The sequence below is a fragment of the Hypanus sabinus genome, chromosome 13 (assembly GCF_030144855.1).
Source record: "Hypanus sabinus isolate sHypSab1 chromosome 13, sHypSab1.hap1, whole genome shotgun sequence".
Classification (NCBI taxonomy): Eukaryota; Metazoa; Chordata; class Chondrichthyes; order Myliobatiformes; family Dasyatidae; genus Hypanus; species Hypanus sabinus.
The window spans coordinates 45,219,398-45,507,755 of record NC_082718.1 but is presented as its reverse complement, the minus strand read 5'-3'; the positions used below and the strand labels follow the sequence as shown (position 1 = coordinate 45,507,755).

The 288,358-nt window shown below is 40.5% G+C and overlaps 2 protein-coding genes and 2 long non-coding RNA genes across 4 annotated transcripts; 3 read left to right on the top strand and 1 right to left on the bottom strand.

Annotated features, from left to right (window-relative positions):
* Window positions 1-107,422: 107,422 nt before the first annotated feature.
* LOC132403821 (uncharacterized) lies at window positions 107,423-171,967 on the bottom strand. Its single transcript, XR_009515359.1, has 4 exons — window positions 171,271-171,967; window positions 138,507-138,662; window positions 123,985-124,183; window positions 107,423-107,524 (listed from the first exon to the last, which is right to left on the bottom strand). It is a non-coding gene; the product is annotated as an uncharacterized LOC132403821 (long non-coding RNA).
* Window positions 162,752-163,076, top strand: LOC132403824 (uncharacterized). The gene is made up of 3 exons (XR_009515362.1): window positions 162,752-162,793; window positions 162,869-162,941; window positions 163,024-163,076. It is a non-coding gene; the product is annotated as an uncharacterized LOC132403824 (long non-coding RNA).
* Window positions 171,968-171,975: 8 nt separating the features above from the next.
* LOC132403361 (mucin-2-like) lies at window positions 171,976-177,921 on the top strand. Its single transcript, XM_059986781.1, has 4 exons — window positions 171,976-172,102; window positions 177,273-177,507; window positions 177,593-177,651; window positions 177,739-177,921. Exons 1-4 carry the CDS (start codon window positions 171,976-171,978, stop codon window positions 177,906-177,908), a joined length of 591 nt encoding a protein of 196 aa, XP_059842764.1. The 3' UTR covers window positions 177,909-177,921.
* Window positions 177,922-177,947: 26 nt separating this feature from the next.
* Window positions 177,948-246,464, top strand: LOC132403360 (mucin-2-like). The gene is made up of 34 exons (XM_059986780.1): window positions 177,948-177,965; window positions 181,206-181,354; window positions 181,447-181,585; window positions 182,334-182,438; window positions 182,577-182,762; window positions 185,515-185,760; window positions 186,524-186,680; window positions 191,201-191,326; window positions 192,752-192,890; window positions 196,272-196,300; window positions 197,018-197,365; window positions 199,622-200,029; window positions 202,284-202,799; window positions 205,056-205,463; window positions 207,720-208,163; window positions 210,420-210,827; window positions 213,084-213,635; window positions 215,892-216,299; window positions 218,556-218,963; window positions 221,220-221,663; window positions 223,890-224,333; window positions 226,928-227,448; window positions 229,651-229,810; window positions 229,937-230,169; window positions 230,707-230,893; window positions 231,012-231,228; window positions 233,159-233,328; window positions 238,128-238,197; window positions 239,895-239,995; window positions 240,082-240,113; window positions 241,618-241,728; window positions 242,724-242,772; window positions 244,914-245,028; window positions 246,111-246,464. The coding sequence occupies exons 1-34, from the start codon at window positions 177,948-177,950 to the stop codon at window positions 246,289-246,291; spliced, it is 8,229 nt and encodes a 2,742-aa protein (XP_059842763.1). The 3' UTR covers window positions 246,292-246,464.
* The last annotated feature ends 41,894 nt before the right edge of the window (window positions 246,465-288,358 follow it).

Sequence of the window (288,358 nt, the reverse complement as noted above, 5' to 3'; positions counted from 1 at the left end):
CTGACTTCCCCTTCCTGATGTTTACAATTAAATCTTTAGTCTCATTATTGTGACACAGCTCAGCCGGCCTGTTGATGTCATTCCTCTAGGTTCTCACCAAAATTGGCAGGCGTGCACTTCTTTCATCCCTTTCCTGGGGCTTTCAGGTTCTGTTGATATTTACTGAGTCAGCCTTGACAATTCTTATACCCATGCCAACATTCAAGTTTGAAGTTAATTGTCATTATGTTACCAAACCAGCAGAAATGGAATGATATATTGGAGTCTGGTGGTACTGTAACTAAAAGTGTTCTTTAATAAACTACAAACGTAAGTAATACAGTATCAAAAATGCAAATATACATATAAAACAGGTTAGCAATGATAAATACAGAAGTGTAGAAATTAGAATCAAACCCCAGCTCTATCATAGTCTTGGGGTAAATGAATAGTTTTAAGATAATGCAGAGTTCAGTTCAGTTCAGTTTAGGTTGAGGTAGTTGGGTTTTTTTTGACGTTGGAGATAGAGAGTGAGTGAGATGTGAACAGCTACAGCAGGCAAACCTTCCATTGTCTTTTTGTTCCGTTGTACTGATGTGGTCATTCGGATAGGACCGCTCCGTTCTTGGCTAGATTGTTCTTCTGTGGTGGACTCGTCACTCTGACATGAGTGGACACACACACAAGACCCCACCGGTCCTTCTGTCACACTGTGAGCTTTGTGACCAACACAGGTGCTGTTGTGCAGGAGAAAGCTACTCGGCTTAACTGAACACAGTGAAAAAAAATCTCAATCTAAATGCATGGTCTTCACTGCACTTAGAAATAAATTTCTTTGGAAGTTAACTCTTGAGTATGGTATGCTTTTACTCAGGTTCTTTTGGTTCTTATGTGACAAATGAATTTCACATGGGACCAACTAATTACATAAGTAACTAAATAGTTAAGAGTAAATAGTCCAGCCCTACAGAAGGGTTTCAGAGTGAAACATCGACGGTACTATTTTCCATAGATGCTGCCTGGCCTGCAAAGTTCCTCCAGTACTGTATTGTTTTATTTTTGCTTGGATTTCCAGCATTTGCAGATTTTCTCTTGTTTGAAGAGTAAATAGTAAATAAAATGTGAGCAAAATAAAATTGTGTTCTTGGATTGTTCAGAAATCTAATGGCGGCAGTTTAGGATCTGTTTCTAAAACAGTGAGTGTGCGTCTTCAGGCTCCTGTACCTCTCTGTAGATAGCAGTCAGAAAGGGGCATGATCTGGATGGTGCGGGTCCTTAGTGATGGATACCTCTTTCTTGAGTTATTACCTTTCAAAGGTGTGCTTGATGCTGGTAAGGCTAGTGCCCATGATGTTGGTGACAGTGTCTACACCTCTCTACATCTTTTTCAGTTGTGCATTGGAGTCTCCATTCAAGGTTGAGATACAACCAGTTAGAATGCGCTGATGGGCACTTGCCTTCCCACCATCAAGGACACCATCAAAAGGTTATACATCTTTATAAATCTGAAGAGTCTTGGGGGTCACAGTAAATTTCAAATTCCTAATAAAGCATAGCTGTTGGTGTACCTTCATTGTGATTATATCAATATGTTGGGCCCAGATTAGAGACCTGAGACTTTGATGCCCAGAAACCTGAAGATAGTCACCATTTCCACGGCTGACCCCTTAATGAGGACGGGTGTATGTTATCCTGACTTCCCCTTCCTGATGTTTACAATTAAATCTTTAGTCTCATTATTGTGACACAGCTCAGCCGGCCTGTTGATGTCATTCCTCTAGGTTCTCACCAAAATTGGCAGGCGTGCACTTCTTTCATCCCTTTCCTGGGGCTTTCAGGTTCTGTTGACATTTACTGAGTCAGCCTTGACAATTCTTATACCCATGCCAACATTCAAGTTTGAAGTTAATTGTCATTATGTTACCAAACCAGCAGAAATGGAATGATATATTGGAGTCTGGTGGTACTGTAACTAAAAGTGTTCTTTAATAAACTACAAACGTAAGTAATACAGTATCAAAAATGCAAATATACATATAAAACAGGTTAGCAATGATAAATACAGAAGTGTAGAAATTAGAATCAAACCCCAGCTCTATCATAGTCTTGGGGTAAATGAATAGTTTTAAGATAATGCAGAGTTCAGTTCAGTTCAGTTTAGGTTGAGGTAGTTGGGTTTTTTTTGACGTTGGAGATAGAGAGTGAGTGAGATGTGAACAGCTACAGCAGGCAAACCTTCCATTGTCTTTTTGTTCCGTTGTACTGATGTGGTCATTCGGATAGGACCGCTCCGTTCTTGGCTAGATTGTTCTTCTGTGGTGGACTCGTCACTCTGGCATGAGTGGACACACACACAAGACCCCACCGGTCCTTCTGTCACACTGTGAGCTTTGTGACCAACACAGGTGCTGTTGTGCAGGAGAAAGCTACTCGGCTTAACTGAACACAGTGAAAAAAAATCTCAATCTAAACGCATGGTCTTCACTGCACTTAGAAATAAATTTCTTTGGAAGTTAACTCTTGAGTATGGTATGCTTTTACTCAGGTTCTTTTGGTTCTTATGTGACAAATGAATTTCACATGGGACCAACTAATTACATAAGTAACTAAATAGTTAAGAGTAAATAGTCCAGCCCTACAGAAGGGTTTCAGAGTGAAACATCGACGGTACTATTTTCCATAGATGCTGCCTGGCCTGCAAAGTTCCTCCAGTACTGTATTGTTTTATTTTTGCTTGGATTTCCAGCATTTGCAGATTTTCTCTTGTTTGAAGAGTAAATAGTAAATAAAATGTGAGCAAAATAAAATTGTGTTCTTGGATTGTTCAGAAATCTAATGGCGGCAGTTTAGGATCTGTTTCTAAAACAGTGAGTGTGCGTCTTCAGGCTCCTGTACCTCTCTGTAGATAGCAGTCAGAAAGGGGCATGATCTGGATGGTGCGGGTCCTTAGTGATGGATACCTCTTTCTTGAGTTATTACCTTTCAAAGGTGTGCTTGATGCTGGTAAGGCTAGTGCCCATGATGTTGGTGACAGTGTCTACACCTCTCTACATCTTTTTCAGTTGTGCATTGGAGTCTCCATTCAAGGTTGAGATACAACCAGTTAGAATGCGCTGATGGGCACTTCCCTTCCCACCATCAAGGACACCATCAAAAGGTTATACATCTTTATAAATCTGAAGAGTCTTGGGGGTCACAGTAAATTTCAAACTCCTAATAAAACATAGCTGCTGGTGTACCTTCATTGTGATTATATCAATATGTTGGGTCCAGATTAGAGACCTGAGACTTTGATGCCCAGAAACCTGAAGATAGTCACCATTTCCACTGCTGACCCCTTAATGAGGACGGGTGTGTGTTATCCTGACTTCCCCTTCCTGATGTTTACAATTCAATTTTGTTATGAATGATGGACAGTCTTGATGGACAATGGGGTGCAGAGTTAACCATTGCCCCCCGCCCCCTCCTGAGAATGACAAACTATTGCTGTTGCTATGCTGCTCATGAGAGAGAGAGAGATAAAGCCCAGGCAAGAACATTTGCTACAGATAAAAGAGAGAGAGAGAGACTGTTGATTTACTGTATTATGACTCTTCCTGGATTATTTACCTTCCACTATAAGGACTTTACTTTGCTCGTTAACATTCCTCAGGAGACAGCTGGAGTGGCCTGATTTGATGGACATGGTCATTCAGAGTTGATGAATAGCTGAGACCCCATGAGTGGAGATAAAAGACAGGTCTGGAGAGACACCCTTCAGACACACCAGTGGATACTGACTGAATGTTGGGAACCCACAAGAAAGGTGGGGGCTTCGGAGACCGAACTGGGAGATCGGTCAGTAAAACTCAGTGTTACAGCAGAGCCAATGGGGATTTGTGTGTGTGTGTGTGTGTGTGTGTCCAATCATGCCAGAGTGATGAGTCCACCACAGAAGAACGGTCTAGCTGAAGACCAGAGGGGTCATAACTGAATGGCCACAATGATACGACGGATTAAGAAAGCCACAAATGATTTGCCTGCCGCAGCTGTTTCTGTTACATCTCGCTCTCTCTCTCTCTCTCTCCAACGATTTCAATACAACAACCATAACTACTTCAGCATTTATGAACTGAACTCTATACTTCCCCATGACAATTCATTTACCCCTAGACATTGATAGAGCTTGTTTATTATTGATTATTATTATTCCTACACTTTTAGGTTTATTACTGCTAACTTGTTTTATGTGTATCTTCGCATTTTTGATATTGTATACTAATAAACACCTTTAGTTTGGTACCACCAGACTCCAACGGATTCTTCTTTCTCTGCTGGTCAGACACCCAGTTACTGGGTACGTAACAATATTTAGTCTCATTATTGTGACACAACTCAACCAGCAGGTTGATCTCATTCCTCTAGGTTCTCATCAAAATTGGCAGCTGTGCACTTCTTTCATCCCTTTCCTGGGGCTTTCAGGTTCTGTTGACGTTTACTGAGTCAGCCTTGACAATTCTTATACCCATGCCAACATTCAAGTTTGAAATTAATTGTCATTATGTTACCAAACCAGCAGAAATGGAATGATATATTGGAGTCTGGTGGTACTGTAACTAAAAGTGTTCTTTAATAAACTACAAACGTAAGTAATACAGTATCAAAAATGCAAATATACATATAAAACAGGTTAGCAATGATAAATACAGAAGTGTAGAAATTAGAATCAAACCCCAGCTCTATCATAGTCTTGGGGTAAATGAATAGTTTTAAGATAATGCAGAGTTCAGTTCAGTTCAGTTTAGGTTGAGGTAGTTGGGTTTTTTTTGACGTTGGAGATAGAGAGTGAGTGAGATGTGAACAGCTACAGCAGGCAAACCTTCCATTGTCTTTTTGTTCCGTTGTACTGATGTGGTCATTCGGATAGGACCGCTCCGTTCTTGGCTAGATTGTTCTTCTGTGGTGGACTCGTCACTCTGGCATGAGTGGACACACACCCACAAGCCCCTACCGGTCCTGCCGTCACACTGTGAGCTTTGTGACCGATCTCCTGCTTTGGTCCTCCAAGCCCCCACCTTCCTGTGGGTTCACAACACTCTTTCTGTGTCCAGTGGCTTGTCTCCCTGTGTCTCAGCAGACTCGTCTTTTATCTCCCCAGCCGGGGTACCAGCCATCCATCAACTCCATGTCCATCAAACTGGCCATTCTCCGCTGTCTCAACAGGCACATGGAATCACTGTGCTGGGTCAGCAATGATTCACACAAGCATGCAGAGTCCTTGAAAGTAAAGTCAACAATCAGCGAAGAAGCCATAATTTTAAATCCTTGTGTCTCTGTCGTTATCAGCATGTGTAGCATGGTGCCTCTTCCCCTCTTTATCTCTCTCTCTCTCTCTCTCGTTAGCAGCATAGTTCACGGGGGTCAACTCTGGACCCCATCTCCATCTGGTTTTCTCATCACACATAACACCCCCACCCTTAAAAGAAATTTTACCGGGGGAAAAATTCAATAGTAAGGCCACTACAGAGTCTAATATAATACAGAAGTAGTCATTAACTAATAGAGTAACAAAGATATACTTTCAAATCTAACAGCTAGATAAGCAATCAGCAATTACATTGTCAGTTCCCTTTACATGTTGTATCTGTATATCAAATTCTTGTAACATCAGACTCCAACTTAATAACTGTCTATTTTTATACTTCATGTTATTCAAAAATACCAATGGGTTGTGATCAGTATAAACTATCAATGGCTTCTGTGCCTGACAAATGTAAACCTCAAAATGCTGTAACGCCAGAATAAGTGACAGTAATTCTTTTTCTACAGTGGAATAATTTCTCTGGTGCACTTTGAACTTCCTAGAGAAACAAGCCACTGCATGTTCAATTTCGTCCTCAGCTCTCTGCAGTAGCACTGGCCCTGCAGCCTCGTCACTTGTGCCCATTGCCAAGGAGAAGTGTTTCGAAAAGTCAGGTGCTTTTAACACAGGCTGGTAACATAATATAATTTGCAGCCTTTCAAAGGCTTCTTGGCAAAGATCGCTCCACAAAAACTTTTCATTCTATTGCAAGAGCTTTGTAAGGGGGAGGGCAATATCTGCAAAGTTATTACTAAACTTCTGATAGTACCCCAGCATTCCCAGAATCCTTCTCAGTGCCCTCTTATCAGTCGGGCCGGGAACTTCAGAAATAGCCTGTACTTTAGCCTGCACAGTGGCCAGCTGCCCCTGTCCTACCACATACCCCTGGTACGTGACTGTGGCATGGCCGAACTCACTTGTGGCGAGGTTCACTGTGAGATTGGCTGCAGACGTCCGTTTAAACAGTTCCTCCACAGCCTCAATATGCTCGTCCCATGGATTACTCCAAACCACTAAATCGTCAATGTCAGACCCTATGTTCTTTAACCCTTTAATCACTGAGTCAATCATTCTCTGAAGTGTCCCTGGAGCGTTTTTCATTCCAAAAGGCAAGACATTATACTCATATAACCCTGATGGAGTGACAAATGCTGAAATTTCTCGTGCCCTGTCAGTTAAAGGAACACACCAGTATCCTTTTAGCAAGTCAATCTTGGTGATGTACCTATCCTTACCCACTTTATCAATGCAATCATCCACCCTTGGGATAGGGTAAGCATCGGTCTTTGTGATGGCATTCACCTTCCTGTAATCTGTACAAAACCTTCCACTACCATCAGGCTTCGGGACAACCACGCATGGAGATGCCCAGGCTGAGGAAGATTCCTGGATAATACCAGCAGCTAGCATATGTTCAATTTCTTTTTCCACTAGCTTGCTCTTTTCCCAATTCATCCGATAGGGGTGCTACTTAGTAGGCTGGGCTGAAGTAACAGTAACATTAAGTGTTCTTCCTTTGCATCTCCTCGGAACGTCTGGGCATAAATCTGCATGCCGGTTAATTAGCTTTGTCAGCTGTTCCCTCTGTCCAGGCTTCAAATGCCTGACCTTATCAGCAAAATTGGCCAAAATAACAGAGTTCTCTAGTCTGGTGGGCACTATGTTTATCTTTTCAAGATGCTCGAGCCCCTCATTATCAATCCTTATGGCCTCATTTGTTTTTGTGATAGCACCTTCTGGCGTGGCATTTGCATCATGATAACCTTTCAGCATATTAACGTGTACCAACTGGCTCAGCTTCCTCCTATCAGGGGTTTTGATAACATAGTTCAGAGAGTCTAGTTTCTTAATTACCTTGTACGGACCTTAGAATCTCACCTGTAGGGTGTTGGTCACTAATGGGAACAGAACCAAGACCTTATCGCCCACTTGAAATACGTGTTCTTGTGCTCGTCTATCAAACTACTGCTTCATTTTACCTTGGGAGTCGCGTAGATTTTCCTTGGCAAGGTCACTTATCCTACTAAGCCTCTCTCGGAATTTCAAAAGATAGTCAATCACATTGACATGCACTGTCAGGTTTGACCATTGCTCTTTAAGTAAGGTCAGAGGTCCTCTGGGCCTATGACCGAAAACCGGCTCGAATAGGCTGAACCCCAGTGGTTCCTGAACTGTGTCCCTCACTGCAAATAACAGAAGTGGCAATGCATCATCCCAGTCTCAAGTATTTTCCTGACAGTAAGTTTGAATCATAGTCTTTAAGGTCGCGTGAAATCTTTCCAATGCCCCTTGAGACTCCAGGTGGTATGCGGAGGCTAAAATTTGTTTAGCTCCCATCTCAGACATCATCTGCTGGAATGTGCGGAATGTGAAGGTACCCCCCTGATCTGACTGAATCTCCCTAGGCAGCCCTACCGTGGTGAAAATTTTTATGAGTGCCTTTACCACCGTGGGAGCTTTGAAGTTCCCCAGGGGCACAGCCTCCAGAAATCTAGTGACAGCACACATAATGGTCATCATGTACTGCCGCCCACTCGCAGTTCTAGGCAGGGGACCCACAAAATCCACAATGACTCGGGAAAAAGGTTCCCCAAAAGTGGGTATCGGTCGAAGTGGTGCCTAAGGGATAACCTGATTTGGCTTTCCTACCACCTGACATGTGTGACACCTTCTACAATAGTCGATAATATCCTTCCTCATGTTTGGCCAGTAAAAGTCTCTCATAACTCTATCTACTGTTTTCCTCACTCCAAGATGTCCACCTAGGGGTATCTTATGGGCCAGGTTCAAAATCTCATCCCAATAAACCTTCAGAACTACCAACTGGTGTACCACCGCCCAGTCCTCATCGACTGGCACCGTGGTCGACCTCCACTTTCTCATTGATACTCCCTCCTTCAGGTAGTAGCCCACTGGTTCCTTCTTAATTCCTGCTTCAGAGAGAGCTGTCTCCTTCAACGCCACAAACTCCTCATCACATCTCTGCACCTTTATAAGTTCCTTCCTCGCTAATGGTAAATCCACCTCCTCTCCCTTACTTTCCTTAGTTCCACTATCCTCTTTCTTCTCATCCTTTAACCCCTCCTGATACAAGGTCAATACAAACGTCTCAGCTAAATCAGTTAAATTCGTGCCTGTCTCAGCTGCTTTTCTCGACATGATGCAAGTTACTGTGCAGGCGGGACAAACGTTAGAGTCTATGGGCGGGTCTTCTGCACTTACAGGCTTGCTTGTCAGCTTCACTGCTGAGTACACATCCCCACCTGCAAGATCATCCCCACCTGTAAGACATCAACATCACGTATCGGGAATGCAGACCGCACCCCGATCGTGACTGGTCTGGATACCAACTCACACTTCAAAAATATCTGATGCAACGGAACTGCCTCGGTCCCTTTTCCAACCCCTTCTATCACCACGTCTCGGTCTCGGTCTCAGTCTCAGCACTGAAGTCCAACACACTGCTTCAGATTAGGGACTGAAAAGCCCCAGTGTCTCTCCAGATTTTCACTGGCACTGGGGTTGGCCCTTCCATTACAGATACCCATCCGTTCAGAGGAAATTTCTCCCATCCCTCCTGAACTTGGCTTGGCTCCTCCTCCTCCTTCTTTAGTGACATTTCAGTTGGCTTAATACAGGCAATTGGGGTTGGCGCATTTCCTTTTCCTGTCTCTTTCTTTGGAGCCAGGCACTTAGATGATATGTGACCAGCTTTCCCACTATTACAACACGTAAAGATGGGAATTTCCTTCCAGCCTGCTTTTCCTCTTCCGTACCCTTTGCACTAGTCCCTGGCTTATTCTTGTGCTTCGCTGGTGGGCTTTCTCTAGCATCCCTACTAGCTCTCTGGTAGCTCTTATTTGGGGTAAATTGTATCTTGTGAGTTAAGGCATACTCGACTGCTGACTTGGTAGTCGCAGACAGAGTCTCTGCCTCCTTCTCGTCCAAGTATGTCCTCATACCCTCAGGGACGCAACTTTTAAACAGCTCAACCAGCATCAGCTGTTTCAGTTTATCAAAATCTCCATTGACCCATTTTGAGGTGCACCAGCGATCACAATACATTTGCAGCTCATGGACAAACTGTAAATACGTGTGGTCCCACGGCCCCTCAAATTCTGGAACTTCTGCCAGTATGCCTCTGGAAGCAACTGGTAACTGCTCAGTATAGTCCTCTATCCTTCATCATAATCTTTAGCCTTATCCATCGACAATGCTGAATAGGCTTGCTGAGCCTTCGCCTTAAGAACACTTTGTAACGGAAGAGCCCACTTTTCCTTAGGCCAGTCCGGGTTCATAGCAACTTCCTCAAAATGGAGTAAGTATCTATCAACCTCCATCTCCTCGAATGGGGGCACCAACTTAAATTCCTGAGAAATCTTGAACCCCCTGTTTGGGTCCACCACATGTCCCCCTGCCTGCAGTGCTCGTAACTTATCCATCTCATACTGCCTTTCTTTCTCCCTTTCCTCTTGGTCTCTTTCACTCCTCCTCTCGGCCTCCTCAGCCTCCAGCTTCATTACTTGGAGATCATGCTCCCTTTTCCTTTCCTCCTCTTACATCCTTAATCTTTCCATCTGAAGCTGAAGCTCAACCCCATTAGGTTTACCTCAGGATACACCTGCAACTCCTCTACCTGGAACTCCTCCTGGGATTCATAATATGCGGCAATTGCTCTCTGTATCTCCGCCTTCTGCATTGCCGGTTTCACCATCGAGAGTTTCAGCCAGCTCACAATATTCAACATTTCTAACTTTTTGGCTTTCTCCAATGCCTCCAAAGTTGGTTCCATTAGAAATTTGTCAATCTACATTTCTGCAGTCTACCTTTTTGGTCTCTTGCACAACCAAATCAGATAAGGGAATCTTACCCGATTAATTCAACAACCTCCCATTTACTCATCCGAAGACCCGGACGAGCCCCCAATTTGTCACGTACCCTCTGACCGGGTTACCAAACCAGCAGAAATGGAATGATACATTGGAGTCTGGTGGTACTGTAACTGAAAGTGTTTATTCGTTAACTAAGTAATACAGTATCAGAAATGCAAATATACATATAAAACAGGTTAGCAACGATAAATACAGAAATGTAGAAAGAAGAATCAAAACCACGCTCTATCGTAGTCTAGGGGTAAATGAATAGTCTTAAGATAATGTAGAGTTCAGTTCAGTTTGGGTTGAGGTAGTTGGTGTTTTGACATTGGAGAGAGAGAGTGAGCGAAATGTGAGCAGCTGCAGCAGGCAAACCTTCCGTTGTCTTCTTGTTCCGTTGTACTGATGTGGTCATTTGGATAGGACCCCTCCGTTCTTGGCTAGACCGTTCTTCCGTGGTGGACTCATCTCTCTGGCGTGAGTGGACACACAAACAAGCCCCCACCGCTCCTGCTGTTACACTGTGAGCTTTGTGACCGAACTCCTGATTCGGACCTCCAAGCCCCTGTGGGTTCCTGTGGGTTCACAACACTCTTTCAGTGTCCAGTGGGGTGTCTCCCTGTGTCTCAGCAGACTCATCTTTTATCTCCCCAGCTGGGGTACCAGCCATCCAGCAACTCCATGTCCATCAAACTGGCCACTCTCCGCTGTCTCAACAGGCACATGGAATCACTCTGCTGGGTCAGCAGGGATTCAGAAAATCAGGCAGAGTCCTTGAAAGTAAAGTCAACAATCAAAGAAGAAGCCATAATTTTAAAACATTGAGTCTCTCTCATTATCAGCATGTGTCGCATGGCGCCTCTTCCCCTCTCTCTCTCTCTCTCTCTCTCTCTCGTTAGCAGCATAGTTCACGGGGGTCAACTCTGGACCCCATCTCCATCTGGTTTTCTCATCACACATAACAATGGATACAGCCCAATGAAAGAGTTACTCTGGTACACAGTACAAAGATTCTTACACAGCACAAGACTCACATAGCACATGTGAGTGATCAGTAAAATTCAGACTCACTAAAAGAGAGCTAGTCCAAGACCCTGAGTCCAGGAGTGTTTCAGCAGTCTGCAGTCGAAGGCAATATGCCTTGTCTTCTGCCAAATGAACACTGGGTGTGAGGCATCCTGCTTGGACATCACACTACACCACCCTGACACTCTAATGGAGCACAGCAATTCCATTGCCTCTCTCCCGGGTGGATGTAAACAGGCGGCCCTGCAGCCTGAGGCGCAGTCCTGGCTATGACTGATACCATGCAGTTGCTCCACCTTTAAACAAAAAATCCGTGAATCAGACCTGCAGCATTCCACAGTAACAGTCTCAGAAGCTGGGATTGCTGCAATTCACAGACCATGAGTTTTATTGTCTTCACCTTCTAACTGAACAATTTTGTAGTTATCTATTAATTTAGTCCTATAAATTAACATTAGCGTAATTTAGATTTGATACAGTGCTTCATCTACTCTTTATGTACAGGTCCCAAGCAAATAGAGTCGACCTCAAGACCTGGTATATCAAATTCCTCACGGCTAAAGGTTTAACCAAGGTAGCATAGTGGTTAGTGTAATGGTATTACAACGATCAGCAATGAGTATTCAATTTCCACTGCTGTCTGCGGGAAGAACGTGTGCTTATATGTTCTTCCAGGGACAGTATGGTTTTCTCTGGGTGCTCTGGTTTTCTCTCACATTCTAAAGTTATACAGGTTCGAGTTATTATGTTCTGGGCATGCTCATGTGTGTGGTACTGGAAGCATGTTGGCACTCGCAGTTTGTCCCCAGCACGTACCCACACTGTAATGGTCATTGTAAATCTACTGTACATTTCAACAGACATGTGAAAAATAAAGCTAATCTTACACTTGATCATGTTTAATAAAGGAGCAGGCATGATTTAGAACATGGAACAGGTCATTTGGCTCACAGTGTTTTGCCACACCAGCTAAAAAGCAAATCAGAAACACCCAAACACTATCCCTCCTACTTACATCATGTCCATGTACCCCCATCTTCCTCCTTACACCCGTGTGCCCATTCAAATGTACTTAAAAGCCTCTAATGTCGTTACCTCTCTCATCATACCAGACAATGCATTCCAGGCATCCACTGCTCTCTGATTAAAAAAACTTATTCCTCACATCCCCTTTGAACCTACCCCCTCTCACCTTCAATGCATGCCCTCTGGTATTAAACATTTCATCCCTGGGAAACAGATACCTTTTGTCCAATCTATCTAATCAATCTACCTCTCATAATCTAGTAAAACTCTTATTGTATCTCTCCTCAGCCTTCGGTGCTCCAGAGAAAACAAACCAAATTTATCCAGCCTCTCATGGTGGCATGTCCCCTTTGAACCAGGCAGCATCAAACCTCTTCTGCACCATCTCCAAAGCCTTAATATCCTTCCTGTGGTGGGGCGACCAGATCTCTATGTGACATTCTAGACACAGCCTAACCAGAGTTTTATAAAGTTGCAACATAACCTTTCGACTTTTGGATGCAATTCCTTGACTAATAAAAGCAAGCATCTATAAGCCTCTTAAACACCTTATCAACCTGTATACTTGTGAACGTAGATCCCAAGATCTCTCTGCTCAGCAGCACTGTTAAGGGTTTTGCCCTTTATAGTGTACTGCCTCCTTGCATTTGCCTTACCAAGGTGCAACACTTCACATTATCTGGCTTAAACTCTATCTGCCATTTCTCTGCCCATATCTGCAATTGATCTATATCATGCCATTTTCTTTGTCAGTCTTCTATACTATCCATAACTTGAGTAATTTTTAGTAACATCCACAAACTTATTATCCATATACAATTTTATCGAGGTCATTTATATACATTACAAACACCAGAGGTCCCAACACATATCCCTGCAGAACGTCACTAATTACAGACTTCCAGCTTGAATAAATCTCTTCAACCACTAACTTCTGTCTTCTATGTGCAAACCAGTTCTGAACCCAAACAGCTAATTTGCTACTGACCCCATGCATCTTAATCTTCTGGATTAACCTCTTATGAGGAACTTTGTCTCCATGGATTTTTAGTAAGACAGTTGACAATGTCCTCTGAACTACCCTCAACAATCTCTCTCATTACCTTGTCATGTTGGTAGAGCACATACACAAAGCCATGAAAGCTCTCCCTTATTAGGCCATGAATTTCCAAATGCTCATATATCCGGTCTCTAAGAATTTTCTCCAATAATTTCCCACAACTAACGTGAGACTCATCCGTCTATAATTCCCAGGATTTTCTCTTCTCTTCTTAAATAGAGGTACAGCATCAGCCACTCTCCAGTCCTCCAGGACCTTGCCCATGGCTAGAGGGGACATGAAACTACTAGTCAAGGCCCCAGCTATCCTGTCTCTTGCCTCCTTCAATAACTTGGGGTAAATCCCATCAGGCCTGGGGGACTTAACCATCTTACTACTCATCAGGTAGCCCAACACTTCCTCCTCCTTCACCTCTAACACCCTAACATATTTATACACTCAGCACTGATCTCCTAGTCCTCCATAAGCTTTTCCTCTGTAAATACTGAAGTAAAATACTCATTAAGTACCTCACATTCTCCACATCCAAACAAATGTTCTCCCCTTTTTCCTTGAGTGGTCTCACCTTCTCCCTAGTTATCCTTTCACTCCTAACGTATATATAGAATGCCTTGAGATTCACCGCAATCTATTTGCTAGGGACTTCTCATGGCCCTTTCTGGCTTTCCTAATTCCCTTCTTTAATTGCTTTCTGGCTTCTTTAAACTCCTCATGTGCTTTACATACTTTTCCTTTTTCTTCTTGACCAAATTCATCATCCCTCTGGACATCTAAGGTTCTCTTATCTTCCCATCCCTGTTTTTCCTTGTAACAGAAACATACCTTTCCTCTGCTCTGTGCAATTGGCGTTTAAGCATTCTCACCATGTCTGATGTGGACTTGCCAGAGAAAAGGTATTCTCAGTTAATTCTTCTTAGTTCCTACCTAATGCCTTTGTAATTTATCCTACTCAAATTTAAAACCCTCTCACAAGTGCCATACCTATCCTTATCTATAGCTATCCTGAAAGTTAAGGAGTTGTGCTCACACTTCCCTAACTGCTCACCCACTGAATGGCCTTTCCTTACTTGTATATGTTTTGTTCAAAGTCCAAATTATTCCTTCCACTTTCCCTACTTAATGAAACGACTAGACTGCAAAGGTTTCCATTATGTGGATGAAAATGGGTTGAGATTTATTTCAGAATGCTGATCAACAGATCCCTACACTTTGGCAATCATTGTAAGAGCAATTTTTTGGGTTTGCTCCAGAAATTGGTAACTAAACTGTCATATCAATTGACACAGAGGATTCTGGTTTGCACCAGTATCTGAACTGATCAGTATACTTACCAGATCAATTGACACCAAGTATGCTGGTTTGTGCTAGTATCTGAACTGGTTACCATACTTGTCAACTCAATTGACACTTAGTATTCATTACCTTTGCATTCTTGTTGTAGTACATGGCCAGGAAATAGTTCTCTGAAAAGAGAGAAGTATAACTCAGGGCTAAAGTGAGGTGAAGGTGAGGTCAAATTAAATTTATCATCAAAGTACATATATATTAGCATGAAATATACCACCTTGAAAAATCATTTTTTGTAGGCACTTACAAGAAAATAAAGAATTACATATGAATTTATGTAATGCTGTACATAAACAAAGACTGATGTGCAAAATAAGACAAACTGCAAATAATAAAAAGTAATACTGAGGACATGAGTTGTACCATCCTTGAAAGTGAGCCTGTAGGTCATGCCAACACACACGAAATGCTGGAGGAACTCAGCAGGCCAGGCAGCATCAAAGGGAAAGAAGTACAGTTGATGTTTTGGGCTGAAACTCTTCAGCAGGACTGGAGAAAAAAAGATGAGGAGTAGATTTGAAATGTGGCGGGAGGAGAGAGAGGAACGCTAGGCAATAGGTGAAACTTGGAGAGGGAGGGATGAAATAAAGAGCTAGAAATTTGATTGGTGAAAGAGACAGGCCATAGAAGAAAGGAAATAAAAGAGGAGAAGCTCCAGAATGAGGTGATAGGCAGGCAAGGAGATAACATGAGAGAGGGACAAGCGGATGGGAAATGGCAAAGGGAGGTGCGGAGGCATTATCATGTGGTGTTAATATTGCTTATGTTGTTTTGCTGAATGTTGTGAGCAAGCTATGCCAGTGCTGGACGGTGTGGCAACACTTGCAGCCAGCAGGTCTTTACTCTTTTCACTGTATATTGTACATGTAATAAATAAAAGAATCCTAATCTGTCACTAAAACACTCAGCCCTAATTGTTATAACCATATCTTTCTACGGTTTGTATCTGAGTAACAAGTCTCCTTTTCTTCCTTTCTCTTCAACCAAAGTCTCTATTGTAAAAGTTGTAAACTGTAAAGGCACTGCTCTTCTGTTTTGCTATTCTGCTGTGTATTCTGTTTCTCATTGATGTGTCTCACTCCCAAGTATCCTAACCTAGCACTCCAGCCTGAAGGTTTTATGATCCACTGTATAGACCGCATGGCCGCTTTGGATAATACAAAAGTGGTGGTGCCTTCTTTATGGTCAATAAATGTGGTGCATGGATGTAGTGGACTAGGCCTATTCATATTCTGCCAACTTGCAACAACTGACAGTGCGCTGACCATTCTACCTTCTGTGGGGGTTCTGCAGTCAATATCTCATCTCAGGCAGACATCAAGCTAGCATATGAAGAACTAAGAACTGTAATCAGTAAAGCTAAAGAGATGATTGTTATCATCAGGAAGGAGAAGGAGGGCGAATATGTTGATGGATTGGTGGTGGAGAGAGTCAGCAGCTTTAAATTCCTGGGCACTAACATATTGGTAGATGTATGCTGGGCCCAGCACATAGATGTAATCATGAGGAAAGCATGTCAGCATCTCCTTTCTTAAGAGTTTAAAGAAGTTTTAGTGTGTTACAGAACACTCTAATGAACTTCTACAGATGTACTTTTGAAAGTAGCCTGAGTGGTTGCATCATGGTATAGAATGGCAATTCGAATGCAGATAGAAATGGACTCCGCACAATACATCACAGGCACTTCACTCCCCACTGCTGGTAGTATTTGCAAGAGATGCTACCGAAAGAAGACAACATTTCTCATCAAAGGTACAGGAGGTACAGAAGCCTGAAGTTTCACACTAGCAGGTTCAAGAACAGCTACTTTTCTTCAGCCATTCAGTTCTTGAACCAATTGACAAAGCTCTAATCACTACAATTAGGCAACATTATGACCACTTTGACAATCATGCACAGAAACCTATGTTCTAATTGTATTCTTTCTTTCAAAGATTGTTCATAATTTGTGTGCACTTTATATTTTTCTTGTGAATGCTGTTTCTGTGAATGGACAGCAATACCTCTGCCATGATTATTCTAACTTCGATCTTAATTATTCTCAACACTGATGCTCCATAAAGTTGCATCATCAGCCACCTAATCTAATCCATATGCCCTCACACTGTATGGCCAAATTCTTCTCTAACTCCATCTACAAGTTTGTAGATGATGCCACCATTGTAGGCCATATCTTGATTAATAATGAATCAGAGATCTTAGCTATAGGGTATCATGACAACAACTTTTCCCTCAATGTTAGCAAAATAAAAGAGCTGGTATATTTTTTTCAGCAATGGTGACTGTATATGCTCCTGTCACTGGTGTAGAGGTTGAGAACTTCATATTCCTAGGAGTGAACATCACAAAGAGCTTTTCCTTGTCCAACCATGCAGACACCATGGGCATGAAAACTCACCAGAGTTTGTACTTCTTCAGGAGGGTAAAGAAATTTGGCACGTACCCAATTAACCATAAGACCATCAGATATAGGAACAGAATTAGGACATTTGGCCCATCAACTCTGTTCTGCCATTGCAAAATAGCTGATCCAATTTTCCTCTCAACTCCAGTCTCCTGCCTTCTCCCCATCTCACTTCGTGCCCTGACCAATCAAAAATCTAACAACCTTTGCCTTAAATATATGTAAAGACTTGGCCTCTACAGCTGCCTGAGGTGATGGATTCCAGAGATTCACCGGTCTCTGAGTAAGGAAATTGCTCCTCATCTCCCTTCTAAAATGATGCCCCTCTATTCTGAGGTTGTGTCTTAGACTCTCCCACCATAGGAAATCTCCTCTCCACATCCACTCTATCAAGGCCTTCCAGCATTTGATAGGTTTCAATCAGGTCACCCCTCATTCTTCTGAATTCTAATGAATACAGGCCCAGAGCCATCAAACACTCTTCATATGACAAGCCATGTAATCCTGGAGCCATTTTCGTGAACTTTCTTTGAACCCTCTCCAGTTTCCTTTGAAAGATAAGGGGCCCAAAACTGCTCACAATTCTCCAAGTAAGGCCTCACCAGTGCTTTATCAAGTCTCAACATTATATTCATGCTTTTATATTGCGTTTGTCTTCCTCACCACACACTCAACCTGAAAATTAACCTTTAGGTAATCCTGCACATGGACTCCCAATTCACTTTGCCACTCAGTTTTTTGTATTTTCTTTCCACTTAGAAAATAATCAACTCTTTTATTTCTTCTACCAAAGTGGATGACCATACACTTCTTGACACTATATTCCAATTACCACTTCTTTCCCCATCCTCCTAATCTAAGTCCTTCTGTAGCCTCTCTATTTCCACAAAACTACCTGCCCTTACACCTATCTTCGTATTGTCTGCAAACTTTGCAACAAAGCCATCACTTCCATCATCCTGATCATTGGTATATAATGTAAAAAGAATCGGTCCCAACACAAATCCCTGTGGAACACCACCAGTCACCAGCAGCCAATCAGATAAGGCCTCCTTTATTCCCACTCTTCATTTCCTGCCAAGCGGCCAGTGCTTTATCCATGCTGTAATCTTTCCTATAATACCATGGGCTCGTAGCTTGTTAAGCAGCTTCATGTGTGGCAAATTTTCAAAGGTGTTTTAAAAATCTAAGTGCAGTGCACACCATTGACCGTTATCAAAGTTTGTTGATGCACCATCGAAAGCATCCTATCGGGATATATCACAGCTTGGAATGACAACTGTTCTACCCAAGATCACAAGAAGCTGCAGAGAGTCGTGGCCATAACTTAGCACATCTCAGAAACTAGCCTCACTTCCATAGACTCTCTCTAAATTTCCTGCTGGCACCCAAGACACCCATCTTCATCAAAGACCCACCTTATCCAGTCATTTTCTCTTCTTCCCTCTTCCATTAGAAAGAAAGCACATAGCTTCAGGCTCAAGGACAACTTCTTCCCCACTGTTATAAGACCCATGGAATGGTTGCCTAAGATGATAGGCGGGCTTTTGACCTCACACATCTACTCTGTTATGATCTTGCATCTCATTGTTTACCTGTACTGCACTTTCTGTGTGACATGTTTCACTTTATTCTGCATTCTGTTGTTATTTGACCTTGTTGTACCTCAATGTGTAAAGTATTGATCTGTATGAACAATTTGCAAGATAAGCCTACAGTCACCAGGTTCCTGAACAGGTGTGGAAAATTTCACTCACTATAACTCTGAACTAATTCTATGACCTACAGATTCAATTTCATGAGACTAGTTATAATTCATACTCTCAGTATTTTTTTTATTTGCACTATTTGCCTTCTTTTGTACATCGGTCAGTCTTTGATTATGCATGCCAACTCATAAATTCTGCTGTATTCAATGTTCCCTCTAATTTTGTTTCCAGCTGTCTGGACCAATCACTACTCAGCACAGTAAATTTTTACATGGACTGAAAACTACATGGCGCATTAAATATTTTTTGTAATGTCCATACTATGAACATTTAGAATGAAAATTGAAAAATCACTTACTTTTAATTTTATTAATTATATAATTATATAAATAGAATTATATTGACATTGTATAAAAGAAAATTCCAGCTGTGCGGCAGCAAAGGCTATGTGCACGAGAGCATTTCCTGTGCACGTGGCTGCACAGCTTAGAGGGAACAATGATTGCATCTTTTTCCTGCAAGAAAAATAAATATAAAAATGTCTGCAAGAAAATGAACCTCAAGGTAGTATTTAATAGCATATGTGTACTTTGATAATTAATTTACTCTGAATTTTAAACTTTGAATAGGTGACAATAGTGAACCAAATCAACATGAGTCTATGTGACAGTGATGCTCCTGTAAGTAGAGACTTTTAACTGCGGTTTTACTGAGGCAGCCTGAGAAACTGCTATGTAAGTGAACAAGAAAAACACGAAGAGCTATAATTATAAACTTATGAAATTGTCATTTACTCAAGTGAGCTGAGGAAATAAATGGGTGTCACAATAAAATGAGGTTGTGGTGTATGTGATGTTGGCACCGCTGATAATTTATTGACTGGGGACAAAAATCTTGGTGTATTGTAGGTAATGTCTCAGACTAAAGGATCTTGCTAAACTAATGACGGCAATGCTTCAGAACAGCAGCCCACTGTCACCTTTTCAAGGGCAATTAGTGATCGACAATTAAATGCTAATTTTGTCTGTGAAGTCCTCATCCCTTAAATGAATATATAGAACAAGATGAAATGAGAAGATGAGAATTGAGTTGGGTGGGGGGGGAGAGCAGCTTATAAACCTAAAGAAAAATTCAAAAATTGAGTGGTGTACAATTTGAATCGTGAAGGCGGCTTGAAATAGGGAACAATGCAGAGTTAAAAGGCTATGGTGCATTTCTTAATAAGGCAATTGATTGAATAATGTTGAGAGTAAAATTCAAGTAGCTGAATGTTTGTAGCATATATTACAAGGTAGTGTAAGAGTAGGGTAATAGGGTTGTTGGTGCTAGCCCTGATGATAAAAATGGCCTGAGACTTGATGGATGAAGATCTAGGATCTGTAGGTCAGGGAATAGAATCATTGTTGATGCTGATGAGATACAACAAATGACAGGAAGCATTGTTGGCGGAACAAGTGCTACACCTGCCCTTACACTTCCTCCCTCACCACCATTCAGGGCCCCAGACAGTCCTTCCAGGTGAGGCAACACTTCACCTGTGAGTCGGCTGGTGTGGTATACTGCGTCAGGTGCTCCCGGTGTGGCCCTTTGTACATTGGTGAGACCCGACGCAGACTGGGAGACCATTTCGCTGAACGCCTATGCTCTGTCCGCCAGAGAAAGCAGGATCTCCCAGCGGCCAAACATTTTAATTCCACATCCCATTCCCATTCTGACATGTCTATCTATGGCCTCCTTTACTGTCAAGATGAAGCCACACTCAGGCTGGAGGAACAACACCTTATATACCGGCTGGGTAGCCTCCAAACTGATGGCATGAACATTGACTTCTCTAACTTCCATTAATGCCCCTCCACCCCTTCTTACCCTATCCCTGATAAATTTAGTTCTTTTTCCCCCTCCCTTTTTTTCTTTCTCTCTCTGCCCATCACTCTGCCTGTTCTCCATCTCCCTCTGGTGCTCCCCTCCCCCTTTCTTTCTCCCTAGGCCTCCCGTCCCATGCTCCTTTCCCTTCTCCAGCTCTGTATCCCTTTTGTCAATTACCTTTCTGGCTCTCAGCTTCACCCCACCCCCTCCAGTCTTCTCCTATCATTTCGCATTTTCTCCTCCCTCGTACTTTCAAATCTCTTACTATCTTTCCTTTCAGTCAGCCCTGATGAAGGGTCTTGGCTCGAAATGTCAACAGCACTTCTCCCTATAGATGCAGCCTGACCTGCTGTGTTCCACCAGCATTGTGTGGGTGTTGCTTGATTCTTGAACAGTGCAGTAATGACGAAATTGTTGTTATGGGTGATATTAACTTTCCTAATATTGACAGAATCTCCCTGGAGCAAGGGTGGAATTTGTAAGATGCATTCAAGAAAGTTCCCTTATGCAATATGTAGACCAGCCAACTAGAGAAGAGCCTGTACTTAGTTTGGTATTGGGAAATAAACCTGGTCAGGCGTCAGATCTCTTGGTGGGAGAGTACTGAGCACAGCTCTATCTCCTTTAGGTGGCAATGGAGAGGGATAGGAGCAGACAATTTGGGAAAACATTTAATTGGAGAAGGGTGAAATATTAGGCAGGAACTTAGGAACATAAACTGGGAACAAATGTTCTTAGGGAAATTCACGGTAGAAATGTGACAAATGTTCAGGGACATTTGCTTGGCATTCTGTATAGGTATGTTCCATTGAGGCAGGGAAAGGATGGTAGGTTAAAAGAACCATGGTTTACAAAGGATGTAGAAAATCTTGTTAAGAAGGGAAGAAAAGCTTACAAAAGATTCAAGAAACTAGATACTGTTAGAGCTCTAGAAAATGACAAGGGTGCTGGGAAAGAGCTCAAGAATGAAGTTAGGAGAGCTAGAAGGGGCCATGAGAAGGCCTTGGTGAGCAGGTTTAAGGAAAACCCCAAGGAAATCTACAAGTATGTGAAGAGCAAGAGGATGAGCTGTTGTGAGATTAGGACCAATCAGGTGCCATAGTGGAAACATATGCATGGAGCTTGAGGAGGTAGCGGAGGTACTTAATGAATACTTTGCTTCAGTATTCTTAGAGATAGTATTTATAATTATCTGGATAGACAGGATCTGATTAGGAGTAGCCAGCATGGATTTGTGCATGGAAGGTCATGTTTGACAAACCTTATTGAATTTTTTGAAGAAGTTACCAGGAATGTTGACGAGGGTAAGGCAGTGGATGTAGTCAATATGGACTTCAGCAAGGCCTTTGACAAAGTTCCACATGGAAGGTTAGTTAAGAAGGTTCAGTCGTTAGGTATTAATGCTGGAGTAATAAAATGGATTCAACAGTGGCTAGATGGGAGATGCCGGAAAGTAGTGGTGGATAATTGTTTATCGGGATGGAGGCCAGTGACTAGCGGGGTGCCTCAGGGATCTGTTTTGGGCCCAATATTGTTTGTAATATACATAAATGATCTGGATGATGGGGTGGTAAATTGGATTAGTAAGTATGCCGATGATACTAAGGTAGGAGGTGTTGTGGATAATGAGGAGGGTTTTCAAAGCTTGCAGGGAAATTTATGCTGGTTAGAAGAATGGGCTGAAAGTTGGCAGATGGAGTTTAATGCTGAGAAGTGTGAGGTTCTACATTTTGGCAGGAATAATCCAAATAGAACATACAGGGTAAATGGTAGGGCATTGAGGAATGCAGTGGAACAGAGAGATCTAGGAATAACAGTGCATAGTTCCCTGAAGGTGGAGTCTCATGTAGATAGGGTGGTGAAGAAGGCTTTTGGAACGCTGGCCTTTATAAATCAGAGCATTGAGTACAGAAGTTGGGATGTAATGTTAAAATTGTACAAGGCATTGGTAAGGCCAAATTTGGAATATTGTGTACAGTTCTGGTCACTGAATTATAGGAAAGATATCAATAAATTAGAGAGAGTGCAGAGACGATTTACTAGGATGTTACTTGGGTTTCAGCACTTAAGTTACAGAGAAAGGTTGAACAAGTTAGGTCTCTATTCATTGGAATGTAGAAGGTTGAGGGGGGATTTGATCGAGGTATTTAAAATTTTGAGAGGGATAGATAGAGTTGATGTGAATAGGCTGTTTCCATTGAGAGTAGGGGAGATTCAAACGAGAGGACATGATTTGAGAGTTAGGGGGCAGAAGTTTAAGGGAAACACAAGGGGGTATTTCTTTACTCAGAGAGTGATAGCTGTGTGGAATGAGCTTCCTGTAGAAGTAGTAGAGGCCAGTTCAGTTGTGTCATTTAAGGTAAAATTGGATAGGTATATATGGACAGGAAAGGAGTGGAGGGTTATGGGCTGAGTGCGGGTAGGTGGGACTAGGTGAGTTTGGCACGGACTAGGAGGGCCGAGATGGCCTGTTTTTGTGCTGTGATTGTTATATGGTTATATGGTTATTCACCAGTGTAAATGACGTTGGCAGTTGTGGGGATGACTTACAACAGACTGAAACACTTGAGTGTATAGACGTTAAGAAAGAGGATGTGCTGGAGTTGTGGAAAGGTATGAAATTAGATAAGTCACCTTGAATTTGATGAGATATTCCCCAGGCTACTGTGGGAAGAGAGTGAGGAGATTGCTGATCCTCTGGTGATGATCTTTGCATCATCAATAGGGATAGGAGAAATACTGGAGGATTGGAAGGTTGCAAATGTTGTTCCCTTGTTTAAGAAAGGCAATAGAGATAACCCAGAAAAATTGTAGACCAATGAGTCTTACTTCAGTGGTGGGCAAGTTGCTGCAGAAGATCCTGAGAGGCAGGATTTATGAACATTTGAAGAAATATAACCTGATTACGGAATGTCTGTATGGCTTTGTCAAGGGCAGATCATGCCTTAGAACCCTAAATGAATTACTTGAGTAGGTAACAAAGCACATTGATGAAGGTAGAGCAGTTGATGTAGTGTATATGTATTTCAGTAAGGTATTTGATAAGGTTCCCCATGCAAGGCTCATTCAGAAAGTAATGCTTTGTCGACCCTGAACTGGCTTGCCCACAGAAGGCAAAGGGTAGTTTTAGATGATTCATATTCTGCATGGAGGACAGTGACCAGTGGTGTTCCACAGGGATCTATTCTGGGACCCCTTCTCTTTGTGATTTTTATAAATGACCTGGATGAGGAAGTAGAAGGATGGGATAATAGGTTTGCTGATGACACAAAAGTTAGAGACATTGTGGATAATCTGAAAGGTTATTGGAGATTACAGAGGGACATCAATAGGATACAGAGCTGGGCTGAGAAGTGGCAGATGGACTTCAGCCCCGATAAGAGTGAAGTGGTTCATTTTGGTAGGTCAAATATGATGACAGACTATAGTATTAATGGTAAGACTCTTAGCAGTTTAGAGGATCATCAAGATCTTGGAGCCTGTGTCCATAGGACACACAAAGCTGCTGCGCAGGTTGACATTGTTGTTAAGAAGGTGTATGGTGTGTTGGCCTTCATCAACCATGGGATTGGATCAAGAGCTGTGAGGTAATGTACAGCTATATAAGACTTTGGTCAAATCCCATTTAGAGTACTGTGCTCATTTCTGGTCACCTCACTACAGGAAGGATGTGGATACTACAGAGAGAGTGCGGAGGAGACTTACAAGAATGTTGCCTGGATTGGAGAGCATTCCGTATGAGAATAAGTTGAGTGAACTTGGTGTTTTCTCCTTGGAAAGTCAGAGGATGAGAGGTGACCTGATAGCGGTGTATAGGATGATGAGAAGCTTTTTCCCAGGGCTGAATTGGCTAACAAGAGAGGGCATAGTTTTAAGGTGCTTGGAAGTAGGTACAAGGGGGATATCAGAGTTAAGCTTTTTACGCAGAGAGAGCTGGGTGTGTGGAATGCACTCTCAGCGACAGTGGTAGAAGTGGTAGAGGTGGATACAATAGGGTCTTTTAAGAGACTCTTAGATAGGTACAAAGAGCTTAGAAAAATAGAGAGCTATGTGGTAGGGTAATTCTAGGCAGTTTCTAGATAGTCGGCACAGAATTGTGGGCCAAAGGGTCTGTAATGTTCTGTAGATTTTTTTGATTCTATGAATCTTATTAGTCCTCTATAATGCATCACCTGATATTTTTCAGGATTAAATTCAATGAACCATTGCTCTGCCCACCTTACTAAATCATTAATACTGTTCTGTATCTGAAGACCACCCTCCTCGCTATCAACAGTTTTCATATTATCTGTAAACACATACATCGCAATTCCTACATTCATATTGTTTATGTACATAACAAACAGGAATACTTCCACCAAAATCCCCTGCAGCATGCCTTTACAATTATCTGCTGTTTACTTACATCAAATCAATTTCATGTCCATTTTACCTGAAGTGCTATGGGATCTTACTCAATGGATCAGTCTTTCATCTAAGATCTTGTTAAAAGCTTAACTGATGTTTATATATAGATAACATCAATTATCACCACCCTTGTATTTAGTTACCACTTTGAACAATGCCAAATTAGTCAGACTGTCCCTCCTCTTAACAAAATAATCCCAACTACAAGCCATCGCTGGATTAGAAATGCATTGTTTTTACTGGTATCCTTTGATCGAGATCTGATAGACCTATCTGATTTCTGAATAGATATTGAACCCATGAACACTATCTCACTAACTTTTTAAATTCTGATTTTTCCACAACATTTAATTTAACTATTAAATATATATATATATATATTCATGGTAGTTCAATTTTTTTCTCTATTATTATGTATCACATTGTACTGCTGCCACAAAATTGACAAATTTCACAGCAGATGCTGGTGATGTTAAACCTGATTCTGATTCTGCTTCTGATCCAGAAGTCATGAGGCTCAGGATTCCTGGAAACTTGGGTGCATTGATAATGGAATTGAAATGCACACAGCACCTTTCAGTACTGCAGTTGGGATGTCAATTCTGTCATTTTAATTGTGCGTGACAGTCATATGAACCTTGTTTACTGGATTTCCAGAAGGCATTTGATAAGATACTGCATAAAAGACTTATCTATAAGATAAGGATGCACAGAGTTGTGGGTGATGTACTAGCATGGATAGAAGCTTTTGGTTTTACTTAATCCTCAAAATATCATGGTGCACTCACAAAGGGCAGGACGCAGGTGTGGAGGAATAGCAGAATTGCAGGAGGAGAGTCAAAGGCTGTTAAATTCTTGAAGTGCCATGCTGGTGCACTCATAATTTCACAGAGGTCACACTGACATGCTATGTTTCCAATGTTTCAAATATACCTTATATATGTTTCCCTCATCTCATGGCAACTTAGTTCCCTCCCAGAAAAAAATGCTAGCTTCTCTTCTGTGTATTCTTTTAAAAAAGTAATTGAATTTTCAAAGAAGGTGAATGCCACAAAGTTGGTTTCAAATCTACCAAAGAAAATATTGATGCTGTACATGAGTAAATTAACAGCATGAATTGGTTTGATTGGGAATTATATTTGAATATGGAGTTTACATAATTTCTCTCAGTAGAAATATTCAACACCTTAACTCCTCAGTTATTATAATTTGAATGTTTGCAAACTTTTTCTATTCCTTGTGAGCTGTACTGATTGGAAATATAACAACAAAATCACTGCAAATCTTTTGCTTTGCCCCGAGGAATGAACACTCCCTGATTGCTACACAGATATTCGACTTTCCGTTGTTTTCTACTCCCAGTGATGAATAGACATGCTGAAACATTCTTGGACTCTTTGTCTCATGTTCTCAGTACTTACAGATTTTTTTTCCTCTTTTGAATTTCACGGTTGGTTGTCTTTTACACATCGGTGCGTCTTGTTGAATGCAGTCTATCATTGATTCTATAGTGGTTCTAGGAATTACTCTGTTTGCCTGCAATTAACCGGAAGTCAGGGTTATATGTGGTGACATATATGCACTTTGATAACAGAAGTACTTGAAACTTTAAAAGTGCTGACATCTTGTTAAACTGCAATGATTGTTTACTTTTTCGGAAGTTGCATCTTGTTGAAAAGGAACAGTGGATGAGGAATAGATTAGATTTTATCAGTAGTCAGGTGCAGGAATATGAGAGAAAGAAAGCAGTGATATTAGAACTTCAGAATTTGACAATGTAATTTACTAGCTCACTACATGGCTGAGAACAATATTTGCGAAGAAGATCACTCATCTCACTAATGCTTGTGAGTAATGAGGTATATGTTAGGGAGTTGTAGAGAAATGAGATGGTCACTGATCTCTGAAGCCATACTTGAGAGTTCCAAAAACTGCATTGTTTGATTTAGATATGTCCTTTAAAAGCTGAAGCTGTTTTTGAGCACATTGTGGTAATTTGCACAAAAGCCAATATTAGAGCAATCTGGATGAACTCTTACTAAGGTAGCTTGGCAACCTGCAATACAAATTAACAAGAAAGACATGAAGAGCTGTAATTATAAGATTGTGAAACTGGCACTTTGTCAAGTGGCCGGAGGAAGGTAATGTGTAGAAAGAAAGCTTTCAATAAAATAAAATGTTATGACTTACGTAACTTTGGAAACACTGATTTATTGACTGAGACAAATATCCTATAAATACCCAACGCTATAGGTAGTGTCCCAAGCTAAAGGATTTTGCTGACCTAAATCATGGCAATCACTCAAAAAGGCAGCTCTACCTCCTTTTCAAGGGCAACTTGTGATAGGTAATTAAATGCTGGTTTTCCTTTGAATGAATATACAAGTAATCCTCTCACTGGAGCTTGTATACAAACTTGGTTTTTTAGCTAACTCTGCTAACAGCCATGTGACTCAGTGATGAGAAGGCCACCTTTCATAAACAATATATGTCAAGGGTCGGTGTGATTTGGGTTCAATCAAACAGGAACATTGGGAATTCACTTTAAAGGAACCTCGACTTGAGTGAATGCTGTGGAAAAACTACCCACACAATTATCAATCGGCAAGAAATAACAGATCATACACTGTATAAAATTATAAAGAATTTCAACTTATTTAGCAATTTCAACTTTATCAAGCAGTTAATACGGAAAAGAAAAGTAAAAAAGGCTCATTACAATTAAACTAGTTTAAATGTGCACACACCATGTCATGTCTGTAATGGTCGGGTGCATCACTCTACCTGGTGTGCTGAATTCTCATCTCCAATCACAGGTAGAACTTATTTTCATGGACTCTTTCCTCTTGTGAACTACTCCTTGCATTAGGTTCTCCCTTTGGATTGCATCTCCCAGGCGTCCCCCTGGATCCTCTTCTCTTCACATCACCCCGCCAAAAGACCAGGAACCCGACCACTGTGTGTCACAAATCTCTCTAGAACCTTCTCCTGATCTTACCATCTGAAATGTCTGACACAACATTCCTCATTTGAACAACTTTGGCCCCTTATCTTTAGCCAAAACCAAAACATTCTATCAGCAGGATACACTGCTTTTACAGAAAACTGCTAAAATGAAATACCTAAAGCATTGCAGTAGAAATTCTAATCAGAGCACTACATATAGAATAAGATGAAGTGAGAAGAGGCCAATAAGTTGGGGGCAGTTTATTAATCTAATGAAAAATTCAAAGCCATTGAATCATGAGGGTGACTTGGAATAGGAAGAGAGGTAGAGTTAAATGGCTACGGTGCATTTCTGAATTAGGCAATTAATTGAATAATGCTGGGACTAATGTTAAAGTCTCTGAATGTTTGTAGCATCAATTGCAATGTAGTGTAAAAGTAGGGTAACGTGGTTGTTAGTGCTACCTCTGATGATAAAAATGGCAGAGACTTGATAGATGAGGATCTGTAGATCAGGGTGTAGAATCAGTATAGATGCTGATGACATGCACTAAGGACAGGAAATATTAATGTAAGTTGTCTAAATCTTACTAACTGTGGCTACAATATAAGAAAAACTGTATTAAGTAAAAATAAGCACATACAGTATATCAAAGACAATGTAATAAATTGGGGATGGGAGGTGTGTTTATTTTTGAGTGGTCTGGACGAGTAGCATTTAAAATGGTATAGAAGACAAATTCATTAAAAACATTTGAGTTTACTTCTGGAATAATACTTACTTGCACCATCCAGGGAGCAGGCTATTTCAGATCTGATCATGTGTAATGAGATACAATACAGTTTGTACGGGAAGGTCAATCAAGTATTACAGAATTTCACATTCTGTTTCAGTACTGCTCTGAACACTGGACTCCCAGACTTGAAATGCTTCAAAATGCTTTCATGACAATTGAGAATTAAGATTGGCTAAAAATATTGGGGAATAAAGGATCCAGCCAGTCTAATAACTTACAGAAGTTAGCGTGGATAAAATTAACGGGAGTAAAGGTCAGCAGATTTTCTGTATCTCAACATTCAAAGTAATTTATTAATAAAGAACACGTGTCACCATATACAACCCTGAGAAACATTTTCTTGCAGGCATACTCTATAAATCTTGTAGCATAAAACTGTAACAAATCAATGCGTTGCTGGGGACCCCACAGATAGTTAACCTTGTATGATATGCCCTCCAATCAATCGAATAATATTCTATAAAGTTGAAGAAAAAATATTTGATCCTTTATTAGCATCTTGCAAAACAAACAGTCAAACTTATGAAACTAAGGCTAGTGATAGTAAATGTACTTGAGTAGACTTAAAGCTAAATAGTGTTAATTAATTTCAAATGTAATTAAATGAATTTAAACAGTCAAGAAAAGATATGACATCTGTCAGCCCCCAGATCCAAACTAAACTGGCCAGAGCAAAGCATGAATACATAGCTAAATCCTTCGCTTTTACCACACCCCCACCCATGTGACTACCTACCATAATAAATGTAATAAATGTGCAACACAGATAGAAAACAAATGTATGGCTCCTACACCCCAGACCCTTAATTATTATACTATAATAATTACAACCACATACTACTAAAACATTTCACAAATGTCCTCTTTCTTCTTCCAGACAAGTCGTGCAACACTCTTCTAGGCCAGACATTACCAACACCCAGCCCAGTCTCAAACTTCTGCCTTCTGAGAAGCCAGATCTTGGATACAGGCGGATCCAAACAGCTAGTTTTGGTCTTGAAGTGAACCTGTTGCACAAACCTTTTTCTGTCTAAAAAAACTTGAATGATTTTTCCCATGACCCATGAGATTCGACACGTCATGTCATCAATTATTGATATAATATCTCCTGGGAGGAAATTTCATTTGTACTTGACTATTTCTGATATTCTTGTAACTGGGGTAAGTATTCATTGACCCACAATTCCAAAACAAGCTAGACAGATATTGGTCTTGCCTCCATGCATGATGAGCAAAAACATTCTTCTTTCTTAAGAACATAGGAAAATAACAAATAGGGGCAGGAGTAGGCCATCTGGCCCATTGAGCCAGCTCTATCATTCAATAAGATCATGGCTGATCGGGCCTCAGATTCATCTCCACCTACCTGTCTTTTCCCTAAAACCCTTAATTTCCTTACTATGCAAAAATCTATCCTGTCTTGGGCTTAAATATATTTACTGAGGAAGGCAGAGAATTCCACAGAGTCATCACCTTCTGGGAAAAGCAGTTCCTCCTCATCTCCATCCCAAATCTATTCCTCTGAATCTTGAGGTTATATCTGCTAATTCTAGTCTCACCTACCAGTGTAAGCAACTTTCCTGCCCCTATCTTATCTATCGCTTCCATAATTTTATATGTTTCATTAAGATCTCATCTTATTCTTCTGAATTCCAGCAAGTACAGTCCCAGGTGATTCAAACTGTCCTCATAGTCTAACCCTCTCATCTCTGGAATCAACCTGGTGGACCTCCTCTGCACCACCACCAAAGCCAGTATATCATTCCTCAAGTAAGGAGACCAGAACTGCATGAAGTACTCCAAGTGTGACCTCACCAGTACCCTGTACAGTTGAAGCTCCCTGCTCTTAAATTCAATCCCTCTAGCGATGAAGGCCAACATTCCATTTACCTTCTTGATAGCCTGCTGCACCTGAAAAGCAACCTTTTGCAATTCATGCACAAGTACTCCCAAGTCCCTCTGCTGCAATTTTTTACCAGTTAACTAATAATCTGCTCTTCCATTGTTCCTTCCAAAGTAGATGACCTCACATTTATCAACATTGTGTGCCACTGTAATGTTATTACTTGGTGGCCGATAGACAAGATTCACCATTCTTCTCCTTGGATCTTATAGCATCTTTCACGATCACCCTGATTTCATCTTTAATTAAGAACGCTACTCCACCTCCCTTACCTTCCTGCCTATCCTTCCATATTACTTGATTTCCTTAGATATTTAATTCTCGATCTTCTCCACCCTGCATCCACATCTCTGTAGTAGCTACTAAATCATATTTCTTTGTTCTGATTTCAGCCACAAGTTCACTGACCTCATTTCAAATACTATGGGCATTCAGATAAAGTGCTCTTACATTTATTGTGCTTTTAGTATCTTGCTCTTGACTTTTCTTCACTTCACTCTTGTTTTTCTTTTGTTTTTTTCTTTATCTTTATCTACACTTCTTTTTTTTACTTTATCTGTACTTCTCCAATCTGTTGAACTTACCCCCTACTATTTAGTTCCACAGCCCTAGTTGTCGATTAGCTAGTATCCAGGTCCCATCACAGTTCAAGTGGAGCCCATTCCAATGGTGCAGCTCCCTTCTTCCCCAATGCTGGAGCTAATTTCCCATGAATGTAAACCTATTGCTCCCACACCAATCCTTGAGCCATGCAATTAACTCTCTAATCTTCTTGATCCTATGCCAATTTGCATGTGTCTCAAGCAGCAACCCAGAGCTTACCATCTGCTTTTTAATTTAGTCCCTAGCTGTTCAAATTCCCTCAGCAGAATCTCTTACATTCTACCTATGTCATTGGTTCCCACATGGACCATGACAACTGTATCTTTCCCCTCCCACTGCAAATTCTTCTGCAGGTCAGATTAGATGTCCCAAACCCAGGCACCAGGCAGGCAACACAGCCTCTGGGATTCTCCATCCTCATGACAGAGAACTCTCTCTATTCCCTTTACTACACTATCCCCAAGTACCGCTACATTTCTCTTCTTTTTCCCTCTTGGATGGCTCCCTGAACTAAAGTGCCACAGTTAGATTGCTCATCCTTCCTTTAGACCCCCGTCTCATCCACACAGGGAATAAAAATCTCAGACCTGTTGGACAAGCTAAGGGGTTGATGCTCCTCCAGCACTGTCTCTTGAATCCCACTACCCACCCCACTCGCAGTCACACCCTCTTCCCTCTTCTCTCTGACCACAGACTGAATTTGAAGCAGCTAATCTAATGGGTGTGAGTATCTCCTGAAACAGAGAATCCAGGTAACTGTCCCCCTCCCTGATGTGCTACAGTGTTTGGAGGTCATCAGCTTTGAGCTTGGGTTCCTGGAGCAGCCAACACCAGCTGCAGATGTGGTCACCAGAAACCACAATGGGGTCCATCAGCTCCTACGTCATGCAGCTACAGGACAGCAACTGATCTTGCATCATCCCTACTTTATTTAATTAGCTTTAATTTAGTGATTTTTTATTTAACTGTTAAAAAAGCCTTACCTACTATTACCCGTGCCTCCTTGCTGAAGCAAGCTCAGTCATGCGAATCTCTTCCAGGTACGATTGGAAGTATGCAAGCCAGAGTTCAAAAGCAATGGCTGCCTCAGGAGATTGAGGATCAATGTCCAATCTGTCTGGTCATAAAATGCTCTCCATGTTTTAAAATTGCAGCTGATAAAATTGATGCACCATCGATAGCTCTCGGAGACGGGAGGCAAACGATAGGCTTTTATTATCTGCAAGAGACCACGATTAGCAGCAAGAGACCACCACACAACATCCTGGAGACTAAGGGAGGAGCAGTGCCTCCAACCGCCTTTATACAGGGGTCTGTGGGAGGAGCCACAGGAGCAGTCAGCAGAGGGGTGTGTCCAGACAGGTATATGTAGTTCACCACACCAGCGGTGCCTGCTGGGTCACCGGGGTTAGTGCGTAGTTCACAGCACATTTGCAAACCTCCTGACAGACCGGATCTTTGATTTGATAGTTTTTTTGTTGGATTGAATGTTGAATTTGCCAAGGTTTTTAGGTGTTTTGTATTGCTAACCTGTTGCTAATGATACCACTGTTTTTATTTCCCAGTTCTTCTATATTTGGGGAATGTTGGATTTTAAAGGGGGACAAGTGTTGTAATGTGAGCATTATTAACAGTAAGTTAATACCAGTCGGGAAGCTGTTGGTAAGAAGAGGCAAGTTCCGGGGTTGACGGGGTTTTTACTCCCGGTACGCATTGTAAATAGTTCCACCATCTATGCCGCGCGAGGTACCTGAAAGCCTCTGTATTGTAAATATAATCTGCCGTCCCAGATAAAGATGTTCTTTTGGCCATAAAATTGTCGAGTGGTCCTTTTGTTAAGTAGAAGTTAGCACAGTATTCACTTTTAAGTATAGCTTGAAGGTGTGGCCTAACAACCATGGCCTTATCTTAACTCATACCTCATGGTGTAAACAGTTAGCAAACTAGTTTAGGAAGTTTAACTTGATAAGTCTCTGGATATTTTTCATAGACACATGCAAACAAGAACAGATTTACCATAAATTCTTTCTTGTTGAGGATCTCGTATATCTGTACCACCAATTCATCGACGACAAACTACTTCAAACACCATATTGAGTGATAATGCAGAGTACACCAGGCTGCCAGCGTGCAAGATACTTAGGTGAACTTTACGGATAACCCTGTTTGTACATTATGTGGACTCTTCCCATGTAGGAGTGACTAACTGAATGGCATAGGAATAACACTAATAACTACCACTACATACGTATATAAAGGACCTGGATGAAAATGCAGGCTTATGGGTAAGTATGCAGATGGTATGGATATTGTTGGTGTTGTGGATAGTGATCTGCAAAGAATACAGCACCTTCGAGGCAGGCGGCAGTCTCTATCACTTCCTGCGCGTCGCCTTTGGTGTCATGAATGGTGTCTCTGTCTTCCATAGGGAAATGGATCGGATAGTGGACCAGTGCCAACTGAAGGCCACGTTCCCATACCTGGGTAGCATCACCATCTGTGGTCACGACTGGCAGGATCACAACACTAACCTCCAACGATCTTTCCAAGTGGCCAAAGCTCTTAACCTCACCTATAACAGGGACAATTGTGTGTTTGGAACCACCCGACTTGCTATTCTTGGGTATATCGTGGAGAATGGGGTCATTGGCCCTGATGCCGACCGTATGCGCCCCCTGTTGGAACTCCCTCTTCCCACCACTCTCAGAGCACTCAAACGGCGCCTGGGCTTCTTTTCCTATTACGCCCAATGGGTCCCTCACTACGCAGACAAAGCTCGCCCCCTGGTCAAGTCTACCACATTTCCCCTCTCAGCCGAGGCCTGTGAGGCCTTCAGTCGCATTAAAAGGGACATTGCCAAAGCAACGATGCATGCAGTGGATGAGACCATTTCCTTCCAAGTAGAGAGTGACGCCCCCGACTTCGCGCTGGCTGCTACCCTCAATCAGGCAGGAAGGCCGGTAGCATCAAGGCCCTGAAATTCGGCACTCCACGGTGGAGAAAGAAGCCCAGGCCATAGTGGAAGCTATCAGGCACTGGAGGCACTATCTCGCTGGCAAAAGGTTCACCTTGCTGACCAACCAGCACTCAGTTGCATTCATGTTTAGCAACCAACAACGGGGCAAAATCAAAAATGATAATATTTTGCCATGGAGAATGGAACTCTCCACCTACAACTATGACATCCTGTACCGGCCTGGAAGGCTCAATGAGTCCCCTGATGCCCTATCCCGAGGAGCACGTGCCAGCGCACAGCTCGACCGGCTATACGCCCTCCATGCAGATCTTTGCCACCCGGGGGTCCCCCGATTTTACCATTTTGTGAAAGCCTGGAACCTGCTTTACTCCCTTGAGGAAATCAGGACGATGACCAGGGACTGCCAAGTCGGCGCTGAGTGCAAACCCCACTTCTACCGTCCTGAAAAGGCAAAACTTATCAAGACCACCCACCCCTTTGAGCGACTGAGTGTTGACTTTAAGGGCCCCCTTCCCTCCACCGACCGCAATGTCTACTTTCTCAACATAATCCACGAGTGCTCGTGGTTCCCCTTTGCCATCCCCTGCCCCGACACCATTGCCACGTCCGTCATAAAAGCCCTGCACCAGCTCTTCACTGTGTTCGGTTATCCCTGCTATATCCACAGTGATAGAGGGTCCGCGTTTATGAGTGACAAGCTGCCCCAGTACCTGCTGGCTAGGGGCATTGCTACTAGTAGGACCACGAGCTATAATCCCTGGGGAAATGGACAGGTGGAGAGGGAGAATGCCACTGTGTGGAAGGCCACACTCTTAGCCCTTAAGTCAAAGGGTTGCTGGTCTCTCGCTGGCAGGAGGTCCTCCACGAGGCACTCCACTCCATCCGCTCCCTGTTATGCACGTCCACCATTGCCACCCCTCATGAGTGACTCTTTTCTTTAACCAGGAAGTCTGCCACTTGGACCACCCTACCGGCTTGGCTGACGTCCCCAGGGCCAGTGCTGCTCCAGAAACATGCAGGGAGCAATAAATACTCCCCGATGGTCGAGAGGGTTCACCTACTTCATGCGAACCCCCAGTATGCCTACGTGGTCTTACCTGATGGGTGGGAGGACACGGTCTCCATCCGCGACCTGGCACCTGCAGGAGCATCAGACCCCTACCCCGAACACTTTACCCACGGATGTATATACCCACGAGACACCACGCACACCAAGCCCTACACAGACTCCTCACGACACTCCTATACCGGGCACCTCGCACACACATGAGGGATTACTGACGCCTAACGGGCTGGCACCTCAAGTCAGGCTGGAGCCAGTACAACCACCGTCACGGGTGCAATCACCCCTGGCACTGGTGCAATCACAGCCGGTGCTACGTAGATCGCAGCGACAGATTCGACTACCTGACTTAACCTGTAAATTTACTTGTAAGATACTTTGCCCCATGGGGACTCTCTTTTAAAACAAAGGGGGGGGGGGTGAATGTGGTGAACTACATATACCTGTCTGGACACACCCCTCTGCTGACTGCTCCTGTGGCTCCTCCCACTGACCCCTGTATAAAGGCGATTGGAGGCACTGCTCCTCCCTCAGTCTCCAGGATGTTGTGTGGTGGTCTCTTGCTGCTAATCATGGTCTCTTGCAACTAATAAAAGCCTATCATTCGCCTCCCGTCTCCGAGAGTTATTGATGGTGCATCAGCTGGTGAGGATGTTTTGGGTGGATCTGGTGTTGGGAGCCTGAGAGGGGTCTATGTGTCCATGTGAGAATGTCTATCCTCTTCAGGGGCCTCTGCCCCCTCTGCCAGTGTCTCTCCCTCTGGCAAAGTCACTGGTGGACATGCTTCCCCAGTAGTCTGTCTCACCGTTGGAAACTCCATGGAACTGTCTACCTCTGAACCGGAATCATGACACAGGCGTACGTGGTCCTGATGTTCGCGGAAAACTCGCCAACCAGTCAGCTTAACAACATAGGAGACTGGACCACTCTGCTCAAGAATAACCCTGGGTAACCATTGCTGATTGTTTCTCACATAGACATTGCCATCCAGTTCTAACTGTCTCTCTCACGTATGTGGTCATGTCCCTCCTTCCGCTTTTCCTGCTTTCTCTCCACTTCTGCCTTCATGTCCGGGCACAGCAGCTCTAATCTTGACTTGGGCCTGCACCCAATCAGCATCTCTGCTGGAGTGCGTGCAGTCGTAGTCTGTGGCGTGAGGCGGTATTAAACAGGAAATGTGAAAGCAGAGTACTAGGAAAGTCCCCTGTCATCCGCTTCAGGCCTTCCTTCAGTGTGTGTATGGCCCGCTCAGCCAAGCCATTTGAGGCCGGGTGGAAAGGGGCCGTCGGAATGTAATGAATGCCATTCTGCCGCATGAACTCACCGAACAGCTCACTGGTGAACGTCGGGCCATTGTCAATGACCAGAGTGTCAGGCAACCCGTGGACTGCAAACACTTGCCTGAGTTTGTTTATGGTTGAGGGGGCTGTGATGTTGTTCATGATGTGAGCTTCTATCCATTTGGAGTGCATCTACCATTACAAGAAACATCTGCCCCATAAAGAGGCCAGCAAAGTCCAAATGTAGCCTCGACCAGGGGTAGACTGGCCACTCCTATGGGTGCAAAGTAGCTGGTGGTGGCATGTTCTGATTGGTCTGACACTGCGTGCATGATTTTGCCTTGTTCTCCAGATCCTGATCCATTCTTGGCCACCAGACGTAGGATCTTGCAAGGCTTTTCGTTCGAGACACCCCTGGGTGAGTCTCATGAATTTCCTCCACAATCTGTGAATGGCCGGGGGAGGTACGATGACCCTTGCCCCCCAAAAAATGCAGCCATCCTGCAGACTCAGTTCTGTCTTGTGTTTGGCATAAGGCCTCAGTTCCTCTCCTTCCACGACTCTGGGCCAGCCTTAGAAAAGAAAAGTCTTGACTATAGACAGGACTGGGTCCCTCTCTGTCCATTGCTTGGTCTGGGTCACCTTTACAGCTGTCTCTGACAGCCTCTTCAAAGAAAACACAGTCTCTGGAGGCATGGAGGCACATATATAGTAACAGGCATCTCAGGTAAAGGTAGTCGACTCAGCGCATCGGCGTTTGCATTAGCCCCACCCATTCTGTACACTATAGTATACTGGTAGGCCGACAATGTGAGAGCCCAACACTGTACCCTGGCTGAGGCTAGCGGTGGGATGCATCTGGTCTCACTAAAAAGGCTCATCAGTGGTTTATGGTCTGTATAAATTGTGAATGCACGTCCATAGAGGTACTGATGAAAGCGTTTGACCGTAAAAACAATGGCCAGACCTTCTTTGTCTAGCTCAGAATATCCCTTCTCAGCAGCCATTACAGTATGTGAAGCAAAACCAATAGGCTTCTCTGAATGGTCCTCCTTTACGTGTGAGAGAACTGCCCCGACTCCATAGGGCGAAACGACGCAAGAAAGGGTGATCTCCTTGTCTGGGTCATAGTGAACGAGCAGCTTCGCTGAGTGGAGGAGTTCTTTCACTTCCTTGAAAGCTTCTTCCTGCTCTTTCTCCCACTGCCACTTAGTGTCATTGTGAAGCAGTTTAGACAGTGGGGTCAAAACCTTTGAGAGGTCAGGAAGAAACTTGCCATAATAATTCACCGTGCCCAAAAATGATCTGAGTTCAGTGATGCTCTTGGGTCTTGGGGCCTTCTTGATAGCTCTCACTTTGTCCTCCACTGGGCAAAGCCTCTCAGCTGTAATCTTGTGTCCCAGGTAGGTCACACTCAGAACCAGGAACGCACATTTCCCGCATTTCAATAGCAGCCCTGTGTCTGAGAGCCTCTTCAGCACCTGTTCTAAGTTAGCCAGATGCTCCCCCGCCATGGTTCCCATGATCAAAATATCATCAAGATACACTGCTACATGCGGAATCCCCTGCAGCAAAGAGTCCATTGTCCTTTGGAAAATGATGGGGCTATACACCACTCCAAACACCAGGTGATTGTATTTGAATAATCTGTGCGCATTGATTGTGACATACTCCTTTGAATCCTCGTCGAGCAGCAGCTGTTGGTAGGGGGGCTTATGTCCAGCTTTGTGAACAGCTTACCCCCTGACAGGGTCGCAAACAGGTCATCTACCCGTGGCAATAGGTACTCCTCCGGCTTATAGACCCGACAAGCTTGTAATCCCCATATACCCTCACAGTTTTATCTGCCTTCAAAACTGGAACAATGGGAGCCGCCCACCTTGAAAACTGGACGGGCCCAATGATGCCCAGCCCCTGTAAACGTTCCAGCTCCTCCTCGACTTTGCCTTTCATGGCATAGGGCACCGACCTGGGCTTAAAAAAACGTGGTGTGGCCCCAGGGTCAACATGGAGTTTCACGGTTACGCCCTTCAGTGTGCCCAGCTTGTCCCTGAAAACGTTACTATACCGCTGCAGAATGTCCTCCATATTGTGTGCATACTTAATTTCATGCCATTTGCTCCAGATTTCGTGAAGCCAATCGCGGCCCAAAAGATTGGGCCCATTGCCCTTAGCTATCAACAGCTTGGCTTTAGCCTTCTGACCCCCGGCTGAAATATCCACGTATAACACCCCTAAATGAGGTATGGGCTGCCCCATATAGGTCCTGAGTTTGAGCTTAGACAGTCTGATGGGAGGCAGGTTGGACCCCCGCGTCCTCCTGTAGGTCTCTTCACTAATGATCGATGCAGTAGCCCCTGAATCAATCTCAAACTTAATGTCCTTTCCCTTAACAGTAACTGTGGCATTATATGGTTCAGGCAGTCCCTCATCCGTTTCCACCCCACACGCTGCCTCCACTTCTGCTTCTCCTAGGTGGTGTGTGGCTGCCTGAGCCTGTTGAGCTTTCCCCTGCCCAGGCTTAACCTTACCCTTTAAGCTCCTGCACTTTTTAACTAAATGTCCCTTCTTGTTACAAGCATGACAGACAGAATCTTTGAATTTGCAAACATGTGCGTAGTGCGTCCCTCCACATTGAAAACATTCCACCCGCTTTGCCTGTTTACCGGTCTCCCTCCTGACTTGGTGCACTGCCGACTGCGACACCCCACCCCCCCCATGTCCTTTCTGGATATCCTTAGCATTATTAGCAGCCAATTCCATGTCTTGGACAATCTCCAAGGATTTCTTGAAAGTCAACGGTGGGGTTTCCACCAACAAGTGGTGATGTACTGTGTCATTATTAATGCTGCATACTAATCTATCATGGAGCATGTCAGCCAACACGGCTCCGAAATCACAATGCTCCGACAGCTGCCGAAGCTCGGCCACAAAGTCACCCACAGACTGACCTGGCTTCCGGACATGGCTGTGAAACTTGAACCGTTGGACTATTACCGAAGATTTCAGATTGTGGTGGTTCCCCACAAGCTTGACCAGTTCGTCATATGGAATTTCTCTGTTTCCACGGTGTTGCTAAATTCCTTATCAGCTTGTAAGTCTTTGCCCCACACACACTCAGGAGAATAGAGTGCTTCTTAGCCTCCTCAGTAATTCCATTGGCACAGAAAAAGTGTCCCAAACTTTCCTCATACTCCAGCCAGTCCTTGATTCGCTCACAAATTCACCAATAGTCCCAATCGTAGCCATCTGAATGCAAGGCTCCTCGTCCGCTCACAGCTCCTGTTCGAAACGGGCCGACACATCCACAAAACCAGTTCACCTCATCGCCAAAAATATGCAGTGACTTCTACTTAACAAAAGGACCACTTGACAACTGTATGGCCAAAAGAGCATCTTTATCTGGGACGGCAGATTATATTTACAATACAGAGGCTTTCAGGTACCTCGTGCGGCTTGGGTGGTGGAACTATTTACAATGTGTACCTATCATGGTCCCTTCTGGCAATCACCCACCTGGCTATTTACCTCAGGCATTGGGCCTCAATCACTTTGTTTAGTTTCCAATCATTCCCAGGTTCCACTAACTACAGACACCTGCTTGCCATCAGTAAATGCAGTATAAAAACCCTGTGATCACAACAAGGAGCTGCCAGTTTGTTGGTTGACTCTGGTGTGAGTAACTGTGTTTCATGCTTCTTAGGACTGCCAGTTCTAAGTCTAGTATTGCTTCTGGATACGGATTCCATGCTCGCTACGTAGAGAATGCCTCCTGACTCTGACTCTGCGCCCGTGTTCTGCACTTGGGTTCACCCACTGCCTTGCTCGTGTAACAGAACAAACTGGTCATAATGAACCCAGCAGACATGGATCCCGTACAACAGGCCCTCATCAGTCAGGGCCACCTACTGGGTGCCCACGACCAACTACTTAGGGAGGTCACGGAAAACCTTCGGACACTGTCCACGAATGTACAGAAGGTCAGTGAGCAGGCGGATCGAGTTTCGGCTTCCCTTTCTCTGTCCCCTCCAAGAATCCCGACTACCCAAACTGCACTGCTTGGGATGGTGTCGCCCCTGGGATCAGCGCCACAGTCCCCTTGAGAGCCATACATCCCTGAGCCTGAACCCTATGCTGGGGACCTAGAGAGGTGCTGGGCCTTCCTGTTAAAATGCTCTCTGGTCTTTGAGCTACAGCCATGTACCTACACTTCAGATAAATCGAAGATTGCGTACATCATGGGGCTCTTACGAGGGGATGTCTTGGCTTGGGCAACCGCAACATGGGATAACTGACCAGAGGTTTGTTCCTCCTTCTCCTCCTTTGTTGTTGAAATGAGGAAGATCTTTGAACAGCCCACTCAAGCTAAGAACAGCGCCAAATGTTTGCCGGCTCTTTGTCAGGGTTCACGAAGCATAGCAAGGTATTCCATCGAGTTCCGAACCTTAGCCGCAGACTCAGGGTGGAATGACAAGGCCCTGCCGAAGGTGTTTCGATAGGGCCTCTCAGACAAGATAAAGGATGAACTGGCAGCGAGGAATGACATGGACTGTCTGGACTCTCTAATCTCGCTAGCCACTAGATTAGATACAGTAATCGACTTCAAGAGCGGCTGAAAAAAAGAACCAGTTGCTGCATTCCTCAAGGAAGCCCACGGTCTACTTTATCAGTCCCAGCCAGCCTGCCTTCCCCAGCTGCTCCGACCATCCCCACCACCCTGGGGGAGGAACCGATGCAGCTGGGATGGAACTGGCTCTCCCTGGCCGAACGACTTCGGGATGGAGAGCTGGGGATTGTTTCTATTGTGGCCAGCTAGGACATTTCTGGGATATCTGCTCTTAGTAGCCAAAAGGGAGGGCAACTGTGTAAAAAGGAGGACATCTGGTGAGTCGGACGATACTCCCTTCAGCCCCCCAGACCTGGATGCAGATCCCAGCTACTGCAAATTACCAACGACAGTCTATCCGCTCTGGTGGATTCCAGTGCCAAGGGCAACCTGCTGGATGAAGACATAGCCTCCCAAGCTGGAATAACTCTCGAGCTGTTAACTACCCCCCTAGAGGCCCGGGCCCTGGACGGAAAATTGCTGGCTTGGGTGACCCACTGTACTTTGATTCTATCTGGCAACCATCAGGAGGAAGTACGATTCAGTCTCATTCATTCACCTCAAGCCCCGATAGTTCTAGGGTATCCATGGCTGACCCAAAACAATCCCCACATTGTCTGGTCTACCGGGAGGATAGCCAAATGGAGCCAGTCTTGCCACGCCAATTGTCTGCGGTCAGCCCCATCTCCCAGGGAAGGTACCGCGACTCCGCCTGCCCCGGAACCCCTCGATTCGTCCCGAGTCCCCACCGAGTACCATGACCTGGGACCGGTATTCAGTAAACAACGGGCTCTTTCCCTGCCTCCGCACCGCCCCTATGACTGTGCCATTGGCCTTCTCCCCAAGGCCTTGCTACCCACCAATCGCCTTTTTAACCGATCCCCACCGGAGAGAGAGGCCATGGAGAAGTACATCAGCGAGTCCCTCGCGGCGGCCATTATCAGACCTTCACCTTCCCTGGTAGGCACCGGTTTCCTCTTTGCAGAAAAGAAGGACGGGTTGCTTCATCCTTGTATTGATTACAGAGGCCTAAACAATATCACAATTAAGAATAAGTATCCTTTACCCCTCATTAGTTCTGCTTTTGAACCACTGCATGGAACTACCATTATTTGAAAGCTGGACCTTCGGAATGCATACCACTTAGTCAGGGTGATGGAGAGGGACGAGTGGAAGATGGCCTTTAATACACCCCTGGGCCACTTCAAATATTTAGTCATGCCATTTGGCCTCACCAATGCTCCCGCTGTTTTTCAGGCCCTCATTAATGACATACTGAGGGACTTTATTAATCGGTTTGTATTCGTTGAGGTGGACGCCTCTGACTCCGGGATAGGAGCAGTCCTGTCCCAACGATCAAGTTTGGATGAAAAGCTTCACCCCTGTGCCTTCTATTCTTGCCGACTGTCCCTTGCCAAGTGGAATTATGATGTGGGGAATCAGCAACTCCTGGTGGTCAAACTAGCATTGGAAGAATGGAGGCACTGGCTGGAGGGGGCAGAACAACGGTTTGTGGTATGGACTGATCATAAAAATCTGGGGTATATTCAGACCGCCAAACGCCAAACACCTGCCAGGCTCATTGGGCGTTAATTTGTTGGACGGTTCATGTCTTCCCTCACATTCCGTCTGGGGTCCAAGAACAGGAAGCTGGATGCGCTCTCCCGCCAGTACCACTCCAAGGAGGCCACTTTCAGCCCAGGGACTATCCTCCCACTATCCTGCGTGGTTGCCACCCTCACTTGGGAGATCGAGTCCAAAGTAAAAGAAGCTCAACAGGATGACCCCTACCCCGATAGTGGACCCGGTGATCGCCTGTATGTGCCCGTTTCCGTCAGGCCTCAGTTCTCCAATAGGGGCACATGTCTCAGTTTGCCTGCCATCCTGGGAGTGATCAGATCACCGTGAGGCTCCCGTTGAGGGAGGAGTACTGACATGGTCCCTTCTGGCAATCGCCCACCTGGCTATTTACCTCAGGAATTGGGCCTCAATCCCCTCGTTTAGTTACCAATCATTCCCAGGTTCCACTAACTACAAACACCTGCTTGCCATCAGCAAATGCAGAATAAAAACCCTGTGATCACAGCAAGGAGCTGCCAGTTCATTGGTCGACTCTGGTGTGAGTAACCTTGTTTCATGGGTTTTAGGACTGCCAGTTCTAAGTCTAGCATCGCTCCTGGATACGGATTCCACGCTCGCTACGTCAAGAGCACCTCCCGACTCTGCCTCCGTGCCAGAGTTCTGCAGTTGGGTTTGTCTACCGCCTCGCTCATGTAACAATACTGGAAGTAAAACTCTGCCAATCCCGGAACCAGCCCCTTGTTACCAACAGTTTCGATTGGTATTAACTTACTTCTAATAATACTCACATTACTACAGATACATTAAAATAATCTTGGGCCATGAGCCTGGGAAGTGCACACAGACACAGACGCAGCAGTGAGTCAGGCAACCTATCAGGGAAAGTAAATAAGACCAATGTATTCCAAAGAAGTAAAATAATTAACAAACAAACAAACAGAAAATTGGAGCAAATACCTGCAGTACCTACATCAACATACAAAATAAAACCCCCAGAGACATTGTTTTCTTTAAACCATGGGACTTTGAGAGTTGGCTCTTATACTTTGAGAGATTTAGAATTGCAAGCAATCTTACTCAGGCTTCAGAAGAGTATGAATTAAGCACACTGATATACCACATAGGTGACAAAGCAAATAACATCATGGGTGGGTCTGAACTGATAGATACTCAGAAAAAGGAATATGAAACAGTGCAGGACAGGTTCAAAGAATACTTCACAGGAAAGTGAAATGTGATATACGAGGAGGCGAAATTCAACTCCAGGAAACAGGAGCCAGATGAAAGTGTAAATGACTTAATCACAGCATTATATGCCCTGTCAGGTAGCTGTGCATGTGGAAATTTGAGAGTTCATTGGAGACAGGATTGTTTTCAAACTACTAGACGCCAAATTGTCAGAGAGACCTCAGTTACAGGCAAATCTCACATTAAAGATGGTTATTACTATAGTCAGGCTCAGTGACAATGTTTGTCAGCAACAGGCAGAACTCAATCATAGAAACAATGCTGAGGTAAAGCTCAAAGTTGTATAAAAGTGTGGGTACAAGCAAGGTGCAGTTAGAAAGACTACAGAAAGAGATTACAGTTGAGCTCAGCTCAAACAAAACAGTCAAGCAAAACAAAGAGCAGGTAAAATGTCCAACTATAGGAGGTCCAGTAAGTTTTCATTCTACATCGAAGGGCTCTGTCCAGCAAAAGAACTGAAATGCCACCAGTGCAACAGAATTCACTATTATAAAAGCCTGTGTCTCTGCACAAAACTGGTAAAAAAAAGCATTATGCTAAATCCAACAAAGAGGGTGCTTATGCGGCCAAGGACACATAAGCTAAGTGTGAAATAAATGTTTACTACTTCCATCCATAAAAATGAGAAACAGTTAAAAGGTGATGTCAATGTTGTTCAGAATCTCTTCCCACCACTCTGGGGTTGACACATCATTGAGAAACTGAAGCTCATTGCAAGATTGAATTAGCTAGACTATGTTTAGTGACAGGAGAAGTATCTGGAATTGTTCACAGGCTGGAGTTATCCAACTGAGACCAGGAGTGATGCCCCACCCTGTGACCACAGCGAGGCATACATCAATCCCATTGATAAACAAAGTCAAAGCTGAACTCGAGAGAATGGAACACTTGACATCATAGAGTTGTGTATGGGCATTATTCCTGTTGCCAAGCCAGATGTCACAGTGAGGATCTAAGAAAATTGAATAATGCAGTGCAAAGTTAATTCTGCCCTCCGCTGAACACACATTGGGTATGCTGGATGGAGCAAGGTTCTTCACCGAACTAGATGTCAGTTTAGGATTCTGGCAGATCCGTTTAGCTCCAACTTTGCAAATTCACATTTCTTTTTGTTAAGGGCAATTGTGGTTTGTTTCAGTTTCTCCAATGGAGCTTCCACTCTTTTGTCATGTTCCTCACTTGAGCCTCTGAAGATGAGTGTATTGTTCATGTGGCAGACTGCTCCTAACAGTCCCTCCATCATTTGGTTCTTCCTCATCTGAAAGAGTTCAAGGGCTGATGAGATTCTAAAAGAGAGTGTCTTGAAGGCATAGTGTTCATATGGAGTGATAAAGGTTTTGAGCCTTTTAGTATGCACTCAAGGCTGTAATTGCTGCTAAGGTGTATCTGCAAGAAGGCGCAGCGGAGTGATGATGGCACTAAAAGTCAACTCCTTTGCTTGCATCTTTGGAAACAGCTCTATTTCCATATTAAATATCTTTATTTTTCCCTTTCAGAGTTCTTTTAAAGACCCTGATCTGGAATTACACTCTGACTATGGTTCTTTGAGGGAATGGGACCTGCTCTCAGTGTTTCAAGACTGGCCGTTGTTTAGCACACCAAAGGCTCAGCCTAAGTATTCAGCTCAGCTTTGGAAGCCTAGGATCTCGAGCCAGTGGTGACAGGCAGATCGAGGGTCGGTGTTACGACAGGAGACCCGAGTGTCGTTGGGGGAGTTGAAGTATCTGAGGCTGTGTGCCCAGAGACTCGTGATCTTTGGGCACAGAGCTAAAAAAAGCAATAAGGCGGATTTTTAATATTGTAAACCAGCAAGATGTTTGTTATGTCTCCCCACTGACTGAAAATGGAGACATCTCTTTCTTCCTCAGAGAGAGAGAGAACCTGTAGTATGTTGAATGCTGGGTGAACCATGTACTCTTTGGGGTAACTGCAAGTCTGTGTCTTTACGGTTGCTTTACTCATGCTTGAATACTCGGTGGTGGGTGCCGATGCTTTCTCTTGTTGGTGGGGAGAGGGGGCATTGTTGCTTGTTGCCACTTACATGTGGGAGGGGGGAGCTGGGGGGGCACTTTGGGGTCCTAACATTTGACTGTTGTTCATTCTTTGGGGCACTCCTTTGTTTTCATGGATGTTTGTGAAGAAAAAGCATTTCAGGATGTATATTGTATACATTTCTCTGACATTAAATGTACCTTTGAAACCTTGAAATCTACTAAGTACTGAATTGAAGGAGGTAAGTAATTATGACATCACTTATTTTGTCTTTAATAATTGGAATAAATTTAGACCAATTTGTAGAATTTTGTTTTCACTTTGGCACAAAAGAGTCTTTTTTGTTACACCAGTGTCAAAAAAGCCAAATTGAATCCATGTATTATGACATTATAAAATAATAAAACATGAAAACATCCAAGGTGGGGAGGGGGGAACAATTTTTATAAGCAGTGTAAAAGCAAGGATATAACATTGAGACTTTATAAAGCACTGGTGAGTCGCATTTGGAGTATTGTGTGCAATTTTGTGCCCCTTATCTTAGAAAGAATTTGATGGAACAAGAAAAGGTTCAAAGCAGATTGACTAAAATGATTTCAGGATTACATGACTCGTCATATGAAGAGCATTTGATGGCTCTGGGCCTGTATTCACCGGAATTTAGAAGAATGAGGGGTGATCTAGTTGAAACATATTCAATGGTGAAAGACCTTGATAGAGTGGATGTGGAAAGGATGCTTCCTATGATCTGAGAGTCTAAGACCAGAGGACACAGCCTCAAAATAGTGGAGCATCCTTTTAGAATGGAGATGCGGAGGAATTTCTTTAGCCAGAGAGTGGTGAATCTGGAATCCATTGCCATAGGCAGCCATGGAGGCCAAGTCCTTATATGTATATTTAAGGCAGAGGTTGATAGATTTTTGATTGGTCAGGGCATGAAGAAACACATGGGAGGTTGGGGCTGAGAGGGAAAAGGGATTAGCCGTGATGAAATGGTGGAGCAGATTTGATAGGCCATATGGCCTAATTCTGTCCCTATATCATATGGTCTTAAGGGATTCTGAAGTTATGGTACATAGCAAGTATTCATTTCAGCAGCAACCAGTCTTCAGTTTTGAATGTGGATGGCAGATTGAATTTAAAATACAGCCCTAAACAATGGTCTTCCCAGAGCTGCAGACTGGGGTTGATCACCTGAGTTGTCTGCAGGTAGAGAGAAGTCTGGGATTAACAACCATTTTGGGTGTCTGGAATGTTGGAGGAGTTTGAAAATTGTGTATATAGGTTTCCTCCACTACCTGAAGGTAGAACGTTCCTATGAAATGGTTCGTAGGCCAGAATGTCGTAAAGTGAATAAGCAATTACCATTCATTTATTTGGGAAAAATTTGTGTGTTCCCAGACCAAAAAATAACCTACAAAATCATGCCAAATAACACATACAACCTAAAGTAACGGTAACATCTAGTAAAAGCAGGAATGATATGTTAAATACACAGCCTATATAAAATAGAAATACTTTTCTGTAATCATTGCAGCACTGTCTAGCATAGTGAAAATCTCACTCCAGTAACCTATAAGCTATGAAGCTGCCAAATCATACCAACTAACACATAAAAATACACAGCCTATATAAAGTAGAAATAATGCGCGTACAGTGTAGTTCCACTTACCGGAATTGGGAAGACAGCGAGCACACTGATGATGGTGTGTTCGGAAGAAAGTTATTTTCTTCAGTTCTGCTGGGAACTTTCCAGCAGCTTCCCTCACCTCAGAAACCAATTAAGCCACCCATGACTACCTTTAAATTCCACTTCTGCAACACTTCCATCACCATCGTCCAGTGCTTTCTATTTCAACTTATTAAAAAGACTGACTGATTTCTCCTTAAGTATAAGATAACTTAATGGAACACCACACTTCATACACCCATCAATCCTCTCAAGCAATAGACTTTCCATTTTATCTATTATTAGATGCTGAATAAGAGAGACCACAATATGAGCAGAACCAATGGCAAATTCGGCAGCTTTCAAGATTCTTTCTGTCTGCGTATAAACAGTGCGAATGGTTCAACACGCAGACAATGTCCTTACTTCGTTCACTGCAATTGAAATGCTTAATTATGTCTAGTTTTAAGCTAAGTGTAACACCCTTACGAGCTCTTTTAGGCTTTTCCTGATACCTTAGAGCTCTTCTTGCTAACAGATGCACAAAATAAATCGAGATAAAGCACAGATGCTCACAGACACGTGTTTAAACAATGGCGGCTAGAATGCAGTTCCGGGGGAGGAGCTTAGCTTGGCTGCTCGGGGAGTGTGCTGCCTTTTTTTGTAACAGTGAAAAAACCTTCTGTTAGCGAAAACAGGTAAACAATGTAGGTCATTCATAACAGCGAGGTGTCATAAAGTGAACATTCAAAAAACGGGGGCCACCTATATTTGAAAAGCAGTGATGTGGATACATTGTAGCTGTACAATTGTCCTGCTGTTATCGTGGATCTTTAGCAAATGCTGTGCCTAAAAAAGGTATTCACCCCCCTTGGAAGTTGTCATGTTTTATTGTTTTACAACTTTGAATCACACTGGATTTAATTTGGTTTTACTGACACCGACCAACAGGGGGTAAAAAACCTCTAGTGTCATGGTGAAAACAGATCTCTGCAAAGTGATCCAAATTAATTAAAATATAAAACACAAAATTGCAAACAAGAGAGAATCTGCAGATACTGGATATCCAAGCAACACACAATAAATGCTGGATGAACTCAGCAGGCCAGGCATCTTCTATGGAATAAGCTACAGTCAACGTTTTGAGTTGAATCCCTTCAGCAGGATTGGAGAAAAATATGAGGAGTAGATTGAAAAGGTATTCACCTAATTCAATATGACACCCCAAATCATCACCGGTACAGGCAATTGGTTTTAAAGTCACATAATTAGTTAAATGGAGATCACCATGGGCAGTTAAGGTGTGTCAATTGTACTAAAAATCCAACTGCTGGTGAGTCAGTATCTTGGCAAAAACTGCACCATGAAGACAAAAGAACACTCCAAGCAACTCCAAAAAAAGGTTATTGAAAAGCACAATAGACAATAGGTGTAGGAGTAGGCCATTCGGCCTTTCGAGCCAGCATCGCCATTCAATGTGATCATGGCTGATCATCCGCAATCAGTACACTGTTCCTGCCTTCTCCCCATATCCCCTGACTCTGCTATCTTTAAGAGCTCTATCTAACTCTGTCTTGAAAGCATCCAGAGAATTGGCCTCCACTGTTTTCTGAGGCAGAGCATTCCATAGATCCACAACTCTCTGGGTGAAAAAGTTTTTCCTGAACTCCATTCTAAATGGACTACCCCTTATTATTAAACTGTGGCCTCTGGTTCTGGACTCCACCAACATCAGGAACATGTTTCCTGCCTCTAGTGTGTCCAATCTCTTAATAATCTTATATGTTTCAATCAGATCCCCTCTCATCCTTCTAAATTCCAGTGTATATGAGCACAGTCACTCCAATCTTTCAACATATGACAGTCCTGCCGTCCCGGGAATTAACCTCGTGAACCTACACTGCACTCCCTCAATAGCAAGAATGTGCTTTGAAGGAGGTGTCAAGAGGTGGATACAAGGACATTTCCACATCTCTGAATATCCCTTGGAATACAGTTAAGTCAATAATCAAGAAAAGGAAAGAATTTTGATAGCTGCAAATATGCCAAGAGCAGGCTGTCCTCAAAAACTGACCAGGGAGGAAGGTGACCAGGAGACCTCTGACAACTCCAGAGGAGTTGCAAGCTTCAGTGGCTGAGATGGTAGAGACTGCACAATCAACAACTCTTGCCATGTGCTTCGCCAGCCGCAGCTTTATGGGAAAGTGGCAAAGAGAAAGCCACTGTTGAAAACAACTCACACGAAAACTTTGCTAGAGTTTGCCAGAAGGCATGTGGGAGATTCTGAATTCGGCTGGAAGAAGTGTTATGGACAGATGAAAGCAAAAGTGAGCCTTCTGGCCATCTGGCTAAATACTATATTTGGAGAAAACCAAACACTGCACATCATCAAAAGCACACAGTCCCTACCTTGAAGCATGGTGGTGGCTGCATCATGCTGTGGTGATGCTTCTCTGCAGCAGGAGGCCCTGGAAGACTTGTGAAGGTAGAGCGTAGAATGAATTCAGCAAAATAGAGGTAAATCGTGGAAGAAAACCGGTTGCACTCTGCAAGACAAATGCGACTTGGGAAAAGATTTGCTTTCCAGCAAGATAATGAGCACAAGTATAAAGCCAAAGCGACCTAGGAATGGCTTAAAAACAGGAGTGGCCAAGTCAGTGTCTAGACCTCAATCCAATTTAGAAGTTGTAAGTGGCTGGACTTGAAAAGGGTTGTTCCCCTACAATCCCCGGGCAACCTGATCGAGCTTGAGGAACGTTGTAAAGAAGAATAGCCCTTACCAATGACTTATAAAACATCCCATCTCCTTTACTCAGTACTTTGAGTTATGAAGGCCAATGTGCCAAAAGCTTTCTTTATGACCCTATTAACCTGTGAAAAAACTTTCAAAGAATTATGGATCTGTGGCATGCACTCCTCAGTGCCCTACCATTCACTGCATAAGACCTACCCTAGTTGGTCCTACTGATGTGCACACCTTGCACTTGTCTACATTAAATTCCATCTGTGATTTTTCAGCTCAGTTTTCAAGTTGATCCAGGTCCCTTTGCAACCCATGATAGGCTTCCTTGATGATAACTACACCCCTAATCTTGATGTCATTTGCAAATTTGCTGATCCAGTTAGCCACATTATCATGCAGATAGTTGACATCTGGTTTAAAATGGTGCTGATGAACTACAGCGACTTCTGGCTGGTGGAAAAAACGAAATACTTTGTTAACCATACTTCTTCTGGGAAAAGATCATCGCAAGTAACAGTCTGTAAGTTCTAGTCGGACTGGAAATCATTTCAACGTGCCAGAACTGAGGTCAAGCGAGGCAGCAGGCCTGTCGCCAAGAGTGAAGAAGACCTGAGGTTTGATCATTTTAATTGCCACGCTGAAGGCTGAATTGAGGCAGTGAGATCCGGAGATAAGAGTGTACCAACTTGACTGAACTTGATTTTTAGACGGAGACGTAAGTGCAGTGCCGAATCAGAAAGGTTGGTTGCAGGCCGATTTGAGGTGGTGGGGTACTGGCCTGAGAGCAAATTGAGACAATTGGACACTGTGTTTGGACATCAATTTAGCAGCTGGGCCATGTTGAAAGGGTCTGGATGTCAGGGCCAAAGGTAAGGGATGGGCTGCTCCACAACTCAAATCTGCACTGAACTATGCTGAATGCTTTGTGGAGCAGTTCAAAATGCTATTTGCTTGCATTTATCGTTTGCATGATGTGTCCTTTTTTCTCTGCACATTGGGTGATCAAGGCTCTTTTTTCTCTTTGCTTTGTGGCTGCCTGTTAGAAGTCTAAACTCACGGTTTTATTATATATACAAACTTTGATAATAAATACACTTTGAACTTTGATAGGTGACCTACAACAATAGATCTAGGCTGGTCCCAGTGGCACCTCACTAGTCACAGGCCTCCAGTCAGAGAGGCAACCATTTACTACACTCTGGTTTCTCCCACAAAGCCTTTGTCTAATCCAGTTGACTACCTCACGTTGAATGCCAAGTGACTGAACCTTCTTGTTCAGCCTCTCACATGGGACCTCATCAGAAGCCTTGCTAATGTCCATGTGGACAACGTCTACTGCCTTGCCTTCATCCACTTTCCTGGTAACTTCCTCAAAAATTTTCATAGGATTAGATAGTCATGACCTACCATGCACAAAGTCTTGCTGACTATCCTTAATCAATCAATAACTTCCTCAAAAATTTACATAGGATTAGTTAGTCATGACTGACCATGCACCAAGCCATACAGACTTCATCAATCAATAACTTCCTCAAAAATTTACATAGGATTAGTTAGTCATGACTGACCATGCACCAAGTCATACAGACTTAATCAATCAATAACTTCCTCAAAAATTTACATAGGATTAGTTAGTCATGACCTACCATGCACAAAGTCATATGGACTATCCTTAATCAATCAATAACTTCCTCAAAAATTTACATAGGTTTAGATAGTCATGACCTACCATGCACAAAGTCATATGGACTATCCTTAATCAATCAATAACTTCCTCAAAAATTTACATAGGATTAGATGGTCATGACCTACCACGTACAGTCATACTGACTATCCTTAATCAATCCAAATCCTCCTAAATGTATTCCTGTACAATGGCTTCCAATAACTTTTCCACTACTGATGGCAGGCTCACTGACCTATAATTTCCTGGTTTATCTGGTTTGTCCAGACCCGGTTGAGACGGGGTTGTTTCAGTTCTGGTGGGGACCAACACCCCTCTGGTGCGGAGGCTCATGGGGGGCCTGTAAGGAAAAGGTGGGTGAGAATTTTCTGGGGACCCTGGCGGTGCACCCAGTGTTGCGGGCTGCTTTTGAGGAAGCGCGGCGCTGCACTGGGCTGGATACTGAATTGAAACGAGGGACTGTATTGTGCACCCAGTTGAAACCTAGGGTAATAAGGTAATAAGTAAGAGTGATAGGAACCCTCAGATTTCCTGGAGTGCCTGGTGGTGAGGCCCTTTTAGTGGATGCCCTGGAAGACCTCGGGGGAGAGTCGTGATTTCCGGCAGGTGTGCTGGTGAGGCTGGAATTGCTGAGGCCCTCGGTGGTACAGGCGAGCAGGATGGCTGTGATTGTCAGGAACACTACGGAGAGAGAAATCACCTTTAAGAAAGGGATACCCCATTCGCATTTGTTCCTGGTGATGGTAATGTCTAGCACCCCTGTGAGGCCCGCTGGGGAGAAAGTATTGGAAAACGGGAAAGTTGACTGCTGAGGCCTTTACCTTTGGGGACTCTCCTGTGCCGCTGGGTTGGAAGCAAAGGCTGGTGGAGAAGATGTTGAAGCTGGAAGATGTTTTTTTCTCTTGGTGAGTTTGATGTGGGTTTTTCCAAGAACACTCACCACACCATCCATATAACCATAAAACAATTACAGCACGGAAACAGGCCATCTTGGCCCTTCTAGTCTGTGCCGAACGCTTTATCTCACCTAGTCCCACTCAGCCCATAATCCTCCATTCCTTTCCTGTCCATATACCTACCCAATTTTACTTTAAATGACAATATCAAACCTGCCTCTACCATTTCTATTGGAAGCTCATTCCACACAGGTACCACTCTCTGAGTAGAGAAATTCCCCCTCGTGTTACCCCTAAACTTTTGCCCCATAACTCTCAACTCATCTCCTCTTGTTTGAATCTCCCCTACTCTCAATGGAAAAAGCCTATCCACATCAACTCTATCTATTCCCCTCATAATTTTAAATACCTCTATCGTCCCCCCTCAACCTTCTACGCTCCAAAGAATAAAGACCTAACTTGTTCAACCTTTCTCTGTAATTTAGGTGCTGAAACCCAGGTAACATTCTAGTAAATCTTCTCTGTACTCTCTCTATTTTGTTGACATCTTTCCTATAATTTGGTGAGCAGAACTGTACACAGTACTCCAAATTTGGCCTACCAATGCCTTGTACAATTTTAACATTACATCCCAACTCCTATACTCAATGCTCTGATTTATAAAGGCTGGCATACCAAAAGCTTTCTTCACCACCCTATCCACATGAGATTCCACTTTCAGGGAACTATGCACCATTATTCCTAGATCACTCTGTTCTACTGCATTCTTCAATGCCCTACCATTTACCATGTACCAGGTGACTGAGGATACCTTGTATATATAGAGAGGTCACTGCGACTGGTCCCTACAGATGGGGAAGATGTGTGGCAGCACTTGCATAAGTTGAAGGAAGCTGGGATCATCTCTGAATCCTGAAGATCTTATGCCTCCCCCAGTAGTAGTGGCCTGGAAGAAGAATGGAAAGGTATGCATGTGTGTGGACTATAGGACCCTGAACTGGTGCACTGTCCCTGACCAGTATACGGTCCCGAGGGTCAAAGACACCCTGGCCTGTCTGAGTGGGGTGAAGAGGTTTAGTGTGCTGTACTTGAGGAATGGATATTACCAGATCCCGATGAGTGAGGCCGACAAATAGAAGACAACATTTATCTGCCCTCTGGTATTTTTCCAGTTTCAAAGGATGCCCCAGGGCATATCAGGAGCCCCTGCCACCATCCAGAGGGTCATGGAGAAGACAGTGGGGGATATGAATTTGCTTGAAGTGTTGGTGTATTTGGATGACTTGATAGTATTTGGATTCACCTTGGAAGAACATGAAGCGAGGCTGCTGAAGGTGCTATGCCGACTGAAGGAGGAAGGGTTAAAATTTTCCCTGGACAAGTGCCAGTTCTACAAAATGTCTGTTCGCTATGTCGGGCACATAATCTCATGGAATGGAGTAGCTACAGACCCGGCTAAGACAGAAGCAGTGACCACGTAGCTGAGGTCCCAGACTGTGAGTGCTCGGCGCTCATTCTTGGGGTTCTGTGGTTATTATCAGAGATTCGTAAAGGGCTATGCCAAGGTGAGTCACCCCTTGAATCAGCTTCAAGGTTGCCCTCCCTTGGGGAAGAAAGGGAAAGGGAAAAGAGGACGTGAGGTGGGAGAATATCTAAACCCATCAGAGCCCTTTGGACAGAGATGGGATGCAAGATGTGAGGAAGCTTTTCAATCGTTGAAAGAGTTGCTGACCCAGGCACAGGTGCTGGCTTTTGCAGACACCTGATTGCCCCACGTACTACACACCAATGCCAGCCGAGAGCGGTTAGGAGGCATCCTGTATCCGGATCAGGCAACCAGGTTGAGGCCAATGGCATTTATAAGCTGGAGTTTGTCACCCTCCAAGAGAAACTATCCCACCCACAAGTTGGAGTTCCTGGCATTGAGATGGGTGGTGGTGGATAAGCTGAGTGACTGTCTCTACAGGGCCAAGTTTGAGGTGAGGACGGACAACAACCCACTTGCTTACATCCTGACCTCGGTGAAACTGGACGCCACAGGCCATTGGTGGTTGGTGGCATTGTCTGCATATGATCTCAGCCTGAAGTACCAGCCGGGGAGTGGAGCATTAATGCGGACACCTTGTCCCAACGGATGAATGAGGGACTGGATAGGGATGAGGAGTGGGAGAATGTTCCTGCACCTGGGGTGAAGGTCATGTGTCAATTTGCTATCACTGTGAAGGCCGAGGAAAAGGAGAGGGCAGATCGTGCAGTGGATCAATTGGGGACTGCTGATTATGCTGTACCCCCAGGTTACTGTAACCTGACTGCGCTGAAGACCAAGCAGCTGCCAGAATTGTGTTCTGGGGAAGTGGCAGCTGCCCAGCATGATGACCCGGGCATCGGCACCATTTGATACGCGGTTGAAAAGGGGGACATGGCGCGGGAGGAGAAGATGAAACACGCTTCGGTGCCACCATTACTGAGAGAATGGCCTAGGATGAAGCTGAAGAACCACAGTTTATACTGGGTCACGTCACCCCCGGACCGACCCCGGTGCAGGCAGCTGGTTCTGCCGGAAAAGTATAGGCAGATTGTGTTGAAGTCACTGCATGATGGTTCCGGGCATTTGGGGGTGGAAAAGACCAATGGATTGCTCAAAGACCGGTTTTTCTGGCCCCAAATGAAGTCGGAGGTCCAAGAGTACTGCAAGTCGTGCATTCGCTGCATACACCAGAGGACACTCCCAATGAAAGCTGCCCCTTTGTCACATTTACAGAGTGCAGGGCCTCTGGACTGGTGTGTATGGATTTCCTGGCCATAGAACCCAATGCCAGCAACAAGCAAATGTTTTAGTCATCACAGACCACTACACTAGATGTGCTCAGGCTTTTCCTACCAAGGGCCGAAGGGTGACTATGGTGGCAAAAGTGCTATGGGAGAAGTATTTCATGCATTATGGCCTTCCCAGGCGGATACGTAGTAACCAGGGATGGGACTTTGAGAGTAAGTTCATCCATGAGTTATTGGGCATGCTGGGAGTTGAGAAATCAAGGATCATGTCATATCATCTGCAAGGCGATCCTCAGCCTGAGAGGTCCAATCGGACCCTGCTAGACATGCTCGGGAGACTGGAGATTAGCAAGAAGAGCAGATGGAGTCAACATATTGGGCAACTGGTTCACTGTTACAACTGTACAATGCAGCTACTGGGTACTTGCCCCATTATCTGATGTCTGGGCGCAAGGCGAGGCTGCCTGTTGACCTTTGTTTCGGGACTGACGTGGGTGGCGTAACACTGAAGCGTTATCTGAAGAATGTGTCGGATATGAGGAGAGAGCTGGAAAGGGCTTACGAATTGGCTGGGGTGGCGGCCACCAAGCAGAGTCGAGGAAATAAGAGGAAAGATGATCAGAAAGTGAAGGTCTCCCAACTCCTGCCGGGAGACGGAGTCCTCATAAGGAATTTGGGACTACCTGGAAAGCACAAGTTGACTGACTGCTGGGCAGCCACACCCTATGTGGTTGAGAGTCAGATGCCAAATCTACCAGTTCTCTGGGTGGGACCAGAGGAGGGGAAGGGGCCTATCAAGATTCTCCATTGGAACAATTTGTTGCCCCGGGACAAGAGGTGCAGGTAGATCGGGAGCCCAATGTGGCGGCTGCACCTAGTCCAAGGACTCGGCGAAGATGCAGGGTGACGGAAGAGCCCACCCTGGAAGAGACTGGGCCGTGCCCAGCCCCTGAGAATGATTCTGAGTCGATACTGAGGATGATGATTCAGATTGTGTTGTACATGCTGCCATTTGCTAACTCTCCCGTGATGGAGGAAAAGACTGCTGGTTCTTTTCCCACTGAATCAGGTGAGGGGAGGGGGGCTATTGGTGGGCAGCCTAGGGTATAGCAGGACTCTGAAGGAGAGGAGGTGGAGCCATAACAAGAGACAGCGGGGTTTCAGGTTGCAGAGGGGTTGGAGTGACAGATCGAGGGAGGGTCTGCCAGTAGCCCCAGAGTGTCCCCAGTAGTGTCCAGGTCAGAAGAGTTAGGATGTCTCAGAAAATTAGGGACACCCCCCTGCCCAGATAGGTTGACCTATGTAGCGCCTGGGGAACAGGGTGTGATCTCTACTGTTTTGGGGACCTATATCACTGCTTTCTATACTTGGGTTGGGCTCTGTGTTTTGCAGGAAGGGTTGGCAAATTATTTGAACATAATGAGGGCATGACTAAATTTGGTGGGGGGAGAATGTAGGGTTCTCAGTAATACTAACTGTAATGTTAACTGTTAAGGCCAACAAAATATAGTGTTATAACGAAATGGCTTCTTTGTAACATGAACTGATGAGGTAATGGTTCTCTGAAGCTGCGATGTTTGGGTTATAATTACAGATAACAGGGGACCTGTTATGCTATCTTGCATGGTGGGAACCGAGAGAGAGTTGGGGGTCTTTTCGGTGAGGCGAGTGAAGAGGAAGGGTGAGTGCGGGAGCAGCTGATGGTTCCCGGATGGCGGATACCGGAATTCAATGGTTCTGAAGCTGTCGGATGTTCGGAGGTCGTTTGTAGACAGAATGGGAAGGTGTGTGCTCTAACAAACTATTTCTGTGCACAAAACTGTTAAATTTACTGAGTGGCACCTTTGTTTTCTACTAACCGCACCACCAAGAAGATTTATAAAGTGTAATCATTTAATCGTACAGTGTGTACTGTCTGATATTATACATTGTGGGCTTATACTGGGGTGCATTACACAGCACCTATGCAAACATGTGACACGGTTTGGCAGGCAGACGGCAGTTTCCCCTAAATGAATGTGAGTTGAAAGAGCTGAGTGTTACATCAGCAATTAGGAAATTTTCTTCTATCCATCTCCTGACTTATGCTTTTCAATAACTTTTTTGTGGAGTTGCTTGGACTGTTCTTTTGGTCTTAATGGTGTAGGTTTTGTCAGCATATTGACTCACTAGCAGTTGGACCTTCCAGATACAGGTGTATTTTTGCTACAATCAATTGAAACACTTTGCCTCTACAAAGTGATCATCATCAAATTATCTATACAACTTCTAAAACCGACTGGCTGGACTAGTGATGATTTGGTGTGTCATATTAAAGAGGGTGAATTATTTTCCAAGCAACTAGTAGTATTTTATATTTGTAATTAATTTAGATTACCTCATAGAGATCTACTTTCTCTTTGACATGAAAGAGTCTTTTTTCTGCTGATCAGAGTCGAAAAGCCAAATTAAATCCGCTGTAAAACAATAAAACATGACAACTTACAAGACGGGGGCAGGCGTGGTGAATAATTTTATAGGCACTGTATTCTCAGATGACAACCAGTCACAATAGAGACCTCAGCAGCTTTATAATATGGTAAGCAGTCAAATCTAAAAGAGAAGTCACTTCTGCAAATTCTGCCTGCTTTAGTGACTGATTCTCACACTTTCCATTCTTTTCAGAAGTGCCAGAAGATTGGAGGATAACCGATATTGTTCCATCGGTTACGAATTGCTCTAAGAATAAGCCAGGAAATTATAGGCCAATGAGTCTGACATCAGTAGTGAGAAAGTTATTTGAAGCTAGTATAAGGGCCTGGATGTATGAATATTTGGATAGACAGGGACTGATCATCAATAGTCAACATGGCTTTGTATGAGGTAAGTTGGGTTGAACCAATCTTATGGAATCTTTCAAGGAAGATACCAGGAAGGTTCAGTGGATATTCCCACTGAAGGCAAGGCAGTAGATATTGTCTTTGTGGACTTTAGTAAGTCATTTGACAAAGTCCCACACGTGAGGTTGTTCAAGAAGGATTCAGTTGCTTGGCGTTCAAGGTTGATTAGGCATTTGCTTTTAGGAACAACTAGAGAGCAGTTGTAGATGATTGCCTCTCTGATTGGAAGTCTGTGACAAGCTGTGCGCTGCAAGGATTGGTGCTGGGTCCATTGTTATTTTTCATCTATATCAGTGCCCTGGATGATAATGTGGTTAACTGGATCAGCAAATGTGCAGATGACACCAAGATTGGGGGTGCAGTGACAGTGATGAAGACTATCAAAGCCTGCAGTGAAGTCTAGACCAGTTGGAAACATGGGCTGAAAAAGGCAGATGCAGTTTAATATAGGCTAGTGTGATGTATTGCACATTGGGAGGACCGATCAGGATAGATCTGACATGGTAAATGGAGGAATACTGAGGAGCTTGGTAGCATAAATGGATCAGGTAAAGCAGATCCATAATACCTTCAAATGGAGTCATGGGTAGATAGTGTCATAAAGACAGCTTTTGGCACATTGACCTTCATAAATCAATCTATAGAGTACAGCAGTTGGAATTTTATGTTGAAATTGTATAAAATGATCGTGAGGCTTAATTTGGAGAATTGTGTGCAGATTTGATCGAGGAAGATGTAAGTTTGAAAGAGTGAGAAGAAAATTTACTAGGAAGTTGTTAGGACTTTAGGACCTGAGTTATTGGGAAAGGGTGAATTGGTTAGGACTTTATTCCTTGGAATGTATAAAGTTGAGGAGAGATTCAATAGAAGTATATTAAATTATGATGGGTATAGATAAAGTATTATCTAAAAGCAAGCAGGCTTTTTCCACTAAGGTTGGGTGAGGTTCAACTGGACGTCATGGGCTAAGAATGAAAAGTGAAATGTTTAAAGGGAACATGAGGGCAAACTTCTTCATTCACTATGTGGTGAGATTGTGCAATAAGAGAAATTTGGGTAGGTGCATGGAAGAGGTGGGAATAGAAGGCTATTCACCAGGTGCATATCAATGCGATTAGGTAGATTAATGGTTTGGCACACACTAGATGGGCGGATAGGCCTGTTTCTTAACTGTAATGTTCTATGACTTTTTGATTCTAGGTTCCTAAGCTTGACTAAATGCATCACCTCCTTTGACATCCAAGGTTCTCTTACCTTGCCATCCTTGTCTTTCCTTCTGACTAGAACATACTTGTCCTGTACTCTGTGTAGTTGGTCTTCAATCACCCTCCACATTGTCAGATATAGGCTTGCCCAGATTAACTATTCCCTGGTTCCTACCTAATACTCTCATAATTTGCCCTGTTCTGATTTAATATTCTCCTGCAATTTCCATACATATCCTTATCTATAGCTGTCTTTAACCTTAAGGAGTTGTTCCCTAACTTGGCACATACTGAAAGGTCTGTCACCTGTCCAGGCTTATTGTTCAACTCCTGGTTCAGTACAGCCCTTCTACTTGTTGAACTATCTACATATTGATTTAAGAAACCCTCCTGAATGTAATTATAGATTCTATTCCATCTAAACCTCTTGCACTCTTGCCCAATCTATATTTGTATAGCTGAAGTCCCCCATGACAGCAGCCCTATTGTCTTTACTCCTTTCCTATATTTGCCTGCTTATCTGTTCCTCAATGTCCTGGTGGTTATTGGAAGGTCTGTTGCACGATCTCATCAGAGTGATTGCACTTTTCCTAAATGTATTTCTGTTCAATTCATTAGTAAGTCAAAGTTTATGTTCTGGCTGTGCTTCAAGTAGCTCTGGAGAGTAGCGGTTTGTTGTTAAGTATGTTGATGTAAGTAGGTACTGAAATCGAGCCCTTAACCATCACTTCCACCGACAGCTTATTCCACAGTCTTGAGCGGAGAAGTTCTCCCATATGTTCCCTTAACTATTTCACCTTTCATCCCATGACTTCTAGTTCCAGTTTCACTCAAGCTCAGCGAAAAAAGTCTATCTACATTTACCCTATCCAGATTGCTCATTATTTTGTATACCTCTATCTAATCTCCCTTCATTCTCTATCACTCCAGGGAATGAAGTTCTAACCTATTCTAGTGTTCCGTATATCTCAGGTCCTCAGGTTCTGGCAACATCCTTGTCAATTTTCTGTGCACTCCTTCAATCTTATTGATAGCTTTCCTGCATGTACTATACATGACCAGAGCTGTACACAGTACTCTAAATTAGGCCTCACCAATGACTTATACAACTTCAACATAACATCCCAAATCTCCTGTACTCAGTACTTTGATTTATGAAGGCCAATATGCCAAAAGCACTCTTCATGACCCCAAACAACTCTAAAGAAGTGGAAATTTTCCTGCTAGTGTCTTTACAATTTCTGCACCCACCTCCCGCAAGTTCTGAGGAAGCACCTTTTCAGGACCTGGGTACTTACCCAGCTTAATTTGCTTTAGGAGAGAAAGCACTTCCTTCTCTGTAATCAATATACAGTCCATGACCTCAATCATGAGAAAATCTGGAGATGCTGGAAATCCAAAGCAACACACACAAAATACTGGAGGAACTCAGCAGGCCAGGCAGCATCTATGGAAAAGAGTAAACAGTCTGTGTTTTGGACCAAGAACCTTCATCAGGACTGGTAAAAAGATGGGAAGTCAGGATAAGAAGTTGGTGGGAGGGGAGGAAAAACTTCAAGGTGGTAGGTGATAGTTGAAACTGGGGGAGGGAGAAAGTGCAAAGTAGAAAGCTGGGAAGTTGATTGGTGAAAGAGATAAAGGGCTGGAGGAGGGGGAATCTGATGGGAGAGGGTAGAAGACCATGGAAGAAAGGGAAAGAGGAGGAGTACCAGAGAGAGATTATGCGCAGCTAAGGATATAAGGTGAGAGAGGAAAGCGGGAATGGGGAAAGGTGAAGGAGAGGACAGCATCTAAGGTGTTGCTCTTCCAACCTGAGTGTAGCCTCATCTCAGCTGTAGAGCAGACCATGGACTGATGTGTCATAATGGAAATGAGAAGTAGAATTGAAATGGGAAGCTACTTGGAGATCGTACTTTTTCTGGTAGACAGCGCATAGGTTCTTGGCATAGCAGTCTCCCAATCTACATTGGGTCTCATGATATACAGGAGGCTACACCGGGAGCACTGGATACAGTGGATGACCCAGCAGACTCACAGGTGAAGTGTTGCCTCACCTGGAAGGACTGCTTGGGGCCCTGAATTGTAGTGAGGGAGGAGTTCTAGGGGCATCTGTGGTACTTGCTCTGCTTGAAAGGACAAGGACCTCAATGCTGTTTTGCCTCACTTCTACAAATTTTGTATCCATCACCTGAAAAAACAGAGAAGAAAAAATCCATTTAAGATGTCCCCCATCTCTTTCAGATCTATGTGTATGTAAATAACCAAACTAGTCCTCGAGGAGCAATTGTGTCCCTTAATATCCTTTTACCCTTAATATACATTCACCACCCTCTGGCTAAAGAAACCCTCTTCATCTCTGTTCTAAATTGAGGCTGTACCCTCTGGTCCTAGACTCTCCCACTATGAGGAACATCCTCTTCACATCCACTATATCTAGGCCTTTCAATTTTTGATAAGTTTCAATGAGATTCCCCCCTCATTTATCTAAACTCTAGTGAGTGTAGGCCAACTCTATATAACCCCTTCATTCCCAGGATCATTCTTCTGACTGACCTTTGGATCTTCTCCAATGCCAGCCATCCTTTTTTCGACAAGGGGTCTAACAATTCTCACAATTCTCCTAGTGCGGTCTGACCAATGTCTTATAAAAGCCTCAGCATTACATCCTTGCTTTTCTATTCTAGTCCTCTTGAAATGAATGTTAACGTTGCATTCACCTTTCTTATCACTGACTCAACCTGCAAGGTAACCTTCAGGGAATCCTCCACAAGGACTCCCAAGTCCCTTTGCACCCCTGATTTTGAATTTTTTTCCAGTTTAGAAAATAGTCTATGCCTTTATTCCTTCCACCAAATGGCATAACCATACACTTTCTTACACTTTATTCCGTCTGTCTCTATTTGACTATTCTTCTATTCTGTCTAAGTCTTTCAACAGATTCTGCTTCTTCAGTGTTTCCACCTATCTTCATATTGTGCACAAACCTGGCCACAATGCTATCAATCCCATCATACAAATCATTGACATAAGTATAGTGTGACTTGGTCATATTGTCATCAGTTCCTTCATCTAGATAATTAATAAGGAAAGTTTTTGCCCCAGTGGAGTTACCACTTGTAACCTTAGATGCTGTGCAGATTAGCTGGTGGGAGTAATTGCTAAAATTTTAACTCCTCCCAGCTTCAGTCTGAAGGTTCCTACCTGCTTTTAGAAGACCACTATCATCCTAGTACTCAAAAAATGAAAGGTAATGTTCTGAATGATTCCCATTCAATGATGCTGACATCCTCTATTATAAAAAGTATTACGAGACTGGTATGGCACACATCAGCTCCAGCCTCCCAGCCAACTGTGACACTCTGCAATCCACTTACTGCTGAAACAAGTCCATAGTAGACAACATTTTCCAGACTCTACACTTACCTCTGGAACATTTGGACAGCAAAGGTATCTATGTTAGAGTATTGTTCATTGACTACTGTTCCACCTTCAATACTGTAATTCCAAGCAAGTTTGTCTCCAATCTTCTAGACCTGAGACTCAACTGCTCCTTTGTGGGAGAGCTCCTCGACTTCCTGACCAACAGTTTCCAATTAGTAAGGTGATGCACCATCAATAACTCACTCTGAGACGTAAAGGTGAGATATCGGCTTTTATTGACTAGAAGAAGGAACCAGCAGTGAGTGACCACCATACTACATCCTGGAGACTGAGAGGCCGGGCTCAGGCCTCGATCGCCTTTATACAGGGGTCTGTGGGAGGAGCCACAGAAGCAGTCAGCAGGGGGCGTGTCCAGACAGGCACACGTAGTTCACCACATAAGGATTGGCAGTAACATCACAATGATTATCCTCAACAGTAGTGCTCCATGTGGCCGATCCTCAACCCTCTGCTCTGTTCCCTGTTCTCTTATGACTGTGTAGCCAGATTTACTCTATCTCCATCTATAACTTTCCAGGTGACACCAGCATAGTGGGCTGAATCTCAAATAATGATGAATTGGAATAGGGGAAGGAAAAAACTGAGCCTAAATGGTAGGTTGTCAAGACAATATTTTTTTCCTCAATGTAGGAAGAACAAAAGAGCTGATCACTAACTTCAGGAAGTGGAGGGGTGCATGTGTTCTCATTTACACCAATGATGCTGAGGTGGAGAGAGTTGAAAGCTTCAGGTTTCTAAGAGTGGACATTGTTAATGGCCTGTCCTGGACCAATCACGTAGATGCCATAGTCAAAAAAGCTTACCAATGTCTTTACTTTCTTAAGAGACTTGAGAAATCTGGCATGCCTCTTTTGACCCTCACTACTTTTTAATCAATGCACTTTAGAAACTATCCTACCCGAATACTTTACAGCTTGGCATGGCAACTGCTCTGCACTTGACCATAAGAAACAGCGGAGAGTTGTGGACATCCTCAGTATATCATAGAAACTAGTCTTCTGTTGATGGATTCCATTCACCTATCTTGCTGCCTCAGTGAATCAGCCAAGTCAAAGACCACATACACCCCCAACATTCTCTCTTCTTCCCCCTCCCACTGAGCAAATGATGCAAATGCCTGAAATCATAAAGCAGCAGACTCAAGAACAGCTTCTATCCCACTGTTATATGACACTTGAACAGTCTCTTAGTACAATAAGATAGACTTTTGACATCACAGTTTACGTTATAACCTTGCACCTTATTTGCCACTTGTACTACACTTTCTCTGTCACTGCGACACATTATTTTGCATTCTATTGTGGTTTCCTTTGTACTATCTTAGTGTACTGCTGTAATGAAATGATTTGTCTGGATGGTATTAAAACAATGTTTTTCACTACACCTTGATACATATGGCACTCATAAATCAATCTACCAATTTAATGTATAAAGCAAAAAATTGTAATCCCAACACTGGCCTTGCAGTAGTAGATAAGAACAGGTATTTTTTATATAGTGGTTAATTAAAATGATGCTGAATTATAGCTTATGAAATAAAGTTGGGGTGCAGAATCAGCTGATGTGTTGTAGCCTCATGATATGGAACTAGTGTACCACTAAGTGGTTCCTGATGACCATATCTGCAGCAACTATTGGTTGCTCAGTAAACTCAGGCTCAAAACTGATTACCTAGAATCAGAGCTTCAAATGCAATGATGTATCAGGGAGGGTGAGAGTTACGTGGACACTGTTTCATGAAGCAGTCACACCCATAAGATCAAGAACTTAAAAATTGGTTGATGCCCAGGGACAAGATGGTGTGACTGTGCGTGAAACAAGCAGAGGTAGTGCTAAAGGAGCCTTTGTCATTAAGTTTGTCCAACAAGTCTGAGATTGTTGCTCCCTATAAAGATGAGAGAGGGGTTATAAGAAGGACTTACCTTCTTTTCCCCCTCTTGAATGGTTCCTGAATTGTGGCACTGGTTCAGGGAACTATTCAAGAGGGGGGACAGAAGATAAATGTAGTTTTTATTTGGGGAGAGTATAGTAAGGGGAATAGACACAATTCTTTTTTGCAAAGAAATGAGAGTCTGCCTGTTGCCTGGGTTTGGAATATTTCATCTGACCTGCAGAAGAATTTGGGGTGGGCAGTGAAAGATCCAATTGCGGTAGATCATGTGGATAACAAGAACCGGGCAAAGGTTTCCATTGAGAGAAGTGAGTAAATAGGGACTAAATTAAAACTCAGAACCAAAAAGGTAATAATCTGTAGATTGTTACCTAAGCCATGTGCAAATTAGCAAAGGGTTAATAAGATCAGAGAACTAAATGAGTGACTCAAAGATTGGTATGGGAGAAGCAATCTGTTTTACCATTGATATTGGGGAATAGGCTCCACCTAAACTATACTGCGACCAGAGTCCTGGTGGATCACATCACTAGCGTTGTGGATAGGGCTTTAAACTATATAGCAGGGGAGCTGGTTCAACAGCTTGGAAAATTATGGATAAAATAAAAGGGAAGTGCAGGAGTGGTTACTGAAGAAAAATGAAGAATAAGAAAAGGTTTAGGAAGGGATAAGAATTTAAAATCAGGCAATGTGAAGACAAAATTGAAAAAGAAATGTGTTGAATACGGGATTGAATATGTTATATTTGAATGCAGGCAGTATACAAAATGGGATTACACAATTATAAATTGGCAAGAATGGCATAGTGGACATCTCACAGCTGGGAGCTTAACATTCAAGAATACACATTGTATTGAAAGGACAGGCAGGTAAACAGAGGGGATGGGATGGCTTTGCTGGTAAAAATGAAATCAAGTACTTGGAAAGCAATGACATAAGATCAGAAGATGTAGAATCCTTGTGGGTAGAATTAAGAAATTGCAAGGGTAGGAGATAGCCACTATTTGGAGTACAAATTACAATGAGAAATAGAAAAGGCATATAACAAAGGCAATGTTACGATAGCAATGGGGGATTTTAATATGCAGGTAGACTGGGAAAATTAGGCTGGTGCTAGATCCTAAGAGGAGTATTGTAGTTGTTTAAAGAGAAGCATTGATGCATGAGAGAGGAGCTGGATTGGAAGGGGACACTATCAAAGATGATGCTAAAGCAGCTTTGGCTGGAGTTTCTGGGAATTATTTAGAAGCCACAGTACCGAGTCATCCCAGAGGGAGGATGAGACAACCGCCTAACAAGGGAAATCAAAGACCACATAAAAGAAAAAAGGAAGGCTTACAATATAGCCAAAATTAGTGGGAAGCTAGAGGGTTGGGAAGTTTTTAAAAACCACTGTAAGGCAACAAAAAAAATCCATATGACGAGAAACTATAAACTATGAAGGCGTAGACTTTTACATATAAAACATGCACGAATCATTTTACGAGCTTAACAACAGCCACAGCCAGTACTTCCATTAGAAACAAATCAAATGCAGTCACCTGACACTGTTGTTACAGAAGACAATATCTCCTAAAGTGAATGCAACAACTCAATGATGGCATTTGTGAAATATGTAGAACAGTTTCTATAATGAACAATATGTGACATCTCTCACTCATTATATTACCCTACAAAGGTAAGCAAGCTAATAATTTAACAGAGAATACCAAATTGTTTTTCCAAGTACTTACAGAGTAAAAGAGAGGCAAGAGTGGATGTCAGACTGCTGGAAAATGACCATAGAGAGATTGTAATGGGGAACAAAAAACCTGTGGATGAACTGAGTAAGTATTTTGCATAAGTCTTTACTGTGGAAGACATCAGTAGCATGGCAGAAGTTTGAGAGTGTCAGGAGAGAGAAGTGTTTCCAGCATCTGCAGGATTTTGTGTTTAGGCATCTAAGTCACCTGGACCAGATGAACGGCACCACAGGTTTCTGAAAGAGGTAGCTGATAAGAATGTGGGGGCATTAGTAATGATCTATCAAGCATCACTAGCTTCTAGAATGGTTCTAGAGAACTGGAAAACTACAAATGCCACTCCACTCTTTAAGCCGAGATGGAGACACAGGACAGAAAATTATAGTAGTTAGTCTGACTTCAGTGGTTGGCAGGATATTATGGTCCATTAAGGATATTAAGGATGAATTTTTAGGGTATTTGGAGGCACATGATAAAATTGGCTGAAGTCAGCATTGTCTTCTAAATGAGAATTCTTGTCTGACAAATCCATTGAAATCCTTTGAAATAATATGAGTGAGAATAGACAAAAGTGAGAATGGCTACTCTGGCTTTGACTTACCAGATATCTGTGGTAATGGTGGATCTCAGATACTTAAATGTTTATTGCATTCATTACAGTCCTTCACCTTTTGCAAGCTGTGAATTGAAAATTATCATTAGCTATTGTAAATACATAGCTTTTTAGCAGTTTTGTCTGTTCCTATGGTCCTGTTCCTATATGTCCTCATCTAATTCACCTCTTCAACAAAGCAGAGCATGTTGTGCTTCTATCTTTTTGACTTGTACATTTTTTAAACAGTTTACTATTAATTCTTTACAGAGAACCTAAAAATGCATGGTATCAGTGGTCCTGTTAGATACAAAGAAATCATTGAGTTATCAATGAAAACTCTGCTGTAAAGTTGATACCAAGTTTTTTTTAGTCATATTGATTTTCATCAGTAAATCCTCCATAACAACTGTAGATGTAAGATATCTGAAATAAAAATAGAAGATGCTGAAACATTCAGAAAGTCAGGCAGAATTTATGGAAAGAAAATTAGAGCTAACATTTCATGTCAAAGATTCTTTGCCCGAGAAGGGACTTTTAGCTTGAAATAGCAACTCTATAAGTGCAACTTAAGTTGCTGACATTTGTTATTCTGCAAATCTTCAGAATGAGAAAACATGTATAATCACTTGCTGACTACTACAAATTCACAAGAAATTTGAATATTGCACATGTTCTGTCAGTGTGAGGCTCTAGTTTACTCAGTGAGAGTGCTTGAGGCTATAATCTCTTTTTTTTAGAAGTACTGTTGGTTGTAATTAATAGGGACATGTCAGGACTAGTACATTTTGGTGCAATTAAGTGTCTGAGAGTGGCTCAATTAGCTGAAGTTTCATGTGAACATTTAAAATAGCGTAAAAAAGACAAACTGCTGTTTACTTGAGTAACACATTGTGCAATGTGACCATTTTCTCTTTTCCAGTTAAAGATGGATTTAATCTGTTTAGGTTGGCTAAGTTTTTTTCAATCCATGTCAGTTTGAAACTTTGCCAAACTTAATTAGATATTTTCTTAGTGCCTCTACTAATCCTAATAATGCTTGTTTTTGCAACATTGATCATTTTTTCAAAAGGGCTAGTGAGATCATCAGGTATGACCCTGATTTTTACCACCCTGCACTAAGTAGATGGTATTGGGTGAAGGTAGTGTTCCTGAATGTAATATGTTCCAGATGCTAATCCAAAAAGAAGAAACATGATGAACACAAGAGAATGCAAGAACAAAATCCTCACTATCTGCAATATATTGAGCATTTTATGCTTTGTTCCTCCAAGAACATATCACAGCCTTGTCATTTATTTTGGAGGCTTGCATGCCTCAATGACTCAGAGAGCTCTGTTGGCTGGAGTTGAGGCTTTATACTTTGGTTCTTAGTAGGGTCACCCATGCTGAACAGATCAAAGTGTGGAGACCAGACTAAAAGTTATCCATTGACCCTCCAGGCTTGGGGGTTCAGCTCAGAGTTAACAACCCTGACTAGTAAAACAAAATCGTTAAGGAAACAGCAATGAAGAATCTTTCTACATCTGAGTGTGGTGGTATTCCTAAGTCTCCTCACAGGACTTACAAGCTGTTTGCATGCACCAGTGGCCATACTCTAGGCAATGGCTTCGGCAAGCTGGCCAAACCTGGTGAGAGTAGCTGTCAGTTTTTTTTTAACAACACACACGAAATGCTGGTGGAACACAGCAGGCCAGGCAGCATCTGTAAGGAGAAGCACTGTCGATGTTTTGGGCGGTGTTTTCGTTTTCGTCAGTGTTTTTTTTAACCCTTGGTGATTTTGGGCTCGCCTACCTAAAGTATGTGAAAACTGGTTTCGGAGGAATGCATGGAGGAAACCAACAGCTGGAAGGCATTTTCCAACATGTATTGTGGAGCACAAAGGGCATGGCAAGACACATAGATCACCATGGTCATCCACTGCATCCTGACCTACCTCCAGTGATCTTGACTCTCGTTTTGCCACTGGATCCAGATAACTAAGATGACAGAGTGAAGCTGATGATTTGCGCAACTCTCCCTCACTTTAATCAAACTCACACACAAGTCATGACATCCACAGACACACCCACCGAAGGATGTCAGTGGTCCTTATCACTCACGATGGATGCATACACACATGACAGTCAGTAGTGAAAACCAAGAGGAAGCTACTGATTGATGCACCATCAATAACTCTCTCTGAGACGTAAAGGTGAGATATCGGCTTTTATTGACTGGAAGAAGGAACAAGCAGTGGTTGACCACCATACTACATCCTGGAGACTAAGAGGCCGGGCTCAGACCTCAATCACCTTTATACAGGGGTCTGTGGGAGGAGCCACAGGAGCAGTCAGCAGGGGGTGTGTCCAGACAGGTATACGTAGTTCACCACACTGACATAATGAAGGAAGCCCAAAACACTATCAAATATGGAGGAATTTAATTGTTGTCCTAAACACCAGTGGCATCATGGGTAGTAAGTACATAAGTAATGGTTGTGCTAAAATTTTACATCATAATCAAACAGACTCGGCAGGTGTTTATTGGTCATCTGGTAGTGGTTTAGCTGCTTCTAAATCACATGTTTGTTTCCTGAAATCCTTAATTAAATGCTATAAATACAGTAATATATGAAGAGCCATTGGATCTCATTGGCAAAAATGGACATAACTGATCTTTTTAGTGCTTCTTTTTTTCACTTTGCAATGCCATGCAATCATTGCAAAGTCTTACTTCATTTTTGCCTTCATTTGTGGCACTTTGTCCAACATCTTTGTTCCTTTATACACTCATAATGATTTGTCTTAAAGATATAATTAAGTTTTAACTTAATTAATAAGTTTTAAATTTGCAATCACTTGGACAGGGTTTTCCTGTCATAGATCTTATCCCTCACAATTCCTTCAAGTAACTTCCCTCAATTGAAATTGAGGGAGAGATGTTGGCAGAATGATAGCAGATTTAAATGTTAAGTGAGCACTAAGGTATAATGTTAATCTATAATCATGAACAAGATACATAGAGGCATTACTTTGGACTGGATAAATAGTTAAAACTGATTAAATAGATCACAATGTCGTTATTTTCAAAGTAAATATGCAAAAATATAGGTCTAAATTGGAGAAAAGCTAATTTTGATGGTATCAGAAAGGATCTGGCCAGTATGGATTGGGACTGGCTATTTTCTGGCAAAGATGTTCTTGACAAGTGAGAGGCCTTCAACAGTGAAATTTCGAAAGTTAAAAGCTTGCCTGTGACTGTCACAATAAAAGGAAAGGATAACAGGCTTAGGGAACATTTTTCAAGAAGTATATAGAGATCCAGGTTTAAGAAAACAAAAGAAGTGCATAGCAGGTATAGGCAGATAGAAACAACGGAGGTGCTTATGGAAGATAAGAAATGCAAGAGAACACTTAAGAATGAAGCCTAAAGAGATGGGGGAGAACTTCAATGATTTTCTTTTGCATCTGCATTTACACAGGAGATAGGCACAAAGTCTATAGAAGTGAGGCAAAACGGCATTCATTTCATGGACTTTGTACAGATTATAGAGGGGGAGTTGGTTGCTGTCTTTAGGCAAATTAGGGTGGATAAATCCCCATGGCTTTTCAAGGTGTTCCCATCGACTCTGTGGGACACGAGTGGAGAAATTGTTAGACCTCAACAGAGATATTTAACCATATAACCATATAACAATTACAGCATGGAAACAGGCCATCTCAGCCCTTCTTGTCCATGCCGAACGCTCTCACCTAGTCCCACCAACCTGCACTCAGTCTCCTTTCCTTTCCTGTCCATATACCTATCCAATTTTACTTTAATTCTGAATTTACTATTTAAATCATCTTTAACAACAGGTGAGGTACCAGTGAATTGAAGGATTGCCAATATTGTTCCAATGTTCATGAAAAGCTCTAAAAATAAACCAGGAAATCATAGGCCAGTAAGCATGTCATCAGTACAGGGAAAGTTATTGAAATGTATTCTAAGGAACCAGATATATGAATATTTGAATAGACAGAGACGGATTAAGGATAGTCAGTATGGCTTTGTGTGTAGGTCTTGTCAAACCAATTTTAAAGAGATTTTCGAGGAAGTTTCCAGGGAAGTGGATGAAGTCAAGGCAATGGATCTTGTCTACATGGACTTTAGCAAGGCATTTGACAAGGTCCTGCATGGGAGGTTGGTCAAGAAGTTTTGTCACTTGGCATTCAAGATGAGATAGTAAATTGGATTAGACATTGGCTTTGTGGGAGAAGCCAGAGAGCATTAGCAAATGGTTGCCTCTTTGAATGGAGGTCTGTGACTGTTGATGCACCACAGGGATCGGTGGTGATGTGGTTAACCGGATTAGCAAACTTGCAGATGACACCAAGATTGGGGGTGTAGTGTACAGCGAGGAAGGCCATCATAGCTTGCAATGGGATCTGGACCAGCTGGAAAAATGGGCTGAAAAATGGCATGTGGAATTTAATACAGAGGTTACAGAGTGTGAGGTGTTGCACTTTGGTAAGGTAGGTCTTGCAGAGCGCATGCACAGTGAATGAGTGTGGTGTAACAAAGGGGAATATAGGTTGAGTATTTATTGAAAGTGGTGTCACAGTTAGATAGGTTCATAAAGAAATCTTTTGGCAAATTGACTTTCATAAATCAAAATACTGAGTACAGAAGATGGGATGTTATGATGAAATTGTATCAGGCAATGTCAATGCCCAAATCTGGAGTATGTGTGCAGTTTTAGTCTCCTACCTATAGGAAAGATATACATAAGGTTTAAATAGTACAGACAAAATTCAATGTTACTGCTGGGTCAGAAGGACCTGAGTTATAATGAAACATTGAATAGGTTAGTATATTATTCCTTGGAATATAGGAGATTAAGAAGAAATTTGATACAGGTATACAAAATTATATAGACAGGATAAATGAAAGCAGGTATGAAATGAGGTTGGGTAGGACTACAACTAGGGGTCATAGTTAAGAGTGAAAGGTGAAAAGTTTTAGGGGAACGTGAGGGGAAACTACTTCACTCAGGTAAATGAGGATGTGGAATGAGCTCCCAGCACAAGTGGTGCATGTGAGCTTGCTTTCAATATTTAAGAGAAGTTTTGATAAGTACGTGGGTGGTAAGTGGTATGGAGGGCTATGGTCCCAGAACAGGTTGATGACAGTAGGCAGTTTAGATGGTCCAGCATGGACTGGATGGGCCAAAGGACCTGTTTCTGTGCTATAGTTTTCTATGACTATTGCAGGTAATCTTTATGTAAAAAGGTAAAATAGATTACAAGTGATAAACGGAATGAAAGTTTGAAGTATTGTTATTGGATATTTTGAATATTATTTTTGGTTATGTGATAACTTCATGTCTGTTGTTTCTCCATTTGTGATATCATCTTGTGATTGTATAATTCCAAAGATGTTAATCCCTCAATGAATCCAGCTGCTACAACATCTTTGTGACCTGTTACTATAAAAAAAAGATGCAAGTTTACTTCACTTGCGGTTGATAAGGAGGCTACTCTTTGTGTGATTTGACAGCAGTTTCTTGAGGTAGTGATATTCTATTTCTTGCCTCTTGAATCAGTTGAGCTAATTACGTTTTCCTTGCACCAGTAAGCAAGCACACACACAATCTAGTTTTAGTGGTGGTGTAGCATTTAGCACAGCACTTTACAGTACCAGCTGTAAGATTAGGGTTTGATTGTTGTTAATGTCTGTAAGGAATTTGTATGTTCTCCCCGTGACCACATCATTTTCTTCTGGATGCTTTGGTTTCCTCCCACATTCCAAAGGCGTACGGTTAGGGTTAGTGCATTGTGCGGACACTACATTAGCACTGGAAATACGATAATACTTTTGGTTTGTCCAGCACAGGCCTCCTTGATTTGATTTGATGCAAATGATGGATTTCACTGTACGACTTAATGTGCATGTGAAAGATACAGCTAATCTTTAATCTATCAATTTAACCGTAAGTTTTTATCTTGTGTCAGATTTTCTTTAGCTTTATGGATTTGCTGGTATCAGTGGCTATTCTGGTTGATTTGGCAGATATCTGTTGAAATGGTGGACCACAGATACTGAAACATTCATTGCAGTTCCTGTTGCATTCCTGCTGCTGGTTCTAAATTGGAGGTTATCATCATGTTGAGTTTTGTCAATAGTTGTTTTCACTCCCTAGCTTTTAGCAATTTTGTCATTTCATATGTTCTTTCAAATGTCCTTGTCTGATTGATTTCTAAAGCAAAGCAGTCCTTAATCAGCTTCTGTCTTGTGACTGATGACGATCTTGTTAGTCTGTTTTACCAAAATCTAAAAGATTATTTACACAAAAATACACAAAGTACAAACATAAGGAATTTACAAGACAGAATAAAATCAAATTAAAATATGATTATTACTATCTATAGAACAGTCAATTCCCAAGGAAGCCCACTGTTTCCAGAAATCCCCCACTGTACCTCTCTGAACTCTGGATTGGAAATTGCCAAACGTTATGTGGATTTTCTGGTGTGGTCTGTTTTGTCATATGCTTTTGTGATATCATTCTGGAGGAATGTTGTCTCATTTTTTAACTGCATTGCAATTGTGGTTTCTAAATGACAATAAGCTGAATATGAATCTGGATCTGTACCCATCGTGACTGCATGCTCCCTCTCCAAGAACAGCTGGGCACGATGTCTCCTCGGAAGCTGGCCCTGGCAGGACCCTCAACTGTCCACTGTCTAGATCCATGAATGGCCATCTTGGTCAGGCCCAGGAGACAGCTCAATAGTAAATCCTCTTCGTCAACCATCCCATTCTGTACTGGATGCCCATATATAAGAGGCATGGGGCTGAAGTGTAACCAGAACCTGCCGAACAGTCCTTTCAGATATTCAAACAGAGTCTGCAACCTCTCACACTCCATATATGCATGGTACACAGATTCCACCTGGCCACAGAATTGATTAGTGGACAGGGTGTCAGCTCAGTAATGCAACAAACTTTTTAAAGCATTTCAATATTATTTGCTTGTAGAGAGGTTGAACAGGCATAGTGTTAGTGGTCCTACTGAAATTACTGTTCAATGAGTTGTTATTCACAAGAAATCCACTGTAGGCATTGCTATAAAGTGCTTCACATCTGATTTAGGATCTGCTGATGACATTCCCTAGAAAAAAATGCAGATGCATGAAATCTGAAATAAAAACAAAAAATGCTGGAAACATTCAAAACATCAGACTGGATCTGTGAAAAAAGAAACAGAGTTAACATTTCAGGTCAAAGATCCTTCTTTAGGTGGGGGCCCTCAGCCTGAAGTGGTAAATATCTTTCTCTTTCTAGGTGTTGTCTGAGCTGTTGAGAATTTGCTATGATGTGAAGGCTCAAGTCAAATGTACAAAGTTGCACCATACCTTTCCAAGAACTCTGGAAAGTCTTCAACCTTTTTGATTGACAATGACAGTCTTCACGCATAGTTCTGAAAATTTACTTTATAATTTGCTTCATACAATGAGATTGTTATTTTAAATTGCTTGGGGGTAATTTAGTTTAATGACTAATTTATGTGTCAGTGCAATTTATTGTTCTTTGAACATTTTTCCTACTCAGGAAGGAGATTATTGGCTAATTTCATTCACTGATGTTGGGTAATTATTTTTCTTATCATCTTACAATTTGGCAAACTTGATCAAAGCACTTCTTGTCCCCACCCCCACTAATCCTCCGCATTGGTTATATTCGATACCTGTATCTGACTTGAAGCCTGAGAAGAGTAGACAGTTGTTATAAATCTTCTTTATTTTAAAATGCGATACCCTTTCATGCTATCCAGGTATTTTAAATCTATCTTTATTTGTCTGTGTGTTTGTATTAGAGCCTTGTCAATGTAGGCAGCTGTTTTCTATTTTCTTACTTCTGGGCTACATCAACCATCATCATGATGTTTTTGAGTAACAGCATGTCTGAGAAACTTACTTCAATACAAGTTCAGATGATATTTCAGAATACGCTGCTTCACTACAATTCATCACTTACACAGTATTCTAGTGTCACTGTCATGCAAACCATCCTGCTGATCCTATCAAAAGATCAGGTAGAATCTATATACTTGTACTTGTCTCCCCTTGTGTGTTTCAAGTGTCTGAACAGGTAGTCAGTTTTATCAAAAGCTGTTCTCTTAAAATATTCATAGAAAAATGCACAAAGTTCTCAGATAGGATTTTATCAATTAGCTATTCTTCTTTTCCTAACATTAATTAATCTGTATCTGAGGATGTATTTCTAGATTATAGATTTGCCCACTTAGGAATGCAATTTCCCAGTTTGTGATTGAAGATAAACAATACTACTCAGAGGTCTTGGTAAAGTTTTACTGCAAGGTACCTTGTGGTTCAAGAAAGTTGTCATCTGATTTAAACCAGAAAGAAAATCTGCTTGAACTTCAGATTACTGAATTGAAATGCTAACTCTGTTTCTCTCCCTACAGAGGCAACCCCACAAACACTTATATCACTTATTAAACTTACAAAAATCTACTGCATTCAAAAGAGCAACTTGTTGCTATTGGAAGTATCCATTCTTAATAACTTCATATTTTGTATAACTTCTCCCTTGAATCAAAATCAAAACATACGGGCTAAATCAACTAAGCTCTCCTGAAATGCTTCTTCTAAGTTTGAATAGTTGGAAACTGAACATAAATATTTACCAATTGTAAATAGTTATAGTTCTCAGTTCCAAAATTTATTGGAACGCTAATTAGAAATACACAGAGCTATTGTAGAATTGGGCTTCTTTCAATTTCTTGTAATTTAGTTCACATTAGTAAAAATAATATTTAGCTTAAATTGCAAAAAGGGTAAAAAGAGAAAGATGAAGGCATATGCTCATTGGCAAACCTCAGAAAATCATTTTGTCACATTTCTCATTTTCTCAATCAAAGGGATATGATAAAAATAGTTCAATTTTCAAAAATAGAGGGTAATTCAATTTTCCAAATATTAACTCGGGTTGCCTTAATGTTAAAGGCTCATTGTGAATTTGCCACAATTTAAGTGAGTGCAAGTGGGGGAGCATTTTGGTGATAATCACCATATTTCAGAATGGTTACAGAAAATGAAAGGAATAGACCAGGAATAAAGACCTTAAACTGAGTGAAAGCCAGTTTCATTAAAGTAAGATAGGACATGTTAAATGGAGACTGGGAGCATCTATTTGCAGGTCCTCTGCATCTGTACAGAGGGAATCATTCATAGGTGTAACACCAATGGATGAGGAACAACATGTTCCTGTCAGGGTGAAAATCGGGGATATGAACTACAGAGAAACTGGAAGTCAAAGAGGAAAATGGAAGTACACAACAACAGGTTTAAAGAACTAAAAATAGAGAGATATGTCAAATGTAGGATGATGCTTAAAAGGTAAATTCAGAAGGCAAAGGGATGATGAGGTATCATTGACAGACAGGATTAAGGAAAATCTGAGGGCATATTTATAACTACATTAATAACAAAAGAATAGTCAGGCAAAGAACAGGACCTCTTTGGGCCAGTGGAGGCTTTCTGTATATTCAACCAGGAGGTATAGGTATTATCACAAATGATTTAGTTTCATTGCTATTCACAAATGAAACAGACTTTGTGGTTGGGGAACCAGTGAAAGGGAAGATGAAAATCTAGTGCAAAACTCCATAAATAAAGAAGTACTCAATGCCATGGCTGGCTAAAAGCTGGAAAATTCTATGGACCCAATGAAATTTATGGTGGTTGCTGTGTGAAGCAAGCAATGTGGTTGCTGCATTCAGGCTGGGATCTATAAATCTTAATTACCCACAAGTGAGGTACCAGGTGACAGAAGGATGGTCCCTGTTTACAAGAATAACACCAGGGAAGAGCCTAGTAATTACAAACTTGTGAAACTAACATCAATGATAAGCAAAGTGTTGGAAAAATTCTAAGGGATAGAACTCGTGATCACATGGAAAGGCAGTGATAAATCATCGGTAGACAGCTTAGCCCTTTCAAGAAAAAATCTTGTCTGACCCCCAATTTGATTAAACCTCTGAGGAGACCACAAACCTGAATGTGATGAGGGCAGTGGGACTGGAGGCTGTTCACAAAGACCAAAAGCAGGATACATCAAATTATGAATGGTATATATGTATGTATATGTGAGTGTATATTTATATATATATAAGATAATAGAGGGGAACCCATAGATATTAAGCAGCCTAATTCTGGACCAACTAAAGCAATGAAAAGCATGAAACATGGTAAAGCCACTGGATCTGTTGGAAGCCCTAGAAGATCTGGGCGCAGATATTCCTTTGAACTGTTTAATGGCATATATGAATCCGGTGTATTGCCTAATGATCTCTTGAAATCAGTATTTATAACTCTGCCAAAAATTCCTGGAACTATTGACTGCAAAAGTTATAAATCAATCTTATGAGTCACATAATAAAGAGTTTGCTGAGAATTGTTCTGAGTAGAATTAAAAACAAGTTAAGGCCAGAAACTTCTGAACTGCAATATGGGTTTATTGAGGATAAAGGAACTAAGAACGCAATTTTCATACTATGAATAATTCCAGAATGGGCAATTAAATAACAAAATGTTGTCTTTTTATGTTTTATTAATTTCACTAAAGCATTCAACAAAGTGCATCATGAAAAATTATTTCAAATTCTCACTAAACTAAACATTGATGGATGAGACCAACAACTGCTTCAAAATTTAAATTGGAATCAAATGGCAGTGGTAAAAATTGATGACAAATATAAGCAGTTGAACTAAAATTCAAAGAGGAGTTAGACAGGGATGCATTGCCTCACTGGAATTATTTAACATCTATAGTGAAATGATTCTCAGAGAAATAGAAGACCTAGATGGGATAAAAATTGGAGGTGTTAACATCAACAATATAAAATATGCAGACGATACCACCCTAATTGCAAATGCTGCAGAAGACCTACAAATCCTCCTAGACAAAGTAGTACAAACAAGTGCAGATTTTGGTCTAACCATCAACTGTAAAAAAAAAACAAAATGTATGGTAATATCAAAACAGCAGGATACTCCCAACTGCCAATTGTACATCGGTAACCAAGAAATTGAACAAACGACCAGCTCTAATTATCTGGTAGCTTTATATCACAAGATGTTAGAAGTAATTTCAAAATAAATAGAAGAATTGCCATTGCCAAAACCAACTTCAAAAAATGAAACCCATTTTTACTAACAGACACATTTCTATGACAACAAGGCTTAGGCTACTAAAATGTTACATCTGGTCAATCTTGCTGTTTACTTCCGAAACACAGACTATAACCCCAGAACTCCGAAGAAAATCAGAAGCAACAGAAATGTGGTTTCTTAGAAGAATGCTGAAAATACCATACAGAGATAGGGTAACGAATGAGACAGTACTCCAATGTGCCCATATAAAAAGGTCTTTAATGAGAACATTAAATGAGAGGATTAAATTCCTGGGCCATGTCATCAGAAAAGGAGAAATAGAATGCCTTACATTACAAGGCTGTGTGCCTGGGAAATGTGGTAGAGGAAGGCGAAGAAGAAAATATATGGACACTGTGAAAGAACTAACAGATCTAAGTGTGTGAGTTATCATTGACTCTGCGTGGGATCGTTTGCTATGGACAGCCATGGTCGCCCAAGCGTGTAATGCGCAAGGCACAAGAAGAGAGAGAGAGATATAGAGAGACTGCAGATATTTTTCCCCTTATCAGAGATGAATGAAACTAGAGTTCATAGATTTAATACAAGAATAACTGATTTAACAAGGATCTGAGAGGGACCTTAACACAAAGTACACTGCAGATACTGTGGTCAAAGCAACACATACAAGCAAGCTAGAGAAACTTCAGCAGGTTGGGCAGCATTCATGGAAACGTTGACTGCTAGTTTCCATGGAAACTGCCCAACCTGCTGAGAGGGACCTTGTTCTCCCAGAGTGGTGACAACCCAGAATATAGATTAGATTGGATTAGATTCAACTTTATTATCATTGTGCCGAGTACAGATACAAAGCCAATGAAATACAGTTAGCATCTAACCAGAAATGCAAAGAATAGTGTTATTTACAAAATAACTGCGAATTAAAGTGTTACAGCATACAAATATAAAAGTACTGAGACAGTACAATATGGCTGCAATACTGCTTAGCGCTGTGATCTGAGGTTCTATAGAGTCACTGCTTCAGGTAAGAAGCTCTTCCTGTGCCTGCTGGTGCAGGAGCAGAGGCTCCTGTAGTACTGGATGGGAGGGGAGTAAAAATTCCATGGTTAGGCTGAGATGCATCCTTGATAATGCTTTTTGCCCTGCCCAGGAATCGTTTATAGTAGATGTTATCAATAGTGGGCAATTGGGTGCCGATAGTCTATTGGGCAGTTTTCACCACAGCTGGAGTGCTTTGTGGTCCGATACAGGACAATTGTCATACCACACTGAAATGCAAGTTGTGAGTGTGCTCTTAATGGTACAGCAGTAAAGCTTCATCAGTATCCTGGGACAGAGGTGAGCTTTCTTGATGCTCTGCAGGAAATAATGGGGCCGTTGCGCCTTTTTGATCAGGATGGAGAAGTTCAGGGACCAGGTGAGATCCTTGGATATATGGACTCCAGGGAATGTGAAGCTTGATACACCCTCCACTACAGCTCCGGTGATGTAGACGGGGCTGTGAGTATATGTAGACGGAGTGTGGCTCCTACCATGCCTGAAGTCCACAATGATCTCCCTGGTCTGCCATGGGCCTGAATGACTTCCGCCCAGTTGCACTCACCTCCATCATTGCTAAGTGCTCTGAGAGACTGGTTCTATCACATCTGAAATCCTGTCTGCCCATTACCCTGGACCCCCATCAATTTGCTTCTCGCACCAACAGGTCAACAGAGGAGGCCATCTCCATAACACTTCACTTTAGCCTGACCCACCTGGATAGCCCTAACTTTTCCGTCAGAATGCTGTTCATTGACTTTAGTTTTAGTTGTGACCCCTTCCAAGCTGATCACCAAACTTCATCAGTAGCATGAGTGGCAGTGATGTTTCACTACCAGATAAACTCAATGCCTTCTATGCCCACTTTGAAAGGGAGAATATAACTACAGCTGTGAAGATCCCTGCTGCACCTGATGACTCTGTAATCTCTGTCTCAGAGGCTGATGTTAGGCTGTCTTTGACAGAGTGAACCCTCACAAGGTGGAATGTCTCGATGGAGTACCTGGTAAAACTCTGAAAACGTGCCAGCCAACTGGCGGGAGTATTCAAGGACATTCTCAACCTCTTAATGCTACAGACGGAAGTTCCCACTTGCTTCAAAAAGGCAACAATTTTACCAGTGCCTGAAAAATAATGTGAACTGCCTCAATGACCATCAATGACTCATATCTACAGTGATGAAATGCTTTGGGAAGTTGGTCATGACTAGACTGAACTCCTGCCTCAACAATGACCTGGACCCATTGCAATTTACCTATCGCCACAATAGGCCAATGGCAGATGCAATCTCAACGGCTCTTCACATGGTTTAGGCACCTATGTCAGGGTACTGTTCATTGACTATAGCTCAGCATTTAATACCATCATTCTCACAATCTTGATTGAGAAGTACCTCCTTCCGCAACTGGATCCTCAGCTTCCTAACCAGAAGACCACAGTCTGTGTGGATTTGTGATAACATATCCTCTTTGCTGACGATCAACACTGGTGCACCTCAGGGGTGTGTGCTTAGCCCACTGCTCTACTCTCTCTATACACATGACTGGGTGGCTCAAATACCATCTATAAATTTGCTGACGTGGAGAGAGTGAGCAGTTTCAATTTCCCGGGTGTCAAGATCTCTGAGGACCTAACCTGGTCCCAACATATTGATACTATTATAAGGAAGGTAAGACAGTGACTATACTTCATTAGGAGTTTGAAGAGATTTGGTATGTCAACAAACACACTCAAAAACTTCTATAGATGTACTGTGGAGTGCATTCTGACAGGTTGCATCATTGTCTAGTGTCGGGGAGCTACTGCACAGGACCAAAAGAGCTGCAGAGGGTTGTAAATCTAGTCAGCTCCATCATTGGTACTAGTCTACAAGGTGCCCAGGACAGCTTCAGAGAGCAGTGTCTCAGAAAGGCAGCATCAGTTAATAAGGGCCCCCAGCAACCAGGGCATGCCATATTCTCACTGTTACCATCAGGTAGGACATACAGAAGCCTGAAGGCACACACTCAGCGATTCAGGAGCAGCCTTTTCCACTCTGCCATTCGATTCCTAAAAGGGCATTGAATCTTTGGACACGACCTCATTTTTTAAATATGCAATATTTCTGTTTTTAGCACTTTTAAAAATCTAATCAATATACGTATACTGTAATTGATTTACTATTTATTAATTATAATTATTTTATATAATTTTTTCTCTTATATTATGTATTGCATTGAACTGCTGCTGCTAAGTTAACAAATTTCGAGTCACATGCCAGTGATAATAAACCTGATTCTGATTCTGATTCTGATTCTGAAATTCTTCATAGTTCCAAGCTTGCTGAAGTCATGAAAGAGTTTCATTTTCACTGGATGTTTCTAACTTCTCCAAGCCTGAATACTTGAAATTTAAAAATTATACTGTTTAAAATCTGTGCATTCTGAGCACACTGTTGTGTCTAATGCCATAAAAGTATGTGTGACTGAGACTAGTTCTAACCTGTTTGGCAACAGTCTCCTGGTGTCATGGTGTCCCAAATAAACGAAGGAAATCCTGGCAATTTACTTGATGAGCTTTTGTTTTTTAGGGAGGTCCCACATAAGTGATTGCCTCGATTAACCTATGGCCCAATTAACCAGAATCCACTGTATTGAATACTGTACAGGAATTGGGATGTTATGTTGAAGTTGAATAAGACATTTGCGAGGCATAATTTGGAATATTGTGTGCATTTCTGTTCACCTAACCACAGGAAAGATATCAAGAAGGTTGAAAGAGTGCACAGTGTCCTCTCCTATCAAATTTCTACTTCTTCAGCCTTTATCTCTTCCACCTGTGTTATTATATATGTACACAATCAAGAACTTCAGTTCCTAATGTGCAATATGTGCGGTTCACCTGGAACCAGAAGTAATGTTGGTCAGGAGGTTACATGCACTACTGTGGAGCTAGAGGCCCTTGTGCTTGTGTGGAGCTAGAGCTATGATTGTTAATAAATGTACTAGTGTTTAAAATGCAAGCAAAGTCTGGCTTTGTTAAAGAACAAAAGTAACACCACCGATCACCTCTCAGCTTCTTTCTCTGTCCTCCTACCATCACACATCCAGCTTCCCCCTCACCTGGTTTCACCTATCACCTACCAACTTGCACTCCTTCACCTCCCACCACCATATTCTTGCTCCTTCCTCCCTCCTTTCCAGTCCTGATGAAGGGTGTTGGCGCAAAACATTGTCTGTTTATCCTCCTCCATAGATGTTGCCTGACCTGCTGAGATCCTCCAGCACTTTGTGTGTATTTCTCAAGAATTCCAGCAGCTGCAGAATCTCATGTATTGATGAAGAGATAAGGGATGACACTCTCCATTGGCTGGGCTATAGAATAAAAGAGCAGAGAACTCTTGGTACAACTTTACAATATGTTAGTAGGGAATAATATGTGTTATTCTGGTCACCACATGATTTGAAAATTTGATTATACAGGAAGTGGTGGTAAGGAAACAAATCACAATGTTGCCTAGGGAGGAATATTTCATTTATTAAGAGAGATTGGTTAAATTGGATTTATTTTTCTTGGAACAGAAATGGCTGAAATTGGACCTGACAGAGAAAAACAAAATTGGGAGGCATAGAAATGATACATTGTATGAGTATGGCTGAAGTGCCTAAAGTCAAACACCTGAGAGACATAAAGGAGGAGAAGAATTATTTCACACAGAAAATGATTTAAATATGGAATGTGTTGCTTGAAGTGGTGAATAGAAGTGTTCTCAAAGCATTACGAGTTCTTGATTTGCCAAAGCATAGTAGGCTATGGTGGTAAATAAGATTGGTTTAGATGAGAGCAATGTACATGGAATACCATGGACAAGAGAAAATCTGCAGATGCTGGAAATCCAAGTAAAGCACAAAATGCTGGAGGAACTCAGCAGGCCAGGCAGCATTTACGGAAAATAGTACAGTCGAGACATTACAGTGCGAGACTTTTCATCAGGACTCTCAACATTTTGGGCCAAGAACCTTCAGTCCTGATGAAGGGTCTCAGCCCTAAGCGTCGACTGTACTCTTTTCCAGCCTGGCCTGCTGAGTTCCTCCACCATTTTATTTGTGTTGTTGGGATAGTATGGACTTTCTTTTTCAATCTACACAGCTTGCTGTGGCTCCTAACACTTTCTCATTTGTGTATGTAAAATAATATCAATTCTTTCATTCAGGTTCCTGCTATATATAGTTAAAGGCTGAGGCACAGGTCCAGGAGTCTGGAGAGTACTAGTGAGTCTGCAAGACCTGAGTCATCATGTTTATGCATGGCCAACAGTCAGTCCAACACACATTTAAATCACTTACAAAACATCTCTGCTACATTAGTTTAACAGGACCAACCTGCTACATAATTTGTGTTGACATTTGCATATCATTTTGTTCCTGCCCGACTTCCTTCTGTCTCTAAATCCAGTAATAGCTACATGATTAAACTAATTGACTGTAGTGTAATTATGTGATTTCTGCCACTCTTCCTTATAACCAGCTGAGTAGCAGTAACTAAATAACAATGTTAAAATCCAGTCCTTGTACTGGGAGCTTTGAAAAGTTGTGCCTCATCATTGGGCAATTGTCAAGGGAGCTATAATGTCCTGAGATTTTGTGATGTTTCCTATCTTTTATTACTTTAATTAGATCCAGTAAATTTTGTTTTATTTTGTTTTTAGTTTCTCTGTGCTGTTGCTTCAACATTTTATTTCATAATCCAAAACAAAGTTGTACAGATTTATTACCTTTCCACTTTCACCATCTGGTTGAATGGTAGATTAATGTAAACATACTGCAAATATTGATTAGTGAACTGGCCATTCCAGAATTATTGGCTGTACAGGCACAAAAGCAATGGGTGATCACAGATGTGAGTAACTTAAACTGAACCACACTGAAGCTGTAACTGGGAAATAGATAAGTCTTTAATTACATAGTGAAACTCCAGTAGAGTGAGGGGCAGGAGAATCCAAGAGAATCTCACTCTCTTGACACAATGTTTTATACTTCTTCATCACAAAGATAGCAATAAACTGTATTATGTTGCTATATTCATCAACTTAAACAAGTATATAGTTTGGTAAATTTACAGAGTGCATACTTACAAAGGCAGCACCTTTCAACTAGCAGAATCCCTTTGAATATTATACAGTGGTGTCTATTCCAAAGGCCTCAGTAGAAGCTCCAGGCATGCAAAGTATGCCCCTTTTTTTGTAGTGTTGAAAGATTAGAATGTCCCACATCCAATAACTGGTTTCACTAGGCACTAAGAATCAGTTAAGTTGTGTACAGTCTTTATTTCCTGAAGGTTGGTTCTCATTATATTTAATCCATAATTATGCCACATAATTTCAGGATGATTGCTAACAATCATGAAACAGAACAATAGGCATTGATAGATAATGCAGGAGTTCATTATGTTGGTTACTATTAGGAGAAGTATGCTCCCAGGGTATGAAGCAATGGACAGGGCAATGTGGACATGGCTGGTTCTCCAGCAGTGAGTTGGGGTGAAAGGCTAGAAGAGAATCGAGAGATAAGAGAGATAGGGAGATACAGGGTTGATTGTAATGAGGGTAGGCAGGTGTCCTGTAGATATGTATGACTGAAGAATTGGTAGAGGGGACAGGATTTCAGATTTGGAACAAAAGAAACATAGAAAAGTATAGCACAATACAAGTCCATGAAGTTGTATTGACCCTTTAAAATTCAAAGTTCAAAGTACATTTATTATCCAAATATCTATACATTATACAACCTTGAGATTCATCTCCTTATAAGCAGCTACAAAAAACCCCCAAAAGAACCCATTAAAACAAGATCATCAAACTCCCACGAGAAAAAAAGCAAAATCATGCTAACAAATAGTGTTCTGATCTGAAGTCCACAAACAAAGTCCGTACGCACACCCTTAAATTCAGCGCAGAGCTTGTAAACATCATGGTGCAGTGAGTTGAATTGGCCCATCCTTTGCCTCGGGCCCCAACACAGTGACCTTTTCAATCTGGTAAATCATCTTCCAAACATTGTTTTGATACACTCTGAGGCCTGGACCCTGCTGCCTTGATTTAGCCTGTACCAACCTTTGCAATGTGGCCCAGCGTTCAAATCGATTGACCCTTGGGTCTTCCTCGCTCTCAACAACAGGACTGCTGCCTCGCCCCGATTCTGCTGCATTGAATTGCCTCCAAGTTAAAAGGGAAGTTACAGGCTATTGATTGTGATGAGGTAAGGCAGCAGGGGCAATGCGAAAGAGAAATAAATAAATCAGAAGAGAATGTCGTGCTAATAAGAGAACAGGCTGCAAGTGATGAAGCCGAGAAAGGGAGACAGATGGATCAAAGCAAGAGAGAAAAGAATGTGTGTTAACAAACAACCAATACATCAGACTTAATCTCAGTATCATTAAATCTGCTTAAGGCTGAACTGCTTATTCTCCTGGGACTTCAAATCTTTATCTCAAGCAAGATCTTTATCTGATGGATCACTGAAGTACATGGAGCAAAGAATATTACAGCACAATACAGATCCTTCAACTCAGCATGTTGTGTAGACACTTTAAATATGCCAAGATCAATTTAACCCTTCCCTCCCACATAGTCCTGCAGGTGACAGGGTGGACATATAACTCTACCAAAGGCACTCCTTCCCTTTGCTAGCCTGCAGGTCTCCCTTGGGCAAGGCGTACAACCTGTGTACCCCCCCCCCTCAAATTAGGGTAGGTAGATACTTATTTGATCCCAAAGAAATTGGTGTCACTATAGGTGATTATAGGTTGACTCATTATAGAGCCTAATGCTGAGGGTAAGAATGACCTCATGTATCGCTCTTTGGAGCTGCGCAGTTGTATTAGTCAATGCAAAGCCATGTGAACAGGTGGTGGATGGTCATATGAGCAGCTGATGCATATCACAAGTTCTTGTTATGTAACCACTGACAACAGGAAGACAATCTCTGGAGGGTATTAAAAATGGCTGGGGTCACTCATCTTGCCCAGAAGAAGTCAATGGCAAACTACTTAAGCAGAAAAAATTGCCAAGAACAATCATGGTTGTGAGACCGTTATCACCTATGTCATACGACATGCCACAAAATAATAATATATCTGCCTCTAATATCACCCCTGTAATGTGTTCCACACACTTAGCACTTTCTGTGTAAAATCATCTTTAAGGTATGCCCCCTTCATGTTAGCCATTTCTGTCCTGGGATGAAGGTGATGGCTGTCCACTCTGTTAATGCCTCTTATCATTTTTTGTATCTCTATCCATTCACTTCTCAACCTCCTAGCTCACTTAGTGACAGGGTTTGGGGGATGTCAAAATAGCCTTGGTAAGTAACAATAATGCATTTTGCAGCATGATCCTGCAGTGGTGAATATGCTGAATAATGTGGTCAGATGAAAGATGATTGATCTAAGAGGCTAACTGTGGTTATTAGTCTTCACAGGTGCTGCCTGACTTACTATGTATTTTCAACATCTTTCTGTTGAATTTTAGTCACTATGTGATGAAGTAGTGCCAGAAAAGTAAAAAGACAATAATGTCGAGAAAATAATTTATATTTAATAAAAATAGGTTTAATATGTTGCCGTTGAGTAATAATAACAAATAGGTTTAATATGTTGCCAGAAATATACGTAGCAACTGAAGTTCTAACTGGTGAAAGCATCCAATCTAAACAACAATGTGGTACAGGTACTTCCTGAATGTTGCTGACCATCATTCATGACAACAATGAGTTAAGATTGAGAGCTACCATTAAAATGGAAAGGCGATATAGTATGTTTTAAAAGAAAAGGATAAAGTCTTATTTTGCTTTGGGAAGTGTGAGGTAAACTGAGAAGTAAGGCTTCAAAGGTAGACAAGCCAAGGTTTCTTCAGTGTTGAGTGCGAATGAAAACTGGCTCATTCCTATAGGATCATCCAATTAGGCCATTTGTGTTGAATTTAGGAATATCAAGGAATGATTACTTTGATGGAATTAGACTTCCCAACAGGCATCAGGAATTGGAACAGATATGTGAATAGATCATAGAGTGGTGTAACCAGTTGTAGCAGAAAAGGATTTTAACTTTCATTTCATTGACTGGGATTATCCTGAAGCAAGAGGCTGAGGTGAGCATAGAGATTGAAGAGGATTTTTTGAAGTAGGTATGTAGAAATTCCTTCCAGGGAAAGGACTGTACCTGACCTTATCTTCAGGAATCATGGTGGGGGAGGGGGGGTGACAGGCAAGGGATCGAAGTGTCTGTCAAGGAATCCTTGGGAACAGTGTCTATTGTTTGGTAAGCTTCAAGGAAACTAGGAAAGACCCGTATAAAGTTGGTTCCCCAGTTAGGATTCTAGACTGGGACAGGGGTAAGGTGAATTTCAGCAGTGTAAGAAAGAACCTGGGAGAGCTAGGTTGGCAGAAACTACTCGAGGGACAAGGATGGGCAAAACACATCTGAAAAGTGCCAAGCAATTAGAAGCGAAACAGTAAGAGCTCAGAGTCAGTATGAAAGTAGGAGACAAAGATGATATATTCCAAGGAATCCTGATTAACAAAGAATTTTGGAGTTTTGATAAGGGAAAAGAAGGTGGTGTCATATACAGAAAATTGTCATCAAACAATTGACTTAAAGTTTTTAGGGAATACAGAAGAAAAATTATGAAACAATTTAGGAAGACATAAAGGGGCTATAAGATGGCCTTGGTAAATAGGATTAAGAAATATCTAATACCTTTTATAATAGAAGACAGATGATAGCTAAGGAAGGAACAGGTCTGGGGCCAGAGGGATCTATATAAGCAGCAATAAGTGAGATCTAGGTCCTTCACTGGGAAGAAGGGCATGGAGTCAGCAGAGTTTAAGGAGAGTTGTTATTCAAGAGCACATTTGTATCAGGAAGAAGGACATTCTAGATTATTGGAATACATTATGGTGCGTAAATTCTCAGGGCAGAGCATGATCTATCCAGGATGCACAGTAAGGAGGAGATTGCTGGGGCTCTGCCAGATATTTTTGCACCTTTGTAACCATAGATTGGAATATAGCTAATGTTGTCCCCTTATTCAAAGTTTAAGGAGTTTACATGTTCTCACTGTGACTGTGTGGGTTTCCTCTAGATGCTCCAGTTTCTTCCCATATTCCAAAGATCCATGGTCCAGATTAGTAGGTTGTGTGCATGCTGTGTTGGCACCAGAAGTGTGGCTATACTTGTGAGCTGCCTAGCACAATCTTTACTGATTTGATTTGATTTGATGCAAATGAAGCTTTTCCTTGTTTTAAAGTACATGTGACAAGTAACAATAATCTTTTTCTTTATCATTAGAAAGTAGGGATAAGCCAAGTGTCACGTACCTCATGACCGGGTTAAAGAACCAGCAGAAATGGAATACACATTGGAGTCTGGTATTACCAATGAATAATAGTGTTTATTAGTAACTACGCAATACAGTATTATTAATGCAGATATATCAAACAGGTTAGCAATGATATATATATATATATACATAAATGTGGAAATAGAAACAAAACTAGGCTCTTTCAAACCTAGGGGTGAATGAATGGAGTCTTACAATGATGAAGAGAGTTCAGTTTGAGGTAGTTATTTGAGTAATGTTGGAGAGAGAGAGGTGAGAGGTGATGCTGTCGATCTTCCCGTTGACTTTCGAAGTCCTGTTGTGGTCACCGACTATGACCATGATACATACAACAGTTCTTCAGTGGTGGAATTATCACCCAGGCAAGGGTGGACACACAAATAATTCCCCACCGGTCACACCTTTTCACACTGGGAGCCGCTGATCAATTTTTCCGAATCGATCCTCCAAAACCCCACCTTCCTGTGGGAGCAACAAAGCTCGTTCAGTGTCTGAAACTGCGTGTCTGTCTGTGTCCTAGCGGACCTGGTTTTTATCTCCAGATGTTGGACACAAACTGTCCATCAGCCTCCTCCGCCTTCCTCTCTCTGAAGGAACTTTCCAAGCAGGCAACTGTTCTTGCAGAAAGGTGAACAACTTTCAGAGAAACCATAACATCAATCTTTTGAGCAGTTTCTGTCTGTCTCTCTCTCTCATTGCGCTGGACGCCTCTCTCTCTCTCTCTTAATAGCTCAAAGAGTGTCCAAAAGTCAGTTTCATTCTCCCGACATTTTAAAGTGATAGTCCACAGAAAATATGACCCTTAGGGGTACATAACACAAGAAACTACAGGCCAGTGAGCCCTTGCATCAGTGGTCAGGAAATTGATGGAGAAGATTGTGAAGAATTTAGGTTCACTTGGAAAGTCAGGGACTGATTAAGAGAATCCAGTACAGCTTCGTGCAGGGAAGATCATGACTTACAAATCTGATTGAGTTCTTGAGGAGATAGCCCGGGAGAAAGATGAGATTTAAGGTTGTAGATGATGGACATGTATATACTTTAGTAAGTTTTTTCTCAAGGTCCCACATGGTAGAGTGTTTCAGAAGATTGACAAGTGATCAGTGGTGTGTTGACTTACTGAATGCAAAATTGGCTGGTAAATTCAAGGCAGAGGGTAGTGATTGACAGGTGTTTTTCTAATTGTAAATTTGTAACAAGTGATGCACTTCAGGGATTGTTGCTGGGACCATTGGTTATATATAAATGAATTTGACAATTTTGAGAGTTGGATTAGTAATTAGTAGACAGCATGAAATTCGGTGAAGATGAAGCCAAGATAATGGAGAAAGTTGTTTAGAGATACATTGGGACATAGATCAGCAGGACAGTTGGGTGGAAGAGTGGCAGATGGAATCTAATGCAGATAAGTGTGAGGTAATGCACTTTGAGAGAAAAAATTCTAGTGGGCCAAAAATCAAGTGGCCAAGACCTGAGGAAATGTTATATCCAAAGTGACCTTGGCTGCAAGTCCATATCTCCATTTAATTGGCAACACAGACTGATAGGTAATGAAAAATAGATTTGCTATACTTGCCTTCATAAACCAAGGCATTGAATATAAGAGTTGGGACATCATATTGGAATTGTACAAAACATTGGAAGAACTGCACAGAGTTTTGTGTACAGTTCCAAATGCCACACAAGAGTAGTAATGGCAAAAGAAAAAGGATTCAGCAGGATGTTGTCTGGAAACAGGAGAAATTAAATAAGCTGTGTTTATTCTTGCTAGAAAGTAAAGGTTGAGGGAATATTTAATAAGGGGCATAGAGAGGATGGATAGTCAGAAACTTCTTTCCCAGAACAGCACACGTGCTGAAGATGAGAGTAGAGAAATTTAAAGAAGAGCTGAGGGATAAGCTTTACACAGAGAGTGGTCAATATTTGGAATGAGGAAGTGGAACAGATGCTGTTACAATATGTGAAAGGTATTTGGTCAGGTATTGAGTTTGAAAATGGAGAGGTACACAGGCCCAAGGCGGCCAAATGGAATTCGCATAGACATATATCATAGTTAGTATAGATGCGAGCTGTCTTTCTTTGATTTTATGAGTGCTTTGCTGATGAGATGGAGTTTTGGGGAGGATTCATATTCTGGAATATTGAGAGCAGTTTTGGGAAAGATAGGACCAGAACAAACTTGATGGGTTGGACCAGAACCAATGTTGTCAGCATTTTTTCTGACTAGCAGAACCATATTACCAATCATACTGTGGAGGAGTCATCCCTGGAATGTTTGTACAACCTATATAATAAAATTTTGACAATTCAACTCACACTGGATTTTTGTCATGCCAGGGTGACAAATTTTCCAAACTATTGGAGATATTTTTAATACCCCAGCACATTTTAATTTATTTATATAGAAGCTCCCAATATTACAACATTTTTTCAGGTAAATTTAGAGAATGAGAATCAAGAGCCCAGTCAGTTTGAAAGATACATAGGACATTTGAAGAGGACATGCAAAATATTAGCTGCTGAGCCAAATATTGAACGACTAAGCATTCCAAATATTTTCAAGTTATTAATTAGACACAAGAGGTACTGCAGATGCTGGAAATTAAGTTATTGATTATCTGTGTCTATACAGCATGTTGAGAGAGCAACTGGAGAAAACAGCTATCTGAGAATGGGTCTTGTGCATTGAAGAAGGAACATTGAAAAGCTCACTACATTTGATCTTTTAGCGGAGAACAGACATAGTCTGCAAATTTCTTCATTAAGATGGAGTGTAAAGTGGTATAACTGGAAACTTGAGACCTGAATCTGAATCCGCATGGAGGTCAGTGACCAGTGGGGTGCCTCAGGGATCTGTTCTGTCACCCTTACTCTTCGTGATTTTTATCAATGACCTGGATGAGCAAGTGGAGGGATGGGTTAGTAAGTTTGCTGATGACACAAAGATTGGGGGTGTTGTGGATGGTGTGGAGGGCTGTCAGAGGCTACAGTGTGACATTGATAGGATGCAATACTGGGCTGAGAAGTGGCAGATGGAGTTCAACCCAGATAAGTGTGAAGTGGTTCATTTTGGTAGGTCAAATATGATGGCAGAATATAGTATTAATGCTAAGACTCTTGGCAATGTGGAGGATCAGAGGGGTTTTGCGGTCCAAGTCCATAGGACGCTCAAAGCAGCTGTGTAGGTTGACTCTGTGGTTAAGAAGGCGTATGGTGTACTGGCCTTCATCAATCGTGGAATTGAATTTAGGAGCCGAGGGGTAATATTGTAGCTATATAGGACTCTGGTCAGACCCCACTTGGAGTACTGTGCTCAGTTCTGATCGCCTCACTACAGGAAGGACATAGAAGCCATAGAAAGAGTGCAGAAGAGATTTACAAAGATGTTGCCTGTATTGGGGAGGATGCCTTAGGAGAATAGGTTGAGAGAACTTGGCCTTTTCTCCTTGGAGCGACGGAGGATGAGAGGTGACCTGATAGAGGTGTATAAGATGATGAGATGCATTGATCGTGTGGATAGGCAGAGGCTTTTTCCCAGGGCTGAAATGGTTGCCACAAGAGGACACAGGTTTAAGGTGCTGGGGAGTAGGTATAAAGGAGATGTCAGGGGTAAGTTTTTTATACAGAGAGTGGTGAGTGTGTGGAATGGGTTGCTAGTGACTGTGGTGGAGGTGGATACAATAAGGTCTTTTAAAAAACTTTTAGATAGGTACATGGAGCTTAGAAAAATAGAGGGCTATGGATAAGCCTACTTATTTCTATGTTAGGGAGATGTTCAGCACAACTTTGTGGGCTGAAGGGCCTGTATTGTGTTGTAGGTTCTCTATGTTTCTAAAGGAAACTAGAAAGGTATGAGGTATGATAGACTGGGATTCATTAAAAATATTAAATAAAAGATAATATTTCAAGATTCACATATGAATAAAACTAATTATTCCTTCCACAAACTTGTCAGGAAAGAGGTTTCCACTGTACTTAAGACAGAAATTAGGGACAGCATTTATATTACGGCAAAAGCTTTATAAATATATAAAGCAAATACATTAGTTAAGACAAATCTGGCTTCTATTCAGTCAGCAATGTGGGAAATAGTGAACACACAAATAGCAGAATATTCAAATCTGTAGTTGTTAATGACTTCATAAAGATGCAAACAAATAACATTGAGAAAGGCTACAGTTGCTGGAACTGCAAATGGATCCTAGACTTCCTGACTGGGAGACCTCAGTCAGTCAGGATCAGAGGCAGCATCTCCAACACCATCACACTGTGCACAAGGGCCCCCCAGGGTTGTGTGCTCAGTCCACTGCTGCTCACTCTGCTGACCCACGACTGTGCTGCAACACACAGCTCGAACCACATCATTAAGTTCACCGATGACACGACCATGGTGGGTCTCTTCAGCAAGAACGATGAGGCAGCTTACAGAGAGGAGGTGCAGCAGCTAATGGACTGGTGCAGAGCCAACAACCTGTCTCTGAATGTGAACAAAACAAAAGAGATGGTTGTTGACTTCAGGAGGGCATGGAGCGACCACTCCCTGCTGAACATCGATGGCTCCTTGGTAGAGATCGTTAAGAGCACCTAATTTCTTGGTGTTCACCTGGTGGAGAATCTCACCTGGTCCCTCAACACCAGCTCCATAGCAAAGAAAGCCCAGCAGCATCTCTACTTTCTGAGAAGGCTGAGGAAATTCCATCTCCCACCCCCCATCCTCATCACATTCTACAGGGGTTGTATTGAGAGCCTCCTGAGCAGCTGCATCATTGCCTGGTTCGGAAATTGCACCATCTCGGATCACAAGACCCTGCAGTGGATAGTGAGGTCAGCGGAGATCATCTGGATCTCTCTTCCTGCCATTACAGACATTTACACTACATGCTGCATCCACAAAGCAAACAGCACTATGAAGGACCCCACACACCCCTCATTCAATCTCTTCTCCCTCCTGCCGTCTGGGAAAAGGCACCAAAGCATTCGGGCTCTCCCAACCAGACTATGTAACAGTTTCTTCCCCCAAGCTATCAGACTCCTCAATACCTAGAGCCTGGACTGACACCTTACTGCCCTATTGTCTTGTTTGTTATTTATTGTAATGCTTGCACTGTTTTTGTGCACTTTATGCAGTCCTGGGTAGGTCTGTAGTCTAGTGTAGTTTTTTTTCCATGTTATTTTTTTATGCAGTTCAGACTAGTTTTTGCACTGTTTCATGTAACACCACGATCCTGATAAATGTTGTCTCATTTTTACCGTGTACTGTTCCAGTAGTTATGGTCGAAATGACAATAAAAGCGACAACTTGAAATCCAAAGTGACGTATAAAAATTGCTGGAGGAACTCAGCAGGTCTGGCAGCATTCATGGAATGTAATAGGTAGTTGAAGTTTTGGGCCAAGACTCTTCTTCAGGACTGAGAAGGATGTGGGAAGATACTTCCTCTTTCCTTTTCTGATATGGTCCACTCTCCTCTCCCATCAGATATTCATTCTTTAAACCCTCTCCAATGCCAGCACAGCTTTTATCAGTTAAGGTGCCCAAAACTGTTCACAATACTCAAGATGAAGCCTCACCAGTGCCATATAGAGCCTCAGCATTACATTGCTGCTCTTGTATTCTAGAGCTCTTGAAATAAATCTATCATTGCATTTGCCTTCCTTACTACTGACTCAACCTACAGGTTAACCTTTAGAGTGTTCTGCACAAAGACTCCCAAGTCCCCTTGCATCTCAGATTTGTTGGGTTTCCTCCACATTTAGAAAGTAGTCTGCACATTTATTTCTTCTACTAAGGAGTATGACCTTGCATTTTCCAAATTTGTATTTTATTTGCCACTTTCTTGCCCATTTACCTAATCTGTCTCAGTCCTTCTGCAGTCATCCTGTTTCCTCAGCACTGTCTGCCCCTCCACAAATCTTCATATCATCTGCAAACCTGGCAACAGAACTATCTATTCCATCATTTAAATAATTGATATACAGCATAAAAAGAAGCAGTGCCAACACTGTCCCCTGCAGAACACCATTAGTTGCTGGCAGCCAATCAGAAAATAATCCTTTTATTCCCATTTACTGCCTCCTACCATGCCAATAACTTCCCTGTAATACCATGGGCTCTCAAAGGTATGCAATCTCATGTGTGGCAACTTGTCAAAGGCCTTCTGGAAATCCAAATATAAAACATCCACTGCATTCCCTTTATTTATCCTTCTTATAATCTCCTCAAAGAATTTCAACAGTTTTGGCAGGCAAGATGTTCCCCTATCCTATCTTGTTCTGTGTCACTAAGAACTCCATAATTTCATCCTTGACAATTGACTCTAACATCTTCCCAACCACTGAGTTCAGACTAACTGGTTTATAATTTCCTTTCTGCTGCCTCTGTCCTTTCTTAAAGAGTGGAGTGACATTTGCAATTTTCCAGTCCTCTGGAAAAATGCCTGAGTCCAGTGATTCTTGAAAGATCATTACTGATGCCTCCACTATTTCTACCGCTACCTCTTTCAGAATCCTAGGGCATAGTTCATCTGCCTGGATGATTTATGCACCTTTAGGTCTTTCAGCTTTTTGAGCACATTCTCCCTTGTAATTGTAACTGCTCTCACTTTTCTTCCCTCACACCCTTCAACATCTGGCACACTGCTATTGTCTTCCACACTATCATTTATTTGCAAGTGCCTTTCATTTCTATATTTTTATCACATCCTCATCCATTCCTTCTTGTTGATAATTGGTGTAATGGGGATTTGGGGTTGTCGTTCTTGTTGCTTTTCCATGATCTGTTAGTTTGTGTGAGGAAGGGGTTGAGGGAAGGGTTTGGAGTCTGTGAGTTTTTGCTTCTTTTTCTTTTCATGCAGTGGGGGGGGGGATATTAATCTCTTTCCTTCAACTAATGCTATAATTTTCTGCATTTTATGGCTACCTGGAGAAGACAAATCTCAGAGTTGTATTCTGCATACATACGTTGATAATAAAATTAACCTTTGAAACTTTGAACCTTTACACAACCATGAAACTCAAATTATTTTCTAGCAATATATCTTACAATAATTATCAGATATTATGCATTATTATATTGATAAACATGATGGAAATGGCACAAGTAAAAGTAAATAAATTAAATCAACTTGCTGAGGAAGTGATGGGAGCAAATTGCTAGTAGTTTTGGACAGAACATCCTGAATAGCTACCATGATGAGCTTAATCTAAGATCACTAAAAGAAAATGTAACATTTAGGGTTAAGTATAGCTTACAAGACTGTGCCCACACATATAGGATAGGGTTAGAAGGAGAGAAATACCCAGAGTTGCAGTTAAGAGTTAATGTAGAATATAGAATATAATGTTTCATGTAACATTATATGTCATATTATTTGTAGTGTTTGTATTGTTATGAACCCCGTAACTGGGTTACTTACCAGCAAAGATAGAGACATCCGTTGAAGTCTGATGATACTATTTTTAACAGTATTTATTAGTAAAAATACACAAAAATAATATCAATGCAAATAGACAGATAATATACGTCGTCAATACTAAATCTAAAAGTGCGGGTATAATAATAATCAATAAGAAATAAGCTCTATCATTGTCTAGGGGATAATGTATTGTCCGATGGAAATATATAGTTCGTTCAGTTCATATAGGCTGCAGCCATTGGGGACCGCTGGGTTGCAATCGTTGGAGAGAGAGAGAGATTAGGAGAAAAACTTGCCGGCTTTCCTTTATGATTTTGATCCGTCAGGAGTCTTGTTGTCGTGGCCATTCAAATGTGACCTCTCCTTTAGCTAAACCGTTCTTCTGTGGTGAGCTCGCCACCCCAGGCAAGGGAGGATGCCCACGAGCCCCCACCGGCTTTCGCTATAGACGCTGTCACGGGATTTCTAGCATTTCTCCTGGTGCGTCTAAAGGGGTTGTTCCCCAGACCCTCTTTTATCCTTACTCACACGGTCTCAGATGTCAATCAGGTTGGGATGATGCAATCCCTCAACCAGACCACTCTGGTTGTCCCCTGAGGGGTTTCAATTCCTTCTCCAAGAGACAATAGCAGTAGTCAGTGGTTCCGTTCCGCTGACGTCTGTAGACATTCCAAACCTTGTGTATTCTGGGTGTCTCCCTCTCATTTCCTGGGTCTCAGACCTGAAATAATAGCGATCTTGCAATTCTCAAAAAGGAGGGGGCGACTTTGTACCCTTCGGCCCCTCAGAGTTGCTTCACCTTCGTAACAGTATCTATCTTAACCAGTGGTCCCCAACCTCCGGGCCACAGACCGATACCGAACCGCAAAGCATGCAGGGGTTCAGTGGTAGCCGGAACGCACCCAGCACATCTTTAAGAAAAAAGCCGAAATAAACAAGCTAATTAATTAGGTGCATTCCGGCATGTAAATATTGGCTCAGATCACAGGCAATTGCCGATTGCGTAGTGAAATCCGCATTCGCATCTGGTCTGAGCTGACATTTACGTGAGCTGACATTTTAACTATTTGGTTGGGTCTTTTTACAAATTGTTGTGCTGCCTGCTATAGATAAGCCACAGTGGGTTTCAGAGCTAAATGGCAGCAGCAGCCGCAGCCCAAACTAGTTTTCCCCACCCAAACAGGTTCCAACTGAACCCAGTGAATAGCTGGAGATGAAACCACCTATATATTGCTTTATTACATTTTAATCATATTAAAATAGCATTGTTTGTCACTTTAGCATGATTTAATTTCATACAAACAGTAAAAAATTTATTTCCAGTTCCCAAAACAGCATTGTTAGTAATGTTATACTGTATTTGCTTTTCAAGATGTTATTGGTGTCCTGTTCAAACAAGCAGGTATGACAGCAGCTGCCGGCTGATAAAAGCAATATCATAAAGTGAATAGCAATCATCAAGCCACATAAGGGTGTTGCTGCATTATAAATGCTTGTTCCCATGGTAAGAAATGTTTTGGGAGAGTGCTTGCAGGAGCTCAGAACGTTGCTCACGGCAGGTTTTCCAACCAGCTTTGAATGATGCTGTGCTCTGGGAAGCTGAGAATGACTATAACTTTGATCCTTGTATACAAAGCAACTCAGGCATACACATGAGACTGTATATAACACTGCAACAGATAACAAATCTCAGAGCACAGTCATTGGCATGTGAGGGTGGGCCCAGTGAACAAAATAGCTTTCACAGTAACTGATCCTAAGTCAGACACATGGAGATTAGTTTGGGACAATGAGGAATGCCTGGTCAGCATAGGCTCTCTTGCCTGGGGAATTACCTTTTATCTTATTTTACTATTCAGGAGAGTCTGGGAAATAGGATGGATGTGCACACAGGTATCTAGTGTATAAATTCATGTACTTGTTGATATAGAAAATAAAGGTACCTTTCAGTAGACATAGATTCTCTCTGTGCCTCTCTGATTATAATCAGTATTAATGATTATTAATACTAAAGGTAATTATTGTAACAGAACTGGCATCCTTATTTTGGGCTTGAGGATAAATCTCTCTGTTGAGTTAGTGGGAGACTCAAGTCAAACCACGTGGGTGAAAAACAGAGACATCTGGTGCTGGATAGTTAGTTATTACAGACCCAGTATGAAGATTTCAGTGAATTCTGCAAGTCCGAAGGACTTGGATTGCTTTGACTGGAAGGGATTCCTCCAGAAATACGTATTGGGAAATGACTACAATATGCTGGTCACACTGGCAGTGATTAGAAAACCACTGGGGAAGCCACTGATGCATTGGTCATGATCTTTCAAGAATCACTTGATTCTGGCATGTTCCTAGAGGACTGGAAAATTGCAAATGTCACTCCACTCTTTTAGGAAAGGAAGAAGGCAAAAAAAGGGAAATTATAGGCAAGTTAGCCTAACCTCAGTGGTTGGGAATATGTTGGTCTATTATTAATGAAAAGGTTTCGGGGTACTTGGAGACTAATGATAAAATAAGTCAAAGTCAGGTTTCTGAAAAGGGAATTCTTGCTGGTAAATCTGTTAGAATTCTTCGAAGAAGTAATCGTCAGGGTGAACAAAGGAGAGACAGTGAATGTCATTTACAGCAATTTTCAAAAGGCAGTGGATAAGGTGCCTCACATGAGCTGCTTAACAAGATAAAAGCCTATAAAGTTGCAGAAAATATACTGGCATGGATAGAGGAATGGCTGACAGGCTGGAGAGATTCAATGGGAATAAAGGGGGTCTTTTCTGGCTGGCTGCCCATGACTAGTGGTGTTCCTTGGGGCCAGTATTGGGACCATTACTTTTCATATTAATTATCAGTGATTTAGATTGTAGAATTGAGTCCAGGTTCCTGCTGAGGCAGGAGTTCATTCTAGCCATGAACAACCTCTCAAAGCATTTCATCACCATAGATGTGAGTGCTATTGGGTGATAGTCATTAAAGCAGATCACACTGCTCTTCTTATGCACTGGTATAATTGTTGCCCTTTTGAAGCAGGTGGGTACAGAATTATGATCTATAGGGACACCAGGGAGCCAAAAGCACCCTGGAAAAAATAAAAGAGGTGTGCTGGTGACCTAGGATGAAGGATGATGTGCAGCACTATGTCAAGAATTGCTTGATCTATGCACAATATAATTCTGACAGAAATGTAAATGCAAAGAAAGGAGCCCTCCAACATACCAGACAAGTGGAAGGGCCTTAGACTAATTTGCAGATAGATTATGTTAGACTCTTGCCACCCACCACAGGAGGGTACAAAGAAAGATATTCTTGTAGTGATAGATACTTTTACTAAGTGGGTGGAAGCTTTCCTGACTAAGACAAACATAGCCAAAGCCACTGCAAAAAGTTTATTGGAAAAGGTCTTCACTCACTGGGGATTACCTTGGAGAAGAGAATCGGATCAAGGCACACCTTTTACAGCCCAGCTAATGCAAGATGTCAAGGCACTTTGAGGGATCAAGCAGATGTTTCATATATCCTATAGACCACAATCTAGTGGAATTGTGGGTAGGATGAATCAAACACTAAAACTATGATTGCCAAAATTGTGTAATAACATGGAACAGCATAGCAGGAATATAGTGGCATCATCACCTATAAACTCAAGACTGGAAGAGGTATGAATGGATTGGAGGAATTATTAGGATTAGATTTGTCAGAATCCAAAATAGTTTGGATTGTGTCAAAAAAGTGGGTACAATAGATGGAGGAGACAGTGAAGGAGGCCAACATGTGGCAGTCCACTAAATAGGAAAGGAAAAGCAATAGACTAAAGCTTGCTTTCGACTCAAGTGCCAGTCCCATTGAATTAAGTCCAGAACAAAGAATGATGATTAGACTACATCAACACACTTCATTTTAAGTCCAAAAGTTTGCGGGGTCTTATGAGATATTAGACAATACAAGTACATCAATATATAGGCTAATTATACCTCCAGATAAAAGTGGATGGTAGCACATCAACCAATTGAAATTGGTGGGGAAGGAACAGGAACGTTACACCATTGGCACATAACAATTGATGTACATGATGGTCCTGATTTGGAGACTTGACAATTGATGTGCGTGGTAGTCCTGACTCTGGAGATTTGAGTTTGGAACAGCTGTTCCAAGAAGATGGCATCAGATCTGACTAAGAAGAGGGATTTTCTGTTCCCTCATTCTGAGAATCATGGGAGTTTTCTCAAGAAAATAATGGAAAGAAAAAATATATTGGTTCTTCACTTCCCTAACCTGAAACAAAATTGGGTGAAATAAAATGGATGGCTTAGATCCAAAATTAATATGCAGCCTGAATTGGATGGGCTAGAAAAACAGATAGAAAATATAGTTTTAAAATAATTTAAGATTGAAACTGGAAATAAGAGCAGAAATTATCCTTCAGTGTTACAGGTTCAACTTGACATGAAGAGAATAACGTGCAGTATTTTGTTGTGTGGAATTGACCATGACTGGGGCCAGAACCATTACAGCAGGCAAACATGTTAACAGTGATGTCATTACATGGAGAAAATTCAGTGATCAAAAAGAATTTTTCTCAAATCTATATGGGTAATATGGGGTAATATGGGCTTATACAGGGGAAATAGATGTCTCAAATTTGCATTATACTGGAGTAGATGGTTTGATGTGTGTGTACAAGAAGGTACAAACATACAATTCTTATGCAAAAAAATTCTAAAGGTGACAGTATCCAGTATATCAGAGGAAATAATCATTAGTCAGTTTTCAGGTCTATTTATTGAACAACCTTCAGGTGATCATGGCCTGGTAAGATTACAGTTCTGTGCGATCACGCTCATGTGAATATTGAGTGGGACAGTGATCTACACAAGAAATATATCGATTAGGGTGGCACATCAATTGTTTCTTGAAAGTTGCTTCCATCATTATAAACTGTCCACAGGATAATATCGTACACGGGAGGGAAGAATCGAAAGGACACTAAACAACCCGGGTAAGAGTTTCTATCAGAGCCTTTCAATGTTTTCAAAACTACTAGAAAACTGACCACCCCACAACTTTAATTAACTGAAACTACACTAGACCTAAGTATAGTGAGACCCAGTGTAAGACAAAGGATTACTGTTAGAAGATAGAGGGGAATTTGTCACCTTGGTACCAGAATACCAGCACATGCAGGTAATTATTAATCTAACTGAAATAATGGAGCTCACTTACAATGAGACACTTGCCTGTCTGTGCCTCCCTGATCATTATTACTAAGGTTAATCCTTGTAACAAACAGGTCTAGTTGTTAACGAGAACCTTTCGTGCAACTCCTCATAACTTTGAGAGGCTATATGGTTGGAGCTGACACATGAACAAAGAAACCATGCTGGATTTAAAACCATCAGATCTTGTCAGGACAACTTTGTGAAGATAATTTCACAATATCTGTGCTTCCTATTTCACAAACATAACTTTACAACCAATGTAGGAGGAGGAGGTGGGGTATAGAATGGGAGGCTGTAGCAGCCAGTATTTTGAGTATCTGTTCTAATGTCCAGTTTATTAGCAAAGACAATTGCTGTTACAACCTCAGCAAACCACATCTCCTTGCCACCATTTCAGGTTTCCATGGTTACACCTATAGGCATTACAGTACCACAAATTGTAGCCGCTTCATTCCTGCTGGTCTCAGAAAAAAAGTTCCAGAGATATATCCTGTGTCCAAAATAACATCATATTTCTCCTAAATCCTGGAAAAGGCCGACTAAGAGTCGATCTGTTGTGGCAATGCAGGTGTCTGGAGCCAACAGTAAACTGAAGTTTAAGGCCTGTGCTTGAGCAACTCAACTTTCCATCAAGATTATGTCAGTTTTTGTTATTCTGTTGAACAGTTCCAAATTATTGAAATAATTATATGATATTTATATAAACCTTGTGTAAAATCTATCTAAATTTTGTATATCGTGTTGGAATTTGTGGATTATGCTATTTACTTCCTTCTTTGGTCTCACTGAGAAATCTTAAACACTTGTCTGCTGAGAACATTTCAAGCATTTTGACAATGGATAAAGGGAAAATCTACACCACATAGATTGCCAGATACTTCTGAGTGACTTCCTTAAAGGTCAGAAGTAACACCAGTTGACTCACTGTTAACTTTATAATTCAAGTTGATTGTTTGCCAAAATGTCTCTCGTAGTCTGTATCTACAGAATTGTAATTCCTTGTATCTTACAGGTTTCGTGACTTTAACAATTTTGAATGATCTCTAATACGTAACGTACAAGGAAACAACTAATCTACATAATCTGGGGAAAGGCATCAGAAGAAAAATGCGGATGGTAGGTTTAGATATTGGGTTAGTAATTAATCATTGTTCTTACTATATGAAAATAGATTTACTAGAAATCTACAGTATGGAATAAGAAATGTTGGAATTCTTTGAGGAAATAACAAGTAGGATAGACAAAGGAGCATCAGTGGATGTTGTTTCCTTGAATTTTCAGAAGGCCTTTGACAAGGTGCCACACACGAGATTTGCTGAAGAAAATTACAGGAAAGATACATGAATAGAAGATTGGCTGACTTGCAAAAGGCAAAGAATAGGAATAAATGGGTCCTTTTCTGGTTAGTTGCTGGTGGCCAGTGGTGTTCCACAGGGGTTGATGCCATAACCATATTTTTTCCCATTATCTGTCAGTGATCTGGATGATGGAAATTGATTGTTTTTGGCCAAGTTGGTGGATGATAGGTGGATAGCTGGAAGGGCAGGTCATGTTGAGGAAGCAAAGTGCCTGAAGATGGAGAAAGATAGATTAAGAGAAGTAGCAAAGAAGTAGCAGATGGAATATAGTGTGGGGAAGTGTATGGTCATGCACTTTGGAAGAAGAAATAAAGGTGTTGAGTATTTTCTAAACAGTGAGAAAGTTCAGAAATCAGAGGTGCAAAGGGACTTGAAAATATTTGTGCAGGATTCCCTAAAGCGACAGTTCCCAATTTTTTTGTGCCATGGACCACTACTGTGAACCAAGGGGTGTGTGGACCCCAGATTGGGAACCCCTGCCCTAAAGGTTTAATATCACAATCAGACTTAATATCCCCAGCATATGCCATGAAATTTCTTATTTTTGTGGCAGCAGTACATCGAATTACAGTAAGTATATACAAACATTTGTATATATCTATAACATAAATAGTTACAGTAAATAAGTAGTGCAAAAAATTATAAATAAAAAGAAGTGAGGTAGTGTTCCTGGGTTCAATGTCCATTCAGAAATCATATACTAGAGGGGAAAAAGGTGTTTATGAATCATAGGGTGTGTGTCTTCAGTCTTCTGTACCTCCTTCCTGAGAAGAGAGCATGTCCTGAGTGGTAGGGGTCCTTAATGATGGATGCCACCTTTTTGAGGCACTGCTTCTTGTACTTGCAGGTTAAGCCGATAGTAAGGAAGACAAATGCAATGTTTGCATTCATTTCAAGAGGAGTAAATTATGAAAGCAAGGATCTAATGCTGACAACACACACAAAATGCTGGTGGAACTCAGCAGGCCAGGCAGCATCTATAGGGAGTGTCTCCTGATGAAGGGTCTCGGCCTGAAACAACGACAGTGCTTCTCCTTATAGATGCTGCCTGGCCTGCTGTGTTCCACCAGCATTTTGTGTGTGTTGTTTGAATTTCCAGCATCTGCAGATTTCCTCATGTTTGTGATGTAATGCTGAGGCTATATAAGACATTGGTCAGACAGCACTTGAAGTACAGGTAGTCCCCGAGTTACGAACATCTGACTTATGGACAACTCGTACTTACGAACTAAAGAAGGAGAACGCTGCTCATCATTTTAAGTTGGATCGCGACGCCGTCTGCCATTTTAAGTCGTTGCCGTTGACTCTGTGTTGAGTGTTTGACTTTGTATTTGGCTTAAAATTTTCTTAGTAAGATTCATCCTGACCCCCACCCCCCCTCCCCGTTCTGGTCGGCTGGTGGCGCAGTCAGATCAGCACTGGGCTAGAGAACGGAGGAGGTTCCCGAGTTCGATTTAGTAACAGACCGCTCTCATGCCAGGTTGATAACAATCCAGTGACTCCCGTACCATCCGTGCTGGGTTGATGCCGAGCTTGCAACTTGACATCGTAAAAAAAACCCACTGCCAACTCCAGTTTAAATTCCCACGTGGAATATTGTGGAGGATCAAATACCCAAACCCAGCATAGCTCCCACTTGTCCCAATTAACTTGTCTCAGTGCAGTGTAGTTTAGGACCCAGGGAATTCAGTGCAGTGGTCCTTAGGACCCAGCGGACCTCAGGAGCTGGTGCAGGTCGGGACCCATCTCCCGCAGTGTTTCTGTTCCATTGACAGGAAGCAATCGCGATTAAAAGTAAAGTGGAATTAATGAAGCGTTTGGAAAGAGGTGAAACACCATCGGTCATTGGAAAAGTGTAGGGCTACAGTCAGTCAATGATCGGAACAATCTTAAAGGATAACGGATAAAGTGAGAATAATGGAGCATGTGAAAGGCCCTGCCCCAATGAAAGCTACAATTATTACTAAGCAACGCAGTGGTTTAATTATTGGTATACATACATTTCTTAAGTGTTTTATATGCATAGAAAGGTAAAATATATACTATATACCAAGACAAGTGTTTAACTAACTGACGCTAAATAATACCAAATGTACTTGTTCTGACTTACGTACCAATCCGACTTAAAGACGGACTCAGGAACGGAACTCGTACGTAACCCGGGGACTGCCTGTATTGTGAGAAGTTTTGACCTGCAAATCCAAGAAAGGATGTGGTGATGTTTATGAGAATAATCTTGGGAATAACAGGGCTAATGTATGAGGACCATTTGATGGCTTGTGCTCAAACTTGCTGGAGTTTACAACTAGGGGCCAACTATAATTAAACGCTTGAGGTACTTTATGATGCCATCACTAAATAAGAAACATTTTATATCATAATTGTGGATTTCAATCACTCTTGTAGCACCAGAGCTTCAACACACTAGCCACTGCTATTCTAACATAAGGAATACATATAGTTCTATACCCAGACTGCATTTTGGAAAGAAACATCCATCATCTGGGACCTCCATCACCCAGGTTATGCTTTCTTCTCGTTGCTGACATTAGGAAGAAAGTGTGGGAGCCTCAGAATTCACCACCACATACAGTTAATAACCCTCAATCATCGGGTTCTTGAACCAGTGGGATTAACTTCACTCAACTTCACTTGCTCCACCACTGAAATGTTTCCACTACCTATTGACTTGTTTTCAAGGACTCATCTCATGTTCTCAACATTTATTGTTTATTGATTTATTATTTTTTCACTTTCTTTTTGTATTTGCACAGTTTGATGCCTTTTGCACATTGATTTTCCACCTTGTTGATGCAGTCTTTCATTGATTCTGTTATGGTTATTTGATGTATTGAGTATGTCTGCAAGAAAATGAATCTCAGGGTTGTATATGGTGACATATAATGGATGGACTTTGATAATAAATTTACTTTGAACTTTGAGTTTAGTAGAATGAGGGAGGATCATGTTGTATTGTATTGAATATTGAAAGGCCTATATGGAGAGAGTGTTAACCCTTCCAGTTAAGATGGCACTACTGAACGTGTGCAACAACTTCCTGGTAGTCAAATAGTTAAGACATCTGAGTAAAAACATCACTAAAAATACCCTTTTCCCAGGAAAATTGTGTTAAATTATCTTTGCAAACAGTGAAAGAGCGAATGATGACAAAGTGAATTCAGGAGATGACAGACATCCCACCTCTTATGTGCAACTGGTAAGCAGTCTTTGTCTTACACTTGTTCATAACACATGTGTTCTTAACAGTAAATATTATTACATGCCATTAATATAATGAAAGTATAATGTGTGCAGTATAGCAAGAGGCAGTACAGCAGTATCAGGCAAACACCTGAAGTAGGTGTTGAACGTCAAACAACGGAAAAGGTCTCCACCTGCAATGTTGTGTTTAGACTAAAAGATTACAATATACTGTATTTGCATTTTATTTTTTTTTAAAGGCTTTATGTAAGGAATAAAAACAGTCAAGATTGCAGAATTGTTCTGAGGTTAGATTTTCATCAGCAAAAATCTTTGCATACTCAGTGAGCTTCTCTGCCTCGTTGTGATCGAGAGATACTTTATCTGCAAAATATTTAAAACCCTTAAAATTTTATGCTGGCTTTTCTAAAATTTCTGCAATTAGCCTGTTGAATATTCACAATTGTCTTCAATTTTCAGTTCGTCCTGATAGATAAACTGCTCACTGCTCACACCGATGCTGATGAATCCATTCCTTCAACAAATGATAAAACTCTTGATTTTTCATTTTATGCAGTTTTTCTATTTTTTCATTATTAACTTTTGTTCATTGCATATGTGAGGTCAATTCTCAGAACTGTCTGTGATGCACAGAGACCTGCACATTGCCTGGGGACCTTCCCAAAGTCTTGAGGACTTTTCCATTTGTGGCATCATGTCAGTAATCAAAAAATAAATTGGATTTCGAAGGCTTTCAGTATTTGGAATTTCGGAGAAGGAGTACTCAACATTTCTCTGTTTGTGAAGCCAAGTCTGCTTGCTGACACCACAACTGGAGTATTAAGGACAGGTTTGATCTCTCTAATGGAAAAAAAAATCCAAATATATTCCATGGAGAGGATGCATAGAAGATTCACTAGGTTGGTTGCAGGATTTGCCATATGAGTAGTGATGAAAATACTAAATGAATGAGTGGAAATTCTTACAGGGCTCAACAGCTTGCATGCAAGCATGCAGTTTCTCCAAGCTGAAAACATGGGTCACAGTTTCAAAATAATGAATAGACCATAGATCACCTGGGATTTAGGCAAGATAATGTTCTTTGTTTGAAACATGCTGAAGCTTTGAAAATTCCATCTTGGAGGGCTGAAGATGTTTGATTATTGTTTTCAGGGAAATGTGTGGCATTTGTATCGCATTGAATGGAATTTCTGTATCTGTCATTAAAACACAAACACATTGAAAAGTTTCAAAAATGTCCAATTTCATAAGAACAACAGTATTTATATTATGAAGTATTTAAAATATAATAAGATGAAAGAAGCTAGATCAGGCATGGGCAAACTACGGCCCGCGGGCCATATGCGGCCCATTAAGCTTTTTAATCCGGCCCACAGAACTTGATGAAATTATATTAATAAACCTTGTTAACGTTTTCTCCCCGCAATTCTGGCGCTTTCCCAATAGATGACACACTCTATATACATTGACCTTTGTTGAGGTGCAGCGTATTACTCCACATTTGTGCTTTACTTTGTGACCTTGTGGCGACCCATTTCCTGGCACATCCGAACCGGCTCACAATTAGCCAGCGTTCCGGCTAAGGGAGATCGCCTGCGGGGATTTGCGAGCACAGAGCTCCGCATACCGGCGCGCTCTCCCTGCTTTGTCATTGTGCGGGTCGTTGTTGAGTTTTGGCACAGGGGACAATTGAATAAGAAGGAGCAGGACAAGTAGACCTGCATCTCCTACCGTTTTTGAAATAAAGACAGTCAGGAGGAGAGTGATGATGATAATATCTTGAAGGATAACAGAATTTTCAGTGCTTTAAAATAATAACTGTTACTATTAAAAAAAGCTGTATTTTATTCATTTAATTTTCAGTGTTTTAAAAGTCATTTCAATAAATAGCTAAATACCATGGGACTCAAAGACAGATATTTTGTTGTATATCATTTGTTCATTTTCAATTGAAATTAAAGCACATGTTTTCTACATATCCCATGATATTTTATTTTCTCTTATGAGGTGTATTACCAAAACACTCCGTCCATCTGCTCCTGGTCCTGTCAAATTTTAGAACCCTTTGTGGCCCTCAAGTCAAAAAGTTTGCCCACCCCTGAGCTAGATAGATATTTTCATAGGTGTGCAGGCAAAATTAAGGATCCACAAAAAATAATTTATGCTAATAAATTTGAATACAGGGAAGGTAAACTGTGAGTGTGTGGAATTCACTTGAAAGATTAGTAGCTGAGAGAAAATGTGGTAACGTTTATAGTTCATTATACTGAAGGATTAGGGATTGCATGCATATAAAATTATATTTACTTAGTCTTTAGAACTGTTTACTGACTTAGAGTGTAAATGCCAATATGAATAGGTTGAACCTAATGGCCCCTTTTTGTATTGGCTACAGTATAATTCAACTTTAACTAGAAAATCAATGCCAAGGTACAGATTAGAAACATAGAAAACCTACAGCACAATACAGGCCCTTCGGCCCACAAAGCTGTGCCGAACATGTCCTTACCTGAGAAATTACCTAGGGTTACCCATAGCCCTCTATTTTTCTGAGCTCCATGTACCTTTTCAAGAGTCTCTTAAAAGACCCTATCGTATTCACCTCCACCACTGTTGCCAGCAGCCCATTCCATGCACTCATCACTCTCTGCGTAAAAATCTTACCCCGACATCTTCTCTGTACCTACTTCCAAGCACCTTAAAACTGTGCCCTCTCATGCTAGCCATTCCAGCCCTATGAAAAGCCTCTGACTATCCACACAATCAATGCCTCTCATCATCATATACACCTCTATCAGGTCACCTCTCATCCTCCGTTGCTCCAAGGAAAAAAAGGCTGAGTTCACTCAACCTATTCTCATAAGGCGGGGGTCGGCAACCTGCGGCTCCCGAGCCATTTGTGGCTCTTTCATCTCTGTGCTGCGGCTCCCTGTGGCTTTGGGAAATAATTGGTCAGTATTTAATTAAAATGTATTTTATGTTAGTTTGTTAGCTTTTGAAATGTAATTCTAAATTTGAAGATTATGGTGATCTTGTACAATGTAAGTGTGGCGACACATTTTCTGACACATCCGAAATGGCTCTCAATTAGCCAGCATTCCGGCTAAGGGAGATTGCCTACGGGGGTTTGTGAGTACGTGTCTTTTGCAGCATCTGCGTCCATGGGGGCTGGGTTGAGGGAGGCTTAGAAGCAAGGCTGTTTAGTTCGAATAAAGTTATTCGACTGCAGTTTACTGACTGCCTGAACACACCGCTGCAACGTGTTTTTATCGCTATTAATATACGTCACCACTGCCAATACCTGACACCCGCCAGTGCGCGATTTCTTTAATTTTTCGATCCAAGGTAAGCCAACTATGGAGAATTCTAAAAAAAGAAAAGTGACTGAAGAAAACAGAACGTTTAATGATACGTGGACAGATTCATTTGCTTTCACTGTTGACGAGACTGGTTTACCGGTATGCTTAATATGCAATGAGAAACTAGCAAACAACAAAAAGTCAAATGTCGCAAGGCATTTCCAGAGTAAACACGCAGCCTTTGCTCAAAAATATCCGGATGGAGATGAGAGAAAAAAAGCCGTTTCGGAACTGATGCGGAAGGTTGATCTGAGCAAAAATCATTTCCAGAAATGGATGAAGTCAGGAAAATCAACGACATACGCCAGTTATATTGCCGCTCAGGAAATAGTCAGGCACGGGAAGCAGTTTACAGATGGTGAATATATAAAAGAATCTTTCATTAAGATTTCAGAACATCTATTCACGGACTTTAAAAACAAGAGTGAAATTGTGCAGAAAATCAGGGATATGCCCCTCTCTGCAAAGACTGTCAAAGACAGAACCATAAAAATGGCAGAAGACATCACAAGACAGCAAATTAAAGACATCAATTCAGCTGTGGCCTACTCGATTGCCTGTGACGAGTCTAAAGACAAAGGCGATATTGAACAAATAGCGTTGTTCTGCCGGTATGTAAACTCTGCCAGGCCACAGGAAGAACTGATTGAGTTGATACCTCTAAAAGACCAAACACGGGGGGAGGACATCTGTGAGGCTGTCTTGAATTGTTTAAGAGCCAAAGGAATAAAGACCACCCATCTGGTGTCAGTAGCTACTGATGGGGCTCCGAATATGACGGGAACGCACAAGGGATTTGTGGCTTTACTGCAGAAGTCGCTGGACAGAAAGCTGCTGACTTTTCACTGCATCTTGCACCAAGAGGCACTGTGCGCTCAAACATTTCCTCTGGAATGCACAGAAGTAATGGATGTTGTCATTCAGATTGTCAATAAAATAATGGCAAAAAGTTTAAATCACCGTCAATTCCGTTTGTTACTGGACGAGATGGAAAGCGCATGTTCTGATCTCCTGCTGCACAACAAAGTCCGGTGGCTGTCCAAAGGGGAGGTGCTGAAACGCTTTGTCGCGTGTCTGGAAGAAGTGAAAACTTTCCTGGGCAGCAAAGGGCTCAACTTTCCTGAGCTGGAACAGCCAGAGTGGCTGGAAAAGCTACACTTCATGGTAGACATGACAGCGCACCTGAACACGCTGAACACAGCTCTTCAGGGGAAAGGACGCACAGCCCTGCACATGTTGGAGGATGTCTTGGCATTCGAGCGCAAGTTGACAGTGCTTGCCAGAGATTTACAGAAAGGCACTTTGTCTCACTTCCCCAATTTGAGAGAGTTCAAACAAGGTCACGACATGATAATTTCGGAGTATTTACATTCTGCAATCATCGCAATGCAAACATCGTTTGGGAAACGCTTCTGTGAGTTCAGAGAGGAAAAAAACACATTATCCTTCCCGGTCACTCCCTTAAGCATCGATCCTTCCCTACTGAATACGACTGCATTGGCAGGTGTGAGTCAACCTGATCTTGAGATGGAACTGGCCGACAAAGACATATGGGTGTCCAAGTTTAGACGCTTGACAGCAGACCTTGAAGATGTTGCCCGTCAGAAGGCCGTTCTTGCTCAGAATCACAAATGGAGTGATATTGAAAACCTTCCAAATCCGGACCAACTTGTGTTTGAAACATGGAACGCTGTGCCCGACATTTATGTAAACATGAAAAAGTATGCGCTTGGAGTCCTGTCGATCTTTGGATCCACATATGTATGTGAGCAGGTGTTCTCCAACATGAACTTTATTAAAAACAAACATCGCGCATGCTTCACAGATGACAGCTTGCCTGTGTAAAGATGAAGGTGACGTCATACAGCCCTGATGTGCAGACGCTGTGCGCTGAGGTCCAGGAGCAGAAATCCCATTAACCAAGTATGATAAATATTTTAATTGCCTATTATTTTATGTATATTCATATTTTTTCATTGTTCAGTGAAATAGTCCTTTTATTTTTCAGGCTGACAGCTGGCTGATGATATTTTTGGTTTGCTGCTGGCGGAAAATTTAAGTTCGGCGTTTTTCATAAATACAAGAAGGACTCAAATAGACATTGAGTATTTTACTTAAAAGTAACTTTCAACCCAACGTCTTTTTTTCGGAGTTCAAAATGTTTTTGTTGCATGCAGAAATGTAATTTCGTTTTCTCTGCAGGAGTTCATCAATTTCATAAATGCAACACATTATAGTTTGTTTATACATAGCATAAAGGCAAAAAAAACGTTGTATGCAGTGTTATTTCATTTTAAATGTCAAACGGGTTTTGCGGCTCCCAGTGTTTTCTTTTCTGTGGGAAACGGGTCCAAGTGGCTCTTTCAGTGGTAAAGGTTGCTGACCCCTGTCATAAGGCATGCTCCCCAGTCCAGGCAACATCCTTGTAAAACTCTCCAGCCCCCTTTCTATGGCCTCCACATCCTTTCCATACTGAGGTAACCAGAACTGAGCACAATTCTCCAAGTGGGGACTGACCAGGGTCCTATATAGCTGCAACATTACCTCTCGGCTCTTAAACTCAATCCCACGATTGACGAAGGCCAATGCAGCATTTAGTTTCTTAACCACAGAATCAACCTGCGCAGCAGCTTTGAGTGTCCTTAGTCCCCAAGATCCCTCTGATCCTTCATACTGCCAAGAGTCTTGCCATTAATACTATATTCTGCCATCATATTTGACCCACCAAAATGAACCACCTCACACTTATCTGGGTTGAACTCCATCTGCTACTTCTCAGCCCAGTTTTATATCCTAGATTCAAGGCAAAATGTATGATTCCTCACAATCTAAGTAGGTAAATGTGCATTGATAGAAATGGAGTTAGCAAATCTGACAGTCTAATTTTTAGAAGAAAGCTCTGTGACTTTCATAAGAAAGAGCTGCTTTAAAGCCACACTTCCACATTTTTATCTTATTGCCATAGGTATTCTATATAAGAATGTGATACAGTTAGGAATTTAGGCTTTGTAAGTTACTAACATTATAAGTACAATTTTTGTCTAAGACTTTTTAATCAAGAAATAGTCCTAGTTCTGATAAAGAAATGTTGAAGTAAATTGCATTAACTTTTGCAAAAGAAATTTAAAATTGCATAACCATAGTTTTAAATCATCTTATTAACACAATTTCTTGCTCTTCAATATGCTTAGTTCCTCACGGCACTTCTCGGTAGTTCCATCTTTAACCTGGTGGTCTTGAAGTTGCCTATTGTGATATTTTTCACTTTTATCAGCATTTACAATAGGTGTTAAATTTTAGCATGAATTCTAAACTTTGTTTATTCAGCACTGTCTCTGATTTGATCTCAAATCAGAGACAGTGATTGCCATAGAGAGTTGGAAATCACCTAAGGCTGATTTATACTTGTGTGTATGGGCTACGCCGCAGCCTACGTCGTAACCCTGATTTTAATTTCTGCACAGCTCTATGCCATAGCGAGCATGCGCTGGTGTGCGCCAAAACACTAGGTGGCGGTGGGGTTTCTATGCCACAGTGTTGAGTTTCTTTGTGAGAGACATGGGCGAGGAAATGCATTTCAAACAGTTCTGCATGTCGGCAGGTAGATTTGACAATTTGGTTCATCTATTTCGTATCGGTGTGCACCCAGCTTACAAACATGATGGAGAAGCAACTGGAAATGCGTAGGAGGAAATGCAATGCTACCAAGCGGACCAATCACAGATATTGCTGTCTGCATCACCATGACGTATGAGTAACTATTCTGGAGAGGTGCATGTCACCCTATTGCGTAGGGTATAGCGCAGGTACGGCGTCGGGTACGCAACACCTATAGCGTACATGTAATGCACAAGTACAAATCAGCATTAAGAGGTTTCCATAGTGTAGTTCAAGAGTCACAGTTTTGTTCACTTATTGTGTGCTCTTAGTTCACACAATTGACTGTAGCTCCTGACTTCTGTCACCTGTAAATAAGTTACTATCTCTATTACATTATAAGGTGGAGGCACAGGTACATATTCCTAGGAAGTATAAAATTCTACCAATCTGAAAACAAACCTTTTACCTCTAACATTTTTTCTTCTGCCACGCAATATGATTCCTTTACTTTGAGCTTTAATTATTTACATCTATAAATATGTGAACGGAGAATCTCCAAGAATACCCTGTTCAATATATTAATAAACTTGAAAAATGAAAGAATGGAAAACAGTAGTTTGCTTTCAATCTTGCCCATACTAACAATGCCTATATTAAGATTAGATGTAGGTCATTATCAGATTGTGAAATGTTCTGCTCAGACTGGCTGTCATGTTTACTTCACTTCAATAGTGACTACAATAGGTACTTTATTGTCAGCACAACCCTCTGGCCTATCCTAAGGACAAGTATGTTTCCTAAAAGTGGAAGGATCTCTCTTTTTGTTTATCCTCTTCCTCCAAATCTCAAGATGCCCAGAAAAGCAACCAAAAATGGAAAACTTCAGAAAAGTCCTCTTTAAAACTCAGTTTTTGAATGTATTCCTCAAGCTCTTAACCGTCAATCATATGTTCATTTTTGCAATCTCCACCCAGCCAAGAATTAGTTAAGCTTGCTCTTGAAATTATTTCCTCAAACAATTCAACTAGATTAGTCAAACAAGTCCGGGCTGTCGCATTGTTTCTGGCAACTCTCCAGTATCAGTAGGTAACAAACCAGGTCAGGTCACAGATCTCTCAGTGGGTGAGCATCTAGGGGACAGTGACCACCGCTCCCTGGCCTTTAACATTATCATGGAAAAGGATAGAATCAGAGAGGACAGGAAATGTTTTAATTGGGGAAGGGCAAATTATGAGGCTATAAGGTTAGAACTTGCAGGTGTGAATTGGGATGATGCTTTTGCAGGGAAATGTACTATGAACATGTGGCGATGTTTAGCGATCTCTTGCAGGATGTTAGGGATTATTTTGACCCGGTGAGGAAGATAAAGAATGGTAGGGTGAAGGAACCATGGGTGAAGTGAGGTGGAGAATCTAGTCAGATGGAAGAAGGCAGCATACGTGAAGGTTAGAAAGCAAGGATCAGATGAGTCTATTGAGGAATATAGGGTACAAAGAAAGGAGCTTAAGAAGGGACTGAGAAGAGCAAGAAGGGGGCATGAGAAGGCCTTGGTGAGTAGGGTAAAGGAAAACCCCAAGGCATTCTTCAATTATGTGAAGAACAAAAGTTTGACAGGAGTGAAGATAGGACCAATTAGAGATAAAGGTTGGAGATGTGCCTGGAGGCTGTGGAAGTGAGTGAGGTCCTCACTGAATACTTCTCTTCAGTATTCACCAGTGAGAGGGAACTTGATGATGGTGAGGACAATATGAGTGAGGTTGATGTTCTGGAGCATGTTGATATTAAGGGAGAAGAGGTGTTGGAGTTCTTAAAATACATTAGAATGGATAAATCCCCGGGGCCTGATGGAATATTCCCCAGGCTGCTCCATGAGGCGAGGGAAGAGAATGCTGAGACTCTGGCTAGGATCTTTATGTCCTCGTTGTTCACGGGAATGGTACTGGAGGATTGGAGAGAGGCGAATGTTGTCCCCTTGTTCAAAAACGGTAGTAGGGTTAGTCCGGGTAATTATAGACCAGTGAGCATTACATCTGTGGTGGGAAAGCTGTTGGAAAAGATTCTTAGAAATGGAGTCTATGGGTTTTTAGAGAATCATGGTCTGATCAGCATGGTTTTGTGAAGAGCAGATTGTGTCTAACAAGCCTGATAGAGTTCTTTGAGGAGATGACCAGGCATATAGATGAGGGTAGTGCAGTGGATGTGATCTACATGGACTTTAGTAAGGCATTTGACAAGGTACCACACGATAGGCTTATTCAGAAAGTCAGAAGGCATGGGATCCAGAGTTGGCTTGCCTGCAGAAAGCAGAGGGTCATGGTGGAGGGAGTACATTCGGATTGGAGGATTGTGACTAGTGGTGTCCCACAAGGGTCAGTTCTGGGACCTCTACTTTTTGTGATTTTTATTAATGACCTGGATGTGGGGGTAGAAGTGTGGGTTGGCAAGTTTGCAGACAACACAAAGGTTTGTGGTGTTGTGGATAGTGTTGAGGATTGCAAAGAGATGTTAATAGGATGCAGAAGTGGGCTGAGAAGTGGCAGATGGAGTTCAACCCGGAGAAGTGTGAGGTGGTACACTTTGGAAGGACAAACACCAAGGCAGAGTACAAAGTAAATGGCAAGATACTTGGGAGTGTGGAGGAACAGAGGGATCTAGGGGTACATTTCCATAGATCCATGAAAGTTTTCTCACAGGTAGATAGGGTAGTTAAGAAAGTGTATAGAGTCTTAGCTTTCTTAAGTCGAGGGATAGAATTTAAGAGTCGCAGGGTAATGATGCAGCTCTATGTACAATGTCCTGTGTATGTTACTCAAAATGGCTTCTTTGGTTTGTTAAGAGTAGAAATGCTTATTTGTCAGATAAGTGTTTCTCTCGTAGTTTAGCTTTAGACTTGCTGATATGGGAATTGTATTCATTTGTTAACCAATGGGGAAGGATATTTTGTCTGGTGAGGCTGGGAGCTTGGGGGTTTTTGTGGTTTTTTTCAAGGAAGTCGGGAAGAAGACGCTGAGGAAGGTGGATGTGTGCTGCACTGCTTGGTTGACCACCAGGGGTGGTCCCAGGTGCGAGGACGTGCAGGTCGGAGGAAAGTGACGAGGTGTTGAATGGTTCGATGGCTGAGCTCCGATGATGTGCACTAAACTGACTGAACTTTGATAAGTTGGCGCCTTTTACTTTTTCTTTTCTTTCATATATATTGTATTACATAGTACTCTTTTAGTTTTAGTAAAATCTTTAAAGTGTATTTCATAACGGTATCTGGTGTGTGTTTGATACTGTGTGTGTGCGTGCGGCATAAACTTGATTCCCACAGCACCTGCATGCATGGGAGGTGGGGTTGGTGTGTGGCTGGATCTCCTTTCCCCCTAGACATATACCAGCCTGTTGGGTGAGTGCTACATCTATAAAACTCTGGTTAGGCCACACTTGGAGTACTGTGTCCAGTTCTGGTTGCCTCACTATAGGAAGGATGTGGAAGCATTGGGAAGGATGTGGAAGCATTGGAAAGAGTACAGAGGAGATTTACCAGGATGCTCCCTGGTTGAGAGAGTATGAATCATGATCAGAGATTAAGGGAGCTAGGTTCTTTACTCTCTGGAGAGATGATGAGAGGAGACAGGATAGAGGTATACAAGATATTAAGAGGAATAGATAGAGTGGACAGCCAGCACCTCTTCTCCAGGGCACCACTGCTCAATACAAGAGGACATGGCTTTAAGGTAAAGGGGGGGGGGGAGTTCAAGGGGGATATTAGAGGAAGATTTTTTACTCAGAAAGTGGTTGGTGTGTGGAATGCACTGCCTGAGTCAGTGGTGGAGGCAGATACACTAGTGAAACTTAAGAGACTACTAGACAGGTATATGGAGGAATTTAAGGTGGAAGGTTATATGGGAGGCAGGGTTTAAGGGTCAGCACAACATTGTAGGCTGAAGGGCCTGTAATGTACTGTATTATTCCATATTCTAAAAAAAACATATTTTAATCACATCTTTCAATGTCTGATAATGGAGTCCAGTAAGTACCAGGATCTGAATATAATTAACTTGTTCTATAATTATCTGATCTCCGCCACTATTTTTTGTAAATGAATGCATGGTAGGTACACCTTAATGACCTAAAGCTTCTGTCCCTGAAAGTAGTGATTAAGGAAGAGTTATTTATAAAGAAACAATCATTTTCTGTGTTTAGCTATTTAAACATTCTTTTTATCCATTATATTTTTACTACCATTTTTCTAAATCCAACATGTTTTTTGCTCTTTTTATGGTTCTTACGTACTGTTGTTTCAGCCATTTTTGTTCATAATCCACAACAAAGCATTCCTCATACTTTCTCCTTCAATTTACTTGATTGGTTTGAATCATAGATGAGGACAAATGAAGAAAGCCCCAGCGAATAATGTGATCAAAGGCAATGTCCTTCAGACAGTTCATTATATATCATTCTGCTACTACTGGAACCTGTGCTTAGTTTTATGATGATGTACTTTCAGGCCGATTAAGTGATCTGGCGCATTACTGTCTCCAAGGGAGTTTGGTAAGGTTTCAAGCAGAGTGTGCCAAGAAACTTGAAAACCCATAATGGACTCCATTTCTTGCCAATATCGCCAATGACAGTGCCAAGCATGAGTGAAATCAAAGAGGACGAATATGAAAGGCAACTGGTTTTTCAGTGCCGTCTGACTGGTCTCTCTCTCTCCCTCTCTCTCTCCCCCTTTCACTTGATGATGCTGGAAGATGGTGCCGCTGCTTTGCGTCTTGGGCAAAATTTACTCAACATGGTTTGTGGATTGGACTCTAGTTCATGTTATATTTGTTTCTGATGTTTGGGTACTCCTATTTTTATTGCTATTTTGATCATGTTAGACTGACTGTGTGGCCTAGATTGTTAGAGGTTTAATGTTCTATATTCTGTGTTTTCACTCAGTTTTTGCCATTTGCACTATTTGTTCTTTCTTTTTGTGCCTTGGGTGTTTGATGTTTTCTTTGAACAGTTTCTGTGGTGTTTCTTAGTTTCATGGCTATCTGTGGGAAGATGAATCTGGCAGTTGTGTACTGCACACATACTTTGATAATAAATGTACTTTGAACTTTGTGTACCAGCTTTTTGTGTTGCACTAGCCTAAACACCCTAAAAGACTGCTGCAAATATTGATTATTGAAGTAGACACCCAGATAGGTGTCTTCACTCCCAGGTGAGCTCAATGCTGTCTTTGTTTGATTGGACTTTCAAAAACATGGAGGAACCTTCATGGACTCCCAAAGCCCCGAATAATCCTGTGATTTCAATCACTGGTTTCAATGTGAGCATTCTTCAGGAGAGTCAACCATGGAAAATATCTGGCCAAGTACTAAAGACCTGTGCTGATCAACTGGCTGGAGTGTTCAGCAACAACACTACAGATGGTCCACCACAGGTGCCATTTTATTGGCTCTTCACTCAACCCTGGAGCATCTAGTTAGCAATGATGCATACATCAGGATGCTTTTTATCAGCTTCAGCTTGGCATTCAATACTATTACACTTTCAAAACTAATCAATAGACTTTAAAACATTTGCCTAAATCCCCCCTGTGCAATTGGACCCTTGATTTCCTCACTTGCAGACCCCAGTCAGTTAAGATTGGCAACACCTCCACAATTTCCATCAGCACAGGTGCACCGCAAGGCTGTGTGCTTAACCTCTTTCTCTACTTGCCTTGTACTTATGACGAGATGCAAAGTACAGTTCCAATGACATATTTAAGTTTGCTGACAATATCACTGTCATTGGCTGTATCAAAGGTGGAGACAAATCAGCATATAGGAAGGAGATGGAAAATCTGTCTCAATGGTGCCACAACAACAACTTCTCACTCAATATCAGCAAGACCAGGAGCTGATTATTGACTTCAGTTGGAGGTCTATGAGTCAGTCCTCATCAGGGGATCAGAGATGGGGGTGGTCAACATATTTAAATTCCTCAGTGTTATTGTTTCAGAGGATCTGCCCTGGCCCAGCATATAAGTGCAATTATGAAGAAAGCATTGCAGCACCTCTGCGCCCTTGAAAGTTCTCAAAGATTTGGCATGACGTCTAAAATTTTGACAAACTTCTATAGATGTGTGGTGAAGAGTATATTAACTAGTTGCATCATGGCCTGGTATAAAAATGCCAATACCCTTGAATAGAGTGTTCTACAAAAAGTTGTGGGTATGGTCCAGTCCATCATGGGCAATGCCCTTCCCACCATTGGGAACATCTACACAGAACTTGGTAGAAGGAAAGAAGCATCCATCCTCAAGTAACTCCATCACCCAGGTCATGCTTTCTTCTCATTGCTGTCATCAGGAAGAAGGTTCAGGAACCTCAGGACCTGCAACACCAGGTTCAGGAACCCCTCAGCCATCAGGCTCTCAAACCAGAGGAGACAACTTCACTTGCCCCACTACTGAACTGTTCTCACAACCTATGAATTCACTTTTGAGGATTCTATATCTCATGTCCTTGATATTTATTGCTTATTTATTTATTACTATTTTTCCCTCTTTTGTATTTCCAGTTTGTTGTCTTTCGCACATTCCTTGTTTGTCCATCCAGTTAGGTGCAGTCTTTCATTGATTCTATTGTGTTTCTTAAACTTACTGTGTATGCCCATTAGATCTAGTGTTCCATATGGTGACATATATGTACTTTTTAATAAATTTACTTTGAACTTTGAAAGTTACTGGCTGCATGGGGGAAAAGTAATGACTAGGCAGGGCAATAGGCACAGACAGGTAGTACATGATTCTGCTTTTGCAGTTCCACTCTCAAACAAATAAATTATGTTGGATACTAATTGGGGTGGGAGTAAGTGTTGCTTCCCAGAAAAAAGGACCAGCAACCCAGTTTGTGACACGTTGGCAGGTAATTAGAGTCATAACATCCCAATTCTTATATTTAGTATCCTGACTGATGAAGATTAGCATGCTGAACACCTTCTTCACAACCCTGTCTACCAGGACACTACCTTCAGGGGATTACGTACTTGTACTCCTGTGTTCTTCTGGTCTACAATGCTCCCTAGAACTGCACTGTTCACTGTGGAAGTCCGATCCTCGTCTGACTTCCAAAGATTTAACACCTTTCACTTACTTTACTGGAAGCCATTCGCCATTCCTCTGCCCACTTACCTGGTGATCAAGATCCCCTTTTAATTTTTGATAACCTCCACTATCTACGATACTAGCAATTTTTGTGTCATACCAATATTCCTTGAACACTCTCACCCATCCAAGTTGTTTGTTTATTCATTCATTCATTCATTCATTTAAAGATACAGTGTGGAATACACCCTTCTGGCCCTTTGAACCACGCTGACCAGCAACCCCCAACAACCACTCAATTTAACCCTAACTTGATTGCAGGACAATTTACAATGACCAGTTAGCCTACTAACTGGTACGTCTTTGGACTCTGAGAGGAAACCGGAGCACTCAGTGAAACCCTACACGTTCCACTCATTACAGTGGACACCGGGATTGAAATCTGAACTCTGACACCCTGAGCTGAAATAATGTTGTGCCAAAAGTTAATAAAGAACAGTGGTCCAGGGCCGATCTTTATGGCACACCACCAATTACCAGCCTCCGGTCTGAAAAAAAAGACCTTCCGCTATTACTCTCTGTTTCCTTCCATTAGCTGAATTATATGTCCACTAAGCTAGTTCAAGCTGGATCCCATTTAATCTAACCTTGTAGACAAGCTTTCCATATCTGACCTTGACAAAGGCTTTTCTAAGATCCCTATAGGTGAAGTTCACAACCCTGCCTTCAGTACTCCTCTTGGTTCTTCAAAAAACTCAAATGATTTGTCAGACAAAATTTCCCCCACACAAAACTGAGCTGACTATTCCTAAATAGTCCTTGTCAATCCAAATGTTGGTCAATTCTGTTCCTGAAAATCCCCTCCAAAAACTTACCACTGATATTAGGCTAACTGGCCTTTGTAATACTGGTATCTTTTTGCTGTCCTAGATAATGGTATAACTTTAGTTATCTGCCTGTGGTTTGGAATTTGATCTGTGCCTAAAAATGGCATGAAGGCCTCTTCATTATCCCCGCAGTTTTCCGCAAAGGCTGAGGATGCAGTTGGTCAAACCCTGAGTACTTCTTCCATCTTCCCGAGCTTTATGGCTGCCAAAACTGATGACCTACAGCCAAATGCCCTCGATTAGTCACTTTGCTATACAACTCTTAATTAAGAGTCTTAAACTGCTACTAGCCAATTTATTTGGATTATGCTGGGCACAAATCAAACAACTTTAAAATAATATTTTACGTCTCCTTGCATTTCTGGCCACCAGCACACATTTTTTAATTGTTCTGCAGCTCTATCTGCTCTTTGATGCCCCAAAATATCATGATACCAATACATCTTCTGGTTTCTGTCACCTTCTGGCACCAGCAATCTAACATTGTTAAGTACAATTCCATTCCATATCTGAATTCCTGGATGCTTCCCAAATTTTTCAGAATTCTCTCCTTTCTGTGCCTTTGCTAACTTCTGATCATGTTGCTGTACCTTGACTAGGTCTGTAGGTATACTCTTCGCAGGTTCCTGTGTCATCACTCCCTTAGTATCCAGATTCCATTTCACCCCATATCTTCCTCTTAATCTTGCTAACTTTGTTCTGACTCCTGTTCCTTCTGGAGAAGTTTTCGAGTGAGCCTTCATTTTTTTTTTACTCTATAAGTGTTTCCTGTCACTTTCTCAAATGTACTGTCTACTGTCTGCTGAAATGTAACCTCTGGCCCGCCAAATGGTAAATATTCAGTCAAACTATTACAAACATAGATACTGCTTGAGTGTTATATCACCCCTGAAGGACATCTACCAAAAGCAAAATCTAAGCAGTAAGCTCTGCCACTTGTGTACTCAATGCCTTAGGTAACTTAATCTTAGCAGTCACTTTTTCTACCCTGCATATATATCACATCCTGTAAGCCTTGCTCCATCCGGAACTGATGATGGTCCATCAACAAAGATCCTCAAACAGAAATTTTATGGTTGCATGACTCTATTTTCCTTTTCTGATTTTAAAATGGGAATGAATGGTCCTATCAATGTTTTTCTACTGTAACCTAACACTCGCGTCTTCTGGAGTAACAATGGATATCGTGTTACTAATGGCAGCAATTTCCAAAGAAAGTGGCTTAGAAGGCTTTGAGGACTTAAGAACAGATGCTTCTGCAAGGCTAGTTTTAAGATCTGATATTGTCTTAGTGTGATCTAATTTCCATTCCTTTAAGTAGGTAAGATTTGATGGCAAAACCAACAAAGTGGTGTCTCAAAAACCTCACCAAACCCAGAACCGATGTTGATCCCCTCGCCTCAGTGGGCGGGGGGTGGGCAGTCAGTTTTGCCAGCACATCCACATGCCGTTCATCAATCTCTCATCTCCTGGGAGTTATAGCCACTTCTAAGTAACTTAGCTGCTGCTTGACAATCAAACTCACCTCATCTAACATTTGCAGAAATTCTTTACTTATAGTCTCAAGACTCATGGCTACAGTGCAGGCAGTTAAAGAAGTAATTTTATTCAGTTTCCAATAATGTCTGGGAGTCTCCAACTTCCAAATAGTTAATTGTTTGTAGATACGATTTCTCATGAAATTCCCTGTGTTAACAAACTCTGAACAATTTTCTGTACTTATTTTGGGAGTTATGCATCACTGCCTTACATACATTCTTCTCTTTCCATCCATGTTATGTTTATAAAATACTGTCTAACAATTTAAAATAAATTGTCTGGCATACTGTTCATACCCTGCCCTCATATTGCCCTACTGGAATGTCCATAGGGATTTGCCCTCTATTAACACTAAACTGCCATATCATACAATTAATTGAACCAAAACTCAAATCTGTTTTTCTAATAAACTCACTTCACAGATTATATTTTGAGTGCTTGGCAACTTGATAAGCACAACCCAGTGATGTAGTCAGCTCCACTACTTGCGAATGTCCAGAAAATTCAATTAAAATATTATTATTACATAATTCTCAACTTTCAACTTGCATAATTCAAAGCAATTTTATGATCAAAGTACGTGTATGTCACAATATATGACCCTGTGATTCACTTTCTTGCAGACATTCTCAATAGAACAAAGAAATACAATAGAGTCAGTGAAAAACTACACACCAAGACTGACAAGCAATGTGTAAAAGATAAACTGCAAATTTAAATAAAAACAAGAAATAATAATAAGTAAGTAAATACTGAAAGCATGAATTGTAGAGTACTTGAAAGTGAGTCTATAAGTTGTGGAATCATTTCAGTACTGTGGTGAGTTATCCACACTGGTTCAGGAGCCTGATGGTTGAAGTATAATAACTGTTCTTGACTCTGGAACAATGGGAGTTAAGGTTCCTGTTGCTCCTTGCAGATGGCACCAATCAGAAGGGAGCATGGCCAGGGTGCTGGGTGTCCTTCATGATGGATGCTGCTTTCTTGTGACAGCACACCTTATAGAGGTGCACAATGGTGGGGAGAGCTTTGCCTCTGATGGGCTGAGCAGTATCCATGACTTTATGTAAATTTCTTCCATTTTTGGGCTTTGGTATTTCCATATCAGGTTGTGATGCAACCAATCAAACTACTCTGCATTGTGCATCTATAGAAATTAGGCAAAGGGACATGCTGAATCTGCAGTAACTTCTAATGACACTTACATGCTGATTCCAGGCAGATCCTCTGAAATGATAACGCCAAGATCCTCTCCACTTCTGATGCTCTAATGAGGACTGACTTATGGTCCTCCAGTTTCCACTTCCTCCAGACAATAATCAGAATCACAATCAGGTATATTGTCACTGGCGTGCGATGTGAAATTTGTTAACTTAGCAGCAGCAGTTCAATGCAATGCATAATCTAGAAAAATAATAATAGTAATACTAATAATACATAAACAAATAGCTAATAGCTCTCTGGTTTTTCTAAACTTCAGTGAGAGGTTGTGGCATCATTCAACCAAATTTCAGTCTCCTTTCTATAAGTTGATTTGTCACAATCTTTAATTCTGCCATCGATAGCGGTATTGCCAACAAACGTAAACATGGCGTTGGAGCTGTACTTACCTTCACAGACATAAGTATAAAGTAAGTGGAGCAGGGGACTAAGCACACAGCCTGGTGTTGCACCGGTGGTGATGGTGATTGTGGAGATGTTTTTGCCAATCTGAACTGACCAGGGTCAGCAAAACAGGAAATCAAGGATCCAGTTGCACAAGGACATATTGAGGTCTAGGTCTTAGAGTTTATTGATTAATTTTGAGGGCATGATAGTACCGAATGCAATGAAGAGCATCCTGATGTATACATCTTCATTGTCCAGATGTTCCAGAGCTGAGTGAAGAGCTAATGAAATGGCATCTGCTATTGATCTGTTGTGATGGTAGGTAAACTGGAGCAGATCCAAGTAACTCCACAAGCAGGAGTTGATATATTTCATGGACAACTTCTCAAAGCACTTCATCACTGTGGATATAAGTGCTGCTGGATGATAGTCATTAAGACAAGTTAACAAGTTCTTCTTGGGCACCAGTATGATTAAAGCTTCCTTGAAGAAGACTGCCAAAGTGAGAGGTTAAAGGTATCATAAACACTTCTAGCCAGTTGATTAGAGCAGGCCTTTAGTACTTGGCTAGGTACACTGTCCAGGCCAGAAGCTTTCTGTGAAATCACTCTGTGGTGGTTGCACTCACAATGACCTCGGAGACTGAAATTAGAGAAGAATCAGAGTTCATGAAGATACCTCCATGTCCTGTCGGTCAGAATGAGTTTAAAAAGGCTCTGCACTCAGTTGGGAGTGAAACCTTGTTGTCAGAGAGTATGTAACTTGGTTTTGCTTTGTAGTGGGGATAACTTTTAAGCCCTCCAACATCTGTTGAGCATCCTTCCGTAATTCAAGTTTGGTCTGGGGTTGCAACTTTACATGTGAGATGGCTTTCTGGAGGTCATTACTCGACCTCTTTTATTCTCCTTTGTCACACCACTGATCTACCCCTTGGCAGAGCTTGTATCTCTTATTTCATCCAGGGCTTCTGGTTGGAGAAGGCTCTGAATGATTTTATGGTAATGCAATTGTCCATGTGTGTCAGTGACAACCACGGTGTATTCATTCAGGCACTTAAGGATCATTTTGCAGTCCATATTTAGGTATATTCACAGCTATATCACTCAGTTGGGCCCTGTCAAAAGAGGTAGAATACCATCTCATTTTTGGTACCCCTGGCTTGGTTGTCTCCTCTGTTACCACAAGTGCTACTGGGACAGCGATGCTGAAGGTTCTACCTTGTCTTGGAAAAATCCAGAGGGAGGTGGGCCCAATCATTTTCACTATTATACCATATTGCCTCATTCATCAAATCACCCCAATCTATATCCTCATCATTAAGTTCCCTTCCCAAATGCAGATATCACTCTTCTCTGAGCTGAGAGATGACTGCAGCTTTTCTGCTTGTTTTAAGCACTTCGTTTGTTCAGTGTTGCTTCTCTTCTCAGCTGCTGAGTTCTGCATAACATTCATAACAGTCTGTAAATCTCAACACCGACTTTTCCATTTCTCTATTTTCTTATTTGCCTTTTCACTTTTCTTCACCTTTCTCCTTTTCCCTTGACACAAGTTCACACTGAGCCTGAAACTGACTCGTGTATCAAATTCACGTGAGCTGCTCCCTCAGCATTTCACTTTCTTTGCATTTCTCTGCACTTACACAATTCCTCTGCCTATTTCTGCTTTACACTCTTCACTTAAATTTTATATTTTTACATACATCCCATTCATATAGCTTTTTAATTGCTTTTTGAATCCCTTGTAATTTCTTTGATTTTGTTTTTACTAACATCTTTCCACAATGCATCCTCAAGGATCCCCACCTTCCACTTTCAATCTTTCCTGTCCACTCATTTTTGACAGGCCATTTTCTGTGTATACAACAATGAACATAATCGATCTAATCATCCAAACCCCGTGTTCTTTTTGTCTTCCTTTTCTTCTCTCATTTTAATATGCTGACCATGTTGGTGGTTCAACTTGAAATGAGGTCCCAGACCTCAAATTCTTTTTTCCTTTTTGAGCCAACCTAGAGATGCCAAATTTGTTGACCTATCACCAACTGTGTAGTTACAAAATTCAATACACAATTCTTAAATAATTCAAAGCTTGCACTTTACATTCTCTTACAAAAATATCACGTTCATGTTGACTCCAGGCCAATAACTTAAGTCATTAATTCTATTGTTCCCTTTCTACCAAAATTCACTTCGACCACCACTCCAACTTATGAAATTGATATAGGGCATTGCCAATTGACCAAATGATCAATCCTTCTCCCTACCCCAGGCATTGGATGTTCCTTGTGATAGTTAATTTCTAGAGTTCTTACTGCTTTGTTTTCAAACTCCTCTTTCTTATTTCCTTTTTATATCAGTACAAAATGTTTTTCAATCTCGTTGGCTCTGACCTATCTGGCTAATGTGTCTCAGCTTGTCATAAATTCTTGTCCAAGACAGCATTCTCTAATTGCTCTTCTTACAAGCAATAACATATAATTAATGCCTCTTTCCTTGTTCTTCCTGAATCAAGACAGTTAAGCAGGTCTGCCATTTGTTAGGCTGGAGTTACGCCGCACTGCTCAAGTGAATTTATTTTTTGTGTTCTATCGCTGAGCAGTAATGAATCATCTGATTGGCCAATCAGAGTTCTCCTTGGGAACTAGTTGACTTGATCAGAATTTCTGAACTTGCTATATTTCACTATTGCACTTAATAAAAAAACAACAACTCAGGTCATGACAGACTGCCCTATTCATAAACCTGCATGTTCAATTTTACTAAAGATATCTCACAAACAACCTTGTATTTGGAAATGAACTCTAGTTCAGCACATTATTAGTAGGGGCATCAGTGTGTCCACTTTAAGTGATTTGATTCAGCTACTCCTAAGCAAAACCATAATGAAAATCACAAAATGGCAACATCCATTCTTTCCTCTACATGGGAAGAACAAAGGTATTTGGTTTGTTTGCTGCCATTGTTGTTGACTCAATTGAGTTAGATGTTTTCTTCCTTATCTTAAATCTTCATGCTCAACAATACCTCCTCTTTGGTAATGCATACATGGTTGGGTGTCACAACTCATTTGTGATGGGAAGGTGCCTGCAGAGGGGCTTGATGGGTGGAAAGGGATGAGCAGTCGAGGAAGTCACACAGAGAGTGATCCCTGTGGAAAGCAGAAAGAGGTGGGGAGGAGAAGATGTGGCTGATGTGGGATCATGTAGCTGATGGAAAAAACAAAGAATAACGTGCTGTATGTCTGAGAGATAGTTAAAGATCAGGAGAACTCTGTCCGTGTTCTGTCTGGGGGGGTCTGATGATAGAATGGGCAAGAAGATATGTACAGGAAGTAGAGGAGACGTGGCTGATGGGTCCATCAATAACTGAATGGGGTACCCTGATTTCAGAAAAAGGGGAACATCCTAGAGTGAAAGCCCTCTTCTCAGGAATCTCGACATCATGAACATTGAATATTATGCAAACTGTCCCGCTATCCATTTTCTCCCTTCTTCTCATCTATCGGTCATTTTCTCCCCTCCCCCATCCACTCCAATTGCCAATCATCTGCACACTGCTTCCAGTGAGCCTCCTCTCCCGACTGGTACCACCCGTCCACCCCATCTCCCTTATTCTGTTTCATGCTCCATCTTCCTTTTCTATCAGATTCAATCACAGCAGCAGCACTTTGTCTCCTCCAGCTATCACCTGTTTCCACACTCCCATCGTCACCTGCATTCACCTATCACTCGCTAGGTCTATTTCATCCCTACTCTTCAGATTTTTATGCCAGTTATTATGGCTATTCCAAGGGGGCATAATTTTAAGGAGATTGTATGAAAATATAGGTGGGATGTAAGAGGTAAGTTTTTTTTTTACACAGGGAGTGGTGACTGCTCAGTGTTCAACATAATCATACCCTCAATTCTAATCAACAAGCTCACTACTCTGTTCTCCACACACCCACGACTGATGCTAGGCGCAGCTGAATCAGAATTATTGTTGGTAGACAAAATTACACAATTTCAGATGGTGATGAGGAGGCAATATAGTGAGATAAATCAGTTGGTTGAGTGGTGTCGCAATAATAACCTTGTACTTTGCATCATAAGACCAACAAATTACTTGTGGACTTCAGGAAAGAGAATTTGAGGGAGCACACACCTGACCTCATCGAGGGATCAGAAGTGGAAAGGGTGAACAATTTGGAGTTCTTGGGTGTCAACATCTCCAAGGACTATCCTGGACTCAACATATTGATACAATTACAAAGAAGGTAAGGCAGTGACTATATGTCTTTAGGAGCTTGAGGAGAATTGATATGTCACCAAAGACACTCACAGACTTTTACAAATGTACCACTGAGGGCATTCTAACTGGTTCAGGATCAGAAAAAGCTGCAGAAAATTGTCAACTCAGCCAGCTCCATCATGGGAACTAGCCTCCCAATCATGCAGGACACCTTCAAAAAGGAATGCCTCAAAAAGGCAGCATCCATCATTTAGGATCCCCATCCCCAGGACATGCCCGATGGACATGCCCTTTTCCCATTGCTACCACCAAGGAGGGGTACAAGAGCCTGAAACACACACTCAGTGATTCAGTAACAGCTTCTTCCCCTCCGCCATCAGATTTCTGAATGGACGATGAACCCATGAACTCTGCTTCAGTAATTTTCCCACACTTTTTGCACTACCTATTTTTATATATGCTTCTTATTGTAATTTAAGTTTTTATTGTTATGCACTGCCTCCGTTAAACAACAAATTTCATGACATATGCCAGCAATATTGAACCTGATTCTGAATGCCCTGCAAGGGGTAATGGTAGAGATATATACATTAGAGGCATTTAAGTATCTCTTATATAGGTATGTGGTAGACAAATGCAAGGCTCTGCAGGAGGGAAACATTATATAATCTCAGAACAGGTTAAAGGGTCGCAACAACATTCTAACATTATACGTCAGGGCCAACATTTTCCTGTGAAAGTGAAAGGTGAAAATTTCAAGGGTTTAGTAAAGAACTAGAAGGGAGGTATAAACTACTAGAAGATGTACACACAAAATGCTGGAGGAACTCAGCGGGCCAGGCAGCACCTATAGAAAAAAGTACAGTTGAAAAAGAAGAGGGAAGAGCACCAGAAGGAGGCGACAGGCAGTCAAGGAGATAAGCTGAGAGAATGAAAGGTGGATGGGGAATGGTGAAGGAGGGTGCAGGTGCCATTACAGGAAGTTGGAGAAATTGATGTTCATACTATCAAGTTAGAGGCTAGCCAGACAGAACATAAGCTGTTGTTCCTCCATCCTGAGTGTGACCTCATTGGAACATTAGAGGAGGCCATGGATTGATGGCCAGCCTGTGGAAACCAGTTCCACAGAATTCACCACTCTCTGGCGAAAAAAATTCCTCCTTATCTCTGTTCTAAAAGGACACTCCTCTGTTCTGAGGCTGTGTCCTCTGATCCTAGACTTTCCTGCCATAGGAAACATCCTCTCCACATCCACTATCTGGAGGTCTTTCAACATCGGACAGGATTCAAAGAACTCATCTTTCATTCTTCTGAACTCCAATGAATACAGGCCCATTAAACGCTCTTCATATGACAAGCTGTGCAATCCTGGAATAATTTTTTGTGAACTTCCTTTGAACCCTCTCGAGTGTCAGCACACCCTTTCTAGTATAAGGGCTCAAAACTGTACGCAGTACTTCAAGAGAGGCTTCCCCAGTGCTTTATAAAGCCTCAAAATTACATCCTCGCTTTTATATTCAAGTCGTCTTGAAATGAAAGGTAATATCGCTTTTTGCCTTCCTTGCCACGGACTCAACTTGCAAATTAACCTTTAAGGAATTCTGCACAAGGACTCCCAAGTCTTTTTGTGCTTCAGATTTTTGAATTTTCTCTCCATTTAGAGAATAGTATACACTTTTATTTCTTTTACCAAAGTGTATAAACATATACTTCCTGATTCTGTATTCTGCCGGCCACTTCCCTGCCCATTCTCCTAAACTGTTTAAGTCCTTCTGTAGCCACTCTACTTCCTCAAAGCTACCTGCCCCTCCACCTATCTTCATAGTGTCTGCAAACTGTTCAACAAATCCATTAATTCTGTCATCCAAGTCATTTACATATAGTGTACAAAGAAGTGGTCCCAACATGCACTCCTGTGGAACGCTACTAGTCACTGGCAGCCAACCTGGAAAGGCTCCTTTTATTCCCACTTTTTGCTTCCTGACAACCAGCCACTGCTTTATCCATGCTAGTATTGTTCCTTTAATACCATGCGCCCATAGCTTATTAAGCAATGTCATGTGTGTCACCTTGTCAAAGCTCTTCTGAAAATTCAAGTACACAACATCCACTGATTCTCCTTTCTCTATCTTGCTTGTTATTTCTTCAAACAATTCCAACAAATTTGTCAGGCAAGATTTTCCTTAAGGAAACCATGCTGATGACAGCCTTATTTATCATGTTGCTTCCAAGTAGTCTGAGACTTTATCCTTAGCAATCGACTCCAACATCTTAACAATCACTGAGGTCAGACTAACTGGCCTATAATTTTTATTCTAGTGCCTCTGTCCATCCTTGAAGAGTGGAGTGACATTTGCAATTTTCATTGCAGAATCTAGTGATTCTTGAAAGATCATTACTAGCGCCTCCATAATCTCATTAACCACCTCTTTCAGATCTCTAGGGTGAACACCATCTGCTGCAGGCAATTCACCTACCTTTCAGTTCCCAAGAATCTTATTCCTAGTATTGGCAACCTCACACACTTCTGACCCCTGATACTCTCAAGCTTCCAGCATACCATATGTGTCTTCCACACTGAAGACTGATTCAAAATTCTTACTCAATTCATCCACCATTTCCTTGTCCCTCATTACTATCTCTCCAGCATTGTTTTCCAGAGGTCCGATATCCACTCATGCCTCTCTTTTACACTTTATGTATCTGAAGAAACTCTTGGTGTCCTCTTTAATATTAATGGCTAGCTTACTTTAATATTCCATCTTTATCTCCTTAATGACTTCTTAGTTGGTTTTTAGAAGTTTTGCAATCCTCCAACTTCTCACTAGTTTTTGCTCAATTATATGCCCCCTCTTTGGCTTTTATGCTGGCTTTGACTTCTTTTGTTAGCCACGGTTGTAAGCTTGTAAGGTGGGAATGAAAGCATAAAGAATTCCGGTTGTTGTTAGTCAAGGCATAAGAGCATGGAGTTAATGGAACAAATTCATAAAATTTTGATTCATTAGAGCTGCGGGTATTGTGCTTAATTCTATTCACTATGCTATAGGAAAGGTAGGAATGCACAGGAGAGAGTGTAGAGTAGATTTACCAGGATGTCACCTGGGATACAGTGCTTTATTTATGAAGAGAAACTGTAGAGTCTGGTGTATGTTGTTATATGGCTACTTGATTGTTTGCATGGACATGTTGGGCTGAAGAGATAGTTTTTACACTGTATGACTCTTTGCCTCTACTATTATTCCTCATAATGAGTGTCTTGCTTTTAGCTCTTAATTTTCCATTTGTTTTGAAACTGTGTCCCTTCAGTCTGGAACCCGATATGCCTTGAAGTAATGGTGGAATTAATCTTAACCATATAACAATTTATGTTCTCTTACAATATTCTCTCTATCAGAAACAAGGCTCCCCACCTGTTTTGCCTATACATTCTTTTAGGGGAGGATTCCTTTTTTCTTGGTATCTTGATGAACTAAGCTAAACAGAATGCTCAATGCATGAATCAATCTTTGCATTATTTCCAAACCATACTGATCTAGTCGACAATATCACTTGACCTTTCATTTATTGCACTTCACAAAGGCATTGTTTATCATTAGTTAGGTATTTTTTATTCTGATTTCCAGGTTGTGCTTGCAAATAATCAAGTTGCAATTCAAAGCCCGAAAAAACCCCAATTCTTGCCACCAACAATTGAAGTTATATTAAATGTTTGCTTTATTGACTATTCTGAAGAACAAATGTCTCTCATGCATAATAATTTATTAGTCTTATCTGAAGGATTAGATTCCAAAATCTTTGCCAATATATTAGAAGCTGAGCCAGGAACAAGAACTGAATCTTAGAACTTGAGAAAATTTATTTGATTTAAATAAACTTACAGAAAGGAAATTCTGCAGTTGAAGTTCACAACTGCTCAGAGCTTATTTTTCATTATAGTTTTAATTATTGAAGCCAAATTAGATTCATGATGAATTCAGGTCTATGGGTAAACAGAGGGCACACATTTAAGTTCATGTTGTTTGAAGTAGAAGCGTGGAGGTGAATTTAATTGCAGATTTTGAAAGGAGACTGCATAACTAACAGGAGGGGAAAGGTTTTAGAGAAAGAGCAGGGAAGTGGGATGAAATAGAAAGTTGTCAACAAGCTAACATAGACACAAGGAACCAAAGTGCCTCAACTGTTCTACATCATTGCAATCTATTATAATTTTGTAGAGCAGTTAAGATGATAGAGAATTATGGAATTCTCTATCAGGCTGCCTAAAAGTATCTAATAAGCTGACTCCGTTTTTTTTCTCAGATTGAAGGCTGTCCCCTGCACCCTTTATGTGACTTCTTTTAACTTCCAAAACCTGAAAGGATATAAACTTTTAGTTGCAAGCAGTGAGTGTGTCCTCTTTAGATATGAGGTTTTCATCAGTGTCACAAGCCTTACCTGGAGCTCACTACTATTTAAACTGAACCCGGTGGGTATATGCTGAGGCAATAAACTGCATTTCATGCTTGCTGGACTGTAAAATGATGACATTGAGTTAGGAGCCTGAATTTTATGCTCTCCCGCCACCAGTATCACTTGGCATTTGCTTCATTTGTTCTCTTCCATACATTTTTCTGATTAGATCAACTTCAAACTCATTAGATTGTCATCAATTTAAGATCGTAAATGCAATTTATTTTGTTTCTCTATTGTAAGAGAACCTCAATTCCTTCAGGGCATTTTGATGTATAAGATTTTAAATTCAACTCCTTTCTTTCAATCCCCTTAAGGTTTACAATAGTCCTTGCTTGCGTTGTGTGAAAAATGTAAGAGTGCACTTACCCAAAATATGGTTGTGTCAGGGCCTTGCATAATGTTCTTTGTTGTAGATTTATTCTTCCAATAGTTTCATCAGACAATTATTGTCTTTTGTGAGACTATTGGTGTTTCAAATTTGTGGTTTGATGGCACCCTTTGAAGGCATTTTATTAGTATACCAGGGCATATGATTTTATTGTCATAAAAGTTTACTGCCCCCTGGTGCTTTGATTGCAGAGTCGATTATAGAATGGGCATGTGCTTTTTTCTCTGTAATGATATGGCTGTTAATATTCTTGCTTTCATTGAATGAAAATGCCATTGACAGCAGATGAGCTCGAAAATAAAAATAGAGCAAAATATCCATGAACTAAGAGATGAACCAACCCATGGCCAAAATATAGAAAATAAGTTCAGATTTTTCCTGCAGGTATCTCTGCAAAGTATAGAGCTAGTAAGCCTCACCTTTCCCCATGTTAAACAAAATTGCTGTTGTTTCTTGGCAATGCCTGTATCTATTTTGAAGTTCTTTTTCCTCAGTTCTATTCATGAAATTATATGTCTGCAAAAAAAACACTGAAAAGCCTCTGTTATAGAATTGTTTCACTGAGAACTCACTATTTTTGAAATTGTTTCCATATACTTCAACATATATTTCTTTTATTGTACACTTCAGTTTAGGTGACTATGTTAAATGCAGAGACAAACAGAACAAACCCTATGGGAGAATGTACGTATTCAGAGGTAAATTGAAATTTCTCTGAAACCATGATTAGTTGTTGCTCTTGATGGTTAATGGATCCATATTATAAAACAGATTATCTGATGATTGAAATAAATGTCATATACAATGCATTACCAGAAGAATTCACGTAATACCCTCATACTTTTTAATTATCATTTCAGATTTTATGAATGTATTATAAATATCTTAAGTATCAATAAGCTTTGCTCAGAACTTCAGTAGTCCATTTTCAGTCCATGAACAGCCAAGTAATTGAGTAATTGATTGCAATAATTTTAGCCATTAAAGAATGAAACTTTTTTTTTGTAGCTAACTTATAGGTGTTCGAATATTTTGGAAAATTAATTATAAATATACCCTAAAATGTAGAGAAAAATAATCTATATATTGCGTCCTAAATAATGGATAGTAAATTTAATGTTTCCACAATGATTTACCACAGTATGCCTTTGAGGCACGAGGCAAATCCCAGTAATGTTAATGTACAAAAGACCCTTATGACCTTAGGGTCAATGCATTTGTTTAATTTCCAATCTTTTTCTTTAGAAAATTAGAGCTGAAGTGTCATAACTCACACTGTGAGGTTCTGCAGTAATCCTTTACAGTTGCCTGGGACTTAATCATTTGAAACCAGTATTTCAAGTTTTCATTTCCTCATTCCATTTACATGGCTATGAACTGTTAAGTATAAAAACCATTCAAAGGACTGTAAATTTGCCAGCAGCTGCAACTATGAAGCATACGGCATTACTTATAATCTGGGTTCTTACCCTCAGTAACTGTAAGTATTTTTGTAGGATTACATATTTTAGTTATATAAAAGTTTAAACTGATTAAATCACAGTGTAATGGTATTCTAAACAACAATGATTTATTAATAATTATTTCTTTTATTTTGCAAGTTACTTAAGGATCTTACTTGGTGATGTATGTTACTATTTTGTAGATAACTGATGAATGATAAGAAACAACATTGCAGTTAGTTAATGAAAATTATAATTTTAAAATCATATTAAAAAACAAAATTATAATCTTAGTAAAATTTCTCTAGCATAGGTTGTACTACTTAGAACCCTTATTATGCATGATAACCAATTAGAAACAAAACATAACTATTATAGTACAGAGAACAAGAAAGAGATATGTTTATAACTTTGTTAGAATGCTTATCTTTTTACTGTATAGATGTGAATGTCACTATGTCCTTCCATTGTATATTAGTTTTTCAATATTAAACAGTTTATTTCTTCTTTACTTCCACCTTGTGCACAGAGCACCCATTCAGTCTTGGTGGGGTAAATGTGTAATTTCCAAAATAGAGTAACCACTAGCCTAATTTGAATCATGCTGTTTCCTTATACTGTTTTTTTTTTTGGTACCACTTTCTAATATATTTTCCTTAAAGAGTAGAAAATAATTTTGTTAATTCACTGGTTCTGTGAAGATAACTGCAATTCTTTCCAAGCTAATTCAGTTGCTCTTTTCAGTATTTCAAGTACAAGTATAAAAATGTTGAAGTAGAGAAACAGAAGTGATGAAATCCTTGGCTAATTAATAGTTGCCAAGAAAATCACCTCTTCGGTTTCTTAAATGTTCTTATTTAAAGAAGAGAAAATAATGTGTCCTATATACAATTGCCATCATTGTGTTTTCTCCCATCCCCATCCATTACTTTCACCTCTGAATGGTTTTGGAGAGCAGAAAATTTAATTTAATCAGAAAATTTAATTGGTAACTTCTAAATTCATCCTGCCTTCTGCAAGATTTTCTTTTGGAAGATTGATTGTTCCCATATATCTCATTCTCCCAAAATGATCTATGGTGTTTTTGGTTAAGGTTTGAATGTGGTATTTACCGAATATCATCTTTTTAGGGAATAATTCCAAAGATCCATATTTTGAGCTTCTGATGGATCATTGCCCTCCCAATTTATCCTTGATTCCTGTGTGCTCTTGTATATTTAGTTTCATTCAGTGAAAAAAAGTACTGCAATAATCTACATTCACCAAATTGGTTCAGTCAGTCTGGTGAATAAGAAAGAGGACATGATGGTTTTGGTCAAGGGTGAGCTGGTTGGAACAGTCAGAAAACTATTCATCTTTTTTATTCATCTCCTTAACATTAAAATATACAATAATATTGGACAGCACTGTTTTACTGTTTACTGTTATATTCAAAGTAAATTTTGATGTATAATATACTTTGAATATCCAGACTATTGAATACTCCAGACAGTTTGCAGATGGAATAAGTGATTATTTTCCTTATTTGTTATTTTTCTATCACAGGTTATGACTCACTTGCTGGGTGGTCAAACTTTGACTACTCACATTCCTCTTTTGGTAAGTCGATATCAGAAAGAAACAAAATCTTTTTGTAATGCCGTGAAAATCCAAACTCAATAACATAGATAAAATGTATTAATGGAGCCCTAAGTTCTTACTGAGCTACTGTCATAAATCTTTCTCACTTTGACAGATTTGTCAATGGGCATTTCTCTGAAAGTGATAATTGAGCCTTAATTTTCTTTTTGTCATCATGATCCATATTGCTGTAATTCATATTTTTTTCATTTATTTGTTTGATTCACACTTTGAATAGTATATTGTCATGATTAAATTCCTTCGGGCCATTCCCTTACCCAATGAGACCTTCCCTTGCCACTCAATTGGTAGGCATTGTTCTTCCACTTAGGTGCAACAATTTGGAGTTTGCTTCTTACACGCTATATTTATCAATCCTTCCTTATAATCAAAAACATTTTGGTTTAGCTTTTCAGTATTCTTTTACACTATTTTCCCAGGTTTTCTTACATAATGCACAGTTCATCAAGAGCACCCATGTGTAATTTCACTCCTTTGTCTTTTCTTAGGAAGGAATTAGCCTTTATTGAGTTTGAGTTTCTCATGTGAAATACAGAAGTCACATGTTGATGATGAAAACAAAATCTAGAGTGTCATTAATATCTATAGAATAACTCAAATGACAAATGTATCTACAACAACTTACAAACAGGTTTTTCTGTAACAAGTATAGAGTAAGATAGGGAAGCTATTTGAAGGGATTCTTAAGATCCACGTTTGGAAGATAGTGGGCTAAATAGGGACAGGCAGCCTAATGTTGCGTGGGTCAAGTTTTAACAATCTTACAAATGTGTTTGAGGTTCTTGAGGATGTGACCAAGGTGATCGATGATTGATGAACATAGGGCAGTGGATATGCTGGTATTGACTTTAGGAAGCCTTTGAAAAGGTCTCTCATAGTAGGCTGATCAGGAAGATTAAGATGAACCATGACTTGATATTTTTTGGAGTGCAGGCTTCACATCCATTGAAGTGGGATGTAGACTGCTGTTAGCATAGCTGAAGTGAATTCCTATGGCAGTTAATATGTACAACACTTTGCCATTAGATATTCCAAACTGGTTAAGTAAGAGCTCACTAGAACTGTCGCGTCCAAGCACCATGAGTTGATTACGAAGCAGACCCTTGTGCACCTAACTTTGCCTGAGACACCATATAGTCATCCAGTGAACTGAGAAACCCTCAGGTTGTAAGTCAAGCCATAGATAGGGTAAATTAAGAGAGGCACAGATAGGGTGACAACGAGAATATTTTTTCCCAGAGTAGAAATGTTGAATACTAGAGGGCATGGCTTGAAGCAAAAAAGGCAGTGGGAGGAGGGAGGCATTATAAAGGGAATGTGCAGAACATTATTTCTTACATGGAGAGTGATGGTAGTAGTGGAGGGAGATACGATAGCAGCATTCAAGAAGCTTTTAGATATGCGGCAAATGAGGGATATGGATCTTTTGCAGGCAGAAGCAACATGGACGGAAAGGCCTATTTCTGTGCTGTACTGTTCAAAATTCTATATTCCATGTTATACATAACTCAGGTAAAATGTAGATTAACATTTAACAACTTGCATTCACCTTGAATGAGAAAAGATATCCTCTTTATTATAATGAATGCAAAGTCTGCAGGTGTAAGTAACCAGTGATTCTAAACCCCATAAAATATCAATATTTAATAGATTCCAATGATCAGAATTAATAGCTGTTTCCATATTCTCTGGTTTTATTTTATCAATGATCATTCAAAACTATAAAAATTTCTAGAACTGCTTGAAATATTATCATATTTATCTACATTTTAGATATGTTGATGGTTGAAACCAAATTTTAAAAATAGAGTTGACACATTTCTTCTGTTCAATTAATTATTTTAATAAAGCATGATAAAAGTGCAAGAACAGCATTCAAAATAAACTCTATACCAGCACTGTATCTTAAATAACATATTAATTTAAAAATATTATTTTGTATAAGATCTGCATGGGGATGTCCTTACCCAAATGTTCAGGCGCTCAGCAGATAGTGTCCAAAAGGGAAGAGAAAACCATCGTAAGTACATTATGTTCAGTATGCTTGATCCACCAGTTACATTTAGATTGCTTGTAATTTTCAACTCTTATAGCAAGGGTATTTTTTCTTTTCCTCTAGATACCTGCAAAACATGGGGAAAAGGATTATTCAAGAAATTTAACAACGAACTTTCCTTTTTCAATTCAAACTGTAACTTCATCATGAGCAGACTGTGCAGCGCTGAGCTTGATTTTTATGAGGTGAAGTTCCGTCGAGGATCAGATGGGAAGCTAGAGCATATATTCATTAAAATTGAAACCACCATCATTGTTGTGAACAATGGGGTAATTACAGTTAAAAACGAAACGTAAGTTACTTCTGCAAAATTGTTTATGATTTCAGTTGTAAGACTTCCATGTAACTTATCCACGTAATGCACACCTTCAGATCTCTATCTCCCAAGTTTTCAACATTTAATATATTTTAATAGCAATAATTTAAAAACAGCCACAGTGCTATCATGGCTTGACATTTTTTCACCTAATAATGGATCATTGGTTGGCTTAGGAATTCTATAGGAGAGTTTGCAATTAGTGTACCTACTTGATGTTCTTATAAAATATTAATTTCTGAATTTGTTCCCAACTGTGGAATAGTAAAACTGACTATTACTAAGATAAAATTGATTTATGATTTGATTGTTCTTTTCATGCCAGATGGCACATTAACTCATAGCTTAAAATATTACAAGATGGCAGTGCAGTATTGCTAAAGGTAGAATTGGCTAATATGTAATCACTCCTGATGAAGGGTTTCGGCCCAAAACGTCGTCACTACCTCCTCCCATAGATGCTGTCTGGCCTGCTGAGTTCTGCCAGCATTTTGTGTTTTTACTATGTAATACTGTCTATTAGTGCAATCTTGGGGGGAAGGCAAACTTGGCAGTGAAAAATTAGTGTGCAATTAAACAAACAAGAGAAAATTTGAAGATGCTGGAAATCGAAGCAACACACACACACACACACACACACACAATGCTGGAGGAACTCAGCAGGTCAGGCAGCATCTATGGAAAAGAGTAAACAGTTGACGTTTGGGCCGATGCTGCTGTTTAGCTCAATGCAGTTTAAGTCAGTTTGTTGACCATAAATTGGATGGTACAAAAACAGAGTGATATCTATTGCTGTTACCTCACAATTGCAGTAGCCCAGGTTCAACACTGACCTATGGTGTTTTCTGTATAGAACATTGCAAATTTTCAAGATTGCATTGGTTTCCTTTGCATGCTCCAGTTTCTCCCACATACCAAAAATGTGCTGGTTATAGATTAGTTGGTTAGTTGAAAATTAAGAACTGAAAAACCTGATCTTTGGAGTTTGATAGGATGCCAAGGTTCTTGTCTGACCTTAATTGAGTCTTGCATTTCTAACCTTAAGAGCAGTTATCTACATAGTGCAACATTGTATTTCATCAAAAAAAAGTTTTCTGAAAATAATCTATGAGCAGGGAGAACAAGAAGTCATTTCTGATCAATAGGTGAATCAGGAGAATCCAGCAATCATTAAGCAGGTGCTTCCTCCCCACTGAGATTGCCTATTTATGGGCCTTTGACTTGAATAATAAATATACTAATGGTGCTAAGTAATTCTAATTTTTCATTTCATTTTGTTTTCACTTGTGGCGTTTTCTATGATAATACTTCATTCACAACATGTATTCGCACACAGTCACACATTTTTGGCCCCAGACCTCGCCATTCTTTCACAAAACGTTACTGAATTTGTTCAGTTTAATTTTTACTGTACCTTTTGACCAAGATGAATCACTTCAGCTTCTGTGACATTATTTCCCTACTTTGCAGCTTCTCCCCAATTTTATAGCTGTTAATACACACTGATCTTAATAGCACTCTGGCTGTTTACTTTGAGGGCAACATGCACTCACTGCATCTTGTCAATACTCAGTCAATATCCCAAACATTAGTGTCCATGATGGGACATTTCAGATATATCAATGGAATCACCAGCAACCAGCCATTCAGGTGAAAGAAGTCCCTGTTCTTATGCACATTGTGAATATGAATCTTGAAAAGCTGTGGTGGGGTGGAGAAGAGCAAAAGTCTAATTCGCCAGCTTGTTAAACTTATTATGTCAATAGTAAATCAGGCATCAAAAGGAAAGTATTGATCTGATTGGTGCTTACTAGCAGCTGGTGGTTCTGTAGATGATTGGCTTTCCAATATTCATAATGCTTTGGACTTCCATAAGTCACTTCACAGACACTTTACAGCAGGGAGAGCTGGTGTGCATGCAGTATAGCGACACTAATTAAACGCGGGTCTCCATCCTTGAGGGTAAAGTTGTAAGTGCAGGCTTGTGCGAGATACTTTACAAACTATCTCAAATACAAACCTGTTTATGTATTTAATTTTTTCTGTATTTTTATTATTTATAAATAGTTATTATTCAAGTTATTGTTGTGGTTTAAATGCCGCTGACTATTAAAGACATACGAACACTGTTCAAAAGACACACAGCCAGCAAATGCCATAGAAGTTTGGACTGCCAGTAAGCCAGCTGAGACTTAATTGTCCATGTGGTCATTCCCTATTGCCTGACCTAGAAACTGACGAAGAAAGGATGCTGAATCAAACACAGTTTTGCCCAATACATCAATAGAGATAAAAAGACTTCATGATATGTTGCAGAATTTTTAATGTTATTTTCATATCATTATTATTTATAGAGTAACTTTGCCATATAATGACAAGGTGATCAAAATTCATAATAATGGAATTAACACCAGAATTACAAACAAGAAGAATTCCGTATCGCTGCTCTGGAATGGTAACGATGCATTGTCGGTGAGATATCCTAAGTATATCCTTCCATTTTAGGAAACATGTTATGTTATACATGATCTTTATTATTGAGATACAGATAATCCCTCCATAATTTGGGTGGTTGCAGGGTTGTGGGTTGTGTCCCTAGAAAACAGGCGTATAATGATTTTCCATAATACAGAGCTGCATCATGACAAGCAGTGAAAAATATAATGTTTTGTTGATTAATTTAGTTAATGAGTACATAAATTCTATGGGAGCCAATTTTATTTTGTAACGGAATTTTTTGAGTTGTGGTATGTGAATTCTGCAAGGGTTAATTTCCATAACACCAACAGCCTCTATGTGTTCTCTTGAAGACAAGGGAAGGTGAAGTCACATTTCTCAAATATACCTCTGTGCAACCTCAGAAAAAAACTACCATTTTATCAACTAGTCTCATGGAGCTTTGTTTGTTTAAACCCTGTCTCATCAAAACAGATATTTCTTATACCTGAACAAATAAATTTTACATGAAGTAAAATATTATAATGCACAATAATAAAAAGGTACATCTTAATTTCACATCAGTATGTTTGGAAGCAAAATACAGTTTATCTGTGAAAAGAATGTCTGCTTATTAAAGCTCACTCTAGTTGATATTCAGCCTTCAAACCCCTTCAAAAAAGGTTTGCAAGCAAATTTTCATAAGAATATAAGAAATAGAAGCATGAATAAGCAATTGGCAGTTTGTGTTTGCTGAGGCATTCAGTAATAACATGGCTGATCTTTTACCTCAGTACCACATTTCCTTTTAAGTTCTTAATTCTTAAGTCCAGCAAATATGTAATATCTGTTGATCTCTGTCTTGAACATACTAAATTACTGAATCTTTACAGCCCTTTCATTAACAGAATTCTTCACCTTTGAGTAACGGTATTTTTTCTCATCTCTGTCCTGAATGCCTAACCTCTTATCTTGACATTCTAGTCCCTCATACTAACACCAGCCACAATAATTATCAGTTCTGTATCAATAATTTTAGGCCTTATAAGGAATTTCTATGCTCAGCCTTCATTTTTTTTGGTCAAGAGAATATGGACCCAATCAGATTATTTGTCCTCATCGCTCAAATACCTGTGTCTCAGGAATGATTTTAGTGAATTAAGTTGCATTATTTCTTACACAAGTATATCCTTCTTTAGGTTTGGAGAACATGCCAAAATGTCAGCGCAGACTCGATGGGCCAAATGGCCTAATACTCCTCCTAGGTCTTATGGTCTTCTGGTCTAAACACAATATTCCAGGAGTGGTCCCTTTAGTACTTTATGTAATTACAGTAAGAGGTTCCTGCTGTTGCAGTCATGTGCTTACAATGGTCAAGTACCGTTTGCTTTCCTAACTGCATGGTGGATCTGCAAGTAAGCATGTAGAATGATACTCAACCTAACTCTAAACATTGATATCTTTTGACATCTTACCTTGCTATTCTATTTTTCTACTGAATGTATGTATGACATATTCCATCTGCCACATATTTGCTTATTCACTATGTCTGTTATTATTCCCCCAGCATTTCTCTATGCCCTCCTCACAGTACATATGTCACCCAGCCTCTTATCAACAGGAGACTTGGATATATTATAGCTGACTCCCTCATCAAAATCAGTGATGCAGCTTGTGGGTGACTGGGGCCCAGCAGTCATCTTTTGGCATCACAGTGATCATAGCCTCCCAAATCAAACTGACATGTCTATTTCCACTCTTGTTTCTCTATCCATTGAACAATGCTCAGTCTTCATCACTTTGTCAGCTCCAATAATGTGCACTTGAAATTTGTGTAATAATCCCTTGTGTTTCAATTCAATGAAGGCCTTCTCAAGGTCCAAATAGATCACATCAATTAATTTGGGTTTAGCTCTTCCCTTACATTAAAAATATACAATATGTTTGTTGATTATGATTTTGTTTTTGTATGTACATGATGACAGAACGAACCTCAGTCATATAACTGAGAGGGACAATAGCAGCAATTGGAGTTCATTGTTGGGAAGATTTTATTCATGTTTGGTAGTCTAGGCATTAGACACAAGGTCAGCACTGATTGCTCATTCTTAATTGCTCTTGAAAAGATAATGGTGTAATTCTTCTCCCAAAATGCTATTAGGCAGGAAGGTCCATATTTAGTCTCAGTAACAATGATTTCTAAGTCAAGATGGTGTGTAATTTGTAGGGGTACCTGCAGGTGGCAGCATTTACATGCATCTGCTCATTCTTGGTGGAAGAGGTCATGGTTTTGGGATGTATTAGTAAAGTGGCTTGGATGAGTAATTAGAGTGCATTTTGTAAGTGCTATACATACCAATCACTATGCAACAATGATGGATAGAATAAATATTTAGGAAGGTGATAGTATTACTTAAAATGGTGTTTTGTCCTGGTGGTTCTGAACTTGAGATCTGTAGAAGCGGTAGACAGTCAGAGAATATTCTATCACACTCCTAACTTTTGGAAGATGTAAGGGCCTTTGGAAGTGAGGATCTGAGATATATTTGTTACAGAATGCCCATCCTCTAATTTTCTCTTCCACCACTCTAATTATGAGCGGTTGCAGATGAGGTTCAGCTCAGTGATGGCCCCTCCAGAATATGATGATGGGGGACCTGTTGATAACGATGCTACTTATTGTCATGAATTACCTGGTACTTGAAGAAATTGGAATATGAGGCTAATGGAATGTTGGTAATCCTCAAGGGATTTGGTCAGACTTGGTCAGACTCTGTCTGGAACAGTGTATTCAGTGGTGAGATCAGCTTATATGAAGCTTCTGAACAGAGGCTTGTTCTTTTATAATTGAGATGAGGAGGAATTTCTTTAGCCTTAGAGGGTGAATCTGTGAAATTCATCACCATAGGTGGCTGGGGAGGCCAAGTCATTGGGTATATTTAAGACAGAGGTTGTTAGATTCTTGATTAGTCAGGGCATGAAGAGATATGGGGAAAAGGCAGGAGATTGGGGCTGGCAAGGAAAATGGATCCACCATGAAAAAATGGTCCAAATGGCCTAATTCTACTCTTAAAACTTCTCGTCTGATAGTCTTATTGGGCTTGAAGAAAATCAGTAGATATTCACAAAAATGGCACCAGCTTTAAGTATCTAATGCGGGCTGAATAAGTGTTGTCCCTATTTCTTTGAGTTAACATGATACAGTTAAATTATTTTCTCTGGCTCAAGGATCCAGTATAAGGGGCATAATCTTTAAACGAAAGCTAGGGAATTTTGGACCAAAATCCGGAAAACTTTCAAATAATGGGATAGTCCAGAACTCTGGTTCCTTAAGTCAGCAGATGCTGGATCAATTCATACCTAATTTTACTACTGAGTTTTATAAGGCTCAAGGTTCTGGCAGTTCATTCCATATACTCAGCACCTTCTGTGTGAAAAGGTTGCCCGTCAGGTCTCTTCTAAATCTTTTCCCTCTCATTCTAAATCTATGCCTCCAAGTTCTAGTTTTTCCTCCCCGGGGGAAATAACTGTTACCATCCTTTCTACGTGTGCCTCTCATATTTTAAACATTTCTGTAAGGTTGCTCTTCATTTCCTCTATTTCAAAGAATAAAGACCTCGTTTGTCCAGTCTCTCCCTATAACTCAGGTCCTCCAGTCCTGGCAACATCCTCGTAAATCGTAAATCCTTCTGCACTCTTTCCAGTTTAACCACATAGCTCTTACAACAGGGTGACAAAATCAGTACACAGTGCTCCAAGTGCAGCTCCGCCAATGACTTACCTATCGCACCATAATGTCCTAACTCTTATATTCAGTGCCCTATCTGATGAAGGTCAGTATGCTAAATGTCCTTTTCACCTGTGATATTGATTGTAATGAACCATACTTCTAATTCCTTCTGTTCCATTAAGCTCACAAGTGCCCTACCATTTATAGTACAAGTCATACCCTTGTACTATAAATTGCATCGCTTCACATTCATCTGAATTGAAATCCATTTGCCCATTTCAACAAATAGATCAAGATCCCCTTGTAATCTGTGATAATGTTCTTCATTGTCAACAACAACTTCTAATTTTGTGTCATCTGCAAACTTAGTGGCATTTGCACCCAAACCATTTATACTAATAACTAATAACAAGGGTACCAATATCAACTTTTGTGGCACACCATTAGTCATTGGTCTCCATTCTAAAACAAATCTTTAACCACATTCCTCTTCTTCCTACTTGAGCCATTTTGAATCCAGCTAAATAGCTCTCCATAAATTTCATGAGACCGAGCCTTCCAGACCAATTTACGATGTGGCACCTTGATGAAGGCCCTGCTAAAGTCCAAATAGACGGCATCGACTGCTCTACCTTTCATCTACTTCTTTGGTTTTAAAAAAAGTCCAGAGAGTTTGTCAAACACAGCTTTTCACACACAAAGCCATCTTGAATGCTCCAAATAAGACTCTGTTTATCCAAAGGCTAGGTTTGTTTTTTCTGGAGCAGCAGAGGCTGAGTGGAGATCTGATAGAGGTTTATAAGATTAAGAGAGGGAAAAATTGAGTTGACAGCTGGTATATTTTTCCAGTATTGAAATGTGTAATACCAGAAGGCACATGTTAAAGATAGAGGTGAGAATTTCAAAGGAGATGTGCAATTGTTTTTTTTTAAACACAGAGTCTTTGGTGCTCGGATTGAGTTGCCAAGGGTGGGGCTGGAGGCAAATACAATGGAGGTATTCAAAAGGCTCTAAGATTGGCAAATGAATGTGCAAGGAATGGGTGGGGGAGGTTATGGAGATTATGTAGCCAGAGGGGATTAGTTTAATGGAACACTTGATCATTAATAGTTTGGCACAGTTGGTCAAAGAGGCTACTTCTGTGGTGAACTTATCGATGTCCTTTGACATTTATTTATTTTGGACTATGATGTTCCACATAGTCTTGGAATATAAGCAGCAGTTGTTGTTTTCTCATTGCTGGCTTTCCAATATTTTCTGATCTACAACTTAGTGAAATGCATATACATTTAGATTATTGCCTATTTATCTCATTTTCTGGCTTGGCCTTATCTCAGCACATGGTTAACCCAGTCCTTCACACAGGTATCTGATGTTTTATTGTTTGGCCACTTGGATTGAAGTGTCTCTAAGAGGTACTTAAACCATACTGATCATTTTCAATCTGATCAATTTTATCTTTATTGTAAACCTTTCATACAAGTTAAAGGATGCATTAAAGATCAACAGAGAACAAATTTATTTTTAGATTAATTTGTGGTGATGCAATTTAAGGCGATGCTGTTTCTGCAAGAAACCTAAATAACAATCTTTGCAAATAATCTTGGTCCTACACTTTTGTCTTTCAGCTAAAACTTCACCCTAGATACAGTGGACGTGTTTGCGGACTCTGCGAAAATTTTGATAAGAAGCAAACCAATAAACAGACACTTAAACAAAGTAAGTATATATTGTTGTTTTTTAAGTTAGCATGGATTTTTCTATGACATTGTTTATATTTTTCTCTCAAAATGAATTGCCAAAAATATAATTCTATTTGATTATCAAAATAAGTGCAAAATTATGTTGACTTTGGATGGAAATTAATTTCTTTCTGAATTACTATGTGCAGCAGTATATTAGAATTTTCACACTGCAACCCCATAATGAGACATGGTGAACTGAGAGACAAACTAACAGATAGAACTAAACAGATTTACTGATAGTAAGAGTAGGTATTCTAGAAAATGGCTTCATTGTGGTGGCTTTATTAATGCTATGCAGTCCAAAATCAATGTAATAAGAAAGTAAATGACAATAGGGAGCTTTTCTGGATAAGCTAATTCCAATCTCAAAATTAGATTTGCGCTCCAGGTGGGATCTACTTCACTGTGTTAATGTTTTCCCCATGCCTTATACATTCTGTGATATCACATAACACATTGGAACTTTCTACACTCAAAATAGAGTTCTTAGTTGCAGAAAATAACTGTTGTTTGGCAAAATGCAAATAAAACAACCGGCTGAATTCATCATCTTGATGTCATTTAAAAGAACCCACAACTCACAATCGAACCCTTCAGAAAGCAGCACCAAAACTCACTGGAGACTTAACTCACTTCCCAAAGTGTATACTGCTGTCAAACTCACAAATAGTTTGTCTACTAACTAAGTTATTTAATAATGAGTGTCTGAGTGATCCCTCTGCCCACAAAAAGGGTTGCAAGACTTATCAGTAGACTTTCTACTATTCCTGAAACTTTATTTAAATCAAATATATATTTATGACACATCTGTGGGCTTGAACTCTTTGCTGGACAGATAACTGTGGGGAATGTAGGAAGTGTGTGTGTGTGTGTGTGTGTGTGTGTGTGTGTGTGTGTGTGTGTGTGTGTGTGTGTGTGTGTGTGTGTGTGTGTGTGTGTGTGTGTGTGTGTGTGTGTGTGTGTGTGTGTGTGTGTGTGTGTGTGTTTTTGAGTGCAGATCCTAATGAATTAGATTTGGGTGCTGTGAAGAATTACCTTGAATTGTCAAGTGATTCATAATGTTTCATTTTTTGAATAGCTCCTTGTATTTCATTGGCTAATATTGAAATATTTTTCTTTGAAAATGTTGGTGCTCTTTCTATGCCTCTTCAGCAAACAAAAATATACATCACCTCACAATGTGTCTGGTCTCAATATGACTGTGGGGAAGGGAATTTCATTTTCTGATTGTTAGACAGCAAATTTGCAGTAGCCATGAGAATTAAAGAACTTCTATTGGTTCTCAGACAAATCTCAAATTAACACAACCATGCACTGATGGCTTTCTGAACATTTTACATCCAATTTTTGAGATAATTTTTGGGGCACATGATTTGGAAAAAATGCCTCTACTCACTAAAAGGCAGTGTAATCTATTTTCCAGGCTAAGCAGTGCAAACTGTAAAAGTAGATGTATAGATAATATTTAAAAAGTTATTATGCTCACAAGAGAACATGCTCACAAACTGAAAGTGACAGACATAGGTCAAATTTGGAAAATGTACATCTTGGAAAATTTAACCAACATCTAAACTGCGCTCCAGTCATCGGAACAATGCTTTCCTCTAGTCTGGTTGGCACCAGGCACAAGAGAGCACCTTTATTCTCCAACGTTCAGATAATCTCCTTCTTTCTCCAGGTAATGTCAGACTTTATCCAATTATTTTTTCCAACTAGGCCCCACATTCATTAACACCTTGTTGAGAACATTAGGAGCTTTCTGTTCCTCTTTAGACTCTCTGGCTTCAGTGAAAGCCATACGGTCAAATGCTACAGTATGGTTGTCATGTGGAGTGTAACTTTAAGGATGACATACTTTCCTTTGCTACACGATGACATTATGGCACCTGCAAGAACTAGAGAAGATTTCAATCTGTATCCATGCAGATCACTATTTAGTTTATATTTAATGCACCTACTGACATATGTTAAGCCAGTTTTGAGGGACACTAGTAAAAATGAAAGTAAGTTTTTGGGTTTCATTTGGGAAAGGATGTTTTAGGATACTGATATTACGTGCAGTCTTATTCTGAAAAAAAGTGGCCAGAAAATTAGGTGCTCTTGGTCACCATGAGCTGATTGTCATGTTTTCTGCATTGCAAGAATGACTATGCTTAAAAAATACTGCCTGTACAGCTCTTTGGGTTGTGCTGATGTGTTGAAAGGCATTATGTTATTGGAAATCCTTCTACACTCCCCCAGGGCTAGTAAATGCTCATATTAAAGTGATATAGAAGCATTAGAAAAGATGCAGAGTAATACAAGAGTAATTACAAGAATAACACTGAAAGTTGGAGTTGCGATATATTTATCAGGAAAAATCAAATGTAGAAAAGGGAGTGATGTCACAGAGTTTGCCAACATGAAGTAGGTTAATAAGGTAGATTTAAGGAATATACTTTTACTTGTCGGGGAAGAACAGAAATAGTGATTGTAAAAATAAGATGGTTACTTTTAAGTTCAAAGAGGAATTCAGAAGAATCTTTCCTTCCCATTGTTTGCAGTTTGGATTACTGCAGAAAAGAGTAACAACAGTATAACTGGATTTCAAAGTTCAAAGTAAATTTATTTACCAAATACTACCCTGAGATTAATTTCCTTGTGGGCATTCATAGTAGATACAAAGAAATACAACAGAATCAACAAAAAGCTACATACAAACAAAAATGGACAAATAATCGACATACAAGAGAAGAGAAACTGCAAATACAGAGAAAAACAAATCATAACACAAGTTGTAGAGTCATTTAAAGTGTGTTTATATGTTGTGGAATTAGTTCAGTGTTGAGATGGGTGAAGTTATCCATTTTGGTTCAGGAGCCTGATGGGTGAAGATTATTAACTGTTCATGGGGAGGTAAGACAAAAAAAAGATATAGGAGCAAAATTAGGCCATTCAGCCCATTGAGCCTCCTTCAGATTGAACAAGAAAGCAGCAGTTTTTAATGATTGGGCTGGATGAGTGTTGAGAAGTATCTAGTATATAGACTAGTTGGGCTAAATATTGTGTTTTGTGCTGTATGTTGAACAGACCTCAGTAACAGATTTCTTGCTGAAAGCAGATTTATTCCAACAGACAAAGCTACATGATTTCATCTTACTAAATTGTTCTTATGCTGCTGTTCACTTGACTTTTTACATTATTTTAGGATTCCCTTTCCCCTTCTGCTGTAACATCGCCATAAGTGTAAATGATGGAATGCAGTGCAAAAATAAAATTACAAATGAAGGAATACATGTGGGAATTGTACACAAAGAATGCTGAATAATGGAAAATAGTAAATGGCAGGAGAAAAAAATCATTCAGTCTAGCTTCACTTCTAGACTTGCAAATAAACTTAAAAATCCCTGAGTAAAACTTCCAAGGGATTTAGTGACAATGATATATGTAAAAAATGAATTTATCAAATGAGTATCTCAAATGTTTGATATACTGCAATTATTGAATGATACACTGAAGGAAGAGCAGTAGATGTAGCGTATATGTATTTCACCAAGGCATTTGATAATGTACCCCATGCAAGGCTTATTGAGAAAGTAAGGAGCATGGGATCCAAGGGGACATTGCTTTGTGGATCCAGAACTGGCTTGCCCACAGAAGGCAAAGTGTGGTTGTAGATGGGTCATATTCTGCATGGAGGTTGGTGACCAGTGGAGTGCCTGAGGGATCTGTTCTGTCACCCTTACTCTTCGTGATTTTTATCAATGACCTGGATGAGGAAGTGGAGGGATGGGTTAGTAAGTTTGTTGATGACACAAAGGTTGGGGGTGTTGTGGATAGTGTGAAGGGCTGTCAGAGGTTACAGTGGGACATTGATAGGATGCAAAACTGGTCTGAAAAGAGGCAGATAGAGTTCAAATAGCTAAGTGTGAAGTGGATCATTTTGGTAGGTCAAATATGACGGCAGAATATGCTATTAATGGTAAGACTCTTGGCAGTGTGGGGGATCAGAGAGATCTTGGGGTCCAAGTCCATAGGACGCTCAAAGCAGCTGCGCAGGTTGACTCTGTGTTTAAGAAGGCGTATGGTGTACTGGCCTTCATCAATTGTGGAATTGAATTTAGGAGGCTAGAGGTAATGTTGCAGCTATATAGGACCCTGGTCAGACCCCACTTGGAGTACTGTGCTCAGTTCTGGTCACCTCAATACAGGAAAGATGTGGAAGCCATAAAAAGGGTGCAGAGGAGATTTGCAAGACTGTTACCTGGATTGGCGAGCATGCCTTACGAGAATAGGTTGAGCAAACTTGGCCTTTTCTCCTTGGAGCGACGGAGGATGAGAGGTGACCTGATAGAGGTGTATAAGATGATGAGAGTTATTGATCATCTGGATAGTCAGAGACTTTTTTTCCCAGGGCTGAAATGATTGCCACAAGAGGAAACAGATTTAAGGGGCTTGGGAGTAGGTACAAAGGAGATGTCAGGGGTAAGTTTTTTACTCAGAGAGTTGTGAGTGCATGGAATGGACTGCCAGCAACAGTGGTGGAGGTGGATATGATAGGGTCTTTTAAAAGACTTCTGGATAGGTACATGGAGCTTAGTAAAATAGAGGACTATGGGTAAGCCTAGTGATTTCTAAGGTAGGGACATATTTGGCACATGTTTGTGGGCCAAAGGGCCTGTATTGTGCTGTCGGTTTTCGATGATTCTATGTTTCTAATATCTTGTATTGTCATTCTGCTGTATCTCAGATAATCCAAGTTCATCTAGTGGTTTGACTGTAAACATGGTACTAGCTATAGTTCAAAATAGAGTTTCATTTTTTTCATTCTTCTCTAGTGACTGTATCCACTATTTTGAGTGAGTCTGCTTCAACCACCAGTTGCAAAGTCGATGTACCTGAAATTGCTTTTTGCTCAGAAGCCTTGGTAAGTTTTGTATTTCTATATGATTTCTTGTACTCCCATTATAATTCACTTTAGCACACGTTTAATCTGACACAATCTAGGAATAAATATTTATTAATTTGGTACAGGGATGGTACAAAACCCTGATCAGTAAACAAATAACAATGAAATCTCTTCTGAATATTTAGCTAATGAATTCTGTTTAATTTCTTATTTCTTTTAGAAGGAAAAAAGAAGTAGGAGAAACCTTGAATTTGTGAATTTGATCTTCCATCCAATAAAATTATGACTGACATTCTTACCAACTCCCCCTGAGCATATCCAGCTGTCGGGGTAGAAATTTTCAAAAACTGAAAATATTAAGTGAAGAATTTTCTGTTACACTGTATCTTCAGACTCAGGCACAGGGTCACACAGAGACTCAGAAGGGTTAAACTAAACTGGGAATTTTATTAACAAAACAAAACAGTTGCACTTACAAGGTCTTGGATCACTTAGCCAGAGCTTCACTAGGCAAGGATCAGGACAACCAAGCCAACAAAGGCTTAGCACTACCCCTTTAAATACACTTGAGGGCACGATGGTGTCTGTGCTCAACTGATAAAACTCCAGGCTAATAACAGGCTTATAAATAACTATTCTAATACGAGACAAAAGTCCAAGGATGCTTAATTGGATACCTGCAAAGTCACAGAGAATTAATTGGAAGTATTCAAGGTCAATTGTAACTTAAATGTAAACTAGAGAAGACCTGAGAATAGCTTATTAAAAATCCCAAAGCAAAACAATATAGATAATTATAACTAATAAGATGCAGAGAATACAAAACAAAAAGCAACAGCAAAAAACTCAAAACCCTCAGAATATTCTACCGACAGTCCAAGGTCATGTCAGTCCTAAATGGGCAAATTATTATGCTATGAATATGAGCTGGATTCCAAAAGTCCAGAGCAACCACATACCCATAAAAAAAGCAAGAGCTCCAAATTCTGGATGCAAGTGTATCTTGAAATTCACTCATGTCTAGGATAAGGCAAGAATGGAAAGTTATGACAGACATCAACACCACAGAAAGGCTTTTGGAGTATAAATGGTGCATAAGATATAGGAACAGAAGTAGCTCATTTGGCCTATTGAGTCTGCACCACATTCAGTCATCCGCTGATCCAATTCTTCTATCATCCCCACTCCTCTGCCTTTTCTCCATACCCTTTGATGCCCTAGCTAATCAAAAACCTATCTATCTCTGCTTGAAATGCACCCAATGACTTGACCTCCACAGCCACTCATGGCAACAAATTCCACATTTACCATACTCTGACTAAGGTAATTTATCTGCATCTCTGTTGTACATAGACATCCTTCAATGCTGAAGACATGCTCTCTTGTCCTAGAATCCCCTACCATGGGAAATAACGTTGCCATGTCTAATCTGTTCAGGCCTTTTAATAGTTGGAATGTTTCTATGAGATCTTCCCTCATTCTCCTGAACTCCTGGGAATACAGCCCAAGAGCTGCCAAATGTTCCTCATGCTGTAACCCTTTCATTCCTGGAATCTTTCTCGTGAATCTTCTCTGAACCCTCTCCAATGTAAGTATATCCTTTCTAAAATAAGGAGCCCAAAACTGCACACAATTCTCCAAGTGTGGTTTCACGAGTGCCTTAGAGAGCCTCAGCGTCACATCCCTGCAGTTATATTCTATACCTTCAGAAATGAATGCCAACATTGCATTTGCCTTCTTCACCACCGACTCAGCCTGGAGGTTAACCTTCAGGGTATCCTGAACAAGTACTCCCAAGTCCCTTTTCATTTCTGCATTTTCAATTCTCTCCCCATCTAAGTAATATTCTGCCCATTCATTTCTTCCACCAAAGTGCATGACCATACATTTCCAATGTTGTATTTCATTTGCCACTTCTTTGCCCATTCCCCTAAACTATCTAAATCTCTCTGTCTCCTTAACACTACCCGCTCCTCCTCCAATATTAAAGTGAAATTAGAATAGCAAACTGAATGTTATGGAAAAATATGGGAGATGGAAACAATCAAAACCAAGATATGTTAAAGATATGTGCCAAGGAAAGGTTAGTCTGTGAAGAACAAATAACTAACACTTGTGTAAAGATGGAGGATGCATAAATCATAATACCTGGATATCATGTATCTCAGCCTCTTAAAAGAAAGAAGAGAGGAAATACTTACATTTTCCCATTACTTCCATTTTTCAAAGTTGTTTGGTTATGGACAAGGTGCCAGAGGGCTGGTAAACTTACTTATATAAGCCTGATTAAATTAGAGAAAATGAAACTGGCTACAGAGCTGAAATTAGCCAAAGGCAAATTGTCCTGAAAGGCTCTGAGGGATGGCATAAATCAACATTGAAACAAGGGAAATTAATGTGGATTTGTTAAGGGAACTTTTTTGAGGTAACAAGATAGAAGATTGTTTCTATAAAGGAAAACAAAATGATTGTTACTGCAGATCTGATGCTGCAAAAGAATACAATAAAAATACAATAAATAATAATCACAAGTAAGTCTGCAGATGTTGGAAATCCAGAGCAATGCACACAAAATGCTGGAGGAACTCAGCAGGTCAGGCAGCACCATTGATGTTTCAGGTTGAGACCCTTCTTCAAGGCTGTGAAGGAAGGGGGACGATGTCAGAATAAAAAGTGGGGGGAAAGGACGGAGGCTAACTGGAAGTTGATAAATTATGCCAGGTGGGCAGAAGGGGTAAGTGGTAGGGAAGAGTGGGCCATATGAGAAAGGAAGGCGGAGGGGACACAGGGGGAAGTAACAGGTAGGTGAGAATAGGTAAAAAGGTCAGAATGGGGAAGCAGAGGAGGGAAGGGTGGAATTTGTTTACCAGAAGGAGAAATTGATAAGAGTGGCCTCTTCTCGTCACATAGACTGACATGTTGAAAAGGGAATAGGAATTAAAATGTTTGGCCACCGTGAAGTCCCACTTGTGGCAGATGGTGTGAAGGTGCTCGATGAAGTGGCCCCCCAGTTTACGACGGGTCTCACCAAAGTAGAGGAATCTGCATCAGGAGCACTGGACACAATAGATTACCCCAGAAGAGTCTCAGGTGTGGCGTTGTCTCGCCTGGAAGGACTTCTTGGGGTCCAGAATGGAGGTGAGGGAGGAGGTGTATGGGCAGGTGTAGCACTTAGGATGATTGCAGGGAATAGGGAACAGTGCAGGGAGGGAGATTAGTGGAGAGGGAGGAATGGACAAGGGAATCACAGAGGGAGCAATCCTTGTGAAAAGGAGAGCTGGTGGAGGTAATGATATATTTAGTGCTAGGATCCCTTTGAAGATGGCAGAAGTTGTGGAGGATAGTGGGTTGGGTGCGGACTGATGGGGTGGTAGGTAAGGATCTTTATCGCTATTATGGTGGCGGGAAGATAGGCTGAATGCGGATGTACATTAAATGGAGGGGATGTGGGTGATGACAACATCAATAGTGGAGGGAGGGAAACCCAGTTCATTAAAGAAGGAGAACATATCTGATGAATAGAATGAGGTGGAGGATAAATGTGTGGCTGAGGGATTGGAGCAGGGGGCAGGGATTCAGATTTCTGGATCATTGGGCCTCTTTTGGGGCAGGTGTGACCTGTACTAAAAGGATGGGTTGCACTTGAATCTGAGGGATCCAGTATCCTGGCGGGGGATATTATGATTAAAGCAGCTAAGCTTAGAGCGTGGATCAGCACTTGGAGCTATGATGTTGTGGCCATTACAGAGACTTGGATGGTGCAGGGGCAGGAACGTCTACTTCAACTGCCAGGCTTTAGATGTTTCAGAGGGGACAGGGAGGGAGGTAAAAGAGATGGGGGTGTGGCACTGCTGATCAGGGATAGTGTCACAGCTGCAGAAAAGGAGGAAGTCTTGGAGGGTTGTCTACGGAGTCTCTGTGGGTGGAAGTTAGGAACAGGAAGGGGTCAATAACTCCACTGGGTGTTTTTTATAGACCACCTAATATTAACAGAGAGCAAATAGGGAGACAGATTCTGGAAAGGTGTAATAATAACAGGGTTGTTGTGGTGGAAGATTTTAATTTCCCAAATATTGATTAGCATCTCCCCAGAGTGAGGGGTTTAGACAGGGTGGAGTTTGTAAGGTGTGTTCATGAAGGTTTCTTGACACAATATGTAGATAAGCCTGCAAAAGGAGAGGATGTACTTGATCTGGTATTGGGAAATGAACCTGGTCAGGTCTCAGGTCTCTCAGTGGGAGAGGATGTGCTAGAGCTTTTGGAAATATTGAAGTTAATAAATCTCAGGGACCGGATGGGATGTACCCCAGGCTACTGTGGGAAGCAAAGGAGGAGATTGCTGAGCCTCTGGCGATGATCGTTGCATCATCAATGAGGACGGGGAAGGTTCTGGAGGATTGAAGGGTTGCGGATGTTGTTCCCTTATTCATGAAAGGGAGTAGAAGTAGCCCAGGAAATTATAGACCAGTGAGTCTTACCTCAGCAGTAAGTTGATGGAGAAGATCCTGAGAGGCAGGATTTATGAACATTTAGAGGCATAATATGATTAGGAGTAGTCAGCATGGCTTTGTCAAAGGCAGGTCGTACCTTACGAGCCTGATTGAATTTTATGAAGATGTGACTAAACACATTGATGAAGGTAGAGCTGTAGATGTAGTGTATATGGATTTCAGCAAGGCATTTGATAAGATACCCCATGCAAGCTTATTGAGAAAGTAAGGAGGTATGGGATCCATGGGGATATTGCTTTGTGGATCCAGAAATGGCTTGCCCACAGAAGGCAAAGGGTGATAATAGATGGGTCATATTCTGCATGGAGGTTGGTGACCAGTGGTGTGCCTTAGGGTTCTGTTCTGGGACGCCCTATTCTTTGCGATTTTTATAAATGACCTGGATGAGGAAGTGGAGGGATGGGTTTGTAAATTTGCTGATGACACAGGGGTTGGAGGTGTTATGGATAATGTGGAAGGCTGTCAGAGGTTACAACGGGACATTGATAGGATGAAAACTGAGCTGAGAAATGGCGGACGGAGTTCAACCCAGATAAGTGTGAGGTGGTTCATTTTGGTAGGTCAAATATGATGGCAGAATATAGCATTAAAGGTAAGACTCTTGACAGTGTTTAGGATCAGAGGGATATGGGATCCAAGTCCTAGTACACTCAAAGCTGTTATGCAGGTTAACTCTGTGGTTAAGAAGGCATACTGTGCATTGGCCTTCATCAATTGTGGTACTGAGTTTAAGAACTGAGAGGTAATGTTGCAGCTATATAAGACCCTGGTCAGACCCCACTTGGAGTACTGTGCTGAATTCTGGTCACCTCATTACAGGAAAGACGTGGAAATAATAGAGAGGGTGCAGAGGAGATTTACAAGGATGTTGCCTGGATTGGGAAGCATGCCTTATGAGAATGGGTTGAGTGAACTCAGCCTTTTCTCCTTGGAGTGATGCAGAATGAGAGGTGACCTGATAGAGATGTACAATGTAATGAGAGGCATTGATCATTTGGATAGTCAGAGGCTTTTTCCAAGGGCTGAAATGGCTAGCATGAGAGGGCACAGTTTTAAGGTGTCTGGAAGTAGGTACATAGGAGATGTCAGAGGTAAGTTTTTTACTCAGAGAGTGGCGAATGCGTGGAATGGGCTGCCAGCAATGGTGGTGGAGGCAGAAAGGATAGGGTCTTTTAAGAGACTCCTGGATAGGTACATGAGCTTAGAAAAATAGAGGGCTATAGGTAAGCCTAGGTAGTTCTAAGTTAAGGACATGTTCAGCGCAGCTTTGTGGGCTGAAGGGCCTATTTTGTGGTGTAGGTTTTCTATGATTCTGTGTTTCTATGTAAGCAAAATGCATATGAAAATAAAGGTAATCCTAGAAAATACAATGTGCAATGTACAAACACAAGGAATATTGAGGGGAATAGAGTACTTATTATAGTGTGCTAGGTACTAGCAGTTTTATCACAACAACAAAGACCTTTGATCCAATAAAAGTGGTATTACACTTTTCAAAATGAATTTTATTGATTGGAGGTTTTCACAGAACTCAGGAGTTAGCCTCTACAATTTCATGATACCTTTAAGTGAATTTATTCTGGTAGTTCAGAAATAGATTTATAGAATTCCTGCTCTGCTGGGTGACACAATCAGCATGTAAATGTTATTTCAGATTTGTAAGAATACCAGATATACTCATCTGTGTCATCTGTTGATAGAGAAGCAGAAATAACACTTCAGGTTGTTGCCTCTTCACTAGCTTGATCAATCATTGTTATAGCATTATTTTAAATGACTTTTTTAGAAATGGGTATGAAAATGAGATACATTCTTCTCTGAGTGCCCAATCTGCAATTTCATTTTGATGTTCAAGGGGCAAACTTTCCATCTCCATAATGTTCTTATCGTTTGCAGCTAGTTATCAAATGTTAAATTAGACAATGTTACGACGCTCAGTATTTTGCCTTGCTTTAGAAGTTTTGAAGGATGGATCTAACATTAAAAAAGTTGCTTTCAAATCCTGATCAATGAAATACCTTTCTTTAGAAAATGGAGTCCTATCTTAAATATAATTACTTAAAACTAAAGTTTTAAGGGACTTGATTTAAAATAATCTAACTAAGTTGATTTCACAGCCAGATCAATATTTACTCGGTTTGTGATTATACATTTTATTGCCTTCCTTATTTTCTTTAGAAATGTATTGATACCCTCTCAAAGCATCTCAGTTCTTGTGAAAATTCTGAGAGTTACTCCAGCTTATGCATATTGGACAACTGTGCTTCTCCAGGAAATCCTTCCGATCACTGCCCTGTTTTACAACAGTTAGTAAGTCAGTGCAACCCTCAGGATATTCTGCCTGGTTGGAGGAAAACCTCAGGATGTGGTAAGATTTTCTCCGTATTGAGAAATTAAATGTATAGTTTAGGGTTAAATTTCCCAAATATTGTCACTCTGAAATAGCACAGTGGCAGATATGCATTTGTACTAACTGAATGTCTGAAGTGCATTAATTTTCCTTTCCAGAAGTTCCTAAATGCCCTGGGAATCAGATCTACAATGAAGCTGGTCAACCAATTATTCCAACTTGTACAAATCCAGATCCACAACAGATTGACACTCCTGAAATAACTTGTGAATGTCCAAATGGTAAGAGTACTTTTGACTTGTGGCTGATTCATTATGATGGGGATTTATTGAAGCAGAATATGCTGATGGTTAGCCAGAAAGCCTATAGAGAGCTGCCAGCCAGCCACAGTACATTCCAGACTTAAGTAACTGGACACTGCAGTGCAGAGGTTTGGAAATGCATCTGACCTGCCATTCAACTCCCAAGTTTAAATTCACTCCTGGGAATTTCTGATGTTGCTTAGCTGAGTGACTGAACAAATTTTATATCTGGCTTCCCAGGCTCTGACCAGCCATCCATTTGTATAGTGTTGGTAACCTTCATTTGAAAGGTAAATTTTGGGATTTAAAAAAAAAATTACTGTGTAGTTATTTATGCCTTTAATTAATTGCTAATGACTTATGTTTTCTTTTATGTTTTCTTTTATATTTTCTTTTAATAATATCTTATAAATATTTTCCAAATTTCCAATGTCTCTGATCACCGGAATAATTTAGAAATAGTGAAAAAACTTATATACTGCTAGAAGCCAACAGGATGGGGCAGGCCTGCCTATGGCTCCTGAACATTCTACTTAGCGGAATGGCAGTTGCGTTGGAAGTCTTATGATCATTTGGAGGCATTTTGTTGTAAAGGATTATTATGGTGGTGAAATTAGTTATAATGAGTGAAGACTTTAATAATTTTAGGCAAACCCTCCTTCAGAGACTCAATGGAGGATAAAAAGAAGGATTCTGATAAATATATGATAGTTAAAGATTTCTGTCCACTGTTGTGGGCATACACCGTGATCGTGGTGTTATGCCCATAACTGGTAAGGTTATACTACAAACCTCAATGACAATAAAAGCACATTGTTAGTCACATCTGAATCATCATTGCACACTTCATATTGAAAACTGCATGGGTTGGGTCCAGAGGTGGGGTGAGGTTGGTGGGTGGCAGAGATAGGTAGCATTGGGAGAGAGGCTCAGCAGTCAGAGGAACCACTAAGTTCTGGTGATTACAGTTGAATTCACCTGTCTAATGATCAGTGTTGTCTTGTTGGGTTTGGAGATTGGAACTCAGCCAATTAAAGAAAGATCCAGAACAATTTGGCAGTTGAGGGGTCATGCATGAGATTGATGAAGTGATAGAAAGTGCTAGTGGTGGGATTAATAGATGCACCTTAGAACAAGAACTATTTTCTTTCCCTCGCTGCAAATTGCTCCTTAATCCCCATGACTTGGCCCCTGAACCATAGTGAGACATTCATAACCAACTTCAAAGTGAGATATTCATAACCACCATTTCTCATTCCACAATGAGCATTATTTCAGCTTTAAATCTTTCCATATCCCAACTTCTTTGCACATCATGAAAATACAATAGATACAAATTTCTGCCCAAACAGTTTTACGCTAATGAGACTGACCCCTAATTTCTTTCATTGTCAAAAAAGCCAAAAACACTAGCACAATTCCTAGAAAACCTTGTAAGTTATTACAACACTGAAACTATAAAATCATTCACACTATTTAGACCAGCAGCAATAAATAAATATCTAACATTAGAATGCACAGTAGATTTTTATACTTATACTGATATTTCTTTTTACATACATGCAAAAAGTGCAGATTCTTATGAAAATTCACCCACTATAAATTCCACAAGGTTTATATTGTATATAAGTATGATCATCTTAGAAAGACTAAACATACTTTGCAGGAGCTCCAATGTAAAATAATTAGATTGACTCCTGGAACAAGACTTTGGCCTCTAAGGTTGGGATCCAGAGGTCACAGTTTCATAATAAGGGATTGGATTTGCAGGACAAATATGTTCATTTTGATTCAAACTTTTCTGAGTTGCTGCCACTCGGCTCCCAGACCACATCCAAGTGCCCCCTCTCCCTTTCTAGCCATCACATAAAAACCATAAGGAATTTTGAGTTATGAGACACAGTGAAAGAAAAATAGGAACTGCAAATTCAAAGCAGTAATAAATAGTTGCAAAAATATTCAAATATATTTCAAAGTTCAAAGTAAATGTATTATCAAAGTGCATATATGTCATCATATACAACCCTGAGATTAATTTTCTTGCAAGCAAATATAAAGCTATTTATTTAATTACAGTAAAAACTATTTCCATAAACAATTTTAGAGCTTACATTAGTCGTCCAACTATTCACTTTATTGCTTTTCACCTTTCATTGAGATGGATGGGCTTGGTGCAGTGATATCAGCTTCTCAACATCAGGCTGAATGTCATTCAGAAAGTGTATCAGAACCCCATGTTCAGTAATTTGCAGTCTGTTTCGTTGCTTTGAAAGAAGTTGGGTGACTGTAAATGAAACCACACTCCAGTAAATATGATGTTGGAAAGGAATTAAAGAACTTCTTAAACTTTTTTTTCCATAGTGCAGGGTGGCATTCAGAGATTCCTCCCTGCAACCAAATGTCTTGATGTGATTTTTTGAACATTAGTTTCAGCTCAAGGTCATTTTGTAGCAAGATCAGTTCTTCCTCCTTCTTTCCTGTTAATTCCACATTACAAGTGTTCAGGAATGGATTTATTATCCAGTTTGGAATTTGGATCAAGAGAAAATCCTGCAATCTCTCTGACATATCTCTATGCAGCTCATATAAGTGGGCACAGTATAGTTGAAGATCTTCATCTGGTGTCCATTCTTTCTTTCCCAACTCAGAAAGACACAGAAATTTGAAAAGTTTGCTTCAGCCAATGTTGCACTTCCAAACACAGGAGTGCCACATTGCTTTTCAACAACTATAACATGCTTCAAGCAAAGTCTAAGCAATTGTGACTTAGCAAGAGATTAGCTGATTACATGATCATTATGAGGCACAGAGGATCAAATGCTTATAACAAATAATTAACTTCTTAAATTAAGACTGTAATCTTTTGCTACCATGCATCCCCCCACTGCCCCTTTATCTTTATCATCTCCTTAGAAACTCCCAACACCCCTGGGAATCACTGATTTCCTGAATATTTAAGTTTTAATATTCTCTACCCAAGAAGACTGTGAAGGTTCATGCTGAGACAAATAAGTCAGAGTTTGATTTTTCTTATAGTGATCAAGTCAAGGGATATAGGAATGCTGCAGAAAAGTGGCTCCAAGATGAACTATCAGCCATAACATCAATGAATAGTGGAGCAGTCACATGGAATCAAAGTACCTCCTCCAGTTTCAGTTCTTGTATCTTTGCTTTCCTTTTTTGTCATTCAACAACATTCTTTCAATGAATGGAAATTTCCTTTGTCTAACAAATGTCAAAATCTGAGTTTAAATACATTATCCAATTTCAATTTTCAAAATAGACAAAAATATTATAGTAAGCTCTTCAGTTGTGAAAATCTCAAACATTGCCTCATTCATGAAATGATGCATTAACTAGGTATTCTATCTGCTTCAGGCACCGTTCTTGATAATATAAGACATAAGAATGAATGTATTAAAAAATCGGATTGTCCATGTGAATATGGTGGAGAGATTTATAACGCTGGAGAAAAAAGAAGCACTGTTTGCGAAACATGGTAACAGCTTCTAATTCATCCCATTCTGAATCATTCATTCACTCTCTTATCAAATATTTCTCTGAGAGAATTGGCCTCTTTTTTCCTCAGTATTTGCAACAGTGGCATTTGGGTATGTACTCAAAGGGAGTGCCCCAGGAGATGCAGAGTGGAGGAAGGAACACATATTTCAACATTTGATGGTAAAAGCTATAATCTGAGAAAAGATTGCACATACATTGCAGTTCAGGTAAGTGACACATCTGTTGTAGAGATAACTATGATATTAATTCTTGCTTGATAGGTCTAAATCTATACAATCTAAAGCCTTCCTTTATAAATCCTGTAGGGAGATTCCTGGAGCGTGACGATTCAATTGGATTTATGCCACGAAGCAACTCGACATATATGCCTACGGCGTGTTGTATTTTCTAGGAATCAGGTATTGATTTACGATGTTGTTTAGTGTTCTATTACAATTTTTAATGGCATTTGAAAACAATATTTTGTTTTAAAGATCTCATATGCATTCAATAACAATGGTGATGTTACTCTGGATGGAGAAGAAATTGCACTTCCATTGAAAAGGGGTACGAGCAAAGTTAAATTAAATTAAATTTCCTTAAAGATAAAACTACTATTGAGTTAAACCAATGTTTTTTTATTTCACAGATGGAACTACAATATTCAAACAATCATCATATTTCATTCAATTTGAAACAACACATGGGTTGAAGATGCAAATACAAATTTCTCCAATTATGCAGCTTTACATTTCACTGCCGAGTAATAATGATCAGAGTTTAAAAGGTAAGGCTAAATGATGATTTAGAAGTGATCAAGATATTAATTAATTAACCATAATATGTAATCTAGTAGCTTCAAAGCAAGTTAATTTAACCAAAGTTAAGCAATTTGACACAGGTAATACTGTATAAAAATATTTTGAATCCATCAACTTCAATACAGGCATGAGATCATGTCACCCCAAAACATTGAGCAGTTAGTCATAAGAGCGAATGAAAATTGAACTGATGTTCACCTTTAATAAAATGAATCTTCAATACCTATTTCTTAGAGGGAAATGCAAAGATTCATTGTGATTGTCAAGATTTTGTTTAGCTGTGTGCAGGAAAGGTTGCCAGATCTTAAAGATCACATCCAAATTTCTGTCAAAAGCCTTCTATCAAAAATGTTGGTCGGGCATTGAAGGCCAATGTGATTGACGATGTGTGTGGTCACTTCCTTCACAATCCACTGTTGTGTTGGAGTTCCATGGCATAGTTAGCCCTGCTTTACTGTGAGCCACAGGAAAGTAGTAAGATAAGGACAGCAAATAAATATAGAGCAGTACATAAAGTGAAAAGGCTGCAAAGTATAATGGAGTAAGGAATACAATTGAATATGTTGAGCATTCAAAACTGAGGTAACTTGAGAGTAGAACAAATGCTGTCATCAAGCATTTAGTTCAGTATGGTGAGGTGTTGACAATATGAAGTCATTGCAAATGTTTCTAATATTGAATAGACTTCAAACACCTGATATAGGTTTGTGATTAATGCACCTTCATTCAGAAATGGGCTGCAGTATGATCTCCTGAAGATCGCATGCTGCAATTTCAAGTTTCTAAGCTTAAGTAACACAAACTTTTGGCCACAGTACCTGTGCCTCTGAATCCCAACTTCGAGCTTATCAAAAAAAAAAGCCAGACAAGCTTTCATGCATTCATGGTCAAAGCATCTGCTTAGAAGTAACAACCAAGTGGACTTTACATATCTTCCTGGGCAATATAATGATTTGTTTTGTTTTGTCAACATCACCCCTAACTTTGCTAAACTTATTCATTCTAAGAGGTGGTGGTTAAGTGCATCTAAACCCATGCAGAATTTGTTAAGAATGGCTATGCTCAAGCTATTCATTGTATAGACTCTTTCCATGAAGAAGTAGTATTTGCATATCTTATTAGGTTTATAGCCAGAAATGGAAGAAAGGTAGTTGGACCTTTAGAATGGTGAAAGAATGTTAAAGTTTGCATGGCAGTTAAAGAGTCATACAGCAATACAGCACTACTATTGACACTTCAGTCCAACAAATCCATGCTGACCAGGTTGCCCATCCAGCTCATCCTAATTTCCTGCAGTCAGATGGTGCCTCTAAGACCACCTTTCCATGTATCTACCCAAGTGCTTCTTAACTTATTTTATTGTACAAAGCTCAACCACTTCTGCTGGCAGCTCATTCCATATAGTGTCCACTCTCTGTGTGGAAATGTTGTCCCTCAGGTCCCTTTTAAATCTTTCCCTTTCACTCTAAATATATGCTACCTAGTTTTGGACTTCTCTACACTGGGGAAAAGACTTTTACCATCCACTTCATCTATGCTTCTCATTATTTTAAACATTTCTTTAAAGTCACCACTCATTCTTCTATGTTCCAAAGACCTGTCATGGCTTGTCTCTTTACACATGCCTCCTAGTCACTGATAAATCTTTTCTGCACTCTTTCCATTTTAACCACATCTTTCCTATAACAGGATGACCAAACTTGTATACACGACTGCGAGTGTGGGTTTATCAATAACTTTCACAACTGCAACATAATGTCACAACTGCTGCTCTCAGTGCCTTGACTGATGAATACTAAATGTCCTTTTTCCCACCCTGTCTACCAGTGAAGCTATTTTCAGTGAGCTGTTGTACTCATAAATCCTTGTGTTCAGTTATACACCCTAACACCCTGCCATTCATTGTATAGCTCTTTCCAAGATACATCACTTCACATCTAACTGCATTGAAATCCCTTCACCAGCCCTCAGCCCATTTCACTAACTGAATCAAGATCACTCGAAATTACAATAACCTTCTTCATTACCAATAAAACCTTCTATTTTCATATCATTTGAAAACTTACTCATTAAGCCTTGTGCATTTTTCATTTAAATAATTCCTATAAATAATGAATCACAACACTGTTCCATATGGCTGACCCCTGTGGCATACCACTCGACCCTGGCCTCTATTACAAGTAGCAACTTTCAACCTTCACACTCTGCTTCCTGCTTCTGTGGCAATTTTCAATTGCCCTAAATAGGGCACTCTTGTTGGATTCCATGGGACTTAACCTTCCAGACCAGCCTACCACGTGTTACTTTGTCAAAGACTTACTAATATCCAAATAGAAAACATCAATTATTTTATCTACCATTTTTAATTAATCTCTTCAACAAACTCTAAAAGGTTCATTGAAACTTCAAATGCTGGTAACTCCCCCAGAACATCCTCCAGTAACTTACTGATGTCAGGCTTACTAGGCTCCTGGTTCCTGACTTGTCCTTGATAACATTTTTAGACAAAAGAACAATATCAGCCATTTTCCAGTCTTTGTGAACTTCACCAATGGTTAACAAAGAATGAAAATATCTCTGCAAAGGCCCTTCCGGAGCTCTTACGTTTAATGTGTGCTTCCTTCTTTCTCTTGAACAGAACTTCAATATTTCTCATCAGACAAGGTTCCCTGAACTTTCTAGGTTTGCTCTTCATCCGAACAGGAACATGCTGCTCTTGGACACTTGCTGTCACACTCAAGAGCCTCCCATTTGCCATTAATTTATTTCCTTTCCAATAAGCTTACCCAATTGACCTCAGCTAGATTCCATCTAACTCCCTTAAAATTAGCCCTGCTTTGGTATATGACCTTATCCTATGAACCTCTTCTACCCTTTTCCATCACTATCTTAATGCTAATAGAAATATGGTCACTAGAGCCAAGGTGCTCTCCAACTGCCACTTCAGTTACTTGCTCTGATTGTTCTGGAAGAGGAAGTCTAGGAGGTCTAATTTCACACTCCCAAATAAGGCCCCCTATGTATATACTGACTCGGAAAAATTGTGCTGGATGTATTTCACTGCCCACAACATCCAGTCCCTTAACACTTTGGTTGGCCCAGTTATGCTATGAGGCATGCAACACAATGCTAGCCACAAAAGTTACCCCCTCCCAGGTGAGCAGCTACCACCTGTAACAGCAGCAGATGTGCAAAATAAACTGCAGAGAGTCAATCCCCGTAAGATGGCTGGACCAGACAACATCCCAGGCTGAGTACTCAGACAGTGTGCACACCAGCTCACTAATGTCTTCGCAGATGTATTCAAAACTCTATTCATCCAAGCTGCTGTGCCCACATGCTTCAAATCGGTCACCATCATCTCTGTACTAAAGGGTTCTGCACCTTCAGCACTAAGTGACTACCGCCCAGTGGCACTGACAGCAATCCTCATGATTTGCTTTTGAGTCAAGTCACTTTTTATTGTCATTTCAACCATAACTACTGGTACAGTACACAGTAAAAATGAGATGTTTTTCAGGACCATGGTGCTGCATGAAACCGTACAATAACTACATTGAACTACTTAAAAACAACACAGAAAAAATAACTACACTAGACTACAGACCTATTCAGGTCTGTATGTAAATTGGCTGGTAATAGCACATACCAAAAACTCAATCCCTGCCACACTGGACACTTACCAAAATGCTTACTGACAGAACCACTCTACAACAGATGCCATAACATCTGTCATGCACCTAGCCCTGACATACCAGGAACACAGTGGCACATATGAGAATGTTGTTTCTGGATTTCAGTTTAACATTCAGCACTATTGTCCCAGAGATCTTGGTGAACAAGCTCCTACTCATTGATCTAAATACACCACTATTAACTGGGTGTTGGACTTCCTAACAAACAGACTTTGGGTAGACAGGATGGACAACCACTCCTCTGCCCCATCTTCCTCAACAAAGGTGTCCCCTATAGGGCCGTATATTAGCCAGTTGCTGTACACCCTGCACACACATGACTGTGTGGCCAAACACCTGAGTAAACACATAGTTAAGTTCGCCGATGACATGACAGTGGCAGGGCCCATCACCAACAACAACGAGACTGCCGACAGAAAGGAGGTCATACAGCTCGAGACCTGTTGTCAGGCAAATAATCTTCTCTTCAATGTCAACAAGGCAAAGGAGATGATTATCGACTTCAGGTGAATTTACACCACTCACATCCCTCTTTACATTGACGGCATAGCAGTGGAAATTGTGAGCAGTTTCAAATTCCTGGGAGTGTGCTTCTCACACAATCCCTCAGCATCTCAGAACACATCCTACACAGTCAGCTCACCAATCCCTTTACTTTCTGAAGAGGCTGAAGAGAGCCAAATATTAAGGCTGACCAATACTTCCACCCACCAACTTACCCCCCATCACCAGTACATAATTTCCAATTAGAGTCACCTTATGTACAGTTATTCCTGTGCGTAGCATCACTTTATGGGCCTACAAACAATCTATTTATATAAGCTATCTTATGTTTTTATATTTATTGTGTTTTTTTATTATTGTGGTCTTTATCTCATTATATTCTTTCTGTCCTGCACTAGATTCGGAGTAGCAATTATTTGTTCTCCTCTATATTAGTCTACTGGAAATGACATTAAGCAATCTTGAATCTTAATACCAAGGCAAATGAAATCTTCCATTAATACAATCTAATTATTCTTACAACTATGACACCTGCTCCTTGTTCCAACTGACCTTATTTGGGGGTGGGGGGGGGGTGTGGTAGGGTGTTTATAATACAGCCCACTAACTGTCCCACTCCTCCTTCTTGTTTCTAAGTTCCACTCATATGGCCTCACTGTATGATCTAAAAATGTTAAGTACTGATATTATGTCTTCCCTTAAATTGTTACACCTCCTCCTTACCTCCCTCATGGCATCTGTGTCCTGGAATATTGAGTTGCCAATCTTTCCCTTCCCTCAGCCATTTTTCTCTTTTGGTCAGAACATCACACTCCTCACAGCCAATCCATGGTCTGATTGTCTGCCTTACCTGTTACCCCTTGAGTATTTGCAATAAATGCTGTTTGACGGAATATTCCTTTCCCTGGCTTTTTAAGACTCGCTCTCTTTGGCCTCTACTTTGTCCCATGCCTTGCTCTCACCTGAATGTCCAACCACCTGACCTTCCGTGTAGGACTAGCAAATTTTCTTACAAGGATAATGGTCCCTCTCTGGTCCAAGTACCACCCATCCCTTCTGTCCTTACCTCTTTGCAGCAGAGGTCACAATTGCTCTAGAACCTGAATCCCTGCTCTCCCACCCCGACACCAGCTCCTCAGCCACAAATGCATCTGGGATATCCTTCTATTTCTGACCTCACCAGTACATGACACTGGGATCATTACCCTCAAGGCACTGCTTCCTCTTACCTAACCTCCAATACCCATTATGTGGGATCTTACCCTCATTCTACCTATGTCATTTGTACCAACTTGTACTGTAAAATGACTCCTGGTTGTTCACCCTCCTCCTCAAGAATTTTCTACATTGGAGAGGAAAACAAGAGAAAGATACATCAGGGACAAAGGGGAAGATTTTAAATCTTATCTGAGTATCAGTTCAGCAAGTGGACAAGGAGGGAAGACTAAAAGAAAATATGAACACAAATCAAGGACTGTGAAGAATGAAGGAAGTTTGAATTAATATGGCGATTTTACAGAGGTGTTAGTAACTGCATTAAATAAGAGAAGCCATAATGGAACACTGGTTAACTTGCAAATGAAAAAAAATCTAAGATGAGGCAAAGATATACATTAAACAACTAGAGTGATAGCGTGTTGTTTTATTTTGTACCGTGTTGTTTGAGCAACAAGTTCAGTAAATCCGTTCAAAGAAACAGGCTGTGATTTTATGATGTGACTCAATTAAAGCAACTACTCAATCAGACTAAATTGTATTTACCAGAAGTTTTGCTGCTGTTTACTTTGTAGGTTTGTGTGGCAACTCCAATGGCAATGCTGACGATGACTTCACAACTCCGCAGAATATGGTGGAAAGCTCACATCTCATATTTGCTGCTTCATGGGCTATTGGCTCTAAATGCGAGCCTGATAAGGAACCACCAACATGCATCAGTTCAGAAAGTGGTAATATACTGTTTCTGTTCTGATCTCTTTCTGCAATAAGTATGCAGTATAACACAGAATACTTTTGCCATTGATCATTTTGCTGAACCTTGTGTTAATTTTTGCATGCTAAAAATGACGGCTTGCATTGTGTCTCTGGAGGCACAACAGAAGGCCCAAGATATTGTTGTTATGGTGATTAAAAACTAAGATGAGTGCAAGGGTCTGGCATAATTTTCAGTGATAAGCCAGCTCTGCCAAGCTCCCACTTTCAACAGATCTCCACAGTCCATGTCCAAGGTTAAACCCATAAACCCTGAGAATGAACAAAGTCCACACTAAACTACGGCCCACTCCAGTGTGCTCCCAATCACCAGGAGGACATACCAGTCAATCAGACATAACTTCATGCTGGGAAGAAACAAATGTACAAAGGTTCAAAGGTTGATTTATTATCAAAGTATGTATCCCTGTACAACTCTGAGATTTGCCTTCTCCAGATAGCCACCAAACAAAGGAAGAATGTGAAAGTTGTTCAGAGACAAACATCAAACACACCCCTCGCACAAAAAAGAACGGTAATACAATCATCAACCCCCCCAACACCCTCCCCCACACAAAATGGAACAAGATCATTGACCCCCCAACCACATTCCCTCACACAAAATAGAATACGATAAGTGACCTCAACACCCCCTCCCCCACACAAAATGGAATAAGTTTGTCAACCCCAAAACTCCCCTCCCCGGCACAAAATGGATTAAGAACATTGACCCCCCACAGACCCCTCCCCTGCACAAAAAAGAACAACATCATCGACCGCAACTCCCACTCCCCCACACAAAATGGAACAAGATCATGACCCCCAAAACCCCCTGCATAAAACAGAACAAACCCCCTCCCCTGCAGAAAATGGAATAAGGTATTCGACACCAAACCCCTCCCCTGCACAAAATGGAACAGAACATCAACCTCCAAACCCCCTCCCCTGCTCAAAATGGGATAAGGACATCAACCCCATAACCCCCTCCCTTGCACAAAAAAATGGAACAAAATGGGCACTAGACTCGGAATATAAAAACCATTAGTCCGAGGAAGTCCACAATCCATAAACCCAGTAGTCCAATCCTTAGTGCAAAACCACGGTAACATCCTCCTTCATCACAGAAACAGAGGGATCCCACACAAATGAACACAGAGAGGTCCACACGCTTGCCACAGTGAGCACAGCGAATTGATGTACAGCAGAGTGGCAGAAAGTATTGTTACTGCACAGCTCCAAAACCTCAGTTTAATTTTGAACTTGGATTTTGGCATGCTTGTGTAATTTCATTGATGAAGCATCTATTGTGGCCTGCTCATGGGGACAAGATTTTTGGCAGGGTTAATTTATTTCCATTATATTTGTGTTAAATTTAGTTTGATTCTGACATCTGAATGATAAATACAATCATTCAAATCTTACCCAAATTTTATTGCAGAATACTATGCCAAAGACCATTGTTCCCTATTGAAGCGCAATGACAATATACTTGCTCAATGTCATCACACAGTAGATTACAGTGAATACTATCAGGTAAGGAAGAAAGTTATGTAAATATGTGCAAATAAAAATCTCCATAACAAGTAAAATGAAAACTTACACAGCCATACTTAACATCTGCAATAAATGATGAAAGAGACAAAAGTTAAACATACATAAAATCGTCTGAAAATGACTTTCCTAGTCTCTTCAATTACTTTGAAAGCAGCCACTCAGGCTGTTAAGGTAGCATGTACAGGTAAACGTAATGTATTTTTAGACTGTACGCTCTGCAACCAATGTAAACCAAAGCTGGAACAAATAGGTATCTCAGGTGGACAAGTGGACTGCATTGTCCTGAATGGCTTTGAGCTTCTTGAGAATTACTGGTACTGCATTCATCCAGGCAAGTAAACCATGTATCGTTACCTTGTTGATTGTAGAAATGTCCTGAGGTGTCAACGGATAGACTGTTAGCACAAGATATCCAGCTTCTAAAATATTCTTGTAGCCAACAGTATTTATATGTCTCGTTCAGTTGAGTTTCTGCTCATTTCTGACCTTCTGGAACTTTGATGGGTGGGTGAGATCAGGGAGGGTCAAGGAGGAACTTCTTAAATGGAAATAGCATTAAACATCAAGGGTAGATGATTAAATTCACTCTTGCCAAAAATTCTTGTTGACTGAATGTTAGTTCCAACTTAACAGCCTATCCTGGAATGTCGCCTCAGTCTTGTTGCTTGCAGACAACCTGAAAATATCTCCATTTTTAACCTTATGATGGAAAGCCATTGAAGTAGCAAATGAAGATAGTTGGGCCTAGTGCATTCCTTGAGAAACCTCTATAGTGAAATCTTGGGGTTGGGATGACTGATTGTAACAACCATAACCATCTTCCTTTATGTGAGGTCAATTTGCAAATTGGGTTGGATAGACAGCAGCTTTTCTAGCAAACTAACATGAGACAGGGTCGCAAAAATAACACGTTGACTGCTAAACTGTTGAAGGAGACCCCATTTTGCTTACAAGTGGTGTGATTATTTGGCTCACGTTGCATCCTTAGGTTCCAGTTTACATTAATTTAGTAAACGTTCAATGAAGAAAATGATAGTTATGCTTGTATTTCTTTTAAAGATGTGCAAGATTTCCACATGCAACTGCCGGAATATTAATCATTGTATTTGTGCTGCACTGGGGTCATATGTCCATGCCTGTGCTGCAAGAGGTCTCATACTGAACGATTGGACTGGAGGAATTTGTAGTAAGTCTTTAGATTTCACAGAATTTCATACCCTTCCCTTCAGAAAGACAATCAATTTACAATATTGAATAAAGTCTTGAGATTATTGATGTCCAGGAACCTAGGCTCAACAATATGTGCACTTGTTCATACTGTGAAAACATATTATTCCTTCTATCTTTCTGTTAAAATTAGGGGCTGGCTCTTACAATAGTACAGCATTGTGACCTTAAAAATCCCTGCCTGATAACTGATCCCCAGTTAAAAAGAGGTTTACAGACATTATTGGAAATTTGCTTTTTGTATCCTTGAAACCTTGTATCTTTTGTTCCTGTTAGATTATTCTATTCAGTATCTTCCAAGATAATTCCTTAAGGAAGCCATAGAGCTGAAGTAGGCTACATTATCAAAATTTTCCCTGCAGCTGAGCTCTCTGACCTCACTACCTAGTTCCTACATTAATATTAATACATTGCCTTGTTCTGTTTCCCCATTCTGCTAAAGATTGCAAGAATTTGAGTCACTGACGTTGAGGCCAGTAATGAAAATCCTGATTAAGATGGAGCACAAAAATGAGAAAATCTGCAGACGTTGGAAATCCAAACAACACACACAAAATGCTGGAGGAACTCAGCAGGTCAGGTAGCATCTGTGGAAAAGAGTACACAGTTGACATTTCAGGCTGAGACTCCTCATCAGGTCATCCTGATGAATGGTCTCAGCCCGAAACTTCAACTGCTTACTCTTTTTCATAGATTCTACCTGGCCTGCTGAGCTCCTCCTGATGAAGATGTACATGACTCCATAAGGCCACAAGGTATAGGAGCAGAATTAGTCCATTTGGTCCATCGAGTCTGTTCTACCATTTCATCATGGATCATTCAATTTTTCTCCCAGCCCAAATTGCCTGCCTTCTCCCCATATCCTTTCACGCCCTGACCAGTCAAGAGTCTATTAACTTCTGTTTTAAGTACATATAAAGACTTGGCTTCCAAAGCTGCCTACAGCAAAAAATTCCACATATTCACCACTCTCTGGCTAAAGAAATTCCTCCTCACCTTCACTCTAAAGGACGCACCTCTACTCTGAGGCTGTGTCCTCTGGTCTTGGACTCTCCGCCAAAGAAAACATCCACTTCACATCCACACTATCAAGGCCTGTTACCATTCGATATGTTTCATAGAAACATAGAACATCTATAGCACAATACAGGCCTTTCAGCCCTCAAAGCTGTGCCGAAGATGTCCTTACCTTAGAAATTACCTAGGCTTACCCATAGCCCTCTATTTTTCAATAAGTGCACCCCTCAATCTTCTGAATTCTACGAATACAGAGGGGAAACTGGAGGCAATGATGCTTTCTTAACAGTATAAATTAAGAGTTTGGGAAGTAAAGCTTCAAACTGGTGGAATGTGTTACAGGACAGGGAGGGAGGCAAAAGAGATGGGGGCGTGGCACTGCTGATCAGAGATAGTGTCACAGCTGCAGAAAAGGAGGAAGTCATGAGGGATTGTCTACTGAATCTCTATGGGTGGAAGTTAGAAACAGGAAGGGGTCAATAACTCTACAGGGTGTTTTCTATTGATCACCCAATACTAACAGGGACATCAAGGAGCAGATAGGGAGACAGATTCTGGAATGGTGTAATCATAAGAGTTGTCATGGTGGGAGATTTTTATTTACCAAATGTTGATTGGCATCTCCCTAGAGCAAGGGGTTTAGATGGGGTGGAGTTTGTTAGGTGTGTTCAGGAAGATTTCCTGGCACAATATGTAGAGAAGCCTACAAGAGGAGAGGATGTACTTGCTCTGGTATTGGGAAATGAACCTGGTCAGGTGTCAGGTCTCTCTGTGGGAGAACATTTTGAAGATAGTGATCACAATTCTATCCCCTTTACCAATGACGTTATCAGGCAGGAACTTAGAAGCATAAATTGGGATGAGATGTTCTCAGGGAACTGTACGGCAGAAATGTTGCAACTATTCAGGGGATATTTGCATGGCGTTCTGCATAGGTATGTTCCAATGAGACAGGGAAAGGATGGTAGGGTACAGGAACCGTGGTGTATCAAGGATCTTGATAATCTAGTCGAGAAGTAAAAAAGCTTATGGAAAGTTCAAAAAACTAGGTAATAATAGAGATCTAGAAGATTATAAGGCTAACAGGAAAGAGCTGAAGAAGGAAATCAGGAGAGCCAGGAGGACCATAAGAAGGCCTTGGCGAGCAGGATTAAGGAAAACCCCTAGGCATTCTACAAGTATGTGAAGAACAAGAGGACAAGACATGAGGGAATAGGACCAATCATGTGTGACAGTGGAAAAGTGTGTATGGAACTGAAAGAGGAAGCAGAGGTATTTAATGAATATTTTGCTACATATTCACTGCAGAAAAGAATCTTGGCAATTGTAGAGATAACTTACAGCAGATTGAAAAAGTTGAGCATATAGAGATTAAGAAAGAGGATGTGCTGGAGCTTTTGGAAAGCATCAAGCTGGATAAGTCTCCAGGACTGGATGAGATGTACCCAATGCTACAGTGGGAGGCGAGGGAGGAGATTGCTGAGCCTCTGGCAATGATCTTTGCATCATCAATGGGAACTGGAGAGGTGCTGGAGGATTGGAGGGTTGCAGATGTGGTTCCCTTATTCAAGAAAGTGGGTAGAGACAGCTCAGGAAATTATCGACCAGTGAGTCTTATTTAAGTGGTTGGTAAGTTGATGGAAAAGATCCTGAGAGGCAATATTTATTAACATTTGGAGAGGTATAATATGATTAGGAATAGTCAACATGGCTTTGTTAAGGGCAGGTGGTGCCTTACGTGCCTGATTGAATTTTTTGAGGATGTGACTAAACTCATTGATGAAGGTAAAGCCATAGATGTAGTGAATATGGATTTCAGCAAGGTCTTTGATAAGGTACCCCATGCAAGGCTTATTGAGAAAGTAAGGAGGCATGGGATCATAGGGGATATTGCTTTATGGATCCAGAACTGGCTTGCCTACGGAAGTCAAATAATGGTTGTAGACCTCCACAGAGGTTGCTGACCAGTGGTGTGCCTCAGGGATCTGTTCTGGGACCCTTTCTCTTCAAGGGTTTTTTATAAATGACCTGGATAAGGAAGTGGAGGGATGGGTTAGTAAATTTGCTGATGACACAAAGGTTGGGGGTGTTGTAGATAGTGTGGAGGGCTGTCAGAGATTACAGTGGAACACTGATAGGATGCAAGCTGAGAAGTGTCAGATGGAGTTCAACCCAGATATGTCTAAGGTGAATTTGGTAGGTCATATATGATGGAAGAATATAGTATTAATGGTAAGACTCTTGGCAGTGTTTAGGATCAGAGGTGACCTGATAGAGGCGTATAAGATGATGGGAGGCATTGATCTTGTGAATAGTCAGAGGCTTTTTCCCAGGGATGAAATGGCTAGCACAAGAGCACACAGTTTTAAGGTGCTCGGAAGTAGGTATAGAGGAGATGTCAGGTGTAAGATTTTATGCAGAGAGTGGTGAGTACGTGGAAAGGGCTGCCAGCTGTGGTGGTGGAGGCAGATCCTGGATAGGTACATGAGCTTAGAAAAACAAAGGGTTATGGGTAACCCTAGGTAATTTCTAAAGTATGTACATGTTCAGCACAGCATTGTGGGCCAAAAGGCCTGTATTGTGCTGTAGGTTTTCTATGTTTCTACTTTAGAGAGCTCAGTGAAGTCAAATGTGTCACTGTAGAAATAATGAATATGTTGAGTGCTTTGCAAAAAAAAGAGATCTGCTTTGTCCCAGATAGTGCCAACGAGTAACACTAAAGATGGGCTGTTGCAAATGAATGGAAAGTATTCCATCATTCTACTGACTGGTACCTAATGGATGGTGCAAGATTTGACTGGGTTAGGAGGGCAGTTGGACACTGTAGAATATCCAATCATTCTTATGCTCCTAACATCAAAGTATTAATGTGGCTGTAATAGTCGACCATGCATAATGCTGATGATAGTAGTTTTCATTATAATGCCATTGAATGTCATGAAGAGACCCCTTGTCATTTAGGAAATGACCATTACTCCTCCTTTATGAGGAATAAATCTATTTGTTATTTATCAGTCCAGATAAAAATATAATGGAGCTCTGGATTGCTTCATTATTTGAAGATTTATAATTGGAACTGAAACCTATCAAATCAGTATTAAAAATTCTCTCTTAGAAAGTCACACAGCATATTTGGAGAGAGATACCGAGTAAAACTTTAAGGTCAAAGACCCTTTACCAAACATCCCGATGAAATGAATGACTCGAATCCAGTATTGCCATGACTCAGTGGATAACTCAGCTACCCTTGGAATATTGAGTACCATCACCTGATATCTGGCATCTGCAATCAAAGTGTATGATTCACTGACATATATTCCCTCCCACCACCTTATTACTCTGACTTCTCATATTTTTTCCAGTCTTGATGAAGGGTTTTGGCCTGAAACATCGACTGTTAACACTTTTCCATAGATGCTGCTTAGCCTGCTGAGCTCCTCTAGAATTTTGTGTGTTGCATATTCAAAGTATGTCTGCCACACTAACATTTCTTTCTGAAGATAATTAGAGCGTACAATAGAACCTAGAGTATGCAACATTAGGGCAGAACAGGTCCTTCAGCCCATGACGTGTGCTGATCTCTTAACCTACTCGAAGGTCAATCGGAACCTTCCCTCTTACGTAGTTAACTGTTTTTCTATTATCAATGTTTCTAACTGAGAGTTCCTTAAATGCCCCTAATGTATCTGTTTCTACCACACACCAAGCACTCAGCATATCCTGGCAAATCTCCTCAGCGTTCTCTCTGAAGCTTCCACGTCCTTCCTATAATGAGGCGACTAGAACTGAACAGGTCTAATCGGGGATTTATAGCACTGCCACATTACATCATTGCTCTCGTACTCAATTCCCCAACTAATAAAGGCCAGCACACCACAGGGCCTCTTAACAACTCTATTAAGTCGCATGCTAACTTTGAGGGATCTATGGACATGGACATTCAGATCCTTCTGTTACACTACAATCTTAAGGATCCTGTTATTAACCCTGTTCGACCTTATCAAGTTCTACCTTCCAAAGTAAATCATTTCATACTTTTCCAGGATGATTCTGTACTTTGGGAATGGATTTCATTGGCCCTCATCTTTACTCTTGTTTTTTTTTGTTTCCAGATAAAACCTGTGAGAACAATCAAGTTTTTGGCACTAACGTGACAGCCTGTAACCGTAACTGCAGATTTCTATCAAAAGATGATTTCACCTGTAATGTGAAGGATACTCCAGTTTATGGCTGTGGCTGTCCTGAGGGCAAGTACATGAATGAAAATGGATTCTGTGTAAATAGTGAAGACTGTTCATGTTTTTACAAGGGCGTATATATTCAACCTGGAGAGAGAATTAATAATTGGTAAGAAAACCTGTCAAAACTATCAAAATTTAATCATTGACTAAGTGAAACTAGATCCGTTACCTTTCTTCTTCTGTTCCATCAGTTACTGTGAAAGTGGTTCAATCACCTGCAATGAAATTACAACCACAGTTGCTCCCAAAGGTATAATTAGTATCTTTTCAAGCTTTTATGTTCTAAGGCATGCAATGAAATCTCCATGAAATAATACTCCTTTCTTGTGTTTATTAGTGTGTAAAAGGGGAAAGGAACTTCTTCGTTGTCCTACTGATGGAGGTCCAGCTCGTTGTGGAAAGAAATGCAGAAACTTGGAATCAGCATGTGTAAGTGATGTCCAACATTACAAGCTTGTTAAAATTGAAAAGAAAAACTGGCATACAAAACAAAATATTGAGCAATAACATAATAATCTATTCTAATGTAAACACAATATATTGAACATGCCATTCAAATCAGGGGTAATATATTGGATACATTACGAGAGAAATTCAGAGTCTAGGAATAATGATCAAAGCCAACATAACATTTGCTTTCTTAACCTATTGTGCTACAGCGCCTTGCAAAAAGGATTCAGCCCACAATTCTTTTCTCACATGAGTATTACAACCAGGGATTTTGATCAACTTAACCGAGAAATTTTATTTGTAATCACATGCTCCTTTTTCACAGTACAGCCCCCAAAACAGATAAAATTGTAAAGCATGAAAAACTAAAAATTCAAAAACTGAAATGTCAGAAGTTCAAAAGTATTTATCCTCCTTTGCTCAGTACTTAGTTGAACCACATCTCGCAGGTGTTGCAGTCTGTATTCTTTCAGGGTAAGTCTCTATTTGCTTTGCACAACGTGATAGAGCAGGAGTTGCCCATTCTTCTTCACGAAATTGCTCAAGCTGTGCCAGCTTAGTTGGGGAGTGGCAGTGGATAGCAAACTTGAGGTCTTACCAGAGATGTTGGATCATGTTAAGGTCAGGACTCTGACTGGGCCACTCAAGAGTCTTGCATATGCTTCTCTGACCAAAAGACATTTTTCCACATCATTATAGTATCTTCTAGGTGACACCTTACAAAGTCTTTACATACAAGGGCATGTTTTTTTTGTTTAGCAAGGGCTTCTTCCTTGCCACTCTTCCATAATACCCTTTATGTGCAACGCCTTAGAGATTGGATTGCCATGAACTTCATCTCCAGCTGCATCCACTGATTTCCATCACTCACTCACAGTGACTGTTGTCATCACAATAGCCTCTCTTACAAGTGTCATTCTTCCCTGGAAAACAAGTTTAGATTGTTAGCCTGACCTAGGCAGTTAGGCAGTGTGGCTGTGGTTTCATATTTTTTCCAAATTTTCACGATGGATTGCACTGAGCTCTGAAGTATGTTCAGTGGCTTTCAGATGGTCTTGTACTCTTCCTCAGATTTGTGTGTCTCTATTATCGTTTCCCTGACTTGTGTTGAATGCTTCTTGATCTGATTTTGTTTTGGTCTGTTGAAAACCAATCATACTGTTGGATCTTAAAGAGAGATCAGTATTTGTTCTTAAGAATTCATTGAAAACAGGTTATCCTCCAATTTTGACATCAACCACTTGATTGAGTCAGTAAGGTAATATACAATATTGCACCTGAGGAAAGTTAGTGTAATAATTACAAAGGAAATAAATACATTTTCAGCCTCACAATTTTGGTTTTTAATTAATGGTAAATATCTGATAGGTTTTGGAATTTTTCTTCTGATTTGACATGATGCATAATATTTTGTAGATTAGCTTAAAAATTCATACTTCAATATACTTTAAATTTAAAAAAATTATACAGTAAAATGTCGAAATAGTTGCAGGGCTGAATACTTTTACAAGGCATTATATATGAATGTTTATGTTCACTGACTGATGTTTAGGAATACCCAAGTCTTGTTAACAGATGTTAATACACTGGGTTTTTGCTTTTCTTACTGAACTGGATGACCTCACATAATATTAGCTCTGTCAGTGCCCAGGAAGAACAGGGTGAGCTACTTGAATGACTATCATCCAGAAGCATGCACATCTACAGTGATGAAGTGCTTTGAGAGGTTGGTTATGGCTAGAATCAACTCCTGTTCTAGCAAGGACCTGGATCGACTGCATTTTACCTTTTGCCACAGTAGGTCTACAGTGGATGCGATCTCATTGGCACTTCATGTAGCCTTATATCATCTGGACAATATTAATACTTATGGTGGTCAAACTGCTGTTTATTGACTACAGCTCACCATTTCAGACAATCATTCTTGTAGGTCTGATCAAGAAACTCCAAATCCTGAGCCTCTGTATCTCCCTCTGCAACTGGATCCTTGACTTTCTAACTGGAAAATAACTGTCTGTGCAGATCAGAAATAAAATCTCTGTCTCGCTGGCACACCTCAGAGACGTGTGCTCTACTCTCCCTACACCCATGACTGTGTGGCTTGGCATGGCTCAAATGCCATCTGTAAATTTGCTGATGACACAACTATCAATGGCAGTATTTCAGATGGTGACAAGAGGGTGTACAAGATCAAAATATATCTGCTATTTGAATGGTGTCGCAGCAACAACCTTGCACTCAACATCAGTAAGACCAAAGAATTGATTGTGGACTTCTCAAAGAGTAAGATGAGCTAACACACACCAGTCCTCATAGATGGATCAGAAGTGCAAAGAGAGAGCAATTTGAAGTTGTTGGATGTCAGCATCTTCGAGGATCTATACTGGGCCTAACATATTGATGCGATTACAAAGAAGGCATGGAGCTGGCTGTATAACATTCAGAGTTTGAGGAGGTTTGTTATGGCATCAAATACATTCGCAAATTTCTACATATGTACCATGAAGAGTGTCTAACTGGCTGCATCAGTGTCCGGTATCGGGGTGGGTGGGATGTGGGAACTGCCCAGGATCGAAATAAACTGCAGAAAGTTATAAGCTCAGTCAACTTCATCGTGGGTGCTAGCCTCCCCAGCACCCAGTACATTTTCAAGGAGCAATGCCTCTAAAAAGCAGCATCCATCATCAAGGACCCTGTCCACAGGACATGGCCTCTTCTTATTACTACCATCAGGGAGTAGATACAGGAGTTAGAAGGCATGTGCTCAATGATCCAGGAACAACTTCTTCCCTCTGCCATCAGAGGGTTTAATATTATGTACTGCAATGTACTTCTGCTCCACAACAACAAATTTCACAGCAATTTTGCCTCTTTGAAAAAGTGGGATTACATTTACTATTCACAATCTGCAAGAACTATTCTATAATGTATAGAATTCTGGAAAATGTGACAAATGAGTCCACTACATCCATGGATACCTTCTTCAGTTTTGAACACTGAACAGTATTTATTACTTATTTATTTTTGTGCCAATGGTATTTTCTTACTAATAATAATTTTCTTTTGATCTTTAATTCATTTGGTTTGTGTTTCCCTAACACTTCCAGGTTATCTGTGTTCCCTTTTGTGAAGGCAAAAGCAAATATTAACTTAACTGCTCTGCTGTTTCCTGCTGATCTATCCCACAGTGCATTCTTTCATTACCAAATGTAGGGCACATACACACAACTTCATCCGTCTTTTAACTGTCTTGAGTTTTATCTGTCCGTCTATCGATTCATTTGGTATTAATTCTTTTTTGATATTACAGAATTTCTCTCAAGAAATAACTTTCATGCTTTCTTTTCATAACAGCCAGACAAATGTGTATCTGAATGTATTTGTCCTGAAGGGAAAGCTGAAGATGATGACGGAAACTGTGTTTCCCCTGAAACTTGCCCTTGTTTATTAGAAGGAATCAGTTATCCCAAAGGAAAAGTTATTGAAGATAATTGCAAAAAATGGTGAGGTCCAAGAAATGGTAAAATTTATATATTTCATATTATAAAAAGTGCCTGATATTATGAAATAAGTTTCACCATTCTTTATATTGCAGCACTTGCCAAGGTGGAATGTGGCAATGTACTGAGAAGCCATGTTCAAAGACCTGTCAAGTTTATGGTGAAGGTCACTACATAACTTTTGATGATTTGCGATTCAAGTTTGATGGCAATTGTGAATATATATTAGTAGGGGTAAGTTGTAATACCAAACGTTTAATTTACTTATCAGAGGAAATGATTAATACATTTAAATTTTTACTGATTGTGATGACTGCGGAGAGGATCTTCAGGGTCTCTGAGAGGACTTATCAGGAGCGTTACATACACAGGGCCCCTAGTATTTGTTAATGATCCTTGCCATCTGTCCAACAATGTCTTTGACCCCTTACCATCAGTCAAGGAGGTACAGTAACATTAGGACAATAACTGTTAGGATGAGAAACAGCCTCTCCCCCTAGGTCACATGACTACTGAACTCCCTGCTATCACCCAGGTCTCATCATGTATGAAGCACCAGTGGCGCTATTCTTTTTACTTTTGAACTTGTGTTGTAAAAGCACCTTGGTACTTATTAATTTACTAGTAATAATATTGCTTTATATGTTAAGTGTTTGAGTTATATGCACTATGTTGTGCACCTTGTCTAGTGGAGTGTTGTTTCATTTGGCGATATACCTGTGTATGGTTGAATGAGAATAAACTGAACTTGGACTTGAAACAGATATTACAATACTTTTTATCAGTACCTAACTAACAACATGGTTCACTGCAATTACTTCACAATAAGACTGTATAACTAATCATATTTCTGGTTTAAAAGTGAAATTGTTTTGTGTATTTTTTTCATTATATTAGTGTGCCTGTTGGTATTAATTATTGAACTGTTCACAGGAATACAAATTATACTCCATGTTTTTATTTAAAACTATCTTTTACTCAGGACCACTGCAATGGAAAAGATGGAACATTCCAAATACTTATAGAAAGTGTTCCTTGTTGTGAAAATGGAGTGACATGCGAAAGAAAGGTTAAAATTATTCATCAGGTAGATCTTCAATTTTACAGTTATTACTTAGCTTTGTTGCTGTCATCAAAGAAGTTTTCAGAATGCAAATTTTATTTTTGACTATCAATGATAAAAGTTACCATTGAGCATAACTTTGCCAAACTTGTGACTTTTTAGGGTGAAGTATTAATTTTGGAAGAAGGAAAAGTAAAAGAGTCCTTTGAAAATTCCAGTTCACGTTGCCTTGATTCCTATTCAGTTCACACCATTGGCCTTTATTTAAGCATTACATTTCCCAATGGAATCAATGTGATATGGGACAAACACACAAGGCTTTCAGTCACACTGGATCGACACTGGAAGGTAAAATGGGCTTTGCATTTAAATGTACTCTTTTGTATAAGATTTATGATTTTTTTCTGAATTAAGACAAATGACATTGTGATGGTATACATATGAAGATGTGTCAGACAGATTGTCAGCAATGTGATGCATATGCACTTGATTCAAAAAGACCATGTGAAAGAGCTAAACAAAAGTATTCTTCTTTGAACCAAAGCACATCAGAATAATATTGACAGAAAACAAAACTGTTATCTTCTTAGAATATCATCAAGCATACACCAATTTTGGATTAGATGGATAGGGAATAGAGGAACAATGGTCAATCAAGTAACATAACTTCAGGAGTTGAACTCCAACCAACAAATAAAAAATTTGTTTTCCTCATCATCCTTCATTGCCCTTTGAATTTCCCTCAATCATTAAAATTTCTCGGGTCATCAATGGGAAAGTAACACATCCTGAAAAAACACTGCTGAATTAGCCATAAATCATTCTTTGTGTTTGTTAAATTCCCACAGTTTGTTCAAGTGCAGAAATTTCGACTCACTGCTGTCACAAAGTTGATGAGCCCTTTTCTCAGACTCTGGCCTATTCGCCTAACTCTCTAGTCAGAGAATTATACCTGTTGAACTTTCTAAGAATTATAGGTTTTTCAATAAGTTTGCCCTTCATTCTTCTGAGCTTCAAAAACAATGAACATATTTTCCTCCATTTATCTTTCAAGGGATAAATCCAGAGAGCACTCATTACACTTCCTTTATGGCAAGAATATCTTTCCTTAGGGAAACTATAACCTCTGTTCCTATATGTTTTCACTAATAGTCTGGATGATGACTGGAAGAACTGTTTGTTGTCTTACTCCAAATGGCTCTTGTGGCCTGTTAAACCAGAGTACATAAATTCAAGGTGACAGTTAACTGCAGAGCTAAAGTACTGAGAAACCACAGGAAATTATCAAAATTATTTTGGTCCTCACAATTAAAAAAGCCTACCTGTTTTCAGATTGTTGCAGAAGAGAGTAAATATTTATATGATGTTAATGGGTAGTAAGACATTTTATTACCTGTTTTGCCATTCATTTTAATCCAGCAACAAACTAAATCAAAGCAGTGTTGTTTTCCCCCAGTTTACTTTCTCAAAGGCCTTGCCAGGTGTTGGGAGTGCAGTTGCTGAGGCATTACTGACTATCCAGTACTTATCAAGGACCCATTGTTCAAATATGATGCAAAACAATGTGGTCAGTTGTTCTGTATTCCAGTCCACTTCTGCCCTGTTAACCACATGCTTTTTCTATTAATGGTTCTATTTAATGAGAACTTAGAATAATTGATACCCATAACACAGAAACAGGTCTTTTCAACCCTCAATTCTAACCATGATTTCTAACTATGCTAATCCCATTTTCCTGCATCCTTCAATACCTTTCTATCCAAGGACCTGTCCAAACAATACTCTCTTTGTGAAAAACTTACTCCACAGATCTCCTTTAAAAATTTCCCTTCTTTTCTTAAACCTGTACTCTCTAGTTCTAATCTTGGGGAAAAATAAAGATTTTATCCATCTCATCTGTGCCCCTAATAATTTTATAAACCTGTATAAAATCACCCTTCAACCTCCTGTGTTCTAATAAGAGTCTATTTAACCTCTCCTTATAATTACAGCCTTTCATTCCAGGCAACATCTTGGTGAATCTTGTCTGCACTCTTTCTATCACCAGCACAGTTGACCAGAATTGTACACGGTACTTTAAGTGTGGTCTAACCAATTGCCACAGGACTTCTGAAGTATTATCCTTCAGTGCTCTCTACTGTTGAGATCTACTCAATTGATCCTTTTCTCCAGCAACACATACAAAATGCTAGAGGAAGTCATCAGTTCAGGCAGTTTCCAGTGGAAATGAACAGACAGTTGATGTTTCAGACTGAGAGTTAGTCACAGGAAAGCAGGTTCATGGGTTCAGTAACTGAGATATAAGACACCAGGCACATCCACCATTAATCCACAGACTAACAATAAAATACTCAACCAAACATCCAAGGCAAATGTACACTCATCAGTGCCAATGCAAGCCACAAATACTTTGACACCAAACACGCAGCTACACCCCAAACTCAACAGGTACTTCATTTCATCTCCCCAAGTTGCACAACTACTAAACTAAACATTCAGCAGATACTTAACTAGGTGTGCCTGTGGGTTTTCCTATATCTGCAGCATGCTTTCCCAATGGCTGTAATTTCAGTGTGAAGAGGAACCTCAGGAGATAAAGGAAAAGCCAGCAAGTCTCTCACATGTGCTATTCTTACACCCCTGAGGAGCCCAGAATCAGACACCGGTGTCCTGGCAAGCAAGACAACCAATGGGAAAGAGCTGCAGCATCCTTCAAATGGGCCAATCAACAATCAGTATAGTAGAGGCTGCTTTTGACCAGCAAGTAAATTAGCCCTTCACATTACAGAATTCCTCCATCATTTTGTGTGTTTTGCCTTGGATTACCAGCCTCTGTAGAATCTTTGGTGTTTATAATCATTGTCCTTGTCCTTTTACCTAATCCAGCAATGCTGTGGTGTAAGTTCTGGCATGCCAGCCATGCTGAACTGACTTATTTCGTATGAACCAATGCAGATATAACCATAACCTGATTAAATGTTTTCAACATATGCATCTGAATGGAGGAATATGTTAGCCTATTTAGTTTATTTGAATTGATTTTGAAATGCCAGATTAATATTTTAATAACATTTTGATTACTTTATAACTTGTACAACAGGGCAAAGTGTGTGGTCTCTGTGGAAACTTCAATGGTAAGACTGATGATGACCAAAGAACAAAATCCAACTTTGAAGCAAGTAATCCCATTGAGTTTGGAAACAGTTGGAAAACTACAGAATCATGTCCCAGTTCACTGGATCAAAGTTTTCCTTGTGAGGATAATCCATTTTGTGCTGCGTGGGCAGGAAAAAAATGTTCCATTATTAAAAATGCAGATGGAATCTTTCAACAATGTCACAATAAGGTAAAACACTGTTCTAAATTTACTCTTCACATTTCAACAATTTGTTCCTGCAGCTTATAGCTTTTGCATAGCTTCAGTGAAAGTAAATTTCTGTGCATTAACCATTCTCTGAGCATTACAGAGAGAAAGTGGTATGCACTATCATAAGATATGCTGAAATAAGACATAATAAATTTAAGAGGCTTTTAGACAGGCATATAAATATATGGACCTTGAGCAAAAAGGATTAATGCAGATAGGCAAAAAGGTTAACATGGATCTGGTGGGCCAAACTGCCTGTTCTTCGTGCAGTATGACTTTGTAATATTAAGATGAATGGAAATATTCATCCCACTATTTCAGGTTCCCCTTCCATAATCTGCTCATTGACATACAGATACAAATATGTGATTTGGCTCTAATATTTTCATTGTCTTTACAACCTAGCCATCTCTAACTGGAATAGAGGAGAGGATAAGGTAACAGCTCTTAACATTAAGAGAGCTTTATACTGAGCTTACTACTGCATGTGGTGGGTCAGGAATGGTCAAATGGGATACCTTCAGAAATCTAGATCCCTGCTAAATGGGAAATAAGGTCATATTGAATAGAGGCCAATCGCTGCCAGCCCAAGAGCTCTCTGGAAGATTTCCTCAGTGCATATTCTACCCAAATCATCTCCTGTGCATCTGTAAACAAAAGTAATATTAAGGTTGTTCCTCACATTTAAAATAAATATTTTTAAAGTATCAATTTGGTTTCTGATTTTCTGACTCTTTAACAGGTTGACCCTGACCCATACTATGAAGCTTGTCTTGAAGAAGCGTGTGCCTGTGATAAGGAGGGGAAGTATCTGGGATTCTGTACTGCTGTAGCAGTGTATGCAGAGGCTTGCAATCAAGTTGATGTTTGTGTTCGCTGGAGAACACCTGAACGATGTCGTAAGTCTATTAGTTTCATGGAAATTTTCATTTAAACTACAATAAAACTCCACTATTCAGCCATCCATTCTAAATTCCCAAGGGTTCAGTATCTGACTCATCAGCTAATATTTGTCCATTTGCCATATTCCACCTTTTGTGCTTCTTTCCATTCTCCCTGTCCTATTTCCTACGATCCACATCCACACACTGTGGCCCTCTCATGCACCAATCTCTGTTTCCACTCTTCCCATCCACACATTGGGTTTTGGTTCCCTTTCTCATGTTCATTTACCAGGTTCCTAGTTCACATATTTTCTTTGAACTCCTCTGGGTCACACTCGCTTGGGTCAACTTCCCATGTTCTTTTTAAATTTATTGGGTTCACTGTAGTATTAATTTATAACATCTTAAAAAAAATGGAAGTATACTGTATAAATAAATTACTTCCAATGGCACAGAAAATCTGCTATTTGTCATGACCAACATCTTTGAGGTGCTGGATTAATGGAAGTTTATTATATCCTATACTTGCAGGAAAGCTTTTTGGATTAAGTTGAAGTTACATAGTTCACTGAAGGTGAATGCTAATAGTTAAAATGATCACATAATAGTAATTTCTGACACTTACTTTTATAAGACTGATTTAGTTTGCTAGTACATGCTAAGAAAGCAAATCTGGAAGTCTGAAACTTGTTGACACACTGAATTTGCTGCAAAGGTGGATTCCTTGTCGTATTCAGTAGCAGTTCCCCAGTAGTTACTGATCTTCTCCTACTTTAGATCTGGTGCAGAGACAGTGAGTCCATTCATAAAACCCTAAGCCCATGAGACACAGCAGCAGAATTAGGTCACTTGGCCTATCAAAATGCTTTGCATAGTCATGGCTGTTTTATTATCCCCATTTTCTTGCCTTCTCCTCATAATCTCCAAAACCCTTACGTATCAATAACCTATCAACCTATGTTTTATATATACACAATGACTTGACTTCCAAAGCCATGTGTGGCAATAAATTCCACAGATGCACCAAGCCTTGAATAAGTAAATTCTTCCTCATCTCTATTCTAAGGGGAAGTCCTTGTAATATGGAGACTGCAGTCTCTGGTCCTACACTTCCCCTCTATTGGAAACATCCTGTCAATGCCCATTCTCTCTACAACTTTCCGTACCCGACAAGAGATCCCTCTTCATTCTTCAAATTCCAGCAAGTACAGGCCCAGAACTATCAAATACTCCTCATATTATTAACCATTGCATTCTCAAGATCATTCTAGTGCACTTTCCAGTAAGTGCCATAAGGGTTTTAAAACAAAAAGTTCATACCATTTTAAAAGTTCTTTCCCACGGGCAGTTAAACAGATCAGCCATTCTAGCAACCCCTTCCACCTCTATGTATGACCTCATTCGCTGCACTGTGAGCATTTTGAACCACTTTTTATAATGCTGTTTACATTTAAATACATAATGGTATACATGTATTTTGCACATTTTATTCCATATCTGTTCTTCCAACTTTATTTTTCTATACATATTTGCTCTAGATAATTTGTTAATTGTTGTTTTTGTTGTATGTTGGGCCAACACACCACAGAAAATTCCTAATACATGTAAGTATATATGGTGAACGAAGTTGTTCCTAGATCCTTGATCCTCTGGACTCTCCAATATCATCATATTGCTTCTTAGATTAAGAGCCCAAAACTGCTCACAATACTCCAAACGCAGTCTGACCAACAGACCCATGCCTCAGCATTACATCCCTGCTTGCTTTTATGTTGTATTCAAGTCCTCCCCAAATGACTGCTAACATTACATTGTTCCTGCAAGATAGCCTTTAGGGAATCCTGAACTAAGACTCCCTAGTCAGACGCAGAATCGGAATCAAGTTTATTAGCACTGACATATGTCATTACTTCTTTTTGCACCAGCTATACAATGTAGTAGATAAATTATGATAAAAAGATATGTTAAAATTAACTAAGTTGTGCAAAAATAGTTAAGTAGTGTACTTGGGTTCATTGGTCGTTTAAAAATCTATGTCGGAGGGGAAGAAGCTGCTCCTAAAATATTGTGTGCATGTCTTCAGGCTTCTGTACCTTCCCTCTTTTAATATTAATTAGAAGAGGGCACGTCCTGGGTGGAGTGAGTCTTTAATGATGTATGTTGCCGTTTTAAGGCATCATCTTTTGAAGGTGTACTTGACGGGGTGGGGGGGCTAGAACCCATGATGGAGCTGGTTGATTATGCAACCCTCTGCAGCTTTTCTCAACCAGTGCTGTGACCCTTCCATCTCTAACGGTGATGCAACAAGTAAGAATGCTCTCCATGGTACATCTGGAGAAATTTCCTAATCTTTGGTGACATACCAAATGACCTCATACTTCTAACAAAATATAGTCAGAAGGGTGCCATTTTTGTAATTACATCAATATGATGAGTCCAGGATAGATTTTCAGAGATGTTAACATCTAGGAACTTGAAATTACTCACCCTTTCCATTGCTCACCCCTTCACTGGGGTATGTTCTCTTGTCTTCCCTTTCCTGAAGTTCACAATGAATTATTTGATTTTACTGATGTTGAGTGAACAGTTGTTGTTGCAAGACAATTCAACCGGCCAATCTAACTCATTCCTGTACGCCTCCTCATCAGCATCAGAGATTATATCAACAACAGTTGTGTCATCGGCAAACTTATAGATGGTGTTTGCGCTGTGCGTAGTCCCATTGCGAGTGTAGAGAGAGTAGAGCAGCGGGCTAAGCACATGTCCTTGAGGTGCATTGGTGCGCCAGTTTTGATGGCCGGTGAGGAGGAGATGTTATTTTTGATCCACACTGACTGTTGTCTCCAGATAAGGGAGTCAAGAATTCAGTTGCGGAGTGAGATACAGAGGCCCAGATTTTGAAGCTTATTGATTAGTACTGAGGGAAGATGGTGTTGAACATTGAGATGTAATCAATAAACAGCAGCTTGGCGTAGGTATTGCTGTTATCCAAGTGTTCTAAGGCCAAGTGGAGAGCCAGTGAGATTGCATCTGCTGTAAATCTATTGTGGTGTAGGCAAATTGCAGTGAATCCAGGTCCTTGCTTAGGCAGGAGTTAATTCTGGCCATGCTGTGCCTCACAAAGCACTTCATCATACTGGATTTGAGTCCAACTGGACAAAAGTTGTTGAGGCAGCTCAACCTGCTTTTTTTGGTCATTGGTATGAATACTGCCCTTTTGAAGCAGGTAGGAATCTGAAAGACTAAAATATGTTTGAACACTCCAACTGGTTGGTTGGCACTTTGCAACTCCAATTTCCGAATTTGCTCCCTGTTTAGAAACCAGTAATTTCTTCTAAAATAGTGTATGATCTTACACTCCCCTACACTCTATTCCATCTGCTACTTCCTTACCCCTTCTCCTAATCTGTTCAAGTCGTTTTGCAGACTCTTTGCTTTCTCAATACTGCCTGCAGGTCCCAAAACTAATCCCTGAGGAACACTACCGGTCACCAGCAGCCTACCAGAAAAGGTCCACATTTTCCCCACTCTTTGCCTCCTGCCAGTCAGCCAATCTCTGTCCATGCTATTATATCTTTCCTATAATCCCATGGCTCTTATGTGTGGCACCTTGTCAAAGGCCTTCTGAAAATCCAAGTAAGCAACATCTACTAACTCCTTTATCTATCCTGCCTGTTATTTATGAAAAGAAATCCAACAGATTTGTCAGGCAAGATTTCCTCTGAAGGAAACAATGCTGACTTGGCTTATTGTATCATATGTCTCCAAGTGCCCAGAAACCTCATTCTTAATAATGGTCTCTAATATCTCACCAACCATTGAAGATAACTGACTTATAATTTCCTGTCTTTTGTCTTCCTCCCTTCTTAAGGAGTGGAGTGACACTTGCAATTTTTGGAACCATTTCAGAATCTAGTGAATCTTGAAAATTATTTGCCTGGAGAGGACTGGTTGCAAAGTGTATAATGAAAGATAAGGTTATATTGAATTAATTATGCTAATGTTTCTAATTGTTTAAAAGTGTTCTTCAATGTTTTCATTTTTAAAGTTTTAATTTGTTAGATTTATTTTCTATTGCCCCAGCCATGCAATGACATTATAAAGTTCAGGGAGTCACTAAGTTGGAGCAAGATGCCTTTAGTCAGTAAAGCTAAAAGATTTATGTTAAATTACCATATAAGTCATTTGCTAGTGTAGATACCCTACTGCTGGTGGCAAATTTCTGGAACTAATATATTTTAAAATACTTCTTTAAAGTATGTTTTCTTACCATCTCTATGTGTGTGTGATTCTTGGAATGCTGAATGTTTTGTATCAGACTCTTGGACTGTGGCGTCTAGTTTTAATTTACGTTAACTGGTACACAGACCTGCACCATGAAACATATTTCATGGCAAGGTCTTGAAAAAGTGGTAACTATTTCTATTCTATTTCAGTGTTGTTTGGATTATGGCATAAATCAAACCTTTTTAATCACTTGGTGGTGAATAAATTACTGACAATAATGTACTAACTCCTTTCATTTTACATTTCAGCTGTATACTGTGACTATTATAATGGCGGCAATGAATGCACCTGGCACTACCAACCATGTGGAACATTAACAGTTAAAACATGTTCTGATCATTCAATTCGAAAAAAACTTTCTGCAGTTCTTGAAGGTAGGCTTATTTTATAATTTTACCATCGTTTAGATGTTTTGGGGGAATTCTACTTGTTTCCTTTATGTTTGCGCTACTTTTAACTTAGTTTTCTGATACTGCTAATGTTTCTCTGCTGAGGCACACACAAGGTTTAAGGTTCAGTGCCTTGTTACGCTGTGGCATTAGTTCAGATCAGCACTGAAGGGATAGGCATTGATTTAATTCTCTGTTGATTTTTACATGGATTGATCATTCATGGTTTCCATTCATGAATTATGTTAGTTCTTTTTCTGGGAGTGTTGGGAAGTTGGAATTTATTGCCAATTCCTTCTGCTACTAATGTATGTTTAGAATTAATCAGACAAGGAAGCAGCCTGACGTATAGGCCAGATTGGTGTAAGGAAAGCCAGAGCCTTTTTTGCCTTAAGCAGTTCACCTTTATTAAAATAAAATCCATGAAAGAAAGATAGGGACAGAATTAATGTTAGAAGTAAATCAGAACATCACTTATCCATGAACAACTGGGCTCTGTCATGACACTAGCAAGGAAGGACAATCTTCCTCAATTCTCAGAATAGGATATCTGGTCTTAAAGCTTCTATCCAGATAATGAGGCATTTCCAGCAAACCAGTTAAAGTCAGATATAAAAAAGCCACAGGGGATCGAAGGATAGCATGCAAATCAAAAATATAAATGAGAATTGCTTAATCTGGTTTAAATGTGTGGAACATCTTGTTTCCATGTGTATTCCTGTTTAAATATATTAAATTTCTTTGTAAAATACTTCTTAAAGTAAGTAGTATTTTCAAATAGGTTTATACTATCTGTACTGGCAATATGGTCAGTATTATTGACCATCCCTAATTGGTTTTGAGAAGGCTGCTTGAAACACTGCAGTCCTGCAGGTGAATTTACTGCCACAGTGCTGTTGAGATACAAGTTCCAGCTTTATAAGTTAGGATGGTACACAACTTGAAAGAAACCTTAGAATGGTGGTTTTCCCGTGAACCTGCTTTCCTTATCCTTCTTGACTGTATATTTTGGGAGGTGTTGTCAGAATAACTGAGACAGAGGCCTACAATACATATTGGAAGATGTTACAAACTGCAGCCATTCAGTCAGTGGTGATGGGAATGCATGTGGCAGGCTGCCAGCTATGCAGGTTTCTTTGTCCTGGAAATTGTCATATTTCTTCAGCGATATTAGACCTGGAGTAAAAGCTTAGGATGTGAATCTTTTGCCACAGTATACCAAACTTCTTTCCTGCTCTTGTAACCTCAGTAATTATGTGACTGGTCTAGTTAAGTTTGACTTTTTATTCCAAGAGTCCAGCCAGTAAGTTAAGTACTGTGGTATAATTATATAAAATCATGAATTAATCCATTGATAATCTACTAATAAATGTTTAACACTGAATAAATTTAATTTTTTGTATTAATTAGGCTGCTATCCAAAGTGCCCAGAGACTGCTCCTTATCTGGATGAAAATAACATGAAATGTGTCAAGCAAGAAGAGTGTACCTGCTACTTCAACGGTCAAATATATAATGCAAATGATACCATAATTGATTGTCGACACTGGTAAGGTACTTCCGTAGTTATTAATCTGAAATGAAATGTTGGGATGTCCAAAACAAAGCAAGTTTTTCCCCAGGTGTATTCAAATGTGAAACAGGCGATCCTAAGGCATAGCCTAGATGTATATTAAGTATTGCTGGATGAAAATGTCTGGATGAGAAGAATGTGATGATATATAAATAGGTTAGATTAAGGAAATGCATTGAAAAGTAATTACTATGGCCCAAAAATTTGCTTAAGTACCCTGCTTCTGTGCAGCAAATACTGTTTAACAGAGTATTAAAGTTGCAAGTTGACTGTTACTATGAGAAATTTCTTAAAATTAAAAATCCATGTACTCCAACAGACCTTCATTAAGAATACTGGAAGTAACTTGGTGATCTTACATTCTTACTATTAGAGTTAAATTGGGGATCTATAATGAAAGAATAAGTTGGGTTTTAAGATCTTTCATGAAAATTAAGGTTTCATGGAAATTGTTAGCTGGTAGTGGGTTGAAGGGCTTTGCTCATGATTTGCTCCAAACTGATAAAAAGTCATGTATTATTACCAAGTTGAATCTTCCGTCACTGACATGGGAACCAGAGAGATTTCTTTTTACAAGTTGTCACGTTAATTAAAAGTCATGTCTTCAATCAATACATGAAGTATCACCTTCTTTGCATTGCCTTGAAAATTGTTCATTTATACCTTTAGCTTTCTGCCTTAGTTCTTTTCTACCTTTTGGGTATTTGTTATTTCTGAAGAAAACATCTACTGCATGGTTTAATCTTTTACTAAGGGTCCATAAAACTGGCCCATAAAAGTCAGACTGGTTCAGCAATAGACAGCATATTTCTTATGTAATCATTACTACTTATAAAATAGCAAAAGCAATGTCTCCATGAACTAAAACTGAAATAACTGAAGTTATCAATAAACATTAAGCTAGGTAGAGTAGGTCAAACTAATATAAAGCAATGGAAATGCTGGAACAATGGAAAAGATCTTGAGAGGCAGGATTAATGAACATTTCTTTGGAGAGGCATAATATGATCAGGAATAGTCAGCATGGCTTTGCCAAAGGCAGGTCATGCCTTATGAGCCTGATTGAATTTTTTGAGGAAGTGACTAAACACATTGATGAAGGTAGAGCAGTAGGTGAAGTATATATGGATTTCAGCAAGGCATTTGATAAGGTACCCCATGCAAGGCTTATTGAGAAAGTAAGGAGGCATGGGATCCAATGGGACATTGCTTTGTGAATCCAGAACTGGCTTGCCCACAGTAGGCAAAGAGTGGTTGTAGATGGGTCATATTCTACATGGGGGTCAGGAACAGTGGTATGCCTCAGGGATCTGTTCTGGATCCCTTACTCTTTGTGATTTTTATAAATGACCTGGATGAGGAAGTGGAGGGATGAGTTAGTAAATTTGCTGATGACACAAAGGTTTGGAGTGTTGTGGATAGTGTGGAGGGCTGTCAGAAGTTACAGGGGGATACTGATAGGATGCAAAATTCGGCTGAGAAGTGTCAGATGGAGTTCAACCCATATAAGTGTAAGGTGGTTCATTTTGATAGGTCAAATATGATGGCAGGACATAGTATTAATGGTAAGACTCTTGGCAGTGTGGAGGATCAGAGGGATCTTGGGGTCAGAGTCCATAGGACACTCAAAGCTGCTACACAGGTTGACTCTGTGGTTAAGAAGGCATACGGTGCATTGGCTTTCATCAATCATGGAACTCGAGAGTAATGCTGCAGGTACGTAGAGCACTGGACAGACCCCACTTGGAGTACTGTGTTCAGTTCTGGTCCCCTCACTACAGGAAGGATGTGGAAGCCATTGAAAGGGTGCAGAGAAGATTTACAAGGATGTTGCCTGGATTAGGGATCATGCTTTATGAGAACAGGTTGAGTGAACTTGGCCTTTTCTCCTTGGAGTGACGGAGGATGACAGGTGACTTGATAGAGGTGTACCAGATAATGAGAGGCATTGATCACGTGGATAGTCAGAGGCTTTTTCCCTGGGCTGAAATGGCTAGCAGGAGAGGGCAGTTTTAAGGAGTTTGGAAGTAAGTACAGAGGAGATGTCAGGGGTAAGTTTTTAGCTCAGAGACTGGTGAGTGCATGGAATGGGCTGCCAGCAACGGTGGTGGAAGCGGATACGATAGGGTCTTTTAAGAGACTCCTGGATAGATGATTGGAGCTTAGAAAAATAGAGGGCTATGGGCAACCCTAGGTAATTTCTAAGGTAAGGACATGTTTGGCACAGCTTTGTGGGCTGAAGGGCCTGTATTGCACTGGAGGTTTTCTAGGTTTCTGGAGGTCAGTGTGTCTGTAATCCACTGTGCAGGTGATTGACCTTTACTGCTTCACAAGAGCCCTGTGAGCCAGCCTGGCCTGCTTCCACCTCTCACAACAGTGGAAATGAGTATATGTATGACTACTGTCATTAACTGATACACTCTCTTTGTTTAGAATGTGTAATAATTAAAAAGTTCCACAACATTATAACTAAGGACATGAACAGAATAATATATCCTCTCATTTTAAAATTAATATCTTGTTTGAAATTGTTTATTGTTTTTAACTACCGTGAATTAAAAATTGTAGTTAAAACATAGAAAAGGTTTGTGAAACTATCCTGAAATCCAACACACTAAGAGCTTCTTTCACCTCCCATGTCAGATTTTTTTCACTAGTTCCTCAGATGTGTTCCTCAGATTTCCTCAAATGGCAATTGCATCTTAGACAATTTGATATGAGCTCAACATATCTTACCATTTTAAAGTGGTTTGATTATGCCATTAATAGATAAAATAGTTTAAAATAAAGTAATTTGGCCTCCTGGGAATATTGGAAATAATTCATCCTCATGATTGATGAAAATAATGTAATTTCTGGGTGTTAGGATACAAAAACTATTCAGGACAATTTAAAAAAGTCACTAAATAATTCTCACTAGTCTCATCACTTATTGCATGTATAGTGGCCAAATTGTATCCTGAAGTGCTGTGAGTTTTGCACTGGCCACAATATAAGTGAAAATGTTGCAAAACAAAATCAAACTATCCTGTCTGTTGGAATAATGTACTCGTTAAAGGATGTTGGTTCTTTGCGTATTAGCTTAAAATAATTTTATTGATTAAAAATGTAAATTATTTTTAGGTATAGCTAGGTAGGTGTGCAAAAATTCTTATATCTTCCTCACTGGTTAATGAAACAGGGTTGAATATATAATTCCGCTCCATTTATCTGTGTTATAACTATAAAAGGCTGCAATATCTCCTTGGCTTAATGATGACTGTAGATGATATGGAAGCTCTAGAGAGAATTTTTTGCATTGATTTCTCCAAAAAAATCTATTATCTAAAACTCAACAAATCATTTCATATTTTACAGCAAATGCACCAAAGGAAAGGTTGAATGTGGTGAGTAAATTTTCCCTTTCAACAATGAACTTAGTAGAATAAATCCATAGAAATTAAGAATTAATGGGTACTTAGGCTGATATTTCATCTGAGTCTTTGTTAAATGAATTATTGATAACTCAAGTAATTTACAGAGTGGTTTTTAGCATCAGAAGTTGATTTCAATGCAAAGCAGAAAACGTCAGATGCTGAAATCTAAACCTGGAAAAAACAAATGCTGAGAAGAACAGGTCTTGGCGGGATGTGTAAAGAGTGCTAACCTTTCACCCGGATATCCTTGATCAGGACTAGATAAAAGGTCATCAAAGAAGTTTATTGCTGTTTCCTCCACAGATGTCACCCAACCTTCTGAATATTTAATCATAGAGCAAATCTGGAGATATATTTAATAAGATTACTTACTAACTGTTATGGTAACATGACAAAATGACAATGGAATACTGTTGCAATCTTGATGGGATCAATACGATTTCACTTTACCACATGTTCATCAATAGCTTCATAACATTATTAGTTTAGATACTATAAAGTTAAAAACGTTCTAACTTTTAAATTCCAGATAATCTCCAGATGAATATATTTAAGGGCACAATGTCATAATTATTTTACAATCATTTCCTAAATATCTCTCTGGCACGAAATAAAGTGTTTACTGATTTGAATACTTTTTAGAAACCATTATTGTACTTTTCTAATTGTAATTATATTCTTTTCTAGAAACTACGACGACGACGACGACAACGACAACAACGGCATCAACAACACCAACCACAACACCAACACCAACTCCAACAACAACATCAACATCAACCACAACAACAACAACCACAACATCAACCACAACACCAACAACAACACCAACCACAACACCAACAACAACAACACCAACCACAACATCAACAACAATAACATCAACAACTCCAACAACATCAGCATCAACCACAACATCAACAGTAACAACAACACTGACCACAACACCAACAACAACACCAACCACAACACCAACAACAACACCAACCACAACACCAACCACAACACCAACAACAACAACACCAACCACAACACGTAAGTCTGGGTGAAAAGTGCATGTATATGTGGGAGGAAGCACAATGATGGACAGGGATAGTGGCAACAGCAGAACAGTTTGTATATCTGTTGAACGTGATACAGTTACAAGTGTACCCTTGCGTGAATCTCAGGTGTGTATATGGTATGGTCTTTCCAAGTCTATTTTCTGCTTGATCCCCAAGATATTAGATTGCTGGTTTATCCAATGCTCAAGTCATTTCAACCTTAAAAATATCCAATAATTTAGACTCAATAGCAATCGAAAGTTTCAGAAGTTCACTAACCTCTCCAAAAAATCTCCATCCTGAAGTTGTGACTCTTTAAAGAAGATTGTGCACCAGTCAGTACTCCAACGGTTATGCATTGTTTCTGCCTCCAGGCCAAGGGTTGAAATGGCAGGCATACCCCTAATCACATGTGTTTCTTCCCTGCTACCTTGACTGCCACCTGTCTGAACAATAATGTTGAGGCTTTGATGTGTGGTGCGATGAGAGTGTTTTCGCAAAAAGAGGATGAGATCCTGTAAGCAATTTGAAAGGCATATGATCTGTTAGCTTTCCTATGGGGGCTGGTGTATGACACACAAGTAATGGAAATCTTGTTGCAAATTTATGGAGCTGTGCTCCATAAACATACCGAATGTCGTGTTTAAATCCTCCTCTTGTGAGTTAGCAACTTGCTTTTGTGGAATATCTCTCTGTTCAGAAAATAAAACAACCTGTTGATATTCAGCATCTGTATGTGCCTGGATAACAGCTGGTAGATCACATGTTATTTCCCTTTCCTCCTAGAGTATTGCCAGTGCCCAAGTATAGTACCCCATTAGTTATCTAGGTAAATTTCTGTGTACTGAGAACATTAAGATGCACCGTTTTTGAGCTTCCTGCTGTCACACAAAGCTCAAACTTCCTTAGGATCAATAATGAAAAGGTTCTTCAGTGCATTCATCACTTCCACTTAGACTAAAACAGTGAGCAACAAGTCTGAAGCTCTAATGCCAAGTCCTGTGACAGTAGATGATTTATATTATGGTAACTGATTTCCTGACTTTCTGTTTCTGCCGCTTGCCTGTCTCTAACCATACCCATGCCATGGGATTTTTCTCACAATAACCTTTTATGTGCTATCTTACTGAATGTCTTCCAGAAATCAAAACATGCCACATCCTCTGGATCCTCTTTATAAACCATACTTGTCATACTGAATTTCCTTCTTCAAATAACATTATACATTCTCTTTGCTGATCCATTCTTGAGAACGAGCGCATTGTCTAGGCCGACATTTCTGTGCTGCTGAGACCATCTCTGTGTTAAGAATGCTTGTTTTCTGGACACTCCAACATATGAGTGAACTTTTAGAATATTATTAAATATGATAATGGAGCAGAATTAGACCATTTGACCCATTGAGTCTGCTCTGCCCTTTCATCATGGTTGATCCAATGTTCCGACCACCTGACCACTGCGACTTTCCTCTGTTAGTTCATCCCCCCCTTGAAGGTATACCTGTTGCTGAGGGGAATGGCCGCAGGACTTCTCTGCACTGCCTCCTTAAGCCTCTTCCCCATCCTGACTGTCACCCATTTTCCTGTATCCTGCACCTTGGGTGTAACTACCTCTATATATATGTTGTATCTATCACCCCTTCAGCCTCCTGACCTATCTGAATTCAGATAATTGCAGCTCCTACTCCTTAACGCAGTTTGTTAGGAGCTGCATCTGGATGCACTTCTCACAGTTGTAGTTATCAGGGTCGCTGCAGGTCTCCTTGCCTTTCCTCATCCCATAAGAGGAGCATTTCTCTATCGTCTCTGTCTTCTCTATAAATATGATATGCGTGCTTATACATTCATTTATATGAACAGTGTAGCCAGATTCCCCTACCTCCAGCTTGAAATAAATGATCTTTCTTATCATTCACATTTATTCTAGATGCCACTCATTGCAGTACTGTTGAAGTATGATTACCATATCAAGCGGTGTCTTTTGATGTCTATATAAACAGAACCTGCTCCTTGCAGGATATATACAATATTAAGAAATTGTGATCACAAATTAATTGCAAGCCTGACTTTACAGTTAGAAAATAAAAATTTGCAAAGTAGGACAGGAGATTTCAGTTTGTTTAATTTCATGGCTATTTTTCGATTCTTGACAAATGCAAATGAACAAGTAACTTTCAAACATTAGAACAGTGGCTGCATTTCAGATGATCCTTCACTAGACCTAATACTTCTTCCATTTTGCTTTGCAGCAATTCCTTGTGCGGGTTATTGGTCATCTTGGAAAAATAGCAATGAACCCAATGCAACAAACAGAGGAGATCATGAATCACCAGAGGGTCTCTGTAATCCCAGTGACAGACCTAGTAATATACAATGTCAATCTGTTAGATCCCCAAACAAACCAATCTCTGAAACAAGTAACGATGTGAAATGTGGCTTGCCTGAAGGACTTACATGCATTCCATCATCCGATGAACTCATGTGCTCTGACTATGAAATTAGAGTATGTTGTGTCCTTTTCAGTACAACGTCAACAACCACAACTCCAACCACCAGCTCAACAACTATTTCAACCACAACTCCAACCATCAGCTCAACAACTATTTCAACCACAACACCAACAGCAACACCAACAACAACAACACCAACCACAACACGTAAGTCTGGGTGAAAAGTGCATGTATATGTGGGAGGAAGCACAATGATGGACAGGGATAGTGGCAACAGCAGAACAGTTTGTATATCTGTTGAACGTGATACAGTTACAAGTGTACCCTTGCGTGAATCTCAGGTGTGTATATGGTATGGTCTTTCCAAGTCTATTTTCTGCTTGATCCCCAAGATATTAGATTGCTGGTTTATCCAATGCTCAAGTCATTTCAACCTTAAAAATATCCAATAATTTAGACTCAATAGCAATCGAAAGTTTCAGAAGTTCACTAACCTCTCCAAAAAATCTCCATCCTGAAGTTGTGACTCTTTAAAGAAGATTGTGCACCCGTCAGTACTCCAACGGTTATGCATTGTTTCTGCCTCCAGGCCAAGGGTTGAAATGGCAGGCATACCCCTAATCACATGTGTTTCTTCCCTGCTACCTTGACTGCCACCTGTCTGAACAATAATGTTGAGGCTTTGATGTGTGGTGCTATGAGTGTGTTTTCGCAAAAAGAGGATGAGATCCTGTAAGCAATTTGAAAGGCATATGATCTGTTAGCTTTCCTATGGGGGCTGGTGTATGACACACAAGTAATGGAAATCTTGTTGCAACTTTATGGAGCTGTGCTAAGAAAACATACAGAATGTCATGTTTAAATCCTCCTCTTGTGAGTTAGCAACTTGCTTTTGTGGAATATCTCTCTGTTCAGAAAATAAAACAACCTGTTGATATTCAGCATCTGTATGTGCCTGGATAACAGCTGGTAGATCACATGTTATTTCCCTTTCCTCCTAGAGTATTGCCAGTGCCCAAGTATAGTACCCCATTAGTTATCTAGGTAAATTTCTGTGTACTGAGAACATTAAGATGCACCGCTTTTGAGCTTCCTGCTGTCACACAAAGCTCAAACTTCCTTAGGATCAATAATGAAAAGGTTCTTCAGTGCATTCATCACTTCCACTTAGACTAAAACAGTGAGCAACAAGTCTGAAGCTCTAATGCCAAGTCCTGTGACAGTAGATGATTTATATTATGGTAACTGATTTCCTGACTTTCTGTTTCTGCCGCTTGCCTGTCTCTAACCATACCCATGCCATGGGATTTTTCTCACAATAACCTTTTATGTGCTATCTTACTGAATGTCTTCCAGAAATCAAAACATGCCACATCCTCTGGATCCTCTTTATAAACCATACTTGTCATACTGAATTTCCTTCTTCAAATAACATTATACATTCTCTTTGCTGATCCATTCTTGAGAACGAGCGCATTGTCTAGGCCGACATTTCTGTGCTGCTGAGACCATCTCTGTGTTAAGAATGCTTGTTTTCTGGACACTCCAACATATGAGTGAACTTTTAGAATATTATTAAATATGATAATGGAGCAGAATTAGACCATTTGACCCATTGAGTCTGCTCTGCCCTTTCATCATGGTTGATCCAATGTTCCGACCACCTGACCACTGCGACTTTCCTCTGTTAGTTCATCCCCCCCTTGAAGGTATACCTGTTGCTGAGGGGAATGGCCGCAGGACCTCTGCACTGCCTCCTTAAGCCTCTTCCCCATCCTGACTGTCACCCATTTTCCTGTATCCTGCACCTTGGGTGTAACTACCTCTATATATATGTTGTATCTATCACCCCTTCAGCCTCCTGACCTATCTGAATTCAGATAATTGCAGCTCCTACTCCTTAACGCAGTTTGTTAGGAGCTGCATCTGGATGCACTTCTCACAGTTGTAGTTATCAGGGTCGCTGCAGGTCTCCTTGCCTTTCCTCATCCCATAAGAGGAGCATTTCTCTATCGTCTCTGTCTTCTCTATAAATATGATATGCGTGCTTATACATTCATTTATATGAACAGTGTAGCCAGATTCCCCTACCTCCAGCTTGAAATAAATGATCTTTCTTATCATTCACATTTATTCTAGATGCCACTCATTGCAGTACTGTTGAAGTATGATTACCATATCAAGCGGTGTCTTTTGATGTCTATATAAACAGAACCTGCTCCTTGCAGGATATATACAATATTAAGAAATTGTGATCACAAATTAATTGCAAGCCTGACTTTACAGTTAGAAAATAAAAATTTGCAAAGTAGGACAGGAGATTTCAGTTTGTTTAATTTCATGGCTATTTTTCGATTCTTGACAAATGCAAATGAACAAGTAACTTTCAAACATTAGAACAGTGGCTGCATTTCAGATGATCCTTCACTAGACCTAATACTTCTTCCATTTTGCTTTGCAGCAATTCCTTGTGCGGGTTATTGGTCATCTTGGAAAAATAGCAATGAACCCAATGCAACAAACAGAGGAGATCATGAATCACCAGAGGGTCTCTGTAATCCCAGTGACAGACCTAGTAATATACAATGTCAATCTGTTAGATCCCCAAACAAATCAATCTCTGAAACAAGTAACGATGTGAAATGTGGCTTGCCTGAAGGACTTACATGCATTCCATCATCCGATGAACTCATGTGCTCTGACTATGAAATTAGAGTATGTTGTGTCCTTTTCAGTACAACGTCAACAACCACAACTCCAACCACCAGCTCAACAACTATTTCAACCACAACTCCAACCATCAGCTCAACAACTATTTCAACCACAACACCAACCATCAGCTCAACAACTATTTCAACCACAACTCCAACCATCAGCTCAACAACTATTTCAACCACAACTCCAACCATCAGCTCAACAACTATTTCAACCACAACACCAACAGCAACACCAACAACAACAACACCAACCACAACACGTAAGTCTGGGTGAAAAGTGCATGTATATGTGGGAGGAAGCACAATGATGGACAGGGATAGTGGCAACAGCAGAACAGTTTGTATATCTGTTGAACGTGATACAGTTACAAGTGTACCCTTGCGTGAATCTCAGGTGTGTATATGGTATGGTCTTTCCAAGTCCATTTTCTGCTTGATCCCCAAGATATTAGATTGCTGGTTTATCCAATGCTCAAGTCATTTCAACCTTAAAAATATCCAATAATTTAGACTCAAAAGCAATCGAAAGTTTCAGAAGTTCACTAACCACTCCAAAAAATCTCCATCCTGAAGTTGTGACTCTTTAAAGAAGATTGTGCACCCGTCAGTACTCCAACGGTTATGCATTGTTTCTGCCTCCAGGCCAAGGGTTGAAATGGCAGGCATACCCCTAATCACATGTGTTTCTTCCCTGCTACCTTGACTGCCACCTGTCTGAACAATAATGTTGAGGCTTTGATGTGTGGTGCTATGAGTGTGTTTTCGCAAAAAGAGGATGAGATCCTGTAAGCAATTTGAAAGGCATATGATCTGTTAGCTTTCCTATGGGGGCTGGTGTATGACACACAAGTAATGGAAATCTTGTTGCAACTTTATGGAGCTGTGCTAAGAAAACTTACTGAATGTCATGTTTAAATCCTCCTCTTGTGAGTTAGCAACTTGCTTTTGTGGAATATCTCTCTGTTCAGAAAATAAAACAACCTGTTGATATTCAGCATCTGTATGTGCCTGGATAACAGCTGGTAGATCACATGTTATTTCCCTTTCCTCCTAGAGTATTGCCAGTGCCCAAGTATAGTACCCCATTAGTTATCTAGGTAAATTTCTGTGTACTGAGAACATTAAGATGCACCGCTTTTGAGCTTCCTGCTGTCACACAAAGCTCAAACTTCCTTAGGATCAATAATGAAAAGGTTCTTCAGTGCATTCATCACTTCCACTTAGACTAAAACAGTGAGCAACAAGTCTGAAGCTCTAATGCCAAGTCCTGTGACAGTAGATGATTTATATTATGGTAACTGATTTCCTGACTTTCTGTTTCTGCCGCTTGCCTGTCTCTAACCATACCCATGCCATGGGATTTTTCTCACAATAACCTTTTATGTGCTATCTTACTGAATGTCTTCCAGAAATCAAAACATGCCACATCCTCTGGATCCTCTTTATAAACCATACTTGTCATACTGAATTTCCTTCTTCAAATAACATTATACATTCTCTTTGCTGATCCATTCTTGAGAACGAGCGCATTGTCTAGGCCGACATTTCTGTGCTGCTGAGACCATCTCTGTGTTAAGAATGCTTGTTTTCTGGACACTCCAACATATGAGTGAACTTTTAGAATATTATTAAATATGATAATGGAGCAGAATTAGACCATTTGACCCATTGAGTCTGCTCTGCCCTTTCATCATGGTTGATCCAATGTTCCGACCACCTGACCACTGCGACTTTCCTCTGTTAGTTCATCCCCCCCTTGAAGGTATACCTGTTGCTGAGGGGAATGGCCGCAGGACTTCTCTGCACTGCCTCCTTAAGCCTCTTCCCCATCCTGACTGTCACCCATTTTCCTGTATCCTGCACCTTGGGTGTAACTACCTCTATATATATGTTGTATCTATCACCCCTTCAGCCTCCTGACCTATCTGAATTCAGATAATTGCAGCTCCTACTCCTTAACGCAGTTTGTTAGGAGCTGCATCTGGATGCACTTCTCACAGTTGTAGTTATCAGGGTCGCTGCAGGTCTCCTTGCCTTTCCTCATCCCATAAGAGGAGCATTTCTCTATCGTCTCTGTCTTCTCTATAAATATGATATGCGTGCTTATACATTCATTTATATGAACAGTGTAGCCAGATTCCCCTACCTCCAGCTTGAAATAAATGATCTTTCTTATCATTCACATTTATTCTAGATGCCACTCATTGCAGTACTGTTGAAGTATGATTACCATATCAAGCGGTGTCTTTTGATGTCTATATAAACAGAACCTGCTCCTTGCAGGATATATACAATATTAAGAAATTGTGATCACAAATTAATTGCAAGCCTGACTTTACAGTTAGAAAATAAAAATTTGCAAAGTAGGACAGGAGATTTCAGTTTGTTTAATTTCATGGCTATTTTTCGATTCTTGACAAATGCAAATGAACAAGTAACTTTCAAACATTAGAACAGTGGCTGCATTTCAGATGATCCTTCACTAGACCTAATACTTCTTCCATTTTGCTTTGCAGCAATTCCTTGTGCGGGTTATTGGTCATCTTGGAAAAATAGCAATGAACCCAATGCAACAAACAGAGGAGATCATGAATCACCAGAGGGTCTCTGTAATCCCAGTGACAGACCTAGTAATATACAATGTCAATCTGTTAGATCCCCAAACAAACCAATCTCTGAAACAAGTAACGATGTGAAATGTGGCTTGCCTGAAGGACTTACATGCATTCCATCATCCGATGAACTCATGTGCTCTGACTATGAAATTAGAGTATGTTGTGTCCTTTTCAGTACAACGTCAACAACCACAACTCCAACCACCAGCTCAACAACTATTTCAACCACAACTCCAACCATCAGCTCAACAACTATTTCAACCACAACACCAACAGCAACACCAACAACAACAACACCAACCACAACACGTAAGTCTGGGTGAAAAGTGCATGTATATGTGGGAGGAAGCACAATGATGGACAGGGATAGTGGCAACAGCAGAACAGTTTGTATATCTGTTGAACGTGATACAGTTACAAGTGTACCCTTGCGTGAATCTCAGGTGTGTATATGGTATGGTCTTTCCAAGTCTATTTTCTGCTTGATCCCCAAGATATTAGATTGCTGGTTTATCCAATGCTCAAGTCATTTCAACCTTAAAAATATCCAATAATTTAGACTCAATAGCAATCGAAAGTTTCAGAAGTTCACTAACCTCTCCAAAAAATCTCCATCCTGAAGTTGTGACTCTTTAAAGAAGATTGTGCACCCGTCAGTACTCCAACGGTTATGCATTGTTTCTGCCTCCAGGCCAAGGGTTGAAATGGCAGGCATACCCCTAATCACATGTGTTTCTTCCCTGCTACCTTGACTGCCACCTGTCTGAACAATAATGTTGAGGCTTTGATGTGTGGTGCTATGAGTGTGTTTTCGCAAAAAGAGGATGAGATCCTGTAAGCAATTTGAAAGGCATATGATCTGTTAGCTTTCCTATGGGGGCTGGTGTATGACACACAAGTAATGGAAATCTTGTTGCAACTTTATGGAGCTGTGCTAAGAAAACATACTGAATGTCATGTTTAAATCCTCCTCTTGTGAGTTAGCAACTTGCTTTTGTGGAATATCTCTCTGTTCAGAAAATAAAACAACCTGTTGATATTCAGCATCTGTATGTGCCTGGATAACAGCTGGTAGATCACATGTTATTTCCCTTTCCTCCTAGAGTATTGCCAGTGCCCAAGTATAGTACCCCATTAGTTATCTAGGTAAATTTCTGTGTACTGAGAACATTAAGATGCACCGCTTTTGAGCTTCCTGCTGTCACACAAAGCTCAAACTTCCTTAGGATCAATAATGAAAAGGTTCTTCAGTGCATTCATCACTTCCACTTAGACTAAAACAGTGAGCAACAAGTCTGAAGCTCTAATGCCAAGTCCTGTGACAGTAGATGATTTATATTATGGTAACTGATTTCCTGACTTTCTGTTTCTGCCGCTTGCCTGTCTCTAACCATACCCATGCCATGGGATTTTTCTCACAATAACCTTTTATGTGCTATCTTACTGAATGTCTTCCAGAAATCAAAACATGCCACATCCTCTGGATCCTCTTTATAAACCATACTTGTCATACTGAATTTCCTTCTTCAAATAACATTATACATTCTCTTTGCTGATCCATTCTTGAGAACGAGCGCATTGTCTAGGCCGACATTTCTGTGCTGCTGAGACCATCTCTGTGTTAAGAATGCTTGTTTTCTGGACACTCCAACATATGAGTGAACTTTTAGAATATTATTAAATATGATAATGGAGCAGAATTAGACCATTTGACCCATTGAGTCTGCTCTGCCCTTTCATCATGGTTGATCCAATGTTCCGACCACCTGACCACTGCGACTTTCCTCTGTTAGTTCATCCCCCCCTTGAAGGTATACCTGTTGCTGAGGGGAATGGCCGCAGGACTTCTCTGCACTGCCTCCTTAAGCCTCTTCCCCATCCTGACTGTCACCCATTTTCCTGTATCCTGCACCTTGGGTGTAACTACCTCTATATATATGTTGTATCTATCACCCCTTCAGCCTCCTGACCTATCTGAATTCAGATAATTGCAGCTCCTACTCCTTAACGCAGTTTGTTAGGAGCTGCATCTGGATGCACTTCTCACAGTTGTAGTTATCAGGGTCGCTGCAGGTCTCCTTGCCTTTCCTCATCCCATAAGAGGAGCATTTCTCTATCGTCTCTGTCTTCTCTATAAATATGATATGCGTGCTTATACATTCATTTATATGAACAGTGTAGCCAGATTCCCCTACCTCCAGCTTGAAATAAATGATCTTTCTTATCATTCACATTTATTCTAGATGCCACTCATTGCAGTACTGTTGAAGTATGATTACCATATCAAGCGGTGTCTTTTGATGTCTATATAAACAGAACCTGCTCCTTGCAGGATATATACAATATTAAGAAATTGTGATCACAAATTAATTGCAAGCCTGACTTTATAGTTAGAAAATAAAAATTTGCAAAGTAGGACAGGAGATTTCAGTTTGTTTAATTTCATGGCTATTTTTCGATTCTTGACAAATGCAAATGAACAAGTAACTTTCAAACATTAGAACAGTGGCTGCATTTCAGATGATCCTTCATTAGACCTAATACTTCTTCCATTTTGCTTTGCAGCAATTCCTTGTGCGGGTTATTGGTCATCTTGGAAAAATAGCAATGAACCCAATGCAACAAACAGAGGAGATCATGAATCACCAGAGGGTCTCTGTAATCCCAGCGACAGACCTAGTAATATACAATGTCAATCTGTTAGATCCCCAAACAAATCAATCTCTGAAACAAGTAACGATGTGAAATGTGGCTTGCCTGAAGGACTTACATGCATTCCATCATCCGATGAACTCATGTGCTCTGACTATGAAATTAGAGTATGTTGTGTCCTTTTCAGTACAACGTCAACAACCACAACTCCAACCACCAGCTCAACAACTATTTCAACCACAACTCCAACCATCAGCTCAACAACTATTTCAACCACAACTCCAACCATCAGCTCAACAACTATTACAACCACAACACCAACAGCAACACCAACAACAACAACACCAACCACAACACGTAAGTCTGGGTGAAAAGTGCATGTATATGTGGGAGGAAGCACAATGATGGACAGGGATAGTGGCAACAGCAGAACAGTTTGTATATCTGTTGAACGTGATACAGTTACAAGTGTACCCTTGCGTGAATCTCAGGTGTGTATATGGTATGGTCTTTCCAAGTCCATTTTCTGCTTGATCCCCAAGATATTAGATTGCTGGTTTATCCAATGCTCAAGTCATTTCAACCTTAAAAATATCCAATAATTTAGACTCAAAAGCAATCGAAAGTTTCAGAAGTTCACTAACCACTCCAAAAAATCTCCATCCTGAAGTTGTGACTCTTTAAAGAAGATTGTGCACCAGTCAGTACTCCAACGGTTATGCATTGTTTCTGCCTCCAGGCCAAGGGTTGAAATGGCAGGCATACCCCTAATCACATGTGTTTCTTCCCTGCTACCTTGACTGCCACCTGTCTGAACAATAATGTTGAGGCTTTGATGTGTGGTGCTATGAGTGTGTTTTCGCAAAAAGAGGATGAGATCCTGTAAGCAATTTGAAAGGCATATGATCTGTTAGCTTTCCTATGGGGGCTGGTGTATGACACACAAGTAATGGAAATCTTGTTGCAAATTTATGGAGCTGTGCTCCATAAACATACCGAATGTCGTGTTTAAATCCTCCTCTTGTGAGTTAGCAACTTGCTTTTGTGGAATATCTCTCTGTTCAGAAAATAAAACAACCTGTTGATATTCAGCATCTGTATGTGCCTGGATAACAGCTGGTAGATCACATGTTATTTCCCTTTCCTCCTAGAGTATTGCCAGTGCCCAAGTATAGTACCCCATTAGTTATCTAGGTAAATTTCTGTGTACTGAGAACATTAAGATGCACCGCTTTTGAGCTTCCTGCTGTCACACAAAGCTCAAACTTCCTTAGGATCAATAATGAAAAGGTTCTTCAGTGCATTCATCACTTCCACTTAGACTAAAACAGTGAGCAACAAGTCTGAAGCTCTAATGCCAAGTCCTGTGACAGTAGATGATTTATATTATGGTAACTGATTTCCTGACTTTCTGTTTCTGCCGCTTGCCTGTCTCTAACCATACCCATGCCATGGGATTTTTCTCACAATAACCTTTTATGTGCTATCTTACTGAATGTCTTCCAGAAATCAAAACATGCCACATCCTCTGGATCCTCTTTATAAACCATACTTGTCATACTGAATTTCCTTCTTCAAATAACATTATACATTCTCTTTGCTGATCCATTCTTGAGAACGAGCGCATTGTCTAGGCCGACATTTCTGTGCTGCTGAGACCATCTCTGTGTTAAGAATGCTTGTTTTCTGGACACTCCAACATATGAGTGAACTTTTAGAATATTATTAAATATGATAATGGAGCAGAATTAGACCATTTGACCCATTGAGTCTGCTCTGCCCTTTCATCATGGTTGATCCAATGTTCCGACCACCTGACCACTGCGACTTTCCTCTGTTAGTTCATCCCCCCCTTGAAGGTATACCTGTTGCTGAGGGGAATGGCCGCAGGACTTCTCTGCACTGCCTCCTTAAGCCTCTTCCCCATCCTGACTGTCACCCATTTTCCTGTATCCTGCACCTTGGGTGTAACTACCTCTATATATATGTTGTATCTATCACCCCTTCAGCCTCCTGACCTATCTGAATTCAGATAATTGCAGCTCCTACTCCTTAACGCAGTTTGTTAGGAGCTGCATCTGGATGCACTTCTCACAGTTGTAGTTATCAGGGTCGCTGCAGGTCTCCTTGCCTTTCCTCATCCCATAAGAGGAGCATTTCTCTATCGTCTCTGTCTTCTCTATAAATATGATATGCGTGCTTATACATTCATTTATATGAACAGTGTAGCCAGATTCCCCTACCTCCAGCTTGAAATAAATGATCTTTCTTATCATTCACATTTATTCTAGATGCCACTCATTGCAGTACTGTTGAAGTATGATTACCATATCAAGCGGTGTCTTTTGATGTCTATATAAACAGAACCTGCTCCTTGCAGGATATATACAATATTAAGAAATTGTGATCACAAATTAATTGCAAGCCTGACTTTACAGTTAGAAAATAAAAATTTGCAAAGTAGGACAGGAGATTTCAGTTTGTTTAATTTCATGGCTATTTTTCGATTCTTGACAAATGCAAATGAACAAGTAACTTTCAAACATTAGAACAGTGGCTGCATTTCAGATGATCCTTCACTAGACCTAATACTTCTTCCATTTTGCTTTGCAGCAATTCCTTGTGCGGGTTATTGGTCATCTTGGAAAAATAGCAATGAACCCAATGCAACAAACAGAGGAGATCATGAATCACCAGAGGGTCTCTGTAATCCCAGTGACAGACCTAGTAATATACAATGTCAATCTGTTAGATCCCCAAACAAACCAATCTCTGAAACAAGTAACGATGTGAAATGTGGCTTGCCTGAAGGACTTACATGCATTCCATCATCCGATGAACTCATGTGCTCTGACTATGAAATTAGAGTATGTTGTGTCCTTTTCAGTACAACGTCAACAACCACAACTCCAACCACCAGCTCAACAACTATTTCAACCACAACTCCAACCATCAGCTCAACAACTATTTCAACCACAACACCAACAGCAACACCAACAACAACAACACCAACCACAACACGTAAGTCTGGGTGAAAAGTGCATGTATATGTGGGAGGAAGCACAATGATGGACAGGGATAGTGGCAACAGCAGAACAGTTTGTATATCTGTTGAACGTGATACAGTTACAAGTGTACCCTTGCGTGAATCTCAGGTGTGTATATGGTATGGTCTTTCCAAGTCTATTTTCTGCTTGATCCCCAAGATATTAGATTGCTGGTTTATCCAATGCTCAAGTCATTTCAACCTTAAAAATATCCAATAATTTAGACTCAATAGCAATCGAAAGTTTCAGAAGTTCACTAACCTCTCCAAAAAATCTCCATCCTGAAGTTGTGACTCTTTAAAGAAGATTGTGCACCCGTCAGTACTCCAACGGTTATGCATTGTTTCTGCCTCCAGGCCAAGGGTTGAAATGGCAGGCATACCCCTAATCACATGTGTTTCTTCCCTGCTACCTTGACTGCCACCTGTCTGAACAATAATGTTGAGGCTTTGATGTGTGGTGCTATGAGTGTGTTTTCGCAAAAAGAGGATGAGATCCTGTAAGCAATTTGAAAGGCATATGATCTGTTAGCTTTCCTATGGGGGCTGGTGTATGACACACAAGTAATGGAAATCTTGTTGCAACTTTATGGAGCTGTGCTAAGAAAACATACTGAATGTCATGTTTAAATCCTCCTCTTGTGAGTTAGCAACTTGCTTTTGTGGAATATCTCTCTGTTCAGAAAATAAAACAACCTGTTGATATTCAGCATCTGTATGTGCCTGGATAACAGCTGGTAGATCACATGTTATTTCCCTTTCCTCCTAGAGTATTGCCAGTGCCCAAGTATAGTACCCCATTAGTTATCTAGGTAAATTTCTGTGTACTGAGAACATTAAGATGCACCGCTTTTGAGCTTCCTGCTGTCACACAAAGCTCAAACTTCCTTAGGATCAATAATGAAAAGGTTCTTCAGTGCATTCATCACTTCCACTTAGACTAAAACAGTGAGCAACAAGTCTGAAGCTCTAATGCCAAGTCCTGTGACAGTAGATGATTTATATTATGGTAACTGATTTCCTGACTTTCTGTTTCTGCCGCTTGCCTGTCTCTAACCATACCCATGCCATGGGATTTTTCTCACAATAACCTTTTATGTGCTATCTTACTGAATGTCTTCCAGAAATCAAAACATGCCCCATCCTCTGGATCCTCTTTATAAACCATACTTGTCATACTGAATTTCCTTCTTCAAATAACATTATACATTCTCTTTGCTGATCCATTCTTGAGAACGAGCGCATTGTCTAGGCCGACATTTCTGTGCTGCTGAGACCATCTCTGTGTTAAGAATGCTTGTTTTCTGGACACTCCAACATATGAGTGAACTTTTAGAATATTATTAAATATGATAATGGAGCAGAATTAGACCATTTGACCCATTGAGTCTGCTCTGCCCTTTCATCATGGTTGATCCAATGTTCCGACCACCTGACCACTGCGACTTTCCTCTGTTAGTTCATCCCCCCCTTGAAGGTATACCTGTTGCTGAGGGGAATGGCCGCAGGACTTCTCTGCACTGCCTCCTTAAGCCTCTTCCCCATCCTGACTGTCACCCATTTTCCTGTATCCTGCACCTTGGGTGTAACTACCTCTATATATATGTTGTATCTATCACCCCTTCAGCCTCCTGACCTATCTGAATTCAGATAATTGCAGCTCCTACTCCTTAACGCAGTTTGTTAGGAGCTGCATCTGGATGCACTTCTCACAGTTGTAGTTATCAGGGTCGCTGCAGGTCTCCTTGCCTTTCCTCATCCCATAAGAGGAGCATTTCTCTATCGTCTCTGTCTTCTCTATAAATATGATATGCGTGCTTATACATTCATTTATATGAACAGTGTAGCCAGATTCCCCTACCTCCAGCTTGAAATAAATGATCTTTCTTATCATTCACATTTATTCTAGATGCCACTCATTGCAGTACTGTTGAAGTATGATTACCATATCAAGCGGTGTCTTTTGATGTCTATATAAACAGAACCTGCTCCTTGCAGGATATATACAATATTAAGAAATTGTGATCACAAATTAATTGCAAGCCTGACTTTACAGTTAGAAAATAAAAATTTGCAAAGTAGGACAGGAGATTTCAGTTTGTTTAATTTCATGGCTATTTTTCGATTCTTGACAAATGCAAATGAACAAGTAACTTTCAAACATTAGAACAGTGGCTGCATTTCAGATGATCCTTCACTAGACCTAATACTTCTTCCATTTTGCTTTGCAGCAATTCCTTGTGCGGGTTATTGGTCATCTTGGAAAAATAGCAATGAACCCAATGCAACAAACAGAGGAGATCATGAATCACCAGAGGGTCTCTGTAATCCCAGTGACAGACCTAGTAATATACAATGTCAATCTGTTAGATCCCCAAACAAATCAATCTCTGAAACAAGTAACGATGTGAAATGTGGCTTGCCTGAAGGACTTACATGCATTCCATCATCCGATGAACTCATGTGCTCTGACTATGAAATTAGAGTATGTTGTGTCCTTTTCAGTACAACGTCAACAACCACAACTCCAACCACCAGCTCAACAACTATTTCAACCACAACTCCAACCATCAGCTCAACAACTATTTCAACCACAACACCAACCATCAGCTCAACAACTATTTCAACCACAACTCCAACCATCAGCTCAACAACTATTTCAACCACAACTCCAACCATCAGCTCAACAACTATTTCAACCACAACTCCAACCATCAGCTCAACAACTATTTCAACCACAACACCAACAGCAACACCAACAACAACAACACCAACCACAACACGTAAGTCTGGGTGAAAAGTGCATGTATATGTGGGAGGAAGCACAATGATGGACAGGGATAGTGGCAACAGCAGAACAGTTTGTATATCTGTTGAACGTGATACAGTTACAAGTGTACCCTTGCGTGAATCTCAGGTGTGTATATGGTATGGTCTTTCCAAGTCCATTTTCTGCTTGATCCCCAAGATATTAGATTGCTGGTTTATCCAATGCTCAAGTCATTTCAACCTTAAAAATATCCAATAATTTAGACTCAAAAGCAATCGAAAGTTTCAGAAGTTCACTAACCACTCCAAAAAATCTCCATCCTGAAGTTGTGACTCTTTAAAGAAGATTGTGCACCCGTCAGTACTCCAACGGTTATGCATTGTTTCTGCCTCCAGGCCAAGGGTTGAAATGGCAGGCATACCCCTAATCACATGTGTTTCTTCCCTGCTACCTTGACTGCCACCTGTCTGAACAATAATGTTGAGGCTTTGATGTGTGGTGCTATGAGTGTGTTTTCGCAAAAAGAGGATGAGATCCTGTAAGCAATTTGAAAGGCATATGATCTGTTAGCTTTCCTATGGGGGCTGGTGTATGACACACAAGTAATGGAAATCTTGTTGCAACTTTATGGAGCTGTGCTAAGAAAACTTACTGAATGTCATGTTTAAATCCTCCTCTTGTGAGTTAGCAACTTGCTTTTGTGGAATATCTCTCTGTTCAGAAAATAAAACAACCTGTTGATATTCAGCATCTGTATGTGCCTGGATAACAGCTGGTAGATCACATGTTATTTCCCTTTCCTCCTAGAGTATTGCCAGTGCCCAAGTATAGTACCCCATTAGTTATCTAGGTAAATTTCTGTGTACTGAGAACATTAAGATGCACCGCTTTTGAGCTTCCTGCTGTCACACAAAGCTCAAACTTCCTTAGGATCAATAATGAAAAGGTTCTTCAGTGCATTCATCACTTCCACTTAGACTAAAACAGTGAGCAACAAGTCTGAAGCTCTAATGCCAAGTCCTGTGACAGTAGATGATTTATATTATGGTAACTGATTTCCTGACTTTCTGTTTCTGCCGCTTGCCTGTCTCTAACCATACCCATGCCATGGGATTTTTCTCACAATAACCTTTTATGTGCTATCTTACTGAATGTCTTCCAGAAATCAAAACATGCCACATCCTCTGGATCCTCTTTATAAACCATACTTGTCATACTGAATTTCCTTCTTCAAATAACATTATACATTCTCTTTGCTGATCCATTCTTGAGAACGAGCGCATTGTCTAGGCCGACATTTCTGTGCTGCTGAGACCATCTCTGTGTTAAGAATGCTTGTTTTCTGGACACTCCAACATATGAGTGAACTTTTAGAATATTATTAAATATGATAATGGAGCAGAATTAGACCATTTGACCCATTGAGTCTGCTCTGCCCTTTCATCATGGTTGATCCAATGTTCCGACCACCTGACCACTGCGACTTTCCTCTGTTAGTTCATCCCCCCCTTGAAGGTATACCTGTTGCTGAGGGGAATGGCCGCAGGACTTCTCTGCACTGCCTCCTTAAGCCTCTTCCCCATCCTGACTGTCACCCATTTTCCTGTATCCTGCACCTTGGGTGTAACTACCTCTATATATATGTTGTATCTATCACCCCTTCAGCCTCCTGACCTATCTGAATTCAGATAATTGCAGCTCCTACTCCTTAACGCAGTTTGTTAGGAGCTGCATCTGGATGCACTTCTCACAGTTGTAGTTATCAGGGTCGCTGCAGGTCTCCTTGCCTTTCCTCATCCCATAAGAGGAGCATTTCTCTATCGTCTCTGTCTTCTCTATAAATATGATATGCGTGCTTATACATTCATTTATATGAACAGTGTAGCCAGATTCCCCTACCTCCAGCTTGAAATAAATGATCTTTCTTATCATTCACATTTATTCTAGATGCCACTCATTGCAGTACTGTTGAAGTATGATTACCATATCAAGCGGTGTCTTTTGATGTCTATATAAACAGAACCTGCTCCTTGCAGGATATATACAATATTAAGAAATTGTGATCACAAATTAATTGCAAGCCTGACTTTACAGTTAGAAAATAAAAATTTGCAAAGTAGGACAGGAGATTTCAGTTTGTTTAATTTCATGGCTATTTTTCGATTCTTGACAAATGCAAATGAACAAGTAACTTTCAAACATTAGAACAGTGGCTGCATTTCAGATGATCCTTCACTAGACCTAATACTTCTTCCATTTTGCTTTGCAGCAATTCCTTGTGCGGGTTATTGGTCATCTTGGAAAAATAGCAATGAACCCAATGCAACAAACAGAGGAGATCATGAATCACCAGAGGGTCTCTGTAATCCCAGTGACAGACCTAGTAATATACAATGTCAATCTGTTAGATCCCCAAACAAACCAATCTCTGAAACAAGTAACGATGTGAAATGTGGCTTGCCTGAAGGACTTACATGCATTCCATCATCCGATGAACTCATGTGCTCTGACTATGAAATTAGAGTATGTTGTGTCCTTTTCAGTACAACGTCAACAACCACAACTCCAACCACCAGCTCAACAACTATTTCAACCACAACTCCAACCATCAGCTCAACAACTATTTCAACCACAACACCAACAGCAACACCAACAACAACAACACCAACCACAACACGTAAGTCTGGGTGAAAAGTGCATGTATATGTGGGAGGAAGCACAATGATGGACAGGGATAGTGGCAACAGCAGAACAGTTTGTATATCTGTTGAACGTGATACAGTTACAAGTGTACCCTTGCGTGAATCTCAGGTGTGTATATGGTATGGTCTTTCCAAGTCTATTTTCTGCTTGATCCCCAAGATATTAGATTGCTGGTTTATCCAATGCTCAAGTCATTTCAACCTTAAAAATATCCAATAATTTAGACTCAATAGCAATCGAAAGTTTCAGAAGTTCACTAACCTCTCCAAAAAATCTCCATCCTGAAGTTGTGACTCTTTAAAGAAGATTGTGCACCCGTCAGTACTCCAACGGTTATGCATTGTTTCTGCCTCCAGGCCAAGGGTTGAAATGGCAGGCATACCCCTAATCACATGTGTTTCTTCCCTGCTACCTTGACTGCCACCTGTCTGAACAATAATGTTGAGGCTTTGATGTGTGGTGCTATGAGTGTGTTTTCGCAAAAAGAGGATGAGATCCTGTAAGCAATTTGAAAGGCATATGATCTGTTAGCTTTCCTATGGGGGCTGGTGTATGACACACAAGTAATGGAAATCTTGTTGCAACTTTATGGAGCTGTGCTAAGAAAACATACTGAATGTCATGTTTAAATCCTCCTCTTGTGAGTTAGCAACTTGCTTTTGTGGAATATCTCTCTGTTCAGAAAATAAAACAACCTGTTGATATTCAGCATCTGTATGTGCCTGGATAACAGCTGGTAGATCACATGTTATTTCCCTTTCCTCCTAGAGTATTGCCAGTGCCCAAGTATAGTACCCCATTAGTTATCTAGGTAAATTTCTGTGTACTGAGAACATTAAGATGCACCGCTTTTGAGCTTCCTGCTGTCACACAAAGCTCAAACTTCCTTAGGATCAATAATGAAAAGGTTCTTCAGTGCATTCATCACTTCCACTTAGACTAAAACAGTGAGCAACAAGTCTGAAGCTCTAATGCCAAGTCCTGTGACAGTAGATGATTTATATTATGGTAACTGATTTCCTGACTTTCTGTTTCTGCCGCTTGCCTGTCTCTAACCATACCCATGCCATGGGATTTTTCTCACAATAACCTTTTATGTGCTATCTTACTGAATGTCTTCCAGAAATCAAAACATGCCCCATCCTCTGGATCCTCTTTATAAACCATACTTGTCATACTGAATTTCCTTCTTCAAATAACATTATACATTCTCTTTGCTGATCCATTCTTGAGAACGAGCGCATTGTCTAGGCCGACATTTCTGTGCTGCTGAGACCATCTCTGTGTTAAGAATGCTTGTTTTCTGGACACTCCAACATATGAGTGAACTTTTAGAATATTATTAAATATGATAATGGAGCAGAATTAGACCATTTGACCCATTGAGTCTGCTCTGCCCTTTCATCATGGTTGATCCAATGTTCCGACCACCTGACCACTGCGACTTTCCTCTGTTAGTTCATCCCCCCCTTGAAGGTATACCTGTTGCTGAGGGGAATGGCCGCAGGACTTCTCTGCACTGCCTCCTTAAGCCTCTTCCCCATCCTGACTGTCACCCATTTTCCTGTATCCTGCACCTTGGGTGTAACTACCTCTATATATATGTTGTATCTATCACCCCTTCAGCCTCCTGACCTATCTGAATTCAGATAATTGCAGCTCCTACTCCTTAACGCAGTTTGTTAGGAGCTGCATCTGGATGCACTTCTCACAGTTGTAGTTATCAGGGTCGCTGCAGGTCTCCTTGCCTTTCCTCATCCCATAAGAGGAGCATTTCTCTATCGTCTCTGTCTTCTCTATAAATATGATATGCGTGCTTATACATTCATTTATATGAACAGTGTAGCCAGATTCCCCTACCTCCAGCTTGAAATAAATGATCTTTCTTATCATTCACATTTATTCTAGATGCCACTCATTGCAGTACTGTTGAAGTATGATTACCATATCAAGCGGTGTCTTTTGATGTCTATATAAACAGAACCTGCTCCTTGCAGGATATATACAATATTAAGAAATTGTGATCACAAATTAATTGCAAGCCTGACTTTACAGTTAGAAAATAAAAATTTGCAAAGTAGGACAGGAGATTTCAGTTTGTTTAATTTCATGGCTATTTTTCGATTCTTGACAAATGCAAATGAACAAGTAACTTTCAAACATTAGAACAGTGGCTGCATTTCAGATGATCCTTCACTAGACCTAATACTTCTTCCATTTTGCTTTGCAGCAATTCCTTGTGCGGGTTATTGGTCATCTTGGAAAAATAGCAATGAACCCAATGCAACAAACAGAGGAGATCATGAATCACCAGAGGGTCTCTGTAATCCCAGTGACAGACCTAGTAATATACAATGTCAATCTGTTAGATCCCCAAACAAACCAATCTCTGAAACAAGTAACGATGTGAAATGTGGCTTGCCTGAAGGACTTACATGCATTCCATCATCCGATGAACTCATGTGCTCTGACTATGAAATTAGAGTATGTTGTGTCCTTTTCAGTACAACGTCAACAACCACAACTCCAACCACCAGCTCAACAACTATTTCAACCACAACTCCAACCATCAGCTCAACAACTATTTCAACCACAACACCAACAGCAACACCAACAACAACAACACCAACCACAACACGTAAGTCTGGGTGAAAAGTGCATGTATATGTGGGAGGAAGCACAATGATGGACAGGGATAGTGGCAACAGCAGAACAGTTTGTATATCTGTTGAACGTGATACAGTTACAAGTGTACCCTTGCGTGAATCTCAGGTGTGTATATGGTATGGTCTTTCCAAGTCTATTTTCTGCTTGATCCCCAAGATATTAGATTGCTGGTTTATCCAATGCTCAAGTCATTTCAACCTTAAAAATATCCAATAATTTAGACTCAATAGCAATCGAAAGTTTCAGAAGTTCACTAACCTCTCCAAAAAATCTCCATCCTGAAGTTGTGACTCTTTAAAGAAGATTGTGCACCCGTCAGTACTCCAACGGTTATGCATTGTTTCTGCCTCCAGGCCAAGGGTTGAAATGGCAGGCATACCCCTAATCACATGTGTTTCTTCCCTGCTACCTTGACTGCCACCTGTCTGAACAATAATGTTGAGGCTTTGATGTGTGGTGCTATGAGTGTGTTTTCGCAAAAAGAGGATGAGATCCTGTAAGCAATTTGAAAGGCATATGATCTGTTAGCTTTCCTATGGGGGCTGGTGTATGACACACAAGTAATGGAAATCTTGTTGCAAATTTATGGAGCTGTGCTCCATAAACATACCGAATGTCATGTTTAAATCCTCCTCTTGTGAGTTAGCAACTTGCTTTTGTGGAATATCTCTCTGTTCAGAAAATAAAACAACCTGTTGATATTCAGCATCTGTATGTTCCTGGATAACAGCTGGTAGATCACATGTTATTTCCCTTTCCTCCTAGAGTATTGCCAGTGCCCAAGTATAGTACCCCATTAGTTATCTAGGTAAATTTCTGTGTACTGAGAACATTAAGATGCACCGCTTTTGAGCATCCTGCTGTCACACAACGGTCAAACTTCCTTAGGATCAATAATGAAAAGGTTTTTCAGTGCATTCATCACTTCCACTTAGACTAAAACAGTGAGCAACAAGTCTGAAGCTCTAATGCCAAGTCCTGTGACAGTAGATGATTTATATTATGGTAACTGATTTCCTGACTTTCTGTTTCTGCCGCTTGCCTGTCTCTAACCATACCCATGCCATGGGATTTTTCTCACAATAACCTTTTATGTGCTATCATACTGAATGTCTTTCAGAAATCAAAACATGCCCCATCCTCTGGATCCTCTTTATCCACCATACTTGTCATACTGAATTTCCTTCTTCAAATAACATTATACATTCTCTTTGCTGATCCATTCTTGAGAACGAGCGCATTGTCTAGGCTGACATTTCTGTTCTGCTGAGACCATCTCTGGGTTAAGAATGCTTGTTTTCTGGACACTCCAAAATATGAGTGAACTTTTATAATATTATTAAATATGAGATAATGGAGCAGAATTAGACCATTTGACCCATTGAGACTGCTCTGCCATTTCATCATGGTTGATCCAATGTTCCGACCACTGACCACTGCGACTTTCCTCTGTTATTTCATTCCGCCTTGAAGGTATACCTGTTGCTGAGGGGAATGGCCACAGGAGTTCTCTGCACTGCCTCCTTAAGCCCCTTCCCCATCCTGACTGTCACCCATTTTCCTGTATCCTGCACCTTGGGTGTGACTACCTCTATATATATGTTGTATCTATCTCCCCTTCAGCCTCCTGACCTATCTGAATTCAGATAATTGCAGCTCCAACTCCTTAACGCAGTTTGTTAGGAGCTGCATCTGGATGCACTTCTCACAGTTGTAGTTATCAGGGTCGCTGCAGGTCTCCTTGCCTTTCCTCATCCCATAAGAGGAGCATTTCTCTATCGTCTCTGTCTTCTCTATAAATATGATATGCGTGATTATACATTCATTTATATGAACCGCATAGCCAGATTCCCCTACCTCCAGCTTGAAATAAATGATCTTTCTTATCATTCACATTTATTCTAGATGCCACTCATTGCAGTGCTGTTGAAGTATGATTACCATATCAAGCGGTGTCTTTTGATGTCTATATAAACAGAACCTGCTCCTTGCAGGATATATACAATATTAAGAAATTCTGATCACAAATTAATTGCAAGCCTGACTTTACAGTTAGAAAATAAAAATTTGCAAAGTAGGACAGGAGATTTCAGTTTGTTTAATTTCATGGCTATTTTTCGATTCTTGACAAATGCAAATGAACAAGTAACTTTCAAACATTAGAACAGTGGCTGCATTTCAGATGATCCTTCACTAGACCTAATACTTCTTCCATTTTGCTTTGCAGCAATTCCTTGTGCGGGTTATTGGTCATCTTGGAAAAATAGCAATGAACCCAATGCAACAAACAGAGGAGATCATGAATCACCAGAGGGTCTCTGTAATCCCAGTGACAGACCTAGTAATATACAATGTCAATCTGTTAGATCCCCAAACAAACCAATCTCTGAAACAAGTAACGATGTGAAATGTGGCTTGCCTGAAGGACTTACATGCATTCCATCATCCGATGAACTCATGTGCTCTGACTATGAAATTAGAGTATGTTGTGTCCTTTTCAGTACAACGTCAACAACAACAACTCCAACCATCAGCTCAACAACTATTTCAACCACAACTCCAACCATCAGCTCAACAACTATTTCAACCACAACTCCAACCATCAGCTCAACAACTATTTCAACCACAACACCAACAGCAACACCAACAACAACAACACCAACCACAACACGTAAGTCTGGGTGAAAAGTGCATGTATATGTGGGAGGAAGCACAATGATGGACAGGGATACTGGCAACAGCAGAACAGTTTGTATATCTGTTGAACGTGATACAGTTACAAGTGTACCCTTACATGAATCTCAGGTGTGTATATGGTATGGTCTTTCCAAGTCTATTTTCTGCATGATCTCCAAGATATTAGATTGCTGGTTTATCCAATGCTCAAGTGATTTCAACCTTAAAAATATCCAATAATTTAGACTCAATAGCAATCGAAAGTTTCAGACGTTCACTAACCACTCCAAAAAATCACCATCCTGAAGTTGTGACTCTTTAAAGAAGATTGTGCACCAGTCAGTACTCCAACAGTTATGGATTGTTTCTGCCTCCAGGCCAAGGGTTGAAATGGCAGGCATACCCCTAATCACATGTGTTTCTTCCCTGCTACCTTGACTGCCACCTGTCTGAACAATAAAGTTGAGGATTTGATGTGTGGTGCTATGAGTGTGTTTTCGCAAAAAGAGGATGAGATCCTGTAAGCAATTTGAAAGGCATATGATCTAATACTTTCCTATGGGGGCTGGTGTATGACACACATGTATTGGAACTCTTGTTGCAAATTTACGGAGCTGTGCTCCATAAACATACAGAATGTTCTGTTTAAATCCTCCTCTTGTGAGTTAGCAACTTGCTTTTGTGGAATATCTCTCTGTTCAGAAAATAAAACAACCTGTTGATATTCAGCATCTGTATGTGCCTGGATAACAGCTGGTAGATCACATGTTATTTCCCTTTCCTCCTAGAGTACTGCCAGTGCCCAAGTATAGTACCCCATTGGTTATCTAGGTAAATTTCTGTGTACTGAGAACATTAAGATGCACCGCTTTTGAGTATCCTGCTGTCACACAAAGGTCAAACTTCCTTGGGATCAATAATGAAAAGGTTCTTCAGTGCATTCATCACTTCCACTTAGACTAAAACAGTGAGCAACAAGTCTGAAGCTCTAATGCCAAGTCCTGTGACAGTAGATGATTTATATTATGGTAACTGATTTCCTGACTTTCTGTTTCTGCCGCTTGCCTGTCTCTAACCATACCCATGCCATGGGATTTTTCTCACAATAACCTTTTATGTGCTATCTTACTGAATGTCTTCCAGAAATCAAAACATGCCACATCCTCTGGCTCCTCTTTATAAACCATACTTGTCATACTGAATTTCCTTCTTCAAATAACATTATACATTCTCTTTGCTGATTCATTCTTGAGAACGAGCGCATTGTCTAGGCCGACATTTCTGTGCTGCTGAGACCATCTCTGTGTTAAGAATGCTTGTTTTCTGGACACTCCAACATATGAGTGAACTTTTATAATATTATTAAATATGATAATGGAGCAGAATTAGACCATTTGACCCATTGAGTCTGCTCTGCCATTTCATCATGGTTGATCCAATGTTCCGACCACGTGACCACTGCGACTTTCCTCTGTTAGTTCATCCCCCCCCGTTGCTGAGGGGAATGGCCACAGGAGTTCTCTGCATTGCCTCCTTAAGCCCCTTCCCCATCCTGATTGTCACCCAGTTTCCTGTATCCTGCACCTCTATATATATGTTGTATCTATCACCCCTTCAGCCTCCTGACCTATCTGAATTCAGATAATTGCAGCTCCTACTCCTTAACGCAGTTTGTTAGGAGCTGCATCTGGATGCAATTCTCACAGTTGTAGTTATCAGGGTCGCTGCAGATCTCCTTGCCTTTCCTCATCCCATAAGAGGAGCATTTCTCTATCGTCTCTGCCTTCTCTATAAATATGATATGCGTGCTTATACATTCATTTATATGAACCGCATAGCCAGATTCCCCTATCTCCAGCTTGAAATAAATGATCTTTCTTATCATTCACATTTATTCTAGATGCCACTCATTGCAGTGCTGTTGAAGTATGATTACCATATCAAGCGGTGTCTTTTGATGTCTATATAAACAGAACCTGCTCCTTGCAGGATATATTCAATATTAAGAAATTGTGATCACAATTTAATTGCATGCCTGACTTTACAGTTAGAAAATAAAAATTTGCAAATTAGGACAGGAGATTTCAGTTTGTTTAATTTCATGGCTGTTTTCGATTCTTGACAAATGCAAATGAACAAGTAACTTTCAAACATTAGAAGAGTGGCTGCATTTCAGATGATCCTTCACTAGACCTAATACTTCTTCCATTTTGCTTTGCAGCAATTCCTTGTGCGGGTTATTGGTCATCTTGGAAAAATAGCAATGAACCCAATGCAACAAACAGAGGAGATCATGAATCACCAGAGGGTCTCTGTAATCCCAGTGACAGACCTAGTAATATACAATGTCAATCTGTTAGATCCCCAAACAAACCAATCTCTGAAACAAGTAACAATGTGAAATGTGGCTTGCCTGAAGGACTTACATGCATTCCATCATCCGATGAACTCATGTGCTCTGACTATGAAATTAGAGTATGTTGTGTCCTTTTCAGTACAACGTCAACAACCACAACTCCAACCATCAGCTCAACAACTATTTCAACCACAACTCCAACCATCAGCTCAACAACTATTTCAACCACAACTCCAACCATCAGCTCAACAACTATTTCAACCACAACACCAACAGCAACACCAACAACAACAACACCAACCACAACACGTAAGTCTGGGTGAAAAGTGCATGTATATGTGGGAGGAAACACAATGATGGACAGGGATAGTGGCAACAGCAGAACAGTTTGTATATCTGTTGAACGTGATACAGTTACAAGTGTACCCTTGCGTGAATCTCAGGTGTGTATATGGTATGGTCTTTCCAAGTCTATTTTCTGCTTGATCCCCAAGATATTAGATTGCTGGTTTATCCAATGCTCAAGTCATTTCAACCTTAAAAATATCCAATAATTTAGACTCAATAGCAATTGAAAGTTTCAGAAGTTCACTAACCTCTCCAAAAAATCTCCATCCTGAAGTTGTGACTCTTCATTTGTGTCCTATTGTTTAGATCCAAAAAGAGGGAAACATCTGCCCTATCACCCCCACCACTGAAAGAAATTTGCTTCAAAGTGATTACCTTTAATTTTTCTATACTTTAACAATGTATATGCGGTGCCACCTATACCCTGCTTGTTAATGCAAGTATCTAAATAGCCAATCATGTGACAGTACTCAAAGCACAAAAGCATGCAGAATTGGTCAAGAGGTTCAAATGTCTGACTGTGGAGTATGAATCGGTGTATTGCCTGAGAAAAACCATTCTGGAAGATAAATTGATCAATATTATCACCTAACTTGCACATTGAATGACAAGTCTAGAGGACTGTATAGAAGATGGTACACCAGTCAGTAATCCAATGGTTATGCATTGTTTCGGCCTCCAGGTCAAGGGTTGAAATGGCAGGCATACCCCTAATCACATGTGTTTCTTCCCTGCTACCTTGACTGCCACCTGTCTGAACAATAAAGTTGAGGCTTTGATGTGTGGTGCTATGAGTGTGTTTTCGCAAAAAGAGGATGAGATCCTGTAAGCAATTTGAAAGGCATATGATCTGATAGCTTTCCTATGGGGGGTAGAGTGTGACACACAAGTAAGGGAAATCTTGTTGCAACTTTATGGAGCTGTGCTAAGAAAACATACAGAATGTCATGTTTAAATCCTCCTCTTGTGAGTTAGCAACTTGCTTTTGTGGAATATCTCTCTGTTCAGAAAATAAAACAACCTGTTGATATTCAGCATCTGTATGTTCCTGGATAACAGCTGGTTGATCACATGTTATTTCCCTTTCCTCCCAGAGTATTGCCAGTGCCCAAGTATAGTACCCCATTGGTTATCTAGGTAAATTTCTGTGTAATGAGAACATTAAGATGCACCACTTTTGAGCTTCCTGCTGTCACACAAAGGTCAAAGTTCCTTAGGATCAATAATGAAAAGTTCTTCAGTCCATTCATCACTTCCACTTAGACTAAAACAGTGAGCAACAAGTCTGAAGCTCTAATGCCAAGTCCTGTGACAGTAGATGATTTATATTATGGTAACTGATTTTCTGACTTTCTGTTTCTCCCGGTTGCCTGTCTCTAACCATACCCATGCCATGAGATTTTTCTCACAATCACATTTTATGTGCTATGTTACTGAATGTCTTTCAGAAATCAAAATATGCCACATCCTCTAGATCCTCTTTATCCACCGTAGTTGTCATACTGAATTTCCTTCTTCAAATAACATTATACATTCTCTTTGCTGATCCATTCTTGAGAACGAGCGCATTGTCTAGGCCGACATTTCTGTGCTGCTGAGACCATCTCTGAGTTAAGAATGCTTGTTTTCTGGACACTCCAACATATGAGTCAACTTTTATAATATTATTAAATATAAGATAATGGAGCAGAATTAGACCATTTGACCCATTGAGTCTGCTCTGCCATTTCAGCATGTTTGATCCAATGTTCCGACCACCTGACCACTGCGACTTTCCTCTGTTAGTTCATCCCCCCCTTGAAGGTATACCTGTTACTGAGGGGAATGGCCACAGGTGTTCTCTGCATTGCTTCCTTAAGCCCCTTCTCCATCCTGACTGTCACCCATTTTCCTGTATCCTGCACCTTGGGTGTAACTACCTCTATATATATGTTGTATCTATCACCCCTTCAGCCTCCTGACATCAGAATTCCGATAATTCCAGCTCCAACTCCTTAATGCAGTTTGTTAGGAGCTGCATCTGGATGCACTTCTCACAGTTGTAGTTGTCAAGGTCGCTGGAGGTCTCCTTGCCTTTCCTCATCCCATAAGAGGAATATTTCTCTATCCTCTCTGTCATCTCTATAAATATGATTTGCGTGCTTATACATTCATTTATATGAACCGCATAGCCAGATTCCCCTATCTCCAGCTTGAAGTAAATGATCTTTCTTATCATTCACATTTATTCTAGATGCCACTCATTGCAGTACTGTTGAAGTGTGATTACCATATCAAGCGGTATCTTTTGATGTCTATAAAAACAGAACCTGCTCCTTTCAGGATATACTCAATATTAAGAAATTGTGATCACAAATTAATTGCAAGCCTGACTTTACAGTTAGAAAATAAAGATTTGCAAAGTAGGACAGGAGATTTCAGTTTGTCTAATTTTATGGCTATTTTTCAATTCTTGACAAATGCAAATGAACAAGTAACTTTCAAACATTAGAACAGTGGCTGCATTTCAGATGATCCTTCACTAGACCTAATTGTTTTTCCATTTTGCTTTGCAGCAATTCCTTGTGCGGGTTATTGGTCATCTTGGAAAAATAGCAATGAACCCAATGCAACAAACAGAGGAGATCATGAATCACCAGAGGGTCTCTGTAATCCCAGTGACAGACCTAGTAATATACAATGTCAATCTGTTAGATCCCCAAACAAACCAATCTCTGAAACAAGTAATGATGTGAAATGTGGCTTGCCTGAAGGACTTACATGCATTCCATCATCCGATGAATTCCTGTGCCCTGACTATGAAATTAGAGTATGTTGTGTCCTTTTCAGTACAACATCAACAACCACAACTCCAATCATCAGCTCAACAACTATTTCAACCACAACTCCAACAACTTCCCCAACAACTACAACAATCACCACAACTGTTTCAACAACACCAACAACCACAACAACTACAACTCCAACAACCACCTCAGCAACTGTTTCAACCTCAACACTATCAACCACCCCAACGAGCATCTCAGCAACCACCCCAACAATCCCTTGTGTCTGTTCCGTGAACCAAGAACAGCAGGTGAGTTTTCTTTTTTCTATGAAGTATATGATGTAGTAGACCAGACGGCAAGTTTTTTGGCGGAAAAGTGTTTACAGTTTTGATTCATTGACTATTTTTTCTCTAACATATTTATTCCATACGGGAACCAATTTTCTTCCTACTCATAAAATGTTTATTCATAGAAATGTGTAGGACACTATTTTTTTTTATCTTGAATTGTCATCAATCACATCTGTGAAATATTAAATCCAAAAGAATAATACAAAGAATGCCTAAAAGCCATTTGAATTTTCAGACAATGGCAATATTTTTAAAAAACTTTTACTTAAGGATGATCATACTTTTATTTTCTCCAGCTTTTTTTAAAGCTATTCATGAAATTCTATTCAATCTGTCTTTCTGCTTCTGATTAAATGATAAAAGTTCACTATATTTCAGGACTCTATGTAGCCCCTCACATCTGGTTCACCCAATTCTCTTAATTTAAAGATTTGTTTTGTGTTCCTGAAAATGATAATTTCTTTGATTAATAAATGTGAATATTTTATTATTTTCCATTTATCTCTCTCTCTGTCCTTCTCTCTCTCTCTAGATATATATATATAGATATAGATATATATATATATCCTTACCATGTTCTTGACAAGCCTCGTGTTTAATTAGAATTTTATTGACTTTTGAATCATCTCCAAAATGCATTTTTATACATTGCTTTTTGTCTGTCTATGTGTGGCTAATGGCAAAGCTATGGCAGATGACCTGTAGAACAGTGTACTAATGGAGAGAGGGAAACAGAGTCAAAATCACAGATAGATTACTGGCAGAAATAGCCATTTCTGACACAGATACAGAGAAAGAACAAGTTATCTAAAGTTGGAGAGTTTGATATTGAGTATTTGGCAGGCTGCAGAATGTCAGTGAAACATCTAAGTGGGATGACAGAATCAAGTAATTCGAAACTGGATGCTCAGGGTTGCTCGTGCAGATGTTTCAAAAGACAGTCACTCAATTTGCATTCATTTGGTTGGCTGAATGTGTACTCATATTGAACAATTTCTCCTTCAAGTCCACTTCCTTTCTCCAAGTTAGAGATGCAGCTATGTGCACTTGGATGGACCCAGTTACACCAGTCCACTGCAACACACAGAACACTCTTTGATTGCTTCTTACTCAGGTGCAGTCCCTCAACTCTTTCTCCAGAATATCAATGACTGCTTTAGCATTGCGTTCTGAATTAAACCAGAATTTGACTATTTCATTGATTTTGTTCTAATTTCCTTCTTGCTTTCACTTTCACATGGTACATCTCTAATTCTTCTCTTTCTGAATCTTCATCTCTATCCCAAGAGACAAACAACCCATAAACGTCAATTACCAAACTCACAGACTCCTATGACTATTTTGACTGTACATTTTTCTACCCTGCCTTCCTTTTTCACTGTTTTTCTTGTCTCTATTGCATTGGCTCTGAAGATGAGACCTTCTGCATGTGAAATGTCTTCCTTTTTCCTGAACTGTGGCTCTTCCCCTCTAGCAAACTGAACAGAACCCTTGACTTGCAACTTCCACCTCATTCTTCTGGCTAGAGCACAAACAGAGTTTTCCTAGTCCTCACATTGCATCCCACCTGCCTCGACATCCATCACAAGCTCTGCTGGCTCCAACAAGAATCTACCAGCAGTCTCTTCCCCTCTTACAGAGTTTTGAAAGATTTGTCCTCTTTGAAGTAAATGTTGTATATGAGGTTGGTTTTCAAAAATATTATTTCATGCATTACAACCATAATCAATGTAGACTCAACATCCTTTATGGGGCTGCATCAATTTTAACAATGTAACTTTGCACAATGTAAGCAGCATATTGTGTGTTAAAAATTATTTTGCATTTCTGCAAAATACAACTTTTTGGTGGTTCTGTTATTCTGTAGCTGAACCTGTACAATAATAGAGAATACATAAGAGTATGTAAATAACTTCTTCTGACCATTTACCTAGGCCATTTGATTGTGAGTGAATTTTAGGTTGTAGCTATATTTTCACATCTTGGGTTTATGTGAAATGGGTGAAAACCCCAAAGGAAAAAGTCAATGTATGAGCTAGACTTTTGCAAAATATTTCACTCATATTGGGTAAGCTTTGAGACATTATTATACTGAAATGACATCTGCTGAATCCATAGGGCAATCCACTTATCTATAAACCTTATTAACTATAATTCCAGTGCACTGGGACCTGGACTGAAGACTGTACTATCAAAAGATGTGACAATGGAACAACTGTAACTGTTAAACGATGTGGAAATGAAAAGCCTAAATGTGGAAACAATTTAACACCCATTGAAGTAATAAATGAATGTGGCTGCCCAGGCTGGGAATGTGGATGTTAGTATCACTTTCTTATTCTAATTACTTATATACTGTACAGTGGATAATTGAAACATTAACATTCTTTGTTTTGTTTACCTTCTCACAAGAACATGCAAACCATATTGTGCTTACTTATTTTAGGTGAATGCAAGGTGTATGGTGACCCTCATTATATAACCTTCAATCAGCTATCTTATGATTTTTACAAGGATTGCACCTATATTCTTATGGAAGAACAGAAACCAAAACACAACTTGCGTGTTCTAGTAGACAATTACTTCTGCTTTCCTTATGTACCTTTTTCCTGTCCAAAAGGATTAATCATTTTTTACAATAAAGTTCATCTCACCATTTCAACCCATGATGGCAATGTGGTAAGTACTATCATTTTTATGGTATTGCTGCCCAAGATCACATTACTTCAATTCAACTGGCCATTGCAAATACACTAATATTTGTTATAAATGGGTATGAGAGGGCAATGAACTTATTTAAATAAATTCCTTTAGGAGCAATGGATATTTCTTTTATTGATTTACCTGTAATGAATAAACACCGCATGATTAACCAAATCTAAAGTAATTCACAGTGGGCACCATGGTAGCATAACGGTTAGCGCGATGACTCGGGCCATCAGACTTCTTGGTACGTCCTCCCTGTAGCATGCGTGGGTTTTCTCACACAATCTAAAGACCTACCAGGTAGGTTAATTGGTCATTCTAAATTGACCTTGATTATGTTATGGTTAAATTGGGGTTGTTGGGGGTTGCTGGGTAATGGGGCTTAAAGGGCCAGAAAAGGCTTATTCTGCACTGTCTCCTTAAATAAAAAAAATAAGCTACCAACCATTATTACTCTTCTGCTCTATAGTTCTGATGGCTTAGGTGAAAATCTGTTTTATAATCTTGCAGTTAACGATTGGTGGAATTAAAACAGGAATTCCCTACAGAAGTGATGGAATAATGATAAATGAAATGTCTAATGGCGGTGTAAAGATTTACTTCACTGCTATTCAAACAACAATTATTGCTCGGCGGTTTCATTTTAAGATAAGTGTTCCAGGACAACACTTCTTTGAAAATACCCAAGGACAGTGTGGTATGTTGGTTTAAATTTCATATATTTGTTGTTTCCTCCCTTACCCTTACCATTTTGTTTGTAGTCTTAAATTACTCATGTTCTAATGTCCACTACATCGTTTCTTTTTATTTCTTAGGCACCTGTACAGATGTTCCTGATGATGACTGCACGAGACCAAATGGGACAAAGGAGGCTACTGACTGCTGTCCCATCACAGCATTAGATTGGAAATATGATGACCCCAACAAGCCACAGTGTAAAACAGCTCGTACAGATGAAAGTTGCATTAAACCCACAGCCACACCAACACCCTGCAGTCCCCCTGAGACCTTTTGTGAGACCATTTCAAAAAAGTATGTAAAATAAAATTTGAGTGTGTTTGTGTGCGTGCATGCATGTGTGTGTGTGAGTGTGTGTGTGTGTGTGTGTGTGTGTGTGTGTGTGAGTGAGTGTGTATCGGGCAATGCATGTTAGGAAGGCCATGATGAACCCTTGGGATGATAACCCATACATCTCCATGCAGCAATTTTGAATCAGAATTAGATTTATTATTACTGACATATGCTATGAAATTTGTTGTTTTGTAGAAGCAGTGCAGAGCAAAATGCTGGGATGTTATGTTGAAGTTTGCTGGAGGACCTGAGTTATGAAGAAAGATTAAATAAGTTAGGACTTTACTCCATAGAATATAGAAGACTGAGAAGAGATTTGATAGATGTATTCAAAATTATGAGGGTTATAGATAGGGTAAATGCAAGCTGAGGTAAATACTGAGCTTTGGTGGGACTGCAATGAGAGGTTTTGGGTTAAGGGTGAAAGGGAAATAGTTTAAGTAGAACATCAGGGGAAATGTCTTCACTCACAGGGCTGTGAGAGTGTGGAACGAGCTGCCAGAACTAGCGGTGCATGCAAGCTTGATTTCAACTTTTAATTGAAGTTTGGATAGGTACGTAGGTGTTGGGGTACGGAGGGCTATGGTCCCAGTGCAGGTTAATGGAAGTAGGCGGTTAATGGTTCGGCATGGTCTAGCTGGGTCTTTGGGCCTGTTTCTGTGCGGTATTTCTCTATGACTTTATGACATAAGGAATTAAAATTAAAGTTCAAAATAATTGTCAAAGTAAATACACATCACCATATTCAACCCTGAGAGCTGAATTTCTAGACAATTATTTACTAGTGTTTGTAACTTAGTTCTGACCATCCTTTTTAATCTCCACTCTTCGAGGAAAAAACAAACCTGGGTAATTAAAAGAGAATTTATTATCTTAAACTAAATAAAATGGTTAAGATATTTGTTGGGATATAGACTTAAATTGGTACATAGGTTCATATTTTGAAGAGAAATATCACCTGTATTATGTTTCAACATGATTATATGTTTCAAGTATTTTGGGGCTTTTTATTTTCAAATATTTTGTGGTTTCAATTGTTGTTTGTTGCATTTGAATTTTCATGATGCTTTTGAATGAAACATTTAGAATAGATAACCTTGACAACTGGCTGCACTGGGGACACACTTGCCCGGCCATAAGAAATATTCTGTTCCATTATGAGAATAAGAACTCTAAAAACACAGTATTTTTCTCAGCTTCCTCACCAAATCTCATGTTGTCAAGGAAAGATATGTTCTTTGTTAGGGCTCAATGAGAGAAGTTGACATGTTTATGGAACTCATGATCACCAAGAAGTAATGCCAGTGTTTGTTCAATGGTCAGTGCAAGATATGTGGCTATTTACTTCAAATTCCTCACTATTCAGCAAAATATAGAAATAATTTTTCACTTTGGGATTGTTTTGATCACGAATAAGGCAGCATAGTAGTGTAGTTGTTAATGCACCACCTACAGTACAGGCAACAAGAGCTCAATTCCTGCCGCTGCCAGTAAGGGATTTGTATATTCTTCCTGGGACCATGTGGGTTTCCTCTGGGTGTTCCAGCTCCCCACAGGCTAAAGACATGCCAGTTAGTAGTTGGTCATTGTAAATTGTCCCATGACTAGGCTTGGATTAAATCAGGGGATTGCTGGGTGGCGGGGATTGGAGAGCAGGAAGGGCCTATTCTGCACTGTATCTCAATAAATTAATTAACTAAATAAGTTGAAAAAATATACAGTAATTTTATTTCTCAGTGGAGTTAAGTTATGAAGTCCTATTTTTGCTTTACATTGATGATCTATACGATTGATGAAATATATAGTTTAAAATATAAAATTACATTATGCTAGAAGTATATTATGGAAAATATAATGCTTTTCTTTGAGCAGTTTGTGTTTTCCTCTACAGTATATTTAAAGATTGCACAGAAGACCAGCTTAAGCCTTATTATCACAGTTGTGTAACGGACTATTGTCTAACAAAAAATGCAAGTATTGTCTGCGCCTCCATAGAAGCTGCTGCTGAAAGTTGTAACAAAGACACATGTGTTGACTGGAGATCCAGTTTAGATATTTGCAGTAAGTACTATGAATCTAAAATCTCTATGATGCAGTTTGTATGATTATTTTAATTTTATTTGTTAATTTTGATTTAGAATCAGGTTTATTATCTCTGACATATGTTGTAAAATTTGTTGCTTTGTGGCAGCAGTACAGTGCAAGGCATAAATTTGCTATAAATTGCAATTAAAAATAAAATAAAAAATAGTGCAAAAGAGGAGTAGTATCCATGGGTTCCAGGACCATTCAGAATTATAATGGTGGAGGGAAAGAAGCTGGCACTAAAATGTTCAGCATGAGCCATCAGGCTCTTGCACCTCCTCCCTGACGGTGGGAATGAGAAGATGGTATGTTCAGGATGGTGAGTTTCTTTAATGATGGATGCCGCCTTCTTGAGGTGCCACTTTTTGGAGGTATCCTCGATAATGGACAGACGTGCCCCTGATGTTGCTGGCTGAGTCTCCAGCCTTCTGCATCCTCTTTCAATCAACTTAAGTGCATAGGTAGTACAGTTGGTTGGCAGGCAGAATAGGGAAAGGAGCAGACAGTTGGCTTAGGTATCCATCCTAGGGTATTTTAATTCCATGGTTCCATCTGTGTTAATTAATGATCTGCCCAATAGAGATAAAAGTGGCAACTGGCCAATAGCTGAGTAAACTTGAGGTGGCCAGAGAACATAAATTGGGAAAAAAAGTTATGATGTTCACTTTGTGAATAAGTTCATAATTTAATGGAAATTGTAAAGGAAGATATTAGTTCAGAATCCTCAGCCATGTTTATTAAGATCAATCTAACAGTTCTCTCTAACATACCCTTCCATTTTTCAATCATCCATGTGCCTAACTAAGAGTTTCTTATATGCCCCTTATGTACTGTATCTGCCTCTACAAGCACCCCTGGAAAGGTGTTGCTCGCACTCACCACATTCTTCTGTAAAAAACATACCTTTGACATCCCCCAATACTTCCTCTCATTCATTCTAAAATAATACCCTCTTGTATTAGTCATTTCTGCCCTGAGGAAAAAATCTCTGGCTATCCACTTGATCTATGCCTCTTATCATCTTGTATACCTCTATCGAGTCACCACTCATCTTCCTTCACTCCAGAGAGGAACGTCCTACCTCGCTCAACCTATCCTTATAAGACATGCTTCCTAATCCAGGCAGCATCCCGGTAAATCTTCTCTGCACTCTCTTTAAAGCTTCCAACTAGAACTGAACTCAAAATTCCAAGTGTGATCTAACCAGGGTTTTATAGAGCTTCAACGTTAACTCATGGCTCTTCATCTCAATCTCCTGAGTAATAAATGCCAACATACCATATTCCTTCTTAACAACCCTATCAACTTGTGTGGTCACCTTAAGGAATCTAGGGACATTGACCCCAAGATCCCTTTGTTCCTCCACACTTCTGAGAATCCTGTTGTTAACCCTATATTTTGCCTTCAAATTTCAAAGTGATCACTTCACACTTTTGCAAATGTGAGAAAATCTGCAGACACCAGAAATCCAAAGCAACACAGACAAGATGCTGGAGGAACTCAGCAGGTTAGGCAACATCTGCGGAAAAGAGTAAACAGTCAATGTTTTGGGTCAAGACCTTTCATCATTAGTCTTGCTGAAGGGTTTCAGCCTGAAACATCGACTGTTTATTCTTTTCCATAGATGTTGCCTGGCTTGCTGAGTTCCTCCAACATGTTGTGTGTGTCACTTCACATTTTTCTGGGCTGAACTCTTTCTGCTGCTTCTCAGACAAGCTCTACATCCTATTAATGCCCCATTATAATCTACCATAAGCTTCCACACTATCCACAGCTCCACCAAACTTTCGGTCGTCTGCAAACTTACTAACCCACCTTTACTTCCTCATTCAAATCATTTATAAAAATAATAAAGAACAGATCCCTGTAGAACTGTACTGGAAACCAGGGTCCAGACAGTGTACACTCTACCTGCACCACACTTTGTCTTCTATGACCAAGCCAATTCTATATCCTGATAACCAAGTTTCCCTGGATCCTCTGCCCGCTGTCTTTCTGAATGAGCTTACCATGGGAAACCTTATCAAATGTCTTACTAAAATACATATACACCACATTCACAGCTCTACCTCCATCAGTGTGCTTTGTCACAGTCTCAAGAAATTCAATCAGGCCCGTGAGGCTTGACCTGCTCCTTAACAAGCAAGCTGGCTTTCCATAATCAAACTATGCTTCACCAAATACTCATAAACCCTGTTTCTAAGTATCTTCTCACATAATTTGTCCTCCTCTGAAATAGGGTTCACGTGTCTACAATTCCAGAATTATTTGTACTCTGATAGGGTATTTTGCTGAGATGAATAATTCAGAGGGAAACAAAACAGTTTGATGTTAAACACAAGAGATTCTGCAAATGCTGGAAATCCAAAGCAACACACAAAGTACTGGAGGAATTCAGCATGTCAGGCAGCACCAATGGAAATGAATAAACAGTCAACATTTCAGGCCAAGACCCATCATCAGTACTGGAATGGAAGGTGCAAGATGCCAGAATAAAAATGAAGCCGAGGGGAAGCAGAGCAAGCTAGAAGGTGATAGGTGAAGTCAAGTGGGTGGGAAATGTAAAAGGCTGGAGAAGGCTGGACCATGGAAGAAAGGAAAGGAGGGGAGGTGATACGCAGGGAAGAGGTAAGAGGCCAGAGTGGGAAATAGAAGAAGGGGAAAGCGGGAGAGGAAAAGAAAAAAAAAATTATCAGAAGACGAAATCAATGTTCATTCCATCTGGTTGGAAACTACCCAGATGGAATATGAGGTGTTGCTCCTCCACCCTGAGAGTGGCCTCATCGTGGCAGAAGAGAAGGTCATGGACCAACATGTCTGAACAGGCAATAAAATGGTTGGCTGCCTTGAAATTCTGCTTTAAGTGGATGGAGTGGAGGTGCATGACAGAGCAGTCTCCCAATTTACATCCGGTCTCACCAATGAAGAGGAGGCCAAATCGGGGGGGGGATTGGATACAATAGGCAACCTCATCAGATTTATAAGTGAAGAAATGTTCACTTTAAACACAAGAGATTCTGCAGATACTGGAAATTTTGAGCACACAAAGCCCAGAATAAAGGTGCGGCCTCCTGTACGTCGGTAAGTCTATTGCAGATTTGGGAACTGCTTTGTTGAGCATTTTGCTGTGCCCACCAGAAAAGGCAGGATCTCCGAGTGTCTATCCATTTCAGTTCAACTTCATGTTCTCATACTGATACACCAATGTTTGTCTCCTTTACTGCCATGATGAGGCCAAATTCAGAGTGGAGAAGCAATACATCATATTCTGTCTGAGCGGCCTCCAACCTGATGGCATGAACATTGGTTTCTCTAACTTCTGGTAATTTCTTCCCTTACCTACCCATCACCCTTCTTTGGTTCCTCTCCTCTTTTCCTTTCTTGCATATTCCGCTTCATCTTCAGCCCTTTACCTCTTCCACCTATCCACTTCTAGCTTCTTACTTCATCCCGAACCCCACCCTCCTTCCCCCTCATCTGTCAACAGTGAGCTTGTACTTCTTCCCTCCCAGCACCTTATTCTGGCGTCTGCCCCCTTCCTTTCTAATCCTAATGCAGGACCTTGACCTGAAACGTCAACTGTTTATTCTGTCCCATAGATGCTGCCTAACTTCCTGAGTGCTTCCAGCAATTTCTGCATTTTGCTCATTTTAAAGCCTCTTAAAGAGCTATTATAAATTCCAAACATCATTCAACTTAATCAGTTTGTCAGAGGAAGTCAAGGGAACAGAAACTAATGGGCTGCATTGTACCCAGGGTTACCCATAGCTAAGTTTACACTCATTATGAATAACAAGGTTGTGTTTGCCTATTCCAGCCCTGCAGTTTCTCTAAAGACATCTTTATTACATAGGTACCATGAAGTGGAAAAGTCCACAACTTGTGACTGGACTTGAAAGCATTGGCATTTGAGGCCCCATCGTTCCTCCATGGACTGCTGATTGTCAGTGATAGTGAGAAACTGTTGAAGTACATTTACATAATTAATTAAATGATAATTTTTCAAAATACAATATTGATAACTGATGTCATTATGCTAGCTATACAAGCAAGAGTAGCATCGAGTGACCATCCAAATCTAACTGACTTGTTTCATTTAGAATGACTTCTCTACATTAAAAAGATACAACATAGAACATTACAGCATGGTACAGGCCCTTTGGCCTATGATCTGCCAACCTTTTGACCTACTCTTATGATCAACCTAATCCTTTCCTCCTGGACAGGCTTCCATTTTTCTATCATCCATGTGTTTACCTAAGGTGTTGCAATCAAATTTTATAGAGGAGCTGTCCTCCTCAAAGTGCAGACATTTTCTATTTTTATGTGGCTTTCTGACCACGATCTTTCCAGCCAATTAGAAAATATTTTAATTCTGTCCACATTGCAATGTCTTGGGTTTTGTTTTATTGGAATAGGAAAAGAGATTATGGTCTCTTTTAATAATGCCAGACCATAATATACTCATGGATAGCATCATGGCCAGTAACTAAGAAAAAGGAGATGGAGACTTAAGAAGACTTATCTTCTGCAATCTTGACTGTTACCAGTAGTTAATCCATTCCCTTCCGCCATCAGATTTCTGAATGGAATGACCAAGCAATATGAATAAGTTTAATTTCCAGTGTAGGAGTCTGTATTCGTACTTGTAACAAAATATTGGCATTTTTACACTCAATTCTTTTAAAATTCAGCCATTATCTCTTTACTTATGATGGTTGCTCAGAAAGCTTAATATTGTACATTTTAAAACATTTTTTATAATTTTTTTTCAGAAATGGAATGCAAGGAAAATTTTGTTTACAAGGCTTGTGTCCAGAAATCTGATGATTATTGTGAGGATAAGTAAGTATGGGATATTTTTGTTTTATAGTTTAATTGGATTGCAGTTACTGTTTTACATTGCCCTCTAGAATAAATAAATAATTTTCGAACATACTCTTCTCTGCAGAAGTTTGTTACAGCTTGCAATTTAGCTGCCAAATGAGCAAATAGGTCACCTGCCATATGGCTTGGTATAGCAATATCATCTTTCACCCTTAACAAGCAAAAACTGGAGGCCACAAATTATGGAAATCCTGAGGAAATTCAAGTCCGACAAATAGTTAATATGCCAAAAATAAAATTTAAAGCTATCTTAAATCCACTTACTCCTGGTGCTAAATTCTTTAATCATGCAAACTCATAAAACAAAACAGTGGTGTTTGTCACTTGACTGGACAATATGATTAACGTTCCTGATACTGAACCACTTGGTCCTATGTCAGTGATTACAGCAGAAATTCACAGTATATTTAAATTAATTTGCATCAATGATTGAAATCGTACTTTGCACGGAGGAAGATGGTTGTTGTTGTTACAAATCAGTCATCTCAACTGGAGGACATGATGTAGGAATTCATCTGGATAAATTCTAGCCTAGACATGTTCAGCTGCTTCATCAATTACCTTAATTACACCATAAGTTCATTACTGCTTTGCAATAATGGGACAAAAGTAATCCTTCCATGTGTCATTGTAATGATAAATCTGATCCAGCTTAAGCAATCTGCTGACAGATGTCAAGTTTGGGTTTTGACAGGATCTCTGAATTCTAAACATCATTTCAAAATTCTGAAAGTTGCAAGTGATTGCCGTTAACATTGCGACAGCAGTCAATTAATTATGGCATCATGGAGCAAGGCACTGGCTTGGTAAATTTTTGTAGTTGACCCATGCCCCAACATCCCAAAAATATTCCACCTTTGAGAAGGCATAATTAGGAAGTTTGTTAGAATGCTCTCAACTTTCCTGAATAATTGCAACTATAAAAGCTTCTTAATGTATGAGTGTCACTACATCTAAGCAAATCAACAACATTTCTAAAACTGACAACTTCTGCGCCAAAGACGAGCAACAGGTATATGGGATCACCATGTTTTCCTCCAAGTCACATACTATCTTCTCTTGGAAATGGATCACCACTAATGATTATAATTCTGGAACTCCACATAACCACACTTTGGCAGTACTCTACCCGCAGCATTGCAGTAGTTAAAGAAGGTGGTCCCTACCATCTTCTCAAAGGTAGTTGCCGCAGATCACATGAGTAGAGGATGCCTGACTTCCATTACCTTGTTAAAGGATCAATAACAGCAAGAAGTAGTCTAGCAGACAACATATTAATGGAAGTGTGCAGGCAGTCATTCAGGTCCAAGTGTATACCACTGAAAAACTCCAGAATAATCTGCAGACTTGGAGAAAATTAGTCTTTATTATTTATATAATTGTCCTTGAAAGGAATACACATTGAAATCTATGGTGAAAAGGGATTAGGTAAAACTTCTGGCTAACACTGGTGGACGGGGATATGTGGGGTTTCTAGCTACTTCATCTGGAGGGACACTGCAAGAATATTTTGTATTATTCCTCTGAACCTGCAGTAGGATTGGTGTGAGAATGTAGCCAATCTTCTGGCAAACTGCTGGGATAAAGTTCTAGAAATATTTTGTGAAAATTAACAACTTCTTCTGAATATAAACACTTTGCATTCTGTTTTTTAGTGCAATAATAAGCGGAGAAGATCTACTTTCTTATGAAGAAGGCTGTTACTGCCCAACTGGAATGATGAGATCTGAAGACAAGACGAAATGTGTTTCATCATGTAAGCTCAGAGTTAATAACAGATAATTTTGATTATTGTATCAATTAAAATCACAGTACTCATGAATCCTTTTCCCTGAAAAACAGGTTGTCGGGACAAGGATGGAAACCAAAGACCGGTAGGAATTCAGAATTTGATATTCCCTTTTTGTAAAAAGTGCTTCATAAGAACATAGAGTACATTAATTACCAGTGGCATTTGTGGCTTTCACAACTTTCAAGGACTCTCCATCTCATGTTCTCAATATTTATTGTTTATTTATTTTTTGTTGTTATTATTATTATTATTTCTTATTTTTCTTTTGTATCTGCAAGATGTTGACTTTTGCTCACTGATTGTCTGCCTTGTTGAATGTGGTCTTTCATTAATTCTATTAGAGTTATTGGATTTATTGAGTATGACTGCAAGAAAATGAATTCTCAGGCTGCATATGGTGACTGATTATAAATTTACTTTGATCTTTGAATTTTTCAAATGGGAAACACAGTTTGTTTTTCACTCCATCTTTCCTACTGATACAACCTTGTTGAAACAGTTTGATGAGACAGATAAATTCAGCTCAAATCAGTCCCTTGCCTTCCAAGTCATAAAACTTTATTATATTTTTGGATTAGTAAAATTGTGATCATAAATTTGAACCAAATTATTGATTGTATTAATTTGTGTACTGGCTTGCAAGAAATAACTAACAGAAGTAGTTGTTGTAAAACATTAATGGCAGCTTCCAGGTTTGTTATTAACAAATTAAGAAGTAAACATTAGTTTTCTGGAATATCAATAACTACCTATTAGCAAACAAGAATCTATGTTGAGAATTTCAGAGCATTTCTCCCTAAATTTTGGTTGTAATTTCAGTAGCAATCCCAAGTAAATGGTATAAATAGTTATTTACAAAGTTTCTTGACTGAACTATTGATCTCTTGTTGTAATACTCCTGCAAAGTTCCATGCTGATACTTACAATCAATTACATTTCTGAATCGACAACTTTATGGTTAATAAATCCAATTCTTACATGTCCATGTAACCAGGATATTGCCCCCAAATATTCAGTGATTTATGCATTCCCAATTCTTTTAACAGAAAATTACCAGAAGGATTGGATATTAGGAAAGGGTTCTGGAAAGGGAAACCTTGGTCATGCAGGAAGGTGAAAAGTTTCATCCCACCTTCTATATCTCTGAAAAGATGCAAATGAAAGCAAGCTGGACTCAAAACTAAAGCCCCACAAGTACATGCAATATTACAGTGTCAACACACTAGCTGAGATGAGGCACACTAAGAAATGGTTGTGGTACTAGGATCGCAGCCTTGGACAATCTTTAAACACAGTTTCTTCTCAAAGAGCTTGCAATCTTTTCAGTATTTTAACATCCAAGTTTCACTTGTAGCAAAGGAGTTGAATGAAAGGGACTTGCCCTTCACATTACAATCTTGTATGTGTCAGCCAGGGCAGCTCCATGGAAACGAATGGCACATTATATTTAAACAATATACTTGTTAGCAATGCCAAGCATGGAATTTCTGTCACTGCCCATTTGATTCCAGAAATGTTAATATAAATATTTTTCTGAAGTCTGTGAAGCCAGTTGAATGTACTTATTTTGTTTCTTTCTTTCCAAGTTAAATAACGTATGGAAGGATGAGAATGATAATTGCATTTTCCACAATTGCACTAGATGGGGCATTTTAACAACTAAAAAGACATGTCCCTCCAAGGTTCCTTGCAAAGAGGTTTGTACATTAGTTGTTACATTTGTTAGCTTCTTTACCCTAAGGATTGTTAACTAGGTAGATATGGTGAAACGAAAAGTCAATTGTTTAACTGAAAGTAATAATCATTGCAAAGCAAATCATTTGATGAATAAACCTAGGATAATAACATAGCCAAGGAATCTTAACTACAAAAAAAATTGAATAGACACCAATGTGCTTTATTTTATTCTTTTAACATCAAAAACATTTTATGTATTAGGTATAAATATGTTGTTAAGCTTAATATGTTGGCAGAAACACTGGCTAGGTTATAGTCAACACTCAAACAGAAATAATGCCACATTTCCTGTTTATATTTGCCTTTACTTGACTTCTAACTCACTTCCCTCAACACCATTTTAAGTGGCTTCCCTCTCCCTCTGCATCTACACCTTTTTTTTATTTTCTGTGCCACACTTTGTCACATTTTCAGTTTATCTCCCATTCCCTCCCACAGCAGAAATGTACGCAGCCTAATGTGTTCCAATTTACATACGTATTATAGTTTAAGCCATCAGCATAACTCCAGGATAAAACAAATAAAGACTGGTAGCAGCAGATTGACATGCTAGCTGAATATTGGAATAGAATAGAATAATCTTCCATGGCAGAAGGCCATCCATGCTGGAAGATGACTGTCATTAACCTCAACAGCTGAAATAGGCTAACGTTATAAAATTTACGGCAAGAAAAATACATAATTGAGGGTTTAGATATTCAGAAACAAGTTGCTAACTAACAGATCCAAGGAAATCATAATGGTTCTGCCACCTATACATATAATTTGAGAAGGCTGTGTTGTAAATTGAGGTATTTCTGAAAGACTTGTTAACACATAAACAGATACCTTACTTTTTTAAATTCACAATTTAACACATGACCAAATTGAGATTCCTATATAATCAAAATCTAACAATAAGTAAATACATAGATCAGTACTATATTAACGCTGACTGTTAATTCTCATTGTTCAGTCTGACAAGAGATGGGATGACGACCACTGCTGCTACACGTGTCCTTCAGGTAAGCATTCAATTGTTAACAAAACGCTTACATTTATACAACATTGTATGAATGATCAATCAAATCTAACTTTCCTAACTAGATCCAATTTTGAATCAGCTCAAGGAATAGAACTGTCATTTCAGTGACAAATAATTAATTATGCTTGCTTTTTCTCTATCCTAATACCGGGATCTTCTGTAACATTATTAATTATCCTCAGGAGCAAAACAGCCAGTTGGTATTCATATTCCCAGCTCTGATGCACCATAGAAGCTCTGTTACAATCTTTGGCTTACATGGTAAATCAGAGAGTTGCTTTGCTATGTCCCCCCCTCTCGCTGTGAAATGGAGACATCGCTCTCTCCTTTATTAGAGAGAGAGAGAGAGAGAGAGATGCTGTGGTATGTTGAATACTGGGTGAACTAGTAGTCTTTGGGGTACTGCAAGTCTGTGTCTTTATTGATGCTTTGCTGCATGCTTGAGTATTCAGTAGGTGGTGCTGTTGCTTTTTTCTGGTTGGTGGGGGGTGAATTATTGCTTTGCTGCTGCTTGAGCATGGGAGGGTGGAGTTGAGGGGGGAGGCTTTGGGGTTCTAACACTTAACTGTCATTCATTCCTTGGGGCACTCCTCTGTTTACATGGATGTTTGTGAAGAAAAGGAATTTCAGGATGTATATTGTATATCTGACAAATGTACCTTTTAAACCTATTAATATAACACACTATAGATTTTAAGAAGTGTTTGTTAGTCATTTTGGACCATATCCATCTTCAAATCAGAATTTTGTTTTTTTTCTTCAGAATTAACATTATGTTATTACTAGGAATTATTACAACATTCTGATAATGTTGAAACATTTGACCTAAAAGATGATTAATTATGGGATAATAGTGACAGGTCTCAAGTTATTACCAATTCCTTTTTTGTAAATAAATCAATCTTAGAGATTCATCTTTGCTAGATTTACTGATATAGTCTTTCCTACCCAAAACATTTTACCAGGTGGCGCTATGAGTGATAAATTGCACAATGTTGGGTTACTTAAATATTGAAGTTTGACCAGTGACGTATAAGGTCAAGATAAAAGGGTCACCTGGATGTAAAGATTCCCATTCATATTTAACTCTGAGAGATGCCAAGAACTACAAAATCTACAAAAAAGCCAGCATGATTTTGATATATTTTCACAGTTGAAGACAGCACAGGCCAATTTTTGTAAAGCAAAGCCCTTTCAACAACAATGATGTTGACCATTTATTGCTATGGATAAATGCTGATTGGGCACTGAGTTAACTCCCTTCTTCTTCTGCTTGGGCTCTTAGCTCCAAGCGGTGCATATGCCATTGATGCACTCACGTCTCCAAGATCCAAAGTCATTGGTATGGTTGGAGTTCATCAATGTTTCTGTAATCCAGTGTATCCACTGTACAGGGGATTGACCTTTACACCGTCACCAGAGTCTTGTTGGATGGTCTTACCCATCTTCACCTCTCACAACGGAAACTTGGGGTTGGACTTTGAGAGGCAAGTTACTATAGCTCTCTCAAACTTCTTTGAATGATGTCATGAGATCTTTAACAACCATAAGGGTCTACTCTGAAACTAGTTTGTATGACATCAAATCAGCACGAGGCCATCTGCTCATGAAAAATATAAATACAGCATGAAATTTCCCTTAATTTTTAATTCCTGGGATGTTGCATTAGCAGAAAGATAAATTGAAAACTAACACACTTCTTCACTATACAGTGTTGTGAATGAGTAGAGGATCATTATTAGGGCATCAGAGTGTTAGGAGCATCAGACTGTCTCTCCATTCTCATTAGCTCTAGTTTTATTGAGGTTAAACATGCCCTAACATTAATCCTCACGCTTCTTACCTTGAAGCAAAATAATACCATGAGTTCCAATAACTCTTTGGAAAGTTCTCTTTCACAATATTAGAATAAGTAAGTGTCTTTTGCACGATTATCTTGTTTAATGTTATTAGCTTTTATGCAGCCACGGGCTTTCTGGGAGAAAATCTGTAAAGATTAGTTAAGAATATCTTAGTGTAAATGAACCTGCCAAAAGTCAAAGTTGCTTACTGTCTGAAATGTACAAAAATAAACTCTATTCAATTAGAGCTAAGGTGTAAAAATATTATTCATTCCAGTAGATACATGTAAGCAGATAGCTAAAGCAACCACCATCACGAAAGTAATCAACGGTACAACCTATACAGCAGAAGTTGAAATGAATATCTGTCAAGGGAATTGCCCTGGCATAACTGAGTAAGTATTTACCTATTAATTTTGCATTGTGATTTTAAAAATGAATCATTAAATACTGTTTTATAAGAGAGATTAAATAGTAATGGGACTGGACAATAACTAGAGGATTATTTTCTCATATTAACTAATCAATTCTGTTTGAAAGATGCTGGTAAATTTAAATTTAACCTTCCATACGGCAAGTTTGTTTCTCTTCATTTTCCACGTATTCCCTGTCTACATGGGTTTTAAGTACCGATGTTTGAAGTATCCAGGAAGCTTACAGATCATTAGCACAATTAAATTGATGCAGTTTGCTTGTTTAGTGTCTTTCCTGTTCACTCCTCATGAAGGACGATTTTTCCACTGTTAGGTGACCAAAATGGAGTCTTAAGCTATAATGCTGGATTTGCTCTTCTTTTAACCCAAGAGCCTCATAAGTGTGGTGAATTGCCTCTTAGGAATAGCTGCCCAGAACTTCACTGTGATTTTGCTCAAAGAGGCTGCATAGCATAGTTGTGATTAGCTGTATTAATTTAAACCGATTACTGCTGAGGTTTTGCGAGCTTCTTGAAGTCATATTTGTTCCTGGTGATTAGCAGAAAAGCTACAAGTCACATTCATCCTAATCCTCTGTATTTGTTGCTTCTGAAACTTCCTTCTCTGAAATGCACTCCAAGAACCTCCAGTATTACATCTGAGAATCTGTGAATCCTCTCCTTTGATCCCTTCCATTTATTCAAATATTATTTTTGCATCATCTAGTACTCACCATCAGTGGAAGTGAATGCTTGCTTACAAGCTATCCAAGCACATTTAAGCCATAGTATTTATATATACTGTAATCCAGACACAGAAACCACTTGGTAGCTGATTCCATTATAATATTTTAATCTCTATCTCTGTCTTGATTTATATATCTTAAGTGTAATAAGATTTCTTGGGCTCAACATATGATTCATTATATATGAAATTCACTTAAATATTTTGGATGAAGTGAGCACCATAATGAAAGAAGTATATTTTGTTACATTGGTTATTGTGACTATATAATTCTATACTATTGTTCACGTATGTATAATTCTGTCATCTTATTTTTCCAGATATAACCCTAAGACAGACAAAATTGACCATCAATGTGAGTGCTGTCAAGAAACACAGACGGAAACAAAGAGCGTGGACCTGAGTGCTCAAAATGGTGCATCAACAATTTCATACAGTTACCTCCATATTAAGTCTTGTGACTGTAAGAAGACCATCTGCCCTCAGCCGGCTACTTTTTAAACAACTTTTCTAGATGATGAAGCCTAATACTAAGCCCAATTCTCTTTTCCCTTCTGATAAAAAAAAGTATTATTCATTGCATTTAGCCAATCACATTATGTTTAGAAAGAATTGCTTCTAATTGATTTCTAAATTTAGAGAAAAATAAATGTAACATCAGCTACATTGCTGCATGAACTTTTTAAATTGTACTTAATTGCTAAAGCTTATCAATAAATAACTGCAAGCAAATCTCCATGGTCAATTACTATCTGCTTGAAGATAGTTTAGTTTGTAAAATATTCAGAGATGAACACTTCATTCATCATATTTTTTAAAATTCACAACTGTTTGTTGTCAGTTCTGAGCTGGCCTGGACAGAAAAGGAGCATAAAGATTTATTGAAATCTGCCATTATACAATGTACCAGTGTGTTGGTGCATGGCCAAGTGGTTAAGGTGCTGGTCTAGTGATCTGAAGGTTACGAACCCCTTAACTGGGTCACTTACCAGCAAAGATAGAGAGGTCCGTTGAAGTCTGATGGTACTATTTTTAACAGTATTTATTAGTAAAAATACACAAAAATAATATCAATGCAAACATACAGATAATATACGTTGTCAATATTAAATCTAAAAGTGCAGGTATAATAATAATCAATAAGAAATAGCTCTATCGTTGTCTAGGGGATAATGTATTGTCCGATGGAAATATAAAAGTCACTCAGTTCATTCAGGCTGCAGCCTTTGGTTGGAGTCAAGAGAGCAATTTTTAGAAACTTGCCAATTCCTTTTATGATTCCGATCCTTCGAGAGTTCCGTTGGTGTGGCCAGTCACTTATGGCCTCTCCTGCAGCTAAAGCCATTCTTCCGTGGCGAGCACGCCAATTCCCAGGCAAGGGAAAAGAACGCACACGAGCCCCCACCAGCTGTCGCTATTAAACACTGTCACGGGATTTCTAGCCTTTCTCCTGGTGCGTCTGAAGGGGTTGTTCCCCAGACCCTCTTTTATACTTACTCACGGGGTCTCAGATGTCAATCAGGTTGGGATGATGCAATCCCTCAACCAGCCCACTCTGCTCATCTCCTGAGGGCTTCAATGAATAGTACAGTACTCAATACACAATTCCATCTCCAAGAGACAATAGCCGTTATCAGTAGTTCCGTCTTGCTGAGGCCAGGACACATTCCAAACCTTGTGTATTCTGGACGTCTCTTTCTCATTTCCTGGGTCCCAGACCTGAATTAATAGCGATCTTGCGATTCTCAAAAAGGAGGGGGCTACTTTGTACCCTTTGGCCCCTCAGAGTTGTGGCACATTCGTAACACTAGCTTGAGCCTCAGCTAAGGCAGCGTATTGTGTCCTTGAGCAAGACACTTAACCACACATTGCTTTGCGACGACACCGGTGCCAAGCTGTATTGGCCCTTGCCCTTTCCTTGGACAACATCGGTGGCGTAGAGAGGGGAAACTTGTAGCATGGGCAACTGCCAGTCTTTGGTACAACCCTGCCTAGGCTTGTGCCCTGGAAACTTTCCAAGGCGGAAATCCATGGTCTCTAGAGACTAATGGATGCCTATTATTATTACAATGTTCCAGAAATATTCTCCAAAGCATGATATTTTTAAGTTAATTGGACAATACCATTTTGTTTTTAATGGTGGAATATGAATGTAACTAAACTTTTCAAATAATTTCCTAACCTTCATTCTAAAACATCACTGCCACTGTGTCAGAACATCACATAGTATCAAAGAGATAAGAACTTGCTGCTATTTTGCCTGTGTCGTAAGTAGTTTTGATACTTGGAGGTTCCTTTCATCTAAATCTGTTTTAGAACTAGTGAAGATTTCAATGTAAATTTTTCAAAAGGAAATCTTTATATTCTGTGCAATAAAGGGGAGACTAGATTGGAAAGAGCAAATCATTTATACACAAACTGAGGTTTTCTCTGATTATGACTGGGAAATGAAAATCTGTTAATATTCTAAATGTGGGGACTTGCCTTATTACTCTTTGGATGGATAGAGGTTATTTCTTTAGGGTAAGGGTGATAGTGAACTAATAAAGGAATGCAAATAATTTAGAAATGTCCGTCATGGAGATACTTGAAGCCCATAATGACTGGAGATGTAGCACAGAATCAAATCTTCTCAAGATCTACTAATTCCCCATTTTCAAGCATTATTCTAACAGTGATTTTTGAGTAAAAATAGCATTTGACTGTTAGAAGAAAATTCAAGTCAGTTTATGAAATTCTTTAATTGTGTAAAACTCACAATAAACAGTATACATGATAATAATAAATACAACAATAAATACCACAAAGGGACAAAAATGGAATGGTACAAAGCATAGTTGTGTAAACTGAGGTAATGCAAAAAAATGCTAAAGTAAGAATAAGAACAGATAGAATTAAATGTTCTAAAGCATGTTAGTATCACTGGAAAGGTAATGTTAAAAGGTGATTGACTCGGTGTCTAATAGCAGTGGGAATGAAACTGTTCCTGCATCTGGTTTCAAGCTCCAGTACCTTCTCCAAGATGGTAGAAAGGCCAAAAAGGAATGGCCAGAGTGGTAGGCATTCATGACGGCATTGTTAGCCTTACTGATGCAATGCACCGTTAGGATGGACTGGATGGAAGGACATTAAGAGTCTGTGATAGATTGGACTGTGTTTAAGAGTCTCTGTAGGTTCTGGTAATCTTATACAGTACTTTTTGCCAAAAAGGCTAAAATGCAGCCTGTCAGGAAAGTATCTATAGCACAACCGTAGAGGTTTGAGAGAATCCTTGTAGTTCAACACATCAGTGCAACGCCAAGTATTGTTCATAAAGCAGACACTACCACCTCGTCTCTCGCTGTAGAGTGCTGAGAGATATTAAAAAAGAAAAATCATTATATCAGTGGCTTCCCTTCAGTTTATACTACTGTCAGTCATGCAATTCCCGGACGAACACTCAGGAATACCATTGCATCCAGATGTAGCAGGCACGATATGGTAGCATAATGGTTAGCACAACACTTCACAGTACCAGCGACCAGGGTTCATTTTCCTACCTGGACAGTACCTGAGGAGGAAGGTAAAACTGTGCTGGCGCGAGTGACGTCAGCAGCAAGCACGGAGTTTAAAAAGAGGCCCACTTTTAAGAGCGGGAGCAAGGAGTGTTCGAGGTCGACAGGCGACTGGAGATCGGAGGATCAGCCGTTGTAGGTAGGCCGAGACCGTCGGACCTACCTGGACAGAACCTGAGGAGGAAGGTGAAACTGCGCAGGTGCGGGTGACGTTGGCCGCCAGCGCGGAGTTTTAAATGAGGCCCACTTTTAGGAGCGAGCAGCGGAGTGCTGGGCTTTGAGTGAGAGGAAACCAGTGAGCCTGAGTACGCGCTTGCTGAGGTAAACATAAAGGTAAGGTCGGTAGGTACTTTTTTCATTTATTCTGACTAATCTGGGATCAGGTCATGGGGAGACGGTCAGAGCAGTGGTGTGCTCCGTATGCAGTATGTGGGAGGTCAGGGTCAACACAGTTGTCCCTGATGACCACACCTGCAAAAGGTGCGTCCAGCTGCAGCTCCTATCAGACCCAGTTAGGGAATCGGAGCAGGAGCTGGATGAACTACGGATCGTTCGGGAGGCAGAGGCAGAGATAGATAAGAGTTATCGGGAGGTAGTCGCACCGAAAAGACAGGAGGTGGGCAAATGGGTGACAGTCAAGAGAGGCAGGGGGAGCAGACAGAGAGAGAGCAGAGCACCCCTGTGGCCGTTCCCATCAACAATAAGTATACCGTTTTGGATACTGTTGGTGGGGATGACCTACCAGGAACAAGCTGCAGTGGTCCTGTCTGTGGCACTGAGGTTGGACCCTTGACTAGGAAGGGGAGGAGGGAAGAGAAGAGAGCGGTAGTGATAGGGGATTCTATAGTCAGGGGGGCGGATAGGAGATTTTGTGGGGAAGATTGGGAGTCTCAGATGGTATGTTGCCTCCCTGGTGCCGGGGTCCGGGACATCTCAGATCGGGTGCAGGTTATTCTCGAGAGGGAGGGCAAGAACCCAGATGTTCTGGTCCATGTAGGGACCAACGATGTGGGTAGGATGAGTGAGGGGGTCCTGCGTAGTGAGTTCAGGGAGTTAGGTGCGAAGCTGAAGGGCAGGACCTCCAGGGTAACAATCTCAGGATTGCTACCTGTGCCACGTGCTATTGAGGCAAGGAACAGAAGGATTATACAGATTAATACGTGGCTGAAAGGATGGTGCAGGAGGGAGTGCTTCAGGTTTTTAGATAATTGGGCTTTGTTCCAGGGAAGGTGGGATCTGTTCCGAAGGGACAGTTTACACTTGAACTGGAGCGGTACTAACATTCTTTCAGGAAAGTTTGCTAGTGCTGCTGGGGGGAGGGGGGTTAAACTAAATTTGCAGGGGGCAGGGATCCAGAATGTGAGCGAGATGAAGAATAAAGGACAGGTGGGGTCTACACGGTTCCGGAATATTAAGTGTGTAGTAGAGAAAGGTGAGGCGGAACAAGTGATAAGGAGGACACATGTACAGAGGGATGGTCTGACGGAAGGTGGAGTTAAATGTGCAGAAAGAATAAGTAAATTTAGGAAGGACAACAAAATTCAAGGGGCGTATAGCCCGATGGGAGTTCGGGGAGCTGGGTTAAGCACAATAGGCCGTGATTTAAACAGAGAAAGAAGAAATGGGCTAAAAATTCTATATCTGAACGCACAAAGTGTCAGAAATAAGGCGGATGAGCTTGAAGCTCAGGTGCGAATGGGTAACTATGATGTTGTTGGGATAACAGAGACATGGCTGCAGGGAGATCAGACCTGGGAAATGAATGTACAAGGGTATACGTGCTATCGTAGGGACAGAAATGTGGGCAGAGGGGGTGGGGTGGCCCTGTTGGTGAGGAATGAGATTCAGTCCTTTGCAAGGGGGGGACATAGGATCAGGAGAAGTAGAGTCTGTGTGGATAGAACTGAGGAACAGTAAGGGCAAAAAGTCTTACAGGCTCCCAAACAGTAGCATGGATATTGGGTGCAAGTTGAATAGGGAGTTAACATTGGCATGTGGCAAAGGTAATGTCGCAGTAGTTATGGGGGATTTCAACATGCAGGTGAACTGGGAGAATCAGGTTGGTGCTGGACCTCAGGATAGGGAGTTTGTAGAGTGCCTACGGGATGCATTCTTGGAACAGCTTGTATGAGAGCCGACCAGGGACAAGGCTATTCTGGATTTTGTGTTGTGTAATGAACAGGATTTGATAAGCGATCTTGAAGTAAAGGAGCCATTAGGAGGTAGTGACCATAATATAAGTTTTTATATGCAATTTGAGGAGGATAAGGGAAGATCGGAGGTGTCAGTGTTGCAGTTGAACAAAGGAGACTACGGAGCCATGAGGGAGGAGCTGGCCAAAGTTAAATGGATGGATATCCTAGCAGAAAAGACAGTGGAACAGCAATGGCAGGTATTCTTGGGAATAATGCACAAGGTGCAAAATCAGTTCATCCCCCGGAGAAGGAAGGATTCAAAGTGGGGAAAGGGGCTACAGTGGTTGACAAAGGAAGTCAGAGATTGCATAGCATTATATAAAAAAATAGTATGACAGAGCTAAGGTGAGTGGGAAGACAGATGATTGGGAAATTTTTAAGGAACAACAGAACTTAACTAAAAAGGCAATACGGGGAGAAAAAATGAGGTACAAACGCAAGCTAGCCAGGGATATAAAGGAGGATAGCAAAAGCTTTTTTAGGTATGTGAAGAGAAAGAAGATAGTTAAGAACAATGTTGGGCCCTTGAAGAATGAATTGAGTGAAATTGTTATGGGAAATGGAGAAATGGCAGAAGAATTTAATAAGTACTTTAGATTTGTCTTCACTAGGGAAGCAATCTCAAGCAATCTCCCAGATGTATAGATGGGCCAAGGACATAGGGTAACAGAGGAAATGAAACAGATTGACATTAGGAAGGAAACAGTGATGAGTAGACTGATGGGACTGAAGGCTAACAAATCCCCAGGTCCAGATGGTCTGCATCCTAGGATACTAAAGGAGGTGGCTCTGGAAATTGCGGATGCATTGGTAATCATTTTCCAGTGTTCCTTAGATTCAGGATCAGTTCCTGAGGATTGGAGAATGGCTAATGTTATCCCACTTTTTAAGAAAGGAGGGAGGGTGAAAACAGAGAACTATCGTCCTGTCAGCCTATCATCAATAGTGGGAAAGATTCTAGAGTCCATTATTAAGATGAAATAGTGGCATATCTAGATAGCAGTGATAGGATTGGGCCGAGCCAGCATGGATTTACCAAGAGCAAATCATGTTTGACTAATCTATTGGAGTTTTTCGAGGATGTAACCAGGAAGTTAGACAAGGGAGATCCAGTGGATGCAGTGTACCTTGATTTTCAGAAGCCATTTGATAAGGTCCCACATAGGAGATTGGTGGGTAAAATCAGAGCTCATGGCATTGGGGGGGAGATATTGACATGGATAGAAAACTGGTTGGCAGATAGAAAGCAAAGGGTAGCGATGAATGGGTGTTTCTCAGAATGGCAGGTGATGACTAGTGGGGTGCCACAGGGCTTGGTATTGGGACCACAGCTGTTTACGATTTACATCAATGATTTAGATGAAGGCACTGAGAATAACATCAGCAAGTTTGCTGATGATACTAATCTGGGTGGCAGTGTGACATGTGATGAGGATGTTAGGAGAATTCAGGGTGACGGATAGGCTGGGTGAGTGGGCAGATACTTAGCAGATGACGTTTAATGTGAATAAGTGTGAGGTTATCCACTTTGGGAGTAAGAACAGGAAGGCAGATTATTATCTGAACGGTGTAGAGTTAGGTAAGGGAGAAATACAAAGAGATCTAGGAGTCCTTGTTCATTAGTCACTGAAGGTGAATGAGCAAGTGCAGCAGGCAGTGAAGAAAGTTAATGGAATGTTGGCCTTTATTACAAAGGGAATTGAGTACAAGAGCAAGGAAATCCTTTTGCATTTGTACAGGGCGCTGGTGAGACCACACCTGGGTTAGTGTACAGTTTTGGTCTCCAGGGTTAAGGAAGGACATCCTGGCTGCAGAGGAAGTGCAGTGTAGACTCACAAGGTTAATTCCTGGGATGTCCGGACTGTCTTACGCAGAGAGGTTAGAGAGACTGGGCTTGTACATGCTGGAATTAAGGAGATTGAGAGGGGATCTGATTGCAACATGTAAGATTATTAAGGGATTGGTCAAGATAGAGGCAGGAAATATGTTCCAGATGCTGGGAAAGTCCAGTACCAGAGGGCATGGTGTAAGAATAAGGGGTAGGTCACTTAGGACAGAGTTAAGGAAAAACTTCTTCTCCCAGAGAGTTGTGGGGGTGTGGAATGCACTGCCTCAGAAGGCAGTAGGGGCCACTTCTCTGGATGCTTTCAAGAAGGAGCTAGATAGGTATCATATGGATAGGGGAATCAAGGGATATGGGGACAAGGCAGGAACCAGGTATTGATAGTAGATGATCAGTCATGATCTCAGAATGGCGGCGCAGGTTCGAAGGGCTGAATGGTCTACTTCTGCACCTATTGTCTATTCTGCCACTGTCTGTAAGGAGTTTGTATGTTCTCACTGTGACCACGTGGGTTTCCTCCAGGCACTCCAATTTCCTCCCACAGTCCAAAGACGTACAGGTTGATAGATTAATTGGTCATTGTAGATTGTCCCGTGATTAGGTTAGGGTTGAATGGGGGAGGGGGTTGTTAGGCAGAGTGGCTCGAAGGGCCAAAAGGGCCTATTCTGCATTGTTATCTCAACAAAAATTTTAAAAAATGCTCCATTGCTGTTTCTGTAACAACTTTGTTTTATTGCAGTAATGGATTGGTGGAAATTGTACTGACTGTTAGTACAATTAACAGTTCCACAGAATTTTCACTCTTCTGGCTATTGATTCCACAAAATGAAGTGAGCAGATTACTGAAAGTCTAATGCTTGTTCACATTTCCATGAGTAATGCCCTTTGGCGTAGTAGTCAAAAATCTACTGCTTACCTATGCCTCACTGATTATACATGATATTTTAAATGCTAAAATCTTGAGCTCGATTCTGATATGTTGGAATTGGTCAACGAGGGGTGATTTCCATAAAGAGAAGAAAATCAAACAGCAAATTATTGGTGGAGGCTCATTTGATCCAAGGTAAGCTGGAAAATGGGATCCAAAACTGGACTGGAAATAGGTGATAGAAAATAATGGAGGAGGTTGCTTTTGTGATTGGATGTCTGTAATGTGGTGTTCCACTGTGATCATTGTTAGATCCTTGCTGTCTGAAATGTACAGTATATTAATGATTTGGAAATGGATATAGAGCGCATGCTTAGAAAGTTTACAGATGGAAATTGATAGTTTTATTGATTGTATGGTGGGTAGTATTAGCTTGAGCTTGATATCAGTATATTAGTGAAACAGGCTGAGACATGGCAGATGGAATTCAACACAAGTAAAAGTAGTGTATTTGGGAAATACAAATGAGCCTAAGACACATACCATGATTTGGAATGCGTGACTGAGTACTGATGAACTGACGGTGTATAAGTCCAAGGATTCTTGAAGGAATCAGTTTATAAAACATTGGTCAGATCTCAGTGAGAGTGTGCAGTTCTGAAAGATGTGATAGCATTGGATTTTAATGCAGATATTTGAGAGAGTGGCTACTTCATCGTGAGGGAAGACTTGTTCCAGCTTCTGCAGTAGAGTATAGAGAAGTACAGTACAAAAACAGGTGCTTTTACCCACTAATTCATACAAAAACCATTTAAATTGTCCACTCACATCTACCTGCACTGGGATCAGAGCCCTCCAGGTACATTTCTTAAACGTTGAAATCGAGCTCACATGCACCAATTCTGCAGGCAGCTCATTCCGCAATCTCATGACCCTCTGAGTGAAGAATTTTCCACTCATCTTCCTCTTAAACTTTTCTCCTTTCATGCTTAACTCATGTCTTCTGGTTGTCGTCCCACACAGCCTCCGTGGAAAAAAGCCTGCTTTTATCAATATCCCTCATAATTTTATATACTTCTGTCAAATCTCTCTCAATCTTCTATGTTCTAAGGAATACTGTCCTAACCTATTCAATCTTTCCTTATAACTCAGATCCTCCAGACCCGACAACAAGTTTGTAAATTTTCTCTGTACTCTTTCCCATCTTTAGGCAACCAAAACTATGCACAATACTTCATATTAGGCCTCACCAACATCTTAAACAGAACATCCCACCTCCTATACTCAATATATTGATTTATGAAAGCCAATGTGCCAAAAACTTTCTTTATGATCCTATCTACCCATGACGCCACTTTCAACAAGTGATGGACTTGGATTCTCAGATCCCTTTGTTCTACCACACTCCTCAGTGCCCTACCGTTCACTGTGTAAGACCATTGTTGGTCCTACTGAAATGCAACACTTCACATTTGTCTGCATTTAATGCCATTGGCAATTTTCAGCCCAGTTTTTCTAGCTGATACAGATCCTTCTATAAACCACGATAGTTTTCCTCACTGTCCACTACACCTCCAATCTTGGTATCATCTACAATTTTGCTGATCTGGTTAACCACATCATCCTCCAAATCGTTGATAAAGATGACGAACAACAATGAACCCAGCACTGATCCCTGCGGCACACCACTAGTCACAGGTCTCCAGTCAGAGAGGCAACAATCTGTTACCACTCTCTGGCTTCTCCCACAAAGCTTATGTCTAATTTACTACCTCATCTTGAATGCCAAGTGACTGAATCTTCTTGACCAACCTCCCATGCAGGACCTTGTCAAATGCATTGCTGAAGTCCATGTAGACAACATCCACTGCTTTGCTTTCATCTACTTTCCTGGTGACTTCCTTGAAAAACCATATAAAATTAGTTTAACACATCCTACCATGCACAAAGGCATGCTGTATCTCCACACTTGTGGGCATAGACATTGATTAGTAGTTGGGAGAGGTCAAACTGATGTGGCAAATTTTAAAGAATCTCTTGGGTGAAGCATTTCTACTCCCTATTTAAGAAAAAGTTTTCTTTCCTGCCATGAAAAAATTTGGTTTTGATTGGCATGATGTATTGTTTCCAGGACCATGAAAATGATTCCAGGATTGAAAAGCTTGTCATATGAAGAGTGTTTGATTACTCTGGACCTGTAATCACTAGAATTCAAAGGAATGAGGTGTGAACTAACTGAAATCTATTGAATCATGAAAGGGCTTGATTGAGTGGATGTGGAGAGGATGCTTCTTATGGTGGGAGAGACTAAAACCAGAGGACACAGCCTCAGAATAGAAGAACGTCCTTTTAGAACAGAGGTGAAGAGGAATTTCTTTAACCATAGAGTGGTGAATCTATGGAGACCAATTCTTTATGTATGTTTAAGGCTGAGATTGATAGATTCTTGATTGGTCAGGGCATGTAGGGAAATGGGGAGAAAGGAGGAGATGGAGGCTGAGAGGAAAATTGGATCAGCTGTGATGAAATAGTGCAGCAGACTCGATGGGCCAAATGGCCTAATTCTGCTCCTATATCTTATTGTCTTATGATCACAGGAAGCCTACCTTTGAACTCCCTGGGCCATTGCAGACTGTCCAAGACAAAATGTTTTCTCAGAGAATGCTAATTCATTGGGGTACTTTTATTACTGTGTATAATCAATGCATCACAATAAAGACCTGGGCAAGTGAAGATGCATGGAAATTTGGAAGATAAATGCAGCAAAACCATTACCTATAAATGATATTGTGATTATCACAGGAAAGCTGCAGTTCTGTAATTTATCCGCCAATTAATAATGAGCCAAATCCTACAGATCTTGAAGGCAATGTTTGGTGATTTCTGTTGAGAGAACTATTAGAAACAAAACTGAAGAAAGGGATTAAAGGAGCATTAGTGTAGATGAACAACATGAATAAAAATGTCCTGATTTTAATAAAAATGAAGAAAACCTTCATGAGAATAGTGATGCTGTCCACCCATGAATCTGTCAAGCTTTTAAAAAAGGATTAAACCAAGAAGCTTTTAGGGTTCCCAAGGACAATAAACACGAGCATAAACAAATGAAGTAGAAGCAGGAATAATCTTTCAACAGTGGTTGGGCTCTTTTGTTGGACGTGCATAATATCTGCCACTTCTTGTCACAAGAACCTTGCTTGCCATTTATCAGCAGTTGCCTAAGCATTGTCTAGTTGTAGCTCCATGCAGTTGTCAACTGAATGACAATGAATATTGTACAATCATCAATGCACATCCCAGTTTGATCATGCAATGCACAGAATGGAATTGATGAAGTTGCCAAAGATAATTGTGCAGAGGATACAGCATGGAGGAACATATAAAGGGTTATCCTGTAGCTGGGATGATAGGCCATGTTTTTTTGTATGTGTCAGTGTAACTCCAATTTTTAGAATATCTTGAGCGACATTGTAATCAAATTTAGAACTGTGGCCATAGTAAAACCAAAACTGGCATTACTTATCAGATTGCTAGCAAGAAAGTATTACAATATCATTTTAATGATACAATTATCTGATGAATTGAAAGTAGGTTAATTGTATGCAAAGTGTTATATTGGATTTGATCAGTCTTTGTCTGTTTTGGTGAGTGGATATCGGTTTTGTAACTACGTTGTGAAGGCTTATTGCTCAGATAACTGCATTTGGAAGCATGAGTAGATCGGAGGTCAACAAACTAAAGGCTGAGTGTAGTGCTTTCTGATCATTCTTGCTGACTCTTGCCAATAATATTCCCATTAACAGATAGAAAATTGCTTATTTCTAAGATAATGTCTGGATGATGAAACTGAATGAACAGAAATGTGTACAAGGTATTGGGAAGACGCAAGCTTTTTTTCTCTACTGCCAAAAGCTGCCTGTAACCTGCTTGCCAACTCCATCACTTCCTCTGACCATTACCTAAGAACTAACCTAAAGATGTGTTAACCTGATGATGGGCTTCAGATATGTACAGTGTGTCCATAACCACTAATATCTTTGATAGACTCCTGCAATGGAGGATTACTTATTTCCATTCTTGTGGTTTTAAACTGGTCAATGAGGGTGACTTGGAATGAAGTGATAGACAGAAAAGGTCCTATGGTCGCTTAATGCTTTCTTCTAAGGCTTTAATATTAGGGCAATACTAGTACATCATAGCAACTAGATACTGGAACACCAACATTGAGTCAACACACACAAAAAGCTGAAGGAATTTAGCAAGTCATGCAGTACCTATGAAGTAAATATTTCAGGCCTAGACTCTTCATTGGGACTGGAAAAGAAGGACGCAGAAGCCAAACTTAGTTCTCTTGCCTTTCTAGTGAATTAGAAATATTTTGCAGTCTATAATATTGGTCATTTCTGCCTCTATAACTGAAACGTATGGCATCCGTTCAATTGTAAGTTTCCTATTACCAAACACAATATTCTGTTTGAGGACTAATGTTTTATAAAAGTAGCACACTTCGCTTATGTAATTTATTTTTTTGTAAGTAAGGACAAAGATCCCATATGAATTATCACCTTTAAATATTTATATAGATATATGCAATTTTTTCTGCTTTTGCATCTTTTAAAATTACACTATTTACATTGCATCACAATATAGTAACCATATATATCACTTCATATTCTGCATTAAATTCAATGTATATGCACATTTTATCTGTCATCTTTTGGTCTACCTAAGTCTGTCGCTATTGAATTAATGCATTAAATTAACAAATTTCATGACACTTGCTGGTGATAACAAACCTGATTCTGATTCTTCAGATTTATTGGTTGTGCATTGAAGTTCACCAGTGATGAAGTTCTGTATATTGATGTTGGAGTGAACCTTTAAAGAGAAGAGTTGGGATTATCTTGGACTAAATAGAAACCAGAGAATATGACTAGAGATCACTGGCTAAGGGTGAAATGGGAAATATTTAAGGGGGAACCAGAGGGCAACAAGTTCACTCATAAAGTTGTGTGAGTGTGGAACGAGCTGCCAGAGGAAGTGGTGGAAGTGGGTCTGACTGCAACATTTAGAAGTTGGATCAGTACACGGATGGGAGGGACATGGAGAGCAATAGTTCACGTGCGGGTTGGTGGGACAAGGCAGACTGTCAGTTTGGTATGGACTTAATGGGCCAAAGGGCCTGTGTCTGTGCTCTAATGTTCTATGACTATGACTTCTGGACCCCTGGGAATGCACAACCTCATCCAACTTTGTTAAATTCACTTTTGTAGCTTCTAGTCATGTGTGGAAGCCTAATGGTGGCTAAGTTCTTAAAATGCCACTCCAACGTTCTTGAAATCATAGGCATTACATTTGGAGCATAGCACCCAGTGCCTCATTACACAGGTACCTGGTTGTTTGATGTTCCTCAAGCCAAGCATCTTGTGTTTTCCTCAGCTCTCTCTTTCTACGATGTATAGTATGCAACAAAGTTGTTTGTTCACAGGAATAAGATATCATATTTATGGTAAAGAAAGTGGGAGTGTGTGATTATAAATTAACTTCCTGAAATGTTTTGATTGACAGCTGATTTTTAAACAGTCTATTTACCATTTCTTGTACTTCTTCCTAGTAGATGCATTCAGCTGTTCTGCTCCATAACTCCTTTAGCCCCCTCAGGGCTATACTAGTTTTGAACCTTTGCGAACTCTTTCTATCCAAAGATATTCTTCTAAGAATGTTAACAGGTTTTAATCAGGTAACATTTTGTAGCAGATAAAAAAAAATAGCTGACAATGAGACTTCATTGGGACTGGAAAAGAATGAGAAAGAAGCCAGCATAAGAAGGGGGAGAGAGGGTAAGGAATATATGCTGGCAAGTGATAGTTGAGACCAGGTGAGGGGAATGTGGGTGGGCGATGGCTTTAGTGGACTAAGAAACTGAGTGGATAGGTGGAAGACGTAAAGAATCAGAATCAATTTTATTATCACCGGAACGTGTTGTGAAATTTGTTAACTTAGCAGCAGCTAAGAAAAAGAAAATGATAATAATAATTAAGTAAATCAATTACAGTATACATGCTTTGAATAGGTTAAAAATCATGCAAAAAACAAAAATAATCTATATTTAAAAAGTGCGGTAGTGTTCATGGGTTCAATGTCCATTTAGGAATCGGATGGCAGAGGAGAAGAAGCTGTTCCTGAATCACTGAGTGTGTGCCTTCAGGTGTCTATGCCTCCTATCTGATGGTAACAGTGAGAAAAGGGCATGTCCTGGGTGTTGGAGGTCCTTAATAATGGATGCTGCTTAAGGGCCAAAGAAGAAGGAATCTGATAGGAGAGAACAGTAGACTTTAGAAGAAAGGGAAGGAGAAGAGGATCTAGAGGAAGATGATTAGCAAACGAAGAGAAAATAAGGAGTATGGGGTAACGGGTAACCAGAATGGGAAATCAAAACAGAGATGGAGGGAGGAGTAGAAATTACTGGAAGTTGGAGAGATCGATGATGATAACAACATCACTTTGGAGGCTGCCCAGATGGAATATGAGCTGTTACTCCTGTTACGTATCCTGTAACTGGATAACTTACCAGCAAAGATAGAGAGGTCCGTTGAAGTCTGATGTCACTATTTTCAAAAGTTTTTATTTATAAAGGGACACAAAAGTAAGGTTAATGCAAACATTCAGATAATGCACGTCGTCAATACTCAATCTAAAGCGCGGGTATAGTAATAATCATGGTTAAGAAGTGAGCTCTACTGTTGTCTAGGGGTTAATAGATTGTCCGTTAGAAATATAAAAGTCACTCAGAAGTCTGCAGGCTTCAGCCTTTTGGGAATCGCTGGGTTTCAAGTGGGGCGACCGAGAGAGAGAGATTGTGGGAGAAGAGAAAAAACTTGCCGGGTCTTTATGAAGCTTCCGTGAAATCGGAGGAGCGTTGGTTCCCTCTCCCTGATGTTAGTTAAAAGCGGTTTTCCGTGATTCCAGCCACAAATTCCAATCCCGGAATCTAACGCACGTGGCTTCCTTCAGAATGGCTTCCCGCTGCTGCGGGATCACTCTGGTGTCTTCTTGGTGTGTCTGAGGGGGCTGTCCCCCTGAGACTCTCCTTTATACTTCCTCACGGGGTCGCAGGTGTCAATCAGGTTGGGATGATGCAATCTCTCTCTCAACCAGCCCACCTTGCCCGAGGGCTTTTCATGTGGTCTCCAAGAGACAATAGTCACTGTCGCCTTATTTTGCATCCCGGGTGGAACGTGCTCTTCGGCACATTTCTCTCTCTCCCACTTCCTGAGTCTATTCAGCACGTCTCCCTCTCTCTCTCTCTTCCTGGGTCTACTGACCCCCCCTCAACGGGTGCTCTTGCGATTCTCACAAAGGAGGGGGCTGGGATCATAACGCTCCTCAAGCTTGAGTTTGGACTCATCATGGCAGTAGATAATGTTATGGACAGACATGTCAGAATGGGAATGGGAAGGCAAATTGCAGTGGGTACCCACTCCTTTCTGTGCTGGAGAGTTTTCCCTCAAGCTCCTTTCTTTAGCTTCTAAGTGATGAAATGGTTTTGCAGCATTTGGAATCACTGAAAACAGTTTTCATATGTGAAGTATGTGGCAATGTTAGCAAACAGTCAACAAATCCAAGGAACTCAATCTCTGCAACTTCCGCCATCTCAACAGGTCCTTCCACCAAATACACCTTTACTGACCCCACGCCTACTTCTCTGCTTTCCCACAGGGATCACTTTCCATAATCTTATCAATTCATCCTTCCCCAATAATCTCCCTCCTGCCTCTTAACACTGCAAGTGGAAGAAGTGTTATACCTGCCCATTCATCCCCTCTCTTGCCTCGACTCAGGACCCCAAACAGTCCTTGCAGGTGAGGCAACACTTCACCTGCAAGTCTACTGGGATTTTCTACAGTATCTGGCGCTCCCAGTGAAGCCTCCTCTACATCAGTGAGACCTGATGTAGTTTGTCGAGCACCTTCGCTTCCTCTAAACAAGCAGGGTATCATGGTGGCCACCATTAGAATTACAATCCCTATTCCTAATCCAGCCTGTCAGCCCATGGCCTCTTCTGCCACAATGTACCAACTGTCAGGCTGCAGAAGCGACACCTCCTATTCCGTCTGGGTAGTCTCCAACCTAATGGTATGAATATTGATTTCTCTATCTTCTGGTCAATTTCTGCCTCCCCTGGCCATTTCCATTTCCCACTTTGACACTTACCTCGTCTCTTCTCCTTACCTGCTTATCACCATTCTCTTGTTCCCCTCTCCTTCACATTCATCCATGGTCCACTTGCCTCCCCTATTAGGTTCCTCCTACCATTTGCTTTTAACACCTATCGTCTCCCAACTTCTCACTTCATCCCCCCCCCCCCACCCCTCAGGCAATCATTCACTTTAGAAAGGGTATATAATAAAATCTCTAATTTTTGTGACTACAGTGGCTACAGCTCTCTGCAGTTTCTAATGATAATCTGTAAGGTGATGTTAACTGAGAGCTCCATATTAGATGGAGCACTGAGAAGACCTCTTCTGTTCTTTGAAACAAGACACAGTCCTGTAAAGAGGTTGTTTCATGTCAAACGTAGATCAGTAAAACCAAGCCAGAGAGAGAGAGTATTCTCAATGTTGTGTGACAAGGATTTTATTCTACTACTAATCAGATCAGAAGTAACTCAGAACTTGTGTAGTTGGATGGTTATTGGTTGGATTAAGTTGTTCTCTGATCTTGGCAATTTATTTGGAAATGTTTCATCACTATATGAAGAAAAATTATCAGTGCACTGATAATGCCTTCTGGTATTCTGACTAAACATTTGTAAATAAACTCAACCCAACACCAAGACAATTGGCTAGCCTTGTCGTGCTATGTGCTTTGAGGAGTGGACAAGCACAAGGTTCACTATTAGTTCTGTGTAGGGTGTCACTGGAGAGAACTGAAGCAAGGAAAACTGAGAATACTAAGACACAAGTTACTGCAGAAGCTGTAATCCAGAGCAAAAGGCAAACTGTAGTCCTCTGGGTCAGATGGGATGCACTTCAGTTTATGACAAGAAGCAAGTGAGGAGGTTGCTGGGATGTCGATGATGGATGATCTTTGCCTCCTCCCTGGCCACAAAAGAGATACCAGAGAATTAGAGGAGGACAAATGTTGTTCCATTGTTCAAGAAATGTTATAGGGCTGATCCTGGGAATTATAGACTTGTGCCAGAGGTGGGCAAACTAATGGAGAGGTGCAAAATGCATGACTATACACATCCCAACATCAACCTAATTATTGACATATAACATGAACAGAATTTACATCATTTGGAGAAGCATAGTGTCATTGGAGAGAGCATGGATTTGTGAGGGCCAGGTAATTCCTTGTTTTTTTTGAGGAGGTGACAAAAATTGAGGAAGGTAGAATGGTGACTGTGATGTGTATGGATTATAATAAAGTATTTGATATGGTTTCCCATGGTAGACTCATCCATAAAGTTATGAGTCCATAAGTCCATGAGATTTAGGAGCAGAATTAGACCCATTGAGTCTGCTTCATCATTTCAACATGGCTGATCAGCTTTCCCTTTCAGCCCTAATCTCCTGCCTTCTCCCTCTATCCATGACTAATCACAAAGCCATCAATGCCTGCCTTACATATACCCAATGATTTGTATTCCACAGCCACCTGTGACAATGAATTCCAGAGATTCACCACTCTCTGGCTAAAGAAATTAGCCATTAGCCTTTTAGATGTCCATTCTAAAAGGATATCCCTCTATATTGAGGTCATACCCTCTGGGCATAAAATTCCCCCACCGTAGGGAACATCCTCTCCACATCCACTCTATCAAGGCCTTTCAATGCTATAGGTTTCATTGAGTTCCACACCACCCATTCTTCTGAATTCCAATGAGTACAGGCCAGGAGCCATCAAATGTTCCTCATATTACAAGCCTTTCAATCCCAGAATTCTTAGAACTCTCTCCAATGTCAGCACATCCTTTCTTAGATAATGGGCCCAAAGCTGCTCACAATACTCTAAGTAAGGCCTCACTAGTAGTTTGTAAAGCTGCAACATTACATCCTTAGTTTTATATTCAAGTCCTCTTGAAATGAATGCCAGCATCACATTTGCCTTCCTCACCAACCTGCTAATAAACTTTTAGAGAATCCTGCACAAGGTCTCTCAAGACCCTCTGCACCTCAGATTTTTTTTACTTTCATTCCATTTAGAAAATAGTCTATGGTTTTATTTCTTCTACCAAAATGCATGACTATACACATCCCAACATCAACCTAATTATTGACATATAACATAAAAAGACCGTAAGACATAGGCGCAGAATTAGGCCATTTGGCCCATTAAATTTGCTCCACAATTCAATCTTGGCTAATCCTTTCTTCCCTTTTCAGCCCCACTCCCCCGTAATCTTTGATGCTATGTCCAATCAGGAACCTGTCAAGCTCGGCTTTAATTACAGTCAAAGACCTGGCCTCCACAGATGTCTGTGGTAATAAATTCCATAAGTTCACCACCATCTGGCTAAATAAATTTCTCTGCGTCTGTTTTAAATGGATGCCACTCTACCCTGAGGCTGTGTCCTCTAGTTGGAGACTCCCCCACCATGGGAAACATCCTTTCCACGTCTACTCTGTCTAGGCCTTTCAACATTGGAAAGGTTTCAATGGGATCTGTCCTCATCCTTCTAAATTCCAGCAGATACAGACACAACACTATCAAACATTCCACATATGATAACCGTTTCATTCCTGGATTAATCCTACTGAACCTCCTCTGAACCTTCTCCAATGCCAGCACAGCTTTTCTTAGATGAGGATCCCAAAACTGTTCAGAATACTTGAGCTGAAGCCTCACCAGTGTCTTATAAAGCCTCAGCATCACATCCCTGCTCTTGTATTCTAGACCTCTTGAAATGATTGCTAACATGGCATTTGCCTTCCTCACCACCAACTTAACCTGCAAGTTAACCTTGAGGGTGTTTGGCACAAGGACTCCTAAGTCCCTTTGCAATTCATATTTTTGTATTTTCTCTCAATTTAGAAAATAGTTTGCACATTTCTCCTAATCTAAGTCCTTCTGCAGTCTACCAGTTTCTGCAATACCACCTGTCCCTCCACTAATCTTTGTATCATCTGCAAACTTGGCAACAAAGCCATCTATTTCATCATCTAAATCATTAATATACAGCATAAAAAGAAGTGGTCCCAGCACTGATCCCTGTGGACAATCACAAGTCACTGGCAGCCAACCAGAAAAGGATCCTTTTATTCCCACTCACTGCCTCCTACCTATCAGCTAATTCTCTATCCATGCCAGTGACTTTCCTGTAATACCATGGACTACCATCTTGGTAAGCAGCCCCATGCAAGGCACCTTGTCAAAGGCCTTTTGAAAGTCCACATATGCAACATCTACTGCATTCCCTTTATCTGCCCTACTTATAACCTCCTCAGAGAATTTCAACAGCTTTGTCGGGCAAGAGTTTTCCTTAAGGAAACCATGCTGACTTCATCCTATATTGTTCTGTGTCATCAAGTACTCCATAACCTTACCCTTAACAAGAAACTAACATCTCCTCAACCACTGAGGTCAGGTTAACTGGTTTATAATTTCCTTTGTATGGCTTTGCTCCTTTCTTCAAGAGTGGAGTGACATTTACAATTTTCCAGTCCTCTAGCACCATGATTTTTGAAAGATCATTAATAATGCCTTCTCAATCTTTACTGCTACATCTTTCAGAACCCTTGTGTGCAGTTCATCTTGCCTGGGTGACTTATGTACACTTAGTTCTTACAGCTTTTTGAGCACCTTCTCCCTTCTAATAGTACTCACTTCTCTTTCCTCACACCTTTCAACATTTGGCACACTGCTAGTGTCTTCCACAGTGAAGTCTGATGCAAAATATTCATTTGGTTCATCTGCTGTCTTCTTGTCCCTCATTGTTATTTCTTTGTCCTCATTTTCTAGTGGTCCTATATCCACTCTCAACTCTCTTATTTTTACATACTAAAAAATCTTTTTCCATCCACTTTGATATTGCCTGCTAACTTGTATTCACATTTCATCTTTTCCCTCCTAATAATTCTTTTAGTTGCTCCCTGTAGGTTTTTAAAACTCTCTAATCTTCTCTCTCCCACTAATTTTTGCTTTGTTTGATGCCCACTCTTTTGCTTTTACATTAGCTTTGACTTCCCTTGCCACCCACAGTTGTACTATTTTGCCATTTGAGTCTTTGTTTTTTTGAATACATCTGTCCTGCACCTTCCTCATTTTTCCCAGAAACTCGCATCATTGCTGCTCTGTCATACCTGCAAGCATCTTCTTCTAATTTACTTTGGCCAACCCTTCTCTCGTACAACTGTAATTTCCTTTACTTCACTGAAATACTGCTATGTTAGAATTTATTTTCTCCATATAAAATTTCAAGTTGAACTCAATCATACTGTGATTATAAGGGTTCCTCTACCTTCAGCTCCCTAATCACCTCTGGTTTATTACATAACACCCAATCTAGTATAGCTGATCCCCAAGTAAGCTCACTGAAAACTGCTTTAAAATGACATCTCGTAGGCATTCAACAAACTCACCTTCTTAAGATCCATTAACAACCTGATTTTCCCCAATTAACCTGAATGTTGAAATCTCTCATGACTATCATAACATTGCCCTTTTGACACGCTTTTTCTATTTCCCTTTGTAATCTGTGGTCCACAGCCCAGCTAATCTTGGGTGATCAGTAGATAACTGCCATCAGGGTCCCTTTACCCTTGCAGTTTCTTATCTCAACCCAAAAGGAATTAACATCTTCTGATCCCACATCACATCTTTCTAATGCCATTCTTTACGCGCAGAGCTATGTCACCTCCTCCGCCTAACTTTGCATCCCTCTGATACAACCTTGGACATTCAGCTCCCAACTACAACCATCCTTCAGTCACGGTTCAGTGATGGCCACAACATCATACCTGACAATCTGCAGCAAGTGTTGGCTGCTCCAGGAACTCAGGCTCAAAGTTGATGACCTGGAATCTGATCTTCAAACACTGCGGCTTACCAGGGAGGGGCAGAGATGCCTGGATTCTTAGTTTCAGGAGGTAGTCACACCCATTAGATTAGCTGCTTCAAATTCAGTCTGTGGTCAGGGCCAAGAGGGAGTGATTGCAAGTAAGGCGAGTAGTGGCATCCAAGAGACAATGCTGGAGGAGCCTCAGCCTTTGAGCTTGTTCAACAGGTTTGAGATTTTTGTTCCCTGTGTGGATAACAGTGAGGGCTGCAGGATGGATGAGCAACCTGATTGTGGCACCGTACTTCAAAGAGCAATTCAGGAGGGGGAAAAGAAGAGAAATGGAGTGGTAATTGGGGATAGCATGGTCAGCGGAATAGACAGAGATTTCTGTCACGAGGATAGAGTGTCCCAAAGGCTGTGTTGCCTGTCTGGTGCCCGGGTTTGGGACATCTTATCTGACCTGCAGAGGAATTTGCTGTGGTAGGGGAAAGATCCAGCTATTGTGTTCTACACGGGCATCAATGGCATAGGTAGAACAAGGAAAGGGGTTCTGCTGAGGGAATTTGAGCAGCTAGGGACGCAACTAAAGAGCAAAGCCATAAAGGTAGTAATCTCTAGATTACTACCAGAACCATGTGCAGATTAGGTGAGAACTAAAACTAGTGGGCGTCGCCTCAAGGTTCGGGGGAGTAGATTTAAGATGGAGATGAGGAGGAACTACTTTTCTCAGAGTGGTGAATCTGTGGAATTCGCTACCTCAGTGAATATATTTAAGACAATTTGGATATATTTTTGCTTTATAGGGGAATTAAGGGTTATGGGGAAAAGGCAGGTAGGTGGAGATGAGTCCATGGCCAGATCAGCCATTATCTTATTGAATGGTGGAGCAGGCTCGAAGGGCCAGATGGCCTACACCTGCTCCTATTTCTTATGTTCTTTGCTTTTCCTCCTTATGTCAGTTGTTACGTATCCCGTAACTGGATAACTTACCAGCAAAGATAGAGAGGTATGTTGAAGTCTGATGTCACTATTTTCAAACGTTTTTATTTATAAAGGGGCACAAAAGTAAGGTTAATACAAACATTCAGATAATGCACGTCGTCAATACTCAATCTAAAGCGCGGGTATAGTAATAATCATCATTAAGAAATGAGCTCTACTGTTGTCTAGGGCAGGGGTCAGCAACCTTTACCACTGAAAGAGCCACTTGGACCCGTTTCCCACAGAAAAGAAAACACTGGGAGCCGCAAAACCTGTTTGACATTTAAAATGAAATAACACTGCATACAACGTTTTGTTTTGCCTTTATGCTATGTATAAACAAACTATAATGTGTTGCATTTATGAAATTGATGAACTCCTGCAGAGAAAACGAAATTACATTTCTGCATGCAACAAAAACATTTTGACCTCCGAAAAAAAGACGTTGGGTTGAAGGTTACTTTTAAGTAAAATACTCAATGTCTATTTGAGTCCTTCTTGTATTTATGAAAAACGCCAAACTTAAATTTGCCGCCAGCAGCAAACCAAAGATAACGTCAGCCAGCTGTCAACCTGAAAAATAAAAGGACTATTTCACTGAACAATGAAAACATATGAATATACGCAAAATAATAGGCAATTAAAATATTTATCATCCTTGTTCAGGTTGACTCACACCTGACAATGCAGTCGTATTCAGTAGGGATGGATCGATGCTTAGGGGAGTGACCGGGAAGGATAATGTGTTTTTTTCCTCTCTGAACTCACAGAAGCGTTTCCCAAACGATGTTTGCATTGCGATGATTGCAGAATGTAAATACTCCGAATTTATCAAGTCGTGACCTTGTTTGAACTCTCTCAAATTGGGGAAGTGAGACAATGTGCCTTTCTGTAAATCTCTGGCAAGCAACGTCAACTTGCGCTCGAATGCCAAAACATCCTCCAACATGTGCAGGGCTGTACGTCCTTACCCCGTTGAAGAGCTGTGTTCAGCGTGTTCAGGTGCGCTGTCATGTCTACCATGAAGTGTAGCTTTTCCAGCCACTCTGGCTGTTCCAGCTCAGGAAAGTTGAGCCCTTTGCTGCCCAGGAAAGTTTTCACTTCTTCCAGACACGCGACAAAGCGTTTCAGCACCTCCCCTCTGGACAGCCAGCGATAAAAACACGTTGTAGCGGTGTGCTACACGCAGTCAGTAAACTGCAGTCAAAGATAGCTTTATTCGAACTAAACAGCCTTGCTTTTAAGCCTCCCTCAACCCGCCCCCCATGGGCGCGGATGCTGCAAAAGACACGTACTCACAAACCCCCGTAGGCTATCTCCCTTAGCCTGAACGCTGGCTAATTGTGAGCCGGTTCGGATGTGTCAGGAAATGGGTCGCCACAACGTCTTATTTAGATTGTACAAGATCACCATAATCTTCAAATTTAGATTTACATTTCAAAAACTAACAAACCAACATAAAATACATTTTAATTAAATACTGACCATGTAGCGGTGTGCTACACGCAGCGCTAAAATTACGACATGGAGTCGGTAACTGCAGTCGAAGGAAAAAACTTTATTCGAAATCTTCAGCCTCACTTTTAAGCCTCCCTCAACCTGCCCCCATGGCGCAGAGGCTCCAAAGCTCTGTGCTCGCAAATCCCCGTAGGCTATCTAATTGTGAGTCGGTTCGGATGTGCCAGGAAAAGGGTCGCCACAACCAATTATTTCTCAAAGCAACAGGGAGCCGCAGCACAGACGTAAAAGAGCCACATGTGGCTCCGGAGCCGCGGGTTGCCGACCCCCGGTCTAGGGGATAATATATTGTCCGTTGGAAATATAAAAGTCACTCGGAAGTCTGCAGGCTTCAGCCTTTTGGGAATCGCTGGGTTTCACGTGGTGCGACAGAGAGGGAGAGATTGGTGAGAAAAGGAAAGACTTGCCGGGTCTTTATGAAGCATCCGTTGAATCAGGTGAGCGTTGGTTCCCCGTTGTTAGTTTAGAGTCCCTTTCGGTGTTATCAGCCACCCGCTCCCCAGGCAAAGGAGAGGCGGAACGCACGTGGCTTTGTATGGCTTCCCGCTAGCACGGGAGCACTGAGTGATGGTGTCCTTCTGGTGCGTTGCTGGGGTACAGCCTCCTGCAGTCCCCTTTTATCTTGACTTGCAGAGTTGTAGATGTCCATCAACATAGGGTGATGCAATCCCCACCCCCACATTACCCGAGGGTGTCCATATCCATGGTAGCTGTCACGTAGCAGGGACATGCACTTCACACAGGTGTCTCTAAGAACAATGGCCAAAACCGTTGCATTGTCTCTCATTTCCTGGGTCCGAGACCCGAATTAATAGTGATCTTGCTATTCTCCGGAAGGAGGGGACTGCTCCCGCCCCTTCGGCCCCTCAGAGCTGTGGTACATTCATAACACTATGGTACCAATATATACCAAGACATCTGGCTGCTCATCTGCCCTCTCCAAACTGCTGTGGGTGCTGGCACCTGGGAGACAACTTACTATTCAGGTGTCTTGTTTATGTCCACAGAATCTCCTGCCTGCTCCCCTGACTATTGAGTCCCCTAACACTACTGCTCTGCTCTTCTCCCTCTTTCCCTTCCACACCACAAACCTACGCTCAGTGCCAGTAACCCAGTCTCCGTGGCATTGCCCTGGGAGGTCATCGCCTACAACAGTATTCAAAGCGGTATAATTATAATTGAAAGGAATGGCCACAGGTGTGCTCTGCGCTGCCTATTCCCATTTCCACCTCTCCTGACACAGCTACCGACCTCCTGCAACTTATGGGTGACTATTTTCCTGTAACTCCGATCGATTATCTCCTCACTCTCCCATTAAAGCCAAAGGTCATCCAGCTGCTGCTCCAGATCCTAACAAGGAGCTGCAGCTTGATGCACTTCATGCAGGTGTAGCTTCCTGGGAGACACTGGGTCTCCCAGGACTCCAACATCCGGCATGAAGAACACACAACATCATTTACTACACTAGGTACAGTTGGCGGAAAAAAGGATACCTTAACAGAACTTACCCAAAACCAACACGAGGAAATCTAAAGATGCTGGAAATTTCAAAGAACACACACAAAATGCTGGTGGAACACAGCAGGCCAGGCAGCATCTATAAGGAGATGCACTGTCGACGTGGTGTATAAGATTATAGATGTCTGTGCAGAAAAGTTTAAGGGACATGTGAGAGAAAGATTTTCTTTACACAGTGGTAGGGGCTGGAATTCTCTGTTGGGGATGGTGATAGAGGCTGATGCAATGCCCATTCAGTGGCAGGAGCAGGCCACAGTGACGAGGCTTCTCACAGTTCAGCCACGCTTGTTAAGAAGGAGACCTTCGTGAGCATTTGGGCTCATCCGGCAGCAGAACAGGCACAAGCCTGCTTCTCTCAAAGTCTTGCCGAAGGGAGGCATTAGCTGCTTCATTTGCTAAAAAGAGGCAAATAGAGTTCAATTAATCACAATCTCGTAATCAAAAATTAGATCATAGGAAATAAGTTTTAAAAAAAACAGTCTTTATAGTTTGGGAAACTTTTGAAATAGTGCTGAATGCACAAATCTCTGACTAAGAGACAAAAGAGCTGTCATAGAATAAATTATTATCCTTGACTGTACTGGCTGGTGTCAGATAATAGCTGACAGTTGCTGTAATGAACCAGTTTATCCAGTTATACATTGTCTTGCTAATCAGGCCAATGGCAATACTTTGTCATTGGTTGGAATTTGAGAAGCCCTGTAATTTTGATCAACATTATTTAACAATGTTCAGTAGTTCACATGGGGCATTTTTAAAAATAACTTCTGGTTTGCAATAAAGCTCTTTAATTTATATAATGGATCCCAGTAGGTTTATTACTAAATTATTGATTAATGACAGAATATTTATTAGTCTCTTGAAGTTTTAAGTATGCTTTTGCAAAAGTAGGAAGTTACTTTCCGTTAGGGCAAGCCAATGAGGCTTACCACTGCCCTCTTCAGGAATTCAAAATTGCCTTTTGTATGTCTACATATGCCAACTTCCTTCAAGTGCTAACTTGATAGGCAATAACAATCTCCTGTGTTTATAAAATATTGTCACGTACAGAGTGGCAAATGTGGTTTTTTACATATTGAGATAGGATTGCTGGGACCTTGTTTCCTCTCCAACCACAGGCAAGTTCTGAGACTACTGGGGTGTTGCATTATTCAAGAAGGAAATAGGGATAATCCTAGAAACTATAGACAGGAGAGTCTCACACCTGTGGCAGGGTAGTTACTGGAGAAGATTCTTTAGGATCAGATTTGTGAGCATTTAGAAAAACCATCTCTTAATTAGAGACAGTCGGAAGGCTTTGTATCGGGCAAGTCATATCTTACTTACCTGATTGAGTTTTCTGAGGAGGTGACAATAGTGATCAATGAAGGTATAGCTGTGGGTGATGCTTACATGAATTTTATTTATTTATCTATTTATTTAGCAATTCTATATGGAGTGGGCCCTCCTGGCCTTTCAAGCCATGCCACCCCAGCAAACCCTGACAAACCCAGTTGACCCTAAACTAATCACAGGACAATTTATATTGACCAATTAACTTACTTGGTGCATCTTTGGACTGTAGGAGGAAACTGGAGCATCAGAAGAAAACCCACATATTCCACGAAAAGTACATACAGACTCTTTACAGACCGTAATGGAATTGAACTCCGAACTCCGGACTGCCCTGAGGTGTAATAGTGTCGCATTAACCGCTACACCGCAGTGGTGCCCAGTTTTAGGAAGGCTGTGGACAAAGTGCTTCATGGGAGTCTCATTCTGAAGAAGAAGATGTATGGGATTTAGATTCAGAGGGAAAATTGTAAAGTATGAAAAATTGAATTGTCTGCAGTTCAAAAGTAGTCATCCCTCTTAGCTGAACCACTCTTGCAGCTATCACAGCCTGTAGTCTTTTTGGATAAGTCTTTATTAGCTTTGCACAATGTGATTGAGAGGATTCTCCCATCGCTCCTTGCAAAACTGCTTAAGCTGGTGCCAGGTTAGTTGGGGAGTGGTGGTGGACATCAATCTTAAAGGTCTTGTCAGAGATATTTGATCAGGTTAAGGTCAGGACTCTGACTGGGCCCTCAAGAACATCAATTTTCTTCATTTGAAGCCACTCCATGGTTGCTCTGGTAGTATGTTTAGGGCCGCTGTCCTGCTGAAAGACAAAGTTCCTCCGCATTTTATGCTTTCTGGCAGGGGCTAGCAAGTTTTTGTCCAGGATCTCTCTATACTTTGCAGCATTCATCATCCCAAAAATCCTGACCTATTTTTCAGTACCAGCTGCTGAAAAGCATTCCAATAGCATGATGCTACCTCCACCATACTTTACAGTAAGGATGGTGTCAGCTGGCTGATGTGCAGTATTCGATTTATGCCACACATACTGCTTAGTGTTGAAGCCAGAAAGTTACACTTTAGTCTCATCTGACCATAAGAACTTGTACATCCTTACACTATTTTCTAAGTGACACTTCACAATATCTTTATGGGGAAGAATGCGCTTTTTTTTAAAGCCAGGGGTTCTTTCTTGCCATTCTTCCATAAATACCCCTTTAGTGCAATATCTTAGAGATTGTGGAACCATCAATTTCATCTCTAGTTGCAGTTCACTCAGAATGACTGTTAGCATCACAGTCGTGTCCTACTTATGAATTCCATTCTTCTCTCTCTAACTTAGAGGTGTGGCCTGACCTAGGCAGTGTGGCTAGGGTTTCACATTTTTTCCACTTCATCACTGAACTTCGAGATGTGTTCAGTGCCTTTCTGATGGTCTTAGACCCTTGCTCAGATTTGTGCTTCTCTATTATCATTTCCTTGACTTGCCTTGAATGCTTTATCTTTAACTTCATTCTGGTTTGGTCTGTTGAAAATCGACCATACTGTTGGACCTCCCAGAGAGGAGGGGTATTTATTCTTATGAATTAATTGAAAACATCAACAAATTGGGCGAGTTGTAAAGGAAATGTACAAAATTGCATCTGAGGAAAGTTAGGGTGGTATTTACAAAGGGGATGAATACTTTTTAAGCCTCACAATTTTAGTTTTTAATTTTTAGTAAATTATTGACAGGTTTTGGAATTTCTTTTCAATTGACTTACTGTTTTGTAGATTAATTCAAAAATCCTACTTTAATATATTTTAAATTTAGAAAATGGTGCAGTAAAATGTGAAAGTAGTTGTGAGGTCTAAATAGCATGGCATGCTTGCTTTTATTTGTCAAGGAATTGAGTTCAAGAATCAGGAACATATGTTGCAGATTTATAAAACTTCTATTTAGGTCACATCTGGAGTATTGCATTTAGTAAGATCTAAAATTAAGTAAGATTTGTACAACTAGCTAATTAAGCTACCAGTGCAACATTTGCAATCTTAGCTAACAGTGTTTCTGATTTAAGGGTCATCAACAAGAGTTAAAAGGTGGGGGGATGGAGGGAGAAACACAAGATGGCAGGTGAAGCTGGGAAGATGATTGGTGACAGAGATACAGGGCTGGAGAAGGGGGAATCTAATAGGAAAGGAGAGAAGGCCATGGAAGAAAGAAAAACATAGAAACATAGAAAACCTACAGGACAATGCAGGCCTTTCGGCCCACAAAGTTGTGCCGAACATGTCCTTACCGTAGAAATTACTAGGCTTACCTACAGCCCTCTATTTTGCTAAGATCCATGTACCTATCCAAAAGTCTCTTAAAAGACCCTAACGTATCTGCCTGCACCACCATTCCAGCAGCCTATTCCACGCACTCACCAATCTCTGAGTAAAAAAACTTACCCGGTACCTACTCCCCAGCACCTTAAAGCTGTGTCCTCTTGTGGCAGAGGGAGGTGATGGGCAGGCAAGGAGATAAGGTGAGAGAGGGAAAAGGGGACAGGGACTTATGGGGGTGGGGGAGGGGGGGGGAGGATGGTGAGCATTACCAGAAGTTTGAGAAATCGATGTTCATGCCACCAGGTTAGAAGCTACCCAGACTGAATACAAGGTGTTGTTCCTCTAATCTGAGTGTGGCCTCATCACAACAGTAGAGGAGGCCATGGATAGTCATATTGGAATGGGAATGGGAAGTGGAATTAAAATGTGTGGCCACTGGAAGATCCTACTTTTTCTGGCAGATGGAGCTTCAGTGATTGATAAAGCGGTCTCCCAATCTATGCTGGATCTCACCAATATACAGGAGGCTGCACTGGGAGCACCGAACATAGTATATGATCAGAACCGACTCAGAAGTGAAGTGCCACCTCATCTGGAAGGACTGTCTAGGGCCCTGATTGATAGTGAGGGAGGAGGTCTAGGAGCAGGTGTAGCACTTGCACCACTTGAAAGAATAAGTGCCAAGAGGGAGATCAGTGGGGAGGGTTGAATGGTCAAAGGATAATTTTGGGTTATGAATAGTTTCAGTTCCCTTTCATGACCCAGGAAAGTGTCTACTTTTTTAAAGAAATCTGCCTCTACCTTAGAAGATGATGATTGGGGGAAATTTCTGTGGTCTGTCTCTAGTAAGGTCCCAATGGTGCTGGACTAGTGAACTTCAGCCTAGAATTGTAGATGTCAGAAATTAGAGTTTGGTATTAGCTGTGCACTTGTTACTCTTTCTAAAATGAATGCAGGTTTAAATGCTTAAATTTATTATAACACCAAAATCTATTCTTGAGCATGTTCTATGATTAATAGATTTAGGCTAATGTAAAACAAAATTCTATTTACCTTTTGGTTATGTAAGGCTTCATGCACTTGCTTTGTAGAATTCTAGTTGTCCCAATTTAAATAAGTTCATTTTTCTATGTTTTGTTTTGAAGCAGGCAGTTTCAGTTCTCTGTCAAACTTTCTACAATCTACAATTCCACATCATACTTCCTACAATAATTTGCTGAAATCATCTCTGAAACACCCTAAAATATTTATTTTATATCTACCTTATTCTAGGCTATTTAAACAAAATGAGTGGTTTCGCTTTCCCTCCATAGCTTCTCAGTTAGGATATCCATTAATCTCTCCTCAAAGCTGAACTAACTTCACAATCTATAGACTCACTTTCAAAGACTCTATAACTCATATTCTCAGTATTTTGCATTTACTTTTTTATTATTTGCATGATTTGTCTGTTACACATTGGTTGTTTGTCAGTCTTTGCTATTTATAGTTCGTCATAATTTTTGTTGTATTTCTTTATTTTTCTGTAAATGTCTGCAAATAAATGAATTTCAAGGCATTATACAGTGACATATATGTACTTTGATAATAAACCTACTTCGACTTCACCTGTACTCACGAAAATAGAAGTATTGATTTTGCATCCAATACTGCTAATGCAACCTTTTTATCCCATTATTTTTAACGAGAATTATCAATCAACATTTACTGAGTTATTTGATCCTTCCTGATCGCAGTAGCTACAACTGAAAGTAGTGCACCAGATAGTGTGCTTGCAGCACCCTGTATTGGTGTGACATGATGCCTACCAAACTGACTTTCTATCCCCTTGAAATAAAATCTTGATGCCAGTAAATCTGAAAAATCTTATAAATTAAATTAGATAAGTAGTACAAAAAAAAGAACAAAACAAAAAAATGAGCTAGCGTGCATGGGTTGATTGTCCATTCAGAAGTCTGATGACAGAGGGGAAGAATCTGTTTGTGAATCGCTGAGTCTGTGTGTTCAGGTTTGTGTATCTCCTTGATGGTAACAGTGAAAAGGGGGCATGTCCTGGATAATGGAGATCCTTAATGAGAGATGTCAGTTTTTTGAGGCATCACCTTTTGGAAGTGCCGTGATGCTGGGGAGGCTAGACCCCATGAAGGAGCTGATTGAGTTTATAACTTTATGCAGCTTTTTCTGTGATCCTGTGCAGTGGCCCCTCCATATCAGATGATAATACAACCAGTTAGAATACTCTCCTTGGTACATCTCTGAAAATTTGCAAGAGATTTAGGTGACAATCCAAGTCTCCTGAAACTCCAAATGAAATACAGCAGCTGTTGTACATTTTTGTAATTGCATCAATATGTTGGGCCCAAGATTGATCTTCAGAAATGTTGACACTAAGAAACTTGAAACTGCTCACCCATTTCCACTTCTCATCCCTCGATGAGGACTGGAGTGCATTCCCTCAATTTCCCCTTCCTGAAGTCCACAATTAATTCCTTGGTCATGCACCCATTAGGTGAGGTTGTTGTTGGAATACCACTCAACCAGCTGATCTCCCTCCCTCCTTGTCACTGTCTGAAATTCTTCTAACAACAGTTGTGTCATTGGCAAAGTTATAGCTGGTGCTTGAACTGTGCCTAGCCACACAGTCATGGGTGTAGTAAGTGGAGCAGTGGGCTTAGTACACATCGTTGAGGAGCACTGGTGTTGACTGTCAGCAAGGAGATATTATTTCAGATTTGCACTGGCTGTGGTGTCTCGGTGAGGATCCAGTTGCTGAGGCTCAGGTTTTCAAGCCTGTTGATTAGAAGGGAGGCTTTGATTGTGTTAAATGCTGCGCTGTGAACAATGACGTAGATACTACTGTTGTCCATGTGATCCATGACAGAGTGGAGAACCTATGAGATTGCACCCACTGTAGACCTATTGTGGTGAGAGGCAAATTGCAATGGGTCCAGGTCTTTGCTTAGACAGGTATTGATTCTGGCCATGACCTACCTGTCAAACACTTCATTACAGTAGATGTGTGTGCAGCTGGGCAATAACTGCTGAGGCAGCTCACCCTGCTCTTCTTGGGCATTGGAATGTTGTCGCCCCTTCAAAGCAAGGGGAATCCTTTGACTGCAGCACTGAGAGGCTGATGATGTCCTTCAACACTTCCTCCAGTTGGTTCAGACAGGTTTTTAGTGCCCTACCAGGTACACCATAAGGGCCCAAGCCTTGCAAGGGTTCACCTCTTGAAAGATGTTCTGATGTCAGCTGCTGAGACAGAGATCACAGAGTCAGCAGGGATTAACACAGGTTTAGTTCTATTTTACCTTACAAAGCATGCATAAGAGACATTGAGCTCATCTGATAGTGAAACATCACAGCCATTCATGATGTTAGGGTTTGCCTTGAAAGGAAGTAATGGCTTACAAACCCTTCTAGAACTAGCGTGCATTTGATTCTGCCTCAGTTGAAATTGTTTTTTCACTCTTAAGATAGCCTTCCATAGGTCATATCAACATATTCATTTAGATTCAAAGATTCTCCCTGAATATGGTCCAGTCAACTGACTTAAAGTAGTCCTGTAAGATCTTCTCTGCCTCCCTTAAACATACCTTTTTGGTCTTCATCATTGATGCTGTGGATTTTAGTCTCTACTTGTATATCGGGAATAGATATACAGCCAGGTGATTGGGCTTTCCAAAGTACAGATATGGGATAGCACAGTAAGTGTTCTTAATGGTAGTGTAACTGGTCAAGTGTGTTGTCTCCTCTGGTTCCACAGGTGATATGTTGGTTGTCATTGGTCAGAGACTTCCTCGAGCTTGCCTGGTTGAAACTCCCTACAAAGATAGGAAAGGCATCGGAGTGCTCTGTATCATGACTACTGATTATGATGCTCTGCTCCTCCAGTACCTCCTGATGTTGGCCTGTGTGAACTGTACTCCATGACCAGGATGTCAGTGGAAAGCTCCCTTGACAGTTGATCGCCAGATGTTACATGTCGGATAAGCAGGACTGAAACAGAACCGCCCTGTCTTTGCTCCTCGTTGAGCTAATCATGAAGCATATTCTGTTTCCTCTATCTCCACCAGCAACAGCAAAAACTATAGAAATATGTGTTCATGATGCATCATTATAAATATAGTATAACATTTTGAATGAATGTTGATAAGATCCACACAATATTCATGGTACTTATTTCCTTAGAATCTTTTTCAGAAAGATTCCACAAAGGTGCCCGTTTTCTCTGATTGTGTGTCTTTACAATAGAAGTTCAAGTTGACAATCTTCAGAAACAGATAGTGATCATAATTTAGAACAAGGAAGTAACGTAATGGAAAATAAAAGGTGTGGGTTAGGATTGCAGTAACTAAATTGGTATGAAAAAAGATTTACTACAGATTACTTGGTTACAAAGCAAACAACAAATGTAATACTTTGCAGGTGTTGGAAACTGATATTTTAAAAAATCGAAAATACAGAAAATATTCAACAGACAAGGCTGAAAACACCCAGAACTAGGAAAATTGAGAAATTAGGCCTGGTTAAACTTGCAGTGATGGGGAGGGCTTGAGAAAACTAAGGGAATATCTGATGTGTAGATAGCACTGCAAAAAGTGCTAGTTACAGATAATATGCAGGGCAGCACAGGCAAGGCCCAAACAAGATAGATTGTGAGGTCAAGAATCTATCGCTTTGTATAAGGGGACCATTTAATAGTCCTGTAGCAGCAGGATGGAAGCTGCCCTTGTGTTTTCTGGTATATGCTTTCATGCCCTTTTCTCACTGCTGCCATTGGGTGGGGGGTACAGAAGCCTGAAGGCACAGATTAAGCCATCCTGGAGCAGCTTCTTCCCCTCTGCCATCCGATTCCTGGATGGACGTTGGATCCTTGAACATTACCCAACTTTTTAATGCATATTGTTTCTCCTTTTGCATGATTTTTGGTCTGTTGGTAAATATTCTGTAATTGATCTACTTATTTATTATTATTTTTGTTCTTCTGTATTGTGTTTCACATAAACTGCCGCTGCTAAGTTAACAAATAAACCTAATTCTGATGTTCTGCCTGATGAGGCAAGGGTTAGTGTGGTGGGCTGCAGAGAGAAGGTCTGGGATGGGTGAGGATTTTTATTATGTTGACTGCTTTAACAAGGCAGAGAGAGGCACAGATGGAGTCCATGGAGGGAAGGATAGTTTATTTGATGGGCTGAGCTGTGTTCACAACTTTCTGTAGTTTCATAAGACCATAAAACATTGCAGCAGATTGGGATTTGGCTCATCGAGTCTGTTCCACCATTCAATCATGTCTGCTCCTTTTCTTCTCCCCCCTCAGTCGCATTCTCTGGCCTTCTCCCTGTAACCTTTGATGCCATGTCCAATCAAGAAACTGCCTTAAATGCATCCAACAAACTGGCCTTCACAACTGCCTGCAGTAACTAATTCGACAAATTCACCACCTGCTGGTTAAAGAAATTTTCCACATCTGTTTTAAGTGGACCCCCCCCCCCATGCTGAGGCTGTGCTCTCTTGTCTTAGACTCCCCCACTATGGAAAATTCCTTTCCACAACTACTCTCTCTAGGCTTTTCAACATTTGAAAGGTTTCAATCAGATCCCCCCCCCCCCCATCCTTCTAAATTCCAACGAATACTAGCCCGGAGCTATCAAATGTTCACATATGATAATCCTTTCATTCCTGTATTATCCCTGTGAACTTCCTCTGGACTCACTCCAAAGCCATCACATCCTTTCTTTGGTAGGGTACCCAAAACTGTTCACAATACTCGAGGTGAGGCTCACCAGTGCTTCATAAAACCTCACATTCTTGCTCTTAAATTCTGGATCTCTTGAAATGAATGCTAAGATTTCATTTGCCTTCTTCATTACCAACTCAACCTGCAAGTTAACCTTTAGGGTGTTCTGTACAAGGACTCCCAAGTCTCTTTCCATCTTAGATTTTTGGATTTTCACATAAATAGTTTGCACATACATTGCTACAACCGAAATGCATAGCCAAGCATTTTCCAACATTGTATTTCATTTGCCACTTTCTTGCCCATTCTCTTCATCTGTTTTTAAAAGCATCCTAATCCTCTATTTTCTCACTAATATTTGTTTTGTTCTCTGCCCTTTTTTTTTGCTTTTAACCATATAACGTATAACCATATAACAATCACAGCACGGAAACAGGACATCTCGGCCCTCCTGGTCCGTGCCCAACTCTTAATCTCACCTAGTCCCACCTACCCGCACTCAGCCCATAACCCTCCACTCCTTTCCTGTCCATATACCTATCCAATTTTACCTTAAATGACACAACTGAACTGGCCTCTACTACTTCTACAGGAAACTCATTCCACACAGCTATCACTCTCTGAGTAAAGAAATACCCCCTCGTGTTTCCCTTAAACTTCTGCCCCCTAACTCTCAAATCATGTCCTCTCCTTTGAATCTCCCCTACTCTCAATAGAAACAGCCTATTCACGTCAACTCTATCTATCCCTCTCAAAATTTTAAATACCTCGATCAAATCCCCCCTCAAACTTCTACACTCCAATGAATAGAGACCTAACTTGTTCAACCTTTCTCTGTAACTTAAGTGCTGAAACTCAGGTAACATCCTAGTAAATTGTCTCTGTACTCTCTCTAATATATTGATATCTTTCCTATAATTCAGTGACCAGAACTGCACACAATATTCTAAATTTGGCCTTACCAATGCCTTGTACAATTTTAACATTACATTCCAACTTCTGTACTCAATGCTTTGATTTATAAAGGCCAGCGTTCCAAAAGCTGCCTTCACCACCCTATCTACATGAGACTCCACCTTCAGCGAACTATGCACTGTTATTCCTAGATCTCTCTGTTCCTCTGCATTCCTCAATGCCCTACCATTTACCCTGTATGTTCTATTTGGATTATTCCTGCCAAGTTAGCTTTGATTTCCCTTGTCAGCTACGGTTGCACTATTTTGTCATTTGAATATTTATTTGTTTTTAGAATACACATATCTTGCACATTCTTAATTTTTCTTAGAAACTTATGCCATTGCTGCTCTGCTGTCATCCCTGCCAGCATCTCCTTCCAGTTTACGTTGGCCAACCCCTCTCTCATATCACTGTAATTTCCTTAAATCTACTGAAACACTGGAATTTCAGACTCTACTTCCTCCTATCAAATTTTAAGTTGAATTCAATCATATTGTGATCACTGACTCCTAAGTGTTCCTTTACCTTAAGCTCCCTAATTGTCTCCGGTTCATTATATCACACCTACTCCAGTATAGCTGATCCCCTAGTAGGCTCAACAACAATCTGCTCTAAAATGACATCTCAGAGGCATTCAACAAACTCTCTCTCTCAAAATCCATTATCATCCTGATTTGCCCAACCTATCTGCATGTTAAAATCTCTCGCAACTGCCATTACATTGCCCTTTGAACCTCTTCTATTTCCTATTGCAATCTGTAGACTACATCCCAGTTTTTGTTTGGAGGCTTTTACCTTTGCGGTTTCTTAACTCAACCCACAAGGATTCAACATCTACTGAACCTAAGCCACATATTTCTAATGACTTGATGCCATTCTTTACCTGTAGAGTCAAGCCAGCTCCTCTGCCTACCTTTGTGTCCCCATGATACAACATGTAACCTTGGACATTCAGCTCCCAACTACAACCATCTTGCAGCCATGATTCAGTGGTGGCCACAGCATCATTGCCAACAATCTGTAAAGGTGCAACAAGATCATCCACCTTATTTCTTATACTCCGTGCATTCTGCATTTGTAATAAACTGATATTCATCCCGCTGACTGCAATTTCGTCCTATACTAAGTCCCTTTACTCCAGTTCCCTTTCTGCTGTTAAATTAGTTTAAACCTTCCCCAATAGCTCTAACAAACTTTTCCAAAAGGATATTCATCCCTTTTGGGTTCAGATACAACCCCCAACCCTTTTGTACAGGTCATACCTTCCCCAAGACAGAGCCCAGTGATCCAAAAACATGAAGCTCTGCACCCTCTTGCTGTCTTAGACAGAACAGTTGGTATCCCAAGTTGTAATCCATTTGGATTGGGTGTTTTCAATTGTACATCTATATAAAAAAAAAATGTAGATCAAAGGGTACATACCAATTTACTTGCACCCCTTTCTTGGGCACGGCATCAGCATAGTTAGTATTGTTCCTCTTTGTGCCTTGTGGTGCATTGGGCATCTTCCATAGCATTGGGTGCTTCCATGGCATTTGACTTTTTTTTATTAGGCCAAGTTGCTGGCTCAATGCTCAATCTAGCACAAATAGCCATATAACCATATAACAATCACAGCATGAAAATAGGCCATCGTGGCCCTTCTTGTCCATGCTGAACACTTACTCTCACCTAGTCCCACTGACCTGCACTCAGCCCTTAACCCTCCAGAATAGAAAGTGTGAAAGGAGCCGGCCGGGTTCGAACTCAGGACCGTTCACCCCGAAGTCCAGCACTGATGGCACTACACCACCAGTCATTATAGTTAGACCAGAATTGTTAGTAATGTCCACCACTAAGAATTTGAAGCTGTCAACCTACTCAACCTTCGTATCATTGATGTATAATAAATGGAAATGTATGTACCACCTCCCCTTCCTGAAGTCAATGACTGTTGTTTTACTGATATTGAGGAAAGGTTGTCATGATACCACATTACCAGGCTCTCTATCCCCTTTTTGTACTCCAACTCATCATTACTTGAGATTCTGCACACTACCGTAGTGTTGCCTGCAAACTTGCAGTTAGAATTCGAGCTGCTTCTGGCCACACAATCATAAATCTATCAGGAGTAAAACAGAAGGCTTGAGGACACAGCCTTGTTGGGGTACCAGTGTTTAGAATAATTGTGGCAGAGGTGTTGCTCTCTATCCTTACTGATTGCAGTATGTTGGTCAAGAAGGCAAGGATCCAGTTGCACTTCCCAGGCCTAGGAGTTTGGAGATGGGTTTGCTTGGAATTCTAGCATTCAAGACTGATTCCAGGTGGCAAGCACAGTGCAGACATTGACTTACTGATTTAAAAAAAAGATTAGGGGAATAGGCGAAACTCTTTCATATATCCCACAACAAAGCAAGCATGGACCCATGCAAGTAAGCATATCGCCACATCTTTTTAATGTTTCTGTTTTAGATTTTAGGCAACTGCAATTTTATTTCACTGTCAGTGTTACTAATATTTAAGGAAACATACTTGATGTTAGATAAAGATAATTTATAATAAGTTGTTGACAAGTCTGTAGGAGTTGTCTTTTTGACGGATACTGTATCTCATCATGAGGAAAAACACTGGCATTGCATGCAATAGGAAGTTCCATGCTATCTGATGAACACTTAAGAACTTTACATTATACAGAATTAAATGTTGACACTGAGCAAAGCACTTTGACAGTAAAGATCTTTTATTGCAATTATGTAGGATCTTGGTCAGACCACTCCTAGAAATCTGCCTACATTCTGAAGGATATTCTTCTGATAGTGGAGAATGCAATGGCAGTTTGCTATTGTTTAAGGAGTCTAAAATCAGCAATCATTGTCTCAAAATCTGCTATAAGCCAATTAGGTGTGAAGTAATGAAAAGATGGATTGGACTCATGCAAGTTTAGAAGATTGAGAAGCTAAGCAAGATGGATGCTGGAATGATATTTTTCTTCACATCTGAAGTCTAGAACTGGGATTCAAATTTTGCAAATGGAATCTTCAGATGTCATAATCTCCCATTAGATACTGAGCTGAGAAGAAAATTCCTCATTCAAAGAGCAGTGAATCTCTGAAATGCTTCCACTGAAGAAGGCTGTGGTAGTCCAATCAACGATTATATCAAGATGAAAATAATTGAAATTGAGCTACTCAGTGCAGTGACTAATTCAGGGAAGTGTCTGAGGGAGCCAAATATTTTTCACCTGCTATTTCCTATATATTTTAATAATCTCATTTCAAGAAAAGAAAATGTCTAAATGCCCAAAACATTCTATAATTCTCTAGCAGTCATTCCACTCCATTGAAATGAATAGACTGTTCTTGTTTCAGACCAAAACATGAGGAGGCTAATGTCTCTGAGTATATTCTGCAAAAGTCCAATCTAGAGCAGTCAGCAGGTTTGTGACTTGTAAGCACAACACGACACAAAATTTGCAAAGTGTCTTCAGAAACTTCTAGGCAGGATAAGAGAATTGGGATTGTTAAAGCTAAGGGGAGGAGATTGTAGAGACAAACAGAATCCTGGAAGATTTTGACAAGAATGATTGCAGATAGTTTTAAAAAAGATTGTATACACTTTACTTGTGTCATTCTATTCATTATTTAAGTTTCGTCCATTTTTAAAATATTTTCTCCATCTTTTGATGCAAAATAATACTTTATTTACCACTATTGCTTTCAGCAAATATTAAGAGATTTAATATAAAATAAATACATTATGACCATTTGTAATATTATGTGGCTGGAAAACAGAGCATGAGAGGGAGATCCAAAGTTTTTGGATATGTGTATCCAAAACACATATGTGTATAAGTTGGGCAGCATGGGCTGGAAGAGTTTTACATACTGCATTTCTAAACAAAAAGAGAAGTGGGAAGAAGAAGATCCTTTTAGTATCAGCAGTGGATCAGTGAATCTTCAAACACACAGAAAGCACTGCAAGCACACAATCTTTGAGGCTAAAGTACCTGAATTTGTCACTACAAGAATCAGCTGTCAGAGATTGCACCTTCAAACAGTGCTGCCTATCAGCTCATACTCCAGCCCCAAAACCTGCTTAGTTACCTGCACCATAGCAACCACCTTCTAGGTATATCTTCTATAGAGATATAAAATTCTTGTGCTCACATATTCAAGATTACTGAAGCTTCAGAGCTGCATGTTGTCAGTTGTTTAATCTGAGCTAATATTGCTACTTCCATTTCAGCTCAACCAAAAACCTTATAATGTCCATGGCTAGCAAGGAAATTCAAATTCTGTCATGCAAGCTCAGTTTTGTGCTGTATAAAGTCAGATTTTTATCATAACAGCTGTGAATATTGTTGTTCAAAGAAATTTGCAGGAATTTAAGTCCAGCAATGAATCCTACAGTGGAAATCTAGTGGTTGGGGGGAGAAAAATGTAATGGATATGCTATGTGAAATATTAAGGAGGCACGACTAGGCAGAGGGTTACCACTGCCAGGATTGGGCATGACAGGCTGAAAGCAACAATTGTATTCAGAAGATCAGGGAATGGGTTGGGTAGCTGCACTCGTCTATGATTGAGTAGGGGTTGAGCTGGGCTCTCTGATTCTATCCCTTGTTATCCCGAGCCGAGCGGGCAGGAGTCCATACCAGGGAAAAAGCAAGTCCTAGCCAGCCGGCTCTCCCATCCATTCTGCTCTCGAATGGACATTAAATTGGACTACATCTGCAGCAACGAAATACTCGGCGTGAGTACAGAAACAGACGGAATCCTGGATGCTGCCATTCAGCTGATTATTTATGTAACAGATTTTCCCCCAAGCCATCAGACTACCAACCCACTGCCCTCTGCTGTGCCTATTGTCTTGTTTATTATTTATTGTAATGCCTGCACTGTTCTGTGTACTTTATGCAGTCCTGAGTAGGTCTGGGTAAGTCCTAGTGTAGTTTTTGTGTTGGTTTACGTAGTTCAGTGTAGATTTTGTATTCATGTAGCACCTTGGTCCTGAAAAACGTTGTCTCGTTTTTACTATGCACTGTACCAGCAGTTATGGTCAAAATGACAATAAAAGTGACCTGACTTGACTTGGGTGGTTGACATGATTATTAAAATAAGCTTATAGAAAAAGTGACTCCTTTATTTTGATAACTCAATTTTGTTCGGTCTCCTGGAACTGTTGCACTGCTGAACCTGGCTCTATAGCTGCTGGTTCACTTACAGGAGCTCCGAGATTAATATTACCTGTGTTATTTGTTTACTTTTGATGAAAGACCATTTGCTGGTCTTCGTTATGTGCGTTTTTTTTAGTGCAAGAAGAAGGTTTGGACATGGTAGTGTTACGAAGGTGCCACAACTCTGAGGGGCCGAAGGGTACAAAGTAGCCCCCCTCCTTTTTGAGAATCGCAAGATCGCTATTAATTCAGGTCTGGGGACCCAGGAAATGAGAGAGAGAATCCTCAAGGGTTTGGAATGTGTTTCCTGCCCTCAGCGAGACAAAGCCACGGATACCGGCCATTGTCTCTTGGAGACGGAATTGTGTATTGAGTACTGTACTATTCATTGAAGCCCTCGGGATGACCAGAGTGGGCTGGTTGAGGGATTGCATCATCCCAACCTGATCGACATCTGAGACCCGGTGAGTAAGGATAAAAGAGGGTCTGGGGAACAACCCCTTTAGACGCACCAGGCGAAACGCTAGAAATCCCATGACAGCATTTAATAGTGACAGCCGGTGGGGGGCCCGCGTGCGTCCTTTTCCATTTGCCTCGGAATTGGCGGGCCTTACCATGGAAGACGGTTTTGCTAAAGAAGAGACCAACACCAATGAAATTTCGAAGGATCGACATCATAAAAAGGAAAAGCTGACAAGTTCTAAAAATCTGTCTCACTTGACTCCAACCAAAGGTTGCAGCCTACATGACCTGAATGACTTTTATATTTCCATCGGACAATACATTATCCCCTAGACAACGATAGAGCTTATTTCTTATTGATTATTATTATATCCGCACTTTTAGAGTTAGTATTGGCAATGTATATTATCTGTATGTTTGCATTGATATTATTTTTGTGTATTTTTACCAATAAATACTGTTTAAAAATAGTACCATCAGACTTCAACGGACCTCTCTATCTTTGCTGGTAAGTGACCCAGTTACGGGGTACGTAACAGTAGATATACTTCGCTAATGTACTTTGAACTTTAGAAGTTTCATTACTTTTAGTATTCCTTGTTAAAATGCATGCTCAGGAAAAAGGAAATTTGTGGTTTTACAATCTAATTTCCACCATTATATAAATAAAGTGTACTACTCAAATTGCTGTCCAGTAGCCTGTAGCAAGGCAGCAATTTGTATCTACATTGAATTCATGAATAAATGAATTGTGAATTCATAATTAATTTATTCTGATGCAACTATCATCAGGACTGTGATTTAAGCAGTCGGTTTGGTGACTTTTGAACTCAGTGCCTCAACTAATATTGTCAAGTGTGTCATATGCCTTCTAAACCAACTTATCAACCTGTGTAGCCACTTTCAGGGAGCTATGAACTTGGATCCCAAGATTGCTCCACTCAACAACACTGTTCAGTGTCTTGCATGTTAAGGGCCTTATAAGTTAATGGTCTCTTTACATTTGACCTACCAAAGTGCACCATTTGACTGAGTTAAACTCTATTTGCTATTTCTTTATCTATATCTGCAACTGAATCCTGCTATATTCTTTGTCACTCTTCTGATCTATCTACAACACCACCAATCTTTTTATCAT

Bases quoted from the DNA above. Each gene is read 5' to 3' on its own strand.
- LOC132403361 (XM_059986781.1), top strand. From the start codon at position 171,976: ATGTGCAAGATTTCCACATGCAACTGCCGGAATATTAATCATTGTATT. The intron at 172,103-177,272 runs GTAAGTCTTTAG...TTTTGTTTCCAG, and splicing joins TTGGACTGGAGGAATTTGTA to ATAAAACCTGTGAGAACAAT. The intron at 177,508-177,592 runs GTAAGAAAACCT...CTGTTCCATCAG, and splicing joins GGAGAGAGAATTAATAATTG to TTACTGTGAAAGTGGTTCAA.
- LOC132403360 (XM_059986780.1), top strand. The intron at 200,030-202,283 runs GTAAGTCTGGGT...TTTGCTTTGCAG, and splicing joins AACAACACCAACCACAACAC to CAATTCCTTGTGCGGGTTAT. The intron at 216,300-218,555 runs GTAAGTCTGGGT...TTTGCTTTGCAG, and splicing joins AACAACACCAACCACAACAC to CAATTCCTTGTGCGGGTTAT.